The sequence below is a fragment of the Sarcophilus harrisii genome, chromosome 1, assembly GCF_902635505.1.
Source record: "Sarcophilus harrisii chromosome 1, mSarHar1.11, whole genome shotgun sequence".
NCBI lineage: Eukaryota > Metazoa > Chordata > Mammalia > Dasyuromorphia > Dasyuridae > Sarcophilus > Sarcophilus harrisii.
In genome coordinates this window covers 543105012-543393369 of record NC_045426.1, presented here as the reverse complement: position 1 = coordinate 543393369, position 288358 = coordinate 543105012, and the positions used below count along the sequence as shown (strand labels likewise).

Genomic DNA, 288358 nt, shown 5'->3' with positions numbered 1-288358 from the left:
TACATATGAATTCTACCAACCATTTAAAGAACAATTAATTCCAATACTATTCCAAACTATTTGGGAAAATAGGCAAAGGAGTCCTGCCAAATTCCTAATATAACACAAATAAGGTGCTTATACCTAAACCAGGAAGAGCCAAAAGCCAAAATATAGATCAATCTCTCTAATGAATATTGTTGCAAAAATTTTAAATAAAATATAAGCAAAGAAATTACAACTTAACAGCATGATAATGCACTATGACCAAGTGGAATTTATATAGGATTTTAGGTCTGGTTCAATATCAGAAAAACAGCATAATTGACTATATCAGTAACAAAACTAACAGAAATCATATTGTTGAGTCAGGAAGAGACTCCAAGAGATTGGGGGTCACAGGTCAGTGTTGTATGGTGTTGTTATGTCACCGTTTCCTTCTAAATTCTTCTGCCTCAATTTCCCTGAATTGTTCTGCCTCAGCTTCCCTGGTTGCAACCTCCCTTATTTGCTCATTAGAACTGAGATAATTAGGGCTATGGAGATCTGACATTCCAGAAGATAAAACTCCAGATGTCCTATCTCAGATACCTAATTGGCATTGTCTATATATCTCTAAGTCCAGACTTCCCGGCTCTAGTTGTATACCTCCTTAACTCCCAATTTGTTAGAATTGATAGTCCTATCCCCAACCTCTCAGAACCAGATTGATGGTCCTTGCCTATAGATTTCTGCTCACCAGAGTTTGGACTCTACCCCACTTTGTGAATCCAAGCTTAGAGCTACCCATATATATTTCATTGAGAACTCACATTCCCTGCTGGATGCTTTGGACATCAGCCCTGGGGACAACATGGCCTCAGCACAATCTCTCCCTTTCAGAAATCCAAATAAAATATTAAAAACTCTCTAATCTCTGTCTCGCCTCAGTTTCTCCAGCATTTACTGTGTCTCAAAAGAATTTGCAGGCTTACACCCATATCCAAGTCAAGAGGCAAAGTTTATTGCAGTTGTAATACCAAATGAAGTGGCTAAAGTCCAAGAGTTTAGCAAAGAATGTGGAACAAGGAGACAAATTTATCCAGTTCATGTCATTGATATGCTAATTTTATGACCTAGAGGTAGAATTAAGAAGTAGTCTCAGGAATTTGGTTTTTACTGACTCACAAATCTAGGACTATCTTAAAGCCAGAAGACAGTAGCATCATTAACAGACAAGATTGTTAGAATAGCATCAAAAGGTTAGAGAGTCTCAGGATCACTAATGTACATTCCTTAAAGTTTAAGGGAAGAAATATTATATTCTTAGGCTAGAAGGTTTTTACAATCATTGACAGAACAATATCATTTTTAGCTAAGAGGGTCTCAGGATCACAGATTCCAAAGCCAGAAGATTTAGAATCACTGACAGATTGTTAGAACAAAAGTTCCCTAAGATCAGGGGACCCTAAAATTATTGCTGTCTCCCCTAGAAGCTATATTACATCAATATGATAATCTCAATAGATGCAGAAAAAGCTTTTGACAAAATACAACACCCATACCTCTTAAAGGCACTAGAACTTATCTTAAAATGATAAGCAGCTTCTATCTGAAACCATCAGCAAGCATTAATTATAATGGGGAGAAACTAGACACATTCCCAGTAAAATCAAGGGTGAAACAAGGATGCCCATTCAATCTTATTCTAGAAATGTTGGCTTTAGTAATAAGAAAAGAAATTAAAGGAATTAGAGTAGACAATAAGGAAATGAAACTATCATTCTTTTCAGATAATATGTATATTTAGAGAATTCAAGAGAATCAATGAAAAACTACTTGAAACTATTAATAGCTTTAGCAGAGTTGTAGGATATAAAATAAACCCACAAAATCATCAGCATTTCTATAAGTTACTAACAAAGCCCAGCACCAAGAGATAGAAAGAGAAATTGCATTTAAAAAACTGTAGACAAAATGAAATATTTGGGTATTTACCTGCCAATACAAACCTAGGAATGTGAACACAATTACAAAACTCTTTTCACACACTATTTTTTCAGAGCTAAGGAAAAAAATTCATCTGAAAAAAGAAAAGGTCAAAAATATCAAGGGAACCCATTAAAAAATGTAAAGGATGGTGGTCCAGCAGTGCCAGACCTAAAACTCTATTACAAAACAACAGGTACTGTTGTACCTGTTCAAAATCATCTGGTACTGGCTAAGAAATAGAGTGGTAGGTCAGTGGAATAGGTTAGATACACATGACAGAAGTAAATTACTTTAGTGATTACTGTTTGATAAATCCAAAGATTCCAGGGGAAATTGGAAAACAATATGTCAGAAACCCAGCCTAGAACTACATCTCACATCCCATATCAAAATAAGGTCAAAATGTGTACATGATTTAAGTGTAAAACTGATACTATGAGCAAATTAGGAGAGCAAGGGATAATTTATCTATCAGATCTTTGGAGAAGGGAGGAATTTATGGCCAAAGAGGAACTAAAGAACATTATTAAATGTAAAATGGACAACTTTGATTAGATTAAATTAAAAAAAAGTTTTTTAGCACAAATAAAACCAATGCAGCCAAGATTAGAAGGGAAGCTGAAAGAAGCTGAAGAAAAATGTTTTACAGACAGTGTTTCTGATAAAGATTTAATTTCTAACATATGTAATTGACCAAAATTTATAAGTATATAAGCCATTACCCAATTGATAAATGGTCAAAAGATATGAAGAGACAATTTTCAGATGAGGAAATTAAAGCCATCTATAGTCATGTGAAAAAATGCTTCAAATCACTATTGATTAGAGAAATGTAAATTAAAACAACTCTGAGGTACCATCTCACACCTATCAGATTGGCTAAGATGACAAGAAAAGATAATAAGTGTTGGAGGGGATGTAGGAAAACGGAGACACTAATGACTTGTCGGTGGAGTTGTAAGATGATCCAACCATTTTGGAGAATATTTTTGGAATTATGCTGAAAGTGGCTATCAAATTTTGCATGAAACAGTGCCACTACTGGGTCTGTATCCCAAAGAAATCATAAAAGAAGGAAAAGAACCCACATGCACAAGTATTTGTAGCAGCTCTTTTTGTGGTGGCAAAGAATTGGAAAATGAATAGATGCCCATTAATTGGGAAATGGCTGAATAAGTTACGGTATATGAACGTAATAGAATATTATTGTTCTGTAAAAAATGAACAGGCTGTTTTTAGAAAGGCCTGAAAAGATTTGTATAAACCGATGCTGAGTAAAACAAACAGAACCAGGAAAACATTGTATACAGCAATAGCAAGATTGTATAATGATTAACTATGATAGACTTGGTTCTTTCCAGCAGTTCTGTGATCTGTGACAATCTCAATAAATTTTGGACAGGAAACGCCATTCCCATCCAGAGAGAGACTGAATGCAAACCAGCACATGTTATATTCACTTTTTCTCTTCTGTTTTTTTTCCTCATGGTTTTGCCCTTTTGTTCTGATTTTTCTCTCTCAACATGATTCATACAGGATATATAAAAAAATGAATGTGTATATATAACCAAAAAAAGTTTTTAGTAACTGGAGAAAATAAAAAAATAATTCCATGAGAAATAATAATAAAGGAAATAATGAATAAGATTTCCAAGTTCTCTATATTATACAATAGTAATTAGCAAGATTATTTAGTACATTATCTATCTAAAACTGTCAGCAAGCATTATATATAAGAGGAATAAGCTGGAAGCATTCCCAATAAAATTGGGGGTAAAAAAGGTTGCCCATTATCACCAGTATTATTCAGTATTGTACTGAATGTAGCTGACATTCAATTCAATATTTTATTAGAATTGTCAGTTATAAAATTATAGAAGAACAAAGAAATTGAGGGGATTAGGCTAGGCAATAAGGAAACAAAACTGTCATTCTTTGTAGATGATATGATGAAATACTTAAAGAACCCTAGAAAATCAACTAAATATCTACTTGAAATAATTAACAACTTTAGAAAAGTTGCAGAATAGAAGATAAACCCATTTAATTCATCAGCATTTCCTTCTATGACCAACAAACTTACAAACAAAAGATAGAAAAAGAAATTCCATTTAAAACAATTGTAAACAACATAAAATACTTGGGAGTCTACCTGCCAAGACAAACCCAGGTACTATATGAACACAATTATCAAGCACTTTTCACACAAAATCAGATCTAAAGAACTGGAAAAATATCAATTGGCCATGGGTACACTGAGCAAAAATATCAATTCTATCTAAGTTAATTTATTTATTCGGTATCATGCCAATCAAACTGCCAAAAATTGCTTTAAAGAGCTAGGAAAAACATCTATCTGGAAGAACAAAATATTAAGAGTATCAAAGAAATTAATGAAAAAAATGCAAATGTCCCAGCTATATCAGACCTAAAACTATATTATAGATCAGTGATCATCAAAACCATTTGGTATTGGCTAAAAATAGCGTAAGAGATAAGTGGAATAGGTTAGGTACACAAGATAATAATCATTAGCCATATCTATTGTTTGATAAACCCAAAGATTGCAGCTTCTAGAATAAGAACTCACTATTTGACAAAAATTACTGGGAAAACTGGAAAATGGTATGACAGCAACTAGGCATAAACCAACATCTCACACCCTATGCCAAGATAAAGTTGAAATGGGTTCATGATTTAGACATTAAGGGTGATACTATTAGCAAATTGGGAGAGCAAGGGATACTGCACCTGTCAGATCTGTGAAAAGGGGAGAATTTATGGCCAAAGAAGAACTAGAGATTTGCATTATGAAATTCAAAATGGATAATTTTGATTACATCAAATTAAAAAGCTTTTTGCACAAACAAAAGCAATCAAGCCAAGATTAGAAGAGAAACAGAAAATAGGAAAAAAATTTTACAGCCAGAGTTTCTGATAAAGGCCTCATTTCTAAAACTATAAATAGAGATCTGATGCAAATTTATAAAAATATAAGCCATTCCCCAATTGATAAATGGCCAAATGATTTGAACAATTTTCAGACAAAGAAATTAAAGCCTTTTCTAGTCATATGAAAAATGTTCCAAGTTGATTAGAGAAATGCAAATTAAAATAACTTTCAGTTATTACTTCATATCTCTCAGATTGGCTAAGATAACATGAAAAAGATAATGATAAATGTTGGAAATTGGAAATGGAAAATGTTGGAAATAAATGTGGGAAAACTGGAATACCAATGCATTATTGATAGAGTTGTAAAATAGTTCAACTATTCTGGAGAATATTTTGGAACATTACCCAAAACTGTAGATACCCTTTGATTCATTAGTATCTCTATTGAATCTGTATCCCAAAGAGATCATAAAAGCGGGAAAAGGACCCTCAAGTGCAAAAATATTTGTTGCAGCCTTTTTTTGGTCGATCCCAGTTCTTCCTAATTGCAAGGTTGGCCCTAATCCATTACATCAAGATGCTTCTGAGCATTTTTTTCATATGGTTATTAGTCGTTTGTATTTGTCTATCTTTGAAAGAGGGTTATGAAATTGTGCATACCCTTTGATCCAGCAGTTTTATCACTGGGCTTATATTCCAGGAGATCTTAAAGAAGGGAAAGAGATCCACATATGCAAAAATGTTTGTGGCAGCCCTTTTTGTAGTGGCTAGAAACTGGAAATTGAATGGATGCCCATCCATTGGAGAATAGCTGAATAAATTGTGATATATTAATGTTAAGGAATATTATTATTCTGTAAGAAATGACCAACAGGATGATTTCAGAGAGGCCTAGAGAGACTTGCATGAATTGATGCTGAGTGAAGTGAGCAGAACCAGGAGATTGTTATACATGGCAACAAGACTATATGAAGATCAATTCTGATAGATGTGGCTCTCTTCAACAATGAGATGATTCAAACCAGTTCCAATTGTTCAGTAATGAAGAGTCATCTACTCCCAGAAAAAGAACTATGGGAAATGAGTGTGGACCACAGCATAGCTTTTCACTCTTTCTGTTATTGTTTGCTTGCATTTTGTTTTCCTTTTCAGGTTTTTTCTTTCTTTCTAGATCTGGTTTTTCTTTCGCAGCAAGATAACTGTATAAATATGTATACATATATTGGATTTAACATACTTTAATATATTTAACATGTATTGGACTACCTGCCATCTAGGGGTGGAGGTGGGTGGAAGGAGGGAAAATTTGGAACAGAAGAATTTGCAAGAGTCAATGCTGAAAAATTACCCATGCATATGTTTTGTAAATAAAAAGTTATAATAATAACAATAATAATAATAAAAGAAAATGGGTTATATGATTTATATCATAAATAAACCCATCAATTGGGCAGGCTGAATAAATTATGATATATGGGTATAATGGAATATTATTGTTCTATAAGAAATGATGAACAGACTGATTTCAGAGAAGCCTGGAAAGACTTACATGAACTGATGCTAAGTGAAGAGAACAGAATCAAGAGAACATTGTACTCAGTAACAACAAGATTATGTGATTATCAACTATGATGGATTTAGCTCTTCTCAGCAATGAGATGATTCAAGGCAATTCCAGTAGACTTGGGATAGAAAATGCCATCTGCTCCCCGAAGAGAGGACTATGGAGACCGAATATGGATAGAAGCATAGTATTTTCACCTTTCTATTTGTTTGTTTCTTGTGGTTTTTCCCCTTTTGGTCTGATTTTTCACAAATTTGGAAATATGTTTAAATGTGCATATTTAATCTATCAGGTTGCTTGCTATCTTGAGGAGGTAGATGTTAAGGGAAGGAGAAAGAAAATTTTGAAACAGAAGTCTTACAAAACTGAATGTTGAAAACTATCTTCACAGGTATTTGGAAAAATAAAATATAATTGAAAAAAAATTTAAAATACTATTTGGTATTTTTAAGAAAGGGGAAGGGAAAGAGGAAGAGAAAAAGTGTTTATTAAGCACTTATATATACCAGGCACTTTACAAATCTCATTTCACCCTTCAGAATAGGTGTTATTATTATCTCCATTTTGCAGCTGAAGAAACTGAGGCAAAAAGAGGTAAAATGACTAACCCAGGGTTACACAGCTATTAATTGTCTGAGGGGGACTTCATGACTACAGCTTCAGCACTCTTTTCACCATGCCACCTAACTGGTAAGAAAATTGGAAAGCGATTAGGCATAAAATCAATTTAAAACATTGTTCTATACTATATATCACAGCAAGCTTCAAATAGATATTCAACCTAAATATTTAAAAAATTTAAAAACCTTTACATAAACAAATTTGGAGCTAAAAAAGAAGTTATGAATTAGAGAAAAGGATCTGTTGATATAATGAAATAAGTATAATTAGCCACATTTGTAATATTAAAATGTTGATATTAAATATAAATATAAGCATATTTATAATGATATAAATTACATAACCCATTTTCAAAGGGGAAAAAATGCAAACTACTAAAAACTATATGAAAAAATGTTGAGAAGCATCCTGTTGTAATGGATTAAGAAGAACCTTGGAATAAGAAAGAATTGGAATCAAGTTAGACTTTTCACTCATCCTGGCTATGTGACTTTAGCTAACTCACTCTTTCAGTGCTCAGCCAGTATTCTAAGATACTAAATTCCAGAACAGGAATGATGAAGAGTCAGTTTTGGAGGTGCTAAGGGAAGACAGGAACACTAACCACTTTGTTTGTAAAGCTATGAACTGCTATCACTGTTCAGGAAAAAATTTGAAAATTATACATACATACATGTATGTATAATGGGGACCCATCTTCTTTCTAGTTTTTTGCTGACAGCTATACATTTACAACTATCATCATAGTTGTATATACAACTATCATTTAAGCTATTATCACAAAACCACAAACAAGAAGAGTACCTACTGTTTTTACTGTTCAGGCCCTTTTTGGAATTTTTTTTGGCAAATATAATGTAGTAATTTGCCATTTCCTTCTCTAGCTCATTTTATAGATGAGGAAACTAAAATAAATGGGTTAAGTGACTTACTCAAAGTCATACAATTAACAACTAAGTGTTTGAGATCTGAATTGAAATCAGGTCTTCCAGACTCCATCTCTGGGGCCCATCCATTGAGCCACCTAACTGTCCCTTCTACTGATAAGGAATAGCTAAACAAATCTCATTATATAAATATAATCCAATACTATTACATATTAGGAAAGAACCAATATGAAGAATTCATAGAAACATGAGAAGATTTTTTAAATAGAATGAGAATAATATGTATACACAATAAGGACAATATGTAAATGAAAATAACAAAAAGCAGCAAGATTTTTTTAAAGGTCTTTATTCTGATCTTAAAACATCCCAAAAAACCATTTATATACACAAAAAGAGGATTTTATATGCTCTGAATCTCCATTTCATATTGATTTTTTTAAAGTATATAATAAATTTGACATGTTATTTTAAAAACTGTGTTGCTTATTTGTGTTTTCTTCTAAACATTTTCTAAACCCTAATCAGGTAGTCTCTCTTTCACATTTGAAGTCCCAAAGCATTTTGCTTCCTTTAATTGCGTTGGATTTTACTGGGGAAGCTGTGTATTATTCTTGGGCTACTATGAAAACATGGCTTTCAAGAATCATGAGGTCAAGAGGGAAATCTTTTGTTTAAGTTTAGCTCATATAACTTCAATAACAATAGTGTACACCTCAGATTAATGGTCTCCCTGTTTTAGAACTTGCTAAATGTTAGTACTCAGAATGCTAATAGTTATTTTTGAAATTGCATTTGTCATCGAATCTTCTATAATCTTTATTTATCTATGAGATATCTTGTCTGAAGAAAACTTACAAGACTACATTTTGTTCCACTCCATCAAATGCTTTTTTAAAAAAATAAATAAACAATGAATAAATAAACTGTGGGATCTTACATTCTCTACACCTTTCCATCAAGTTACCTGAAGAAATAGAGGAAAACTTTCCCTTAGTTAACTAAAAACTTACCCTTTGTTTAAAGAAAATTCTTTCTGTTTGTTAATTGAAAAATAAAATGATTTGTAGTCGAAAGAAGTTGTTTTCTTATGCCTCTGTGCCAATCAGGCATAAAGACACAAAAGTACAGTAGATTCAGAAAAATAAAATCCTTTCATTAATAGTAGGTAATTAACTACATATTTCTATCATTGAAATGGAGTATTATGTGACAAAATGTGTTTCCAGCTCCAAACTATCTCTTAAAATTTTCATTTTAAATTGGTTGAAATGGTCCATGGCAGCTTATTTCCAAAATAAACTATTATTAGACACTCTGAATATTTTCATTAAAAATTATTATGCATTTAAAAATTACCATAAAGACAAACAAATTAATATACATAATAAAAATTAAATATTACAAAAGCCCTTAGAATTCAACAGATAAAAAAATTAACAAAACCAATGAAGAATTAGTTCCATCTGCCCTTCCATGTCTCTCTGAAGTTTCTCTTCTTTCTTTTGTTTTCTTTTTACTTGTATATAAGTGGTATCATCAATGTGTTGATACAATTTATTTCTTCTGGTAACACAGAACTTCATTGGTCACTGGGCAATCTTGCATTTGGAGTACCAACACTTTATTTAAAGTTTATAAACTGTCTAACAACTGATTCTTAACGAACAGGAACTTTGGTTTCTTTTTCTGCTGTTCTGCCACTACTACTGAAAAAGTAAAAGGGAGCCTCAGAATCTGAGGACCATTTCATGTTTTTCTTTGTTTCTTGGGTTGCCATGGTCAAAGAATTCACCTCCAAGTGACCAGCTTATTGTTGATGAGCCTCTCTATACTTAGCTAGTCAGAACTTTAGAAAGGAATCTATTGCTGGGAACATTCTCACAGCCAGTTTTCAGGAACAGTTGAAGCCTTTCCCATTATGGAAGATCTTTCCAATGCTTATTAGCATAGCCTTTGAGACTCCAGGATCATTTTTATATCACAATAAAGTAAGAATTAGGTGTATATTTGTGTGTGTGTGTGTGTGTGTGTGTGTATGCACATGTGTATATATACATATACAAGTATATGTATATATTTATACATGATCTTGTTTTGCTGATCTCACATTACATTACACAAGGGTTTTTCCCATAATTCTCATTTTATATGGTATAATATTCTGCTGCATTCATATTCTATAATATATTGTCATTCTTTAATAACTACACATCTAGATTCTTCAGGTTTCTTACTAAGTAAACATTAAAATGAACATTCTTATATATATCTGTGAATATTTTTATATAGTTAGAACTTTTTTTTCATTTTTATGTTTGGTGGAAAGAGAATAAAAATGTAGCACCAAACAATCAACAGACTCAGTGAAAGGTATATTTGGAGTAAAAAACTGATGGGTTCTAGGAGATAAATGGCTATGGTAATTTCAGAATGGGGTACAGAGATATAATTATTAAGAAGAGAATTATAACACTTAAGTGTAAAATAACATAAAAGTTTAATAGTCCAAGGGCATTCTTTCCCAAAGATATGGAAAAAGAACTACAATGTTATCAATTGAGAATCCATTCTAATGCCTACAAGGTCTGTTTCCTGATGACAAGGAGCCTATATCATTAATGTGAGAGAAACTGGCTAAAGATGAGTGCAGATTGGTATAGGTGTAGAAGAGAACCATTAAAAAAGTGGGATGAATACTTAGGCTTTTACTTTTGCTGGGACCCTACTTCCAGAATAGCTCTATATATAAATCATAAAGGTCATATAGTAGGTCATTCTTGGAGGGGTGATGGGGAAGAGTCATTCACGAAAGGGGATTGTAGGCTCTCTTGGGATATGATATTAATTCTTTACTAGATAAACAAAAACGTTCTCTGTTTTGAAGCTTTTTGTACCAAGTGCTTGTTTGTGAATGTGCCTAGGCATTATACAAATGTGGAACCTTCAGGGAAATGTGCTCCAAAAACCCATATGTTTGAAAGAATTACACCAGGGAACCACATACTCCCACAAATGGAGGAAGTGTTGCATCAGTGAAGAATTCCTAATCCAAGTTGGGAGCTATAGGAATAAACTAGAAACAATGGTAAAGCAACAACCTCAGTTTTAAAATGAGTATAATAATGCCTATATTCAGAAAGGACTAGTACCTCTGGTATGAGAGATTGCCAGTTCTTTTCCGGGCTGTTTATCTACCTTTGGTGTCCTAACTTTCACCCAACTCTCATCTGTGGCTCCAAAAAGATAAGAGCATATACAGTGGCCATACTCTGGTAAAACTGTCTTGGCAGATAGACTAAACTAGCTTAATGGTATCAAGTGGACTGAACTGGCCTGTAATCTTTGATTGGTCAGAGCCAAACAGAGCAGGCTAAAAAGAGGAGAGTAAGGAATCAAACAGAAGTTTAATGTCAAAGTGAGGGATAAAGCTAGCAAGCCTCCTTCCTAAGAAGAATGGGGGGGGGGGTTCACTCACTTATGGCAGGGGTAGGATTTTTAAGTGTGAAAATCACAAATGAATTGACCATAACACAAGCATTCTGGAGTTTTGTATGAATACTCTCTAGATTTTTAGGGTAGTTAAGCCTTGTGATTATTCAGCAGGGCACAGAAGGCAAGGCACCTGGTTCAGTTCACTTGGCAGATAAAACATGGGGATTAGCCTATGGGGGGAATCTGACTGATCACTTTGGCTGCAACCTCAGCTTCCAAGTCAGGGTTCTCTGGAAGGTAGGGAAACTTCAACAAATGTAATTATTATAATCATTGCATATATCATCGATTAATATGAAAATTATAGACCTCAGTACAACAAGAGTAATTGTACTCAAATCTGTGAATTAGGAGCTGTGAAGACTTCCCTTAGGATGGAATGGGTGAATAAAAACAATATTTTCATCTCTTTCAAATCAGTTAAAGGTAGATTCCATTTAAAACAATATCTTGTTTATCAAGGATTTCTTAAATCACTTTTTTTATGTCCCTCTCTTGCTAGGATTTAGACGTGATATAGAATATCAATAATGAGAATAACCAACATGCCTCAAAACCATTGTAAGTTAGAGGACGTCTACCCCAAGTATGTAAAGCCTTCCCTGGCAGAAAAGGCGAATGAGAACAATTTGTTCAAACTTGACATGAAGATGGCTAATGTAAAGGTTCTATGATAATATTTAGAGTGTGGTCAAATATCAAAAAGTTGTCCCAACTTTAGTCTTGTTATTGAAGATTCTTAAAGAGTGAGTGAGACTGAAAACTTTGTGCAACTCTCTCTTTTAAATCTAATTCATGAGCAAATCATCACCCTATGAAGTCATTAGTCCTCTTCTAAAATTCAGGACAAGTAACATCAATGTTCCCCACAGTGTTATGAGGATCAAATGAGATACCATGTTGTTTCCCCTAGTAGAAAATAAGCTCTTTGAAAACAGGCCTGTTTGATTTTTGTCTTAATATCCCTCTAGCACTTAGTATAGTCCTTTGCATATAATAACACTTAGTAAATGCCTGCCAAATGGATGTTTAAATGAACGGAACAGTTGCTGGAGTAAGCCTTTTGGTCCTAAGAAAGAGTTCATGGATTCAGAATAAGGAGACAACAAGGAAAAAGCCAGACTCTAAAGGAGCACCCTGGATATGGTTCTTCACAGGTTGTGTGAGTTAAGTGGACTGTATAGGTCAAGGGAAAAGGAGTCAACTAGTATTTTTTCCTTTCAGGAAAGCAATGAAGAATTTATACCATGTATATGTAGAAATCAGAGATCTCAGAACAAAGTTTTCAGGAACGAAAATAATTTTATGCCTTTCAGAGGGAGATATCACTGATCATTCAGAGAAACAAGGACTCAGGATAATGAATGGGTACCCCTACTATACTTGTAAAGAGAGCTTTGGTCACCCTTGCATTAGTGCTAAACTTTCCAAACAATCATATTCTACCTAGAACATAGTCTCTAAGCCCACACTATCTTGGTCACCTTCCCTCTAGAATGGTCAATGTTCCTTTCTAAAACACTTTGTTCTGATATGCTAAGTATTTGAATGCCCTTGTGGACAAGAAAGAGACAGGGAAATCATTAGGCATTAAAAAAGTATTTATTCAACTTTGATAAGTTCAGAAAATTAAGTTAGGAGATAAAGAAGAGACAAGAATGAGAATCAGCAATAAAAAGGTAGAGAAGTAAATAGAGAAAAGAAACAAATAAGATTAAGACAGTAGAAATACAGAAAGTGAAAAAGAACAGAATAAAAAGTACAGTGATTTAGAAAAAAGAGGAAAGAGAAGAGGAGAAGGAGAACAAGCAGATGGGGAAGAGCAGAGGGAGAAGAAAGGGTAAGAACAGAACACAGAAGTGAGAAACAAGGGAAAAAGAAGAATCAAGATGGGACAAAAAAATAAGGTTTTCCCATAAGAAGAGCTTTGAGGAAAAGTTATGTATCCCTTTCCATTTCCCCCTGTTTTTTTTTTTTTTTTTGGTAACTTTTTTTAGAGTAAGAGGAGATCAGATTGTCATGACTAGGAAGTTATGTATCATGGCTCCAGCTTCTGACTGACTATTGGCAATAGTTACCCCTCCAAGGGTCTGCTATACAAAACCCAAGTTTTAGTTTAGCCACATGTGGCTCCTTTTTTATGGTCTTCTGTTCCTGTGGAAAGTTGTGGTACCTTCCTTCCCATACTTTAAAACAGGAAGGTACTTAAGAAGCTGGGGCAACTGAGTCCCAGAGAAATTAAGTTCCTTGCTTACTTAGTAGATAAAACAGGATTGGAAGATGAGAATTATTTATGAGGGCAGAGGTGAGCTAGAATCTGAACTTGTTTATTTGTTAAAACTCATAGACATTTCAAAGGATATAAACAGACAATTCTCAGATGAAGAAATTGAAACTATTTCTAGTCATATGAAAAGATGCTCCAAGTCATTATTAATCAGAGAAATGCAAATTAAGACAACTCTAAGATACCACTACACACCTGTCAGATTGGCTAAGATGACAGGAAAAAATAATGATGATTGTTGGAGGGGATGCGGGAAAACTGGGACATTGATGCATTGTTAGTGGAGTTGTGAACGAATCCAACCATTTTGGAGAGTAGTTTGGAACTATGCTCAAAAAGTTATCAAACTGTGCATACCCTTTGATCCAGCAGTGTTACTACTGGGATTATATCCCAAAGAGATTATAAAGAAGGGAAAGGGACCTGTATGTGCATGAATGTTTGTGGCAGCCCTTTTCGTAGTGGCTAAAAACTGGAAACTGAATGGATGTCCATCAGTTGGAGAATGGCTGAATAAATTGTGGTATATGAATATTATGGAATATTACTGTTCTGTAAGAAATGACCAACAGGATAATTTCAGAAAGGCCTGGAGAGACTTACACGAACTGATGCTGAGTGAAATGAGCAGGACCAGGAGATCATTATGTACTTCAACAACAATACTATATGATGACCAGTTCTGATGGACCAGGCCATCCTCAGCAACGGGATCAACCAAATCATTTCTAATGGAGCAGTAATGAACTGAACTAGCTATGCCCAGAAAAAGAACTCTGGGAGATGACTAAAACCATTACATTGAATTCCCAATCCCTATATTTATGCACACCTGCATTTTTGATTTCCTTCACAAGCTAATTGTACAATATTTCAGAGTCTGATTCTTTTTGTACAGCAAAATAACGTTTTGGTCATGTATACTTATTGTGTATCTAATTTATATTTTAATATATTTAACATCTACTGGTCATCCTGCCATCTAGGGGAGGGGGTGGGGGGGTAAGAGGTGAAAAATTGGAACAAGAGGTTTGGCAATTGTTAATGCTGTAAAGTTACCCATGTATATATCCTGTAAATAAAAGGCTATTAAAAAAAAAAAAAACAACTCATAGACATTTAAAAGATGTATCAGAGGGGAACAGAGTCAAATTTATATTGTTTTATTTTGTTTGTGTTTTCTTTGCAAGGCTCATCTGGAAATATGTTTTTGATAACCTCACATACATAATCATAATCAAATTACTTACCTCCTCAAGGAGGAAAAATGAGTGGAAGGAAGGGAGAGGACTTGGAAATAAATTTTTTTTAAATGATTGTTATTTTTTTTTATATGTAATTGGGAAATATTTAATGAAATAAATACAAAATTTTTTTTAAAAAGATTATACTAAAGTGGTATGTTATACCAATTGGGAAAGTGTCCTAATTGAGCTGTTTGATCTCAGAACATTTTCAACTAATTTTTTTTTTCTGGTACAATACTTTCCAGCAACTAATCCTTATCTTATATGATTTTTGTCAGTGCCATATGGAAAATCCTCCAGAGGGAACATACTCAAAGGAATGAAGAGTTTTCTATCTTCTTTTAATATTTCATAAAAACCACTATGAGGGTGTCCATCCTTCAATCCCTCAATCTCTTGATTTTCTGCCAGGCTATCATGCTTTCTTACTAGCTGTCTCCCCCTCCTTTCCCCATCTTGATCCTTCTTGGGTAGTTTATCTCTATACTGTCCTCTTCTCTTGAGTCCTAGCTTCTTTATCATATCACTTTTACCCTGAGCCAAGCCTCAGCTTTGGATCACTCTAATTCACCCCTCTGCCTTTGCTCTTAAACAGGTTCTACAGATCAAGGTAGAGAAAATCATAAAACTCTGTTGAATGAATCCAATATAAATTTATGTTACATAACCTCAACTGGGTCCTCACTTATACTAGGAAATCCTTCCACACTTTCCTAACTCACTTCCACTCACTCACTACAACAGCTCTTCCAAATCTTTTCATCACTCCTCAAATCTGTCATGGTTCCTGTTAACTCCTACCCTCTCAACTGAGAATCTTGTCTCAGATTTAACTTTAAAAATTGGAAACCATTCTCTAAGCTCTTTCTTTCTTCTCCTTACATCATCCTGATGTCTTCTAATATTCTTATCTCCTTCACACACACACTTCCCCCCCCCCCCCATTCACATAAAAAGATGGCCTTTTTGCTTGCTAAGGGGATGCACAAATGATTCTATCTCATCTTCTCCAGAAGACTGTTTCCTTTGTTATCTCCACTCCTTCAATTGTATTCAATTTCTCCTTGCCTACTAACTGCTTTCCTGATGACCTAAAACAAGCCCACATATCCTCTACTATAAAAACAAAAACAAAAAATTCATTGATCCATCCATCTATCCCTGCTAATTACTGCCTCATTTCTAAACTCATTTGAGGCTAAACTCCTGAAGGAGTGCTTCCATTTCTCTTCTCACTCTCTTCTACAGTTTATCTTCTGACATAATCTCATTCAACTAAAATTGCTCTTTCCAAGGTTACTAATGGTCTTTAATTGCTTTTCATTGTTTTAGATCTAAATGGCTTTTTTCTCATTCCTCATCCTTTTTGACTTCTCTAGGAACATATTCATAATGTGTGAAGTTTGGTCCATAGCAGCAAATCTGGTCCAAAGCAAATCTATGAAATGGAAGGGGTTTGTTTCTAATGCTTCTCATATTTTTTCTATTCTTTAAAAAAAAATTAGATAATTTATTTAAATTTAACATTTTACCCTTTCTCCTAGCTACATGTAAAAATAACTTTTAACATTCTTTTTAAAAAATTGAGTTCCAAATACTCTTTCCCTTCCCTTTAAGCCCTCACTGGGAGGACAATTTGCTATAAGTTATACATGTATAGTCATGAAAAATATGAAATATTTCCATGTTAGTCATGTTGTAGAAGAAAACACTAACAAAAAAAAAAAAAAAGAAAGTAAAGAAAAAGTATGCTTCAATCTGCATTCAGACTCCACCAGATATTTTTCTGGAAATAGATAGCATTTTTCAACATAAATCCTTCAGCATTGTCTTAGATCATTGTATTGCTGAGAGTGGCCAAGTTATTCACAACTGATCATCATACAATATTGTTGCTACTGTATACAATTCTCTCTAGTTCTGCTCACTTCATTTTGCAACAGTTTATGTATTGCTTTCCAAGTTTTTCTGAGAACATTTGACTTGTCATTTCTTATTGCATAATAGTATTACATTATAATCATATACAACAACTTGTTCAGCCCTTCCCCAGTTGATAAACATTCCCTCAATTTCCAGTTCTTTGCCATTCACTAAAAGAAATACTATAAATATTTTTGTATATAACAGTTCTTTTCCTTTTTCTTATCTCTTTGGGGTACAGACCTATAAGTAGTTTTGCTTGGTGAAAGGATATACATGGTTTTATAGTCCTTTGGGCATTGTTCCAAACTGCTTCATGGAGTGGTTTAATCAGTATACCACTTCATCAACACAGCACCTCTAACATTTCTGATTTTCCTTTTCTGTCATATTAACCAATCTGATAAGTGAAGGGTAGTAGCTAGAGGTTGATTAAATTTGTGTTTCTCTAATCAGTAGTCCCACCTTGTTTCTCAACATGTCTCCCCAGTTTGTACTTTCACTATGCCTTGAAATGTCTGCCAAGACATTTTTTTATGGCACTTTTCCCACTATGACCTAAGTGTAGCATGTGTGATCAGAAGAACCAGAAAATTGATTGGGGGACTTATCAGAGTTTTCTTGATTACTCAGGCTTCTATTTTCAGGGCATCTCCCTATCCTGGATATATCTTTCTACTTTCCCCTAATCAAAATGTATCTGGGTGATAACCTGATTCAACAAAGTCCTGCTGTGTGCCAGTTCTCAGGTAAGAGAACCATCTCTAAAGCCAATTCATAAAAATGTTAATGAACAAATTGATTGATGTCATACATCTTTTCTCTTTTTTTGTACTTAAGCCCCTTCAATATTACCTTCTAATCTCTTCCTTATTCTCTATTCTCAGAGAAAGAGTACTTCTTGCCAACACTAACCCATCTATTTGTTCCTTTGATTTTTTCTCTTATCTCCTCCTGATAATTGCTTCTTCTCATGTTCAGTTGTTGTTTAGTCATGTCTTATTCTTTATGACCCCTTTTGGGTTTTCTTGGCAAAGATAGTGGAGTGGTTTGCTAGCTCATTTTACAAATGAGGAAAGTGAGGTAATCAGGGTGTCTCAGGCCAGACTTGAACTCAAGAAGTCTTCTTGATTTTAGGCCTAGTACCCTATCCACTGAGCCAGTAGCTTCTTATGTGGTACCTCTTTAATATTCAATCTCTTTATCCACTGATTCCTTCTTTGTCATCTACATGTTGTCCTCATCCTTAAAAAACACGCAAGCAAACAAAACCCTTAAATTGACTATCCTCTCCTGCTATTTTTCTCTAGCTTGATTTCCTTCTTATTCTACTTTGCTGCATCTTTGTCCATATCCCACTCTTTGTGGACTGGGATAGTCAAGAATTCGGTAATAGTTTTCTTTTTCTTTTCCTTCAGTTTCCATGTGTTCAATTATTGTCTAAATGTAGATGACTCTGTGACCAACCTTCGTTTTCAACCCTCTTCTCTACTTTGATCTCTGTTTCTTCCCATTTACATGCCTAATTCAGGCCCCTAAGATTTCCTGCCTAAAAATATTCAGCAGTCTATTAGTGGCCTCTTTTCCTGCAGTCTCCCCTCTTTCCAGTTCATCTTCCACAGAGATATCAAATTGACATTCCTAAAAAACACAGGTTAAAAACCAAGCTACTCTTCTGCTCTGATAGCTCAATGGTCCCCTTTACCTAGGATAAAATATCAACTCCTCTGGTGGGTATTTAGAGTGCCTCACAGTTAGATTCCCATCTGTCTTTCCAGATGGATTTTTACATGATTTCACCTCACATATTTTTTCCTAGCCAAAGTGGCTTACTTACTTTCTCCCATGCACAGTTCCTGCCTCCAGGCCAGGCTTTCCCCTAGGACTGGAATACTGTCTCCATTCACCTTTATCTCTCAGAATCCCTGGCTTCCTTCTACGCATAATTCATTACTTAGTACTATTTCCTACATGAGGTCTGCTTTAACCTCTTCAGATACTGTTCTCCCTCCCTAACATCACTTTAATTTTTCCTGTTTGCATACAGGTTGTACCTTCTCCTTTAGATTGTAAATTCCTTGAGGGCTGGGACTCTTTTTTTTTTTTTTCTTTGTAGTCCTAGTGCCTAGTACAAAGCCTAATCATTTGCTGACTATAGGCATTTAATAATAATTGTTGTTTAGTTGTTTCAGTTGTGATCAATACTTTGTATAGGCATTTAATAATAATTGTTGTTTAGTTGTTTCAGTTGTGATCAATACTTTGTGATCCCACTTGGTGTTTTCTTGGGGAAGATAGTGGAATGGTTTGCTATTTTCTTCTCCATTCCACTTTACAGATGAGAAAACTGCGACAAATAGGGTGAAATGACTTATCCGGAGTCAAATGTCTGAGACCAGATTTGATTTCAGGAAGGTGAGTCTTCTTGATTCTAAGTCCAATGTTCCTACTACTGCTGTTTTTGGCTCATAATGGTGTTTAATAAATGCTTGTTGTCTTGAGGATTGTTATGACAAAAGCACTTTGTATATTTTTAAAAGCCATGTGAATGTGTTACTGGAGTAGATGTAGTGCTGGCATTATTATATATATTTTATAGGTAAGGAAATAAGATTGGAAAAGTTAAGCAAATCCAAGGATGAAAGGCTAGTTTGTGATAAAGCCAAGACTCTAACCTAAATATTTTGACTCTTACTTTAATACTATTTCTGAAGAGATCTCCTATTGAATTGTACATTGGACTCAAATCCTGCCTGGTTGAGTAACTGCCCGGCTTATTTGACCTTTCTGTGCCTCGTTTTTTCCATTTGTTAAAGAAAGGGTTGGATTTGACTGTCTCTATCTATCCCTTCCAGTTCTAAATTTGTGATCCTATGTATGGAATTTGCCTTTTTAAACCCTGGGACAAGCCTGAATTCAAGAAATGAATGTTTAAGGAATTTCAAGCCCCATGGTACTAAGCTTGATGGGGAGGTATTTTTGGATAGGGGAATTAACACAAGAACTAAGCTCTCAACAAGTAGGGCTGGCCCTGCATATCAGTGATTCTTTCTCAATCCTCTTGTTAATTTTCTCATCTTTCCCACTATTTTGGTCTGTTCCCTTCATTATCAATTCATCACCAAAATTACATCTCTCTCTCTCTCTCCCCTCCATTTCCTTTTCTCTTTCTCTCCAAACTGGAAAACACTAGAAAGAGCAAAAGACATTTTTAAGGGTTGGTAACCAAAACCAGCTTATAGGTAGTATTTTTACTCAAAAACAATTATTTCTGCACACTGACAGATGGCAGCAAGGAGCCTTAACAGGAAAAAAGACATTATGTGGCTAATGGTATCCCTTCTGAAGCTAATCCAAGGTCAGAAAACTTTGAGATAAGGGCAGGAGCAATATTTTACTCATCTCTGCAGCCTCAGTGTCTTGTACTATGGTTCAAAAAAGTATTTTGAATGAATACGTGGGTCTGTTAAATTTTTTGATTAAACTTTGTTTAAATGGAATTTCTGAAGATTTTTTCTGAAAAATGCATTGGTTACCCTTTCCCTCCACCCCAATAACATCATAAATACTAAACGCTAAATTAAATTGCCCCCCCCCCCCATCAATCAATAACCATTATTAAGAGTCTCATACGTGCCAGAAAAATAGAAAGAGGGTTTTATGGTAGTTGAGTTTTAAAGCTCCCTTTCCCTCCCCTCATTACAACCTAGATTAATTGACTGAATAATTGGAATAAATATTCAATATCCAACTTGTCCGGGCCCAGAAGAGTTAACAAAGGTATGCATACTCTGCATACCTTCCTAAATCATGTATGAGGCTATCTATGTATGTACTGGAAGCTGGGGGGGGTGGGGGTGGGAATGGGGAAGGGTGGGGACAGAAGGAAAAAGAGAGGGACTACGGCCTTTAGAGAGAAACGATAGAGGGAGAGCTGCTACCGCGTTTGCCATTCCCACTGGGAGGAGAGAGGAGACTGGGAGGGAACTGGTGGGAGAGCAAGCAAAGCAGGAGGAATGAGAAGAGAGGGAGACAGTAAAGGGAGAGCAAGAAGAAAAGGGCAAGGAACAGAAGGAGTGGCCGAGGCGTGGGGGTGGGAGGGGGAATACAGCAAGAGGGGCTTTTCTTTTTTAATTCCTGGAGCTGTCGTGGCTTGAACTCGATCGTGCAGATCCGAGCTGGTGCAGGCGCTCTTTGCCCGGGATCCCTACGTCTCCAGGAAAGAAGGTAAGGAGTGAGTTACCTACCCTCTCTTATTGCCTACGGGACCCCATAGTCACGGAGTGGACTTTCTTCGCCCCTTCTAAAGCGCCCTCTTTTTGGCTCTCTCCAACCCCACCACAGGGGAAGCGCCGAGCCGCACGCATGCACGCACGCCCGAGCCCCACGGCGGAGCCCAGCACCGCGTCGTGTAGCCCACTTGCGGGGTAGCCGGGCTTGTGCGTTCGTGTGCGGACGCTCCCTCGCCGTCATCGCCTGCACTGGGACTAGCAGAAGCTCCACTTCTGTCAGCATCTGCGTCTCTGCTTTGCCAACCTCTGGAGCTCCATCTGCCGCGCCTTCTCCCTGGCCTCCGATGCCCCCTCCGACTGGAGAGGAGGTCCCGGCCGATAAAGTCCCAAGGGGCGGAAACAGAAGAACGACTACTTAAGCAACCCCTGCTCTCCTAACCTCCCCGCCCCCCCAGCTTTCGAGTGTGGCAATTAATAATTATATCTGCAATAAATTTCCAACTGTAATGTCTGTATTCTTGCTCCCTCCTTCCTCCCCCGGTCAAAACTTGTGTTTGCATTCATTCTATCGTATTTGAGTCAACGCACCGCACGCATATCTCTTGGGTCCGAGGCTGCAGAATTGGGGGTGCTTCACTTTTCCTCTGTGGCGTCGTGGAATTCTCTCCCAATCCTTCTTCGTCTTCTGTCCCCTCCCACCACCTTTTCACTTTCTTCCTCTGTAAAAATAAATGCGGACGATCCAAGTAGCGTAAGCCCAAAATGCTTGTAAAGGCTACGCGAGGAAAAGGTTTTGTGGCTTTTGATTTTTATCTTGAAATATTTTGTGATAGCCTATTGCGTATACCTGTTGACTATGAACGATCGCACAGGTGCTGGAAAGCCGAGGAGAATCCAAAGGGGGAAGTAAAAGAATAAAGCAAGGAATAAACATATGCCTGCGGGGTTATAGATGCCCAGATAACTGGTAGGAGACTCTATTGAAGGGGAGTGTGGAGCTTTTCGCATTTCAGGTTAGGAAAGACTGTCAAGATTAGAAGAAAAGGAGGGGGAGTGGGAAGGGAAATCCCTCTGCTACTGGGTGTCTAACAAGGAATTTTGAATGTTAGTAAATAAAAACAAATGCTGCTAATTAAGACCTATTAAAGGTCACTTGGATGAAGGAGAGAATTATTTTAGAGGGGCATACATTGCATTGCACGAACTACTAATGTTGAATCTTGGGTTCCCACAGCTCTATTAGAGACTTGACGGTGACCTGCAGCAAGCACACGCACTTTAAAATGTTCAGGTCTTTTAGAGAGTGAGTGTGCAAGGTGCTTTGCTAGATATTGGAGTTACAAAGACACAAATGAAAGGTCCCGTTCTTACATTGTATTAAACTGGGGGCGGGAGAAGAAGAGGAATTCACGGTGAATTCAACTACTGCAAAGGTAATAATCTAAGAGGGAGAAAACATTAACAGTTTTTCGGATGGAAGTGGGAATCAGGGTATTGGAGCTAACAAACTAACAAGAACTAATTATGCCTAGAGCTGGAAAGAATGATCATATTCATTAATTAGGATTCTGTTTATACTGCTATTATTGTGTAAAGACCATCAATGAATACAAGAAGGCACTGTATCAGTTAAGTCCAGCTGCTGTCCTTCTCTTTTCAGGCTCTCAGGACAGTAAGTTGCCAATCATGCCTTAGACCCACCTTCTGCATGAGCGATGTCGAGTAATGTCCTCTAGCGAGGGGTGCCTGTAACTCCACCAATCAAATTACTGGGTTTGTTTCTTCGCTCCTCCTTAGCCACGCCTTTCCCTTTATATCCCTTAAATGTGCTTGCTACAATCACCTCTATCAATGTCATTACTTAAAGGCTTCTCTAAGCATTTAATTAATGTGATAAAAATAGACATATGTTTAATATAAAAACAATAACTACATTTCCCACAAACTACAGTTTTTCATTCCATCCTCTCCTCAACTTTCAGAGAGGAAAAATAAAGATTGTTCAAGTTGGTGTCCATGTCCCTACTTTCTGTGCCAACGTCTGGGTCACAGGACCTGGGAAGAGTATCTGATCACAAATGTCCTGGCTCTCTGCAAAAGGAAAGAGAAGTATGTCACATGTTGAAGATTTCATATCCCCAGGTCCTACCACAGCAACCGAATTTTCATTAGTACTGTATTTTTGCATTTTTTTTTGTCTTAAAGTTTGTAGTTAGTATGTTAATATTTTTACACACAAATACTTGTTGAATGTGATCTTTGAGAATCAACTTGGCACTATAAATAGATGCTAAACAGAGGCTAATACTAATAATCAAAGTATTCATTTTCTCACTGTTCTCTGTTGCTAGCTCCTGTTGACATAGAACGTTGGGAATAATATTCATGCCTAGTTTATAAGGACTGGGGTGATGCTGAAATGAAATGGAAAGGTACCTTGTAAACTATAACATGCTGCACAATTTATGAAAACATAGATTATTTAGAGTTTAAGAAATTCTTAGAACTCACCTAAGTGACTGAATTTGAAGATGAAAACTAAGACATGGATAGTTGAAATAAAATCATAGATTTTAGACCTGGGGAGACTTTTGTGGCAATAAAGTACAACGCTCTCATTTTACAGATGAGGAAACTGAAGTACATAAATGTCAAATGACTTGCCCAAGATCACATATCTAACAAGAGTCTGAGAAAGGTAATTTAATTCAGATTTTCCAAAATGGAGTCAGTTAGGTGTTATAGTGGATAGAATTCTGGACTTAAAGTCAGAAAGACCTGAATTCCAATTCCAACTTTTGTACTTACTAGCTAATGTGACCTTAGGCAAGGCAGTTAATCTCTCAGCCACAATTTCAGCTGTCGAATGGGGGTTAGTAATAGAATAATGGCATCTCCTTCCCAGATTTATTGTGAAGATTGAATGAAATAATATTTGTGAGACTAGTGAGTGGAATATAGGTACTAAAATAAATGCTTGTTTTTTTTCCTTCCTGATTCTAAGTCCAGTATGTTATCCATTATTTTATGCTCTCTTTCAAATTGTCCAAGGTCTTACAGATAATAAGACAAAGCTGGAGCTTGTTCATGTTTCATCACACAGTATGTCTCTAATTTACACATGCATAAAGTTAAAATCTCCAAACATGTATATATCTTACTATTTGGGATTTTAAGAGTCAATTGAAAATGTTTGTGAAGAAATTTGAGTTTCCTGGAAAAAAGTTTTCCATACATTTTTTTTTTTTGGTACTCATTTGATTTTGATTATGGTTGAGTTTTTCTTTGTAAAACTAACATTTCCTCAAAGAAATATGGTAAAGAAAGAAATATGTCTTTACCATATTAAAGACATACATGCTTAAGATGATCAAATCCAGAAAATATGTTCAAACCAAAAAAAAAGTAACCTTAACTTATTCCACTAGGTGGAAATTATACTCCAATTATATTCAACAAAATGTTTTGCTGACCCTTGGAAAATTTTGGTTTAGTTATTTGATTCAAGGACTGGATTATAGTATTATTTTATAGATTTTGTTGGTTCAGAAAAGACTATTATCCTTATTTTCCTAAGGTTTGTGTGTGGTCATTGGTATGTGTGTGCAAATTGAGTCTGAGACTTATATAATTATGTGTATACGTGTAACACATGTTTTTAATAGGAATAAAATCCCATAATATTGTTATGTGTGACTTGAAAACAATAAGCATTAGGTTTTGATTATGTTTTTCAGTGGAAATTTTAATAAAACAAAACTAAAAAACCTAAGGGAAATAGGGTCAAGAGATGTATTTTGAACTAGAAGAACTTTTAACAAGCAATATGAAAACTAAAAAACTTAGCTCATATGTATAATTCAAGAAACCCAGTCTTCTCTAAGAAAGGAAAATAATAGATGCCAGTCTTGTAGCCACATATAGGCAATGATTAGACATTCCCGCAACTCTGCAAACCTTTAATTTGGGCTTCAATGAAATGTTTCATTGACACCATACTCTCTCTGCCAAGCTTCCAAAGGAAATATTGGCCTTCTTGATTTAGATCAGGAGTACTTAATCTATGGTCTATGGACTTATTTAAATTTTATTTTGGTAAATGTTTTTCAATAAAATTGATTTCTTTATAATTCTCTGTATTTTGTTTTATGCATTTAAAAACCTGAATCTGAGAAAGAATCCATAGGCTTTCCCAGACTGCCAAAGGAATCCAGAACACAAAAAAAGAGTTAAGCTCCTAGTTGAAATTATTTCCCTTTTTTTCTTAATTAGAAAACATCTTTGAATAGGTAGATATATTCAGCTAAATTGCCAAGAAATACTTCTAGCCACAGGTAGTTCTTCCTTGCTACTTTCCAGTACACAAATTGCTTTGTTTCTTTTTCTTTGTTCCATGTAATTCTCTGAGACTAAATAGACATAATAAAATCATGACAATTTCTTGGTTGTACCCCAAATTTTGCATATAGCTATTGACAGCTTTATTATTTCCAGATTTTTAATGGCAGTAAATATAATGATTAATAATAATAAATATCTAAGAGGGGACTTTTCATAGTGCTTTATAATTTATTTTCCATTATAGTTCTCCTCCAATGCTTCAGTTCTTGTGGAAGTAACCCTGGATTCTCTAAAGTGGTACTAGCAAAATAGTATTTCTGGTAGTTTTTACCAAGCTGGAAAGATTTTAAGGAATAAGTCCAATGACAGACTCCTGTACATCTATCACCTGTGAACCAGATTAGCAACATTTGAAGATGCTGACCGTTAGATTGGCCACAGGTGGTTGTTACATTTACTGTTCACTATAACTCCTGAAGACCATTGGCTATCAGAGACAAGACTTTTTGTGGCATAGAATAAAAGGTCAAAGGTCTAGTGCTAGAAGGGATCTTAGATATAATCTAGTCTAATCTCATGATTTATGATCATTTCCTCATGAGAACAAAGGCCATCCCTTGTCACAAGATCATATTAGAGTCAAGGAGTCACCATGATTTATTTCACTTGAGGATGCCAGTATATTCACTGACACAATTATTGATCCTTGAAATATTTCTTACTTCTCTATTGGGCTTTTATGAAAATATTTTTTGGTGAACTTCGGCTAGCAACACGAACAATAGAAAGGAATTAGTATTAAGCAGAGCTATGAAAATATGCACATTTGCTAAAAGGCTAGAATGAATATGGCTTCAAATTCTGACTCTGATACTTATTACCTTGTAATTTGGGCAAATGTCTTAATTTTCTGAGTATCCATTTTCACATCTGTAAATAAGGAAACAGCACTATTTATGTTCCTATATTTTGTTCCTATATTTGTGGTCTTATTAATATTCTTTTGCCAATGGCACAGATTGTACCCTTTCTATGCCTTCTCATTCTGGGTGGTGTTTGGGTACTTCCACATATCTTTCCATAGGAGTTCTGATGTAACTGGGAGCCATTAGTAGATGCCATGACATTTGCATGGTTACCAGTGGACTACACCAACTCTCCACTGGTTATCCTTAACTCTTGTTATGTGGTTGACTCTCCTCATTTTTTTCTCAATAGTATTTTTATTTTTCCAAATATGTGTAAAGATAGTTTTCAACATTCATTTTTGTAAGGCATGTCCTCTCTCCCTCTCATCTCCTCCCTTATCTTCTCTCTCCCCAAGAAAGCAAACAATCTAATACAGGTTAAACATGTGCAATGCTTTTAAACATATTTTCATGTTTGTCATGTTGTACAAGAAAAATCAGACAAAAAGGGAAAAAGAAAACATGAAAAAGAAAAAAAACAAGCAAGTAGACAAAAAAAGGTGAAAATAATATGCTTTGATCCACATTCAGTTTCCATAGTTCTCTCTCTCTGGGTGGGGATGGCATTTTCCATCCCAAGTCTATTGAAATTGTCTTGGATTCCTGAATTGTTGAGAAGAGCTAAAGCCATCACAGTTGATCATCACATGATCTTGCTGTTATTGTGTACAATGTTCCCTAGTTCTGCTCACTTCACTTAACATCAGTTCATATAAGTCTTTCCAGGCTTTTCTGAAATCAGCCTGCTTATTATTTCTTATAGAAATTTTTTATAGATATATTCTATCATATACATATAGCATAACTTACTCAGCCATTCCCCAATTGATGGACATTCACTCAATTTCCAATTCCTTGCTGTTACAAAAAGAGAGGCTCTCATTTTTGCACATGTGGGTCCTCCCCCCCCCCCCCCCTTTTAGGATCTTTTGGGATACAGACCCAGTTAACTCTCCTCATTTTCCAGTCATGTTATCTCACTATCCATACTATGTTTCTTGAATATTTCTTCTTTGATAATATGTTGCGGTTTATTCATATAGACTCTTACTTTTTGGGTGATCCAAAATTTTAATTCTTCTAAGAATGCAATATTTTATCTATAGCATAATCTGAATATTATTGATTTTTTAAAAATTGAGCCTTGTTTGAATGAGAAACTTGAGAGGTCGTTAAAAGTACTGTGTAATTTTCCAGATGCAATCCAACTTACTTTCTTCCTATTCTGTTTTGGGGCTAGTTCATTGTTCATCCTCAGTTTCTATGCAATATATATACTGATACATCAACTCTATAAACTTTCTATATAATTACTTATCATAATCTAAGCAATATGCATTCTTTATCCACTTGAGTTTTTGGAGGTAGCACAGTGGCAGTGTGCCAGGTCTGGAGTCAGGAAGACTCATTTTCCTAAGTTCAAATCTCACCTCAGATAATGCACTAGCTGTGTGACCCTAGGCAAGTCACTTAACTCTGTTTGCCTCAGTTTCCTTATATAAAAAATGAGCTGGAGAAGGAAATGGCAAACCATTCCAGGATCCTTAGCAATAAAACCTCAAATGGGATTATTAAGAGTTAGACAGGACTGAACAATAAAGTTAGGATAAACTACCAAATAATGATTGGTAATGATTGTGTATCTCATTTAGAGGCTTTTAAATGTATTGGAGCTAGATGCATATGTTATAGTTATTTTCATGCATATTGTTTAGATTATGATAAGTAATTATATAGAACGTTTATAGAGTTGATGTATCAGTATATATATTGCATAGAAACTGAGGATGAACAATGAACTATCCCCAAAACAGAATAGGAAGAGAGTAAGCTGGATTGCATCTGGAAAATTACACAGTACTTTTAATGACCTCTCAGGTTTCTCATTCAAACAAAGCCCAATTTTTAAAAAATCATGGTCTTTGTACAAAGGTTTATCGTGAGCCCTGCAATACAAGTTGACTATCACATGAAATTATATTTCTTGTTGCTTTTGGATACATGTTGGGAAACCAGTGAATTTGCTATGAACAGGAATGCAGGACAAATGGCACTATTCCTGTTCTTACCCTCTAGTTTTACTGAGGCTCTCAGGCTGGTAATTTACATGGACCACAACTGACATCATTGGAATAGAAAGGAGTTGACAGGAATTTTCTAATTCTAAGTCAAACAAGGGACCGACATCTCAGAATAGCAATTCATCTAGGATCAAAGGAGTTATGACAGATTTAACCTAAGCTTGAGGCTTCTTCTGGTTGGCCAGCTGGCTTTGACTTTGGGATTAAATTGCAAAAGAGCAATTCGATGCTATGTGTAAAAAGAATGGAAAACCCTTCCTTTAAATGAACTGGGAAAGTGATATAGCAGTGACAATTCAATAGTAAATAACTAATAATTAGCTAGCATTTTTAGAGCACTTTGAGATACTCCTAGTACTTTACATTCATTATTTCATTTGATCCTCAAAACAACTTTGTGAGGTAGGTGCTATTATTATTATTAATATTTTTTACATTTTACAGACAAGGAAACTGAGGCAGAGAGAGTTTACATGACTTAGCTAGGATCACAGAGATTTTGTCAGAGGCAGGTTTTGAATCCAGGTTTTCCCAACTCCAAGTCTATCATTCTACTTACTGTTCTACTTTATTTGAGTCAACAGTAGAAGACCAACAAGGAACAACAACAGAGGACTATTAGATTCAGATTTGCTGTGGATAACAAGAAGGTGATAACAGATTGCTGTCTAACCATGAAGGATTATCAGATGGCCAAGCAGCAGAGAGAAATAGCCCAGCAGTGTAATACACTCAGCTCTATAACATCACCAGCCATCAGTATAACATTAATAGCATTACTAGGAGAGCAGCTAACTACAGCACTGGAGCAAAGGAACATTTCAATGAAGAAACTACCTGAAGATCAGAAATTGCTCTGGCTATATATGTACTTGTATATGTTTCACACACATCATCTTGGCCACTTGTGTTCCTTCTCCCACCACAGTTGGATGATCTGTATGAGAATGTAAGACTAAGGAAATTTCCTTGTCACTTATTTTGCTTTACTGTTTAATTAAATAAGTTATTTAATTAACTTTTGTTTTGAAATAATGTAACTTTGGGTTGATTTGGTAAAAGGAAAAGCAGTGGAAGGGAACTTTAAAGCCCTGTTCTTAATTTGTTTGTTTTTGCCTAATAGTGGTAACAAGGTCACACAGCAACTAAAAGTGTCAAGTGTCTGAGGCTGAATTGGAATTCAGGTCTTTCTGGCTCCATGACCAGTGTTCCAAGAGCCTTTTTTTTTTTTTTTTAGAAGATGTTCATAAGTATGCTTTGAATCCGAGGTAGGTTTCTTGGACGTAGGATTAAGAAGACCTAAAGCTTCGTGCATGATGAAACCACTCCACCCACTCCTTTGTTTTCAACCCAGGAGAACCGAGTCATTTTACATTTAGCTCAATGTTCTTTTGTCTTCTGGTTCCATTTATAATAACATCAAGATTGATATTATTCAGTTCAGTTCTAGTGAACTCTTTAGTAATAGGATGTCCACTTATTGCTCACTAGATAAGGACCTCACATTTAGAGTAGTGAAAATAATTATATTAATAATCATAGACAGTTTAAACATTGTATAAAATTCAGTATTCTGTTTCCTTTTCTGTTACTGTAGAAATGGAAGTGGGCCACCTAGAACTGAAAATCATTTTGTTTCTATGATCAAATATTTCATCATCAAGTTGCCAGTTTACAGTGATGAGGCTTTCTATACTTAGCTAGGCTTGTCGTTGACATGAGACATAGCTTGTTGCTGGGATCACATTTCAAATCTTCCTGGCAATTTAGGCCCTGGTATGAGAGCTTGAGCTCTAGTGGCATAGCTTTTAAGAACCCACAGTCACCTTGATACTATGAAGTTGGATTTTATGGAGACATGGACACATATGAGAATATTTAACCTCAATGATTTAACCCCTGATGAGAAAGATACACAAAAATGTCGATTTGCATTTTCTGGAGGGATTAGATATACCAAATGAAATCATTGATCTTTGAAGTATTAAAGAATTTACAATTTATAAATTATTTTTCAATAGTCAATATGTTAATAGTGAATTGAAAGTTATGTTTAAAGTCAAGAAAACCTGAGCCTTGGTTTGGACACAAAGTGGTTGTGTAATGCTGAACAGTCATTTAATCTCTCAGTTCCCCAGAAAACTTTATAAGACTAAACTGCAGCACGGGTTCTGAGCTATATTGGTAGAGGGTGTTTCCTCAGTTTGGGTTCCCTACACCATTGAAATTATAGGCTGGAAAAAAAACAAACAAGACAAAACTGAAACATAGAAATCACTGACTTGATTTTCACACTCCTGTAATACCGCCTGTAAAATATCATTATCCCTAAGATTACAGGGTCAAGTCCCTAAAGCTGATCCTGTAGATGATAACTAATAATAGCTGGTATTTATATAGTGCTTTAAGATTTGCAAAGTACTTTAAAATAAGTTATCTCATTTGATAATGACATATTCTCTGACCTCACTATACTAAGAGCTAAGATTCACCTGGCTCCAATATATGCCAAGTCATCAAATTACAGCTTACATTTATATAGTTTTTTGCAAAGCCTAAGCTTACAAAAGCACTTTCATTATAATAGCCCTGTAAATATCATCCCCATTTTACAGATGAGAAAACTGAAGGTTGGAAAGGGTAAGTGATTTGCTTAGGCTCACCTAGCTATTTGGTGTTTATATTTGAACCCAACCTTTGTGACCTCAGATCTAATGCTCTATTCATCTTCAAGGCTGCTTTGATTGCTTTAAAGAGGAAAGGAAGACATGACTGGGTGAGATGAAGTAGTGAATCAAAGAGGACGAGCATGATTCTCCCTCAAGGTCACAATCATTCATGTAAGGATCTTTGAGTTGCAGGTTAGCATTTTGCACCAAACAGGTTTATATTTTACATTTAAGGACAAAACCTACCCTTTGAAAACTCTTGATGCTTTTTGTCTTTTTGAATCTTTCAAGACCTAGTTTTTCCTCCATGCCAGAGACATTTCATCAGTCATGAGAGAATTTTCCTTAGGACACAGTAAAAATAGGGAAGTCAGTCTAGAGAAGTGAAGGTCATCAGAATACAGATAATGAAGGGCATGGACCTTTGAGATTGAGAGATTGATAAAATTGGAATTGCCTGGAGATTTTACTTCTGACATTAGCATCTTTTCAAATTGGTAAGTTTCCAAAAACTTCAATTATTTCAGTTTGATTATGTCCTGTATTTATTCAAAACAACTCTCTCTCCCATTTTAATGGAGCAGAGGGTATATAACTTAACTATAGGAATGTCTTTTTAATTTCTGCTTTAAAATATAGTCTATGCTTAAACATATGAATTACAGAATATCAGAGTTGGAAAAGATCACAATATATTTAGTCCAATCTATACCTGAAAAAAAAATTCCCTTCCAAATATCTTTGACAAATGGTCATCCCGGCTTTGCTGGAAAGCTCCATTATAGGAGTACCCATTAACTTCTGAGGTGTACCTCAGTTCCACTTTTGGATGATGTTAATTGTCAGAAAGTTTTTCTTGACATTAAATCTAACTTCCTAGGATTGGTCATAGTTCTGCCTTTGGGGTGGGGCAGGGAACAAGCAGAAGAAATCTAATCCTTTCAATTTAGTTCAGGTACTAAACTAAAACAAAAATTGTTGATTAAGTACCTACTCTGTGCAAGGCAATTTGTGTAAAGTGCTGGGAATACAAAGATAAAACTGAAAACACTTTTCCCTAACTTGCATCCTTTGTTAATATCCTACATTTAAAAATGTTTGTTCAGAGTGGATATCCATTGACTGAAAAATGTTCAGACAGCCTGCCATGTTGTAAATGAATGCAAGAGATTATTATTGTACTGTAAGAAATTGACTGTAAAGAAACATAGACTTATGTAAATTGATGCAAAAGGAAAGTAAGAAGAATCAGAAAAATAATATATATAAAATGACTACAACAATATAAGTGGTAAGAACAATACTAAATATAAAACAGTTGAAAATGAGTGCTGTGAAATTATAATTAACCAAGCTTGACTCCAGAGAAGAAATGAAAGAATTCACCTCCTTCCCTTCTTGGCAGACGTATGGGACTATGGCTGTGGAATACTACATATAATGCTAGACTTGGTCGATGTGTTGGTTATTTGCTGGACTTTTTTTTCTTTGTATTTTTGTAAAAAATATATATATACTGGCTTTCTGGGAGAGAGAGGAGAACTATATTGGGAAGGGTAGCTGGTATAAAAACAAAATAACTAAACAAAAATTTAAAAAATTATGAAGGCTCTTGAAAAGATGGTTGCTTATCTCTGACCTCACATATAAGGCATATTTATTTCTTTGCTCTATGCAAGGACTGTTCAAATTGGTCCTGAGCTGTGAGGTTGAGTAAAAATTAAAATTAGGATTTCCTGAAGTTTTGATGTTGGACATTTTTACTAGGCAACTAGTTGACCCAGAGGATCAAATATTGAAATTACAATCAGGAAGACCCGAATTTAAATCTGGCCTTAACTATTTACTTGGTGTGTGAACCTGAGAAAGTCACTCTCTCCTAGTTTACTCATCTATAAAATGGGAATACCTCCTACTTCACAATGTTGTTGTATCAATGGAGACAATTAAGGCAAAATGTTTTCCAAAATGCCAGCTATAAATATTACTCAGGTTTCTTAATGCCTTTGTCTAAGAAAAGGAGGGTTGCTAGACTAACTGGCAGTGTCAAACATTGTGCCAAAGGCTGGGGATATAAAAACAAAGGCAAAGACCACTTACTAGTTGCATGACCTTGCTTAACCCTGCTTGCCTCAGTTCCTCATCTGCAAATATGAGCTGGAAAAAAAATTAGCAAACTACTCCAGTATCTGCAAAAAACAAAACAAAACAAACAAACCTCAGATGGGATCACAAAGAATTTGACATGAATGAAACAACTGAACACAAATAGCATGTGTATGGATGTTGTCTCTTCTCTTAGAATGTAAATTCTTTGAGGGCAAAAAGCAATTTACTTTGGTTTTCTGTCCCCACCAGTACCTATATTAGGCATTTAATAAATTCTTGATTGACAGATTTCTCTGGAGTTTCTAAGTAAGGGTAATTTTGTCTATGTTTATGTCCTTTCTTTTTTTATTACCTCCCGTCTAATCTTTATATATATATATATATTGTATGTTCAAAGTTATTAATGTTTCCTGTTAAAATGTGAACATTTTAAGGTCAAGGGTTCTCTTTGCATTTCTTTGTATCTCCAGGGTTTGCCACATAGTAAGTACTAAAGAGATACTTGTAGGCATTTTTGGAACCATGTGCAGTAGTAGTATGTAAAGGATTATCTTCTTTTATTGAAGATTTTAGTTGATAAAAATTATAAACTCTATCCAGTATACCTTAATTTCTATTCCTAAATATTTTCTAAATCATTTTAATTAAAGGTGATGAAAACTACCGACAAATCATGCATGGAATTGTTTATACATCTGTTTGAATATATAAACAGGATTACTGAAAAGACCAATAGTCATATTGGAGTATATATTTTATGACTTATTATTTTAATGAGTATCGTTTTAGTATAGCTTTAATGACAATCTTCAAGACAATTTCCATGGAGATTTTTTATAACAACTTAAATTCACAAAGGACTTTTATTCCTCAATAAATTCTTATTTTCCTTTTATTCTGAATCAGATGATTTAGTCTGACATCTTTAAAGAACTAAATTCATTTAGAATAAGGAAAGCAAGTGTAGCTTGTTATAATGACTGAGTAACATTCAGCTAAAGGAAAGAAAGAACTAATCTTGAGATTTGAGAAGTATGCAAGAGTGTTGAGGTGTCTCTGACAGTGCCATGGTGCTGCTAGAAGGAAGGAGAGACATCCCAACCATGACTGTGTATAGTATAGAGGGAATGGTTACTGTCACTGACCCTTGTACTTGCCTCAGTACCCAAGTGGTTTCAGTTATGGGTTCAATCATCGGAAGGAGAATGCAATTATCCTCTTCTGAAATATTCGTGAAACCTGAGAATAAGAGAATAGAACCAGGTTGTTGTGAGGACCAATTAAGATAATATTTGTAAAGTGCTTAATGCAGTGCCTGGCATATAGTAGGAGCTACATAAATGCTATGATTATTATTATTGTAGTTGTTATCTCTTTTGATCTACACAACAACCCTGGGAGGTAAGTACTATTATCTCCAATTTACAGTGTTCCTTAATTTTTTTTTTTTTTTTTTTGCAGAGGCAAGTGGGGTTAAGTGATTTGCCCAGGGTCACACAAAGTATCTGAGGCCAGATTTGAACTCAGGTCTTCCTGACTTCAGTCAGGGCTGGTGCTCTATCCACTGCCCCACCTATCTGCCCCCATCTCCATATTACAGAAGGAAAAACTGAGGCAGGTAATACCTAAGTGACTTGCCCAAGGTCACACAAGCTAATAATTGTCTGGAGTCAGATGTGAGCACAGGTCTTCTGGACCCCAGCCCCAATGGATAAATTGTAGATTTCTTCAGAGGAAAGCAGTAAATTAAGGAGAACTGGGAAGGGCTTCTTGCAGGAGGTGGGACTTTAGCTAAGATATGAAGGAAGCCAGGGAAGTCAGAAAAAAAAAACAAGGAAAATTTCAAGTTTAGGAAGAAGGTAGTAAAAAGGCTCCGAATCTGGAGATGTAGTGTTATGTACAAGGAACAGCAAGGATGCCAGTGGTAATGTATTGCAGAATATTCAGAAGGAAGCAGGATAGTAGTTAGGAAGAAGTTGAGTTACAAAGGGCTTTAAAAGCCAAAATAATATTTTCTAATTGATTCTAGAGAGCCACTGGAATTTGTTGAATGGGAGGAGCAGGATGTGGTATGTCTGTGACATGGACAGACCTTTGCATAGGAAAGTAAATTTAACAGCTACATGGAGAGTAGATTGAATGGGGGCAGGAGATTTAAATGCTCTTGCAACAGTCCAGGCAAGGGGAAGAGGAGAGCAGGATGAGAATCTGCACTAAGTGGGGATTGTCAGAGGAAAGAAACGGGTACATACAAATAATATTGAGAAAAATGAAATCACAAGATTTTGGCAATACATTGGTTATGAAGAGTGAGAGAGTGAGGAGTAAAGATGCCACCTAAGTTTTGAATATGAATGACTGGGATGTTATTCTTTACAATAACAGGGAACTTAGAAAGAGGTGAGGATTTGGGGAGAAAAAATAATGAGTTCATATTGGACATGTTGAGTTGAAGATATTTATAGAACATCAAGTTCAAGATGGCATTTGAAATATGGAAATGGCAAGTTCAGTAGGCAATTGGAAATGTGAGACTGGGTTGGAGGGAAAGTTAGGATTGGACAAGTAGAACTAAGAGTCATACATAAAGATGATGAATGTACTCATGAAAACTGATAAGAGCACTAAATGAATAATATAGATGAAGAAGAAAAGGAGGCCCGAGAAGGAACCTTGGGAAGGACATTCATAGTTAGCAAGCATGAATTGGATGAAGATCCAGCAAAGGAGATAAAGAGTGGTCAGACAGGTAGAAGGAAAAGGAAAAGAGAACAATCTCATGAAAATTTAGAGAGGAAGGTGTATTAAGGAGAAGAAAGTGATGGATGTCAGAGACTTCAGAGAGATCAAGGAAGTTGAGAACTGAGAAAAAGCCATTTCTTTTGGCAATTAAAGGCTCTTTAGAGAACTGTTTACATTAAAATAATGAGATGAATGTAGAGTCAAGAAGAGAGTGAGAGGAAAGGAAATGGAGACATTGACTATAGATAATCTTCCCAAGGAATATATTCATAAAAAGAATAAAGGATGGATGGATCAAGTGAAGTTTTTTTTTTTTTTTTTTTTTGGAGGATGAGAGGTTTCTGGATGTATACATCTATATCTATAGATTTATGGAGGCAGTAGGAAAACAGCCACTAGACAGGGAGAGGTTAAAGATTAATGAGTGAGTGGGGGTGATAGAGAAAGCAATCTGTTAGAGAAGGCTAGAGGCTGAACAGTGCAGGATCATACCAAGTCACAGTAGAAAGACAAAACTGGCCTTTTGTGCTGAGATCAAAGGTGTCATTCCCCTTCTCCTTTTTTTCTCTCAAGAGAACCGATATACATTCCTAATGGAAAAAAATATGAGGATGAGATAAAGATAATAATACTAATATCTGACATTTATTTAACACTCAAGTCTTGCAAAGTGTTTTCTAAATATTTTTTCAATAAATCAATTAATATTTATTAAGTAACTACTATGTGTTAAGTGCTAGGATACAGAAAGAGGTAAAGTCCCTGCTCTCAAGAGCTCACAATTTTATGGGAAAGACAACATGAGAAAAATATATAAGCGACATACTGGATAAGTAGAAATGAATTGACAATAGGAAAGACACTAGAATGAAGAGAAATTGGGGAAAAGCTTCCAGTAAAAGAAGGGACTTAAAGAAAGCTAGGTTACTGGATAAGGAGGAAAAGACTGAATGTATTAGGCATGATAGAAAGTCAGAAAAATTGCCCAAAGACAAGATATGGAATGTCTTGTTTGAGGAACAACCAGCATACCCACTGTCCATAAATCACATGTATGTATGTATGTATGTATGTGTGTGTATGTGTGTGTGTGTATAGATGTGGAAGTGAGGTATAAATTATATAGAAGAAATATAGAAGAGGTCTAGGTTGTAAAAGGCTTTGATTAACAAACAGAGCATTTTGTATTTCATCCTGGAGGTGATAGAGAACCACTGGTGTTTATTGAATGAATGGACAGACTTGTGCTTTAGGCTGAAAGAAGGATAAATTGGCTTGGGGAACAGACTTGAGGCAGGCACAACTACCAGCAGCGTATTCCAATAGCCTAACTGGGAGGTATAAAGGATATTACCAGAGCAATGTCAGAGAGAAGAAGGGGGCATAATTGAAAGATGTTGCAAAGGTGAAATTAGCTGACTTTGGCAATAATAGCTTGCATATAAAAAGCTGAGAAACAATGAGAAGTTTAGGATGATTCCTAGATTCTGAAACTGTGGCACTGAGAGGATAGTGTTGTCCTCCACAGCAAAACTTCTTAAACTGTAGGTCTGAAGTTGTGTAACAATGTGGGGAGTGCAAAATCTCAAAATCTTGATCAACTGAGAAAAACATTGAAGATTATTCTTGTGTCCTTTAGTATCAAATTTTCTTCCAAGATTTAATTTTTTATATAAAAATAAATAAACATAAATATCTGATTAATATGCACATTTGCTTTGATCTTTAATAAATAGTAAAATTATATATGTGCTAAAATTGTTTCAAAATAAATTTCTTTATGATTTATTATAGTAAATATTTGATTTAGATAGTTATTTTATATACCTGTATTTGTGGGGTCACGTAAAAATTTCTCAGATGAAAAGAAATTGTGAGACTAGAAAAAAGTTAAGAAGTCCTGTTCTAGAATAGTAGAAGAGGAAGATAAGGTATTGGAGGGGGGAGAATTTAAAGGGAAGATAATGAGTACCATTTTGGACATCTTAAGGTTAAGATGTCTACCAGACATCCATTTTTGAGATGTTTGAAAGGCAGTTGGAGAAGCAATTTTATATATATATAACAATGCAACTATAAAGCAGGGGGCATTATTATCCTCATTTCACAGATGAGAAAGTAAGGCTTCAAATGGATGAATGACTTGCTTCAGATCACTCAGATAAATGACAAAGCAGAATTTTGGATTCAGATTAGATTCAGATTGAGTGCTATGTCTCAATGTCATAGGGCCTCTGGGTTTCCCTTGTTTAGCAGAAAACACCAACTTTCATTGCCATTTTTGCTTCGGTGAGTGAGCCATTTTATTTGCTTTCTTAATTGTTAAAGATTTTATGACAAACCTAGCTTTAGATAAATATACATTATTTTGGACCTATGAAAATGGGAAAAAATAAGATAATTCACATTTCTCTAGCCTTCTCTAGATAGATGTGTGTCTAGAACATACACATATGAAGAAGTGTATGTTTCTTCATAACAACACTATGTTAGATAGAGCGAGTATTTATATCTTCCTTTTACTTCATAAGACTGATAGAAATGAGAGTTAGGATTTCAGTCCATTTCTTCTGACTTACAAGCCCAGTTCTTCTTATTATTGTGTTGGAATCATTTCAGGGGTAAAAATTCCTTTATTGTCCATTTTAATTAGCTAAGAAGGGTAGAGAAAAGGACAACAGGGGACAGAGAATATAAAGAAGGATCACAAGATTATAGATCTCATACACCATCTCATATAACCTATATCTTTCTATTTCAAAGCTGAGAAATCTGAGGCCCAGAGAAATGAAGTTTACCCAAGTAGTAAGGAGCAGGGACAATATTTGATTCCAGGTATTCTGACCCCAGAACATTCTACCACTCTTTTTCTTTTTATAAAAAACATTAAAAAATATTTTTGGAGGCAATCAGGGTTAAGTGACTTGCCCAGGGTCCATAGCTAATAAGTGTCTGAGGCCAAATTTGAACTTAGGTACTCCTGACTCCAGGGCCAGTAATCTATCCATAGTTACTTCTATCACATTTTTACAATAGGTTCTTTTGTACTTTATATGACAAAGACATATATTATATATTATTATATAAAAACAATCACTTCTTAGAGATACCACACATTTTCTTTGATGAATTAGACTTTTAGATAATCACAAAATCATTCAATTTTAGGGCAATGTGAGATATCATCAAGGAGCAATATATGCCTCTGATCATATTGCTGTCCTTGAAAACTTTCAGTAATAATAATATTGGGATACCTCACAGACCTCATTTATGTGGGGATTGCTTGTAATGAATCACAACTGTAGAGAGCCTCAGATAGTGGGGGAACTCCTGCTTCATGACTTAGTGAAGTTTCTGTGGTTCAAAATATCCATCTCCTGATGACCAACTCTCATGTTGCATCTTGAGTATATCATGTCTTCATTATCAGTTTTCTGGGATCATGGTTGATCATTGTCTTGATTAATATTATATCTTTCAAAGTTGTTTGAACAATGTTGTGGCATACAAATTGTACTTCTATTTCTGACAATTTTATTCTGCATCAAATTATCTAAGTTTCCCCAAGTTTCTCTGAAATTATACTTTTTATCATTTCTTATGGTGCAATGATATTCCATCACATTTATATAAAATAATTTGTTCAGTCATTACTCAGTTGTTAGATAATCACTTAATTTCTAGTTATTTGCCATACAGAGCCACTAAAAGTAGTTTTGTACATAAGGGTTCTTTTCTTTTTTCTTTGATTTCTTTGGGGTATAAACCTAGTAGTTCAATTTTTGAGACAAAAGATATGTGAACTTTAGTAACTTTGGAAGCATAGTTCCAAATTGCTTTCCAGAATGGCTGAGCTAATCTTCAGTTCTACCAATAGAGTATTTATGTACTTTTCCATAGCCCCTGCAATACTTTTAATTTTTATTTTATTATCAGCTTTGCCAGGCTGATGAGTTTGTTGCTTTAATGTGCATTTCTCTATTTGTATTTTGGAGGATTTTTTCATTTGGCTGCCAATGACTTGGATTTCTTCCTTCCAAAACTGCTTGTCATTTGGTTCCCACTCTTACAGATGTTTTAGTCCATTGAACTCCTTAGAGAGAATCCAATGTAGATACCCCTCCAAAAATCTGTCCTGTCCTATAACCCAATACATATATCCCTCCCCTATTATACCCCCTGTTTTCTCAACTTTCTACATATTCAGAAAACTTCTATACTCTTCCAGATGTAGTTTCCTCTTCAACCTAGATGAATAAGGTTCCAGTGTTAGCAGCCCTTCATCCCTACCTGTTTCCTTTGTTGCTTCCTTTTACCTTTTCTGATCCAATTGGATCAGAAAAGGTAAAAAGGAGCAACATCAAACACAATTCAGCCCCATCCTTTCCTTCATTAGTACTACATTAGTAATGATGACAGTTTTAAGAATAATGATAATATTTTCATACACATAATAAATAAAAAATTTGACCTTAATGAGTGCTTTACAATTAATCTTTGATGTTTTCCTTATATTTCTCCTGAATGTTTTTTATATAGAATTTTTCCATTGTGTTCTGGTCTTTTTGGTACAAATACTTGGAAGTCTTTTCAGTTCATCAATTTTCCATTTTTTTTTTCATTCAGGAATATACTCAACTTTATTTGGTAAATTAGGCAAGAGAACATTGTATATAGTATTAGCAGCATTATTTTAAGAACAATTTTGAGTGACTAAGTCACTTTGACTACTATAAATACAAAAATTAAAAATAAAAAGTATATGATGAAAGATCTATCTGTATCTAGAGAAAGTACTTACAAATAAAAGCATGTATAGAATAATTTTACATATATAAACCTAGTTGTGTCTAATGATAGCCATCTCTATTCTATAGTGGAAGGCAGGGAAAGGAGGAAGGAAAAAATTTACATGATTACTTCACTGTGTATTTGGAGGGAGTAGCAAGTTGTACATGGTAGATTTGCAGTTTCATGTGCACACAACCTTTTTATTGTAACGAAAATGCTTATTTTGTTCTGTGAATTGAAAATAAGAGACAGAGAGACAGAAAGTAACAGAATAACAGAGAGAGAAGAAGAAAGAGAGTAGGAGAGAAAAAGAGAGAGAGGTTGAGAAAAAAGAGAGAGAAAGAAAAAGAGATGGAAAGAGAGAGAGAGAGAGAGAGAGAGAGAGAGAGAGAGAGAGAGAGAGAGAGAGAGAGAGATCAAAGGAAAGTAAGGCAATTGGACATAGGCAACTCAATGAAGCAGTAAAGAAAAATAAAAAATGTACCAGTGTTCTTAAGAGACTGAGAAGTAAAATGTCTTCATACCCAAAGAGAAGCATGAGAAAAATCAGTACACAGATGCTCCAGTGAATTCAGTATTTTCTTTTTAAAAAAATATTCAGAAAGGTGGAAGACAACATATGTTTAAAATAAAGGAAAATTTGAGTGTGGGCGGAAGGCTGGATCTGAGGTATCAGCTCACTCCTAGGGCCAGAGCCACGCAACTACTTGTTTCTGTATTTGCTTAGCACTTATTACATAGTGTAAGGTCTATAGCACTCCTTGCCCTTAATTACTAGACCTAAGGACAGATCATCTCCTCCTTTTACTCTGTATCTGTGGCTAGTCAGTGGATAGTGAGCTAGCAATAGGCACCTATATATTTTCCCTAGACTGTGCCATATCTGGAGCCTCTTCTAGTTCTGAGATGTTGTGTCAAACTCAAGTAGTTTGGGTTGATTGTGGGCTGCCTGTTGACTTAGAAAACCACAAATTTACATTATCTACTTATATTCCACTGTATTATTGATTTTATTAAACACTTCCCAATTATATTTTAGTCAAGTTTAGGTCTGAGATTTTGACTCCCTTGCCCTGGGATACAGTCAAGGTCAGGCCCTCATTCATTCACCATTCTGGAAGGATATATTTGTGACTCTTCTGGCTAGATCATGCCCTCCGTATTTACAGACCTCTCTCACCCTTTCTCCCTATCTTGAACTAAGCTGGAAAAAAAGGACTCACTATGAATTTTTTCCCCTTGGATTTCCTGATGAAGTTTCTATCTAGTGTGCTTTTTCGATCTTTGTGGAGTCACTGTAGAGAAGAAATACTCCTTCTATTCTACCATATTGTTTATTCTCTCTAATTATATTTAGTTCTTTTATTTTGCTATGCTTTTATTAAATTCTGAAAGTTATCTCTTTGATGGGCTGGTGGATATAGCACTGAAACTACAAATTAACTTTTATATATTGTAATTTTCATTTATATTTCCATGGTCCAGATGTGAGCACTAAATAGTCTTCCAGCTATTTAAATTTTTTCTTGATTTTTTGAGGAGGACCTTGTAATTGAATCTTTAGAAGTATTTTGTATGTTTTGATAGATTCATTGCCAAATAATTTATGCATTTTGCAGTTTTTTTTTTATAGTGGAAGTTTCCTTTCTGTATTATCTATTGGATTTTGTAATTTCGGGAGGCAATTGAGGTTAAGTGATTTGTCCAGAGTCACACAATTAGTAAGTGTTAATTAAGTGTCTGAGGCTAGAACTCAGATTTTCTTGAATCCAGGGTCAGTGCTCTATCCACTGTGCCATCTAGCTCCTCCTATTACTCTTTTATAATAGGTTCTTTTTATTATTATATACAAATGCAGTTTTTTTTTTGTTTTTTCATTTTTTGTTAAATCTTTTTTATTTTCAAAACATATGCATGGATAATTTTTCAACACTGACCCTTGCAAAACCTTGTGTTCCAATTTTCCTTCCCTTCCCCTTGCCCTCTCCCCCTGATGGCAAGTAATCCAATGTATGTTAAACATGGTAAAAATATATGTCAAATTCAATATATGCATACATATTTATACAATTATCTTGCACAAGAAAAATTAGATCAAAAAGGAAGAAAAAATGAGAAATAAAATAAAATAAAATTCAAGCAAACAACAACAGAAAGAGTGAAAATGCTATATTGTAGTCTACCCTCAGTTCCCACAATTCTCTCTCTGGATGCAGATGACTCTTCTTCAAAAGATCCTTGGAAATGGCCTGAATCATCTCATTGTTGAAAAAAGCAATGTCCATCAGAATTGATCAGTGTATAATCTTGTTGTTGCTGTGTACAATGATCTCCTGGTTCTGCTCATTTCACTTAGTATCAGTTCACGTAAGTATCTCCAGGTCTCTCTGAAATCATCCTGCTGATCGTTTCTTAAAGAACAATAATATTCCATAACATTCATATACTACAACTTATTCAGCTGTTCTCCCAACTGATGGGCATCCACTCAGTTTCCTATTTCTTGCCACTACAAAAAGGGCTGCCACAAACATTTTTGTACATGTGGATTCCTTTCCCTTCTTTAAGATCTCTTTGGGATACAAGCCTGGTAGAAACATTGCTGGATCAAAAGGTATGCAACAGTTTGATAGATAACCTTTTGAACATAGTTCCAAACTGCTCTCCAGAATGGTTGGATCCATTCACAGTTCCACCAACAATGTATTAGTGTCCCAGTTTTCCCACATCCCCTCCAACATTCATCATTATCTTTTCCTCTCATCTTAGCCAATCTGAGAGGTATGTAGGGGTATCTCAGAGTTGTCTTAATTTGCATTTCTCTAATCAATAGTGATTTAGAGTACCTTTTCATATGACTAGAAATGGTTTCAATTTCTTTATCTGAAAATTGTTTATTCATATCCTTTGACCATTTATCAATTAGAGAATGGCTTGAATTCTTATAAATTTGAGTCAATTCTCTATATATTTTAGAAATGAGGCCTTTATCAGAAGCTTTGAATGTAAAAATGTTTTCCTGATTTATTGCTTCCCTTCTAATCTCATCTGCATTAGTTTTGTTTGCACAAAAACTTTTAACTTAATATAATCAAAATTATCTCTTTCATGTTCAATAATGAACTCCAGTTCTTCACTGACCACAAATTCCTTCCCTCTCCACAGATCTGAGAAGTAAACTATCTTTAATTCTCCTAATTTGCTTAATCACTCTTTATGTCTAAATCATGAACCCATTTTGACCTTATTTTGGTATATGGTGTTAGGTATGGTCAATGTCTAGTTTCTTCCATACTAGTTTCCAATTTTTCCAGCAGTTTTTGTCAAATAATGAGTTCTTATCCCAAAACTGGGGTCTTTGGGTTCATCAAACACTACATTACTATAGTCATTGACTATTTTGTCCTGTGAACCTAACCTATTCCATTGATTAACTACTCTGTTTCTTAACTAGTACCAAATGGTTTTGATGACCTTTGTTTTATAATATAGTTTTAGATTTGGTACAGCTAGGCCACCTTTATTTGCATTTTTTTCATTAATTCCTTTGAATTCTTGACCTTTTGTTCTTTGTTATTATTTTTTCTAGATCGTAGAGTAATTTATTGGGAGTTTGATTGGTATGGCACTGAATAAGTAGATTAAGGTAGTATTGTCATTTTTATTATATTTGCTTCATGAGCACCTGATATTTTTCCAATTGATTAGAATTGACTTTATTTGTGTGGAAAGTGTTTTGTAGTCGTGTTCATATAGTTCTTGACTTTCCCTTGGCGGATAGACTCCCAAACATTTCATATTTTCGACAATTATTTTAAATGGAATTTCTCTTTGTATCTCATATATAAAAATGCTGATGATTTGTGTGCATCTATTTTGTATACTGCAACTTTGCTAAAGTTGTGAATTGTTTCTCTAATTCTCTAATTTCTCTATTTCTCTAAATATACCATCATATCATCAATGCAGTTAATTTTTAACGTTTAATTTGTAGCCTGCACCTTTTTTGAAAATTCTATTTATCTCAATTGGTATCTCTGTCGATTCCTTAGGATTTTTCTAAATATGGCTTCATGTCATCAACAGAGTGCTAATTTTATGTATATCTTTACAAGTTTAATTTTTTTTATCTTATTACCATTTCTAGCACTTCCAGAACTATATTGATCAATAATGGAAACAATGGGCCTTCTTGCTTTATTCCTATTTTCGTGGAGAAAGTTTCTAGTTTGTCTCCATGAATTTATGAGGACTATTGCTTTTTTCTTTAATGGTTCCTTAATAATTATTTCTATTTCTTTTTCTGAGACTAAATAATTTAATATATATCTGTTCTATTAGTTTGGGTATTTTATATATTTGGAGGTATTCCTCTCTTCATTTTATGTTCTCAGTTTTAAAAACATACAATTAATTGTTCATAGTAGGTTCTGGTAACTCTTGTTATTCTTTTTCTTATATGTGATGTCACCTTATTTATTTGGTATTTTGTTGATTTGATTTTCTGCCCTCTTCTTTTTCATCATATTAATCTAAGGTTTATGAATTTTATTGGTATTTTCAAAAAACGGGCTTTTAGTTTTATTTATTATCTTTTAGACTTGTAGAGAACAGTTAGTGCTAATTCTACACAAATAATTCTCAAAAATTAAGAAAGAAAGCACCCCACTTATGAAACAAATATATTCCTAATATTCCAGGGAATTATTTTTGATTCATTATGATCCATTAAGGATGTGGTTAGTAGTTTTTCTTTTCTTTTCTTTCTTTTTTTTTTTTATTTAACAAAATGATATTTAGAAGACACCACAAGACTTTTGGCTCTAGTTATTCCAGCAATTTGTTTAATTCTATATTTTCCTTTTATTTATATTTCTGCTAGGTATCTGTTTAAAATTGAGAAAAGGAATATTAAAATGTCCTGCCACTATCATATAGCTGTGTATACCTTATTATAATTTAGTTTTTCTTTCATGAATTTAGCTACTAAAGTATTTGGAGCATATTAATTTAATATTGACATTGGTTTATTGTCTATGGTATTTTTTAGCACAATGTAGTTTTTGTTGTTGTTAATCCCTTCTTATATTGTGAATATTTGTTTTGGCTTTGTCTTATAGCATGATTGAAACTTTTGCTCCTTTTACTTTAAGTGATTCATAGTAATGTTTTTGCAGACTCTCATTTTTATTTTCTGTATGTCTTTGTTTTTTAAGTGTGTTTCTTGTAGGCAACTGCTTAAGAGGGTTTACCAGTTCATCACTTTTTTCTTTTTTTCTTTCTTTCTTTTTCTTTTTTTTTTTTGGCTGATGCAATTAGAGTTAAGGGACTTGCCCAGGGTCACACAGCTAGGAAGTATAAAGTATCTGAGAATGGATTTAAACTCAGGCCCTCCTGACTTCAGGGCCAGCACTCTGTCCACTGCATATTCTAGTTGCCCCATCACTTTTTTCATTTTATTAGATTTTTCATTTATTCACAGTTAAATTTATAAGAATTAGATTTATATATTTTTTTCTATTTGTCTGAAATATTTTTTCCCCCAATTAGGATTTTTTTCCTCTTTTTATTTAAAAACATTAGTTATTTGGGAATCCTATTCCCACTAACTCTCTTTCCCTTATTTGAAAAGCCCCTCTCCCCTCCTATCTGTTATTCCCTTTTCTAGTTTTGGAGTTTTGCTTAACTTACAAGTTCCTTTTTCTTTTTTTCATTTTGTTTAGTTAATACACTTCTTTTCCAGTATAATTAAGTAAAATCTCCCTTCTTCTTTTTCCCTTCAATTTGTTTTGATTGTTAAGTTTTAAAATTTCATTTTCTATGCTTTTTTTTTTCTAAAAAGGATTACTTTCCTTCATTCTTTTCCTTTTTTTCTCTTTCTATCTATTCTAAACTTTTCATCCTTGATTTATAATTTTTATGCTTATTTAGTACTTTATGTATTCCTCATGGAATGAAAACTTTTAAGATATCTATTTAGAGTTCCTTATTTTTAATAATTTCAATGTTATTGCAGATGGTATTTGTAGATCTGATCCTTGGCTTTCTTTTTTTGTTATGCTTCACTTTTAGATGTCCAATTCCTTCAAGTGATCAAGAGAACAGAACTTTCCCATTTATCTGATTGTGATTTACTATTTCTTACCTTCTGCATTATCATTTTCCCCCTTATTTCCCATGAATCTCCTCATTGGGTCCATACCCTTTTATTCTTTTGAGTATTAGTTATCCCCAGGAACTCTGATTCTTTTTCTCTTGTGATAGGATGAGTGGTTTCTTTAAGCACAAACTCCATGCAGCTTAGTTTTTTAAATGATATTTTCTTTCTTTAAAATTTTTTTTTTTATTATAGCTTTTTATTTACAAAACATATGCATGGGTAATTTCTCAACACTGACCCTTGCAAAACCTTCTGTTGCAAAATTTCCCCCCCTTCTCCATACCCTTCCCCTAGATGGCAGGTATTCTAATACATCTTAAAATATGTGTTAATTTCGATATATATACACACATACAGTTATCTTGCTGCACAAGAAAAATCAGATTTAGAAAGAAAAAAAAACCTGAGAAGGAAAACAAAAATGCAAACAAACAATAACAGAAAGAATGAAAAATGCTATGTTGTGATCTCCTGGTTCTGCTCGTTTCACTCAACATCACTTCATGTAAGTCTCAACAGAATGATCCCATAGTTCTTTTTCTGGGCGTAGATGACTCTTCATTACTGAACAATTGGAACTGGTTTAAATCATCTCATTGTTGAAGAGAGCCACGTCTAACGGAATTGATCTTCATATAGTCTTGTTGCCGTGTATAACAATCTCCTGGTTCTGCTCACTTCACTCAGCATCAATTCATGCAAGTCTCTCTAGGCCTCTTGGAAATCATCCTGTTGGTCATTTCTTACAGAACAGTAATATTCCATAATATTCATATGCCATAATTTATTCAGCCATTCTCCAATTGATGGGCATCCATTCAGTTTCCAGTTTCTAGCCACTATGAAAAGGGCTGCCATAAACATTTTTGCACATGTGGTTCCCTTTCCCTCGCTTAAGATCTCTTTGGGATATAAGCCCAATAGTAACACTGCTAGGTCAAAGGGTACATGAAGCTTAATTAATAATTAATATAATCATAACTAACACAACACAATGTTAATTAATTAATAATGCATGGTAACATCCCATCTGCCATTGCAAGTCTCTCTACCTCATGGTAATGGTATTCAGTAGGACTCCCTTTTGTGAAAAAAAGATTTTCCCATTTTGTTCCCTGTATTCAATTACTTTCTTTGCCTTCTTGTCCATTATCCTTGAGGCCTCCTTCTTTTTTAAGGCCAAAATCATGATTTATTTTTAAAAATTGTCTGCAGTTATTTTATTTTTGTTTTCATCAATAATATTTTACTTTTCTAATTACATGTAAAGAGTTCATTTTTGTAAAATTTTGAGTTCAGATTTTATTCTGCCTCCCTCCTTTATCACCCTCAAGACAACAAGTAATCTGATATAGATTATACATGTGCATTCATTTTAATTGCATTTCCATGTTAGTCATGTTGTGAAAGAAAAATCAGAACTAAAGGGAAAAAAATCAGAGAAAGAAAAAGCAAACAAACAGACAAAAAAGGTGAAAATAGTGTGCTTTGGTCTACATTCAGTTCCCATAGTTCTCTCTCTGAATGTGGATGGTATTTTCCATTCCAAGTCTATTGAAATTGTTTTGGACCACTGTATTGCTGAGAAAAACTTAGTCTATCATAGTTTATCATTACACCATCTTGCTGTTACTATGTACAATGTTCTGGTTTTGCTCATTTAACTGAGCATCAGTTCATATAAGTATTTCCAGACTTTTCTGTAATCAGAGGCCCTTTTCTTTCTTTCTTTTTTTTTAAACTGAGATAATTAGGGTTAAGTGACTTGCCCAGGATCACACAGCTAGGAAGTGTTAAGTGTAGAAGCCCTTTTCTTGAGAGAAAATGGGAATTATTTTCCTTTCATTGTCGACTTTTGTAGGATGATTGTGGGATTGAATCACATATTCTCCTGTGCTCCTTTATGCATTATCCTGTTCTGCAATTTAGTGTAAAAAAAAATCCCCCAAACCCCAACAAACCAAAATGTTGTTTTTCCTGTAAGCATGACACCATGGGATCAGTCCATCATGTTTCAGTCTTAGTGTTCCACTATTCTTTCTATTTGGCTTCTATGTTTGTATCTTTCTGTGCTTTGAGAAAGAAATTTGAAATTTTGTATTGGTTTCTGCATTATTTTGTTTTTTTTAACCTTTAAGTGTCTTTCTCATTTTATTTTGTTTTCTTCCTTTTCTATAACAATTTATTTCATTACCTCCTTCATCTTTGGTTGTTATTTTTATTTATTTTCCTTGCATATTTATTATCTACCTCTGTTATTTAGAAAGCATATAATCTACTCAATTATAACAATACATTGTATAGTAATACATTGTATTCAATGTATTTGAGTTTGAGTCCCACACTTTTCATTAATAAACTATATGACTTTGGACAAATCACTTTCCAAAACTGTTTATTCATTTATTCAAAATGTACATAGCCATGATCTCTTAAGCTAATCTTATTTGATTCTGGGAAAAATGTCAACACAGGCACTAACTTAGCTCCATTATTACTTTTTGAAGGAAACCTTATCATCATGACTTTGTCACATTCAATAAATAGTTATTAATTGATTGATGATCAAAAAATGGGAGGGGAGGCAGCTAGGTGATGCAGTGGATAGAATACCAACACTGAAGTCAGGACGATCTGAATTCAAATCTGTTCTCAGACATTTAACACTTCCTAGCTGTGTGATCCTAGGCAAGTCATTTAACCCCAATTGCCTTAGCAACAACAGAAAAAGATCCAAAAAAGATGGGAGGGAAGAACAACAGGAGACAGTAGAGTAAATTCAATTTATTCATAAAAAATGTCACAATAGCATCATTTACATTTCTTGTAATCACCTCAGCTGATCCCTAACCCAAGAGCATTCTAATTAGTTAATTACAGATATGTGTTTTTGCTCATTTTAAACAAGGTTTACAATCTGGTTCACAGCTGGGAAAACCTAGACACTCTCTCCCGCCCATGTGCAATAATTACCCTTTTAGTTTATTCTTAAGGATCCTGCTTTTAGTTTTAGTAGCACATAAAAGCAATAACACAGCCACTAAGATTCACTGCCTGTGCTTGTGTTCTACCATTAATCAATCCTGAAACTATTTATTGTGCATTACCACAAGGCACTGACGATTATGCCCATAAATCATTAAACTGTATTATCAGCTAGGGGACTAATGGATAACTTTTCTTTGCCTATGAGAATCTGAAAAGCATTTTTAAATGCTTTTTGCTCTATTACCTTCTCAGAATTTTCAATTTAACTTACAACATTCGGTTGGTAAAACAGTGTTGTGGGACTATTCTAAATATTAATTCTTTAAATACGTTCCTAAAAGTTGACAATGGAACTATAATGATAATGATAATAATAACAAGGACTATATCAGCACTTTACATTAATATAATGCTTTACAATTTGTAGAGAGCATTCACAATTAGAACATTGTTATGAGGTATTGAAGAAAGATATTTTGCAGAATTGGCTCAGAAAAGTTCAGATCACGTCTATATTCCAAAATTAGTAGGGAATGAATTAATATTGTATAACATGCTAATTTTTGGCAGAAATTGTGCTGAATTATACTTAAAGAGGAAAATGTATGGGTTTAAAAGAAGATGAGAGTTCCTTCTTTCAAGAGGGCTGTAAAGAGAAGGTAGGTTTTTAAAAACTTTATTAGTATTTTATTTTTCCAAAAATAGGTAAAGATAGTTTTCAACATTCACCTTTGCAAAATCTTGTGTTCCAAATTTTTCTCTCTTTCTTTCCCTTTCTTCTCTCCTCAAAAAAAAAAAAAAAAAAAAAAAAAAAAAAAAAGCAATCTGATATAGGTTAAACATGGACAGTTCTTCTAATCCTATTTCTGTTTGTCATACTGCACCAAAAAAAAAAAAAAAAAAAATCAGATCAAAAGGGGAAAAAACACAAGAAAGAAAAAAAAAGCAAACAAACAAATAAGCAACAATAACTACAAAATAAAAATACTCTGCTTTGATCCATATTCAGTCTCCATAATTTTTCTCTCTGGATTTAGATAGCATTTCCCATTATAAGTCTATTGGAATTGCCTTGAATCGTCTCATTATTGAAAAGAGTCAAATCCATCACAGTTGATCATAATCTTCCTGTTATCATATACAATGTTCTTTTGGTTGTTCCCACTTCACTTATCATCAGTTCATATAAGTCTTTCTAGGCTTTTATTTTTAAAGTTTGCTTTATTTTATTATTTTGTTTTGGTGAGACTATTAGGGCTAAGTGACTTGTCTAGGATCATACAGCTAGTTAAATGTTAAGTGTCTGAGGTCAGATTTGAACTCAGGTCCTCCTGGCTTCAGGCCTGTCACTCTATCCACTGTATTATCTAGCTATGCCCTAGGCTTTTCTGAAATCAGCCTGCTTATCACTTCTTACAGAGCAATAATATTCCATTACATTTATATACTATATTTTATTCAGCCATTCCTCAGTTGAGGGACATCCACTCAGTTTCCTGTTCCTTGCCACTACGAAAAGGGCTGCTATAAACATTTTTGCACATGTGGGTTCTTTTTCCACTTTTATGATTTTTGGGGGATATAGATCCAGTAAAGACACTGCTGGATCAAAGTGTATGCAAAGTTTGACTGCCTTTTGAGCATAATTCCAAACTGGTCTCCAGAATGGTTGGATCATTTCTCATCTCCACCAACAATGCATCAGTGTCCCAGTTTTTCTCACATCCCATCCAACAGTCACCATTATCTTTTCCTTTCATTTTAACCAATCTGAAAATTATGAAGTTGTACTGAGATTTGTCTTAATTTTCATTTCTGTAATCAATAGTGATTTAGAGCATTTTTTTTCATATGACTAGAAATGGCTTTAATTTCTTCATCTGAAAATTGTTCATATTCTTTGACCATTTATCAATTGGGGAATGGCTTGTATTCTTATAAATTTGAGTCAATTCTCTTTTTATTTTAGAAATGAGGCCTTTATCAGAAACACTGGCTATAAAATCCTCCCCTCCCCCCACCCCAGTTCTCTGCTTCCCTTATGATCTTGGCTGTATTAGTTTTGTTTGTACAAAACCTTTTTAATTTAATGGAATCAAAATAATCCATTTTGCATTTCATAATGTTCTCTAGTTTTTCTTTGGCTACAAATTCCTCCCTTCTCCATAGATGTGAGAGAGAAACAATCCTTTGTTCTCCTAATTTGTGTATAGTATCATATGTTATGTTTAAATCATGAATCCATTTAGACCTTATTTTAATATAGGGTGTTAGATGTTGGTCACTGTTTAGTTTCTGCCAAACTATTTTCCTGTTTTCTAAGCAATTTTCATCAAATAGTGAATTCTTATCGCAGAAATTGGAGTCTTTGAGTTTATCAAATAATAGATTAATGTAGTCACTGACTACTGTGAAGTGTGAACTTAACCTGTTTCACTGATCTATTATTAGATCTATTTCTTACCCAGTAGCAAATGGTTTTGATGACCATTGCTTTATGATATAGTTTTAGGTCTGGTTCAGCTAGGCCACTTTCCTTGTAAAGAGAGTTTTTAACTATCTGTTATCCCTCATGGAATCCATTGTTGCACCCTTGAGGAATGAAACTGAGGATATTAATATAATAAAAAATTAATACCACCACTTGCTTCCGGATGAAGTTTGGGCAAATTAAACAGCTATTTGGAAAACCTAATATGTATAAAGCACTGTGCTAGATGTGTGATGGAAAAGGAGGGCATGAAAAGATTCTTAAAACATTATAAACCCCTGTGTAATGCTCTTTTCCATCAGTGTTGTTTGAATGTGGTTGTCATTTGTCCTTTGTCCTTTATCCTCAAAGAGGCCCATGCCATATCATGCAAATGAGTTGGATTTAAGTGAAGGAGGGCTGTGCAAATTCATCAGGCTCACTTTGTGCTCCAGAGTCATCTGGGTCCAGTAGCAAGATATAGATCAGGATGACTGGAGAAGACTTAGGTGCAGTGGGAGTTGAAAAAGCAGATGGGTCCCAAAGATCCTTCAGTAAATAAACATCTACTGTGTTATTTGCTGCTACTTTAAAGACTCCTCTCCAAGTGACCCTGTTCCTGACCTTGAATTCTCATTCTTTTCATCTGCCTGCAATGAGGGTATTCCCCAGGTTTGGGTCAGAACTCTGGTTTTGTTCCGAATCCCATTCTCTCTTCCCTTCAGTGATCTCATCAACTTTTCTGGTTCATCCTTATGCAGAAGACTCTTGTAGACTTAGTACCATCCCAAACCTCATCCAAAGCTTCAGTCCCATAATTCTTTAAAAAATATAAAATTACTATTAAACATCAGTAAATTAGACTTTCTTTTTCAATTATTCACTTTTAAATACATGAATTTCCCTCTACTCTGTCTTGTATATACCAATTTTTTTTTATACTTGTTTTCTCTGACATTAAAATAATAGCTTTTTGAGGGTAATATAGGTAGTTTTAAATGTTCCTTGTATCTCCAGTTGTTGTTGATGTGTCTGACACTTTGTTATCTCCATTTGGGGTTTTCCTGGTAAAGATAATAGAGTGGTTTGCCATTTTCTTCTCCACCTTTTATAGATGAGGAAACTGAAGCAAACAGGATTAAATGACTTGTCCAGAGTCATACAACTAGTCAAGTGTCTGAAGCCAGATTTCAACACAGGTCTTCCTGGCTGGCTGTGGGTTCTATCCACTGTACCACTTGGCTGCCCCTGTAACCCTAATGTTTATCACAGTTTCTGGCGCATAGTAAGTGCTTAATAAATGTTTGTTGACTAAATAATTAAATGTTAATCACCATCTCTTTCCCTTTCCCCACCCTACCCCAGCTGTAATATCTCCCTCCCTAAATGACCTTGTTTTAATTTTGTGTATATCTGTGTATCTGTGTAACACTCCTTGAGTTGAGGGAGCCAATGCTTAAGATATCAAGTAATTATTTTAAGTAACAGCTATGCACATTAGGATGAATAGTTTTGGCTTATTCTTATTTTCCTAGTCAAGTCTTTTACTATTTGTAAAAAATACAGCAAAGTGAAAGTAGACAAGCAATGGTGGTTGATTTAAATGGAAGGGAGAGAAAGATAGACACAAAAGAGGAGAGGCACAGAAACAGAGACAATAATAGTTACAGGCGGCATTTAGGTGAAATAATGCTCAATGGTGTCTCTTTGAGAAGGTTTTTTTCTCCCTCTCAATTCCTTTTGTCCTTTCAGACGGTGATTTAATTTCTGAGTTCTGTGCTACTTGTAGCCTGATCTTTTTCTATTATGATGCTGTATTTCCTTATGCCTTATTTCTTTAGATAAAAGAGTTTGTTCTCTATTGTTTTTGCAGATATGTTGTCTCTAACTAAGATCAGGGATGTCTCTGAAGGGATTTTATTCTTCACAGAGTACATACGCTAGAATTTTCTATTTCTTATTTGATGGTTTAGAAGCCTTCTATAAAATAGTACATTTTAAAGCATTTATTATGCAGTTTATGGAATTATGCAAATAAAGTGACTAAAATGTCTATACTTTTTGAATCAGAGATACCATTACTGTTCTTATACCCCAAGAAAACCATTAATAAGAAGAAAGACCCTATTGACAGTAAAATGTTTATAGGAAAATTTTTTGTGAATGCGAAGAATTGGAAACAAAATAGATGCCCATCAATTGCAGAAAGACTAGAAAAACTGTGGCACAAGAATGTAATGGACTCTTGCTTTACTATAAGAAATGGCATATGTGATCAACATAGAGAAGAATAGAAAGATCTAACTGAACTGATATATAGTGGAGAATAAGCAAAGCCAAGAAAGAGTATACACAATATCTATAAAAATGTTAAAAGAAAGAATTATCACACATGGGAAAAATGTATATTAATTAATATTTATATTTAATTATAATAATAAATAATTAAAGTATGATAATTAAGTCTACCCTCAAGTGGGAGGACACCCCTAACTTACTCTTCCAGAAATGGAAGTTCCACAAGTATTACATGTTGCACAATTCATATTTTTTCAATGCATTAATGGATTGTGTTGATTTTCCCTTTTTGTTTTTCTCTTCTTTCTTTCCTTCCTTCCTTCATTCCTTTTTTCATTTCTTTCCTTTTCATTTCATTCCTTCCTTCCTTCCCACTGATAGATCACCTTCATGAACTCTGAAATCCCAATATAGATCATGATCTATAGGCTTTCCACATTTCCGTCTGCTTTACAATACCAAACTTTGCTCTTCAAACATTCCAATTTTTGTTCCCTGAATCCTTTAATTCTTTCCCAGGCTATCCCCCCTGCAGCCACACTCTTCTTCTTTCTCTGTCTTGACCCCTTGGTGAATTAATCTTTTCACTGTCCTCTTCCCTTTGTCCTTTTATCATATGGCAAGCCTCAGCCTTGAATTACTCCCACCATCTGCTATTTTACTCCTACATAAAAGTAGAGAAAATCACAAATTCATTCCAACTGGGTGTACTACAAATTTATGTTATATAAATTTCCTGTGGGTCCTTACGCTTCAAGGCAGTCCTTTCATACCTCCCTAATTAGCTTACCAGGACAGCTATGTGGACAAGTGGAAAGTGCATTAGGAAAAGAATCAGGAAGACTCATCTTCATGAATACAAATCTAGTTTTTTTTTCATATCTTCTGGAGACCAGTGTAGCCAAGTAATACACTTACTAGATGTATGACTCTGGGCAAGTCACTTAGTCCTTTTTGCTCGAGTTTCCTCATTTTTAAAATGAGTTGGAGAAGAAAATGGAAAACTACTACAGTATCTTTGCCCAGAAACTCCCAAATGGGGGGATGAAGAATGAAGAATGAGACATGATTGAAATGGCTGAACAAGAATTAACTTGCTATCCTGCTTGTCACAATAATTTTTCCAAACTTTTTAATCTCAGACCTTTCATGCTTCCCCCTCTTCCTACTTTTTCAGTTGAGTACTGTGCCTCAAATTTTCTAAAAAGCAATCTGCCTTTGAGCTTTTTCTTCTTCCTTCTTTATCTAATATGACTCAGATGCCTCCTACTCTTCCTGTCAAGGAAAACTCCTCTACACTCATGAGATCCCTACAGGTTCCATTATCTAAGTTGTATTGTATTTTCATTTATTTTAAATAATATTTTCCAATTAAATTTTAATCTGATTCTGGCCATATTGTAGAGTTTTTGTGGTCAGCTTGTTGCAGCTGGCCATGAATTTCAAACCTCTGCTATAGGCATCTTAAACTTGACATGTCTATACATATTAGCCAGGACAGAAGTGATAACTCATTTGACTGAGAAGCAGTGGTCAGAAATGCAAGAAGAAAACCAAGAGAGAATATCTCAGAAGCTTAGAGAGGAGAGTATCCAGAAGAATGGGATGATCAATGTTAAAACCTACAGAAACATTAGGTAGAATATAGACTCAGAAAAGTTTATTAGTTTGTTGACTGGCTGACGAGAATTTATTAAGTGCTCACTATGTGCCAGGTACTGTGCTAATTAAGCACTGAGAAAGAAATGCAAGAGACAATTTTTAATCTTCAGTGGTGGTGGATTTGGAAGCCAAGTTGCAAGAGATGTGAGTGGGGTATGAAGAAATGGACATAATGAGTTTGGATGGCTTTTTCTAAGTATTTTATTGTGAAAGGAAGAAAACATGTTTTATGATAACTTGGTCAATTTATATAGCAAGGTCAAGTGAACATATTCAAGATTGAGGGAGATATGGGTATGTTTTTAGGCAACAAGAAGGAGCCAATCAATAAGGGGAATCACTTAACCTCTGTTGCTTCAGTTTCCTCATCTGTAAAATGGGCTATAATAATACCTCTCAGAATCATTGTGAGGATCAAATAGATAATAATTGTAAGGCACTTAGCTCAGTACTTGGAACATAGTACTATTTAAATGTTAGTTATGGTAATGGTGATATTTTTTCATTTGGTTCCCACAACAGCCTTATAAAGAAGGTACTATTATCCTCACTGTACCACCTAGTGTCTAGTGTGTTCAGATCATTCATTGTATTAGACTCCAAAAAAGATACAAAGTTTAAATAAGATTTGGTTCCTGCCCTCAGTGAGCTTATAGTCTAGTAAGATGATTGGAAACAATGTTAAGTATAATACTTACACAATATGATGATAACAAAGATGCACCTCTCAGAGTTTATGAAATTCACAATAAAGATGATATAATATTCTCCCCTTTCAAAAGAGGGGTTGTAACTTGCAGGTCCTAACTCTATTGGTAAGCTGAAGTGTCTTTATTAAAATGTAAAAGATGCTTAGATGGATTTAGCATTGAGTTAACAAGCTTTTATTAAGCACTCACTGTGTCACTGTGCCAGGCACTAGGAATAAAATAAAAATGAGTTCTCTTAAGGAGCATATACTTTAATGGGAATCCATAATTTCTTCTATGTAAATACTCTATATATTGATGTATCCTGTAATCTTTTCTTTGCCTATATTCCTTCCAGAAGTTCTTTTTATAAGAGCTCAAAGTGCTGGAGTCCTTCCTCTAGTTTTTTTTCAAACCTCTTGGATACCAGTATAGCCAACAATTCAGCTGTGCGTTTTCCATCTCCCAATTTTTCTGCAAAGACCAGCTGTGGTGAGTCAGGGTATAAGTAGTTATTACTCTCTAAGGCTAATCTCGTGTTATTCAGATTTCTGTGACCCTATCAGGAAAGTGTGGGGGGGAATCACTCTATTTACAACTCATTGAGTTTTATTTAAGAATATAGACAACTGCATTCCAAGGGTAATTTAGGATAGAAGACAGGAGCTGATTCAGTCTTCTAGAGGGATGGGAGGTAGGGGCTGCATGCATTCTATTCAAGCCTCTGAAGTCTTATCCACAGCCTATTCTGGTATTATATATCAACATTTTCCACAGGGTGGCAGACTACACAGATTTAATTATCCATACTTCCTTATACATTCTTAAGTCAGACTTCTTCCACTTTGGGTTTTCTGGAGTTTTAACGGGAAAACAAATACACTTTTATTATTAGCTTTTTGCTTTGTCTTTAAATCTATGCATTAGGATCTTCAGATATTATAGCTGGAGAGGGGACTAAAGGGAAAGGACTCACCTTTCTGCTTCTTAGCTGGTCCTGTAAATTCATCATTCAGCACACATAAATGTTTCTCATCTTGCTTGCATAGCGCTATAACTGGTCATTTATCTAGCTAATAATGGTTATAACTAATATTTACATAGTTCTTTAAGGTTTGCAGAACATTACAAATATTATTTTGTTTGTGCCCCCCCCCCCATAACTTTATAAAGGAGTTACTATGATCTTCACTGTACCACCTAGTGCCTGCTGTGCACAGAACATTCATCATATTAAACTCTAGAAAAAATATAAAGTTTAGATAAGACATGGTTCCTGTCCTCAGTAAGCTTATATTCTAATAGGGTGATCAGATGCAAACAATGTTAAGTATTATATTTACATAATAAGAGCATTTGAACATTACAAAGCAAAGTGGCATGTGACATTGTCAAGACTTTATGATCACAGAATAAGGGCAAATTTAGAAAGTGTAAGCCTGAGATTCCAAATCTTTTTTTTTTTTTTTTTTTTAAATTTGGTCTTCACAAGGAGCCTCTGAGTAAGAGAAATATGAATTCAATTTCCCAGCTGGTAACCCTCAGTCTTTCCCTTTCTCTACTCCTCTTCATGTTCTCTGAACAATATATATCCTAAGTGTCACCCACTCACATCTAGCCCCAGTGATGACTCCATTTCATTCCTGTTTAGTATTAAAGGCAATTTTCTTTTGACTATCAATTGGGAAATGACATATTTTATAGATTTTTGCAATGTTCTTTATATGTTTTTTAAATGAAACCTTTATCAGATAAACCATAAACAATTTCCCCCTGATTTTCTGCTTTCCTTCTGATCTTGACTTCATTTGTTTTATTTGTACAAAGCTTTCTAAATTTATGTAATTGAAATTATCCATTTTACACATAATGTTGCTTTTCATCTCTTGTTTTTATAAATCATTTACTTATCCATAAATCTGATTAATATATTTCATATTCTTCTCAATTGTAATCTCTCTATATATAGGCCATATATCCATTTTGACTTTATCTTGGTAAAAGGTGTAAAATTTTGGACTTTAGCTGTATCTTTTAAAAACACAAACATTATATCTTTTAAAACAAAAAGCCAAGAGAGAAACAGAGACAGAGAGGAGGTATAAGAGGTTTACTATATGTTACCAAATAATTAGAGTTGACATTTATATGGCACTTCAAGGTTTGCAAAGTACTTTACATAGACTATGTGAGGGACTAACAGGCAGGTCACAAGGCTAACCCTTATGCACCCCCACCGTGATTCCACATGCCAGGACAACCATGGCAGAGAAAGAATTCCAAACCTGATGTTAACTATCACCCCTTGTAAATGTATAATCAATTGCTCCTCTTTCTAGTAACCCTCACAACTGTGAAAAGGGAAGAACCTATCTTCTCCTGAAAAAAAGTAGGATTTTTATCTGTTTTCTCTCACCCAATCTTCTATCAGAAAGCATAACTTAAAAGGTCAGGGCAGAGCGAAAAGCCCTGTGGATAAAAGTGGAGTTATGACAGGCTCTATGTGGAAGAAACCGGTTAGTACTTTAAATCTAGGCTATCACCTGCAATGACGGGTGTTAGCTAATGTTTTCATTCTGTGCACAGTCAACAAAGTAACTTGAGATATGTCTTTAAGCTTTCCCAATGCTGCTTTATTTTAGTTTCACATTGTTTCACTTGGGAGTAAAATAATTGGGTACCTGAAATATATGCTGGACATCAGTAGAGGACATGGTGGAGAGGACCTTTCTAGAGCAAAGAAAGAAGCTTTGGATGAAACAACCCCTTTCTTTCATATTGCAAGGAGTGGAAGTGAGCAGGGAACCCTAGATCATCTAACAAATGATGAGAGCCATAGGTGGTAGCCCACACCAGTAGTCCTAGCTACCATGGAGGCTGAGGCTGTTAGATCTCTAGAGTTTGTAAATCCTGAGCTGCAGGGGGCTATGCTGACCAGTTATCCACATTCAATTTAGCATTAATATTGCAAGCCTTCAAGAGGAATTGACTACCAATTCACTTAAGAAGATTCAATCAATCCAAATCTGAAACAAATAAATCAAAGCTCCCAGTGGTGGGATTGGACCCTTACATTTGTAGCCTTGAAGAGATGGGGAAATGAAGTCTTCAAAAAAAATTTTTTTAATACACATTTATATATCATTTTTCTATTTTTAAATTGTTTTTCTCACAACAACCTGGTGATCATTTTTCTATTTTTTAAAAGTTGTTTTTCTCATAAAAACGTGGTGATATAGGTAGTGTATTTTATCACCATTTTGCGGATGTGAGAAACAATGTAATATATTGGATAGCATGTCAGTCCTGGGGTCAGGAAGGCCTAGATTTAAATCCTGCCTCTTAGACTTACTAGCTATATCACCTAACCTCTGTGTATCTCAGGCCTTATCTGCTGTGTATACCCTGTGGTTTATCTACTAAGTAAAAAGTAATTTACCTTCTGGTTTAGGGGAAGGAGTGCCCCAGGCTAACTGAATCAGAGTCCTCAGATAATTGTGTTTACAGATAAGTTTTGAGCCTCAGCAAGGTTAAATGAGTTGTCTATGATCACATATCTGACTAGATTTTAGAATTGAGATTCAAACTCACCTCCAAATCACACTATATTGCTATACATACATACATACATACATATACACACATATATTTCTATATCTACATCTATCTTTTCCCACTATACTATGATGCCTTACCATCAGTGTTTACTGAATTAAGTAAGATGTGAAGTACAAAAGAACTTCCAAATAGGGTCAGTCCTATAATCTATGAATTTTATTTTATTTTGTTTTATTTTTTTTTTTTTTACCTCTAATGGTTCCTCTTCCCTCATTTGTTGCTGTCCACTTATACAATCTTATGAAATTTTCTGGAGATTTGTCACTATAGGCTGTCCTCCTCAACCCCTTCCCAGGAACTTAATTGTCCTTTTTGACCTCATTCTCAAAGAATTGAAGATATATTCCAAATTTGTGCTCATTTATTTTAAAACATGTTATTGTTCAATTGATAAATGATCAAAAGTTATGGACTGTGCTCAAAGGGATACAAAATCATGCATATCCTTTGACCTAACAATACCACTAGTAGGCATGAATCCTAAAGGAGATTTTAAAAAAGGAAAAGAACCTATATGTATAAAAATATTCATAGAAGCTCTTTTCTCAGGATAAACAATTAGAAATTGAGGAGATGCCCATCATTTGGGGAATGGCTGAATAAATTGTGGCATGTGATTATGAAGGAATATTATTGTTCTAAAAGAAATGATGATCAGGATGCTATTAAAAAATCTGGAAAGTTCTCTATGACCTCAAGCAAAATGAAATGTATTGTGTACATAGTAATAGCAAAGTTGAAGGATTATTAGCTGTGAATGCCTTTGCTATTCTCAGCTATACAATAATCCAGACTATTCTGAAAGATTTATGATGAAAAATACTACCCACAACCAGAGAAAGAACTGCTTGTATCTGAATACAAACTGAAGCAACCTTTTTTTTTTGGGGGGGAGGGAATCTATTTTTTGCAACATGACTTTTATGGAAATGTTTTACACAACTTCACATGGACCTTCTCAATGGGGAAGGGGTATAGGGAGGAAAGTGAAGAATCTGGAATTTAAAAATTTTTTAAATTGTTTTATGTGTAATTAGGGAAAATAAAAATATTAAAATATAAAACAATTTGTTATGGTTCTATCATCAACAAGTTTATCTAAATTTTTCTGAATATATTATAGTTTCAACCTTTACCATCTTTTAGGTTATGAGAGGAAGAATTTTCTTTTATTTGTGTTAAATTTACTTTTTTAGGGCCTCATTCTATACATGAGGAAATAAGAATCGCAGAATCGTTTTTTCCATTATCACACAGTTAGTAAATGGCACAGCTGGGATTTAAATGCAAGTCTTCTGAATCCAAATCTATTCAAGTTGGCATGAATTTATTAAGTACTTACTATGTATTAGCTACCATTAGCTATTAAGAAAAGTATTAATACATGGGGGACCCTGCCCTCAAGGAACTTAGATTATAATGGGGGAAAACAGCATAAAAAGAAAAAAGGTGAAGATTAAGGTACCTACATGGGGTCATGGTGGAGAAAGACACCTGAAGAGCCAATAAAAGAGTCCAGAAAAGAATGAGGGAGTGTACTTTCTTTAAAATGGAAGTTATAAGGGCAGTAAAATGGTGCCTACTTATAGACTACTAGCCCTGGAATCAGGAGTTTAATTCAAATCCAATTTTAGACACTTACTAGCTGTGTGATCTTGGGCAAGTCACAACCTCAACTGTCTTAACTAACTAAATAAATAAAATAGAAGCTCCAGATGGAACTTATCATCAATATAAAAAGTACAGGGGGATTATTGATCTTCTAGGATAAAATGGCTGCTTGAATGGTGAAGCAATTATGTCATCAGGAATGGAGACCAGAAAGGAATGAAGGAATGAAAATCTTACAAGATTTCATAAATTTTTGTAATATTCTCCTTTAGAGTTGATAATTTCAGATTTCCCCTTTTTCCTTTCCATCCTCTTCACACTTTAATTGCTTGACTTTATCCAGCTCTATTATTTATTTTTTTTTTAAATAACTTTTTATTGACAGAACCTATGCCAGGATAATTTTTTACAACATTATCCCTTGCACTCACTTCTGTTCCGATTTTTCCCCTCCCTCCCTCCACCCCCTCCCCCAGATGGCAAGCAGTCCTATACATGTTAAATAGGTTACAGTAGATCTTAGATACAATATATGTGTGCAGAACGAACAGTTCTCTTATTGCTCAGGGAGAATTGGATGTAGAAGGTATAAATAACCCGGGAAGAAGAACAAAAATGCAAGCAGTTTACATTCATTTCCTAGTATTCTTTCTTTGGGTGTAGCTGTTATTTATTTCTTGAAGTGTGGGGCTGAGAGCTATGTGAAATGTTTTATGGATAAATGAGCCTTGATTTTGCATTACAGAAAGTTAATTTCTGCTCACTTTCATAACCTTATGAGATCTTCCTACAGCATATTCCTATCAACTCACTATTTCTTTTCTTTTCTTTCTTTTTTGTTGTTGAGGCCATTGGGGTCAAGTGACTTGCCCAAGGTCACACAGCTAGGAAGTTTTTAAGTGTCTGAGGACAGGTTTGAACTCAAGACTTCCTGATTTAAGGGCTGGTACTCTATCTACTGCACCACCTAGCTGCCCCCCAGTCCACTATTTCTTAAACAGAAAAGCTTGTGTCATCTATAGAGCCAGAAATTTCATTATGCACGACTTCTGCCTGATGACTTATAAAAATGTTGAATAAATTGGATTTTCTGGCTAATAGTGCCTTCTCCTGGTGCAATGGATATGATCTTGGAATTCAGCTTCTCACAGGTTATGACAGTGAAGGCAAGCTGGGACCACTCCTGAAGCTAGACAGATTCTAGTGCAGGTCTGGGGACAAACTGAGTGTTTACTGTCTGAGGATCAGCTTAGTAGCTAAATTCAGAAAGATTCATCACAGGAGGGTCAGTCAGTTCAGACAAAGGTATTTTGCAAAACAAAACTAATATTACTATTCTTTTTCAAAATAAGGAAGCTAGGTGGCACAGTGGGCGGAATGCCAGACCTGGAATTAGGAGGACCTGAACTCAAATCTGTCCACAGACTTGTCCAAGCTATGTGACCCTGGGCAGGTCATTTAACCCTGTTTGCCTCAATTTACTCATCTATAAAATGAGCTGGAGAAGGAAATGGCAAACCACTTCGGAATCTTTGCCAAGAAAACTCCAAATGGGGTCATGAAAAGTCAGACATGATTAAACAGCAAACATAAACTATAATAATAACTAGTATTTATATAACAATATACATATATTTTCTCATTTGATTCTCACAACTACTCTGTGAAGCAGGTGCTATTATTATCCTCATTTTACAAATGAGGAAACCAAGGTCCAGAGAGGTTAGGGAATTTGTCCAGAGTCATATGACTAGTGAGTTTTTAAGGCTGAATTTGTATTCATTGGTCATTTCAGTTTTGTCTGTATTACTAATACACATTAGTTTGTCAACTAATTAAATATCTGCCATGGACAAGGTACTGAGAATATAAAGATAATGAAAAAAGCTTATGGTCCATTGATGTAGGGGGTGGAAGGAGAGCAGGCTACAGTCTGTACAAATATATGAGTAATGTTTTTCACCTCAGCAGCACCTGAAGAACATCTTCTGGATTATGGCAAGATGGTAATAGATGCCAGTAGCAGAGACGCCGATGAATTCTCATGTCCCTGAAGTATTGAGGTAAGGCGCGATTTAAAATTTGCCAGATGAAATATTTCTATCTTCTGTTTCCAGTTTCCAAGCTTATTTCCAATGCAAGACAACACCACTACCCTAAATCCCACGGCTTCTCAGTTTTTTCACTTGGAACTTTGTCAGAGATGTTTTGAAGGTCTACACAAAATTTTTTTTTTCTTTTATCCCTATGCTTCATCACCTTAGAGAAATCTGTTGGACAATCTGGCATTATTTAGCATCATAGAAATCATGTTTGCATTAACACTAATAGTTTATTTAATTGTTCAGTGATTCAATTCAGAAGAAGGCAGAAAGAAAGACTCTTGAATCCATAGAGTTTCATAATAGGAATGTGATTCTTTGAGGTGGTAGTAGGAGACATTTGAAATTTCTGAGGAAGAAGTAGCCTCCAAAGGAAAAGGAGCCAGTGCGGCAGTGGTTTGCTGGAGCCAGATCATACCTGCTCATCCATTGTTAAATTTTCAGTGTGAGCATTTACCCCTTTGAAACTAGAAAATGCTATTAATTTAGAATTTGGCTCATTTTTTTGTTTGTTTGTTTGTTTTTTTGTTTTTCATTGCTTAAGAATATGATAGAGAAAATATTAATGATACAGATTAAACCTAAAGTATGCTATGTAAATTTTGGGAAAGGAGGAAAAAGAGAGCTGGCTATTGAACATTTACCAGCACACTCTTTCAAGGAGGCTACCAATAACAGAAATATTTGTTATTAGCCATTTCTTAGCTTGGAACAAAAGATGTGTCAGAGTAGTTGGAGACTTCCCAATGCAGCTATGTATTGACTGAAAGTCACGGTCAATTTAGAGCTGAGTCATCTTCATGTATCATAAACAAAAAAAAATGTAGAACTTCTTGGGAAATGTCAGATCTGATAATCAATACTCACTTTAGGTGGGAATGTGAGAATGAGTGAACAAAAGCAACCTTTTTCAAAGTATTACAAAGTCCAGGGAAGAGAACTGAAGAATTTCAACATGTGGTACTTTCATCATTGTTACTGATTGATGGTTACACCAGATGAAGTATATGGGCAGTGAACAGCTGGTGTAAGAAGTACATTGGTAAAAAGGTGGTGTAAGAGTATAGACTTTTATTTTCTAGATCAGAGATTAAGATACAGTGATAATGAACTTTTGGTTGGGAATGGAGTCCATGTAATCTGGATCAGGGAGAATCCATTTGCCTAGAGATTTGTTAATTTGATCCAGAGGGTTTTAAATAAAAAGTGAAAGGGGAAGGAAATCATTACCTACAAACAAATAGCAAACCAGATACTTAAGAATGATTATATATGACATATGAAGAATTATGGTGGAAGAATTTTTTAAGAGACAGGAGAAATTTAGCAAAAAGGAAGGAATAATCCTTTGATTTCAGAAAGGCCTGGAGAGACTGATTATATGAACTGATGCTGAGTGAAATGAGTATAATGATGCTGAGATCATTATACACTTCAACAACAATACTATATGATAATCAATTCTGATGAATGTGGCCCTCTTTAGCAATGAGATGAACCAAAGCAGTTCCAATAGAACAGTAATGAACTGAATCAGCTACACCCAGCGAAAGAACTCTGAGAGATGACTAAGAACCATTACATAGAATTCCCAATCCCTATATTCTTGTCTGCCTGCATTTTAGATTTCCTTCACAGGCTAATTGTACACTATTTCAGAGTCCAATTCTTTTTGTACAGCAAAATAATGGTTTGGATATGTATACTTATTTTGTATTTAATTTATACTTTAACATATTTAACATGTATTGGTCATCCTGCCATCTAGGGGAAGGGGTGGGGGGAAGGAGGGGAAAAATTGGAACAAAAGGTTTGGCAGTTATCAATGCTATAAAATTACCCATGCATATAACTTGTAAATAAAAAGCTATTAAAAAAAAAAAGGAATAATCCTCTTGGCCTCAGCTGCCTTTACCAGTGCAGAGAATATGGAAAATAAACAACATAATCTAGAGAGCTCGATGCCAGAAGGGAAATCTATCTTCCCAGGTATCATTGAGATATAATTGACTATGATTCATAAGTAAAATACAACAACAGAATGTATGCACTCAGTTCAGAAAGATTAAATAAAAGTGGTAGTATGTGGCATTGTTTAAAAAACTTCATTTTTCTTTGTTTCCTTAATAATTGCTTTGACGAAATTTATGAATCTAAGGCAAAAAAAAGATGGATACTATAATACAAAAGGAGTAAAAGACAAGAGAAAGAGAGCATAATGGGATTATACTATGGATGACCTAGTCAGAAAGATGAACTGGATGTTTAGTTCTCTTTTTTAAAAAATTATTTATTTATTTTTATTTTTAAAAATTATCATTATAACTTTTTATTTACAAGATATATACATAGGTAATTTTTCAGCATTGACAGTTACAAATCTTTTTGTTCCAACTTTTCCCCTCCTTCCCCCCACCCCTTCCCGCAGATGGCAGGTTGACCAATACATGTTAAATATGTTAAAGTATAAGTTAAGTACACTATATGTATACATGTCCAAACAGTTAATTTGCTGTATAAAAAGAGTCGAACTTTGAAATAGTGTACAATTAGCCCATGAAGGAAATAAAAAATGCAGGCAGACAAAAATAGAGGGATTGGGAATTCTATGTAATGGTTCATAGTCATCTCCCAGAGTTCTTTGGCTGGATGTAGCTGGTTCAGTTCATTACTGCTCTATTGGAACTGATCTGGTTCATCTCATTGTTGAAAAGGGCCCCGTCGGATGTTTAGTTCTTATTGCACATGCCAAGCTGGCATGGAAATTGGTTATAGTTATGATGGGAAACTTGAGTAACCTAGATATATCTTCTAGTGGTTTCTCTCTGCCAAAAACAGAGCAGTTTACAGTATCTTGAATTGCTTGCTAATAATATCCCACTTTAAAAGACAGAGGATACGCTGAAGGAAACTATGATTTTGGTTCTGATTCTGATCAATACAGAGAAACTAATTGGTGAAATGGAAATCATAGGAACATTAGAAATGCAATTAACATGGGATCTTGATAGAGTTTTGTGAGAATTCCTTAGATATCTACATCAGTTCATCATAGTGTCATGTAGATATTTTGCTCTACCCTTCAGCTTTCTTTTGTGGGTTGAATTCCTGTAGGAGATGACTTCCAGATTTAAGATACTCTGTTTCTGCAATCCTCAAAGTATAAGTCTTAAACTCCCAGTGACATGTTTACCTTTAATAGTAAACCACTTTGCTCAAAACAAAGGCATTTACTCCACTGGTATAATAAAAACAATAGTCATAAAAACATTACTTTTATAAATCTGGAGTACATTATCTTACAAATATTTACACAAAAAGTGGTCATACATACAAGAAAGGTAAAAAAGTGTCAAAACCTCTTTTAGACCTCAGTTTCTGTTATCTATCTCTTATATTTTTTGATACCATCAAGTAGACTAGGAAGAAATACATTATTCAGGGGATATCCTGGTTAATCCCTGCCTCCACACAGGTAACCTTAAATTCTTGATGGTTTTGTCTGCCAAGTTCCAATTCAGACATATCCTAATAGGCTATAAAAAATTCAAGTTTAGGCTTGATCATGAACTTTGTTGTCTGAGTGATTTCAGCTCAGCTAAGTGCTGACATCTTGTTGGCTGGCCTATGTGTTGTGGGAGAGAGAGAGAGAGAAAGAGAGAGAGAGAGAGAGAGAGAGAGAGAGAGAGAGAGAGAGAGGAGGAGGAGGAAGAGAAGAATAAGAAGAGGAGGAGGAAGAAGAGAAGAAGGAGGGAGAGGAGGGAGACAGAGAAAGAGAAGAGAGAAAGAGGAAGAGGGAAAAGAAAAGGGAGAAGGAGAGTAGAGGAAAAGAGAGAGAGAGAGAACTACAGGACAGAGAGATTGTTAACCATAGGGAGAATAAATTAAAGTCTTGGAAAGAAGTCCAGATGATTCATGTCTTGAAAAATCTCAGAAGCTATAGAGCTGCATATATCAAATAAGCCAAATTGACTAGAATGGAGAATGTATAAAAGGCAGTAATATGAAATAGAAGTGGGAAGGTAAATAGGAATTTGATGGTGGAGGACATTTAAAACTAGAAGGTCTTTGTAATTTATCCTGGAGGCCATAGGGAATCACTGAAACTTTTTGAGCTGGAGAATAATATCATTAAGCCTGTTTTACAAATATTTGTCAAATTGGAGTCAGGGAGAGGGGAGAAAACAAGCAGAGAGACCAATTAAAAGGTTATCAGATATTCTAGGCAAGACATGGTAAGAGCTTAAATTGAAATAGAGGATATATAAGGGGAAATAAGAGGACAGATAGAAAAATATTGTAGACAGTATAGAGGTAGAATCTATAAGACTTGGCAGTTCATTGGATTTTGGAGGTAAGAGTGTTAAAAGAGTCCAAATCACTTCAGTATTGTAAACTTAGGGGACTGGATGAATAATGATGCCCTCAAAGAGAATGGAAATTGGAAGAAGAATTTGAGGAGATAATTATGTAATGAATTTTGGACATGATGAATTTGAGATATCTGTAGGACTTTGGGGTAGAGATGTCCATAAGGAAAGTTGTGGTATATGGTTTGAATTCAGAAGAAATATGAGATATGGAGGCGTAGATTTGTGAGTCTGGAAACATAAAAAGGTAGACATGAATGAACAATGATAAAGGACTAAAGAAGGATAAATTATCTACATTCAAATATGAGGACATGATCAATGTGTCTTTTCAGACCCTATCATCATCAAAGTAGTAGAGGCAGTTCAATTACACAAGGCCTGGCAGCCATTCTATTATATTTTGATGATTTTAAGAAAAGAATAGAAAGAGAGGGGAAGAAGAATGCTTTGGAGAGGGGATAGGAAGGGAAAAGTAAATTTAGGGAAAATTATCTCATAATCAGGGTGTACAGTATAAGCAAGAAGTGGGGTGGGAGGTAGTTGCAAATACTTGAACCTTATTCTCCTCTGGACTGATTAAATAATAAAGGAACAACATACACAAACACTGAGAGTTAAGGTATAGAAATATGTTTTACTCAATATGTAAACAGGAGGGAAAAGGGAGAAAAGAAGAAAGGAATTTAAAGTGAGGGTACATTAAAAAAAATTTTAGTCTTATGCAAAACAAATTCTAAGAATGTACAAAAATATTTATAGCTCTTTCTGAGGGGGCAAAACAATGGAATTTGAGGAAACTGGAAAATGAACAAGTTGTAGTATATAAATATGATGAAATACTATTGTGCTGAATATAGCAGTGTAATGACCAACCATTATTCCAGAGACCCAATGATGAAACATGCTATATATCTCCGGATAGAGAGGCAAAGAATTCAGAATGTACAATGAGGTATATACTAGTCTCCACAGAAGCATATGAAGCTTATACTAGCCAGTGAATCAGTGCTGTGGAGCAGAAAGGGCCTCAACTGAGACTGGATAACATAAATTTTTAGCACACATCATCAGGTTGCCTTCAGAGTGTTCAGGAAGACACGGATACTACAGACAAAGTAGATGGAATATGTATCTAGAACTGCAAGATGTAACTGGGAAGAGAATGAGGATACAGGAGTTTCAGGTTGAATGAATGAGTCAAGCTTTGGAATGGAAGGAACTAAGACCAGAGCTGGAAGTATAGGGATAGGCAAAGAGAAGGCAAAGGGAAGTAGATCACGGTCAGGACAAAGAAGTTTGGAAGAAGCTGGGCAAAGGAACTGACTGAGAGACTTCTAAATTTGTTAAAACACTATTAAAAGAAATATAAATTAAATATTAAACTTAATGGGCTGGCTATGTACATTGAAACCAGCCTAAGAATATGGTAGACCACTATAGGAAGTGAGCAATCAAAAAATTCTAAGCAAGCCAAGGAACTTAATACACTTGACCCTTTCATATTTCAGGTGACCTCCATTGATAAGAAATGGGAAGAATCTTCTCTCTACCAAAGCTTTTTGGGAAAGTAGATCTGAAACTTTAATTTTCTACAAAACAACAGAAAAGAACCAGTACTATTGAATGCTCTGTGGCCCATTGGCAGAGCAGTTAATCCCAGCAGGAGTTTCATGATACCCCAAAATGTTTTGTGCATCATCCCATTTTTTTTAACAAAATTCTGACAGTATAACTCATATTTTTTAAAAATTAAATATATTCTTTAAATAAATAAATATTAACTTGAAAAATCATAATGTACGATACATATTTTGCAGTCTCACCACAATTTATCCTTTTTTCTTTTAATATATGTAAACATATACATATACATAAATATATACATATGTACATATACACACACTTATATGCAATCTGCATTTTTAGTGAAAGGAGTAGAAGAAGGAATGGAATGACAAAATTATTAATAATACAGAGTTTCAAAACTTTATAGAAGATCTGAGAATGATGGGGTCAGGCAGTCTTTCTATTCATTCATTCATTTATTCAACTAGAATTATTATGTGACTGCTGTATACCAGGAATTATTCTAGGTATTTGGGCTACAGAATCAAATGGATACAAAGTCAAATATGAAATTGTCAGTCCCCCAAAGGTCTTCCTAGATTCTACAAGAAGAGATGACATTTACTTAGAAAATTAAATTGAGAATAATTTTGAGTGCTAGGGAAAAGGCACTTACAACTGGAGAAGATCAGGATAGGCTCTCTTTAGGAGGCTGCCTTTCAACTGAGTTTTGAAGGAAGAGTGGAGTAAAAATGGTGTACATTTAAAGGTTGAGAAATGGCCTGTACAAAGGTATGGAGAGGAGAATGAAAAAACAAAATAAAATCAGATTCGTCTAACTGAAATTATGGAGTATTGGAATGAGCGTAATGTGCTATAAAGCTGAAACCATATTGTAAAAGGCAAATAGAAGAATTTGTTTTTGATCTTAGAAGTAAGAAACTACAATGAGTTCATTGTAGTTTCTAGTTTCTTGAGGTTGGGAGTATCATGTACTTTAGGAACACCAATTTGGTAGACGTTTGGTGGGTGGATTGGAGAAGAAAAATAAACTAGGGGAACATTTAGGAGACTAATGCAATTTCTAGGATAATTTTTCATAACATGATATTAAAATAAGGTTGTTTTGAAAAATTATACTTGTGGGCAGCATTTTTTTTATCCTTGTCTCTTCCAAAATGATTAAAACATCTTTTTTTTTTTTTTTTTTTTTTGGTTAAATTCTCAAATATACACATACACATATTCTTGAGTAGTAAACATTGAATTACTCTCAAAAAATGCCAGAGAAGGTTGTGAAAAACAACAAAAATAGTACGTGTGAGTAATAACCTGCAGGGAAATAAACTTAAGGATGTAAAGATAAAAGTGTCTAGAATCAGTGATTTATGACAATATAATGTCTATCAATTGTTACTTATCCAGAGGGTGATTATGTTGTCTTGACATTTCGATGTTTTTCAGCATCTCCTTCAGAATATAGAGCTGAGGGAGAGAAAGGAAGTGACACATAAACCAATCAATCTTTTTCCTAACTAATCATGCCAAATGGTTGAGTTGTGGAATAATGAAAAAACATAGTAATGGAAAAAATGAGTGCAGAATTTGGAGTCAGAAGCCTTAGGTTTGAATCCCTTGGCCCTGTTATTTATTAACATCATGATCTTGAGCAAGTCATAAAATTGCAACCTCCAAGACGTCTTCCAGCACTAAATTTTATAATTCTGGGTATAATTCAGGGTAAAAAAAAATAGTTGGAATTAGAAAATGGAGGGCATTTTTTTTTAAATTTTATTTTTCAAAGAGGCAGAAGAGATTTAAATTATCTGGATAATGACTGAATCCCAATTTCACTCGGCTTTTTTTTTATATATATCCCAGATAAAGAGATAGGCAACTAAATGGGGCAGTGACCCGGAGTCAAAAAAAGACTAGAGGTTCAAATCTAGTCTCCAACACTTACCAGCCTTGTGACCAAAGACAGCTTGGTTTTCTTGTTGTTCTGAAGAGCACATGAAATGATATTTGTATGATGCTTTGCATAGTGCCTGACACATAAGAGGCACTATATTATTATGACCTACCTAAACAACTATACTACAGTGCAACATACTTGTTTTCCTTCAGCAATTATAATTGTACTTGATTTAAATATATATGTAATATATACATACATGCATACATATGGACATATGTGTTTATTATGATATATGCATGCACATTTATTTTATATGGATACATATATTAATATACATATATAAGTGTATATTTGTGAATATATATATTTGGATACACACACACACATATATACAATCATTATTTGTATACATATACATACACACAGAGCAGTTAGGTGACTCAGTAGATAGTGTACTGGACCTGGAGACAGGAGCACTTAATTGATTGAACGACAAAAAATAGCATAAATAAAGCTGAAGTCCTGCAGTCTTTCTGTGTGCTGGTAAACCACAGTTTTCTGGTCAGCTGGCAGGTATGAATGGTATGCATGGTCAAATATTTCCACTGACCCTTCTTTGGGCTACCAAGTTGAATATAATAGACTCAGTTAATGGAGAATGTGGATGTCATTATGGTGGTGGCTTAATGGGATGGGTGAGGACTCTAGAAGGGTAGTCCTTAAGAATGTCTAGATTTTTTTAAAGATGAAGACCATCTGTTCCTGTCATGGTTTACATTAGGAAGAACACTGGTTGTTTGAAATAAATTCTCCCAAGTTTCTAACATACCAAGCATGAAACTATAACCTTTTTCTCAAAAGCAGTTAAGTCCTATGATTTAGGTTTTCCTGGGCAGATATGCATAAAAATTGTAATTTTTGTACATGTTAAAATGAGGTTTATTATATTCATTTGTACTAGGCTAAAGAAATAATTGGGTTACATCAAACCTTCCAAAACAGGAAATATTGTTTTAAAAGGTACTATTAATAGTGATCACTTTTGGTTTGTTGACAAGATAGGCATCGTATGTATTTTTGTTGTTTTGTTGTGCAGTTGTATCTTCCTCTTCATGATATCTTTTGGGATTTTCTTGGCAAAGATACTGGAGTGGTTTGCCATTTCCTTCTTCAGATCATTTTCCAGATAAGAAAACTGAGGCAAACCAGTTATGTGACTTGCTCAAGATCAGCTACCAAGTGTCAGAAGCCAAATTTGAATACAGGAAGATGAGTCTTCCTTACTCTTATCATCCAGTGGGCCACGTAGCTGCCTCTATCATGTGCACATGAATATATAAAACATTCTTTATAATGATGTTTTTATTCATTTTTTGTCTTGACTCATTATGTTCCTAAACATAAAGTATGATCTTGTTATTTTATTTCTGTCTTTTCCATCATTTTCTCAATCATTGATTTTAAAAACTCAGTTACTTTTAACTCTCATCCTTCATTATCCATTATCCATTTCCTTTCCCATTATCCAATCTGTTACCGAAACTCTATTGATTCTTTGCTGTCACAGGCAGCTAGGTAGTACAGTAGATAGAGTGCTAGATCTGGAGTCGGGAAGAATTTATTTGAATCTGGCCTCAAGTCACATAACTAAGACTAAGCAAGTCCACTTAGCTTCTATCTACCTCAGTTTCCTCAGCTGCAAAATGAGGATCATAACAGCACCTATTTTCCAAGATTGTTATGAGGATCAAATGAGATTATTGTAACATACAGCCCAGTGCATTGCACAAATAAGTGCCTTACAAGTATTTAGATGTTTGTTTTCCTTTCCCCTACTCATTTATCTATTTCTTCTTTTTTATTATCACTGTTTCTAATCTAGCTTATATCTAGCTTATATCCTCAACAACTTTATACCTAGACTATTTTAAGAACTTCCCCTGGTCTCCCTCTACTTTTTTTGCACAATGTGACTTGATTTATCTTTCTAAAGTATAGTTTTAGTCTTGTCACTCCATTTCTCAAATACTTTTAATCACAAATCTATCTCCTTAGTTTGCTTGTTGCTATACACATAATACTGTGGTAGCTCTAACTGGCTTTTCCAGTGTATCCAAGCATAAACCCCTTGTTTTCAGACAGAAAACATAATATGAATTTTATGTTCCCACTTCTTTGTTCAGCGCAGTCTCCATTCCTGGACTTTTCTTTCCCTTGTTTCTATATTTCCTAATCTTTTCCCATCCCTTAAAGCATATCTTAAATATTTGCTTTTTGAAATATCCCTGGCCTTTTTTAACCCATAGTGATCACATCTCAGAACTCCTATTACATTTATTTGATGTATATTTTGACACTGCTCATAATGCACTAAGTAGTTTAGTGGATAGAGTGCTGGGTGTAGAGTCAAGAAGATTCATCTTCCTGAGTTCTAAGCTGGCTTCAGATATCAACTGATTGTGTGACCCTGTTGGCTTTAGTTCCCACATCTGTAAAATGAGTTGGAGAAGAAAATGGTAAACCACTCAAATATCTTTGCCAGCAACAACACAAATGGGGTTGGACATGACTGAAAAATGACTGAACTATAATATCTTTTAACTTTTCATGTACTTCATGCTTCATACTCCAAGTAAACTGGAGAGACTTAACTAATATTGGACTAATAGAACTTTGTCTCTGGATGTTGTCATAAGTGGGGCATTCCTTCTTGTCTTCTGATAGTTTAGGTCCTGAGGTCCCATGGAGATCTTTTCAGGGATCAGATTGCTTCTTCTTACATGACTATGCCCATGAGGTGGGCACAGTATACTTTACTGTGCTACTTGCCAAACCAACTGAAATTGCCTTGACTTCAGTTTCTTCTGGTTATAGCTCTTTCAGCTTTAGGATAGAGACCATATTTTATAATTCCTGTATTCTTCACAACACCTACTTGTTACCTCTTTTCCCCCCAAGAAATTTTTTTTTAGCTTTCCTTTACAAAACAAAATTCATTGGAATTGGAATTTACATTGACTTTTTTCTAATGAACCTGACTATAGATTTTCCTCATCATTCTCAAAGAGGACCAATGTTATTATAAGAGTGATGTCTTGGCTTGTGCATGAATTGGATATAAATCCATATAGTTTTAAAAATAACATATTGTAGTAAAATGAACCCAGGAACTCTACTCTCTGCTGCTTATGGACCTGGGCTTTACCCTCTGCTATGTCTCCAACTCATAGGACCTCAGGGAAATGACTTCTCTCTGGGCCTTACTTTTTCAATATATAAAATGTGTTGAAAGATAAGATTGATGAAATGATTTTTGAAGTATAATATGTTATCTATAATTTGATGAATAAATTGATTGCTCTACATCTTTGAACCATAGAGAAGTCTGAGGTAAACTCTGACTTGTATCACACATACACCACAGAATTGTTGTCCTCCACTCTGGTCCCTCCCCTTCTCCCAGTAGATAAGTGGGTCTAGCATCCTCAAAAGGAAGTTGACAATAATAGGTCTGAGATTTCACACTGCTTAAAGTACTATGTAGCACTAGGAAATAACAATTATCACCTGTGTGCTGTTTTTTTTCCTTTATGCATTATTCTGGGTTTTGGAGTCGGGATAGAGGGCGGGGAGGCAAGAATGAGACATTTTCTTAGGTTTCCTTACCTTGAAGCTACTGCAATTTTGAATGGCTGGTTTTTCAGGGTATCGTATATCCTTTTCTAAAACAGGGACAGTTATAATGCTTCCCCTTTATATGTAGAATAGAAGAGAGCTAAATGAAGCATGTGAATGCACTGAATTCCAAAGGATTTTTACTCAAGGGCAATAATCTCTTCCACACCCCACAAAGCATCCTAGAAGGAAATATTCTTGTCATCAGGAATATTTGGGATATTGGATTTGAAATTTGAAACCCCTAGCACACTGAGAAATATAGTTCAAGTAATCCCTTCTGAATATAGTTCACATACTCTGATTAAGGACTCCACTGGCTTTTCAAATTCTTTGCTCTATGATAATTCTGTTGTGTTGACTTTTACTTAAAACAAGTAAACTAGTAGTTGAACTTTGGAAATCTTTTTATTATACAGAGATTTTTTAATGATAATTTTTGTAATAGAATTTAAACTAAATCTGACTCAAGGCAAATTAAAAAATCAAAATAAGAAGTTTGGGTTTTCCCAGTCCCCTTCTTTTGGGTTCTCCATCTCATCCCTGATCCTCACCATAAATTCCCATTCCCATCATGTTCTTTCCTATTTCTTCCTCCCCATTAAAATGTACTCTAAAAATTAAGGTTCTGAAACTCATTACAAAATGTAAATGACCGATAATGGTTAATAGTGGGGAACTTCATTTATCTAAAAATAAATACCATAGTCGGCCCTGATTCTATTAAGTCACTGGATTGCAAACATTCTATAACTTTACAGATTAATTTAAAGAATTGCAAAGGAAGCAGAGAACAATTGATTTACCCGTGATCACACAAGTATTAAGTGTTAGAATCAGAATTTGAATCCACTTCATCCTGCTTTTAGGTCCAGTGCTCTCTCCAATACATGAAACTGGCTCTCAAATATTCTATTTAGGGATCTTAAAATTAGAGTGAAAAGAAATCTGGATAGAATCAGATAGAATTCTGTCATTGACTCATGTTGTGACCTTAGTTAAATCATTGACCCTCATTTAACTGTTTTGTGTCTTAGTTTATTAATCTGTAAAACTAACTGTAAAACTAAAACTATTAATCTGTAAAATTAAGAAAGGTTCATCTAAGCTTCCTTCTAAGATCGACACTCTTTGATCTTCCCAAATACAATGATAAGGGATGGCATATATTGGCACTTCATTAAAAGAGCAGCAAATAATTTCAGAAAAACCTGGAAAGATTTACATGAACTGATAAGTAAAGTGAACAGAATCAAGAGTACACAATAACAACAAAATTATATGATGATCATCTGAGATAAACTTGGCTCTTTTCAACAATGAGGTGATTCAAAGACAATTCCAACAGACTTGGGATGGAAAATATCACCCACATCCAGAGAGAGAACTATGAGACTTAATATAGATCATAGTATTTTCACCCTTTTGCTTTGTTGTTTGTTTGCTTGTTTTTCTTTTTTTCTCCTCCCTTTTATCTGATTTTTCTTGTGCAGTATGATGAATATGGAAACATGTTTAGAAGACTTGCACATGTTTAACCTATATCAGAGTAGTAGAGGAGAGAGGAAAGAGGGGAGAGGGACAAAAATTTGTAACACAAGGTTTTGAAAAAGTGAATATTAAAAACTATCTTTGCATGTATTTGGAAAAATAAGATACTATTTTTTTAAAAAGAGAAAAAAAAAAAAAAGACCAGAAAACACAGAGGATAAAAACTTATGACTTACTCTAGAAAGTTGAACATTGAGCACATAGTCCTGAAAACACAAAAATACAATCCTGAATAAATTAAGTTGCTTTTTACTATTACATGATTCTTAATTGCTTTTCTGAGTCTAAAAGTGAGGTCCTAAAAGAAAAGTTTTCGCACCTTTGATAAAGGTATGATATAGGCCAACTCTACATATTAATTCCAAGTGTATCACTGTTAATGACATAAAAGAATATTTCAACATAATGTAGTACTCTGGTTATTGTATTTAATTATAAGCATGACATGACATGGGTATTAGAATGCTCTGAATTGTATGAAAAGGAGATGAACAGCTGTGTTTGCTATTTCCACTACTAAGACCCACCTAGGACATAGAAATATTTGTAATTTTTACAAGGTGGAGGATATAACATCAATCGCACTATTTGGTGACAAATTCTTGAGTAGACTTTACTGAGCAGCCCCACCTTAGGCCTCCCCTACCCCAAATTCAAATCTAGATGAGGGTACATTCCTTTGTGTATTACTAGAGGGAATTTGACTGAGTGTATAGAATAGTAACAAGCTATGTGACCTTGGGTGGAACAGAACATTCATATATGCCTCCAACACTTATTCCCTGCCCTATTTATGTAAAATAGAAGTTTGACTATATATTACTACATTGTGTAAAGTCAACAAATAATAACCAAAGAATTGATTTTTGTTTTATTAATTATAGAGGGAGAGAGCTCTCAATAAATTTGGTGAACATAACCCTTCCCTTAAAGAATATAGATATACACATTGCCTCTTTGTTAAAATGACAAAGATAATTTCTGATTAATTTCCAATGACTGGGGCTGCCCCCAAGGTGATTGGTTTGCTGGATTTGAATTCAAGTCTTCCTGATTTAAATCTATTGCTCTATTCACCATATCACCTAAATGCCTGCAAAAAGGAAGGTAAAGACAAATAAAAAGTAGAAATGCAAAATATGCAGAAACAGTGTTTTGAGATCTAATTAGGCCAGGAAATTGCTATTTCTTGTTCAAGAGTGCCTATTTCACAGTATTTCCCCACTTAATTCAGGCAATGGCTTTGGATAGATACTTGAATTGTTAGCTATTTGAATGAAACATTTAAACTAACTTTTATAAAGATGCATGCAATTAACCTATGCTATGATTTTTGTTTTGAAGTTGATGTGTAAACATACATGACCATTCTTGGCTATTGTTGCTCTTGGAAAGGCTTTATTGCTAGATCTGAGTCTTATCTTTCTAAGTGGTTGATATTTGTATTATATATTGACAAAAAGGAAATTATAGTACTGAAATAGTCCTTCTGTCTCTACATTTGGGGAAGTCTTATATCTCAAAAATCTCAGATAAATAAATAAAGGAACTACTGGCTGACATTTAATCTCTTCTCACTATTTTACAGAACATATACATAGCTTTCTACTGAGTATCTTTTTTTTAAAAATAGTATTTTATTTTTCCAAAATATGTAAAGATAGTTTTCAACATTCATTTTTAAGAAACTTTGTGTTTCAAACTTTCCTCCCTCCCTCGATTATCTCCCCTCTCTTCAAGATAGCAAGCAACCTGATACAGGTTTGTTTTTGTTTGTTTGTTTGTTTGTTTTTTTAAAGAAATACTTGCAGACACTTAATATTTGGCTCAAATATGAAAGACACCCAGAGGGCATCAGGATAGTATCATGGATAGAGTGCTGGGCTTGGATCTTCCCTCAGATATTTACTAGCTTTGGAACCCTGAGTAAATCAGTTAATCCTTCTTAGCTCCCTTTCAATGGCAATAAAAAACACTGGATATGCCAACTGTTTTCCCTTGTTCTCTGTGCATATTGAGGTGAGAGAAATGGCTACCTTTAAGAAGGGATCAAGAGATAATGATATCTTCAGGAGAAATATGGGTTTCAACACACCTCCCAGGAGGTTGTTGTGATGATCAAATGAGATGATATAGGTAAAACACTTTGCCAAACTTAAAGAAATATATGAATGCTAGTTGTTTTTATTATTGATTTTCATTTTGTGAACTCACTATCACACAAATGAAAATGATCTTTCCTTCCTCAGATTTCTCAGAGCACTTGGACACTTCTTTGCACCTACCACATTTTGTTTTGTATGAGAGTGGCAGTGTGTTATAATGAAAAGAGTACTGGAGCTGGAATCAGAAAAACCTAGGTTGAAATAGTGACACTGACAGTTTATTAACTGTGTTACCATGATCAAGTCACTTAATTTTTGCAAGCCTTGGTTTCCTCATTTGTAAAAAGGGGATATTAATATCTACTTGACAGGATTGTTATAAAGTTCAGATGAGATAATAAGTATAGCTATAGTAGTAGTAGTAATAATAATAATTAGTATATGTATGTATATTTTCTACATAAGCGTATATATTTATAGTGCTTTAAGATTTGTGAAGCACTTTACTTCATAGTATCTGCAAAGGATTTTGAAAACTTTAAAGTTTTGTATCAATCCAAATAATTATCATTATCAATCAAATCACAAGCATTTTATTAAGTACTAGTTATATGCTAATTACTGGGGATACAAATACAAAGATTGAAATAATTTTTATTCACAAAGAACTTACATTCTAACAAGAAAGACAAATACATATATACACATATACATACATTTATATGGAAAATACAAAGATAATAATTTCAAATAAAGGCAAAGTTATTAAATATAAAGTAATACTCTGACATCCCAAATCATGGACGCCTTGCTTGTATTGTCCTGACATCAGAGAGTACCTATGGATCACTCAGGCTCCCCCATTTGTCATTCCTTACTATTGGCTCATTCTGAAAACATCTTTTATTCAGATTTTTTAGGAACTTCTCATTGGTTATACATATTTCACTCTTTTCATATGCATCAAGCTCTTTTTCATTACCTTGTGAGTGACCATTCATTTTAATTTTTCAGAGGCTCCTTATTTTGCACGTAGGAAGCACAGAGCATAGAGTGCTGGACTTTTGAGCGAGGACGACACTATATGTGTGATCCTGGACACATTACTCAACCTCTCTTTGCCACAATTTCCTTACCTGTTCTATAAAGTTGGAATGATAATAATAGCATCTACCCCCAAGGATTATTGTGAAGATAAAATGAAATATTTTTAATGTGCTTTGAAAACTCTAAAACACTACATAAATGCTTCTTCTTCTGCAACATTGGTAGAATACTGCTATTAAAAAGATAATCTTTTGTTTCCAAGAAAAGCCTTTGGCAATGAAAAAAGTTTTTTGATCTCCTAAAAGCAAATAAATTTTAAATACCCAAAATAGCAATGCTACAATAACTAAAAGGTATAAAGATTCTATGGAAAGTAAAAAATGACATTAAAGAAGAAATTGTAAAAACAATAAATCACTTTAAAAGTAAGGAAAATATAGACACTATGTATCAAAAACTATGGATGTGCCAAAACAATCATGAAAAGCAATATTGTAGCACTGAATATGCTATATTTGTAATACTGAATATGTTACACAATTTTTTATGCTGATATATTGATATCAATAAAAAAGGGGAGGGTATAGGGATGAGGATTGGATCTATATTTCATTGATATTAGGAGCTTTTGGAAGGGGTAACACTCTATCATTTTATAATCGATATCTTATAATCTTAGAGAATTTCCTAGAACACTAAGAAGTTAAAAACCTTGCCCAAGGTCATGAAGCCTAGAAAGATTTGAAATAATACGTAAGCCCAGGTTTTCCTGTCTTTGAGTGCTAAAATTCCATCCGCTTTTGCAAATAGCATCTAAGAAAAAGAGGGAGAAAATTGTTGAATTAGGTTTGTACCTTAAAAAAAACAAAAAAAGAATAAATTAACAAGCTAGAGTAAAATAGAATATAGAATAAATGTAGAATGAAAATAAGGACAATCAAGGTAATGTTTCTAGTTTTTCTCCATTGCTTATAATATTACGTCATGTTTCTAAGATGCCTTTTTCTTATATAATATGGGAAAATCTATTTTAAAAATGAGTATAAAGAGTGCTGTATTTTACTAAGGGCTTTTTCTGCATCTAATGATGAGTCATGTGGTCTTCATTTTTTCTCATGGTAAGATTTATACTTATTTTTTTCCTCATCTTTTGCTTCCCATTTATAAATAAATAAAGTAAAAGTAAGGAAAAGCAAAGGAAGCATAAGTAAGTAAAAATAAAAAAACAAATGAAATGGCAAATGCTTCTACCCTCTAAAAGAAGACTAACAAAATTGATATCAATCCCAAGAGAACAATCCCAATTCATCAAAATTGAGAACAAGTGCACAAAAAAAGGAATTAAAAATTCTGGCATTACAATACATAGCTCTATACTAATAAACCAGAGTTTAAAAAGAAAGAATGAATGAAAAAAGGGTCAAGGTCTTACTATACACTACAATCTATTTAAGCATTGGTTATACACACACAGAAAAAGTAAATGAGTCTCTGCCCTCAAGATGCTTACATTCTTTTTTATTTTAAAGGAATTTATTGTTATCTTTTCTTTTTTATATCACCAAATTTTCTCCCAAGATTCCTTTTGAAGAGACCCATCCCATATAATTCTAATAGAGGAAGACACAGGGAAATTGTATTTTGGGTGAAGAAATCATAGCAATTGAGTCATAGAGTAATTGATTGATAAATTCTTTTCAGAAAGGATAGCATGGTTTTGTAACATGGTTTGGTTCTCATGCTAAAGGCCGAAAGAAGTCTGGGTAGGAATTAACAGCTATGTGAGGATCTGACTTGGGCTAGAATTGGTGAAACTTTATCAACATGAAGTGTAAGATTATCCACAAAATACTAAGTACCCAAAGAGAAACAATATACAACCTAAACAAAACAATCTTATTAGTAGAAATAAGACAAGTTAATAAACAATTGCTCTTCAAAAAGATACTGGACTTAGATGGATTTTTCCAATCTTCTCAATATCTTAAGTAGATCGATCATATTTATAAATGAGAAGCAAAAGTTGAGGAAGACAATCAGCATAATAAATCTTACCAAGAGAAAAAAAATGAAGACCACACAACCCATCATTAGATGCAGAGAGCCCTTAATAAAATACAGCACTCTTTATACTCATTATAAAAATAGATTTTCTCATATTATATAAGAAAAAAAATCTTAGAAACATAAGCTAATATTACATGCAAAGGAGAAAACTAGATTTATTCTTATTAAAACAAGCCATTAAACAAGGCTATATACTTATTTTTTAAATAGCTTTTTATTTTCAAAATACGCATAAAGATAGTTTTTAACCTTCACCCCTGCAAAACCTTGTGTTCCACATTTTTCTCTCCCTTCTGTTCATTCCCCTCCTCTAGACAGCAAGTAATCCAATAGAAGTTAAACATGTGCAATCTTCTAAACAAATTACCTCATCCAAAGGATATTACTTTTACTACTCATATTAATATATATTTTAGAATCTTAGCAAGAATTATGGCATGTCAAAGGAATTACATTAAAGGAATGTAATTTATTTGTAGTCATGATTGTATACCTAGAAAATCTAAGATAGTTAATAAAAAATGCATAGAGGTAACAAATGACATTAGCAATGGAATATAAAATAAACTCACAAATGTATTTCTACATACCATTATGGAATGGAAAGATTAATAGACTTTACAATAATTATGACAGTTGTCAAATTTGGAAAAGTTATAGCAAAATTCATTTGGAAAAATAGATAAAGAATATTAAGGAAATCCATAAAACAAAACTATTAAAAAGTAGATTAGTATTCTTCAATCTTAAAAATCACTATAAAGCAATAATTATAAAAGATTGCTAATCTTAGGAAAAGAATAGAGAAATAGACCAGTGGAACAAGATGAAGAACCAAAATGGAGACTGCAATATGTAGAAACGATTCATCCTTTGACTTGGATTTGTAATTTCATTGTTATAGAAAATTCCTGACAAAGTCTCTGTCCCTACCAATGAAGACATAGCACCTCTTCTTCAATTATTGTCTCAAAAGCTGCCTGGGGCATTAAAAGGTTACAGTCACATAAACATGATGTGTCAAGGATAGGACTTGAATGCAGGTCTTCTTGAGACTGGCTCTCTACTCACTACTGCTTCTCAAAGCAAAGATTAGTGTTTCATAATTAATGTTTAAAAATACTTAGGAATGAAATCTTTATTTCCATTTATAAAATTACTGGGAAAATGGGTAACATGTTTGAGGGGTATCATGTATGGAGTCTATAAGTCTTCAAGGTTCTAATCAGGAAGATGTGGCCATCTTATAATACTAGGTGTAATAGATTCTAACTTTAGAGTGCATCACCTTAGTTGATTACAGTGAGGATAAGAAGCTGATTATTTATTGAAGTAAATATATAAACTGATGCCAAACCCAACAAGTAATCTTGAATACTTTCTCTGTATAGGGTATCATGTGCTATCCTAGGGACAACAAGAGAGGGATGATATAGTTCTACAAGCAATGGGATTATTATTACTTTTTAAATAATAGCTTTTATTTTCAAAATATATACAAAGATAGTTTTCAATATTCACTACTGCAAAACCTTGTGTTCCAAAATTTTCTCCTTCTCTTCCCCCCACCTCCTCTCCTAGACAGCAAGTAGTCCAATATAGGTCAAACATGTGCAATTATTCTAAACATATTTCCACATTTATCATGTTGCACAAGAAAAATCAGACCAAAAAGGGGGGAAAATGAGAATAAAAGCAAGCAACTAACAACAAAAAGATGAAAATACTATCTTGTGATCCACATTTAGTTCCAAATGACTCTCTCTATCACAAATCTATTGGAATTGACCTGAATCACCTCCTTGTTGAAAAAAGCCACATCCATCAGAGTTGATCATCACATAATCTTGTTGCTGTGTACAATGTTCTTTTGATTCTACTCTCTTCACTCAGCATCAGTTCGTGTAAGTCTTTCCAGGCCTTTTTGAAATCATCCTGTTGATCATTTCTTATAGAACAATAATATTCCATAATATTCATATACTATAACATATTCAGCCATTCCCCAAGTGATGGGCATCTACTCAGTTTCTAGTTCCTCAGCAATGATGCTGGAGTAGACCCAATTTTTTGCCAAACTATTTTCTAACTAGTTTTCCCAATAGTTCTTGATTTTTTTTCCCCCAAGTAGTTTGTATCTTGTTTTTTTATTGAAAACTGGACTTTGTGTTTGTTTGCTTCTGAATCTTCCTTATCTAGAATAGTTGGAACTAGCATGGAGAGACCAAGGCTTTGTGTCAAGTGTTAATGTCTAGTAGGGGCATGCTTTCTCCTTTGTTACAGTGTCATTTACCCTTCCAATTCCGATCATTTACCTAGACTTCAGCAGCTACTTCACAACTATGCCCCTCTCCTGAGATGTCTTTATTATTGGGACAAATTTTCCTTATTCTGCCACTTGTGTCACAAATTTTGCCTGAATTCATTGCATGATTTATGGTAATGGTGTCATGTCAACTCCCATCCTCATCATAATCCTATTACTGGATTATTACACTATATATAGTATATAGCATATATACTACATATTATTTTATATCTTATCTCTCTTATTGTCCCTAGAAAAGAGCATAATTATTACAGATAATATTATAGGCTCTTCCCATTATTCTAATTAGAACCTCAAAGATTTGTAGTCTCTATACTTGGTGCCCCCAAATACTATGGTGAGCAAATTCTTATTTCTTGCTTTTCTAACACCTGTGGTTCATAGCTGTCTTCTACTTAGGTGAAAGCCCCTTATGCTGCCACATCTCCTCATACTCTTTTTCCTATCCAGTCCTGTCTTTCTCCAAACCCTATCTTCCTCTGCCTTCCCTTTCCTTTTGCTCTCTAGAACTCTCCAATTCCTCCCCTACTCTCTATGCTAGATCTCTCCCTTTTGTACTCTTTTCATCTGGCACTCACTGAAACCCAGTTTTCTTTTGAAAATCACTATCTCTTGGATCCCTCTACTTTGGTTGGCCACTCCTCTCACATCCCTATATAAACAGATCAAGGAAAAGAGGATGTATATACCCCATGATCTTCATTGCTACCTACAACCCTCTCAGTTTCATAGTCACAGTAATTACTTCTCTGAAGTTTACTCCATCATTTCTAGATCCTTGATGCTGTCAACCATGTACCTTCTTCTTTCCCAGTATTTATTATCTAGTCCACAGACTTTTTCATTCCAGTCCCTGACTTCCTATAAACACCCTGAATGTCCAATTGTACAACCTGCTTAATTTCCATATCTCTACCTCAAGTCTACTTCAACCATTCACTAAAGTAGTGATGCCTTTCCCCTCATCCTTGCTCAATTGAACTTGTCCCAGGTGCTGGAATTCTTAGCTATGTCTATCATTTCGTTGGTTTTATGGATCATTGGAAGAGATTTAGAGATGGAAGGTGTCTCAGAGGCCATCTAGTCTCATTATTTCTTTTTACAGATAGGGAAACTGAGACCCAGAAAGGTTAAAATGACTTGCCTAAGGTTACATGATAGTAATTATCAAAGGTGGAACTTGAACCCATGTGTGCTGACACCAGAACCTCTTTATCATGCTGCTGTTGCTTATACTATCTGCTTCAGAGAGTTTTTGGGAGGAATGTGCTTTGTTAACTTTAAAGTTCTATATAAATGCCATGTATTATTGTAAATTTTTTTTGTTTAATTTTTGTCAGTAGTTCAGCAAATACATACTCTTTGTCGCGGTAGAAATCAAATAAGGAGTGTGACTGACTTAATAGAAGTCTATATTTCTGGAAGTCTATCAAAGTGCATTCATACTGATTGTGGGTTTGTGGTATGGAAATCATCTTAATCCTCAACTTGATCTTGATTAAGGCTTTTTCTGTTTGGACACTAGAGGGCTCCTTAGACTAATAATGCAGAAACACAACATCCACAACAAAGACATTTTCCATTTTTTATATTACAACTAGTGATTAAACAATTTACAAAATAAAGTTCAATAGTTAATATGACTAAAATTAGCATTATTTATGTATGAATTAGGAAATGTTTGGACATAGTCTAATCACAAATTTTCTGACAAGTGTCAAAGGTCATATTGTCTGGCCTGTTTCCTTGCTCAGAAATCCCTTTTATAGCTTGATAAATAATCATCAACCCTCTGCCTGGACACTTCCAGTCACAGGAAAGTCCTTAGCTTCCAAGGTAACCTATTCTTTTATTAAACAACTCTTAGAATTAGTATATTCTTTCTTACAGTGAATTAAAAATCTGTTTTCCTCTAACTTGTAAATATTGCCCTCTAGGACTAAGAAATCTCATCATCTTCTTTAAGGACTGCTGTGATCTTGAAGACTTGAGCTCCTCTAGTCCAAGATGTTTGAGTGTCTCAAAGTTAATTACTTGTAGTTTTGATCAATATTTGGTAGCATTTCCAGGCCCAAACACCTTCTTATAACATTTTAGAAGGAACATTAGTAAGTGGGTCAAACTAGGCCTCTATAAACCTCTCAAACATTGGCACTTCTATAGCAACGGATGACAAAAGAAGGAAATCTTGAAATATGATTTAGATTACAGAAAACATCTGAGAGGTATCCTAGAGAGCTTATGACCATAAGGACCATCAGTTAAAGAGCTCCAGGACATAAGCCTGCCTATAGGCAGCATTCTCAATTCCTCACTGGCTAAATGATTCACTTTAGTTTTGAAAGCTTCAATCCTCTGTGTTTATTGTTCCTCAGAGAAACATTTTCCTACATAAAAATGAAAACAGCCTTTCTTCCATTGATTAAACTTTGGAGACTGTGATAGCTGTTGGGGCTTAGTTGCAATCTCTCATCACTGAGATTTGGGGATGTTCTTGGGGCAATAAAACCTTTTCATCATTATCCCGCTTGTTGAGAGATGACCCTGATGGTCATGTTATTTCTGTGTGGCAGAAGGTTCTATTTTAGATTATATACAACTTGACAGTTTTGTATTAGTGTGGAAGACTGAGAATTGGATCAAGAGTCAGATGTTTCTATCTTCTGACAGAGATAGTGATATATAGTGAGAGGAGAATTAGGTCAGGAGACCTGGGGCCTATTTAGTCTTGACTCCATTTCTAAATGATTGTGTGACTTTAGAAAAGTCATATATACTTGCTTCTTTTTAACAATGAAGTGATTCAGGTTAATTCCAATAGATTTGTGATGGAGAGAGCCATCTGCATCCAGAAAGAGGATCATGGGGACTGAATATGGATCACAATACAGTATTTTCTTCTTTTTGTTGTTAGCTTGCTTTTCTTTCTTTTTTTTTTTTTTTTTTTTTTTTTTAGTTTTTGATTTGATTTTTCTTGTGCAGCATGATAAATGGGGAAATGTTTAGAAGAATTGCATATATTTAACCTATATTGGATTACTTTCTGTCTAAGGGATGGGAGAAGGGGGAAAGAAGGGAGAAAAATTTGGAACACAATGTTTTGCAAGGCTTAATATTGAAAACTATCTTTTAATGAATTTTTAAAATAAAAAGCTATTAGTAAAATTTTCTTGAAAAAGAAAAATCACATATCATTCTCTGGCTTCATTTTCCTCATCAGCAAAATGAGGAAGTTGGACTAGATCATTTCTAAGGTTCTTTCCAATTCTAATGTTCAGCGATTTTGTCCTTTGCAGGTAGTTTTGAAATTTTAAGCTTACCTTAGATTTTGACTGTGTGTGATCTAGGAATTCACAATATTTCAATATTTTTCATTTCATAACTTTGTTGAACTATGATTTGTGGTTCTAGAGCTGAGATGGTTTACAGAGACTGTCTAGTTCAAGGCCCATTTTGCAGATATGGAAATTGAGGCCCAGGAATGTCTTGCCTCAGGTCATATAAATATAATTATGGGAGGTAGGATTTAAATCTTGGTGCCTTGATTCAGGACTCAATGTTTTTTCTCTCTTACCATATTTTTAAAATCCATCATTTCATCATTGTGGGGATTTTCTTCACTAGCACACATTGCAGCCCCTGTATACATTACTATGCTATCATCATGAGTTGTTGTGATTAAAAAAAAATTCTCATCTGGTAGCCAACTCTTTAGTGACAAATATCTTTAAATGTAGCAAGACTGGCCACCAGACTACAGGTATATCATCAGTGTCTAGGTCAGGGCTCGAAATCTTTCTTTTGGTAGGACCTGTCAGAGCTTGTACTTTACTGACATAGCCTTTGAAAATTCAGAGTCAGTCTCCATATCTCTTAACTGGTGCTTTATAGACTGGGCTCTGGCAGTGGGAGATAAGGACAGTTCTCCAGCACAAGCTTTCCAACTGAAAAGAAGTTGTAAGAAATAGGAAGGCACGGCTCAGAATAGTGATCCAGTTGTGGGAACCCCGCCTGCAGAACATTCTTTTTGGCCCTTTCATTTAAGAGAATGGGAAAGGCCAAAGTAAATGTTCTCCAAGGGTGTGCCGTAGAGCTGGGCATGTATTCTCTGCATGTTAATGTCTTGGACTAACTGATTATGGCAAATGAAAATTCTTCATTTTCTCTTTTGGCACTCTGTTACTTATATATTATTTGCTATAGCATGGCCTGAATCCTGGTCCTCTTCTCTCAGATGTTGTTTTTTTGAGACTTTGTGATTTTTAGTCTCAATCCTGCTGGTACTTCAGGCACCACAACCCCATATCTAGCTCTTTCACTTTCCCATTTCTTGATGTCAGCTTGTTTGCACCATGATTTTAACTGTGTTCATAGGAACTTCTCAAGTACAAATCTTAATTCCTCCCCCTTCTTCTCAAACTGGAGAGGTTTAAATCAGCACCATTGAATTAAAGTCCTTCACATGCCTCAATCCTGGGCATTGAAGAGGCAGTGGAGGATGTTTATGGAAGATTAGGTACTTATCATGTGTCACATTCAAATCTTGGCTCCATCACTTATTTATTAATGTGATATTGAGGAAATTACTTATCTCTTTAGGCCTTTTTTTTTTTTTTTTAAATTAAATGAGGGCAGGAGTCTAGATGGTTTCCAAGGGAATAGGATACATAATTTAGAAAGCCTCCAACACATTGGATGAGTGCTGGAGGACTTATGGCAGGGCAAAATCAAGATCTGCCCAAGATGGTCAGGCATAAATGCCTTATGATTTGTATTACCCCTAATGAAGAGATTATAGAATCATCAAAGTCCAGAAGTATGTACTACTCAGTTTTATTATATTCACTAGTGTAAATGTTTAATTGTGTCTTAGTGCACAGAGATACAATAAACATCATAAAGGCTTAATAAACATTTGAATGGATGTATTAATCTCAAATGAAACCATAAAGTCAGTCATACCATGAAGATCTGACCCAGGGGGAACTGGTTGGCTGTCCACTTTCCCCATTATTACTCTTGTTCACTCTTCTGCTAAGTAATAGCCCATTTTGCTTAGTAATAGGCAGTAGCTGAATGTTATAGAACACAAAGCCAATCAAGGTTACCCTCTGTAAAACTGCCTGAAGCAAAAATTATGTAGAATATGAATTTAATGAACTTGATGTGCTATGATGTCGTCTGCATATAAAGTAAAAGATAATAAGGAATCTGAGATATCAAAACAAGTAATGGACCCAAGTTCTGCCATTGATGTCAATCCATTTGAAATTGAGGTGTGTCCAACATAAATCCTGTTTGTAATATGATTTAGACATGGTAGTATTTTTATTTCCAGTGTCTAATGAATGACTAGTGCTTAATAAAATCTTGTTGACTAGTTGGTTGAGTGTAAGGCTAACTTCCTGTTTGTTCTAGTAAATTTATTTCTTTTGCCTAATTATGTGTTTTACCAGTCTTCTGAAAATCTTGTTATTTCCATGTAAATAAGTACATCAAAAAACAAACAAACAAACATGTACTAGAAGTACATGCTAGAACACTAGGTTTGAAGACAATAAGTTCTGAGTTCAAATCCAGAATCAGACAATTAATAGCTATGTGACCCTGGGCAAGTCACTTGACCTCTGATTGTCTCAATTTCCTCATCAATAAAATGGGGATAATATTACTTGCCTACCAGGGTTGTTGTGAAGAATAAATTGTTTCATATTTCATATTCATATAAATTCAATAATTGCAAAGTGCTTAGCACAAAAGTGAGCTTTGTACAAATGTGAACTGTTGTTATTACTATTACTACTATTATTATTAGGAAGCATAACATAATTGGACCACATAGTATCTAGGTTGGAAAATGTCTTACCTTGAAGCTCCACATTGCTAATGAAAACTACTGTCTACTGAATTTTCTCAGATCCAATGATTACATAATTAATCTCTTCTTCACACATCTCTTGGGTACAATAATTTCTAATGAATCTACAAGTAGTGGAACATGGTCTCTTATTTATCTTTTGTGTATATTTAAAGAATGGATGACAATAAGTTTGGATCTTGTTAAGTTTTCTAGGGATTTTAAGTCAGATCCTGAGGATAATTAAATCTACAGAGGATAATTAAACTCATAGGAGCTAAGGAAATCACCAAGTGAGAGTCCTAAAGGAGTAAGATTCTAGGCTTTAGAGCTGGCTAAGACCTTTGGAATCTTGTAATCCAATTTTATTATTTTATAGAGGAGGATTTATAGGCCCAGAGAAATGAAGATACTTGCCCAATGTTTTATAGCTAGGGTATGATGGAGCTAAGGTTTGTAACTGGGTGTTGTGATTCTAATTGTAATGCATTTTCTATTAGTCTGCATTGCCTTTAATCATTGATCCAGTGGCTGAGGATAAATGTGGATTTCCTAGAATAAATCATACTCAGTATAAGGAGAGATCTAAGTCCAAAGTCAATATATATAGAGCACTGGGCCTGAATTCAGGAAGAGCTGAATTGAAATCTAGCCTCAAGCACTTACTAGTTGTATGATCTGAGGCAATTCCCTTAAACTCCTTTTGCCTTGGGTTTCCTCACCTATAAAATGGGAAAAAAAAATACACTTTCCCCCCAGAATTGTTGTGAGAATCAAATGAGATAATAATTATAAAGCACTTAGCACAGAATCTGACATGTAGTAAACGTTTTATATTAACTATTATAGTAGTACTAGTGGTGGTGGTAGTGGTAGTAGTAGTGGTAAAATAGTAGATTTTAGTAGGTAAAATAGTAGAGGTAAAATAGGCACCAGGAGTGGTAAATAGAAATAGATTTAGGAGAGTAATAGATTGTAAAAAGAATTTTATATAAAAGTTCATAATATGGAGCAACCATAACAAGACAGGTTACAAAGTTTTGCTATTTATTATGTGAGCAGCACACAATGACAGTTAGCAAAGAAAGGGGTTTTAACAGTTAACAAGGGGAAAGACAAGTTCCCTAATGGAACTCATAATTAACCAAGTGGGAAAAGCCATTAAAGGAAAGATGCTATGAGATGAGAGTACCTCATAGTGGACTGACTTAGTGCTGAAAAAGAGTTAGCAAAGATCTACACCATGAGTGGATCTTTTATAGGGGAAATATAACCTTATAACATCATAACTTGGAAAGTTTCAGGGGAGGAAGGGGAAATAAAGTTGGAAATAAGGATGTATATTGAAATGTTGGGACTGTCTTGAAGATACCAACAAGATAGTCTGGGAAAGCCAGGGTTCCCATCATAGTAATTTTAAAGACGCTAACAAGGCTGTCTGGACAGTTATGGGTGCCTTAACTATGGTAATAAGAAAGTATGGAAACTAAGTCCCCATGAAAATTATGTTAATTGGACAATCTTAGGAAAATGACCTAAACAGAGTTGACAAAGTTGTACGATGGGATTCATATCAGCAGCTGCAGCAGCAGCAGTAGTAGTAGTAGTAGTAGTAGTAGTAGTAGTGATAGTAGTAGTAGTAGTAATAGCTAGCATTAATACATCACTTTAAATTTATGATGCTCTTTAAAAATATCCTATCACCCTGGGAGGTAGTCATTATTATCCCTATTTTATAGATAAGAAAACTGAAGGAAACAAATTACTTACCTGGGATCACAGGGCTAAAAATATCTAAAGGAAGATCAATCTTCCTGATTCCAGGCTCAGAGGTCTGTTCCCTGAACTATAGTTGAGCTTCCTCAAAGTTATTCTTTTTGTTCAATGATCAAAGGATCAAGACAGAGATATGGTCTTGGGAAAGAACTGAGGAAGTTCGGAATGTAAGATTGTCAGTCAACAAACATTCATTAATCATTCACTATATGTCAGGCATAAGAGGTCAATTGGGGAGGATATTTCTGGGAAATAGCTTTGGAAAGGAGAGAAGAGAGAACTGGGCAGAATCAGGAAGCTGCTCTGTCTGGGTTGCCTATAAAGACCTTAGATTTTTACCTAGGGAGAGCATTAGTGATAAGGTCTTGAATGTGTGTTAGACTGAGAGAAAACTAAAGAATTACTCCCTGAGGCAAGCAGGGAGAGGACACTATTAAGAGATTAGTTTTAACTTTGAAGTTCCACCCCCTGGGGGGTCCTCTAATCTGAAATCTAAGTTATATCAAACCCCTCAGACCTTCCCTCTGCAAGGGTCTTGAGTAGTCTCACTTTGCTATATCCTGTCAAAAATTCCAGTCATGACCCGAAGGTTTACTGTAAAATCTACTTATGGGCCATCCCATGACTGCTGCCTTCCTTTGGGTCAGTCCACCATTCTAGATGTCTTCTCCCTTCCCCATGCATTATGCTTCTCAATTCCATTTTTCCTCCATATAGCTAGCTAATTCTTTTAGGGGGCTAAGTCCCTTTCAGGATTTAGTCTGCCAGTTAAGGACATGCCCCAACATCATGGGATGTTTCCTTTCTACTGGCTAATTGTGAGTTCCACTGAGGAACTTGTTTTTCATATGCTCTCCCACTCTATTTCATATTTACTATTCCAGTGTCTATTGTATCCCTTCAATTTACCTATAATTTATCCTCCTAAATAAATCTACATTTTGCCAAAGAGAATGGCCATTGTGAATTCTTCACATGACTGAACCCCAGCTTTTGGTGCCTACTGTCATCTGGTATCTACATCATTAGTACAATATTATCATTATTATTATGTAATATGTATTATTATTATGTATTATCTACATCATTAGTACAATATTATCACTATTATTATGATGATGTATTATCTACATCATTAGTACAATAGGGAGACTAGGGCTCTGTGGAATACAGAGGCAGAAGAGAAAATGGTTGGTACCTTTGAATGCTCCCATTACGCCAGGTTCTTAGAAAATACTGGAATCTTAAGGTAGCAGATTTACTGGCACTTCTTCATGGAACATTTAAGGGAGCCAGATAATGAGGGTCAGGAGCTATTCTATACTGGTAGTATATGAGAGAAACTAGCTGAGTCTGCATGCTATAATGCCCATTGTTTTTGTTTCTGGGGCCCGTGTTCTTGTGTGTTCATGGTGAGTTTTGGGAATTATTCATTAGTGGACAAGAGTCTGAGGTCATGGCCTACTTCCTCTGGAAATTACAGTGTTAACCAGAATTGAGGAAATGCCGATGATGAAACCTATAGTCAGATACAGGCCAGCATTTGCTTATCTTTATTATGTTAGCTGACTTATCTCTGGATTTCCCATCTCTTAACACATCATGCTCTCTTTAACTCATCTCAATTCACCTTCCCATTCTTAAACTCCATAACCAATAAGCCTGAGAAACTTTCTGCTATCTCCCAAACTGAAAGTGATCTTGTCTACCTCTGAGTTGTTGCAGAGGTGTGTGCCTCTCTGATGTATGCACTTAACCTTCCTTCTACTCTATTTATATGTATACATTTCTTATCTTTTCTTCTTGTTCAGTCATTTCCTTTCCCTTGTGTCTGATTCTTCATGACCTTATTTGGGATTTTCTCAATAAAGATACTGGAGTGGCTTACCATTTCTTTCATCAACTCATTTTACAGATGAAGAGACTGAGGCAAACATGGTCAAGTGACTTGCCCACTGTTACACAACTAGTAAGTTTATGAGGTCAGATTTGAACTCAGAAAGATGAGACATTCTGATTTTAGGTCAGTTACTATCCCAGCATCATCTAGCTGCTCTATTTTACTAGGATATAAAGGACTGTTTCTAATATTTGTATTCTCAATAGACACCTCCTTCTCATCCTCCCATTAACAATATTTACAATTTTTATATTTATATTATATATATATATATAAAATATTTGGTATCAGTCACTGGGCTAAATTGGGGATAGAAACAGAAAAACAAGACAGTCCCTGCTTTTAAGTAACTCATATTCTAATGGAGGAAACAATCTATATAAAAGGTTTAGTTGCAAGTCAGATAGAAAGATCTCCTTTTGGGTGAAGTGGCAAAGCAAATGATAATGCCCATTATTTTGCATCATTTCCATTGATAAGTCATTCATTTCTGATGGCGAACTCTTTGAAGGTGCCTTGAACTTTGTTGGCAAGAACTTTCTTTTCTGAGTCTCCAGTAGTTGTATCTGTAGTTCTTATAAGACCAATTACCAAATTGTTATTGGTGCTGGCAGTGGTTGTGGTCTTTTGTTCTCCAAGAAGGTCAATGATATCACAAGGACAATGTCTTGACTTGCATGTGATTTGGATTTAAGTAAGACACAATTGTATAAAGTCATCAGCTTTACTCTCTCTTCCAGAGTCATTGAAGTCTAGTAGAAAAAATCAAGATGATTGGTAATGGCCCTGGATACAGTGGATGACGTGGATGACATTGGCCTTTCTAAATCAAGGTCATTTCACAAGCCTCAGTTTGTCTGAGACAATGCCCTTTCCAAGGGCTAGGAAAGAATTAGACTGCATACATCTCCACAGTGGTTACTTCCCAAAATGATGACTATGGGCAGTGGCCTGGAAGCTGCCTCCACTAGAATCTAGGAAGAGATGAGGAGGATAAGGTTAATTAGGGATTTATTCAATGCCAGAATTATATGCTCATCAGTAAGGCAATAAAGACTCAGAAAAATTTAAAGATAAATAAATGGAAGTAGAGCCTCTTTCTGGGGAAATGAAGCAAATAGAAGAGCCAGATCCTATCATTCAATCAATCAATTAATCAACAGAATTCTATGAAGCATCTAGTATGTGCTAAGCACTGTTTTAGACATTGGGGACAAATACAATGAATGAGGTAAACTTATTCAAAAGCAGTTTATATTTTAACAAAGGAGACACATATATAATATGTGCTCATATTTATGTATGTATATGAATTTGTGTATATATATTTATATATACATATATACCTGAGAATATGCTGAATATAAAAATTATTGAAACAAATAAGGGACAGGTCAATTCTCCGAGAGCCTCCACAGCTGTGTATCACAGCATTTGAAGGAGTTGCAGGGCAGCCTTTGCTGACCCAGGTGTTGAGGACTGGGAAGGAGATAAATTGGAGGCAGAGGGAAGAGAGGAGGGAAGTCAGAGAAGAGCAACTGCCTCTCAGTCTCCTTGTATCATCCTCTCACACGAGGAGATCCATTCTGCAGGTCTGCATTGGATCTCCAGCAGCCACTATCAGGTGGCTCCCATGTATTCCAACAGCTCCCGTGTTCTCCAATATATGGTGCCCAATGTGGGGCATAAGAAGCATAAGAATTACAAGAACCACCAGAGCTGTTCATGAGAAGGAACCAGAGTTCCTTTGGTAACCCATGGGGAAGGAAAGGAAGAACCCCAGTAAGACTTTTTGGTCAGGGTAATTAAATGGGCCAACATATCAAAGGGCTGAGCCAGGAGACTGATGAGAGACTTAAATGCCTGTTCTGACTACTATTCTCTTCTCCTTTTGAAAGTTTGCCTCCATGATATCCAGAAGTGATAGTGCTGCTTGCATTCCTCAGTGTGCGGACCATGCTGTTGGGGGAAATAACAGCAAAACACAAAAAATGGGGAATTGTTAAGGGACAGGACAATTCTCCAAGAGCCTCCTCAGCTGTGGATGATATCATCTGAAGGAGCTTCAGGACAGCCTTTGTTGACCCAAGCATTGCAGATTGGGAATGAGATAAATTGGAGGCAGAGGGAAGAGGAGAGAGATCAGATAATGCAACGGCCTCTCAGTCAGAGAGGTCAGAGAACAGCACCTGCCTCTCAGTCTCCTTGTATCATCCTCTCACAAGAGGAGATACATTCTGCAGGTTCTGGGTTGGATTTCCAGCAGCCACTGTCAGGTGGCTTCTGTGTATTCCAACAGCTCTCCTGTGTATTCCAACAACTCCCATGTATTATAACACAAAACAGTTAAATGCAATGCAAGAAGACAAAAGATGGAATGTCATATATGAAGAATAGAGAAGAAGGCCAGTTTGACTGGATTGTAGCCATTGAATTTTCTTGAGGAGAATGATAATGATCAAAGTTCTCTTTTGGTAGCTTAGGTGTAGGTGGGCTAATAAGGAAGGTTTTCAGAAGAGAAAGAAATTACCATTATTTAGTATCTGTTAAATATCAGAAACTGTGCTAATTTCTCATTTGATCTTCAGAAAAACACTGTGAAGTGGAGGCTAAAATTCTCATTTTGCTTTTTAGGAGACTGAAGCAAACTGAATGAAGTGATTTTCCCAGACTCATAGAGTTAGTAACTGAGGTTAAACATTTATTTGAACTTAAGTCTTTCTGATTCCAGTCTTAGTATTCTATCTATTGAGCCACCATTTCTTTTAGGGGGGATGGGAAAAAAAAGGAAAAACCTGGTGGTCCTCGTTCTTTTGTGTCAAGTTAGGTGGCAATGCTCTGGAGTCTGGAGAGAGTAGCAAGAAGGCAGAAGGTCAAGCCTAGTGGCCTAGAGGAAAGACAAATGGGGAGGGGAAGCTTCATTTTATAAAAAAAATACAGATTAATCCTACCACAACCTACCCCCTGGGATGCTGGGAATGAATTCCTTCCTCATTTCTTCCTCTAAGAATCCCTATTTTCCACCAAAATCTAGTTCACGTCCCATCTCCTCCAAGCTCAGCAGACAGCAGCTCTGAAATCAGAGCCACCAGTCTCTGGTTTCAAATTATCATGCATTTATTCTGGATGTATTCTATCTAGTTAATATGTATGCGTCATCTCTCCCTATATAGTACTTTTAAGCCCATGGAGCTGGGATTGTTTCATTTTTTTCTTTGTATTTCCAGAGCTCAGCCTATATTTATGAATGAATGCTTAATTATTTAATTAAAATGTTAAATTAAAGACATATTTAATGTGTGTAAGGTATATGTACATTATAATATATATAACATGCACTATATATTCTAATATATAGCCACTGCATATATAACATATGCTTTCAATAAATGAATTAATGCCAATTGATTGACAGTGAATCTTAATTGGTAGAATATATAGTGAAAAAGTTTATCATCTGCTCTCTGGATTCTGCTGAGATATCACAAAAAAGACAACTTTTTACTTTGAATCAGAATGTACTTTTTTTGTATTTCCTCTAAACTTGGAGTTTGCTTTTATTTCTATCAATAATTATATGAGAAGAGTGATTGATTTCAATAGGGTTTTTATATTTAATAGGTAGGAATAACAGAACAGTCAAAAGTCAGGAAATTCCACAGCTGTGGACTTCCTATGGTGATGTGAAGTCAACTATGTGGCTATATCCTGTAGGTGTGAATTTATTTATATGTATGTATAAAATATTTATTAATTTCTGCAATATGTTAAGGAGCTATGATTTCTTTGGTGCATATCTTGGCTCTTCTTTGCTTTAGCACATGATCTTGGGAATTGCTATTTGTGGAAATTCGTCACCCCAGGATTAGCAAGGCAAGTTCTCCGATGACAGATTTACTGTCCATTACCGGTCCCATATCAAGGCCTTTCAACATGGTAGGGCCTGCTGGAGTTTATTATATTCAGTTGGCTTAGCTTTTGGAGAATTTAATGTTTTTTCAATGATAAGGCATCAAGGTAGGCCCCTTTGTGTAGGAAGAGATTTATTTAATGCATTTTTAATCTATGTGATATGCACCCCCCCACATACTATTTATTAATACAATAATCTTAATGCTGAGTGAAGCAACAAGGGGGTAGTGAAAGAACACTGACCTGGGAATAAGGATATGAGTTCTGTCATATCTCTGTCATTATTATTATTATTACAAGTAACAAAAATCACTAAGATTTATACAAGGACCTTATATAAGGTTTGCAAAGTATACTCCATATGTTATCTCCTTTCATCTTCCCAACAATCTTGTGAAATAGGTGCTATTATTGTCCTTTCCATTTTACAAATGAGTAAACTGAGGTTGATGAGATTAAGAGACAAGATCACATAGAAAATGTCTGAGGCAGAAATCAATTCTTCCTGACACCATATGTAGTTGTTGTTGTTGTTGTTGAGTCTGTTAGTAGTGTCTAATTTCTTGTGATCCCATTTGGAATTTTCTTAGCAAAGATACTAGGGGACTTTGCCTTTTCCTTTTCCAGCTCATTTTACAGATGAGCAACTGAGGCAAACAGGATTAAGTGACTTGTTCAGGGTAACATGCTAGTAAGTGTCTGAAGCCAATTTGACCTCAGGAAGATGAGACTCTTCCTGAATCCAGGACCAGTCCTCTATCACTTCATACCTAGGGGCTCTGTTAATAGCTACCTGTATGATTTTAGCCTAAATAACTACTGCAGGTCTCAGTTTCTTCATCAGTAAAATAAGGGGATTGGACTCTGTGGCCTCTGAAGCTTTTGCCAGTCCTAAGGTTTTCTAGTTCCAGGAGTTCTTAATTCACTGTCCATCATTGCATCAGCTTTGATTAATTTAGGCTGAAAAACATATAAGAAAAAAAAAACGTATACCACATTCTTTTTGTGTTTTCAAACCAATAATTTAAATTGTTTATACCTTCTAAAAAACAATAGATTTTTAGCTTAGTTGATCAGTAAATTTTTTTTTTTTCTGAGGGTGGGAAAGTAATTAAAGGTAATGTGTTTTATAGGAAGTGAGGCTAAGGAATGGAGGACATATACCTAAGCAACTTTCCCTCCAGGAGGAACTTGGGATTCCCCATTCTCTCTTCCGAGGTCTAGTGGGGTTCTCTGGTTCCATGTATGTAATTCTTTACTCTGAACTTTCATTCTTCACACATTTCTTTGTGTGGGTAATAATTCTTGATGTCCTTAGCTCCTTTGGACTCTGAAGACATGTTGCTTTTTGTTATGACTTTTTGAAACAGATCTGAGTACCAGATTTAAAAAATGGACAGAGAGCTAGCCTGGTATCATGAAAATCGGAGGTCACTTTTGCCTCTAATACCTTGTTGTTGCTATAGTTTAGATTGCTAATCATGTCTAATGCTTTGTGACCCCATTTGGAGTTTTCTTGACAAATATTCTGGAGGGGTTTGTCATTATCTTCTCTAGATCATTTTACAGATGAAGAAACTGAGGCAAACAGGGTTAAATGACTTGCCTAGAGTCACATTACTAGTCTCCAGGACCAGAGGTCTATTCACTAAGCTACTACCTGTCCTGTTTCTAATATATCCCAAGCTTAATCTCTGAGCCTCAGTGAGACTGGAAATTTTTACAAGGAGTTGTGAATTTATAGTGGAGGGGGTTTTCAGCACTGGAAGTCCCCCAGGTAGTTCTCCAACACTATTTTACAGAGTGTGTGAATATACAACAGAGGGAGTTTTCTGCACTGGGTGTTCCCCACATTTCACAAAACCAAACCATATTGAAATGAAGAACTGTGTAACTAACCTATAAAAATCTATAGATACTTGCATCAGAAGCAGATCAAAGCCTTATGCATGTAATTGACTTGAAATTATGTTGACTATTTCACAAAGAAATGATGGATTTGGATATAGGAAAAGTTGATTGAACCATTATATATAGTGTTTTCTGAGAAGGATGAGGGAGAATTGGAAGAATATAGGTGATGAACCTCACAGAGAAGAACTGCCTAAAATGAACTTCTTTACTTGGCTATAACTTTGACCAGATTACTATTTGATCTACAGATTTCTTCATGGGCATCTATTCATATGGAAATAGTAGATATTCCTTTTCTTTTCAATATTAAATATATACACCTGTATAAACTAATTAGCACATGAAATTAAAGCTAACAGCAGCAAGTTAATGTATGTCCTCATGTGTTAAACCTACTGGCAATGGAAATTCTTTGGAGGAAAGTTTCTGTAGGTTCGGAGTCTTCTTAATGTACTACACATTTCATGCTTTTGTTTTTGTTTCAGAAGCTCTAATAGCATGGTGGGCAAGAACCAATTTCAACTAATATTTGATCTTACTCAGAGGTACTATTGTCCTGGCTGAGAGACTCGGTTGTTATACAGCTGTTAGCAGGTGTCAGGTTTCTCACAGTTTTACAGCTGTATTTTCTGTTCCCTGGGACTCCTGTGACATTTATATAGTTTACTCTGTTGGAGTCATGGGAAGTTCATAAACATAACTTTCAGGAATAGGGTTTCTGATATCAGCTTCATATATTGCGTCCAGATGTGACTGGTCACGTGTTTGCAAGGTAAGGTTTTTTGATGAATAGATGTAATTCTTAACAGATATGCCTCTTTTACTCACTGAACCTGTTGAAGGGCATAAATAAAACTTCTGACTTTGTATTTGACTTTGAATAAATCATTCTATTTGTATTTCTTTAGTTTTCCTTCTTAGGGAGATAAGGCTGAAAGTCTTGCTGATGGTACCAAGGATAGCACAGGAAATCACAATGTCAGTAGCATCTTTAAATATAAAAAGCCATCTTTTTATGTGAAAACTTCTATTTCTATATATATATAGATTTAAAAATATACTTGCCAGATGAATTACGTAGTATGTATAATACTGTATAATATAATAATATATTATTATGTATAATACTGTATAATAATTTATTATTATATATAATACTGTATAATATAATAATTTAACCCATGAGCTGCTTGGAAATTCTTGAGCGAGAAGGTCAGTTTAAATTACATATCCATTCCTAATCTTTCACTGGAAATTACCTTTTTCTTTCCTTCAATCTAAACTAGTCATTGCCTTAAACAAGAAAAAATAGAGACTTAACATCTCTTGCAAGAAGCTCTTCTAGGCGCAGTTAGATGGTGCAATGGCAAGATTACCAGCCCTGAAGTTAGGAGGACCTGAGTTCAAATATGACTTCAAATGTTTAACATTTTCTATCTGTGTGACTTTGGGCATGTCACTTAACCCCAATTGCCACACAATGTCACCTCCCCCGAAGAAAAACAAAAATAAAAAACAAGAAGCCATTCTAGAGCAACTCTGTCAACTGTTAATTTTCCTTGTTCTAGATCTCCTTAAAAGGTACAATTTGGTAATTATTCAGTTTATGGGAATAATTGATCCTTTCTTTGTGTGTTCTTGAAAAGCTGTATTCAGATAGTATATTTCTAAATAGAGAGATGGTACATGTATACTTAGAAAAGAGCCTGTAAATTAGTTCTTTACTGAAGGATACTTCTTGTGATGTATCCTCTCGTTACCCTCTAGTTTTGTTAACTTTAGAAATTCAAATTTTCATAAATTTAGTTTTCATAAAGTGACATAAACCTATATATTTTAGTTTGTAATTATTAATTTTGTTGTAATGGTTGTTGCTTTCTTTTCAGGGTTTCTCTCTTTTGTCTTTCAGATAAGACTATAAAATTGTTTCTACTTTCTATTTCTTTTGGACTTTGTGCTTTATACTGAAGGCACTGAATACATTCTTGATCTCTGGCTACAAATTTGTGTAGTTCATGAAGCTGAGAGTCAAGAATACCTGAGTTCAAATCTAGTCTTAGACACTTACCAGCTCTGTGACTCTGAGCAAGTAGTCCCTTAACCTATGTAAGTCCCACTTTTTTTTTATCAGTAAAATGGAGATAATAGCACCTCAGAGTTGTTGTAAGAATCAAATAAGATAATTGTAAATTGTTTAGTACAGTGACTAGCACAGAGTAAGTGTTATATAAATGTTAGCTATTAGTATTTTACTTTTTTTTTTAAAGATCAGAATTGAAAGTTTATTTGAAAATAACTTTTTTACCTTTATTTTAAATTTTCAGTACTATTTTTCCAAATGCAAGTAAATATAATTTTCAACATTCATTTTCGTGGAACTGTGTGTTCCAAATTTTTCTCCATCTCTCATTTACATCCTATGTGCAATTCTTTAAAACATATGTCCATATTTGTCATGTTGTGCAAGAAAAATCAGACCAAAAAAGAGAAAATCCTGAGAAAGGAAAAAACCAAACAAACAAAAGGTGAAAATACAGTGCTTTGATCTACATTAAGTCTCCCTACTTCTCTTTCTGGATGTGGATGGCACTTTTTATCATGTCTATTGGAATTGCCTTTAATCACCACATTATTGAAAAAAGCTAAGTCCATCACAGTTGATCATCACACAATCTTGTTGTTACTGTGTACAATGTTGTCTTGGTTCTGCTCACTTCCCTCAGCAGGGATGTTCATGTAAGTCTTTCCAAGTTTTTCTGAAATCAGCCTTTTCATCGTAGAATAATAATATTACATTACATTCATGTACCATAACTTATTCAGCCATTCCCCATGGATGGGCATCCACTCAATTAAAGTAACATTTAAGTACTTAGGTAAAACCTACTAATTTAGGATGAGTTGCCTTGAATAAAGAATGCTAGAATTTATAATGGCATTAGAAATTTTGAAAACTGTTTTAAAAGACAATGTCCAGAAAAAGAAAAGAAAAGAAAGAAAAAAGACAATGTCCAAAATGGACCCCATTATTGGGGGCACTTTAGTGCAATGTAAAGAGTGCTGGCCTTTGAGTCAGGAAGATCTGAGTTCAAATCCAGGCTCAGACACTTATTAACCATTAACTTATTAACTTAGACAAGTTACTTGACCCACTTTCCCTACCATCTCCAAACAAATTCATTTCTCTACCATCATAAAAAAAATATTCACTGGATCCATACCTCCCGAGTTAACATCTCAGATATCTCCTCCCATTTGTGGCTAAATTCCTTGAGATTGTCTACAATTTATGCCGCTGATTCCTTTATTATCATCATTGCCTTCTTAACTCTCTGAAGTCTGGCTTCTAACCTCATTATTCAACTAAAAAGCTCTTATTTAAAATTGCCAAGGATATCCTAATTGCCATACCTTATGGCCTTCTTAATCCTCAACTTTCTTGATCTTTCTATGGCCTTTAATGTTGTCTATCCCCTTCTTTTTCTTTATACTTTGATTTCTCTAGGGCTTTCTCTATTGAGATTCTAAGGGCATAAACTGTGTTTATGATTGACTTCCCTACTCTGTGATTGTCTTTGAGGGTACTCTTAAGGGCCAGAGAACTCTTCATACAATGGAGGTCAGCAAACTATGGCCTAAGCCACTGGTTTTTATAAACTTGTGAGCTAAGAATAGTTGTACACCTATGAGCTAAGAATAGTTTTTGCATTTTTAAAATACAATAAAACTATTTAAAAATATTTTAAAAAAGCATTCTTAGCTCTAGGACTGTACAAAAACAGGTGGCAGGCAGGATTGTCCCTGGGATCATACTTTGCTGAACCTCTGTTATAGAGTTATTTGATATCAAAATGACCACTAAGCACTTTGGGAGGTGGACTATTATATATATGGAATATTGGGGTTTTTTTGGCTTGTTGATGGTGATTTTATTGGTCTAAAATCATACCTCTTTGTGGTTTATTGGCTTCTCTTCCATATTGAACTATGCTAACCACAAAATAATTAAATGCTAAGATATCCAGAGTTGGAGGTAGAAAAAGTTGTAGGAGGACTAGTAAATGCTCATAGAACATCCTCCCTTTATGATGGTCAAAAGACTTGGGGGAAATCCAACAAAAATTTGGGAAATAAAACAAAAACCATTCAATCATCAAGTATTGATTGAATTTTGACTATATTCTTCTCTATATTAGAGGCTATCTTGTGTGTCCAATCAATCATTAAACTCTGTAGAATTATTGGAAATATTTCAATCTATCCTTGTTTATCTTGGTGCCACTGTCTTAGACCAAGCTTTTATTATTCCACATAGGTGATACAAGTATAGCTACAATAGTTTTTCTTTCTTTAGTCTCTCCTTTCTCTGATGTAGTTCATTTGTTTTTTAGTCATGTCCCACTCTTCATGATTCTATTTGGGATTTTCTTGGCAAAGATACTATAGTAGTTTTCCATTTACTTCTCCAGCTCATTTTATTAGATAAGGTACTGAGATTAAGTGTCTTGTCCAGGGTCCTACAACTAGTATGTGTTTGAGACTCAGGAAAATGAATCTTCCTGACTCCAGACTCTGTATTCTATCCATTGTACCACTTACCTGTCCTTTATCTGTCTTATCCAATACCAAATATCTCCTTAAAACATTATATTATTAATATCTTTACTGAATGTTCATTGTTTTTCCTGGAAACTTCTTGGCCTGTTTTTAAGGCTTATACCTTTATAACATATCTTTTTTTTAAAATAGCTTTTTATTTACAAGATATATGTAGGGGTAATTTTTCAGCACTGACAATTACAAAACCTTTTATTACAATTTTTCCCCTCCTTCCTCTTACCCCCTTCCCAAGATGGCAGGTTGACCAATATATGTTATATATGCTAAAGTGTGAAGACCGAGTTATCACCCTGGATACCTTAGTATCAGCCAGAGTCAGGATAAGCAAAAGTCCTTGGTCTTTATTCTTGGTCTTTAGGGGTAGAAGTGAAGGGAATGGACACAGGATATCCATGAGCTTCCTTTTCCTTGTCTACCACCAAAGTGACTCTGGCTTGTCTTACTCCACCCCCTAATTCCTCCTACAATTATCTGTATACACCAAAAGATGGAACCAGCACAGAATAGTGGGAAGGGCCATTTTCTAAGCATATGCTAATAGAGCATAGTCTAATCGGTAATTAGCCTTAAGTGCTGGGTTGTCTGACCCCCAGTGCATCACCTCAGAGTTTCAGCCCTTTACATTAAAGTATATGTATAACATATCTTTTTAAGGCCCAATCTAAACTTATTAACTACTGCTTCCTCCAATTCTGCCAGCCTGGTCCCACAAATATACTATTCTTAGGTCTGTTCTTTCACTCAGGCTCTTCTTTTGTTTGTAATGTTATTTCTCTGTTCTCCAGCTTAACCATTCTTATCTTTTCTTCAAGGCTGAGCTTAAAGTTCCACCTCTCATTAATTTTTGTAATTTAGAGTTCTGTTGTTTAACTCTTTCTTATCACTGTTGTTGTTCAGCTGTGTCCAACTCCTCATGACCCCATTTGGGGTTTTCTTGATAAAGATACTGGAATGATTTGCCATTTCTTCTCTAGGTCATTTTACAGATGAGGAACTGAGACAAACAGGGTTAAGCAACTTGTCCAGAATCACATAGCTAGTGAGTATCTGAGGCCATATTTGAACTTGCCAGCTTCAGCTCTCTATCTACCATACCACCGAGTTGCTCCACACTGGACATCTTCAAAAGGATGCTAACTGGTGTAGGATGTTATGCAGAGAAATGCAGCACCCATAAATGCTGAAATATTATGACTTTATGAAAATTCCTTTCTTAAACATGAATCTTATGTGGGTTTTTTTTTTTTTTTTGAGGGGGAAGTGCTGTTTTCACCAATAATAATTCCATTGAATTCAAAATATATTCTCTTTTAAATCAATATTTATATAGTATTTAGAGACTTATCTTGTGGGGAACACTATGTTAACCTAAGATCTACTAATATGCTTGAAGTAAGTTTTTTCTAGTTGCAAAACAGGAATGTTATTTGAACCTTTTCCTTAGAAAAATCCTTTGAGCCTATTTAAGTGCTTGGGAACTCTTTACCTTTAGTAATAATAACTGCTTAATTCATTATAATAGTTAATATTAATTAATTAAATCCTGGAAATCCAATATTCTTCCAGTGGCAGCTCAGGATATTTGGCTGTAAATCAGGAAATACTTCATTATCCAAGTCAGTATTTGGTGAACCAAAGAGTAAAGAAAAGTCCCAAGGGGGAAGTAGGAGTTTCTTCATGTTTTATTTATTTATTTATTTTTTAATGTTCTGTTATATATCTGTTTTGTTACATGTTTCCCAATTACCTCAATCTGACTGGACAGTTCTTGAGAGTGTTCAGCCAAGATTTAATTCTTTATGGAAAAACAAACAAGCACATCTATCTTATTAGTTTGCAAAGTTCCTTTCTTCTTTAATAAATCATAAAATGTATACTAAAAGAATTGTTTTAAAATAAATTTCTTTATGATTAATTCCCAGTAAATGTTCTATTTTTATGCCAGAAGAGGTGAACTAGGTGTGTTATGAGAGGGAGAACTTGATGATTGTACAGATGATTGTACAGTTAGGTAGATTTGGGACAGGTTCAATTACTATAGATGGAAGGAAATCTCTGATAGCTCCAAGAGTCCAATCTTTGCTCTGTGCTATTCATAATTTTAATCATTAACTTGGATGAAGCCACGGAAACCATATTGTCATTTTTTGAATTCAGGAAGTTGGGAAAGGATAGATTAATAAGTTAGATAACAGAATATGGATAGAAAAGATTTCATAATATCATAAGGACAAGTTGAATTTTATAAGATGGATCTTAACAATCCTAAATGGAAAGTTACAGAATCAAAGACTGAAAAAACTAGTTTTTTTTTCTATTTCAATTAGGAATCACCTCTAACATCCCTAGCAAATGATCATACATCATAAGGATCATATATATGTTATCTACAAAATAAATTGTGATAATAGAGGGTGGGGGAGGCATGATCAATAGAATGTTTGGGATTTTAGTGAAATGCAAGCTTAAAGTGAATCAATAACATGACACGGGAACAACAACAACAAAAAGCTAATGTGAGCTTTAGACAGTGTCAGTTCGGGACATAAGGACCAAGAGTCTAAGTAAATCACTTATCTTTTCTGGGCTTAATATGATGAGAAACTTCCCAAGAATTAGAAGTGTCCCCAAAAAACTGAATGGCTGCTTGTAAGGGATAGGAAGGGATTCTTCTTAAAGTAAAGATTTTTAGCTCTGGGCTCCTTTCCAATTCTAAGACTCTGTAATCTTATGAATAATTTGGTAAAGTTACTATTGACCTTTTGATTTTTCTGTATCTTATCTATGTGTAAACAGCCATGACCCAGTTTTTTTTTTTTTTTTGCTTTATGAAATCAATTTTTGGAAACTGTGTCATAAAACAGATGGTTGTCAAGTGGGTAGTGTTTCCCTAGGAACAGGAATAGGAATAATGTTATAATTGGGTGTTACGTTCCTAAATAAGAACTTAGTTTCCAAATAAATTATAGATGTGACCTCCAGTATTTGATAAAAACAAATATACATTATAATTAAAAATAATAAAATATTCTCTCATAAAATGAATATACTTGTTGATTACATAAAGATTTCCAGTGTAATATATGTTGTTTTTACAGCACTTTAAAAAGTACATCAGTGTTTTAGATTTGACCTAAAACTATTATGCTAGTTGTAACTATTAATGAAACATTAAATAATACTTGTATCAGCTTTCCTAAAACTTAGAAGGGCATTTTGATGACCCATGTCTCTTTAAAAAGCTATTTAAGAAATTTTGAGTTGATGTCTTATTTATTTCCCCATAAATTTTCCTCTAGCAAGTGGAGGCTTGAAAAATTCCTTCACTGACTTTATCTTTGCTTCAGAGCTATGTCCCATTCAGGAGAGAGCAAGAAGGTGAGATTGCACTTCCCTCAGGCCTGTTCTGTCAGGGAGATCAGATAGGACATGTTAGAAACACTTCACTATTTCAAATCAATCAACCAACCAACAAGTTTTTATTAAGGACCTATTCTGAGTTAGATATTCTGCTAAATGCTAGAGATAATTTGTCTGTAGTCTTCATCATCCCTTTTGTAGTTTTCTTGGCAAAGATACTGGAGTGGTTGGCCATTTCCTTCTCTAGCCGATTTTACAGATGAGAAAGTGAGACAAAGTGAGTCACACAGTAAATTATATGAAGTAAGATTTGAACTCATGAAATTGAATTTTCCTGATTCCAAAACCAGTATTGTATCTACTGTACCTCCTAGCTGACCCCTGCTAGAGATATACAGATAAAAATCAAAACAGGTTCCATTCTCAAGGAATTTGCATTCTATTGAATCTGTAGCTTTTTGGTTGTTTTTGTGTGGGGGATGGGGAAGGTGGATATACTTTCCACTGGTGCCCATCTCAAAACTTTGTTATTTAAGTGGATGGTCTCTGAGAGCTATTGTGGCTAAAAATGCTTCATCATTTGAACTCAACCTGACACAGTGAGATTCAAAATTTATCTAGGCTGATCTTTTGGGAAATAGATATTCATTTCTCCATCCTTAAATTCTCTCCAGGTCAGTAGGACCTAGGAAAGCTTGAATTGTACTGATAAAACCATTGAGATCCCAAAGTGCCTTCTACACCACCGTGAGATAGAATTGTATTGGATGATGGCACATGAAATAGATCAGGAAAAGTTGTTGAAGGGATCAACGCTGATGAAATAATGCTTTATCTCATGTAATATGTCTACTCAAAACAATATTTTCTCTTTATCATTATTTAGCATATTGGTCTATTATGCTCCTTTGTTTCTTGGTTTTCTCTGTGTCTGGACAGCAGCTTAGTTATTTTTTTCAAAACAAGAGTTTCAGATCAAATGAAGAGACTATGAGGAAACAGGTTACATGTGACAATACTGTCATTTCTCTTGAAATTTTGCTAACAGTTTAAATCACTACTCACTTTCTTCAAAAGCATACAAACTAAATTATTATCATTGGCACCACATTTAAGAATGTCTTTAATAGAATTGCTAAACCTCCAAGTAGCTGATTATTTCTCACCTAGCTCCTCTGCTTTGGGATTTCTCTGACTTTCCCACCCTTCTTCTTCCCTTTCCTCCTTTTCAGTTTTCTTTTGTATTTTGTCCCCCAGATTTAGATTGTCTTGAGGGGAGGGACTGACTGGGTTTTTTAATTTGCTTATTTTTTTGTATTTTATATTCCCAGTACCTGGTGTTTATTAAATGTTTACTATTATCAATGAACATTTATTAAGTCCCTGTTACATTAAATGAATGAATGAAGAAAGCATTTATTAAATATTTACTATATGCAAAATACTGTATTAAATACTGAGGATACAAATAGAAAAGTCAGTCTGACAGTCCCTGCTCTGAAGAAGCTCATATTCTAAACAGGAAGACCACATGTATGGGAGATTTCAGCCACAAGTCAAATGGAAAGATACAATGATCCTTAGGGTCCAATGGCAGCAAAGTATATGATAATGCCTCTTTTAAAATATCATTTCTACTGGTAAAATTCAGCCTCTAATGGTGAACCATTTGATAGTGACAAGAAGTTTCTTTTCTGGATTTTCAGTAACTATGGTTGAATTATCTGCAGGAGCACCTGCCAGGCTACATCTCCACAGGGGTTGTTTCCCAGGATATCAGAGGGCACTGGGCTGGAAACATGGGTATTTTCCAGGTTCTTGAGTTCAGAGTTCTGAACTATCTCCATTCAAGGTCTGTGGCAAGATGGTGGTCAATATGAAGATAGTGGTTTGACTTGCTGCCTCCTGTCTCTCCCCCTGAGGACCTTGCTGCTTTGGCTAGGCTGACTTGCCTACCTTGTATGTGGGATGGCTGGTCCCTTCTCCACAGGAGTTGCTGCTTCTTAGATCAGGGCTTCTTAAACTTTTCCCACGCAAGACCTCTTCTTGCCTGAGAAAAAGTCATGATTTTGCGACCCCACAGGGGGTTTTAAGAAGTTTTGCCCTAGATAATGGCTGGTCTAGAAGTAAAGGCCAGAGGTCTAGTGGAAGCTGCCATTTCCAGGACTCCTGGGCCTATCTCCCTCTATGCCAGGAATCATATTGGGAGCTGGGGATATACAGACGGAAATGAAACAGCCCCCTCCTAAAAGGAGTTTTATTTTTTATTGAGGGAAATGATGTGTACTGATATAAGCATAGGCAAAATATATATACATAAGATGGTATCCTAATTATTCATCATTATCTTCCTATGTTTACACATTGATGGAAACTGTTCAAGACTGGATTAATGGGAAATATGTTTAGAAGAATTGAACATGTTTAACTTGTATTGGATTATTTACTGTTAGGGGAGGGGGGGGGAGGAAGGAATATCAGTAATATGCTAGACAGAGACAAGGGAAAAATGCCCAAATTAGGTTTTTAAAAGTGGGGTATATCTTTAATTGCTTTATTTCATCTGTCTGCTTTGTATCAGCCAGTGTTAGAATCTGGTAATAAAAAGACAAATAGAAATTGCCCATCACCTCAAGGAGATTAAGATTTATAGTATTTCACTAACATGATTATGATTAATTCCAAAGTGAATCATGATCTTATCATTAAGTGAAAAACAAAATTCTAGACTCAATCATAAGGGAAGCATAGAGAAATGAAGCATATTTAACAGGAAAAATCTTTCTGGAAGTAGCTGAACAAGGTCTATTGCTTCTAGACTTGTGGGGTATTTTAAGGAGCATGCGACAGATTAAATAGAATATCAAATTCCAGGCAGTAGAAAACTGAGTGAACAATTTGTCACGATGACCCCCAAATGCTTTTTTGAAATGATTCTTCTGTGCTTTGGTCTCCTGACTTATTCCTTAGTTTTTGATCTTTGAATTTCCTCTCTGGCAATACTGCCTAACATCTTCCATGCTTTGTTTGGCATTTGATCTCCTTGGTAGCTGCCAGATATGTTAGTAGGTGTCTGAGGCAAAGATAAGGATTTTTTTGAGAGTAGTACAGAGGACAGTCTAATGGTGGGTGCAATGGGTCTAGACTTGACCCTTTCCCAAAGAATGGTATTCTTCAAGGGGAAAGGGGTCATGAGGAAGGCAGTTTAGTGATGGGGCTGGGTGAGGGAAAAAAGTCATGCAGGCTGAAGGAACAGGGGGACGGACTACCTGAGGGAGGTACTGCCCCCTTCTCCCTCTCCCCCCCCCCCCCCCCCCCCCCCCCCCCCCCCCCCCTTCCCGCCTTTCCAAGGAGAAAGCATGTTTAGAGAGTATGTTGTCTGCCCTAATTACACTTCTGGTCATAATCCAGCTTTGAACTAGATCATGATCTCATGTGCCCAGCAATCTTGTGCCAGATACCTCTGGCTACAGTTGACAGTAATATCTCAGTGTAGCTTCCCTTGCAATCTGACCCAAGCAAACTGTGAAGCTGATATAGTTTGAATAAAGACTCTGCCCTCTTTTTGTGTACCCCCTTTCACCTTCTAGCTTTCTTCCTTTGCCCAAATATTCAATGCTGTAGTGCATGCCTTCCCTATCAGGTGGATAATAGAGCTGATGAGTCACAAACATCTTGGTGTAAATTAGTTTAATGTGCTTCTCCATTCAGGAATAGTTTTTATGTTAGGAAAAGGAATCCAGAGAAATGAAGCTTCATTACTGAAACTTCAGCCCCTGAAACATATGGGTGGAGATATTTTCAGGCTAGAGAGCCTTTCTCCAGCCCTCATTACTCAAGAGAAACAAGCATAGACTCTGCCTGTACCTAAGGCTGACACCACAGAAGTCTGATATTTTTATTTCTAGCGCCGAACATTCCCAAGCTGTCAAATTCCTAGTGCTTTGGAAAATGTCCACAAGAGATAAGAGATGTGCATTTTAAGTAGATCAGACCATATAATGAAGAAAACAAGCAAATGGAATCAAATCCTTCCCTGAGTACTGCTTACAGTAACAGCCTCTGCAGGTGCTGAGGACTCCTCCAGATAGGTTTAGTCTGATTGTAGGGTTGGAAATGGAGTCTCTTTGCTTTCTTTGCTCATAATGAGTATTTGCATAACCCTTGAACTTGTCTATGTCCATGGCAATGTTGATCTGGTTCATAAATCTGGAGCTAGAAGGAGCTCCTTTCCCTCTCTTCTTAGATTTTATAGATAAAGAAACTAAGACCAGGGAGGTTAAACAAATTTCCAATAGTCACAGAAGTACTAAATGTCAGAGGCAAAGTTTGTACCCCAGTATTTTGATTCTAGAAAAATGTTATTTTCATTGTGTGCTATGATATCTCTCTCTCTTCTGTAAGATTTTTGTCAAATAAACAAAGTCTAAAACTTCTTGCCAAATACCTCTTCTTCCCCACCCTTCTCCCTAATTCCGACTTTCCCCCTCTTCTCCTTCCCCCCCCTTCTCTCCCTTCCCTCCCTATGTCCTTGTCCTCCTTCCTCTCCCCCTCCCCCTCAATTATGTTGAATTGCAAAATTTATTATTACAAAATTCCTGTTGATAGTGAAAGTTGTATATGGACTTAATCTTTTTGATTTAAATAAAATCTGTGAAAAATAGCCATTTAAAATCTTTAGCTTATTTTAATAAATAATGACTGATTTTTGAAACAGATAATAGAACCTATAAAGATTAATTTGTGTAATTTAATGATAAAATATTATAGTTTCTTTGAGTTAAAAAAAAGTTCTTAAACAACCAGGTAATTGCTCTGTTTATTATTATTTTGCTTATTATTTCTTCTTATTATTTATCATTTGTGTAATCATTAGTAATAACAATAAATATTAAAATGATAAACTAAACTTGTTTCTTCTGGATAGTTAGAAATTAGTTTCTGAAAGATTAAGATTTTTATAATGGATGCTCAAAGTTTTTCTGACATACTGAACATTTAATTTTACCTCTTACTTTGAAAAATCTTACAGTTAGCAGGTATCAAGTATCTAAAAAGGTATTATATTGTTTGCAGACAGAGAAGTCATTATCAGTAAAACACACAAAGGGAAATATGATTTAATGGTACATGAAGAGAAAACACTAGAACTAAATTTTAAATGGCATGTACTGTAGGTGGAAAATGAGAGAACAGTTTGCCTTGAAACAATGTTAAATTATAAATGCTAACCACTATTATTCCCTCTGTGGGAAGGAGAAAGGATTTAAAAAAACAACAACAAAGCATTAAGTCTGATTTTTCTGGATATGATCTATTCAGCCTTATGTTTTCCTGAAAAGAAAGAGACAGAGATCACGAAAGTTTAAAAAAAAAATATTTTGATGAGGATTCATCTCCTGAAGTCAATTAAAATGATATTGCTTGATTTGAAGACCTGATGGTAAATAATAGTTAATTCCTTGTTGAATGAGTAAATAAGTACAGAAATTGTTTGAAATTTTAATTCACCCCATTATCTTCATTTTTATGCCTTTCACTTAAAATTATTCCTCATTTATCTACATTTATTACTCATTCTCCTATATATTCTTTCTTGTTACTTCATCTAGTTGTTCTACTTTTTTCGCTCTAAAGGAAGAGCTTCTAAGAGACTCTGATGGCCTCTTTGTAAAGTGTCATATCTGCCTTTGATTCAGTCATAGACAGCCTCTGTTGGAAGATTTTTTTCTTGGCCATAATCATTACTCACCTTCTGACTAGAACAATTACCTATAGGTATTAGGCTCCCCACAAGTAGCAGACCCTATAATAGATTAATTTCTTCCCCAGGACTAGGATTCACCAGCTCTGTTCATAAATATTACATATGATCATTTCAGAGACAAAACGATTTAAATCAGTCTCCTGGTGCAGAGGTTAGGCATTGGTGGCATCTGCATAAGGGGCATTAAATAAGGGGATAGTTGAAGGAGAGATATATGATGTAGATTTTAATGATGAGCTATAGGGCAACAACAGTGATGAGAGATTTTAGTCTTGTATGTCTAAAAATTCTCAGGTACTTTTGGGAATGGCAATTATGACAAGGTAAGATTTCTTTTATCTTGTACCCTTGATTTTTTCCCCCTTCCTCACCCCCGCCAAAATTAAACCTTACCAGCTTTTTAGATCTTCTTGTTATTGTTACTTTTCTAAACTTCCATTCTTTTTTTTTTTTCTTTCCCCAGTTTTATCTAAAGACAATTTTTAACATTCATTCAAAAAAATTTTTGTATTCCAAATTTTCTCTCTCCTTCCTTCTCCTCCCCCTCTCTGAAACAGTTAGCAGTTTGATACGGTTATACACATTTGTGATTTTTAGTTTTGAGATGTCTTTTTAGTCTGCAAATGGTTGATACATTCACTACATGAATGTGCTGGATTTTAAACTAGAGTTCGTGAATTCCAATACTGGCTCTACTACTTTTATAGTCTTGAGTTTCTTCATTTCTAAAATGATTTGGATAAAATGGCCTCTATATTTGTGATCTTTTTGGCTATAAAATCCCTTCTAGTTCTGAATCCATGTTCTCATCTACAAAGTCCAAATCCCTTAATTTAATCTATTTCTAGATTTGGATTTGTTAGCATCACATTCTTGTCTTTGATCTTTACTAGAACTTCTTTGGAATTTGCCCCTCCAATGATACTTAAATAGAGGAAGTCAAAATAATAATTTTGATTGATTCAGTCAAATAATCATTTATTAATGATTAATGGCCAAATTGAGCATTTTTTAATATGTCAGACATTGTGTTACTCACAAAAGATACAAAGACAAAATGAAATAGTTCCTGCCCTCAAATAACTTACATTCTTTTGAAAGAGACAGTATGGGCATATCTATATGCCAAATGCAAGGTAATTGTGGAGTAGACACCAATAGCTTGGGGGGGGTGTGGATCACAGAAGATTGAGAAGAAGGTAATCTTTGGAGTTGATCTTTGAAGGAAACTAGGAATTTTTTTAGCTTCTTTTTTTATTAAAGCTTTTTATTTTCAAAACATATGCATAGATACTTTTTCAATATTAACCTTTGCAAAACCTTGTGCTCCAATTTCTCCCCTTTTCCCTACCCTCTCCCCTAGATGACAAGTAATCCAATATATGTTAAACATGGTAGAAATATGTTAAATCCAATATATGCATGCATATTTTTACAATTATCTTGCTGCACAAGAAAAATAAAATCAAACAGGAAAAAATGAGAAAGAAAATAAAATGCAAGTAAACAAAAGCAAAATGAGTGAAAATACTATGCTGTGAACAATACTCAGTTCCCACAATCTTCTCTCTGGATATAGATGGCTCTCTTTATCACAAGATCATTGGAACTGGTCTGAATCATCTCATTATTGAAGAGAGCCCCATCCATCAGAATTGATCACTGTATAATCTTCTTATAGCTCTGTACAATGATCCTCCTGGTTCTGCTTGCTTCACTCAGTATTAGTTCATGTAAGTCTCTCCAGGCTTCTTTGAAATCATCCTGCTGATCATTTTTTATAGAACAATAATATTCCATAACATTCATAGACCATAATTTATTCAGCCATTCTCCAACTGATGGGCATCCATTCAGGAAACTAGGAATTTTTAAGAGATATGAGCATGCAAAATTCAGAAATGGAAGATATATAATTACGTGAAGAACAGAAAAAATGTCAATTTGGCTGGATAATATGGATAATAATATTGGAAAGGTAGGTTGGAGCTAGGTTGTAAAAAGCTTTAAATACCAAAAGAGTTTGTATTTGATCCTAGAGAACCAATGGAATTTGACCAGTGCCACTCTGCTACAATCCTTATTTATTTTCAATCTAGAACCTGCCCTAGGGGTAAGTTTTCATAATAAAAGGTATAAACAAAGATAGAAATAGTTGTAGTGATGACACTAAGGGTAAATATGGGCACCAGGATGGACAAGGAGGATTGGAGAAGGATCAGAATTAAAGTATACAGATATCAGCATCAGGCAGGGTCTGAACTCAGTATTAGGACACTGACAGGGGCTGACTGCAACAATTAGCAGGTTGAATTGGGGTGGTCAGGGCATAAACAGTGAAAAAGATGGGCCAGATAGAAGCATGGAAGATCAAGGGAGACTGGAGTTGAAGCCAAAGATCTTAAATAACAACTAGATTGTCCTCTAGAAGTTTTTTTATTCTTGGAGAATTTAGAGAGCCTTCTATCTACAACAGCTTCAAAGCTTCGCTTGAGAGTCTTACCTTAGGGTGATCATCTTATCTAGCAAAAGGACTCCATCCTGCTCTCTTCCACTTAGTGGGTGATGTCTTCTTTTTCCCTATCAGCGTCAGAACACTGTGCTGCTTCCTCTTACAAGGAGAAATAGCCATAGGGCTTGATATATAGACTGATTTTGTTGGGTACCATGGCTTCCCCTGTGATTCTCTTCTCCTTAGAGACTGGGATGATGACATCTGAGTTTTCTGCCACTGTCTCTGTGGCCTACTGGACTTTGGATCCTGCCTGTATACTTTCTTGGATCTCACCTAAAATGACTACTTTGGACCCAGACCTTTGCTTGCCTGGATCTACAGAGAACCTGCTTATTTTTCTCTATCTTGACTAACCTCCATTGATTTAAAAACCTTGTTTGCTCAGTCCATGTAACATTGCCACAACAAATGTCCTTTCACAACAATGTCAGGAATGCATCATAAACAGCCCCTAGGACAGCATCACTCTGTAACATTTGCTGATTACCCAGGATATCCCAAGGCATAGCCAGCTTGTAGGTTGTGAACAAGAACTATTTCAATGTTAACCCTGACCATCTGCTAGAAGCTTCCTACTTAACTGAATTTTTGGTCCTAGTAACTCTTACCAAGGTTTGTGCCATTCAATCAATTAACCAATAATCATTTATTAAGCACCCACTTTGATTCAGGCTCTGTCCTAGGCACTGGTAATATAAAGACAAATGAGAAAATAGTCCTTGCCCTCAAAGAGCTTTCAGTCTAACCAGGGGAAATACATCAAGTATAGACAAAATATGTACAGACTCCAGACTCTGCCATGACACCTTGGGGGCACTGCAGACAATATTGGACTTCTTTGCAAAGGCAGTTCAATTCAGCTTTAAAATGCATCTCACTATGTGCTAGGTATCATTCTGGACATCAGAGATACAGAGACAAAAATTAAAGTCTGTTCTCTCAAGAAGCTTACATAGTGTTGGAAGGGGTACTGAAGAGGAGGGGAGAATAGGGAGCAACATGAAAATGTTAAGTAAATACCGACTATTTGAGGAGAAAGAAAGCACTAATAACTAAAGAATCGGAGATGTGGGGAGATAAGACAAAACAAGAAGTCGTACCAATCAGGAACTTAAAGGAAATTTAAGATTTTCAGAGGCTGGAGTGAAGGAGGCATTCTAGTTATGGAAGATAACAATCTGACAGTGGACACAGACATAGAAGATGGAATGCTGAGATTGGATGCAGAATAGATGACATGAATCTGTTGAGATAGATTGGAGCCAGACTATGGAGGTTTTTGTATTTTAGACTGAGGAAATCTTTATTTAAATCTTAAAGGCAACCAGGAAACTTTTGAATAGAAGAGATAGCAACAATTAGATCTTAAGAAGGCTCTTTTGGCAGCTGTGTGAAAGAAGAAGTAAAGCAGAGAAAAGTAAAGAAATAAAACCAAATAGGAAATTATTGCACTTGTATTACAGAGAAGAGGTGACAAGTACTAAGAAAGGTGAGCTAGGTGGAGAGAAGGGAACAGATGTAGCCATAAAATTAATAAGACTGATTGGACATAGGTCACAAGGCAAAGATCAGAAAATGATAGAATCACAGGAACATCAGAGACCATCTTTTCTAATCTATATCTAAACTATATTATCCTTCTCAGTGTAATGACAAATGGTCATCTGGCTTTTGTGAGATGAGGAGGAGCTCACTAGCTGTGTTGTTGTTTAGTCATTTCAGTCATGTCTGACTCTTTGTGATCCCATTTGGGGTTTTCTTGTCAAAGATATTGCAGTGGTTTGCCATTTCCTTCTCTACCTCATTTTACAGATGAGGAAACTGAGGAAAAACAGGGTCAAGTGACTTACACAGGAGCACATGACTTTTCCCAGATGCACACAGCCAGTAAGTATCTGAGCCTGGATTTCAACTCAGGTTTTCCTGACTTGATGCCTGGCACTATATTTATTGTGCCACCTAGCTGTCCCCTCTTGTCTATTTAGACAGCCTATTTATTACACATTTGGATAAGTTCTAAGTTTTTTGTTACCTTAATTTGCCTCTTTGCGAGTATTTTGTCACCTCCCTTCCCCGACCAAATAACTAATTTCTTCAAAGGATGCTCAGATGAAAAGATATTAATACCTTTTACTATTGTTGCATTCCTTTAGATGCTTTGTAGCTTACCAATGTTCTTCCTAAAGAGGCACCCATTACTGCAAATACAAATTAAATAATGGAGCTTATCCTAATGTTATTGTATTGTTCATTCTTCATTTTTGAAGAGAACCAATGATATCATAGAATGATCTCCCTCTTTTTCTCAATAGTATTTTATTTTTCCAAATAACACATATAAAGACAGCTTTCAATATTCGTAAGATTTTGAGTTCCAAATTGCATCCCCATCTTATATATATGATGTTGATTTTTCTTAGTTTAAGTGTAAGGATTTATTTTTCCTACAAATTTCATCTTATTAACTTCAACTTGATATTCTAACTTGTCATTTATTCATCCAATAAGCATTTATCAAGCCTACTTGTGCTAGGCACTAGGAATAAAGAATAAAATGAGGCACTCCCTATGCTACTGGGGGAAACAACAAATACACAAAAATATATGCAAAGAAATTTCTTGGGGGAGTGCACTACTAACTAGAATCAGAATATAGGAAGTAAAACTTGAACTGAGCTTTGAAGGAAATTAGAAATTCTTTGAGAAGAAAATGAGGAGGGAGAGTTGGAACCAGACTATGCAAACACCTGGAGATGGAAGAGAAAATAGGTAACACCATTAGGTAAGCCAGTTTATTGGAATATGGAGTATGTGAAGGAGGGTAGAGTCAGACTATTTATTTATTTATTTATTTATTATTTAATAGCCTTTAATTTACAGGTTATATGCATGGGTAACTTTACAGCATTAACAATTGCCAAACCTCTTGTTCCAATTTTTCACCTTTTACCCCCCTCCCCCCCAGATGGCAGGATGACCAGTAGATGTTAAATATATTAAAATATAAATTAGATACACAATAAGTATACATGACCAAACCGTTATTTTGCTGTACAAAAAGAATCAGACTCTGAAATATTGTACAATTAGCTTGTGAAGGAAATCAAAAATGCAGGTGTGCATAAATATAGGGATTGGGAATTCAATGTAATGGTTTTTAGTCATCTCCCAGAGTTCTTTCTCTGGGCGTAGCTGGTTCAGTTCATTACTGCTCCATTGGAAATGATTTGGTTGATCTCCTTGCTGAGGATGGCCAGGTCCATCAGAACTGGTCATCATATAGTATTGTTGTTGAAGTATATAATGATCTCCTGGTCCTGCTCATTTCACTCAGCATCAGTTCGTGTAAGTCTCTCCAGGCCTTTCTGAAATCATCCTGTTGGTCATTTCTTACAGAACAATAATATTCCATAATATTCATATACCACAATTTATTCAGCCATTCTCCAACTGAGAGTCAGACTATTTTTACAGAGAAAGAACTGATAAAAAGAAGTATATATAGAATAATTTTTCATCTATATTTGTGTCTAATGGTACACAAAAGGGGGAGAGGAATAAAAAAAGCAATTTACATGATAACTTTATTATATATTTGAAAGGAATAGCAAGCTGTACAGATTTGCAATTTCTTGAGCAGTCATTTTTTTTATTATGCTGTGTTATGGAATTGCTTGTTTTACTTTATAAATTAAAATAAAACAAATAAAAATTAAAACCACAATATAATGGAAGAATTTGTTTTTTATCCTTAGTATCTTTCTAATTTTTTTGTATTGCTTATCACATATTGTATATATTTATTAAATGCTTTTTAAAATTCCACTGAAGCTTCTTGAATAGGGAAATAACATGTTGAGACCTGTGCTTTAGCAATGTTAATTTGGGAACCATATGATCGATTAATTGGATAGGGTGAGAGATTTGAGACAGGGGAGTGATTAAGGAGGTCATTACAACAGTTCAGATAAGAAGTAAGAAGGGCCTGAAGTAGATTGTTGTGGAGAGACTGGAATGTATGCTAGACACTTAGGATCTTGACTCTGGGAATATGGAACTATTCCTTCATTGGTAATCCTGTAATGTTTACCTTCCTTCAAGCCATTGTTGTTGTTGTTTGTTCTTCATTCTGGGAGAGGACCAATGACATCAAGAGTTTGATGTCTTGACTTGTAAATGAATTGGATTTCAGTGAGGCAGAACTATGCAAAGTTATTAACTCCTTGAGAATCATCCACGGCCAGGGACAAGATGACTAGCGATGGCCCTAGTTACAGTGTGAGATCTTGACCTTTGATTAAAATCTTAAATAGCGAAGACCAAGTCAGATTCTTGGGACATTCCACCAGACTTCTTTCCAAACTAACAATAATTAAAACCTCGTCTTTGGGTCCAAGTATTCAGTTACTTCTGAATCAACCCTAAATTCCCTTTCTTGTTCACATTACTATTATAAAAGACCTTGTTAAATGCTTTGCTAGAATTTGAGCAAACTATACCTAGAGTATTCTCCTTATCTACAAGTCAGATAAACCTATCAGTGGAGCCAGAGATCATCTTGTGGTTATAAATATGAGTGAAAGGATGATAGTGCCTTCAATAAGAATAGGAAGTTTGGAAAAGAGATTGGTATAAGAAGGAAATAATGAGTCTTTGATATAAGGCTCCTGGGGAACAATTGTATTATATATGATGTTGCTTAAGTTGGAGAAAAACTCATTAACTAGTTAGCACACACTTTTCCAGGAGAAAATTTTGTTTTTTGGGCTGGTAGGCAAATGCTCAAATATTCTCTGATTGAGTTGGCAACGTGTTGTTCTCTTCTCAATCTACAATATGCTTCATGAGATGAAGACTACAAATTTTAGTTAAGGATAACTCCATGTGGTTCCCCAAACTGGATGGTCCTAAGACATTTGTCCTGACTTGCCAAAGCCTAGTATATGTTCCACACCCTATGTCTGCATGGACTGCCCATCCCTGATGACCTCAATAAGTCACCTCCCTTTCCACTGTTCAAAGATCTAAAACCCCACCTTCTTGCTTCAGCCTTTCCCAAAGTGCTGAAAGCAAAGTGACACGTTTCCACCCATTATCATCCTGCCTGAGCATGATTTTCCACAACTAGCTCCACCAAACCAAATCCCCATACATTGATATCAGTGCTTTATTTGGTAGATTTTGCTGATATTTGTCATTCATTTTTCTGTCCTAAGTACCTATAATGCACAATACAATGTGTTAGGTAATTTAGGAGAATTAGAGAAGTCCTTCCCTCCAGTGAGGGAATCTACTCAGTGTGGGAAGGAGAGAAGAGGAGACAGACAGAGAGAGACAGAGAGAGAGAGAGAGAGAGAGAGAGAGAGAGAGAGAACAGATACCTAGTTAATAAAAATACTAATGAAAGTTCAAAGTGTAAAAATACAAATGAAAGTTATGAGTCAGTGTTATGAGTCAGATGATGAAGATACAACTTCTACCTGACTGTGGGTTTCAGAAGTAAGAATCAATGATAACTTAAAAGAACATGTAGTATTTGAACTGGACTTTGAAGAACTGGTGGTTATCTGATCTTTTCTGTGGTTGTTACTACATGTAAGCTATCCAGGTATGTAAGGGTAAAATCCCAATTTGATCTCCAGAATCATAAAGTTAGAAAAATGTCAGAAATGATCTAGTCCAAAATATAAATGAACAGGAATGAACTCGACAGATACCTAGAAAATGGTCATCTTAAGTTTTTTTTAAAAGCCTTCCTAAGGCAAGTTATTTCATTTTTCTTCAACTGACCTTTAGTTCTCTAAACATCCATGTTTTCTTCTGGATGTTCTCTACAATGTCAATATCCTTCCTAAAATGTGACACTTAAAACTGAAAACAATAATCTAGATGTTGTTCAGTCACAACTGGGTAGAGAGTGACTGTTACATTTCTTATTTGGACACTTTCAATGAAGTCTACAGTAGTTTTTTGGATGCCAAATCATGTTGTTTACTCATACTGAGCTTACAGATTATTTTAAAACTCCAAACATTTTGTAGGCAAATTGCTATTCCCCTCTTTTCCTCTTTAGCTTTCTTTTGTGTGTTTTCTTGCCCTTTTAGATTATAAACTCTTTGAAGATTAGGACTATCTATTTTATATTTCTAACCCAAGCATTTAGGCCTTGGCACAGAGTAAGCACTTAATAAATGTTTATTGACTGATTGGATGGACTGTTTAGCCAAAGCCCTGCTTTTTATACTTATGAAATTGATTTTTTTCAAACCATGTTAAGACCTTGTGATTAATCCTATTGAATTTCATCTTAATTGACTCATGTTTCTAGCTTGACATGATTATGTTGGAACTTAACTTTGTCATCCAAGTGTTAGTAAGCTCTTAGCTTTATGTATTCTAAGTCATTGTTAAACAGCACAGGGTACAGATCCATGGATTACTTCATTGAAGAACTTTTTCCAAGTTAACTTCAAACCTTATTTACTCCTCTTAAGGTCAGTTCATTGAATCAGTACTGAATCCATCTCACTGAATTGTTGTTTTAGTCACACCTCTCCTATTTGTCTGAAAAAATAACACTCAAGTCTTTCTCACTTTTACTAAAATCTAGGTAAATACAACTATAGCTTTCTCCAACCTACCAGCTCAGTAATCTTAAAAAAAAAAATGATGCTAGTTTTTTTATAATTTGTTCTTCATGAAGCCATATTGGTACTTCTTGGTCACTGCTTCCTCTTCTAGATGTTTATTAACTAATTTCCATGATTTGAAATCAGACTTGTTGAACTATAATTTGTAGACTACATTATTTTTTTAATCAGGATATTTCCTCTTTCCTAGTTCCTATGGCAACTATCCTGTGTCCTATGACTTTTAAAAGATCATTGACAATAGTTTAGAACCACAGATATCAATTCTTTTTTTGCCCTTGGACTTGGTGATAAGAAAGGCCGTGTTGGTGGGAACCTAATCTTTTGTTTGGGCAATAACTGTGGTCCTAATACTAATGCATTGTTGATGGAATTGTGAATTGATCCAACCATTCTAGAGAGCAATTTGAAACTATACCCAAAGAGCTATAAAACTGTATACCCCCTCAGCAATACCTCTACTAGGTTTGTATCCCAAAGACATTATAAAAACTGGAAAAGGACCCACATGTGCAAAATATTTATAGAGGCTCTTTTTGTGGTGAGAAAGAATTGGAAACTGAGAAGATATCTATCAATTGGGGAATAGCTGAACAAATTGTGAATATAATGGAACACTAGTGTTTTATAGGAAATGATGAGCAATCAGATTTCAGAAAAACCTGGAAAGACTTTTATGAACTGATGCTGAGTGAAGTGAACAGAACCAAGAGAACATTATACATAGTAATAGCATAACTTTGATAGACTTTGCTCTTCTCAGCCATACGATCTAAGATAATTCTAAAAGACTCATGATGTAGAATGTTATCTGCATTTGGAGAAAAAACTATGGAATATGAATGCATATTGAAGCACAGTATTTTCACTTTTGTTTTTCTTTCTTACAATTTTTTCCTTTTGTTTTGATTCTTTTACAACATGACTATTATAGAAATATTTTAATATGATTGTACATATATAATTTATATCAGATTAATTGCTATCTTGAGGAGGGTAAGAATAGGGAGGGAGAAAAAATGGAAAACAAAATCTTATAAAGTGTCAAAAACTAATAAACAAATTTAAAAAAAAAAAAAACTGTGGTCCTACAGCAATTGTGATTAAGGTGGGACATGTTCCATTCTTTGATTCACATGTAGCTTAAATCTTTGAAACACTAACATAGCCAGAATTTCTCACTTATACCAGACTCTAAGTTTCTGGATAAAATTATACCTAAAATATGTTACTTTCTGGGTAAGTAAAAAGTACTCTGTTGAAGGATAGAAAATTTCTCCTAAAATGTCACCTACCATACTGGGCAATTGTGATAAGCTGCTGAAAATATATGAAGAAAATATTGCTTCATTTCAGATGAAAAAAGGTACTCATATACCTTTCCTGAATTCATTGTAGGTCCTACTCAACAAGTCTGAAGTAATTGTTTGGCAGAATATTTCTAATGTGTTGTCATATATTTAAATGATCTGAATCTGTGGCAATTTCTCAGTAGACTATGTGTTATGTTCTTTGAAAAGCCATATTAACTTATCTGGTTAGGATGATAAGATCAAGCAGAAACAGTTTATGGAGACATTTTGGTAGCCTAATCAGATTTCCATTTATTCTAGTTTGTCTTTTGCTTTTGAAGCGCACTAATGACATCACTGGGAATTATAGGGTGTTCAAGGAGGCCAGTAGGTGTGAGGGCTTGCCAAGCCCTCTTCAGGGCTGTTCATCCACCTTTGGTGTCTACCTGGCACTCAACTCTCTCACCTGTGGCTCCAAGAAACTGTAGCATTCCCAGTGGCCACACCCATAAACTATTTGGGCGTTTGCAATTTAGTGAGCTGTTGGAAGCCTTCTTATTGTCTGGGTCAAGGAGGCATTATTTGTTTTTTAACTGATGGCTGGTAGTGGTTTTAGGGTTCCATTAAAACCAAGAGGGAGAAAGGAGCCTACAGCATGTTGAAACTAATTAAAAGGAGACATTAGTTAATTATAAGGTACTATAGTTTATTCAGGCAAGTACTTAGCCCTTCTTCAGACAGAAAGGACAGCACAAAAACTTGGTTATTTATTGTTGATGATGCTATTTAAATTTTCATTAGCTGGTTATCTCTCCTCTGAGCTTCCCATGTCAAGTTGCCCAAGATCATAAAAATGTCATTTCTGGTTTGTGTCAGCACAACAAGATTCCTTTTCTGACATCTCAAGAATACCCCTTAAATAGCTTGGTCTCAGCTGTCTCTGATCATTTTTGCTGGTGATAAAGGAAGTAGCAGCTTGGTATCTAGAAAAGATGATGGATTTGGAAGCATACTACAAATAGGTTGGCATCTTGCTTATGCCATTTACTTTCTGTGTGACTTTTTAGGCAAGTCACTTATAGGTGGCTTATAGTTTCTCATTTTGGGGTAGGACTAAATAAATGATATTCAAGGTGCCTAGTATCTCTAAATCTCTGATCTTATGAGCCAGTTTGCTGAAACACCCATAGGGGCACTTCAATATTTAGATGATGTTTTGTTACCTGTATTTTCCTTGAATAGGGACAGACTTAGCTGTAAACAAAATAGATAGTGACTTGCAAGTGGTAAGGTTAAAATGGTCTGCAAAAATCCAATGACTTTAAGATTCTAAAGTATCTCTCCCACTTATCTGTTGAAGTTTTCCCTAACCTCACCTATCATTTTTTTTCACATCAACAGCCCTTCAAATATCTTTTTCCCCCCTTTTTTTGATTAAAGCTTTTTATTTTCAAAACATATCCATACTTTTCAACATTCGCCCCTGCAAAACCCTGTGTTCCAGATTTTTTCCCTCCCTTCCTCCCACCCCCTTCCCCAGATAGCGAATAATCCAATATGTTAAACATGTGCAATTCCTCTATATTTATTTCCACAATTATCATTGTGCACAAAAAAAATCAGATAAAAAAGGAAAAAAATATGAGAAAGAAAATAAAATGCAAGCAAAAAACAACAAAAAAGATGGAAATACTATGTTGTAATGCACACTCAGTCCCCACAGATGGCTCTATCACAAGACCACTGGAACTGATCTGAATCACCTCACTGTTGAAAAGAACCACATCCATCAGAATTGATCATTGCATAATCTTACTTTTGCTATATACAATGTTTTCTTGGTTCTACTCACTTCATTTAGTATCAGTAAATCTCTCCAGGTCTCTCTGAAATTATATTGCTGATTATTTCTTATAGAACAGTAATATTACATAACATTCATATATTATAACTTATTCAGCCATTCCCCAGGTCATGGGCATTCTTTCAGTTCCTAGTTCCTTGACACTACAAAGAGGACTGCTTACAAACATTTTTGTACATATAGATCCTTTTCCTTTTTTTTTTTATGATCTCTTTTGGATACAGGCTCAATAGAGATACTGCTGGATCAAGGGTATGCACAATTTGATAGCTCTTTGGGAATAATTACAAATTGTTCTTCATAATAATTGGATCAGTTCACAACTCGACCAAGAATGTATTAATGCCCCAGTCTTTCCACATCCCCTCCAACATTCATCACTATCTTTTCCTGTCATTTTAGCCAATCTGAGAAGTGTGTAGTAATACCTCAGAGTTGTCTTAACTTACATTTTTCTGATCAATAATGATTTAGAGCATTTTTTCATGTGACTATAAATGGTTTTAACTTTTTTATTTGAAAATTGTTTGTTCATATCCTTTGACCATTTATCAATAGAAGAATTTATCAATGAATTCTTATAAATTTGAATCAATTCTCTATATATTTTAGAAATGAGGTCTTTATCAGAACGCTTGGATGTCAAATTTTCCCCCAATTTATTATTTGTCTTCTAATCTTTTCTGAATTACCAATATTACCTTATAAAAGTATTTATTTATTCACTGAGAAGGCATAGTAAGAACAGAAACAGAAAACATTTTCCCCAATACCTAGGATTTTTCCCTGTGTCTTCTCAGTTCTTAGAATCAGTGGGATCAACCTTAAAAGCAGTTTCTAGATAGCATTCCCTCCAGTCCAGTTCACTTGTGAATGGATAGGTAATAGTATAGCAATTGGGTGGAACAGTATTGCTTCCTCTTGACTTCATTTGATCCCATTCTGTCCTGGTTCAAGCAGTTTTCTTGAGACTTCACTCCTCGCCAGACTTAACTGTTAGCAAAATCTGTAATCAATTCCAACTCCTGGGCCTTTTGAAGTTTACAAGATCTCAGCATAGTCTAATACTCTTTTACTTAAAAGCAAGAAAAGAGTCAAAGAACAGAAATATTTATATTCATAGCCTGGGTGTAAAGATTAAATCCCATGATGATTTTCCTCATCCTGGGATATAACAAATCTTGCTTTGATCTCAACCAGGGAAGAAAAAGGACCACAATTCTCAAAATATCCAAAATTTCCAAAATATCCAAAATTCACTTCTTGAGGCCTTTCTGGAAAATCTATTTGTTTGGCTTTTCCCCTCAGTGGGTTAAAGTTATTATGTTACTTGGGAAGGGAAGTAAGTTAGCTGGCTAACACCAGGACATGATTAACAGTACCACCCAGGACATTCAAAAGGAAATGAGATCAGGACAGTTATGTTTTGACTAAGGGGCAGTGAGAGTTGGAAGGTGTAATGTTTTCTGTTTCAGTTTTCTTGGGGTCTCTGGGAGCAGCCTTTGTTTCAGTTCAATAATCAGCACACAAGTAGCCAGGAAGTCCAAATCCTTTATTATCTCCTTACTGGGGCTGGACAGCTTTCTGGAGAGTCTTTCAGACTGTCTTGGTCTCAGTGGAGAGATGCAGGAAGAGAGCCTGCCACCAGTGGCTTGACTGAAGATCAAATGAAAGCTTGTCCTTGGTTCCTAGAGCTTGAGCTTCTGCCTGTCTTCTCTGGCTTCTGAATCTCACCAGATTTACTTGTCTGAGGCTTGTAGCTTATATGCTCTGTACTGAGTATGAACTAATCATTATATCACTAGGAAACCATTATTTGTTGTAGGATTAAATCAATCATACTGAACCATGCTAAACCATTGTCTCCTTAATTCCAATGAGTGCCTTGTAAGCATCCTTGTTTCAAGTTCAGAGTTCTGGGCCATAACAGGGAGGAAGTCAAGATATACTGTTGTCTCACAGTGGAGAGCCCTGGCAGTCAGTATTCAGTAGGCTGTGGCACTTATAAGGGAAGACTTCTTTCTTCTTCTGCTAGTTGTGGGTGAGGATTAGGGACACAATATTTAAGACTCAAGAAATAGGCACAGTGGTATGTGTGTTGAGGGATGCTTGAAAGCCAGCATAAATACTATGAATTTTAGAATATGGAAGGAGAGGGAGTAGACAGGATTTGTGACTATAGAGAGAATGGGACAGTGTGAAACTGTGGACATTCTTATCTTGTGTTGGCTTCTGCAGTTAGAATGTGAGCTCCTTGAAAGTAGGGACAATCTTGCTTTTCTGTTTTCTGTCTTATATGTTTGTCTCAATGTTTGGCCCATAGTAAATACTCATTCATTCATTCACTTATTTATTTTTATTCATCCATTTCCTGACAAGTGGTGAGTATGTACAAGGTAGATGTAAGGTTTGTGGTTTGATTACTAGTAAGTAACCTCCCAAACCCCAGCATATACCAGTACAGATACAGTAATAAGGACAATCATAACAATATATTTCGGCATTGTACGGTTTATCTGAACTCACAGTTCTGTCTTGTACAGTTAATCTGAGTAACTGGCACCATCAAGCTTACTTCCAAATTTGTTTCCTCTGGCAGGGACATGGAGCCCTGGCAGTGGTGCAGTGAACACTTTGATCACAGGTACTGTTGATCCAGGAGACAGATGGCCTTCACATCAGAAAATGTGATTCTTACCATTGAGGAGAGATAGGAACAACCCAAGTTAGAAAACTGGAGAGAAAAGTGCCATTGAATGAGCTCTGGGGTGATGGCTTGAATCTAGACAAAGGAAGAAGAATCTATGACACAGCCACAGGGAGGAAACATAACTGTCTAGGGAGGACCCAGATGTCTGGTATCCTGGAGCAAAGGTCTGATGCCCCTGCCCTAGTAATGCCCCTGCTTAGGGGTAGGGTAGTGCATAGCTTAATAATTGTTTTATCAGTACCTCCCTGCTCCCTTAGAGGGATTTGTTTTATATATGTAGAGCTTAAAGAAATAGTTTTATCAATGGTCCTAGCTACATTCATAATTTAACAAGATGACTAGGTATTGATGATAATCACTGCTCAACCCCAAGTTAGTGATCTTTTTTGGAGTTTATTTGGCAAAGATACTTTGTCATTTTTTTCTTCAGCTCATTTTACAGATGAGAAAACGGAGTTAAGTGACTTACCCAAGGTCATATAGCTGGTAAATTTCTGAGACTGAATTTGAACTCAGATCCTCCTGACTCCAGGAATCACCAATGAATGTCCATTGAATCACCTAGCTGAACTTTTATTTTATTTATTTTTAAAATTTCACATTTCATATTTTTATTTCCTCTAGTTTGAATTTAGCTGATAGAAAATTATTAGTCAACATCAATATGATTATGAAAACTATTAGTAAGCAAACTCCCTAGCTTATTTTAAATGATTCATTTTATTATCCATTCTGAATTTCTATTTATTCTTTTTTTAAATAAGCCTTTATTTTTCCAAATATATGCAAAGATGGTTTTCAACATTCACCTTTGCAAAATCTTGTGTTCCAAATTTCTATCTCTCTCTTCCACCCTTACCTAGACAGGAAGCAATCCAATATAGTGAAATGGGTAATTCTTCTGAATATTTCCATATTCATCATGCTGTGCAAGAAAAATCAGATCAAAAGGGGAAAAATGAGGAAAAAAACACAAGTGAATAAACAAATAACAACAACAAAAAGGTGAAAATACTATGGTTTGATCCACATTCAATCTCCATAGTTCATTTTCTGGATGTGATTGGCACTTACCCATCCCAAGTCTATTGGAACTGCCTTGAATTACTTCATTGTTGAAAAGAACCAAATCTAACACAGTTGATCAATACACAATCCTGTTGTTGTATACAATGTTCTCTTCATTCTACTCACTTCACTTAATATCAGTTCATATAAATCTTTCCAGGTTTTTCTGAAATCAGCCTGGTTATCACTTCTTATAGAACAATGATATTCCATTACATTCCTATATCAAAACTTATTCATCCATTCCCCAACTGATAGACATCTACTCAGTTTCCAGTTCTTTGACACTACAAAAAGGTTGCTGTGGGTCCTTTTCCTTTTTTATGATCTTTCTGGGATACAGACTCAGTAGAGACACTGCTGGATCAAAAGGTATGTACAGTTTGATAGCCCTAAGGGTATAATAGTTCCAAATTGCTCTCTAGAATGGTTAGATCAGTTCACAACTCTACCAACAATGTATTAGTATCTCAGTTTTCCCACATCTCCTCCAACATATATTATTATCTTTTCATGTCATCTTAGCTAATATGAAAGGGCTAAAGTGGTATCTCAGGGTTTTCTTAATTTCTAGCTTAATTTTTATGACTGCATCTCAATATAATTAGTTTCTTTTCTAATAATATATTTTATGAATTTAAAAACATTATTATGAGTAGTCAATGGACTTCACCAGACTGATCAAGGATGTCCCTGACATAAAAAAGTTCATAAAACCTTTCTTGATCTCCTCAGATGCTAGTGCCTTCCCCCTGAGAGTATATCTGATGTTTATATTGTATGTATTTTATATATAGGTACTTATATACATATTGTCTCTTTTTGGTAGCATGTAAACTCCTAGAGGGCAGAGACTGTTTCATTTTTGTCTGGGACAAAGTAGATAATAAATGTTTTTCAGATGGATCCCTTCCTCCCTATTGCCATTGCAGGAAGTTGGACTGCAGTTCTGTTTGAATTATTAATTTTTAAAAATTCTAAACCATTGTTGTTGTGGTTGTTTAGTTGCTTCAGATCTTTGTGACCCCATTTGAAGTTTTCTTGGCAAAGAAATTAGAATGGTTTGCCATTACCTTCTTCAGCTCATTTTACAGATGAGGGAACTGAGACAAACTGGGTAAAATGACTTGCTCAGAGTCATGCTCCTAGTACATGTTCAGGGCCACATTTGAATTCAGGAAAAAGAATTATTCTGACTGCAGATCTGGTGCTCTATCCACTGTACCACCTAACCACTCCTTTTTGAATTTCATAAACATCAAAAAAATGGGTATTTCCCTATACATAGTAGAGCAAAAAAAAAAAAAAAAAAAAAAAAAAGAGGATTATACATGAATCAGTGAGTTTCTGTACCCCTTTAATTCTCAGTTCTTTGTTACATCAAAAATGCTGCTATTATATTTTCTTATTTGTGATCCTTTCTTTATGTGTTATTTAAGTGATCCAGAAAATAGGCTAGTATATATGGTAAGGTGTTTGGGGAAGGTGTTGGAATGTGGAACAAGGGTCAGGATTGGTAGTGAGTGAGTATTTATGGTATGTGTTTTAACATGAGAGTGAGAGAGTGTGGAGACTGAAATCCTGCCCTCTGGCACTTTTACAACTTTCACTGTTTTTTTGAGTAAGTATGTTAGTATGGTTTAGAGGAAAGAGTATTAAATGTTTCCTCCAAACTTGGAGTCAAGCACTTGAGTTCAAATCCAAATGGACACTATCTGTGTGACCTCAGGAAAATCACTTAATCTAACTGGATCCTACTGTTAAATGAGGGCATTAGACTAAATAACTTTTGAGACTTCTTCAGTTTTAGATCACTGCTCTTAGATATGGGGTGTATAGCTCACTTGCTAGTCTCCTCACTCTGAACCCCAAATCATAGCCTTTACTAATACAGAGCAAATGATGATAAAACCCATAAGGTCACCTTGTATGTGAGAAGTTTACTGAAGTTTTGGTTATGGCTGCCCTTACTCCTGGGTTTCTCTTTTCTAAGCAGTCTGCTTGGTTAGGATTCGGGGATGGAGGAAATACAAGGGAGGAGCAGCAGGCTTTCTAATAACGTGGGAGTGTTCAGGCAGATCACTTATTAGAGAAAGAAACAAGTGTGTGTCCCCAAGGACTCTGAACATTTCATGATTTTGTCAAAAAGCCAGACTTGTTCTTGGAGATAACTGTGTTCAAGGATATCTGAATAATTCCTGATAGCATAATCTGGGCATCCAGGCTGGGAGTATTCCAAGCAAAAGTAATGTTCACAGCTTTCTGGTCCTCTGCTTTTAGTTTATTCTATCAGAAAAAAGAGGCAGCTTCTAAAGTTTCAGTAGTGAGTCAGATTATGTCATAATTTAGAATTATACTTGAGTAATATCAACAAAGGGACTGTGCATCTACAAAGTCATTGTAGAATCATAAATTGTTAGAGATGAAGTAACAAGCTGCATTTCTATAATGAGTCTGACTAGATATAGCATTTTAAAACTGATCTTTTCTAAAGCAAAATCAGCCATTTTGCTCCTGATATAGATGAAAGAGGTGAAGCATATAGTAATCCAAATAGCTCTGAACTCCTCCTGGTCAGAAAACTTCTGTTTAGATTATTTAGAGATTGGGTGCTTTGGGCCTTTGTTTTTTCTCTGTAAAATGAAGGGGTTCAACTAAATTACTTCCTGTGCTAACATGGGATGATTCTGATGGTGGTGGATCTGCTTTTTTTCCCATTTGGTCACTACCTTTCCTGAGGTTTAAAGGGCCATCATGTTTTATGTAAAAAAAAAAAAAATATATATATATATATATATATATATATATATGTATGTATGTGTATATGTCTATGTATGTACGTATATATGGTTACATCAAAAAAGCTGCTATCAATGTTTTCTTATTTGTGATCCTTTCTTTGTGCATTATTTAGGAGAACCAGAGAACAGGCAGAATTCTAATATATGTTGTAAGGATATTGGGGGAAGATGTTGGACTATGGAACAAGAATCAGGATTGGTAGTGAGTATTTATGGTATAAATGATACATGAGAGTGATATATATATATATATATATATATATATATATATGTGTGTGTGTGTGTGTGTGTGTGTCTGTCTGTCTGTCTTTATTATTGTCCCAATCATTAAAAAAAATCTAATTCAATGACCCATAAGGGCCAGCTATAGATAGCATCTATAACCACTTACATAGCATATGGGTTAATTTTGTATGGATAACTAGGTTTTAAGTGCCCTATAGGCAAGGGGCCATTTCATGAGGTTTTCCTGAAATGTACAGCATAAACTCAACTAATTTCAAAGGAAGCTAAAATGTAAACGTGGTTACTTTTAGGTAAACTTTTTTAGAAGAGTCCTAGATTTATTCATTTAGAGACTTTTGGACATTAAAAACTGCTGAACATATGGAATTTGTAATTACAACAACATTTTTTATTATCACATTTCATAAGACCCAGTAAATGTAACAAATTAAAGTACTAAATACTTTTTCATTATAGAGTATTCAGATTATATTATACATACATTTAATAATATGTATATATAATTTTTCAACTTAGACTTTTAAGATAATCATAAAATGTTAGAATATAAGTTTTCCTTTATAAGTTATATATTTTATCCTGAAATTGCCCTTTTGAAATATAGAACATATACATTTTCTAGAAATTTATTTTATTTTTAATGTATGAAATACTATTTTAATGTATTTTCAAGCATTTCTGTAACAGTATAATTTTAGAAAGATGATTGTACATGAAACTTGCAAAATGAAATTGCAAATGTACAACTTGCTATTCCTTTTGATATACAACAAAATTAACATATAATGTTTATAAATATTAAAGCACATATTTGTCAATTTATCATATGATGTTCACCACAAAGATGAACCAAGAATTATTGAAGCTATATAAATTACTAATTACTACTGATATTATTAAAATTAATCTTTTTAAATGACTTTGGAATTAGTCTTTGGGGACTTTGAAAATAGATGTGATTAGCAAATGGAATAGGCTGTTGATTAATCATGCTAATGAAATCAAACAGTCCTATGGATAATATAAAAAAAGCAATTTGAAGACTATTTTATATTTGATTTTGAATGAATTTTGGGCTTCATATTTTAATATTGTTGAATCTGCCATTATGAGAATTCACAAAACTTACAAATAATGAATCAAAAATTTGGAGACTTGATAGATGACATGACAGTCAAAGCTTTGTTTCTAGGAGAGGTGGCTCATGCTGGGTGTTGAATAATTTCTAAAACAGAAAAAATTTACCTCTTATGTAGGAGCACTTATGAAGAAGTTCAGAGAGGATTATCAAAAACATACCCGTGATTGATAAGTGATGGTTTAGGAATGGTTCCCTGCTTATAATTGGTCTACTTTTTAGTAATGTTCTGCCTTGGAGAATGGCTTATGCAAATGTTCAGGAAGGGAGGCTTTGTCTTCCTGTGGATGCTTATGCTTATCTCATTTCCCTGCATCTTTTCACTCCCTCAAAAGTTTATACTTTCAGGTTTTTTATAATTTCCTATGTCCAGAGTTCAGAGTACTAAGTATGGATGGAGACACATCTCTTGATGAGAGAAGATGCAGTCCAGGGGTGTTGAAAGGAATATAAACATGTCTTTTGAAATTCCCAAGAATGAGAACAGGGTTGGGGTGGAAAGATGGTGGATCACTTATTTCTTGAGACAAAGGGAGAATGATGGGAAGGGGGATAGAGGGAAGAAGAGGAGAAGGACAATAAGTAACAGCCACAAGAATCTAGGTAGCTTGATGGAGAGAGAGATATAACTCCTTCAAAGGAGATGTTGCTGGGTCATGGCAGAAAAAAGGAGTCTAATATTAAGAGGCATGGGAGAATGTGTATCCAGAATTGAAGAAGGTATCAAGGGATATGATATCGTTTTTGGAGAATCCAGGCTTTCATGAATGCAAGAAGATGGAAGGAATATGATATGAATAGGTTTGAGATACAACAAAGTTGATATATTATAGAATGGCAATTGAGGAAAGCACAGTAGAAAGGAAGAGCATGATAGTGCTCAGTGAGTAGTGAGTACTTGCTCAGGTCATATAACTATTAAGTATCTAGGGTTGGATTTGAATTTGGATCTTCCTGACTTCAGACCCTACACTCTTTCTATTGTGCCCTGTAGCTGACAATAAATATTTAAGTTAACCATAAAGGACATATGAAGAAAGATGCTATCTATATCCAGAGAAAGAACTGATAAATAGAAGTATGTATGGAATAATTTTATATACATATATATTTATATATGTGTGTGTGTGCAGTGTGTACGTGTGTGTGTGTGTGTGTGTGTGGGTGGGTGTAGTACCCATCTCTAGAGCTGACATGGGGGGAGAGGAAAGAAAAAAAGAAATTGACATGACAACTTTATTATATATTTAAAAGGAAAAGCAAGTATTACATCATAGATGTACAATTTCATGTACAATCATGTTTTTAATATACTATTTGTTATATAAATGGTTATTTTATTTCATAAATTAAAAATAAAATAAAATAATTTTTTTTAAAACTTAAGCTCTTCCTTTGTGTTTAATGCTATGTTAGGAGCTTAGAATCCAAAGTTATTCTTTAAAAATTTATATTTTATTGAAAGGAAATAACCAGTACAAAAGTGGAAAAGCACAAAACACATACTAAGTAATCTTGGGGTGAGAAGAGCATTAGCAGCTGGAGAAGGGGGAGAAGGTCAGCATATAACTTGTGTAGGAGGTGACATTTGAGCTGAGCTTTGAAAGGAAATAGGGATTCCAAGAAACTGAAGTAAGGAGGAAGAGGATTCCAGCTTTTCCAAAAGAATGAACATGAGAGACAGAATGTCACCTATGTTAAGTAGGCCTGTTTAGCTGGAATGTAAAGGGCATGAGAGGAAAAAATATGAAATCAGTTTAGAGAGCTAAGTTGGATCTATATTGTGAAGAGTTTTAAGCTTTGAATAGAATAGTTTGTATTTTATCCTATAGACAATAGGGAGCTACAGATGCTTTTTGAGCAGGGACATGATGTGGTCAGATTTGTGCTTTTAGTAGGATTTTGCTGATAAATATGTAACAGTTAGTTTTCAGGAAAAAAATATAATCCACACACTTTTAACTTTAACCTGAATTATTAATATTTTCTCTATCACATTTTTAAAGATTTTGGTAATTAAGAAAACATTAAATCAAGCACAATTGTAGCATTTGATGATTTCTGAGGAGTAAAGCCTGAAGATTTAATAATAAAATTTCCTGAGGCTATTAAGAAATGCCTCTCTCTACTAGAAAAAATAATTACAAAGTTCTTCTGGAAGAACAAAAGATCAAGAATTTCAAGGGAATTAATGAAAAAAAATACAGATGAAGGTGGCTTAACTGTACCAGACCTAAAACCATATTATAAAGCAGCAGTCATCAAAACCATTTGGTGCTAGCTAAGAAATAGAGTAGTCGATCAGCGGTATAAGTTAGTTTTACAAGACACAATACTCAATGACTGTAGTAATCTAGTGTTTATTGACTCCAAAGACCCCAGATTTTGGAATAAGAACTCATTATTTGACAAAAATTGCTGGGAAAGAGTGGAAATTAGTATGGTAGAAACTACCATAAATTACATGTAGAAACTACAATTAGGTGTGGGCATTGACCCACACCTAATACCCTATACCAAGATAAGGTTGAAATGGGTTCATGATTTGAAGATAAAGAATGATATTTATTATAAGCAAATTAGGAGAACAAAGGATAGGCTAACTATCAGATTTCTAAAGAAGGAAGAAATTTATGGCAAAGTTGAACTAGAGTACATAATGGAATGCAAAATGGATAATTTTGATTATATTAATTTAAAAAGTTTTGGTACAAACAAAACCAATGCAGACAAGATTAAAAGGGAAGCAACAAACTGGGAAAAATGTTTATGTCCTAGAGTTCTGATAAAGGCCTCATTTCTATATATATGTATATATATACATACATATCTATCTGTCTGTCTATCTATCTATTTATCTACCTGTCTATAAAAGAGATGGCTCCAGCATGTCCTTGATTATAGGAATATAAATTTTATAGTCGTATGGATGAATATTGAATGGGGGAGATACTAGAGTAAAAGAGGCCAGTTAGGATATTATTACAATATTGGGATCGATGGCCTTATCAAAAGAGTGTTCTGATAGAGATGGAATCAACTAAATGACCCAGCAGTAGAACATTGGTTCTGGGGTCAGAGGATCTAGATTTGCAGATGAGCTTTGCCATGCATTGTTATTACCTGGGCAAATCACTTCAACCATCTGGGCCTCAGTTTTCTCATCTATAAAATGAAGGGGTTGAACTAGATGACTTCTAAGGTTGCTTCCAATAAAAATATTTTTCTCCGTTAACTTAGCTAGATTAGATGGAAAAAGAGAAAGCTTTAGTTATTGAAATAATGTCCCAGAAATCAACTCTCAAATCTGGCTCTTTCTGAGTTACTTCAGTTTATACAGAGTGAATTAACAGGAAATAAACAGAATAATCTTGAGTGAAGATAATCTGTGCCTGAATGAGGAAGAGTTAGCTGCAAGATAATGTTCATCACTCTTAGCACTTCTCATCTAAGGCTTTTAGCACTTGAGAAGCAATTTTGAAGAGGTAGTAAGAAGTACAACGTGTCACACAAAGAGAAATGGGCAGAACTAGCTCTCACTCCCAGATTTGTGCTATGAGAACTCAATATGTTCAGGTTTGAATCCTTTCTAGTCATTGCATATCAACATGATTCTCTTTAAAGACCATTCATCTCCTTTCAAACTTTAAGTGTGCCCTCTGCCTATGAAAACACAGAAAACATCAACTTTCTAAAAGGATTTAAAAATAACATCTAAAACTTTATAGCTAACTTTATAGTTTTGCTATAATATCCCTCCCTTATCCACACCCAGTGAGACTTAAAACTTTGGGTGTGATTGACTTTTGTCTTTGCTGACCACCTGAAACAGTAACTTTGTTTTTTCAGAAACAATTTTTGTTGCTTTAATGCTTTCTCAGCCAGCTCTTCTCCAATTTTTCTATTATTTCTACTCCTTTCTCCCTCCATTCATCAGTGGATTCATTAATAGCTGGAACCTTGGCTATAAACCTAGGACACACTGCGTAATAAAGATGATGAATTCTTAGATTAGAACATTTTTGCATCTCCTGTAATTTATTCTTCCAAAATCAATCCAGGAAACAAAGCCACATGAGTACTTATTGTTCAAAAGAACTTTTTTTCTTTCATTCTTAGTGCCAATGTTTCTTTCTTTGACTCAAGGATAGGAATGTCAATATTCTAAGTGGGCAAAAATGAATATGACAGATTCGTAAGCTGTACTCGTTAACTCATGGAATTCCAGATTTCTAAAGAATGTGATTAAAAATAGGACAAATGCATTGTTTCTTTTGCAAAGTAACTTTTGAACCACCTGTCAGGGTTGGTGTAAGGAATAGAAGGAAATACCATTTTTCACAGTGGGTAGAAAACTAAAGGAACTCAATACTCCAAGTGGTGATATAAATTGCAAATTATATAAATAAACACTTTCCCAAAAAGGTTTAAATGAGGAATTATTAACATTTTTTATGTTATAGACCCCTTTGGACAGCTAGGTAATACAGCAGATAGAATGCTAGGTCTTAAATCAATAAGATTTGGCCTCAGATGTGGCCTCAAACACTAGCTGTGTGACCAGGCAACTCAGTTAAAACTGTTTGCCTCAACTCCTTAACTGTAAAATGAACTGGAGAAGAAAATGGTAAACCATTTCATATCTCTGCCAAAAACATCTGAAATGGGGTCATGAAGAATATGAATGAATAACGGCCACATGGATATCTTTGTTTTCTGATGAAAGCCTGTGGACTTATTCTAAGAATTATGTTTTTAAATAAATAAAAAATATATAGAATTACAAAGAAAAACAATTTTAACTGAAATAGTTATAAAAATATTTACCAAAAAATGGTTAGATATCTTCATGTTAATTCCTGGTTTATATGAATTAACATTTTAAAAAATGCATTTATTAAGTGTCTACTATGGGCTAGGCACTGTGTTAAATTTTTTTTAGAAAAATTATCTCATTTGAATTCAGGTAGATAGAGGTGGCTTGTCTGAAATTAAATTTAAACTCAAATCTTCCTGTACCTCTAACTGCCTCTATTTACTTGCATTATGGGTTATTCAGATAATAGAATAGGTTTGAAGGAAATTCACTCCCAATATTTAAGGTGAAGATGTTATCTATCTTTCCACCAATCCCTTGATCGCAGTCAGAAAAAGATTATTCGACTGAAGAGACTGAGCTAAATCCTGTGTGTTCGTATTTCAACCCTTGGTTATGGCTATCCTAGGACAAAGATATTCTGAGCATCATGTTTCTTGAAGACAGGAACTATTTCGCATTGGTCTTTGGTCTTTGGATCCCCAATACTGAGCAGGGTTCCTGACACATGGTTGGCACTTGTTGAATTATGGTTTAATTATGAGTTATTCCAAAATTATTGGATGACTCCAAAAGGAGGCTTACTTTTAGCACACTTCACTTAGTAGGGGTGAATAATAAAAAGGGTTCTAAGTCAATATGATAGACTGCAATTGCTCTCCCGTCAGGTTTATTCAGTGGAATTAAGTGTATATCCTACTGCTATTGTTAGCTTTTGGACTATATTGGGATATAATATGGTATCTAGAAGGAGATGATACATGTGCCATATATAAATACTAGCCTAATAAGGCATCCACTAGCCTCTCATTGGCAAAATAATAGTAAAAGTGGTATCTAGGAACAGCTACCAGGAGTCCTCAAACTTTTTAAATAGGGGGCCAGTTCACTGTCCCTCAGACTGTTGGAGGGCTGGACTATAGTAAAAACAAAAACTTTGTTTTGTGGGCCTTTAAATAAAGAAACTTCATAGCCCTGGGTAAGGGGGATAAATGTCCTCAGCTGCCACATCTGGCCTGTGGGCCGTAGTTTGAGGACCCCTGAGCTAGATGGTATTGTAGATAGAGTACCTATTCTAGAGTCAGGAGAACTTGAGTTCAAATTTGGCTTCAGACACTAAAGACTTCCTAGCTGTGCGACCCTGAGCAAGTCACTTAACCCTAATTGCCAAATAAAACAAAAATACAAGCAAAATGATATCTAACTATTGTTGGCCTTGCAGATGTGTTCTTCAAATTTCTTTTACATTTTTTACATTTCTCTGCTGTCTCTCTGTGTGTTCATTTATTTCATCGAAAACTTCTTGAGGACCAGAACTGTGCCTTCTAATTCCTTTTCATCTTCCACATTTCCAAATAAGCATGGAGAATATCTAGTCATACTGTAGCTCAGCACATGGTCATGAGACCATTTAACCTAACATTTATTAAATGCCTACTGTATACAAGGCACCATGGAAACAAGACAGAAATGAAACTCGTTAATGTTTTTCAGAATTTCTGATGTATGAAACCATCATTGTGAGTATATATTTAGAGGGGTGGTGGTGGTGGTTAGTTATGTAAGGAATGACTTGGGATGGAAGTTGTCCTGTAGAAGACCTATAGAAACTTGTACCTGGTGCAGAGCATCCTTTAACTTGATTCCTTAAAACTGTCTAGGAATTAACTTCTTTCAGACTCAGTAGGGCTATCCCAGACAGAATTGGTTTTCTCTAAAACCATATGTGGTCTTTAACCAGACTTCCATTTAATGTTTGGGGTTTGTTTGTTTTTGTTTTTAGAGAAAAAAATTCCAGCTTCTCCTTCCTATGTGCTAACCATTTCCTAGACTTTCCTGAAAGCATGAAATTCGTGTTCTACTAGCATAAATTCAACCACTAGAAAAAGATTTAGGATAGAGTGAGAAAGAAATACACAGCCTTTCTTGATGAATTAAAATACATGCAAAAAATGATGATACCTGCATAATCTATATCAAATTGCTTTCTGTCTTAGAGAGGGAGAAGGGGAGGAAGAGAGAAAGAATTTGTAACTCAAATTTTTTTAAAATGCTGTTAAAATTGCTTTTACATATAACTGGGAAAAATAAAATATTATTTTAAAAAGGAAACGCATGAAAATAATGAGTATTTTAAGATGCCAATTGAATACATTTAGAGTTGGTAACATAGGCAGCTTTTAATAGGCCTCTCAGAAATCAGGAAATGCCTGCAATTTTAAAGCTCACTATTTGTCAGTCTTCCCTATATTTCTTTCAGTTGTTTTTCTCCTCTCCACCTCATTTGTCTCCATGAAACTTTTTGTCTTTGCTTATTAAGAATATTTTCTACAGCACTCCCAGCTGGGGTAGCTGAGGCCCTGAACTCTGTTTCCTGTGATGAGGCAGCATGACAGCTCAGAAATTCAGCCAGGAAGTTGATATGTGATTTTCCAAGAAAATAATTAAAATTGAACTGGCCTTTCATTCTGGGGGAAGATGGCCTCTGAGCTGCCTTCACGAGCCTATAAGTTTGTGGTTATTGTCAGGAGTAAATAAAATGAAGAACATGAAGCCCTTTAGAGACTGAAATACCATAGAAAAAGAAGTAATAATAATTACTCTTAAAAAAAAAATCTGCATCTTCATTGAGGATGACTACATGATGACTATAGGGGACCTCCTGCATAGGTTACTTTAGGAGATGATTTCATCTCCTGTTCTGACTTGGGTCCAGATACATCTAAGTTCATCCCAAACAGATGCACAACTAGATTGAAATAAGATCTTGGGCTGAAACAGTCCTTGAGTCATACCCTTTGCTCCTCATGTGTATACTAAATGGTTCACAAATTTTTACAGGAAACTTACTACATCACTTCTTCCAGAATATTTACACTGAAAATACAAGATATTCAGGGCTCCTGGACGTGCTCATTCTTGTGTCAGTCTTTCCCGATACTTGTGCCTTCCCTGCCTGCATGATCAGGTTGGGAACCCACTCATACTAGGGCTTTGTCCAATTTGTTTCTGTATGGCACCCAACATCCAGTTCTCAGCCGAGGTTTAAAAATAGAATGTTGTCCTTCTCCTTTTTTTCTTTTCTTCCATCTCCTCCAAAAGATAGGCCCCAGGAGGAGACTAAATGTTTTCCACTGGACAAATCATAATCTAAATATGGGGAGCTAGATTTGTACCTGAAAATCTATTTTGGTAAGTTACTGTTGTCTAGTGGAAACAGCCCTGGAAAAAGAGACAGGGTTTTAAAACTGGGTCTTCTACTGATCTTAGGCAAATCAGTTAACCTCTTTCTGCTTTAGTTTCCTCATCTCCCAAACATGGATAGTGATACCCACATTAGGATACAGAGGGATAACCAGGTGATAAAGTGGCTAGATAGAATGTTGGCTCTAGAGTCAGGAGAATCTGAGTTAAATACAGCCTCAGATACTAACTGTGTGACTCTGGACAACTCACTTAACACACTTTGCTTCAGTTTCCTCCTCAGTAATGAGCTGGTGAAGGAAATGTCAAATTACTCTAATATCTTTGTCAAAAATCCCCAATGGGGTCACAAAGAGTCAGACATGAGGGAACAGATTATAGTCAGATAAGTATTTCCTAATATCTACTGTGTTAAATCTGATTCAGATAAATAATTCCAGTTGTTTTTTGTTTAAATTTGTATTGTTGTTTGGGAAGTTCTTCACTCCTTTCAGTTTTTAACTCAAGTGGTATTTGGTGTTATTTTCTTGGATTTGGTCCAATAATAGAATTTGGGTTTTTAATCAACTTTTCTCTCCATTGTATCTTCAGGTTTTCGCTCTACTGGCCTATAGATGTGCTCAGCCTCTCCTTTCCAAGAACACCAAAACAAACAAAATTCCTGACATCTTTTTAAAGAATAGTTTATGCAATACTACTTCCCATCCCTTTGCCATGAATTCTCTCTTCCAGTTCTTGCAGTCTTATTTCCACATCTATTTTTTACTTGAAATGCTCTCTCCTAGGTGATTTCCTAATCACCAAATCCAGGACACCATTTTTTGGTCCCTTTCTATGTTCCTTAATCATTCTTCTGAATTTGTTGCTGCTTTTTCCCTAGACTGTCTAGTAGGGGAAAAACCAAACCAAACTTAGTGGGCTTGGATTCTAATCTCAGCTCTAATATCTAATCCTATGGCCACTGCGCAATTGCTTAACCTTTTTGTTCTTCAATTTCGTTTGTGAAATGAAAGGGTTATATACCTAATTAATAATAATAATAGCTAACATTTATATAGAGCTTAGTATATTCCAGACTAAACTATGTGTTAAGTGCTTTATAATTATTTCCTCATTTGATCTTCAACAACCCTAGAAGATAGATATTATTATAGTCCCCATTTTACAGATGAGGAAACTGAGGCAAGAATAGTTTCAATGATCACATAGTTAGGAAGTATCTGAGGCTGGATTGTCCTTTCCAAATCTAAATCCTATAAATTCTTCCTTCTTAAAATTATTTCTTTTCCCTCTAAAATTCTTTCTCCTTCTCTGCATAGAGATAGGATATAGAACTTTGTTGGTATAAATTATTTACAGGTAAGAAAATTCCCTCTACCAATGCAAGTTAAAACCCCTGCAATTTAAAATTTTAAGAGAGTGGCCTAGAAAACTGGGGGGGGGGGAAGGGGGAAGGTGTTAAATAATTTGCCCAGGGTGAGTATGCGAGCATGTATCATCTATAGAGGATTCTATTGTAGGTTTTACTGGGCAGCTTTCTCGCTACTATGCCATCCTACCTCCATCTGCTTCATTAATGCTTTAATTTCTTCTTTATATTACTCTTATTATTTTCAAAAGATAGATCTTTACCAAGCCTTTGTCCCTGGCCTCTTCTTTCTTATTTCATATTATTTTCCTTCAGCAATTTCTTCTATTCTAATGTCTTTAATTTCCTTATTTCTTCAATGGTTTCTCCCTCTTCCTTGTTAGAAAGCCCAGACTATGAAGTCATAGTGGCTTTAAGAGATCCTGATGGGTTCCTTCTTGGAGCTATGGTTATGCCTTATCAAAGGAACTCATGAAATTCTTTGCTTTACTTCTAGACAGTTAATCTCATTGACGCCCACCCTTGAAGTTCTATCTCATTTGTCTTCTCTGTGATGTTGGAGATTTTTTATTCAAATTTTCCCCATGGCCATCCTAATTGGTTTTATGATCTTGTCTTTGTATGACTGTGTGTAGCACCCTTATATCCTTTAGGTCTGATGTTTTTTCCTCCTTTCCAAGTATCCGAGGCCTGGCTTAGGGACAACAGCTTATGACCTGGGCTCCTCCCCTATTTTGGCATTAATCTTCAACAACCCACATTAAAGACTTGCAATACATCCTGCTTGGCTAGATTTAGCTTCTTGTTGCTGAAAGAGGAAGCTGCCTTTTTCACAGGCAATTGCCCAATTTAGCTTTCTCCTCTGACGACTATCCCCTGGCTTTGAAATTCTTAGGCCTCGGGATTCTCTTGGAATCACCTTTGATTTCTCCCCTTCTTTATTCAGTCCCTATTTGATCGCCAGGATCAAATATAAAATCATCTGTTTGGCATTCAAAACCCCTAATAACCTGTTTCCCTTTTATCTTACCAGTCTTTTTACTCCTTCACCCACATAACAGGCAATCTAGTGACATTAGCCTGTTCATTGTTTCTTTCACAAAGACATTCCTCCAGACTCTGGACATGTCCACTCTCCATTGCCCATGCCTGAAATTCTCTTCCTCCTGGTTTCCTTGGTTTCCTACAAGGTCTAGTTAAAATCCCACCTTCTACAGGAAGCCTTTTCTGATTGCTGCCTTAATGCTGTTACCTTCCCTTTATAGATTATCTCTAATATATCCTGTATATAGTATACAAACTTGTGTGTCTCCTTTTATTCTAGTATTAAACATAAACTACCAGAAGAGCGCCTGAGAACAGTCCAGAATAATTCTGAAAGCATAGCTATAATTATGTATTTTCTCTCCTCAAAATTCTTATATGACTTTCTATTACTAAATAAATGCTAAATATTAGAACTTGGCATCCATATGGTTCAGAACATTTTTCTAACCACATCTCCCTTTAGCCCCACTATTCCCTATTCAAACTAGATTATTCACTGTTCCTTCAAAACTTCCAGAACTCTCCAGTCTCCACACCTTCTTCTTTGAAACACTTGATCCTATATCTCCTTTGGTTTGAAATCCCATTCACTCAAAGTTCAAATGTTACCTTATCAGTGAAATTCCTAGCTGAAAACCCTAACTAGGTTTGATCTCTGCCTCCCCTGAACCCCAAGAGCACTCTGGTTGGCATTACCTATAGATATTTGTATTGTTATCATATTTCCTATGTTAAATAATTCCTAATTAAAGGACTATATCTTCTTTTAAAATTCTATACTATCTAACAGACTACACCACAGAGTAAATACTGAGAATTTATTTTATTGAATTGTACCATACTGAATTATTACCATTAATATTACTCATTTGTTCTTTTTGTTATCCTCACATAGTCATCCAATTCTGCATAAAACATCTCAAATGTTAAAATTCAACGCATGCTTTGAATGTTCTCTGTCCTGTGAATTTGGAGTATTCATTTCCATAATGCTGCCTTGCAAGAGATATATGTTGATATTCTATCAAAGAAACATCTTGAGCAATTTGTGAATTGCTAAGTTGAAGCAATCAGCATTAACTCCATAAAGCAAGCCCTGAATTGGAAGCCAATTCAGCTGCTTAAATTTTTTTTTTTTTTTTTTTTTTTGAGTTTGAGAGACTGATCTTCCCCTTTTCAGATCTCCAATTTTAGCACCCGGATGTATTATGCACTTTGTATATCTGTTTTCAAGCACATTCCTCTGAAAACCAAGATCTTGTTGGAGTGTCAGATTAATGATTGCTTGCAAACTTTTTGTTGTTGTTATTTTCAAAATTTAAATAATTAATTGGGTCAACATTATTAGGTGATCCTATTTAACTAGTTTTCAGAGGAATGCACTTTGGAATTCACAGATTTAGAGCTTCAAGGAATCTTAGAAACAATCTAGTCGAACTGCAGGGAAAGAAACTGAAGCCCAGAAAAGTGAAATCCTTTATCTAAATTCAAGCTACTAAGTGGCAGAGTCAGGATTTGACTCCAGGCCTGTGCTTTGCTGGAATGTTGGGAGGTGTATATTGTATCAAAACAACACTTTTAAAATAAATGAAATATGTCACGTTTTACTTCTACCAAAGGCAATAACCAATTTTAGACAAATTTTTGCATAGATTTTTGCAATATTTACTAAGATTGGAGACTGCTTCTTCCTTTTAGATAGGAATTAATCTTTATTTCACTGAAATCTTGGTTTTACAGGGTATATTATGGTGTTAAGGTTGGTGGGAAGCTATTGCTAATGCGGAAGATGCTGTATACTGGGAAGGAAAATAACATGGTGACAACTTAACATCTTTCTTTCCTAGAAATGTGACAAAGGTGTCTGATCCATAATCTACTTGGTGAGACATCTCAAGATTTCTAGAGATTGATCTTATTTAGCTTATTTTGTGTTCTATCATAAATAAGAAGATAAATAGTTTGGATTCTTTGGCCATGGCATATCAAGGCATAGTTTCAGGCATACAGCAGGAATTCAATAAGTATTAGTGAAATGTGTGATTGAATATATTTCAATTTCATAGGAATCATAGAATAAAGCAGAAGGTAGGGGTGAGATTTGGAGAATTCTATAATTTTACCAGAAATTCCTCTACTCTACACTTCTTCACACTAGATTTCTATGAAATCTAAATGTATTTTATATTCTAATATTTATCAATTCTCTGATCAAATTGAGAAGTTCCCTTGGCTTTAGAATAATTTTTAGAAATTGTTTTCAACTCCTTCATTTTACTCACAAGGAAACTGAAGCCCCAGGAGATTAAATTATTTGCCCAAGATCATGTAACAGATTTTTGGCAGAACCAGATTTCAGATCTCATGCTTTTTCCAAAATCCAATTTGCTTCATCAATTGCTAGTATCCCTGACAAGACAAGTTGCTAATGGTATAGGAAAGCTTAGCCACAATAACTGCTTAGAAATTGATCTAGTCAGGCATTGAGTTAGACCAAAAGAATGTAGTTGATCTGTAAGACCCTTGCCCAACAAAATGAAAAAAGATAATTAGTAGACTTAGGGTAAACTTATACTTTTCATGCAAAATGTTTTCCTGCTTCACCTTTTAATCTCTTGTATTCTTCTATTTGTAGTTATGGGCAACCTGTTTACCATAACCAGACAAATTTTTAGGCTATGACATTTCTGAAATCATATAAATTGCACAGTTGGTTGAATTTTTCTGTCCTTATTCTGTTTTTAATTTTGTTTCTCCCTATTAGCATATATTATTTCTTTTTTGCAATGAATATGATGACTTTATTGATGGTACACATTATAGGACTCTGGGCTTCTCCCTCCAGTACAGAGGTGGCTTGGGGATAAGGACGTGAATGGGGCATGGGATTCCCAATATAGGAACATAGGTTAGGGATATAGGCTCCTCAATAGTGCAACTCCTTTTTTTTATCTGGGGATGAAGATCCATGGTTTCCCACTTTACTCCTTGGAGGCCATGTAAACCATGAGATCCTCTACATGGTTGCTATAACTATACTTCTTGTCATACCAGGAAATGAGCTCGACAAAATGGTCACTGAGGGCAATACCCAGCACCTGTATCAAAGATAGAAGAGTTGCTATTAAAGTCACAGGATCTGTGTAGCCCAAGATGCCCTTCAAGGGTCCACATGCTGATTGTTTCACCACTTTTTTGATATCATCATAGTTGGTAGGTGTCTCCAGGTGACAGGTCAGATCCACAATGGATACATTGGGAGTAGGAAAAGTGGAAAGCCATTTGTGTGAGCTTTCCATTTAACTCAGCTCCATTTTCTAACTTAAATATTTTAAACTTGGACTCTTCTATTTTACATTTATACTCTAAAATTAATGCTTTGCTTATTTCTTTCTTTTCCTTTCTTTTCTCCTTCCTTCTTTTTCTCTTTTTCTTTCTTTATCACTTCTTCCTTTCTATCTTTCTCCCTCCCTATCTCCATCTATCTCTCCATTATGTATATAGAACATATATATGCATAACATATGTCTTCACATATATATATATATACACAGATAGACAGATGGATAGATAGCTATATTTATTTTTCCCCCCTCTCAAACTTTCCCATTCTGATCCATTAACTTCTTGTGGACATTCTTGTCTTTCTTTGGTATGATAGTAGTATAGATGCATCCTTTCAAATGATTCCATTTCTTATATTTGATAGGAAGCAAATCATTTCAAATTTTTTTCCAAGTTGAATTTCCCAACCCTGAATTAAACTTGAGAGATTTCTCTCAAGAACTTGTTAGTTCTCAGAACTGTTGTTAGTGGTGATCACAGGTTCCTCTTTAGCTTTTGTTTGAGAATGAGTTGAAGGGAGAAACACTAGGTAAAAGGGTTATTCCTCTTTTGTGAATATCTTAGAGTGATAATAAAAGAAGATACTTAAAGGGAAAAAATAAATGAAACTGTCAGCTCTTTATTAATGTTTAGAATGATTTTCTCAGTTTGAAACTAAGGAGCTGGATGGGGTCAGCCCATGTGTAAGAATAATATTTTCCTGCTTCATTTCCAGAAATTCTAAGATCCTTCTTCTTGATCTGGAAGACTCTGTGAATGCTGGCAATACAGTTCTTTTTGTCGTTTGAAAAAATACTGGCACTGGGCCACTAGAAAAGGAATCAGTTCTGTATTGTCTTAACTACTCACTCACCTTTACCATCCATACTTTTGGGGGAAATGCAACCTGAATGTTGCCGTTTGAAGAGATAGGGAAATGTAACTTTCAGTTCACCCCACTTAAATCTGCAAAGAACTCCCCTCTACAAATTTCAAAAAAGATTTTTGTGTTCTCTCTTATAATGGAGGGAAGGAAATCAGGCTGACCGTTGATTTTGATTTTAGATTTTTTGCCTCATTTTTTTTTCTTTTCTTCCTGTTAATTTGTCACAATTTGCCTGTTCATTAAAATAGTTTTCTACGAGCAGGGCCAGGAGATCATTATATACTTCAGCAACAATACTATGATGATCAAATCTGATGGACCTGGCCATCTTCAGCAATGAGATGAACCAAATCAGTTCCAATGGAGCAGTGATGAACTGAACCAGCTATGCCCAGCAAAAGAACTCTGGGAGATGACTAAGAACCATTACATTGAATTCCCAATCCCTATATTTTTGCCTGCCTGCATTTTGGATCTCCTTCACAGGCTAACTGTACAATATTTCAGAGTCCGATTCTTTTTGTACAGCAAAATAACGGTTTGGTCATGTATACTTATTGTGTATCTAATTTATATTTTAATATATTTAACATCTACTGGTCATCCTGCCATCTAGGGGAGGAGGGGGTGGGGGGAAGGAGGGGAAAAATTAGAACAAAAGGTTTGGCAATTGTCAATGCTGTAAAATTACCCATACATATAACTTGTAAATAAAAAACTATTAAAAATATATAAAAACAAAACAAAACAAAAAACAAGAATAAATAGAGATAATTAAAACCACATAGTTTAAAAAAATAGTTTTCTAACCTAATTGGAAGGTACCTATCAACTGTGTACCTAGTAAAATTCATCTGGGATTAAACTGCATAAGGCCATTTTATTAGGGTAGAATGGATATTTTCCTTCATGAATTTTGTAAAATAGTTTGATTACATCATCAGATATATGAATATGCTAGTAATCTGTGTTTCAAAACAACGTTTCTTTAAATAACAATATCAAATCCTGGGTATGAATTAGTCATACCCAGGAACACAGTGAGAGGATAATACAAATGCGTCTCTATTGTCTCTTCCACAAAAAACGAAATCCATGGAGTATTCATTCTCCATATTTCTGATCTCCCCTCCTCCTTTGACTTTTTTCAGGTGCTTGTTCAAGGTCATGGCTACAAAGTTGAAGAAGCAATGAGAATAGTTAAATTGTTACTTTAAGAATATGTCAGTGCACATGCTTAGTTTCTCTCTCTGGTCTTTAAAAAGGGGTAGGGAATAACCAATCTTACATGCAAATATCCAGATTCAGTGAAGGACCCAGGTAAAATTTCTTGGGCTGTACATAAACTTGTAGAAACTCTGTGTGCCTCCTTGTATGGCCTTTACAAAGAACCCAAGTCCAGAGTGATGGAAATGCAATTAGAAAAAGAGCAAAGGATTTGTTAACTTCAACTAGAGAAAGGCGATAAACTGGAGACACTTAGCTTTATTGAGACCTATAGAAAAGCATATAAACCTATTTGTATGAGTGATCCCAAAGCAGCCAGTTGGGTATCAAAAGGATCAGTAAACTGAGAACCTGATGCATTTAGGAGTAACTTGGGCCTATTTCTTAGCTTGGTTCTGTGATTTTTGTGGATTGTATTGATTCAGAAGATAGATGGGACCTCATTCCTCTTCATTCAAAAGGAAATGTTGCTTGGTATCTTCCAGAAAAAAAGATAATTTCCCTCATTGCCAAGAAATTTGGGTATAAGCTCACTGCATTTTTTTTTTTTTTTGATTCAATTAAATAAAGTCTGGTCTGTATTTGATGTCTTATTAGCCTGAATTCATGCAAGGGAGCTAAGGGCTGATAGAGAATATAAACCAAATTCTGTAGTTACGTGGGGAAACCTAGGTTGGGAAGCAAAGTGAACTATGGAATACTGTGAAAGATCTCCCAGGCTGAATCAGATATCTACTGTCAAGGGCCAAGAGCAGGCTGACACTTGACTCACAGTGGGTTTTTTTGTCTGAAAGGTAAATGCTAGAACCTCACCATGGTTCCTCAGGCTGAATCAATTTTCTACATTCAAGGACCAGAGACAGATGGATATTTTAGTCACCGTGGTTTTTCCTTTTCTTAAAGGTAAACATGAAGGAAACTCACTGTAACACTGTGTTCAGTATCTGGGACTGTTTTACCTGAAAAAATTTTCTAAGAGATCCTTATTGAAACTTTAGCAACTAAATCTCCTTGTACACCAGTGAACTCCCTTATACTCAATTATATTTTTGTAATGACAGCTTAAATTTCCATATGGCATATTAAAGTTTCCAAAGAACTTTCCTCACTACAATCCTGTGAGTCAAGAAGTGCAAGTCTTATTTGTATTTCTATTTTTATTGATGAAAGACTGTGACTTACCTGAGGATACAGAGCTATAGGTGATGGAATGAGCAAGGACTTGACTTTTTCTATCCCACCCCCATCTTGCGGCTATTGCTAAGGAATCTCTAGGGAGGATCGAGGACATCATAGGGAGCTTCCTCTTTTATGGGGCTTTAAAAACAAAAATCTCAGACCCTGAATGTGGACTTTCTAAAATAGGCTTTGCATATTTATGTGTTTCAGGAGGGGTTTTCCTTGGTGGTTATGCTCCAAGATTTCCTTCCTGAAATGATTGCCATGACCAGAGCTAGTTTTGGGCTTCGGGGCTTCTGTACAAACAGTGGGTTCACACTGCTGTGTGTATTTAAAACCTCACAGTTTCAGGGAATCCTGCAGAGTGTTCTTGACTTATAAAGCAAATGTTTTTCTTCTTGATTTGTGTGGTGGATTTGCTTTGCCAGGGAATGTCCAACAGGCTACAGAATGGCTAGTATGTGGTGGAGAGCACCCAGCTTGAGTAATAAAAGCTCAAATATAGTCTTTGTGGGTTCAATTCAGAACATACTTTTAGATATATCTTATTTTTTTTAAACTTGGTCCAAAGTGGCATAATCAGTTGACTGTTAACTCAGTTACTTACTTTGGTGACCCATCTAGATGTGCCATGTCTCCTGCATACAAGTAGGTAAGTGAATTGGGACTTCTGGGTATTTTTTTAATCAATCAACAAGTATTTGGTTTAAAAAATATTTTTAAGCATTTATTTAAAATTTTTGAATTCTAAATTCTCTCCCTCTCTACAGCCCTTCCCCTGTCCATTGAGAAGGCAAGAAATATGATAATTATTATACATATGAAGTCACATAAAACATTTCCATAGAATTATGTTTTTTTTTAAAAGTGAGAAAAATAAAATGAAAAAAAGTGCTTGCTTGTTTGATTTTAATTTATTTTTTTCCCTTTTGGTCTGATTTTTCTTATACAACATGAAATATATGGAAATGTGTTAAAAAGTATTATACATGTATAACCTATATCAGATTGCTTGCTGTCTTGGAGAGGGAGGAAAGAAGGAAGGGAAGGCGAAAAAATCTGGAACACAAAATCTTATGAAAATTAATGTTGAATAAGGTGATTCAGGCCAGTTCCAATGATCTTGTGATGAAGAGAACCATTTGCATCCAGTGAGAGGACTGTGGGGACTAAGTGTGGATCACAAAATAGTATTTTCACTTTTGTTGTTATTGTTTGCTTACATTTTGTTTTCTTTTTTAATTTTTTTCCTTTCTAATCTGATTTTTCTTGTGCAGAATGATAATTATGGAAATATGCTATAGAGCTGTACATGTTTAACATATTGAATTATTTGCTATCTAGGTGAGGGGGTGGAGAGAAGGGAGAGAAAAATTTGGAACATAAGGTTTTGCAAGGATGAATGTTGAAAATTACCTATGCATATGTTTTAAAAATAAAAATGATTTAATAAAAAAAGAATTATTGCAAGATATAACAACAAAGTAATAAATATTGAAAATGATTTTCACATATATTTGAAAAAATACATTTTTGTGTCATATTTCAGCTTCTGGGTATTCAAAGATAAAAATGAAATAGTCAGTGCTCCCAAGGAGTTGTCATTCCATTCAGAAAAACAACAGCTGTACAAATAGACAAAAACAAAATACATGCAAAGTATTATTTTTTTGGGGGGGGGATAGAAGAGGTCTAACAACTGGGGATGGGAAGAGATAAGGAAAAATCAGATATATGAATTAACTTTTTATCTGAACCTTGAAAGTAGTTGAGATTCCAATAGGCCAGAGACAGGAAAGCATTGCATTCCATGTGCCTAAATATGGAGGATACTGCTTTATTATTGTGTTTAGAACAAGACACTTACATGGTACCGAGTAATTTCTTCATGAGTAAAATACAGTAACCTTGAGTCATTTTACAGAGATATAATGGGAATAAAAATTTGTTTAGTATGTTTAAATCTGGAGAAAAATATTTTGTATGTTCATTACAATTTTCTGGTTCTCAAATAGGATGATATTGATAGTTTTGATTGCTATTTTTCTTTTTAAAAAGATATATATATATATATATATATATATATATAATACATATTTTTTAGATCAGCAAAAATCTGTTTTCTCTTCCTTCTATACAATCTCCCACTCCAAACTGTGAAAGAAATAAAAGCCCTTTTACAAACATGTATAGCTGAACAAAATATATTTTTGCATTGGTAATGTCCAAAAAACTGTCTCATTTTGTATTTTGTATTCTGAATCCTTCACTCCTATATCAGGAGTTGAGTGGCACATTTCCTCATTAGTTCTTTGTCCAGTGTCTTTACCAAGAAAACCCATGGATAACATGTTCTATGGTGTCACAAAAGCAGGACCTAACTAAATGACTGAACAACAATTCTTCTTTTAATTATTCTCCCTCAAAGTCCTGCTTTTCCTTCTTTCCCTCTTATTTCCCCAGCAAATAAAATGTACTTGTATATGTATAGATATGGATATATGCATTTTCCCCTTCTTTGACTAGTTCTCATGACAGCAGGATGCAGGAGCCAGCTGCTCCCTTACTTTTCTTCTCCTTGTTTGCATAAATTTTACTTATACATTCCAATTATGTGAGATTATTTTCCCTACCGATCCTTTTCCCTTCAGTATATTTCTCTTTCCCTTTCTTTCTGCTTTTTGTGATCCCAGATGATGATAGAGTTAAAAAGGGAATCTCGTATCCTTATTTAGTCCTTTATCAATGTTCATTCATATTTCCCTTTTTATCCTCCTGTATTTGAACTTTAAAAGTTTTTTTCACAATTCTTTTGTCTTTTCATAAAAAATTCTTGGAGGCTCTCTATTTTGTGAAAGATTAATTTCCCTCCCTGTAGGATTGTATTCAATTTTTATGTTTAAATTATTCTTGCCTCTAAGGCAATATACTGTTCTTTACGGTTGTGGTTGCTAAATCATGTATGATACTAGCTGTGGCTCCTTAGTACTTGAATTCTTTTTTTCTGTTTTCTTACTGTACTTTGTCTTTGATTTTTTTTAAACCTTATTTTGGCTCTGGATTTTAGTTATAATGTTTCTAGGAGTTTTATTTTGGGGTTTATTTCTGGGAAGTGATTGGCAGATTCTTTCATTTCTACTTTGTCATCTGGTTCTAAGGGTTTTGGACAATTTTAAGAGTTCCTGAAATTGGATGTGTAGACCTAGGTTTTGTCCTTGATAGTCAGTTAATCTGGTGATTGTTAAATGTTTTCCCCTTGACTTTTTTCTTCTAGGTCAGTTGTTTTTGTTGTGAGATAATGTCTCAGGAGATATCTCCTGATATATATATAGATATCTCCTTCCATTTTTTCATTCTTTTCATTTTATTTTAATATTTCTTATTACCTCATGATATCATTGTCTTCTATTTGGTCTATTTACTGTCCAAATACTCCGGTGTAATATCAAGAGATAGCAGGTTTCAGATCCTTTATTTCCCAAAGTTATATGACCCCCTTTAAATCTCTGACGCTAGTGGTTATGGCAGTAGCTTTATCCAAAGCTGTTGTTCAGAAAATCTATTCTCAAGAAGGTCAGGTCTCTGAATTCTTGATTTTAAGGTTACTTTGAGGCAATCTCTTTCCTTCCCTGCTCCATACCACTCCAATCCTTGCATTCCTCTAATACTGGATTTTGGAATCATGCTGTCTAAAAAACTGAAATCCTCCCTTCTTTCTGCAGGAGGTTAAGGTCCAGAAATATTTTCCTTTGTCCTGACGACTTGAGGCCCCTTCTCTTCTCCTGAGTTATTTCAACTTTTCCAAATGAATCCTTTTCTAGCCCTGTTCCTACTTTATCTTGTGGCTATTTAAAATTAGTTTTTGTTTGGATACAAACTCTTGAAGGTGTCATTTGAATATCTATGACATTCTAAGAACTGATTATAAAACTATGAGAAGAAGATGACTGCTTGTAATAATGCTGTTTAATCTGGTTATGGGACTATGCCCAGTTTTCCCACTGATTTTTCTTATCTGAAAGCCATCTAGGAGATGAGCAATGTTTACAAAAGCATACCTCATCAAAAAACTTTATAAGTTTGAGCAACAACACTTACGACCCATGATCTTTGCAGTGTGGGAACTTCTTCTACCACTTAGATCTATCAGTTGCCTGTGATTCAGAGAGGTTAGGTGCTACTAACATTATTATCTCCAGTGCCTAACAAGGTCTATCTTCCACATGATATGGGTTGAATAATTTTCAGAAAGGAAGGGCTGGAAGAAGAAATAAATCCAAGTCTTCTAATCAAACTATAACATGTCTTACCATACTGAACTGCTTAATTCACTTAACTATACTTAAGAATCAAGATTATTAGTGAAGAACATGAGTTGAACTGTTCCAGAGCCCTTCATACCTAGTGACCTGATTTTTTTCCTAGGAAGAGAGTGTTAGTGAGTAGCATTATGTTACCTTTGAGTTACTTCTCCTTCTCCCTAATTCTGTCACCCTAGTGCTATTGTATAGCATGTCAACAATCCTAAGCACTCTATCCTCTAAATTAATCTTTCTCTTTGAATATTACCATTCATTGGTATCAGGAGACTTTGGACAACCTGTTGGTGAAGATAGGATGCAAAATCATAGATTTAGAGATGAAAAAGACTTCAGAGGCTATTGAGTCTGATGCCCTTAGGCTCATGAGAAAAGTGAGACCCAGATGTGTTAAATGACACATTCTAATGGGGAAGGCCACATGCAAATGACTAAGTATATACAAGATATATACAGGATAAATTGGAGATAATCTGAGAGGGAAGACATTAGCAGTATTTGAAATAGTATTGGGAGTTAGGACCTGGAAAGACTTCTTGAAGAAAGCAGGATTTGAGCTGAATCTTAAAGGAAGGCAGCTGTTTGAAGGAGGCAGCTAGGTAAGTCAGTGGTTTGAGAGCTAGACCTCAAGTCAGGAAGACCGGAATTCAAATGCTGCCTCAAACATTTAACAATAGTGTGATCCTAGGCAAGTCACTTAACCTCTGTTTGCCTAAATTCACTATAGAAGGAAATGGTAAATCACTCCAATATCTTTGTCATGGACAAATGAAGGATTGGACACAACTGAACAATTGGTCATCAACACAACAAATTTGAAGGAAACTGGAACATCTAATAAGAAGGAGGGACAGGATTTCCAACATAGGGATGTATTTGGTCTGAGTAGTCTGAGACTCTTTTAGATTTTTTTTTGGTTTGGGGGTAATTCATATCATTGAGATCACAATTAATTTACACAGCATTGAGATGAATCACACAAGATGTATCAGAAGGGTTCCAATTAAGATGCCATCGTGTTTTAGTTGCCAATGGTAGCCTACAAGACTCTTTATCTTTACATTTCCCCCCTTGTGTATTGGGAACTGTACATTTTTGCAGAACCTACTACCCAACACATTTTACATTCTACCATTTGATTCTTTATACTTGACTATAGGTAGTTTTTATAATGTTTTCAACAGAAGGAATAGTTGAGACAGCAAGCTTAAAAGGCAAGTTATTTATTTACCTCGTCAGAATTAGAGAAGAATGAAGTAGATTATTTGGCATAGGAATAGATTTGTTTATCTCATAAGAATCCAGGAAAAAGGGATAAGAACTAGAATCTGATCTGTGATTCTATTGAAGTAGTGAAAAAAAATTATCGACCAATGTAGCTCAGCACCTTCTCAGAAACTTTAAGTATTAAGAGAGCTATCAACATTAACAGGTTGAGTGACTTGTCCAGGGGTCACATCCCTTCATGTAAAATTGGGTTTTCCTAGACCCAAGACCAGTCTTCTCTCCACTATGCCAAACTCCCTCTAATCCTGGAAAATAATTTTTTAAATGGAAAAATTCCTAATGCAAACATAAACTTCATAGAGTACAAATATTGCATTATACATGTAGAAGTGAATAGGTCATATTGCCTTAATTTTTTTTCTGGATAAATTTGAGACATGAACATTCTGATTATGACCTGGAATTCCCTTCTCCTTTTTTTATCAGTAAAGACAAGAGTAAAGGGAGTAAATTACTAATCTTGTAAATGTTTCCGGTTATTGTTAAAAATGAATTTCTCTGTATGGTTCTGTGTAGTTCACAGAAGGAAGTATTTTTTGTTATTATATTGCAAGGAAAGTCACCTTGGTCAGGGGACCTCTTGTAACATGATATGTATAACTGTTTATAAGAATTTCATTTTGAATCAGGTTTTAACTGTGGATAACTTGTCTGCTTAAAGAAACAAAGGTGACTTTTTTTTTTTTAACAGTATGAAGAGGTTGCTGTGGGTTTACTTAAGTAGGTTTGTAATAACTTGCACAGCAATTAGTTTGCACAATACTAGTTTAACATGCATATTTGTCTATACTGGGGTTTTCAAATACATATGTTTACTATTGATGTATGCATACATTAATTCATTTAGTAAATATTTTAAAAAACTTTTTATTTTCAAATCATATGCATGGATAGTTGTTTTACAATCACCCTTGCAAAATCTTGTGTATATTTTTGAAGATCTACAGCAATATGTTCAAGGTACCTGGGGATACAAAGGAAAAAAGCCTTTGTTTGCTATTTTTACTCAGTTGTTTTTAGTCGTGTCTGTGTGCCCTCAGTTGGCGCATTCTTGGCAAAGATACTGAAGCTTAAGTGGTGAGGTACCAAATAATATGGTTTAGGAGAGTGCCAAATGTTGAGATTAATATCTGGCCACTGGACCCAGATGGCTGTGGAGGGGAAAGAGAGGCAGGTAACCTTGCAAGCCTTCCCTCACTTAAATCACATTTACTTGCAGTCATAGCATCATCTCCCAGATGTCATGGTTCTCTAACAAGAAGGACAAACAATAACAACATCTTGGGGGTTGCTGATCGGACTTCTTTCTTAACCATTTACGCTTTCTTTAATTGGCCAACAGTAGGTCCCAGACTAAGCCACAAATGGCCAGTTTGGATCCTGATTGACTTAGAGTCAATGTAAGTAGCAATCATCTATTTACATTTTGGCCAGAAAGTCTGAGGATTTTCCTTGCCAAGATTCATTTATTTATTCAGATTTTTTTTTTTTTTTTTTTTACTAAGGTGAAAAGAAGCCATTCTTTGCCTCAATTGCTACTTAGCCTTAGTTACTGAATGGGTATGAGCTCAATCAAATTGAGACCTGTTGAAGACATTTAAAAAGGCTAAGGTCTCCCATTGCATCCAGGGCGAGCTCCAGTCCTCTTAATCTATATCTTGGCTCTAGAGTGAAAAGTGAGGCAGGTGACTTATAACTCTCCCTCCCTTAAATCCAAATCACTTTCATATCACCTCCTTGATATTATGCCCCTCTTCAAGAGCTCTAATAGAAGTTCATTGACAGTTTCTCTTAGTGTCCACACTACTTCCAAATTTGTGATTAGATTAAGGGACATGTCTGTTTCTCATTCAATTTTGGAGCAAAGAACACAAAACTGAATCTAGAAAGCTGGGTTTTAGTCTGGCTCGCTTACTAAATAAGCTCTGTGTGAATTTATGCAGAGGATGGGACCTAGATTTCTGCATCTTGAAAATGAAGTTGGAATATCCACTCTAGCTTTAACTTTGTGCCTGCCCTCCGTCTCTTCTGATACCCCACCTTCCTTTCAAGCCAGTCCTCATCCTTCTCTTGTCACCAGCTGCACATATAGAGAAATGCTCTCCTTCTGAACCTGTCACCTAGAATTTTCCCTCCATTCAGGTGCTGTGAGCAGTTTGCTTTGTGTCCCTTGGAGCAGTTCCTACTGTTGTTATTTTTTTGGCAAGAACAGATAGAACTTTTCCACAAAGGACCATATGAGTCTCCTCCCTCTTAGCAAATATATTCATTATTTCAGTTGCATTTAACTGCAACTATCAGAGAAAACCTTTTTTTTTTGGAGTTGTGACATTTTTGAGCTTATCCCTAACACTGCAATAATTAGACCTAATAGTTTCAATTTAGTAGTAAATGGACCTAACAGATCAACTGTATGGAAATGTCAGCCCAGAATACACAAAAACTTACCTCTTCAAGATCTGACAGTAATGAAACACTAACAATTATCCAGCTGCCAGCTCACCGAAAGGAGGTTACAGTATATACTGGATAAATAATGGGTATATGCAGCTGCTAGGTGGCGCAATGGAGAGAGCTCTGGAGCTGGAGCCACCAAGACCTACTGGCTCTAGCTGTGTGACTTTGGATAAATTACTTTAACTTCTGTACCTCAATTTCTTCCTGGGTAAAATGAGGATAATGATAACACTGGCTTCCCAGGCAAGCATGTTTGTAAAGCGTCTGGAACCTGTTAAGTGCTATATAAATATAATTTCTTATTCAGAGATGTGGGTGTACCATGTACTTCAAAGCAAATGGATTTTGTTTAGTCAGTCATTTAGTTCAGTTCGATTCTTTTTGACCCCATTTGGGGTTTTCTTGGCAAAGAATACTGGAGTGGTTTGCCATTTCCTTCTCATTTTACAGATGGGGCAATTGAGGCAAACAGGGTTAAGTGACTCGACCAGGGTCACACAGCTTTTACTTATCTAAAGTTGGATTTGTACTCAGGTCTCCCTAACTCCATTCCCGGTGTTTTAACCACACCACCACCTGGCTGCCCCAATACAAATGCATACTTGCTTCATTTGGTAATAAATGGCAATTTGGAAGACAAAATAATATGTTAGAAGAGGCATTCCTGCACAGGTAGGCACCCTAATGAGCCAGTCCTTAGAGAAGAAGTCTTTATGAAAAACAGTTTCAGTTACAATCGGAAGTCATCAAGTATGATGATAATAATAATCGATATTTAAATAGCCTTACCTCGTGGCTCTAGTGAAAGTGCAACACAAGGAAACAGTAGAGGCTTGTGGGAGAAGGGGAAAAAAGGCTAAGGGGTTGGGGGTCAAGGAAGAAAGGAAGGGGAGAAAATCAGCGAGAGGGAGGTGAGTTCAAACTAGATGTTGAAGACAGCGGAGGGCCTTAAGTAAAAGAGAGGATTCCCAATCTGGGCGAGACAAGTAGGCGCTGGAGGGCTGTGGCTTAACAGGTGTCCCTTTTCAGCCTTTTTGCAATCTCTACTCCCAGGAAAACCTATTGAAAGCATGCTAGAAATCTTGCAAGAAGAAGCTCTGGGGTACACCGCGGGTGCAAGGTTCTGACAGGGTTAAAACAGTCACCTGCAGCTGAAGTGAGATTCAGATGGGAAGTAGGAAGTGCTGCGCTGGAGCTTCCTGTATAAATAAATGCAGCTCCCCCCCACCCCCCCCGGAAAAAAAAGAAAAAAACCCCTGCTGTTGGCTAGCCGCTGCGCTACCCAACGTTGCCTGTGTAAGCTGTGATAGCAACATGCTCTTGAGAGCAGAGAGGAGATTGTCCTACCCCGTCTTTTTATAAAGGTCTGGGAAGACGAGTCCTGTTGCAATCCTGAAAAGTGTATAGCTGTCAGCAGCTGCACACGGGAAAAGCTCCCGGTGAGCAATGAAACAGTTTCTCCTTTCCAGTCCGGGAGCAGCCCAGAGTGGTTGGTGAGATATGAACCTCTTCGGTTGCTCTGAGGAGTGAGTGTGGGGTTGTCTGAAAGTCAGACAGAAGCTGGGAGGCGATCAATCTCTTGGTGCAAGGTATGTTTCTGAGAGCTTGCTTTTTATTCTGCTTACTTTTATTTAATGTGGGAGTGCCTGAAAGAGGAATATAATGTTGGGATGAGAACAGAAGACTGACCAAGAACCATGACTTGTATGATGTTTCCCTAGTTTTTCTTGTTTTTTTTTTCAGACAGCACTTGCTAGGAGAGGTGATTAAATTATTTCATGGATGTTTGGCTACGAAGATCTTGAAAACGTGTTATTGTTGTTTGTATTTTGAAAAGATTTTCTTAAAGGCAAAAGAAAATTAGTTCTGTTACACTAGGTAATCCATGTTTTTCTGGGATGCCTTTGAAAAATGCAAAAAGCATTAGCCCAAATCTTGGCTTGTGATGTAAGTAGTCGAGTATTCTCAGATGTTTACCTGCTGTTGCTTGGGAATAACTGACCTTGTTCCTCCAAACACCGACATCAGTAAAATAAACTCTTGTGTCAACCATTGTGCCTTACGTATGATTATTGTTTGGTTGCTTGTATTTGAAAGGAAGTTGAAGGTTGAAATTGTATATTCCCTGTATTGCTTATTTCAGATGTCAGATTATTTAAAGTACTATGGTACCTGGCACGTAGTAGGCGCTTAATAAATGTTTACTGGTTGTTGATTAAAATTAAAGTGATTCCTAATATCCTTTTTTTAAAAATTTGGAGGGGGGGGGGAGAAGCTTATGTTTACCCCTCTATACAAACATTCTTTCTCTTTTTCTATCAGTTTTGGGTATTCAGTTGGATTACTACCTCTGTGGGTTGAATTTCTTATATATTATGGTGTTTCTCCGTATGAAGTTCAGTATTGTGAAGAAAATGCACCGACTTCATGCCTAGAGTCCAGTCTGGTGTTCTCCTCTCTGCCCCACGCATTTTGCTAGAATGTTAGAAGTGGTTCACAGTAGAAATATTCCTGGACTTCCAATTGGGCACTTCTGGAAGAAACCAGTTTTGTAGCATCAAAAGTCAAGAATTAAAACATCCACCCTCAAACAACATCCCTTTAGCAAGGAACATGACCCAAAAATTCCTGAAAGAGCAGATTGGCCGTCTGTAGGTCTACCAGCAAAGTAAACTAACTTTAAAATGACTCAGGTTTTTAGGGTGTGGGTAAGAGAGGCTAAAGGAAACTGGCCAGTCTTTACACCGGAGAGAGCCAATCACAAAATCTAACTTTCTTTGTGAGCACCATTCATTTACCAGGCTGTAGCTGCCCCACTTCTTTTTCCTTTGCGGACCTTATCCTCTTTCCTTGTTCTTTTCTCTTCTTTCTCACCTTTTAACTTTTCAGGGGGCATATATCGCTGGAGTTTTTCTAAAGTCTCTATACCCTAGTGATCTGTAAACAAACACTCAATTACACCTACCAAGCCAATTAGAGCATAGCTTTATGAAACCAATCTCTGCCCCCTCCCCCATGCCTTTGGCCCCCATTAGTATTTTATTCTTTGTGACAGATAGCCCCTTGGGAACCGGATAGTGATAGAAAGAGCCTGTCCTGCAAAAGGAGAGTTTGGTTAACCGAAACAGATTTAATCAGTGCAGAAACTCACTTAAGGTAAACATGCTTAGTCAACACAGGAGAAATTTTGAGCAGTCACTGAAGCAGGCAGAATCAGGTCACAGTTTTTGTTTTTTTTTTTAATTAAAAAAAAATTGTGACCTACCTATGTTCTAACCCTAGCCCCAACCTCTGCCACACTGTTGGAAGTATAGGTTCGAGGGGCCAGCAAATACTATCCATTTACCCAGTGCTTTATAAATATTTACAGTAATCTGTGCCAAATATCTTGGGGCTGAACCCCAGGAACATTTCCTTGGAATTCAATAGCCCCATTCTAATGTATGGCTTCAGCTTATTCACAATTTAATTATTGGGAATTTAGGCTTTCAAAATAGGTCTCCTAAGAATTGAATCTGTCTATCTATCTGTCTGTCTATCTTATCTATCTATCTATCTATCAATATCTATCTATATGTAAAACAGCTTTATGGTCACTTGGTCACTAGCCATGAACCAAAGAAAAGTCTTATTTCTACAGTATAGAAAAATATATCATCTCTTGGATTAGAAGAACTACTCTTTCTACAAATGACCATTTACATTTCTGGGAAATTTAAGTATCAAACATAAAAGCCAATTACTTGCATTTAGACAGTGTTGAGTTTCCATTTCATTCCTCCAGAGATTTGGTCCCTGTGTTTTAGATGTTAGTATACATGTGAACATTTAAAAAAGATACTCCTCTTTAATTATTCTACAAACAGGTCACATTTCTATGTTTTCCTGACTATGACTTGTGGTCTCATTTTCCTGTTCAGCCAGGTTCTTTAGGTTTTGAGATTTGTAGATTGAGATGGAGGTCAGGAATCATGCTGAGCCCAGATGCTGGTTAGTGGGTGAGCAAAGTCCAAATAATTGCACCTATTTTGCATAATCGATTATTTTGGGTATTGGTGAAAGGCCAAGTGGCCACAGGAATCATCATACTTCCAAATGCTCTGTCTCTGGACCCTGCCCCTGGAGCTAATGGAAGTTACAGCTATGTGCAGGTACCATGGTTGAAGAGCTAGGTTTCCCTGTAAAACTACCTCTAGTCATCAAATCTTGTTGGTTTGCTATTTTCAGTTGGTCAACAGCATTTATTAAGTGTTTATTGTATACCAAGCACTATGCTAAGCATTGGATACACTGCTCTAATTTTCCTAGTATTAAATCGTATCTATTTCTAGTGATTGAACTATTAATAACCACAGGGATTGAAGTTAAAGGAGAGACTAAAGAGCACCGGTTTTTTGGGACCTTCCATAACTATTCCCAGTTTTAATTTTCTTCAGTTAGTATTCAGTTAATAGAAACTATAATGCAACTTTAATTAAGTTCATTATTTAAAAAAACAAGCACATGTTGAAATAGATGTAAATATTGTTTGTTAACTTCAAAATTATGTTTTCTATTCTCCGAAAGAAACCCCAGGTGGAAATAAAAATACACTGACTTCAGATTTTTAACAAACAAACAACTCTACAACAATAACAATTCAGAACATCAAAAGGTCTAAAAGTATTTAGCATAGTGCTGGACTCATTGTAGATGCTTAATAAATGATTATTAAATCATTTAATTAAATCAGTTAATTTATTAATTAAATCAAACTTAACTGGTCTCGATTTGTGGTGGGTCATAGATGTGGTGTACTCAGATCCAGGATTGAAATTGCATTGTAACAATGAAACATTTAATTGAGGAAATAGATTAGTAGCAGTGTAAGAAAGGAAATACTATTAGTGCTTATTTCTAAATGAGTGCAATCTCTTCTCCTTTTCCTTCAAGAGGAGTTTAGAAAGCAAACTCTTCTAAGACTCACAAATTTGCAAGGAGGGAAGGAGAAAGTAAGTATTTTATATAGGGCCTATTAAGTGCCAGGTGCTTTAAAAACATTATTTTATTTGATCCCTAATACAATCTTGCAAGGGAGATCCTGATATTTTTCCCATTTTACAAATGGGTGAATTGATACAAACAGGCTAAACTATTTGCCCAGACACACAGCTAAGAAGCTGCCTGGGGTAAATCCAGCACTCTATCCACCATCTTAGTTAAAAAAAAAGATGGGATATATTTTATATTTTGAAAGCTTAAGTGCAACCCTCACACACACACACACACACACACACACACACACACATCAGCATCATAACTTGAAAATTGTCCTTGCTATAGCTGGGTAGACCAGTTGCCCACATTATTAATGTTACTTTATACTCTTAGGACTGGCTAGATCAGGTTTTACTCATCACAACTGAGCAAAACTGCAGTTTAATATTTTTCAGAATATCTCGTTTCTTTGATCCACGTTTAATCCAACAACAAACAATGCCTCCCCCCAACAAGCCCTTACTATTTTTCTTATTTTTAGAAACTTCTCTTTTTTATGTTCATGCATACTACAGCAACCACCATTTCTTCATTTTGGTTTCTGTGCCCAGAGTCTTCTTGATAACAATTTTTACTGTAGGTGTGCAGTAGAGTTTTTGCATTTTCAGTGACAATCACATTGAACTCAGGTGTCCTGGGAAATGTAGTATGTCCCCATTCACAACTATTATAATACCGAAGGATTGTAGTGAAAGTTATTTCTGGTTAATTGTTAACAAGTTCTCGGGAATTGTAGGTTTGAATCCCAAATCAGGGTTAGCTAGCCCTTTGTCCTTTTTGAAGGGACAATGGTTTCAAAGTTCATTATGTTTGATTGGAAAGCTGGATAACTCCAGATCCTAGAAAATTCCCACTTAACCTTAGTCACATTCTCTTTAGTTAGTAGATTGATGCTGCAAAATCTGGCAGGCTCCTTTTAGCATAATGATGTTTTCTTATCAGTTTTAATGTTATATTATTGGTTCTTTTTACAGCCACAAAACATCCAATTTGTTTTCTTGCATTGTAGATTCCTTCATATAAAAACTTGTGATTTGGCAAAAGGGGCATATTTTACTGTCAAGGTATTGAAGATCTCTTTACCACCTGGAAAATGTTTGGAAAAGCATTAAGTTTAAAAGCAAACAGGAACTAAGCTTTCTAGTCTTGTTTTCCATTTCTTTGACATCCTTAAAAATTTGGCTATATATATTTTTATTCATTCTGCTAGGTCAGTTGAGTTAGGGATCAAGCATGGTAAGAAAATCTAGGTTCTAGTTTCAGCTCTCACAGTAGCTACAAGCTATGCCTCAGTTTACTCTTCTGTGAAATGAGGGAATTTAATTTCCATATTTATACTTCTATGTATCTCTTAGCAATTTAGGACTCTATGCTTTGGCTATTATAATTTATTATTTGAAATTTTAACTTGGTAAAAAGGATTAGACACTAAATTGGAAGGGAGCTTATGGATCATTTGGTCCAACTCCTTTACTTTGCTGGGGGATCTAGGGAAGAGAAAACTGAAGCAGGAAATTTGTTGTATGGTGTTTTCTAAATATGTTTTCCATGAATTTTGTTGTTCACTTAGTTATGTTGTGTCCTACTCTTAATGATCTCATTTAGAGACAATTGGAGTGGATTGCCATTTCCTTCTCCAGTTCTTTTTGAGGCAAACAAGGTTAAATGAATTGCCCGGGATCACACAACTAGTCAATATCTGAAGCAAGATTTGAACTCAGGAAGATGAAATCTCCCTGACCTCAGACTAGGTACTCTCTGTCTACGGTGTCACCTCCTTGAATTTTAGAAATTTATTAATGGTATCATTATTGCCTGGCTTCTTTCAAGACTCGACTAAAATCCCATCTTTTTTCTAGAAGCAGCTTTTCTTTCTTTCTCTTAATGCTAGTGCCTTCCTCCCATTAATTATCTCCAATTTATCTCTCACACACATCCTGTTTGTAAATAGTCTGTCGCCCATTAGACTGTGATCACCTTTAGAGCCGGGACTGGCTTTTGCCTTTCTTTGAAGCCCTACCACTTAGCACAGTGACTGACATATAGTAGGTGCTTAATAATAAACTATTTATTGACGTACTGAATATCTAAGTGGCAACATTTCTGCCTTTGAAGAGAGTCTTGAAGCAAAAAAGAGGACATAGCTTTTCTGTAGGGCTGTACAAATAGCTCTAAGAGAAAGGAATATTGTACTGGAAGAAGTAGGTAGCGAAGGCCAGTGGAGAAGAGCCGTATAAATTATCTTTCCAAAGAAATCATTGAAATGCCAACCACATAGTCATTCCTACTTACTTTGATTACCTTATAATAGGAGAGCTGGGAGTGGATTTATACCTACCTGATCTGGGTCTTGCTTCTTTTGTGATAGTAATGAGACTATGCTGAAGACAGCCAAACTGAGTTATTTGCACAAAATAATGGTTTCTGAGCAACTGTTAAACTTAGTTATTCCAGAATATGATTTTTTTCCATTTCACCTTTACAGAATTGCATTTTTATGGAATCTCCAGTGAATGCATTATTTAGGCGTTAGTGCTAATTATAAGGGATTTTAATATTAGTGTGGTCTAAAGAGCCTGCTGTATTCCAGTAGCAGTGAGTCTTTTAGAAAACATTTTGGCCTGAAAGATAACTCTCAGTACTAAAAGGTCTTTTCCTATGGAGCAGTTTGGAAGAAAGAGATGGAAAGTGTTGAGCTTAATGGAATTAAAAACAACTGTCTGTGGCCCCTCTCCTACCATTGTCTAGGACTATGAATTTCAGAAGAGTTGTTGATTTACATTAATGACTGTCTCTCTTCTCTCCTTTTCTCCCCACCCCCTCACTTTTTTCTACATCCACACTGGAAATTCGGTAAATAGATGAAATCCCAGGTTTGCCCTCCCACAAAAAAAAAAAAAAAACAAAACCAACAACCCTAAAATGATCTTTCCCCTTAATAAATGTTATCTTAGCATCTATAAAAGGCTCTTACATATCTGACAATGCATTTGATCCTCATAATTCATTAATTTAAATTGATAGAACCTCACTGTTCCTATTGTTCTTATTTCATAGATGAGAAAGCTGAGACCTAGAGATGTTGATTTGCTTCAAGTTACTACCCAGTATATGAGTAGTAGAAAAGAATTTGAACCCAAGTCTTTTGAGTCCAGATCCATGTTAGTTTAATTTGCCTTGTTTTTTTCCCCCTTGAATAACCAAGGATTTTATAAAAATGAGACTTTTTGCCTTTCAATTAAGATAAAAATATTTTATTCTGGTTTGTTTCTTCAAGACAAGGGAAGAGGAAGGGAAAAGCACCTATTAAGTACTGACTGTGTGCCTGACACTTGCTAAGTACTTTACATATATTATCTCATTTGATCCTCACAATAATTCTGTTGCTGTTATTACTTCCATTCTACAGATGAGGAAACTGAGGCAAAGGGAGACTAAGTGACATGCTAGAGATCACACAACTAGTCAGTATCCAATGACTGATTTCAACCCAGGTTTTCCTGATTCAGCCTCAAAGATTTGTCAAGAAAGTATTTTTGTCCTAATACTAATGAGCCACAAATGCAGAACAAAGTAGGCATTTTTTGTCAGTGCTATACAAGCAAATGTTACTTTGGAATACTTGACAGGTTAGAAAGTCTCTTGTTGAATTATTTCAAAATGTAACAACTCTCAGTTTTTCTAGATTCAGAAATGGCAGAAATGGATCTGTACTATACCTTTAGCTAAAGTTGTCCCAAATTGTTTGGTGTCAGGATTTGAGGTAGAGTCTATGGTCATTGAACCAAAGAAAATCAGATGTTCGGTATAAACACATTAAATGTGGAATCTTGGCATCATTACCCCCATGCTCTGAGCTAAGTAATTTCTGGTAATGGAGATGATATCACTTAAGCCACCTTTAAAGTCTTCTTTATATTTAACTAAAATCTCTTTTGTTGTAACATAAAACCATTTGCCATTCTTTTACCTGGGAGTAGAGAACAATTGGCCTGTGTTCATCATGTCAAAATTTCTTTATTTGTTTGTGGTTAGATCACTCCTTAGAATTTTTCTTCTTTAAGCTAAAAATTCCTGTTTCATAGATCCATTGAAAGAAATAAAATTAAAGTACTAGTTCCATTTCAAGAAAAAGATTAACTTTATATAATATGTACATGTATGTTCTATCCTGAAAAAGGTATATTAGCCTCTCTATTCAGTGTAGCAAGAGCTGTGATCTATTAAAATTTTTCTGTCTTATACAGTTTTGTAAGACTTATAATTGACAGAAATTTTTAATTGAGGGGAATCTGCCTTAATACAAGCTAATTTAAGAAATTCACATATTGTTATTTTTGCTTCATTCCCTGAAATGAAATTTATGTTCATGTTACTATCAGCTAACCTGTCTGGCTTGCTTTATTATATGTGTTTACCTGGGTGCCAAAACTTAACCATAATTTTGAGTAGTGATTTGTGTACTGCCAGATACAATATATTTTTTTGGCTAATAGCTTACACCAAGGATACCAACCACCAGCTAAATAAACCATTAGTTTGGGAATAGAATAAACAATATTGAGCACTATCTGCTCATTTTCAGATGGTAAACTTTAGCCAGGATGTCATTATGTCCCAGGAGATATGGTTTGAGTATCTGTAATTAAGCAAGGATTGGACCTTCTGAGTTTTTATTTGCTATAGGGTGGGAGGAGATAGCAATATATAAAGAATGTTATGGGAAGGTTCCAGGATTTGTGTTATAGCTTGATTATATACATGGGCGGTACTTTTTCTGTTGTGGTTTATCCCTTTCCTCACACCTTCCTTTCTTGGAAAACTTCTTCTATTGCACTTTCACTGTGATGTGTTATCTAATCAAGTCTGTGATTCCAATTACATCAGAGCCCTGGCACTGAATGCTTTGTCTCAGTAAAGACAAACAGTCATGGGTTTCCTTTTCTTTGTCCTTTATTCCTGAGTCAGCCTTCTCATAATTTCCTGGGTCTATCCAGAGATGTGATAGCTCCACAGATAAATCATATGATTCTTGCCTTAGTAACCTATTTACAGGGAATTCCATAGAAGTATAAGTGCTCATTCACTCACTGCAAGATACTAGGGAGATGGAAATTTAGGTAGCTGTGTGGTTGTGAAAAGATAAATGATCCTATAACTCTCATTAAGTGTCCCATTGCTAAAGTTTTTTTAAGGAAAAGTTTGTAAAATTTTAAATGCAATTATCCCATTACAGTATTATTCTTCCCCACCTCCCCTTTATTATTATAGTTTTATAAGAAATTAGCTACCTCTGATTTTGACTAGTCTAACAGGCTTCAGCTACCTTGGTTAAAAATACTTCCAATGTCAGAGCTCTCCCACCCACTGCATATTTTTGGGAGCATATTGCTTTTTTGGGTTGCCAGCAGAATATGAAAATTCCTTATACACCCTGTGCTTCCTGCCCTGCTTCTGAAGTGTTCCTTTCTTCAGCAGTCTTAATGCACACACAGGAGAGAAAATGGTTTTCCTGTTCTCTCCTATCAGTGCTTGGTTTCTCTCATATAATGAACTCTTCATAGTACAGAATACATTTATAGACATAGGTAGAACTGCTGAGGCTCCTTTTAAAAACATAATACAAACTGAGAAAAAGCTGACATTTCCTCCCATTCCTCCCCTATTTCCCTTAAATTTTCTAAAATGTTGAGTTCGAAATTTTCTTTTTCCCTTCCTCATTTCCTTAGGCCAAACTAAGACTCTTTTCCAGAGATAGAAGCATTTAAAACATCTGGCACTTTCTGTGGATATCCTTATCAAATTCAAGTTTAAGTGTTTCATTTTTCTTCCAAATCTTATTCTTTGCTGCTTAGGTCCCCTTTTTCATTAGTAGCTAACATAGAAATGGAATTTAATGGGTGTAGTGTAGCCTGTGGAACAGTGTGGTATATTGTGTTGTTTTTCATTTAGTAGTTTATTAGTGATAGTCTAAGGAATTTTATGTTGAACATTCTATAATGGCACATTGAGCAGTAAATATTTGTCCACTTATGTATATATTTTTTCTCTATGACAACCTGTGCATACTTGAGGCTTTGTAAGTTTGTTTCTGTAGTGATTTGAAGCTAGTGTGATCATGTACACTTTGTTATTGTGAATAATTCATGAATAAATATAAAAGAACATTATGAGTAATTACTGCAGAGTTTTACAATGCATTTTTGCAGGTGAAATTTTTGCAGGTAAAAGATTTTGGAACAAAAAAGCATTGGGGAGCCATTCATGTAATAGAAACAATGCTGGATTTGAGTCAAAGAACCTGACAGTCAAATTCCTGGCTCTGATATTTATGATATCATGAACTTGGGCAAGTCACATTTCTGGACCTTAGTTTCCTCAATTTTAAAAATGAGAAGGATTGGCCCAAAGACCCTTAAGGTCTTTTCTAGACCTGAATCTATGATCCTACAATGATACTAATAACACTTTTTGTTAATAAAATAAATGAAATAATTAATAAAATAATTTTGTGATAAAATAAAATTTAAAAATATTTATTATAATTAAGACTTATAAAGCATTTAAACATTTTTTCAATAGTATTTTATTTTTCAAAATGTATATATAGTTTTCAACATTCATTTTTGTAAGACTTTGTGTTCCAAATCTTTGTCCCTCCCTCACTTATCTCCCCCCTTCTTGTCAGTAAGCAATAGGTTAAATATGTGCAATTCTTCCAAACACTTGCAAAGACAGCCTTCAACATTCATTCTTGCAAGACTTTGTATTTCAAATTTTTCTTTCTCTTTCCCCTCTTCCCCTCAAGATAGAAACAATCTGATATAGGTTGAATATGTGCAATTCTTTTAAACAAATTTCCTTATTTATCACTTTGTGCAAGAAAAATCTGACCAAAAGAGAAAAAGCCATGAGAAAGAAAACAAACCAACATACAAAAAGGCTAAAGTACTATGTTTTGATCCATGTTCAGTCTCCATGGTTCTCTCTCTGGATGCAAATGGCATTTTCCATCCCAAAGTCTATTGGAATTGCCTTGAATCAGGTCATTGATGAGAGAAGAACTAAGTCCATCCAAGTTGATTATCACATCATCCAAGTTGTTACTGTGTACAGTGTTCTTTTGGTTTTCCTGGCTTCACTCAGTATCACTTCATGTAAGTCTTTCCAGGCTTTTCTGAACCAGCTTAAAGCACTTTCTTTATAACTTTCTTATAAGTAGGCAAAGAATTATCCTAATATGATGAGAAAAATAATAGTATTTATATAGTGCTAGTTTGCAAATATTGTCTAATATTATCATCAATAGTAACGCTACTTGGAACGTGTTATTATTATCCTCATTTTTTTAGACAAGGAAACCGAGGCTCTGAAAAGTTATGTCTCGGTTGGGATTTGAATTCAGGTCTCCTCAGTCCAAGTAAGTAAGTACTCTTTCAACTGCCACTGCCTCTGTCTGACTTATGTATACCTAAAAGTTGAATGGTGGCCAATAGTCATTTGTCTTGCTTTATCTCTTAATACGAACTGTGTTCTTAAATCTGTGGGTAATCTTACTGTGCCAGACTGGAGGTACTTTTAATACCGTATCAACAAATTATTTTCCAAAGTATGTTTCTTTATAGAAAAATTAATAGAATAAGAATATTTATTCCTTCCACCTACTGGGTCATTTCTGATGATGTGTACCCCAGAAGATCAAATATAAATCTTCACATTCGATTTTTTCCATCTGATGAATGCTAAGAATAATTTCATTTTCTCCAAATTCCAAATTTCCAAGGATCTCAAGAGGCCAACTAGTTCAACTTTCACTTTCATAAGAATTCTCTTTACAATTTCCCCCTAAAATGGACACGTAGCTTTTCCCAGACCCCCAATGAAGGAAATATATCTTCGGGTAGCCCATTCTACTTCTAGATAGTTCTTGGTTCCCCAGATTTTTCTGTGCCATTTTAAATAAACTCCTAAAAACAAAAAGCAGCATAGATTATACTTTTCATTATATTCATGGCCTATATTTAATCTAAATGAAATTTCTCCTATAATTTCCAGAAAACTACAGGCTTTATGTGGCATGATATAAGATTTTCAGATATTAAAAATCTTAATTGTTTTTGGTTGGAAAACTATTTTCTTTCTTAAATTTTTTCTTAGTGTATCAATGCATATCTTTTTATATGGTGGACTTTTAAAAAAGTTTAGGTACTTCTGGCATTTACTGGATGGGCAGAACTGTGACTAATATCTTAGTTTCTTTGAAAAGTTCCCAAGCATATTGCCAAGTAGGAGTAGCAGAACTGTGTTTTTTAAAACCACATTTCCCTAATAACTCTAACTCTCTTGTATGTAGCAAACACTCTGAATATAGAAGTTTCTGATAGTCCTCTTTCTTTAAAAAAATTAATTGATGTATAAATAAAACATTTTCATTTCTGAATATTTTCCTTCCTTTCCTCTGTCCAGCAAATCATCCCATGTAATAAAAAAATTAAAAAGAGCTAGAGAGCAGTTCATCAAAACTAACACACATATTGCTCAAGTCTAATTGTATGCAATGGTCCACATCCATAATTCTTCATCTCTGAAAAGAAGGGAATAAGATAATGTTTTTGTGTTATTTCTCAGGGGCCAAGCTTGGCTATTGTAATTAATGAGCATTCAGGTTTGATTTTTATCACTTTCTATAATTTTCATACCATAGAATTATGAAAAGACAAAATATGTTGATTTCATGAGATACTATATGTATATTTTATGCATTTCTTTGTTTCTAAACTTTTTAATATGTCATCTGCACGTTGTCTGTGGCTTCTGTAAAACACTCAAAAAATGTCCATTTTAATTTCTTATGCAGACTCACAATATATTGAAACCATGATGGGGAAAGATGAGATATGGAAAGTTGCAGTGTGGAAAGGATTAACTGTATATTGTTGAAATCATTATGTATATTTTCCTGATTCTGCTTACTTCACCCTATATAAGTCATATTAGCCTTCCCATTCTTAAGAATTCTAAGTATTCATAATTTCCTATGGAGATGCAGTGCTCTATTGCTTCCTTATATCACAGATTGTTGAGCTATTCCCCAGTTGATGGCAACTACTTTGTTTCTAATTCTTTACTACTTCAAAAAGTCTAGCTGCTTCTCCCTCTCTCGTGCTCCCTCTTCCCCATCCCCAGTATAAGAAATACTTGGTGAAGAAATCTTTTCCCATTATGTGTATATACCAGCATTGCTTATTCTGATGAGTTATGTAGGCATCTCTTTTGAAAGTGGTGGTAAAGAAACTTATGAATGAGATTAAAGATCAGTGACATAGTGAAAATTTCCCAGGAAATCGGTATCTTCCCTGAAATTGAGGCTTTCTTGGAATAAGTATAACAGGTGGTAGTTTCCTGACTTGCTTCAGTCAGTCATGAACCTTAATTATATGTATTCATTCTCCCCACACCCGACTGACTAGAGAACTCTAAAGAAAATTATAAACTTCTAGATGCTGGATTTGATATAGAGACTGCATATTTAAATTGGAATGGTAAGCAGGAGTTTAGTTAAATAAGATATCACTTCTCATGTGACTACTACTACAGGGAATTTTCCTGTAACAGAAATGATCAAGCTATCTTTTGAAAACTGTTGATTAAACTAACTTTTCTATCTTTATGGTAAGGTTCCCTTTCCACATAAGACCAGAAAAACCCTTATGATTTATATCCAAAAGGAACTGATGATTTGCATACATGAAAACTAGGGATCTGAGCTAAGTATTTTCTTCTGAACATTTTGTTCCCGTTTTCTGTGGTGTTGTATATGGGGGAGTACCCTTTTATTTGGCTCAAGCCTCTTTGATGTTCTTTGCGTGTATACCTAGGCTTCATTTCCCTGAGGAATGGGACTGAGTGGCAACCATGATGTCCTTGAGGATTATATGTACATTGTGGTAATCACAGCTTTAGGAAATGAATGATAAAAGCCTCCAAATCCCAATTTCTTTACCATCTTCTCTATTACATCCAAGCTAAATTATTACTTTCAGGTAGTCCTCAATAGGTTCTTGATATTGGGCAAGGCATGCAATTTTTGGACCTCAGATTTTCAATCTTTCATTTGTTACATTTGAATGATACCTTATGAATTAATGAGGTCTAGGGCAGCAGTGTCAAAACTCAAAGAGAAATAAGGACCCCTATAGGCTGCATATTGGCTTAGAAAACCATGTTGACAGGAGCTATATTTATTGTATTTTTATTTATTTTGTTAAATATTTCCCAATCATATTTAAATCTGCACTCAGGCATGCAAAATGTTTTCTCTTTGATGCCTTTGGAAGAAAAGTAGATGGGACACAGGACTTGAAGTCAAAAGGTCTAGGTTCAAAACCTGCCACAGACATTCACTATGTTATCCTAGGAAGTCATTTCACTGTGATTTAGTTTCCTCATCTGTAAAATGAGGGGGATTAAATTTGGCAGTCTTTAAGGGTCCTTCCAGTTTCAAATCTATTAGACTATTATTGATTATTCTATGACTTATTTTCATTGACATATATTAAATATTTCTGACAACTGCCATACTGGGACAATGCATCAAATATTGTGTACTTCTGCCAAAAAGTAGTTCTTAAAGTAGAATTTTAACCCCCCCCTACCCCCTACTAAATTCTCAAGAAGTGTGTGTAGTGTCTTAGTCATTCCAAAATGAAAAGTTATAGTTATTTCAAAAAAAGAAAAAAAAAAGATTTGGGGTTTAGTTGGATGACCATACTTTTTTGAAAAAACAGTAAGAATTTGGGGGATTTAAAAAATGCATTGAACAGTTTACAGTTATAAACTAAGTGTAAAGGTTTTATTAACAGCATTAAGAGAAAAATTTTTTCAAGATTCTTTGATATATTTTCTTAGATCTTTTAAAATATAAATCTTATAAAAACCCACAGAACTAAAACAGAAGCTTCTAAACTCCCCTTTTACATATGGCTCCCCACCTCTTCCCTCTAGCTCAAGCATACTTTATTTCAGTCACACCACACATATGGAAAGCTCCCAAAGTATAACGGGGCTATCAGATGCCTATGACTTTAGTTAAAACTGTGGGTCTACAGAATCTTCCCTTGAATATAATTAGTTGGGATGGAATAGGTAAAATGGAGAGTTGTTCTTATTCTCTGTCTGTTCCTTGAATTCATAGGGTACATAATTCTACAACTACAACTGAAGGGGACCATAGAGATCATGTACTCCAACCTTCTCATTTGATCAGTGAGAAACTTGAGGCCCAGGGAGATGTCATTCAATCAAGTAGATATGTAATTAGTGCCTATAGATGTGCCAGGTGCTATGTTCAGTACTGGGGATACAAAAATACAGAAATGACTTGCTTAAAAACACATAGGTAGAAAGTAACAACCTGGGAATTCAATACTCCTTCCACTGACTCACTTTGCCTTGTTAATTGCTATGAATGTATAAGCTTAATTTTTAACTTTTCCTCTCACACTGTCCCCAACCAAAACTTTATGAAGTACATAATGTTTCCAGACATGCCCTAACTTGATATAGTCTGTATTTAGATTGGCAGTTCTTTATGTGAATGCTATTGGAGACTTTTGAGTAATCCACGGATAAGTATTAAGTTCTGAAATCTGATTACAGGGATTAAGAAGATCCAAGAAGTGACCAAACATACTGATGGACTCTGCTGGTGAACTCTGCTATCACAATATGACAATGGAAAAACCAGCTACTGGAGAACTAGCCTTGGATCCTTTGGTCACTTGCAAGCTCTGTCTTTGTGAATATTCTCTGGACAAGATGACCACTCTTCAGGAATGTCAGTGTATCTTTTGTACATCGGTAAGTTTCCTTGACCATTTGATCAAAGCAACTTTGAGTACAATTTTGAGTAGAAACTTGAGAGGTCATCTTGTTGCTACCTTAGCCAGAATCTCCTAGGATCCAGTGTCCATCTGAAATCTTTCAGTAATGGAAAATTCCTTGCCTAACATTCCAGCCTGTTCCACTTGTTGGATAGCTTTGACTCTTAAGAATAAGAAATTCTTAGAAGAATAAGAATTTTAAGTACAGGAACTTTTTAGAAGAAATTTTTAGATCCCACTGCTAAGTGGATCACATCTGCCATTTTCATGTTAAATCTTTTCTTCTGGGTTCGTTTTTGCTAGAGTGCTAAAAATCATTAATCTCAGCTTACTAAAATAGCCCTATATAGAGAACTTTTTTTTGCACGGCATAGAAATGCCATAAATAGAAAATTCATCTATTATCTATTTATCTATTAAAGACCTGCATCTGACACATATTGACTATGTAACTCTGGGTATATCGCAACCTTTGAGTGTTCTAAGCACCTTTCTAAATTGCAGAATGTTGAGTGATTAGTAAAAGAAATATCATTATCTTAAAATTCCCTACAATAAAATCAGAGGTCTAGTCCTGTCTTCTCTTTTTGTCTTTATTTTTCTTTCTTTCTACTGTTTCTTTATATTGATTAAGATATATTAAATAACACCCGCCCCCCCCCCCCCCCCAAAAAAAAAAAAAAAGTCCCCTCTATTTGGGGAAAAAAGTCATCTCTAAGATGCAAAAAAAGCAAAATATTTCATTTCATGTCTTTAGCCTAAGAAGTACGTATACCACATAGTTAATGAATTATAAAATGGGGAAGACATGGCTATTAATGAGCTTGTCTGAAAAGTATATGAAAGTTTTAATGTTCTGTATCCTTGGTATGAGGGAGTTGTACCTCTTGAGAAGGAAGTGACTTCTCCTCCTCCAAGGAATGAAGTTGTGGATCCAGTGTTAAATGAAGAAGAAGCAAATAGTGGATGATTAGTGAATCCCATCTGAGAATTACTGACATAGCTATTTACCTGATAGCAATTAATAGGGAGGTTTTACTGAAACATGTTTCAAGGATGTATGTAGGAGAATCTTCCAAGACTTGTCAAAAAGATCAGATTATTCCTATAGGCAAAATCAATATTAATAGAAATCATTGTTATAGATTATGACATTGTAAGTATGAAATTGATGACCATAAAGGCACAAATCATAATATTCATCACTGTGGTGAGTAGAATTAAATCAAAGTGACATAACTCAGAGAGGAATATTTGACCCTTATATATGACCCGTTAGGAATTTGAGACTTTGGGGATGAGACTTTTAATTGAGAATATGGCTTTGGAAGGCTATGCATTTATCTAAAACCAGGAAATCTTAACACTAATGTTGAGAGAGCATCTGGTTTAATATCCACAGAGACAGGAATGAAAGGATATTGTCACTGGAATATCCAGTGGACCAGTGGTCTCCAAATGGGGTAATTGGAATGGAGGAAAGGCATGGATCCCAGAGAATCCATGGCTTAACTCCAAGAGTTGATCTATCAATTGATCTACCAGATAGAGTTTGGAAAGACAAGTAGTGGGGCCTACCTCCAACAAGCATGATCTACTCTTAATCTCCAAAACTTTCTCACTCTGCCCCCTCCTTCTTGTGAATGTTTTCATCTTCCTTTGTAATGCCGGGGAAACTGAGCAAGATAGAGATTAGAGAATATTTAATAAATTATTAAATGGGAGAGATTTACTGGGACCAAATGGATCCATGGTTTGGTACTAGGGCTGAATGAGACTCTCTTCTCAAAGAATCCAGCAGGGACTGTGGGATAAAAGATTCTTTTATGGAGTAATAAGAACAATGACATAATGGGGGAAGTACCTGAATGGGGCTGACCTAATGGAGAGAGGAACCTAGGATGAGGATGACATAATGGAGGTAGGCACCTAGGATGACATAATGGAGGGAGGTACCAGAGAGGCTCCTGATATTCTAATGATGTCTAAAATGGATAAAGACCTTTATCCCATCAAACATTAAGAGGGAATGAATATAGCATAAGATATAAGACCTTTATCCTATCAAACATTAAGAGGGAATGGTTTATATAACCTGAGGCAGAGTAATTGAATAGGACAATTTGAGAAACTGGGTCAGGACATTAAAAGGGAATTGTGACACAACATCTTCATTCTAAGTTGTACATTCGCTCAAATAATGTTCCCCTGATAGTAATGGCAGATGTGCCTCAGAGGACAGGTTTTACTTTTAGCAGTGATCATTGAGGAAGATTCTGGGCTCCCCTCTCCATCTTTTCATTTTTGGTGGGATAAATGACATCCATAGAATGGCCAGGTTGGGTGATTTGAATGGGTTCTGATATGGATCCCTAGTATCCTTACATTATCTTTCCACCCCATCCCCACCCTCAACTCACCTCTTTTTCAAACTCCCTTATTACTGTTAAGATCACTGTCATTCTTCCTTCCAGTGACCTAGGGTTTAACAACCTTTGACTCTTCTTTATTCCACATATCCACATAGTTGCGAATCTTGCTGTTTCTATTTCTATATCTCTCTATATGTTCCTTTCCATCTATTTACACAGTCACCATCCCTACTTTAGACACTCATTACCTCACTTGAATTGTGGCAGTAACCTACTGACTGGTGTCTTTTTGTACAGCTTTCCCCTAGTTTAAAGCACCTTTTTGTAAGCATAGATCTGACCAAGTCACTCTCTTCCCCCTCAGTGAATTGCAGTGGTGGCCCCTTATTGACTTCAGAAGCAAATATTGTTATTTTTTTTATCTCATCCTTTTAACATTTCTATTTTAGTCTGAATTTTATAACATACATAGATATAATTTATGATTAAATAAATCTACACATTGGAGGTACGTGCTCAAAGTATTTTTTTTTCTTTTTTTTTTGCTGATAATGTTAAAAATGTTTAGAGGTAATTTCTATGGACAATCTGACAAATTGTCAGTGAATGAGAATTATGGGAAACAGAAAGTAGATCATAAGTCTTTTATGAGGGTGCATGATAGAGTAGCAATAAAGGACTTTAATTATCTTGAAATTTGTTTAAACCCCTTTTACCTAAAAAGGAACAACTAATCATTTATTGGCTTGTTTTGATTACAGTTTCTTCCTTTAAAAGGCAGAGGAACAAAAAAGTAGAGCCATTTAGTTTGGGTCTAATTTTCTACAATAAGGAGGAAATTTTTACTATTATGAGGTAGAGCAAAGATGTGACCACTTCTTTATTGAAAAAGCAGAAGAAAGATAGGCATAATTAGGTTTTTGGTGAGCAGATTTAAAAGTTCATAGGAAGAATAGGACCCATGGCTTCAACTTTTATGTCAGTCCAGGAGAAGTGGGAAGTTCTCAGGATTGGGATTCTGAATATTTCAGAAGGGTATATTGTTTAACCAGAAGGATGACAGTCTCACCAGAGATGTTTATTAATCTGGAGAAATATTGTTTGAATTTTACTTTGAAGAAAATGCTTAATCAGTCAATAAGCATTAAGAGTTTACTATGTGCCAGGCATTATGCTAAGTGCTAAATTTACAAAGAAAGGAAAAAGCTAGGTCTCTGTCCTCAAGGAATCCAAATTCTAATAGGGAATGCAACATAACAAATAGTATATAAATAATATATACAGTGTAACTGTATATATCATTTCCCTCTGAGGGAAGGTGCTAGTTGGGGAAGGTGGTTTGAGATGGGAGATGGGGACCTAAAAAAGCTTCTTGAAGAAACTGAGATGTGGACTGAAATCTTTTAAGATCCATAAGGGAGAAATGAGAAGGGAGGGCATTGTAGGCAAGAGAACATCTAGTGAAAAGGGACAGTTGGGAGGTAGAGTTGAGTGCAGGGAACAGCAAGCAGAGCCAGTGTCCCTCAGCGGGGAGTGGGGAGTAAAGAGTCCAGGTTGTGAAGGGTTTTAAAAGACAAACAAAGGATTTTGTATTTGATCCTGGACGTAATAGGAACCACTGGAGTCTGAATTGAGGGTAACGTGCAGAGAGGTGTACTTTAGGAAGATCACTTTGGCAGTTGTATGGAGGATAGCTTGGGGTGGGGAGAGACCTGAGTCAGGGGAAACCAACTCCAAGGTTATTTGATAATCTGAATCTGATATAATAAAGTCCTGTACCATAGAGGTAATTGTATGAGGGAGAGGAGACCTAGAGGAGACATTCTGTAATGGTAGAAACAATGTGTCTTGACAAGAAAAGAGAGGCAGGGATGACACTGAGATTGTCATAATAGGAGAGTTTGGAAATGAGAAGGGTTTGGGGGAATGATACTATTTTATTTTTTGAATTTCAGTAGTATTTTGTAAAATAGTTTTTAATATTCATTTTTATAAGATTTAGAGTTCCAAATTTTTCTCTCTCCCTACTTTACCTCCCCCCTTCCCAAGAAAGCAAGAAGTATGAAAATAGATTATATATGTACTTTTAAAATATATATATATATATACTTTTTATATATGTACTCTTTTTAAACATATTTTTGTATTAGTCATGTTTTGAAAGAAAAATCAGAACAAAAGAGAAAAACCCTGAGGGGAAAAAACCAGTCCCTCAAAATGTTGAAAATAGTTTGCTTCAATCCACATTTAGTCTCCATAGTTCTCTCAATGGAAGCAGATGGCATTTTCTATCCATTAGAATTGTTTTGGATCACTATATTGCAGAGAACAGCTAAATCTATCATCAGTGATCATCATATGATCTTGCAGTTACTACATACAGTGTTCCTTCAGATTTTTACTTACTTCATTCAGCATCAGTTCATGTAAGTCTTCCCAGGCTTTTCTGACATCAGCCGACTCATTATTTCTTATAGAACAATAATATTTAATTATTTTCATATAATTATTCAGTTATTGCTAAATTGATGGGCATCAGTGAGTACCATTTTAAACAAGCACAGTTTGAGATATCTAGGAGGCAGTCTGTGATGTGAAACTGAAGCTCTGAAGAGAAATGAGGACTGAATATATAGTTTTGGGAATCATAGTCTTTAAAGACTAAGTGACTTGGAAGTATCAGACTTGGGACAAAATTTTAGATTTTCTGTGTTCTTCCAGTGTTTGCATTATTGTAATGCTTTCTTGTTCCTTGAAACAAAAGAAATCTAACTCACTAAAATCAGAATGGAAACTTTTTCCAGGGGTGTTAGAAATATCTAAAGCAGAAAATAGAATTCATGTTTCATGATAAAACTTTAACGATGTAGAGTTGAAGGCAATGTTAAATCTGATTAAGTTGTTTCTGGTTAGAGAAAATAGAACCTATTCTCTATTGTAATTTAGGGTCACCAGAAGACAATAGTGAAACTTAACTCTGTTTTCATAACTGCCTAGTTCCTCTTTTTTTTTTTTTTTTTTTTTTTTTTTTAAGCAACAGAATTAGTTCCTAGTTTTGCTTTAGCAGCCCAGTTTCGGCGTCAGAGCAGTTCCTTTTCATTGTTGAAAACTCAAAATCGATTTATCCTTAAAAAACAAAACAAAACAAAACAAAAACTTCTTTTTTGGTGATTTTCTAGATGGGAAATTGCTGTGCTTACATATATATATAAAATTAACCTTTCCCTGTTCCTTCTATAACCTGTTCTCCTGCCAAAGTAAGTGGTCAACAGTTGGGGTGGGACTGTGTGAGTGTTTAGACTAGGGTGCAGAAAAGTGTTCTCAGTGAGGCCCATTAGGAACATTATTCTATCTTCCCTTCCTTTGACTGCTCAAAGAAAGAAGCTCCATGATCATGCACATAAAACTTTACTACAGAATCAGATTTGCAGACAGTATGAAGACCTCAGATATTGTGACTCATAGAAAATTTATGTGACCATGCTCACATAGCAACCTGGTAGATTTATTGGAGTTGAGAGGAGGAAGCAGTGACAGACTTTATTGAACTCGTGTGCATTTAGTGACATCTTGATGTCATAGTGGATGTCATTCAAGACCTTAGTTCAAATCCTGCTTCATACTTCCTATCTGCATATTCCTGAGAAAGTGATTTCAGTTCTTTTAGTCTCAGTTTCCTTTTATGCATAATGGGGATTAAAAATAAAACCTACTTCACATGTTTGTTGTCAGGATTAAATGAGATATAGTTAAAGTTCATTGCAAACCTTAAAACTCCATGTTTGCTATTAATAATGTAGCATTTAAATAGATAGAACTTTATCCTGCTATATATCACAGTTATTGTTATAATCACTAATTGTAGTATATAGTAATCCTAGTATACAATGTCCTATTTATTACACTTATAGTCCTAGAACTGTACCAATGTACCCATAGTTTTTCATGATGCTTTACAGATATCCTAGCTTGATGACCATACTGTGATTGTGGTGGGTGTTCAGTTATTTCAGTCATGTCTACCTCTTGATGATCCATTTGGGGTTTTCTTGTAAAAAAAGAGAGTGAAGTAGTTTGCCATTTCCTTCCTTCTCTGGGTCATTTTACAAATGAGGAAACTGAGACAAACAGGGTTAAGTGACTGGCTCAGGTTCACATAGCTAGTAAGTGTTGAGGCCAGATAAGTCTCCCTGAAGTGATTTGCCCAGAGTCATACAGCTACTTAGTATCTGAGGCCAGATTTGAACTCAGAAAGATGTCTTCAGTGAAGACCTTAGAGATTTTTTTATTTAATTCATTCTGTTATTATATAGATGAGGAAACTGATACAAATGGACTGCACAAAATGTCAAAGACACAGCACTGGAAGGATCTCAAGATTCATCTAGTCCAGTTCTTCATTTTATAAATGAGGGAACTGTTTGATTTATTACCTGTGTAATAGGAACCCAAGTCCTGATTCTTGAAGCAGTTCCCTTTCCATATATACATGCATACATGCACACACACACACACACACACACACACACACTCCTATACTTGGGTTTCTCTACTAACCACATAATCATTTTTTGCCTTGCACTCATGTTTGGATTTTAATAATAGCAACTTCTTTATGTCTCATACCCCTGTAAGTCTGACTCATATAAATGTTATCATCTTAAAGATGGGAATCTTTTCTTTGTTGTCCTTATAGGCAACTTGATGGGGAAGTAGATAAGAATAGTGGATCTGGAATGAGGAAGACTTGTGTCCAAATTTGGTCTTGGACACTCATTAGCTCTCTGATTCTGGACAAGTCACTTAAGTTCTGTTTGCCTCAGTTTTCTCAACTGTAAAATGGAGATAATAGCATCTATCACCCAAGGTTATTGTGAGAATGAAGTAAAATAACATATAAACCACTTAGCCCAGTTCTTGGAACATAGTAGGTACTTAATAAATTCCTCCTTTCCTCTTTCCCCTTTTCCTTCTCTTTCTGTTTTTCTTCTTTACCCTTATTACTTCTCTTTCTCCTTCCCTTCTCTTCCTTCCCCTTGTATTTCTCCCTAGCATCTAGCACACTGCTTTGCCTTCAGTGGGTGCTTAATATTTCTTAGAAATGAATGTTTAATGGTTAATAATGTTTATACTCAAAGTTTATAAAGTAGGACTATATTAAATTATTTCCTACAAATGAAATTCTGTGCTAATTTTTAAAAATCTCTAGAGAATGTCTATAAGGAGAATTATTTGTACTTGTGTGGAGATCTAGTTTCTCATTAAAAGAATTGGGAAATTGGGCAATTTGTAAAGACATTTACCAGTGAAACTTGTTATTTTTATTGCTGTGTTAGCTTGCCACCAACATGTACTCAATATTGAGTAAAGGTGGAATAAAAGTCATTTCAAAAGCATGAGATTTTGCCTGTTCAACTGAAATCCAGGATATTTTTGTATTAAATAGTAACTCTAGACTTGCTTGTGAAATATATTATCCTTTGATCACTAAGGAAAGGATCCTAGGACCATTTCCTTTTCATCAAAGATATCCATATCCTGAAATGACATAATCCACTTAAAAAACCTTGTCCACTTAGATTAATCTGGAAACATCTTTCAAAAGATTAGTTTCCACTAAGCAGCAGATGGAATGTGTGCAGCCTAGCTCTTGATTTCCCAGGTTTGCAGGATTGTCTGTAAGACAGGATTGAAAATTGGAACATAAGTGAAAGAAGAGACCCAAGATTCCTCCTGGGAATGAGTTATCAAAGCAGGGAGAACTTGTTAGTCCACTCTCTTGTGAGCAATGATTTGCCTTGCTGGTTTGTTTTGGAAGTGATTTCTATCAGCCATGAGTTAAGGGAAAAATAAAAACTGTATTGCTTGTTTTCATAACCTAGATAATTTCACCTGAAAAGAGTTGCTATGTTTGGGTTTAGCCTATTTACCCTTCAGATTAAAGACAGGATGTGTTGAGGAAAAAGAAAATAGGGTCCAGTCATCTCCTAAGCTTTTTTTTCCATTACATCTTCTTGGCACTAAGTAGTTAAACTCCCTTTCTATTCAGACCTCTAAGCCAAATGGGTTTTCCAATGTTTTAAGACTGAGAGGAAGTATAAAATATTTCAGACTGAACCTTCTTCTCTTTTTGGGAGACCTTTAAGGAAAGTCCACATTTTGCTTTTAAGACATTGCCAGATTTGAATGTTGGTTTGAGTTTTTAATTTGTTTTTGGTTTTGTTTTATAATAACTATTATTTTGTAACTTTCAATTTAAGTAAAGCTAAGGTTTTAGGAACTTGAAAGAGGTTTTTCCAGGTTTCTAAATGAGTTGTGTCAGGAAAATAGCACTGTTTATCCATTTTCTTTTCCATATTAATTGAATAAAGCATTTATCACTTGCATGCCTCACTGTCCTAAGTATACTAGGGTTGTATTTTCATATACAACTTTTCTGTGTTCTAAGAACACATTTAGGAAAAAAGTGATCACTTAAAAAATATTTAACTACTTCATGATAACTGTGTTCTAACATTGTACAATAAAGATCATTTTCTCAGCCTAGCTACTGTTCTGGGGAATTCTAAGTCTAACAATTAAGAAGAAATAGGAATTTCTTTGTTGATGTTTTCATGCCGATAAACTAAATAGAGATTGTCCATTTCAGTGAATGAGACTATTCATTCCAAAATATGGGTGGGCATCATGCCAGATGAATTACCAAATCTGGAATCTAATGGAAGGTATGACACTGAAAACACAAAACCAATACTATTTTGAAGGCAAATGATATGTCAGGTGTTTCTAATGAGGCTATAAAGCACAGATGGGTAAGCGTAATAAACTACCATTTTTTGTAATAAACATATAGATAAAATATCTGCTGCTTAGGCATAAAAAAGTAATATGATGATCTTCATGCTTCTTGTTGGGATTTGAAAATGAGTATTTATGGTAATTTCGATATTTCATACTTTCAAAAATGATTTCTGAGCTACTTTCTTCTCCCATAAACAAATGTCATTAAATACTTGTCAATCTAATTTTCCAAATTCCTCTTTTTCTATGCCTTTCCCTCCATTCATCTTTTAAGTCCTATTCCATGTAGCTCTTTCCTTAATCTTAAATAATGAAGTATTTTTGGAAAGAACCTCAAAGGGCACCCTATCTGATGACATAAATGTTCTTTATCTCCAACAAATGTCATTTAGATAGTCAGCTGCTACCTGAAGACCTTTAATTTTAGAGATAGTCTATGCCATTTTTGTACAATTATAATTGTTAGAGAGGCAGTTCTGCCTCTCTGTACCTTCTACCTATTCATTCTATTTCTATCCTTAAGGGCCAAGATGATTAGAATGCCTTTTCCATGTAAACTTCTTAAATATCTTTTTTTTTTTTTTTTTCTGAGGCAATTGGGGTTAAGTGACTTGCCTAGGGTTATGTGACACAGATGGGAAGTGATAAGTTCCCATGAACTGTGTCTGAAGTCAGATTTGAACTCAGGATCTCATGATTCAGGGGTAGTGTTCTATCCACTGTGTGCCACCTAGCTGCCCCACTCCTCAAATATCTTAAGATAGCAGCCACATTCCCTCAATTATGTCTTCTCTTCTCTGAACTTAAGGTCCTCCAGTTCCTTGATGAACTATCAAAACTTCTAGATCCCTTAACTATCTTTCATGTTGTCTTCTTCATTAGATTGTGAGCTCCTTAAGGACAGGAACTGCCTTTTGGTGTCTGCTGTATTCCCAGTTCCTGGCATATTGTAGGCACTTAATAAATGCTTGTCATCTGACTTACTATCCTGATTCCTTTCCTCTGGACCCACTCCATGTTGCTAAATTTCTTATGAAAATGTGAAACTTAGAAGTGAAAATGAACTATAGACTCCAAAGCATTGTATGAATTGATTATGTTGCCTTAATACTAGGTTGATAGCCAGGTTTTTTAGAATGAATTTCTTAAAAAATTTTGTGAATGTTAATTGATAAAGAACATATGAAAAAAGATACTATCATCACCCAGAGAAAGAACTGATGTAGAAGTATGTATAATTTTATTTATGTGTATGTATTAATTTGTGTCTAATGGTAGTCACCTCTAGGATTGAGAGGAGGGAAGAAAAAAGGGGCAGAAGGGAGGAAATTTATATGGTAACTTTGTGTGTTTAAAATGAATAGCCAATTGTACATAGTGGATTTGCAGTTTCAAATCTTCTTTTTTGTTTTATTATGTTATGGAAATGTTTGTTTTGTTCCATAAATTAAATATATATATATATATATACACACATATATGTGTGTGTGTGTGTGTGTGTATATATATATATATATATATATATATATATATATATATATATAAATGTTAACTGATGTATTTTTGATTTCCTATTGGCAATTTCTCAATTTATCCTGCCCAACCAAGGAGTCTGCAATACATCACTATGTGCTCTATACTCTATCTGTAGTTCTTCACCTCTGCAAAGACTGGAGGGAGCCATATGCTCATATATTTTCTTTAGGGCCATGCTTCAGTTTTTTAATTATACAGTTTTAAATTTCCATCTCACCATTATTCTTTTGATTTTAATTTATTGGACAAAAAATATTAAGTGTTTAAAAAGTGCTAGATACAGGTATACAAAAAAAAAAGTCTTAAACTTCAGTGATCTTATATTCTTATGGAGGAGTCAATGTAAATCAATATATCCATAGAAAATACATATAGAATTGTTGAAAGATAATCTTAGAAGGAAAGCCTCCAGCAACTGGGAAGACCAAGAAAAACCTTCAGGCAATTGTGAGATTTAAACTGAGCCTTAAGATGCCAGAGAAGCCAAAAGATTGAGATGAGAAGGGAGATGGTTCCAGGTGTGGGGGACAGTGAGTGCACAGGCACTGGATAGAAGGTAGAATGTGTGTGAGGAACAAGTTGGCTGGTATAAATGAATTCACAGATGAGTAAAAGGGGATTCTATAGTAAAAGGATTCAGATTGTGAAATGTTAATACCATATAGAGGTCTTTATACTTGATTTTGGAGATAATAAGTAGTCATTGGAGTTTTTTAAGTTAGGGGATGAAGTAGATCAGGAATACATTTTAGTTTGAAATCACCTGGGCAGCTATGTGAAGCATGGATTGGAGTGACAAGGGTTTGAAGCAGGGAAACAAATAAAAAAGAAGGCTATTTCAGTAGTTAGGGGAAGAGGTAATAAAGTTATAACTAGGCTGATTTGAGTAGAGAAAACAACATACACAACATAAAATAGATGCTGCAAAGGTAAAAAGAACAAATTTTTTGGAATGATTAGAGTTACTGTATATTATCTTGGTTCTGTTGACTTTGCATTGGTTCATACACTGTTCTTCTGATTCCTCCTATTCTAAATACTATGTTTTATGATTTGGTAAAAACAAAAACAAAATGATTTGGTAAAATTCCATTAGATTCACATACCATAGTTTGTTTAACTACTTTCCCTTTCACCTCCCCTCCTCAAGAAGGCTAGCAATCTGATATGGATTATACATGTGTAATCATGTAAGAATATTTCCACAATAGGCATGTTGTGAAAAAGGAAACTTAGAACAAAAGAGAAAAACCTCACCAAAAAGGTGAATATAGTATGCTTCAATCTGTATTCAGATTCCATAGTTCTTTCTGTATGTGGATAATATTTTTTGTAATGATTCTTTTGGAATCACTGTATTGCTAAGTCAATCATAATTGGTCATACACACAATGTTGGTGTTACTATATACATTGTTCTCCTGATTCTGCTCACTTCACTCAGCATCAGTTAATGTAAGTCTTTGCAGGTTTTTCTGAAGTCTACCTACTCATTATTTCTTATAGCACAATAGTATTCCATTATATTCATATATCACAATTTACTTAGTCATTTCCTAATTGAGCATCCCCTCAATTTCCAATTCTTTGTCACCACTAAAAGAGCTGCTTTAAGTATTTTTGAACACATTATCTCCTTTTGTTATGATCTCTTTGGGATACAGATCCCAGAGCAGTATTTCTGGATCAAAGCATAGTCTGATTACCTTTGGAACATCATTTGAAATTGCTTTCCAGAATGGTTGAATCAGTTTACAATTCAACCAATTGTACATTAGGTGTCAGTTTTCCTACATTTTGTCCAACATTTATCATTTTCCTTTTCTCTCTTCTTAGCCAATCTGATAGGTATGAAGAGTTACCTCTGAGTTGTTTTAATCTGTGCTTCTGTAATCAGTAGTGATTTAGAGCATTTTTTAATATGTCTAGAAATGGCTTTAATTTCTTCACCTGAAAATTGCCTTTTCGTATCTTTTGGCCATTTATCAATTGGGGAATGACTAGTATTTTTAGAAATATTTGGTAGAATTCACTTGTAAATTCATGTGGCATGGAAATTTTTTCCTCAGGATCCTTGATAGCTTGTTCAATTTCTTTTTCTAAAAGGAGGTTATTTAAATATTTTATTTCCTTTTCTAATAACCTAGGCAATTTACATTTCTGTAAATATTCATCATCAGATTTGTTGCCATACATTTGTATAAAATTGTAGAGGGCTGAAACTCTTGAGTCGATGACTGAGGTCAGGACAGCCAAGCACTTGAGGCTAACTACTGATTGGACAATACTCTATGGGTATATGCTTGGAAAATGGCCTTTCCTACTATCCTGTGCTGGCTCAATGATTGGTGTATACAGAGGATTGTAGGAGGGACTTGGTGGAGTAAGACTAGCCAGAGGCACTTTTGGCGCTAAACAAAGAAGAAGGCATTCTGGGAGATTCTCCTTCTATCCCCTTCACTTCTACCTCTAAAAACCAAGAATAAAGACTAAGGACTTTTGCTTATCCTGACTCCAGCTGATTCTAAGGTATCCTGGGTGTTAGTGTGGTCTTCACATAAAATAATTCCTAATTATTGCTTTAATTTTTTCGTTGGTGGTAAGTTCATCTTTCTTGGTTCTGATGCTGGTAATGGTTTTTTTTTTTTTTTTCCTTTTCTTTTTCTAATCAAATTAATCAAAGGCTTATCTATTTTGTTGATGTTTTTTTTTTTTTTTCATAAAATCAACTCAGTTTTATTATTAACTCAGTGGTTTTTTTAGTTTTATTAATCTCTCCTTTGATTTTCATAATTATTAATTTGGTGTTTAATTAGGGATTTTTAATGTTATTTTTCTAGCTTTTTAATTTGCATCCCCAATTCATCTGCTCTTTCTCATTTTATTCATATAAACATTTAGAAATATAAAATTTCCCCTAAGTCCTGGTTTGACTGCATTCCATAAATTTTGGTACATTGTCTCATTGTCATTCTCTTTTATGAAATGATTGTTTCTGTGATTTGTTGTTTTGACCCACTTATTCTTTAAAATTAGATTATTTAGTTTCCAGTTAATTTTTTAATATATCTTTCCATGTATTCTTTATTACATATAATTTTTATATATCACGATCTGAAAAGGAGGCATTTGATATTTTGCCTTTATGCATTTGTTTGTGAGGTTTTCATGCCCTAAAACATTGGTTTCATAGAGTTATTTGTTTCCACTTGCCCAAAGTGAATTTTTAAGGAATTATTTTCTTAAGGTAGTTTTTAGCCCTCCTTTTCCATTTGGCCACTCCTACTTTTAAATGTATTATTTTCTAATTGTGTTCATATAGTTCCTGACTTTGGAGTAGACTCCCAAATATTTTATATTATCTACAGTTATTTTAAATGGAATTTCAATTTGTATTTCTTGCTGCTGGATTTTGTTGGTAACATATAGAAATGCTGATGAATTATGTGAATTTATTTTTTCTACTACAACTTTGCTAAAGTTGTTAATTATTTTTAATAGTTCTTCGATTGATTCTCTAAGTGTAGCATCATATCATCTAAAGAGAGTGATAATTTTGTTTACACATAACTACTCTAATTTGTTTTAGAGATTTAATTTCATTTTCTTTTCATTTTGCTAAATCGATAATTTCTAATACAATATTGAATAGTAATGATGATAGTGGGCAGTTTTGTTTTACCCCTGATCTTATTGGGAATGCTTCTAGGTTATCCCCATTACATGTAATGTTACTGATGATTTTAGGATCATTTTAAGGAAAACTCCATTTATTCCCAAGCTCTTTAATATTTTTGATAGGAATATTTGGTGTTTGATTTTGTCAAAAAAAAATTTTTTTTTTTTTGGTATCTATTGAGATAATCATATGATTTCTTTTAGTTTGGTTATTGATATAGTCAATTATGTTCATAGTTTTCCTAATATTGAACCAGCAAAGGAGTTATTTTCTTCAGTGGATCCCCCCCCCCCTTCCCCAATTTGGACAATTCTGTTTTTTAAGGAATTGTTTTCTTTGCTCAATTTTTGTGCTTCCTTCACCAAGTTGTTGACTTTTTCTTTCCTAATTCTCCTGCATGACTCTCATTTCTTTTTCTATTTTTCTTCTACCTCCCTTACTTGATTTTTAAAATCCTCTTGCAAATTTGTGTTTTGATTTTCTCTGTCACCATAGTAGTTTTTCTATGATATGGGCCCTTTTTTTGGTGGTTGTTCATTTTTCAAACTTGAGCTCTGCTCATGGGACATAAGGATCACCTTAACCAAGCTTCTTGCACATGGGGGCCAGAAGCCCTGGTCACTGGCTTTCTGTACCAGGGCCTTTGGGATTGGCAGTTTGCCTACTGTGTTAGCAAAGCCCAGCATAGTGGCACCTATTGTGCACTGGGTTCTGGGGCTCCAGTTTGCCAGTTCTACTGGGACTGAAGGACTTACAGCTGGCCTGCTGTGCCACTTGCCTGCTGAACCAGGGCCTTGGTTACTGATCTGTTCTGTGCCTAAGAACCTCCGGTTGGCTTTCTCAGACACCATCTTGCAAGGCTCTTTTCCCCTTTTATCCAAGTGAGACAGACCTTTTTTGAAGTCCTTCTAAATTATCTTAGGCTGGAAAGTTGTTTTACTCTATCTTTTTTGTACAAGATTCTCTTGTTCCAGAATTATTTTAGAAGCTTGATTTAATCTTGTTTTCAAAGGAACTGGGAGAGTTCAGGCAACTTCTTGGATTTTCTTTACCATCTTGACACCCCCATCCCTCCTTTACATTTCTTTTGATAGCAGGGTTTTTTTTTTTTTTTTTTTGGTATGCATAACCTTTAACCATTTATCTCTAAGCTATGGCTCTTTGTTGTCTGTATATCTTATATATTTGACACTTTGAAGTGATGCTGAGATTTTGTTATTGCCCTCAAATGACTACTGTATTTCTTATCCAGCTTGTTGATTTTGTTAATGTAAAAACTTTTGAATTTCTTGTAAAATAATCTATTTATAGCTGTACTGTATAGGAACAAGTGACAATCTTTTGTGATTATCAATTGCTTGCTTAACAATTCTCTTCCTAGTCATAGCTAGGGAAAGTATTGGATTGGTTCCCTTTTAATATTTTTTTTATAGTGTAACAATATTCAGATCATATCTCCATTTTGATGTTATTGTGCTATATGATATAAGACACCTAATTTCAGCCAAGCTTCTTTTCTATTTTCCTAGTAGCTCGTTTCAAGTAAAAAGATAATTCTTTCCAAAGTACTTTCTATTCTGGATTCATCAAATATCTCAGATTGAAATTTATTCTCTTATTCTAACTTTGTATTGACTACTCTAGGTAATTTAATTACTTAATCTTATTCAGATCAAGAATTCTAAACTTTTTTTTGTGTCATGGACTCCTTTGGCAGTCTAAAACTTGTCTATAGACTGCTTACCAAAATAGTTGTTGTTTTTTAAATTCATAATTAAAGAAAATACAAAATTTACTTTAAAGGTTAGTGAAAAGAGATGTAAATTCTTTCCCCTTCCAGATTTATGGATCTCTTGAAATCTATCCATAGATCCCATTTAAAGTGGTTGGACCCCAGAACTCTTGTTATAGAGTATTGTGGGGCAACTTTGAAGTTAAACGTGTTAAATTTATTCTATAAGTCACAAAAAGCAAGATTTGCAGTTTTATTTATCATACTCTCTTGGTCTGTAGTGTATTCCAAAATGTTCTTTTTTTGTATGGCATTTTAAAGTCCAGAATAAAAAGAAAAGAAAATAGAAAAAAATCAAGTATTGTGATCAACAAATCCTTTGATTTTTAAAAAAATTTTTGTTTTAAATTATAATAGCATAATTGTCATTTAAATTCTGGAAAACACAGTGGAGGACATTAGTGGAGGGGAGTCAGAGAGCATCTGAGGAGTGTGGGAAAATGGTAGTTAGTGGTATGGTAGGGGTTGGTGATTAAAAATGACTCAAATAGCTTCCTGTACTTGCAGATTTTATCAATATCCAGTTCTCCTTACTCCCTTGTTCATTTCATTATTTGTGTAAGGCAAATAAAAGAGTAGTTGCAAGGAAACCCTATTGCTAAGGCATGTTGATTTGGTATTGGCTTTCAATATACCCTAGGATGAGACAAGACATTAGGATTCACCTATCTACTTTAACCTCCTCACCAGTGCAAGAATTCTGTCTCCGGTTACAGGAGGCATCTTACTTCTGCTTGAATATTAATGTTGGAAAGTAACTTATTTTATAAATGAATCAGCCATCATGGTTGGGTAGCTTTAATTTTTAGAAAACTTTTTTATATTAAGTTCACACCACTCTCAGACTTTTACCTAGAGGTCTTAGTTCTGTTCTCAGGAACAATTTAGAATAAATCTTTTCCTTCTATCTAATAATATTTAAATTATTTTAATTTAGCAACATATATTCCATTGGCTTATCTTTGGGCTTATTATTATTACTATTATTACTGTGAAGACCATGTATTTTTAAATCAGCAGGAGTCAGGAATTTGGGTTAGGGGAAAATCGTCAGTCTTTATTCTAGGTGAAAAAGGATCGGAGGCGGAAGAGAATCGGCGATAGCAATGTGTGCAGCTGAGTCAAGAAGCTAGCTGGATCAGCAGCCACACGACCAGCAGCTAGGAGAAAGGAATCCAGGCCCAATCTCTCCCAGCTTCTCTTCCTGTTCCTCTCTCTGCCTCCACCCACCAAAATCGTCATTTCTTCTACAACACATCAGGACTTGCACGGAGAGTGGGCAGGGACCATTCTTTATCCAATCATGTATATAGAGTATAGCCCAATTACTATTTAGCCTCACATACTTGAGACCTCAGTGCATCAACTCAAACTTCAGCCCATTACAATTACCTTAATGGTTCCTATTTGATTGAAGAATGTTTAGCCTGCAGAAGATTCTGAGAGAGACATAATAATTGTCTTCAGTTATTTGAAGGAGAAGGAGGAATTATTGGTCAATTTGCTCCTAAAGGCTAAACTTAAGAACAAGCAGATCAATTTAGGATAGAATTCAATAAAAAACAAACAGCAGCCTTGAGAGAGTTGGTGCATTTTCCCTCCAAGGAGAAGACTGTATGACTGCTTGTTGTATATTGTATATTGTCCTTTTCACTTCTCAAATTATTTGATTCCTTCAATAATATGATTTTCAGACCTATTAATATTTCTAGCTCCCCATCTCTAGATTTCCTTCAGTTAGTACCTCTTCAGACATGGTGCCCAGAATGTGACACAATAGATTGGACATATTCCATTACTTCATCCCTTACCTGTTTTTTAAAAAATTTCTTATTTCATATTTTCAATTACTAACACTTATTCATCTTTCCCCATTCCCAATTGGAAAAAAAAGGGAAAAGGGAAAAAATCCTTAGTCAAATAAAACAAATGGCTACATTAGCTACTTCTAACAATGTATATCTTATTTAGAAGCTACCTTATATCACCTCTCTGTCAGAAAGTTTGCCTGTTTTTCTAATAGTGTGTGTGTGTGTGTGTGTGTGAGGGAGAGAGAGAGAGAGAGAAAGAGAGAGAGAGAAATAGACAAAAAGAAGGAGGGAAAGAGGGAAGGGAAGGGGAGGGAAGAGGAGGAGGGAGGAAGAAAGGCGAAAGGAGGAAGGGTCAGAGAGAGAAAAGAGTTCACTTCTTTAAATGTTAAAGATATACTTAAAATAATTCAATTGAAGGGGACTTCCAACTTCTATCTTTGATGTAGTCAGGGCTCTATCTATGTCCCATAGGAGTATGAAAATCCCAGTTAGGCCGTTGAAATCCAAACTTTCCCAATGAAAAACAAAAGAGGAAAGGGAATAGGGACCTAGCTGGAATAGTGCAGGTCAGTTGACTTTGACATTTCATTCATTAGACAAATTCCTAGAATGATTTGTTAACCCTTGGAGACACTAAAAATCCTAGCAGTTTGGGTTTCTTGGGTTTCACTTCCTCATTGGGAGTGTATTTAACAAATAGCACCCTGTGTTTTTTCTTTTAATTATTATTTACACATTTCTTTAGAGCAAGGATTACCTGCACAATTCTGGTCTTATATTGCACCATCCAATCATTCAAATTTTTTCTGTCCTTCCTAAGGAAAAAGATGTAAAAGAACAGAGGTTAATCTCTGATTTTGAGAGGTCAAGTTCCTTCATTTTGCACATGGAAAAACTGAGGCTGAGGAATGTTAAGTGATATGTACAAGATCATATAGTTGGGATTTGAATCCAGATCCTTTTACTCTAGGGGCAACTAGATGGTGAAGCAGAGTTCACATGCGGCTTCAAACACTTAATAGCTATGTGACCCTAGTCACTCAGCCCTGCTTGTCTCAGTTTTCTCTTCTATAAAATGAACTGGGGAAGGAAATGGCAAATCTTTACCAAGAGCCTTCCTGTCCTCTCCCCCTTACTCCCAAGGAATAATGAGTTAGAAGCAACTGAAAAATGACTGAACAATCTTTGACTTTGGAGCTAATACAGTTTCTACTGTATAATAGATACTAGAGTAACTTTGGTTTTTTAATTGCTTGGTGCTGACCCCCCAGAAGGAAGTTGAATATATGGCTCGACCCTCTGGGCTAGAGAATGCTATGGGTAATCTAAAGAAGACAGAATTTTTGAGTTAATTTCATTGCTGCTTATTATTTTCCAAAACCTTTTTGGAAATGTAAATTTGATTATTGTGTCAGCACCGGTATAGATATTGGTCAGCATGTGGATATTAAAGTAGGGATTTATGCCATGAGGGCATTTTCACTGGCCATTCTCTCATTTCTGGAATGGTGTCCCTCCTTGTCTCTGTCTTCTGACTTCCCCTGACTAGTCTTGACTAAAATCCTATCTTTAGCAAGCTTTTTCATGTTCTCCCTTAATAATGTTGCTGTCTTCCCTCTTTTGATTATCTTCAATTTATCATGTGTGTGTATACATACATATGTGTGTATATATATATATATATATATATATACACACATGTGAAAATATTTTTTCAATTGTAAAATTATTTTTAACATCATTTTAAAAAAGGAATTCTAAATTCTTTCCCTCTCTTCTTTACACATTGAGAAAGCAGGCAATTTGACATAGCTTATACATGCAAAACATGTTTCCATTTTAGGCATGTTGTGAAAGAAAACTATCCTCTATGTATCTTGTTTATATATAGTTGTTTTCATGTTGTTTCCCCCATTAAGTTGTGAGTTTTTTGACAGCTGGGACTATTTTTGCTCTTCTTTATATCTCCAGTGTTCTGCACCTGGCACATGCTAAATGCTTAATAAATGCAGTTGACTTGAGTGTACAGGGAACATCTGGTTGGGGAATCCTAGAAGCACCCCAAAAATGAAAATGACTGATTGAATTTTAGTTATGGCATAAATAGTGACCTAGAGTTCAAAATGCGATTAGGGAAGGTGTGAGAGTCTTGAGGAACAATGAGATACCTTTACTACAGAAGAACATAAATAGACTGGCAAACCTTAATATGGCACATTCTTTCCTCGGTGGATACGTACACATAGGCACATATGAAGTAACGTGCTCTGGGGCCAGGACTACTTACAGAAGCCACTAGGGAGACACATGAGAGAAACAGCAAGATATTTTACCTTCCTTTTGAAATTTATAGAAGGCTTTGCATTAATTTAGCTCTTTGAAGGATCTTGGCTTTCTTAGAATGTAGCATGGGAAGTAATGAATAGAAGTTCAAAGAAGGTCTATTTAGGTTAGATATCAGGGGAAAAAAAACCAACTTTCTAATAGAGTTTTCCCAGTGAGAGATGCACTGGCTCAAGAGGAGGTGAGTTCTCCCTCCTTCTAAGTCTTCAAACAGAAGCCAGATGACCACTTGCCAGATGAGTCAATATCCATCTCTGTGACTTTTTATTTTTTTAAGCAAAAGAGGAAAAAGTGTCATTTAGTGGATTTAATCTTCAGTTGTTTCAGGATTGAATTCCTTTTCTTAAGTAACTCTGTTTAGTTAACTTTCTATCTGAGGCTAGTTGTTAGGTCTTCTGTGCAAACCTAACAACTAGCAGTTTCTGGAGTCTAAGGTTTCTTTGGAGGAAATGGAAGGATGTAAAATTGGCCCAACACTTGGTTTCTTTGCCTGGGAATCATCAATTTCCTTTCTGCTATGCTGTTTAGAGAGAACACCTGACACAGCTGGATTGCTTTGGGAATAGTGTGAAGTCTGGGGCCCTATCATGGGACAGATTTTAGGGTTCTTGAGAGAGGCAATATGGGGGAAGGGATTATTTTTTAAATGTCAGTGGACATTTATTGAATTACTAATATTGAAGCACTCCGTAACCTAAGGATTTAAATGGGCAGGTTTGGCTACATTGTGATTCTATCCTTTTTTCAATATATTCAATTCAAAAGTTTCTCAGTCACATCTGCTTCTTCAAGAATCTACTTGGTTTTTTCTTGGCATATACTGGAATCATTTGCCATTTCTTTTTCCAGTTCATTTTATAGATGAGGAAACTCAGGCATACAAGGTTAAGTGACTTCCCCAGTGTCATTCAGCTAGTAAATTTCTAAGATTAGATTCAAACTCAGGATGATGAGTGTTGATTCCAGACCTGGCATTCTGTGCTCTGTGACATCTAGCTGTCCCTGTCTTTCAACAATAGCCATCTTTAACTGTCTGCTTTTCACAGAGCACTCAGGCCTAACATGTGCCCATCCTATTTCTCTTCAATGTTATTTCTATCACATGTGTTCCTAATTTTAGATACTTTTTGATCAACAGAGATGAAGACAAGAAGCTATTTTATCCCATTTACTTGTTAGAAACTTGAGGTACTTTGTGATCTGGAACAAAAGCTTCTTGGAGAATTGTTTGTATCAAACCTTCAAAGGATCTGATCTGAATACCTCTTTCCAGAAAACAGTAGATAGTTATTTTTGGCTATAAGGAATACATGTTAATCTGCCCTAAGCTTCCACATTCAAAGTTGTTAGATTAGGCTCTGGGATTTACCTTTTTCTCTTTCTGTTTGAAAGATTTTTTTTTTGTTTGCTTATTTGTTTTTAAATCCAGCCTTCCTCAACCCACCATAGGTTGATGCCATTCATGGTTTTGTCTATATTGACCCCAAAATGGTCTCTACTCTCTGGTGTCTGTAGCTGTTTTGGAAGTAATAAGGAATTGTGACAATTCTGGTATAAGTAGGAGGGCAGATAGCAATACATGAGACAGGATAGTAGAGGTAATAAATTATTGTGCTACTCATGCCAAAGTTAAATAATTTTTCCTGGCCTCAGTTGCTTACCAAAGTTCTTCAGCATCCAAAGTGCTTTATATTACAGCTCTTTCTTACCTTGCTTTCCCCTTGACGGATTCTGTGATCCCAGAACTGGTCTACTTGCCCCTCATCCCAACACTTCCTATTCCTTTGCATTGGCTGCATCCCATGATATACTTGCATCTTCTCACTTCTGCTTTCTAATTTCCCTTCCTTCCTTCAAAAATCTGTTCACCACCTTTTATAGGAGGCTTTAGCAAGAGACTACCTGGTTTCTGTCTCTCCATGCTAACCCCCAACTTCCTAAGGATTTCCCTCTGAGACTTTATTATTGTATCATTTCAGCTGTGAATGATTCTTCATGATTTGGGGTTTTCTTGGCAAAAATACTATTGTGGTTTGCCATTGCCTTCTTCAGGTCATTTTACAGATGAGGAAACTGAGAAAAATAGGATTAAGTGACTGCCTATGTCACACAACTAATAAATGTCTGAGGCTAGATTTGGAATTTAGGTCCTCCTGACTCTGGGTCTGGTGCTGCTCTATCCACTATATAATTTGGATCTACCTAGTAGTTTATGTGTTGTCTTACTCATTGGAATGGAAGCCTCTTGAATATAGGAATTTTTTTACTTTGTATCCCTCATAGATGACAAAATACTGGGCATATAATTACATTTAACAAATTGTTAACCTGGTACCTCTTGTATCTTGTGAAGAAAACACTTTGTAAACCCTAAAGTACTTTGTAAATATCATTTGTGATTGTCATTAATCTTACATGAACAGAATGCTTTTGTACATTGGCTGGTTGGGGCATAAGGGTAGAGAGGAGAAATCTTTCTGGTTCATATTTACAAATGGGGCACTTGTCCTAGGATATTAAGAAATATTAGAAATAGCTCCCTTTACTATCCCTGGTGTATGTAGAAAACACTATATAGACCATAGATAGGAAGGAGAAATGTAAGTTGTAATAGGGTATAATTTAAGGATTCATGATACAGATACACCTTATTGGTGTGATGATCGTAAAGGGAACTAACTTTACAATTAAGTCCTTTTGATACTGTGGACACTAAATCCCCTTAAGTGAGATGATGGTGAATTTCATTAGTCTTTAGCTAGAACTTAAAAGGTATATAAATCCTGCAGAACACAGTCATGTAGCCTGTTATAGATGCTTGATGCTCTTTGAAGGACTTTGGTCACACAATTCGTGATGGGAAAAAAAAAAAGAGTCTCTGATAACCTCTTGAGATCAGGTGTAGGTAGCACCCCATTAAATAAGATGAAATTGCTTTTTATATCCTCAGAAAGAAGCAATTCCAGGTGAGAGATCTGAGTTTAAAAGCAGGAAAAGCGCCTAATCAAGCATTTATTAAGGGTAACACTGACAACTTTAAAAGTTAGGAGTGGGGAGAGAGAGAGAGAGAGAGAGAGAGAGAGAGAGAGAGAGAGATACAAGGAACATGAAATAGTCCACATATTCAAAAAAATTGTTTTCACATTCAATAAAATCTGAGCATTTCTTTTTTGTTTATGTTCTTTATATTAAGAAATTCATGTCTGTACTAGAGAAAGGCATAAACCTGGAATCAAAAAATATTTTTTTCTTTTTGTTGCCTTGAAACTAGGCTGGGTCTCTCTTCCTTCCTCCTCCCTCCCTTCCTCTCAGTTTATACTTGAAGTCCTTCCTGTGAACATTTGAAGATTGTCAACCTTAATCTTAAAAGAAATCATTCAGGATTTCGAAACATACTTGTAAGATTTGCTTTCCTTTAGAAAATACTAGTACAATATGTTTTTGTCTTTCTTCCTTTGTCTGAGGGTGTTAAAAAAAAAAGTTGCCACGAAATTTTGTCCTGGGTGTCTTATGTATGATTCCCACCCAAATTCAAGATGTTCTTCAGCTAGACTATAGTGTAGCTAGCTGTCTTTAAAAGCAGCCCAGAAAATTACTAATCTTTCAGCTGTTAAGTCTCAGTAATTGCAAATGGTCTTTATTGTTGTGTTAATTATCTTGTGTTTCTGTGTCTGTTTCTCTGACTCTGTATATGTGTATATGTGTGTGTGTATGGGCGCGCACTGGTTTTATTTTATTTTTTTTCTAGGAGAGGCCATTTATATATTCTGGTCTTTGTTCTAGACTATAATGATTTCAATCAAATACAAATAGAGTTGTTCACTTATTTCCTTCTCAGGTTTTCAATCATTGTTTTGAAAATGGTGTGTTTAGAGTAACCTCTTCCAAGATAGGAAAGTGGAACTGAAAACAACCACATATATAATGGCGACAGTTGTATAAATGAAGACTATTTTGAACAGGAACAAAACCCATCAAAAGTAATGCCCATTGGTGGTACTGATGGCACTGACTAGCTCAGTTTAAGCACTTGCCCTTCCTTTTTTGCAAGCTTTGACTCCTGGGAAAGGGACTACCCGTCTATATTCTTTAATACTTTTGTGTTTAAAATTTTTGGGAGGATTACTTACCCACTCTGGAAAAAGGGTAATTGAGTATTAGGTGGGGTTTTATATGTTGCTATAGAAGCAGAATTTGTCGTTTAAAGTAGAAAATTATCTTGAAAATTTAAAAAATGTAATGTATTTTAGAAACAACTGCTGTTTTTTTGTAGATACTATTTTTTTAAAAATAGTATCAGCCTTTTATTTTGTGAGATTTAATTAATAGTTAAGAAAACTGAGGTTAAGTGATTTGTGCAAAGTCACATGAGTAGTAAATGACAGGTAGGATTCAAACCTGGATTCTCTGCCCTTAAATTGATTACTGTTTCTGCTGGGTATCTAGAACACAGATACTAGCTATTTTAAAGAAAGAATTAAAAAAAAACAACAACTTTTTTTTTTTTTTTTTTTTTTTTTTTTTTTTTTTTTTTTTACATCATAGAAACCAGTTTCTTCCAGAATTAGGTACTCTTTGTGGGAAGGCTGAATGACTATGGTTACATACTATAATTATTGTGTTTGTTAGACTAGTACATTTGTCATTTTTCCTTTTCTTTAGTAACCCCCATGTTTTAGTGAAATGTTACTGAAGGCTGCAAATTGGAACAGAAAGATTGATATTCAGAAAACTTATTTGTTGACAACCCCTTATCAAGTTAGTACTCTGAGGTACATTGCAGAGTTCAAAAAAGAAAGAATATGTGGGGGGAAAGACTGAAAGAATGGTGCTCTAAAATTAAATGCCATTTAGCACAGATATCTAAATCTCTTCTGTGTTATAAAGCACAAAGATCTATTAAGGAACAAAAAGGAGGAGACAAGGAGTTTATTGTTGTGTTAAAAAAAAAATAAACCTTTAGGATCATGTCATTAATTTTCCCCTCGTTTCTCCCCTCATAACAATTTGATATAGATTATATATGTGCAGTCACGTAAAACATTTCTTTATTAGTCCTATTGTCAAAGAAGAAACAAATCAAAAGGGAAAAAAACCCCCAAAAGTGTAACTAATAAGCTGCATAATCTTTAAATAGGTATTTTTAAATAGGTGTTTTTTAAAAAGCTAATCTTGAGCTTTATTAAAGAACAGTTAGTTTAATCTATATTCTGTATATATTTGGTATATGCTCAGCAGGTATCAGAATTTGGAGTCAGAGAACCAACTGGCTTCAGATTTTGGCCTGATTATGGGCTTGTTAACCAACTTTTCTGGGCTTCAAATTTCCTCATCTGAATGGGTTGGATTAGATGATTTTAAGGTCCTATAATCTGAGATGATGAAGTAATTAAATCTTCCCCTGAAGCTAAAAGGTAAAAATTAGAACTGAGAAATTCCCTGAGTACTGTAGTATACCCTTGAAATATTTCTTGAGTATTCTCTTTTTTAATCCTATAAATCCTCTTTACAGTTAGATCCAGAACTGGAGAAATCCCTGAATTTTCAAGGTCATTTCAGTCACTGTAGCCTTTGTAGAAACCAGATGCTGCTGAATCAGTGTCAGGAGGAAAAAACTGGAGTCATGACAGAGATCAGGACAATGCTAATGTGCTTGTCATACTTGGGGGTGTCGCCAATGGAATTCTGGTTCAATGGGTGGTTTTTTTTTTTTTTTTTTAAACTTCTGTTCTTTTTTCTCTTTGCTACTTCTGCTTATTTCCTACTTGGCCTCTGTTTTTTACCCCCTGGGTCACTGCTGCCTTCTTCCTGTTATCTTCCTTTTTTTTTTTTTTTTTTTTTGCTCCCCTTTCTGGTAATAGTGCTATTAGCCGAATCCCAGAGCCATACAGTGCCTGAGACTCACAAGTAAATGCAGATAGGTCACTGTGAAGGGTCAGCCTACTTAACCTTAAATACCTGACTCACTGGATTATGTGTAGAATCTCTCCTGCTTGAATAACCTCCTGTTTGTAAAAGGAATTATTTCTGTTAACCACTGATATACATCTAATTTAGAGCTAGGCTTTATGGTAATAGAACATTTAATAGCATTTTAGTTCTGAGTGCTTCACAAATACTATCTCATTTGATCCTCACCACCATTCTGGAAGGTAAAGTGCTACTTCTTTCCCCATTTTACAGATGAGGAAACCAAAACTGAGAGATTAAGTGCATTTGGTCCCAGAGCTAGTAAGTATCTGGTTCTGGATTTGAATTCGTGCCATCCTGACTATAGTGGCAGTGCTCTAGCCACCATCTAGGTGGTGGTGAGATGCAAGTCTTAGGGTGGTGAGAAGAATTCTAGAAGGAAGAAAGGGGATGCTCATGTAATACTGCCTATTTCAGGGTTTTGTTAGGAATTTACCCTTTTGCTTTATCTCTATTTGGATGAATATGTAGAGAGGAAATAGTATTGATTGTATACCTTTTAAAATGTTTGCGTTACATCTTCCATTCCTAGAAATTGTTGAGTTGGAAGGAATGTCATCTAGTCCAATCCCATCTGAAATATGTACCTTGATTTTCCTTTTGGAGGCTTGAGAGGTTAGGAAGTATTTCTTATTTCAAGCAAAGATCTACCTCCTTCTCTTGGATCTAGTCTTTACCAGGTAGGATAAATCTAATTACTCCTTCACAGTATTCTGTGATTGTTTAATTATTTTTAGTTGAGTCTGACTCTGTGACTCTTTGGAGGTTTTCTTGGCAAAGATACTGGAATGGTTTTACTATTTCCTTCTTCAGCTCATTTTACAGAAGAGGAAACTGAGGTAAAAAAGTGAAATGGCTTGTCTAGGGTCACACAGATAGAAAGTATATGACGCTGGAATTGAACTCTGTTCATTGTGCTACCTAGCTGCCCTCATTCTATGAAGGTCAGTGGAAAAAGTCCCTCATGGTCTTGATTATAACTAGCTGAAAGAGGGATCCTGTATCATACTTGTTGCCTGTTCTTATAGTCAGTTGTCTTCTTGGATTTTTGATTATTTCTTCTCAGTTTCCTAGTTTTGCTTAATTTCTTCACTCCATTTTTAATCCAAAGTTCACTTTGTAGCCATAGAGGTTTCTTCAGATACTGTCCACTTTTTTTCATCATTGTAATCTTTTATTTAATTTTTAAAAGCAGTTCCCAAGAATCTATCATCCTTCTCAGAAACACAAGTTATTTTTGCCTTCTCTGTTACCACTATCAAGGTTGCTGAAGGGACTTGTGACCCGAATTCTGGGATAATAAAGTTAGAAGGAAAAAAAAAAGACTTTACTAAAGAAGCTGATAGGTAGCATTCCCTTTTCTACTGCCAAGAGATAATATAAAAATTAAAGTGTAAATTGTAAAATGAACCAGCCTGTTCATGTTTAAATTTGTAGGAATTTGGGGAAAGTTAATTCTTGAGCATTTTGAAGTGTAGCAGAGTAAGCCTGTTCAAAGAGCATGTTTAATCTGACAATGTAAGGAAACATTGGTGTCAGAGCTTCTACCCTTTTTGCTCCAATCTATGAATAATTATAGGATAAGCCTTGAGGAAAATTTAAAACCCCACAAGCAAAAATTGTTCATGTATTTCTAAAGAAGGCTTATAATGAATGATTGAAAAAAAGCATTTATTAAGCTCCTTTCCTGGAGCTAGGGGTGAAGGAAGAGCTGTGCATATCATTTGGTCAGCCTCCTTCCCTATTCTTGCTAGGCCAGCCAAATCTACTAACTGCTGTAGATTTGAGTACAAAAGCAAAGATAGGCCTTGAGTGTGTCTTTGAAGGTCTATCCTCCCCCCTTTTGGGGAAAACTAATGGAATCACCAGGAGTTGGACCTTTGGGGAAAATGGCATAATTTGGGGACTAGAATGAGGGAGGAATATAGGAAATGAAGGGAATCATGACCTAGGCCAGTCCTGATAGGAGGACTCCTGAGCCAAAATTTTGGAGATAACAGGATTAAAACCTCTAGGACAGGCAGGGTCTTTGGTTCTTTCCTCAAATGCCTGCCTTGACTGATAAAAATTAAGTAATAGACCTATTAGGCTCACAGGTTTTGAAAATTTGATTTGAGTCAGCTGAACTAGTTCATAATTGGATAGGGGTTTGATTATCTTGCTTAACCAAAATCAGAGCTAATGGTATTAGTGTTTCTCTGAAAGTGAATAGGATCTACCTGACCCTTTACCAATGCATCTGGTAAATGTTAAAGGGATAGATTTCAGTATATGGCTTATAACGAAGATAGCCTTGACATATAGTGAGGGGCAGGATATAATTTCTATTATACATAGCCTGTGTATTTATTAAAAAAACTTCTCACAATATGCTTTTTTGGGGTTAGAAATATTTTGAGACTAATCTCAAGGAAGACACATTTTTTTATTTTTTAGTAGATTAGAGCTAGGGTATCCTGTATATGGACTATTACCTAAGATTTACACTATGACTGGGGGTAAGGGGTGGGAAAATGGGTATCATTTAAGAATGTGGCAATCATTTATGAAGTGCCCAATGTGTTCCAGAGATTGTGCTAGGTATTGGAGACCCAAATATGAAAACAAATCAGTCTCTGCTCTCACTTAATCAGCTTAACCAGCACTCAGCCTTTTCTTAGGAGCTTAAAAGCAGGCCTGAAGCCCATTAATTTTCTATTTATTTATTTAATAGCCTTTTATTTACAGGTTATATGTATGGATAACTTTACAGCATTAATAATTGCCAAACCTCTTGTTCTAATTTTTCACCTCTTACCCTCCACCCCCTCCCCCAGATGGCAGGATGACCAGTAGATGTTAAATATATTAAAATATAAATTAGATACACAATAAGTATATATGACCAAACCGTTATTTTGCTGTACAAAAAGAATCAGACTCTGAAATATTGTACAATTAGCTTGTGAAGGAAATCAAAAATGCAGGTGGGCATAAATATAGGGATTGGGAGTTCAATGTAATGCTTTTTAGTCATCACCCAGAGTTCTTTCTCTGGGCGTAGCTGGTTCAAAGTCTGCCAGTGATAGGAAGCTCTGTACCTACTAGGAAAGCCATTTTACTCTTGAATATCTCTTGTTATTGCTGTACCCATAAAATAATTTTTTTCATATAGGGAGTCATATAGACCTGAGGAAATTCCTTCTCCCTAGGTCCTGCAGAAGTTGAGTGATTTATCCAGAATTGCAAAGCCAATATTAAGCAAAGGAGTGACTTAATGAACCTTGATGTTCTTGATGCTGAAGCACTGAACCTTGATATCTTCTCAGCCATCTTGTTAAAGAAAAAAATTATGTTGAGATAAAATCTTCCTTTCTGTAATTTCTACTTATCTATTCTTATAACTTATTCTTTTCTTTTTTTGCTGAGGCAATTGGGGTTAAGTGACTTGCCCAGGATCACACAGCTAGTCCATGTTAAGTGTCTAAAGCCACTCAGGTCCTCCTGACTTCAGGACTGGTGCTCTAACCACTGCGTCACCTAGCTGCCTCTCATTTTACTTATAGATAAGGAGGCAGCCTGCTCTGGAGACAGAAGAGAGAAAATGGATGGGCAGTCCTAGGCGTCTATTGGCATCCATATTGGGTAAATCCTTTATGGAAGAAGATGGACAAGAATTATAGAGGTTGTGATGGCATGATTAAGGTGTGAGGTGTTCTGGTAGAGAATATAACCTTGCTCATCAAACGTATGGTTGTTCAAACTTTTTCCATCATAGTCAACTTCTTGTGACTCCATTTGGGTTTTTCTTGTCTGAGTGTTTGAGGCCATAAGGAAGGTTTAACATTCTATCCACTGTGCCACTTTATATGCCTCTTCCAATCTGTAAATCCATTGAAATAGTGAAGACTTAGGTTCTTTATTACTTTTTTTTAAAAGACATTTGTGGGTTAAAATGAGTAGGCATCTACTTTTGGAACACTGACTTTTTTATGCTTAAATTGCTTCTTTGAATTTTTTATTTGATACTTGTTGGAATTATTAGTCTCTGCAGTGTCAGGTTCCCCCTTCTACCATTAAACTATAGATGTATTTGGGGACACTACTGAGGTCCAAGCTAAGTCTGGGTAAAATGGCACCATGATCAACATCCTCCCACACTCCTTTTCCCTTCCGTGTTCTAGTGCCCTTCTACCCAGACAAACTATACCCGTTGTGCTTCCTAGTGTGGTAACTCACATGAGCATGACTGAGCTACTTTCCCATGCCTCAACAGTACTCCACCTTTTCCTCTTGCTTCTCTTAAGTTTATCTCAATACACACAGTTTTCTCCTCAAAAAATACTCTCATCTTTAGTTAATTGTCAAAAAAGAAAACAGTCTTGTAATCCTATAATTGATTATTGATTAGTGGATTATCATCTCTGCAGTGTTTGCATATATATATATGTAAAATTAATATTAATAATAATATATGAATAAAAGAATGGTCTGAAAAGATGGCAGTATTCTAGGCTAAGGGTTCAACTCCACAAGAGAAAATTTTAGATATCTGTGTCAAGTGCACAGAAGAGACATTTTTGGCCAAGTATCCTTTTTAGTGCTTCTCAAATTATATTACTCACATGACTGCCAATTATACCTTGTTTAAGGCTAACCTCACCGAACAATACAATGTTCTTTGTTTTATTTCTAGGCAACCCAAAAATAAAGAGGGCTATGGATAAGAAGCTGAATTAGAAATATGTTTAAGTGGAATAAGTATTAATATAGCACTCACTATGTGCCAGGCACTCTCCTAAGCACTTTATAAGTATTAACACATTTGATCTTTACAACAGGTATTATTATTATCCCCGTTTTTTACAATTGAGGAAACTGAGGCAAACCAAAGTTAAGGGTAACACAGCTAGGGAGTATGTGAAGCTGTATTTGAACTGCTGTCTTCCTAACTCCATGTTTAGCATTCTATTCACTGTGCCACATTGCTACAGTGTAAAATAGAGAAGTTTTCCTCCCTATTAGAGCAAAGGAGAGTCTTCCTTTCATCCAGCCTAAGCTACATGTGGGGAAAATGTGTTAACGCATACAAAGCTTTTACTAGGACTTGAACAAACTTATAGCTTCAGGATGAAGTTACATATAATTAATTCCTCTTCTATCCAAAGTTGTCATTCCTTGTATTCACAACTGTAATGATTTGTTTTCTGAGGATTTGATCCCTGGAACTGCCAAGCAAGGAAACAGAAATGGTTCTCTTCAGCAACCTCTGTGCTCTTAGAGTATGTTATTTCACTGACTTGGTTTTTTTCCTGTCCATTTCTAGTGCCTGAAACAGTACATACAACTGGCAATTCGAGAAGGATGTGGGTCTCCCATCACTTGCCCTGACATGGTGTGCTTAAATCGTGGTACCCTACAGGAATCAGAGGTATGGATAGACAATAATATTTCCTCTTTCACTGTTGTCATTCTTCACTATGATTTCCTGATCTCTTAACATATAACAATGAATCTGCCTTCCAGGCAATCTAGAAAGAAATATTTATTCAGAAATATTTATCAAAACACTGCTTATCAGTGATTTATATAGATTTTTACCAATTAATCACAGGTATTTCTTCCATACATTTCTCTTGGCGAAGATATTTTCATTGCCAAAAATGTCCTAGACCACTGGTATCAAACTCAAATTAAAATGGATCTCTGCTGCTCCATTTTGACTTGTCACAAAATATGTCCTCTTTGTTATATTTTAAATTTTATTTTGCTAAACATTTCCCAGTTACATTTTAATCTGGTACTCAGGGATGTTTGACATTTTGCCTAGACTACTGCAGATGCTAATCAACTTTTCCAAATGAACAAAAGTAAGGGGTCTTTTTAAAAGTATGTTTAAATTCTAGAAACCTAAGTAATAATTAATTTGGGGATAACATTGTATCTTAAAATTAATTTGGGGATAACATTGTATCTTAAACACAACTGCAAACAATATTGAAGTAAAGGTAGGCATCCAGATGGAAATGACTAATCAGTTACAAAGAGGGTGGAAGGGAAGCCAGTCATTCAGCATTCAGTAAACACTGAATTAGTGGTAGATGTCACAGTGGGTTAGAGCATTGGCCCTGGAGTCAGGAGGGCCTGAGTTCAAATTCAGTTTCAGACACCTGATACTTACTAGCTGTGTGTGTGGGGAAGTCATTTAATCCCATTTCCTCACCCAAATAAATAAATGGATATCATTTGTGTACCATCCCTAGTACTAGATGCCAGGGAACTGATGAGACATGGCTTTTAATTCCTTTGAATTCCTATGAGGGAATATAAGATGTACATATAAATAATTAAAATCCAGATTCAGACTTTGATAATACATATTAAGGGCAGATGATTAGGTGAATGGAAAACAGACCTTAGAGTCAGGAAGGACCTGGGTTAAAGTCCAGCTTAATATTATTATTATTATTATAGCTGACATTTATATAGCTCTTTAAAATTTGTAAAAACACTTTACAATTATTCTCATTTTAAAATTTTTTTCAAAAGTATTTTATTTTCCAAATACTTCCAAATTCCAAATAATTTCCAAATAAAGATAGTTTTCAACATTTATTTTTGTTAAACTTTGTGTTCCAGATTTTTCTTCTTTCCTCCCTTATCTTCTCCCTTCCCAAGAGAGTAAGAAATCTGATAGAGTTCTTTTAAATACATACAGTTCTTTTAAACATAGTTTCATATTTGTTATGTTGTACAAGAAAAATCAGACCAAAAGGGAAAAAAACATGAGAAAGAAAGAAACAAACAAACAAAAGATCAAGTTACTAAGCTTCAGTCTACATTCAGTCTCTCTCTGGAGGTGGATGGCATTTTCCATCCCAACTCTATTGGAATTCCTTTGAATTGCCACAATCTGAAAAGATCCAAACTATAAATCCACACTTAAATCTTAAATACAGTAATTGTGAATTGCAGGATAATGAATCTTAAACTAGAATGAATCTAAAAACTATCAGAATACACAAGAAGTCATTCTACAGAAAAATAGTGATACAAATTATAGGTGGTTAAAATTCCTTTTCTGGGTTCTGGTGAGAAACAGGGAGGCCAGAACAAATGATAAATGAATGATTGGCAAGCAGAAAGATTAAGATTATATTTAAATTTCAAATACACATATACCAGCTGCTACATGTGCCACATACATTAAAGAAATGAGCAGGGAGGTCATAGAGTAGAGGAAATAATTTTCATGTTTTTTTGTATTTGAATATATTTTACTTATCACAGGAAATTTTATTACAATTGTATAGTAGAGTTTATATGGAAGAAGTTTAGGGGAGAATACAAGGGGTAAAAAAGGCTTGGAAGTAACTTATTTTGAAGAATAAAAAAATTATCTTAAAATTGTGTTTTTGAAAAATTGAAAATTTTCTACACACATATTCATATCTTTTTGTGGATATAAATAAATAAATAAAATATCCAAAAAAAGAATTATTTAGTTTTATGTAAAAGACTGATTTTAGTGGAAATAGGGTATAGTACAAGGAATACTGACTGTTGAATTAAAGGTTCTAGGTTCAAATCTTACTTCTGAATCTTCCTAACCATGGACATATCCCTTCATCTATCTTGGCTTCAGTTCCCTCATCTTTCAAATGCAAGTGCTTCGATGGTTTCTAAGGGTCCCTTGTAGCCCTGAATCTCTGATACTGAATAATTATGAGTAAAACATGGAACTGAATGAGAAAACATTTAAGTAAACTACCGAGAACAACATCTTTATCTGTAAGATATCATAATGAAGTTTAAAATTAGATTAAGAAGGGAAGATAAATAATCTTTGCATGTATTTTTTCTGGGAAGGCACCACTTTAATATGTTAAAAATTTGTAGAAAGAATAATCCAATCCCCTGAAGTGGTTACATCAAATTTGTATAATTTGAAGTTATAATTATGTAAAGTATGGCAATTGGTTCCAACCCAATGAAAACATAGCAGTAAAAATTCGATTAATGTGACTTTAATCCCCACTTTAGGGGATTCATTATTCACACTAATCTGAACCCTAGTTGAAATTTTCAACTCTGATATAATATTCTCCAATTTTGTATTTTTCCCAAATAATTTTAGGATTTTAGGATAACTGATGTGAAAAATATGTCCCATATAGTATCAATTTCATTTAATCTTAAATTTTAAACCAAGCTTGAACAATTCTCATCCTAGGAATTTCTCCACTCTTCAAATCAAAGGGGACCTATTACCATATGTTGAATAGCCAAGTATTCATGTTAATATGTACATATAAACCATATAAAACTGTATTAGCTGAGCAGAGCTATAACAGAGAATGTTTTCCTCCCTTGCTCTGTAAAAGTTTTCTCTTTTCACTCTCATAGTCTCTCTCTTTTGCATGCTACATAAATTCACATAATCAAACTAGGAAGGTAAAAATATGTTTCTGAATTTTTAGATTTCTCTGGTGTCAGTATTATAAGACTGTAGGTTCTAGAGAAAATATGTTTGATTCAGTCCCTATATGAAGGAAGTTTACTTTAAGGTTGCATAAGATATACTTAATGGATTTTAAAGAAGAATTTGCAAAAATAAGATATGGGGGAAAAAGTATAATCTTTCTCTAAGCTGGAGAAATTCAGCAAGGTCCATTTCCCATTAGGTGAGCAGGAAAACGCCCTGTGGTGTGCATTAATGGATCATTACCATTCTCGTTGGTTTTGTTATGATCCTAACTGATGAAGGACATTAGCATATCATAAATGGAAGTTCTGAAATGTCCTGCTGGCATTTCTATTACAATATATTATAGCTCTTCGGTATGAAAATGCAATGGCTTTTTTTTTTTTAATATGTTTAAATATAGTAGATCTCTATAATAGTTGCCATGGGATACAAGAAAACAGGAGAACTAATCCTCTTTCCTTTTAATGGTTTTACCAAGAAATTCTAGCCTACACATTGGCTTGGCTCCATACTCCTACATCCCTCCTGCCTCAGACTCTGTGTGTGTGTGTGTGTGTGTGTGTGTGTGTGTGTGTGTGTGTGCACACGTGCCCTGTTGCTCCCTTTGAGATGGCCCGGCTATGATTTTGAGACTTGTTTTTCAGTTACTTGAAGAATCTAGTTGGTTAAGAGTTTAATGTTCATGTCACATGGTAGTTGTTGTTGTTCAGTTATTTCAGTTGTGTCTGTGTGGAACAGTGACCCTTACCCAAATTAAAATCAGAGATTTTGAAGATAAAAAGCAAAAAGGGATTTATGATCTCTGAAGACAGGGCAACTCTCAACAGACAAGGTGTCAGTAGGAGTGCAAAGTGCAAACTGCAAAACACAAGATTATATAGACCCTAGACAGGAGCCCTTACCCCTCCTTCTGACCTTTTCTCCCATTGGCTGGTAAGTTCTAATTTACCCAGAAACTAAATATTGATGACTATACTTTACCTATTAGGTACTTAAATGCAAGTGGTGGTGGTAATGGTGGGGGACTAGAGGGAAATGTTTGTTTATCTAAGATAGTAGAACAGCTGCAGCTTTTAACTATAGCTTAACTTGTTATTGCAAAGTCTCAAGTCACAATTAGGACATAGGTTGAGGCTAAATTCTTATGAGAGGTCTTCACTCAGTTTATCCCATTCACATTCAACTCTGTGATCTCATTTGGGGCTTTCTTGGCAAAGATACTGGAGTGGTTTGCCATTTCTTTCTCCAGCTCATTTTTACACATGAGAAAATTGAGACAAACAGGATTAAGCAATTTGCTCTTGGTCCCACAGCTAGTTAAGTGTCTAAGACTGAATTTGAATTCACGTCTTTCAAACTCTAGGCCCAATACTGTTCTTGTTGTGCTATCCATTTTAATGGGAAACAATAGGGAAAAAAAAAAAATTTCTACCCCAAAAAAAAAAGCAAATCATGGGAGAAGAACTAATACAGAAAGCCTTACCTAACTTAAAAAAAAATAAAGCTTTTTATTTTCAAAACATGCATACATAATTTTCAACATTTCACCTTGTAAAACTTTGTGTTTCAAATTTTTTTCCTTTCCCCCCTTTCCTAGAGGGATTCTGTTAAATAATTCAATACATATTAAAATGTGCAATTCTTCTATACACATCTCCACATTTATCATGCTGCACAAGAAAAATCAGATCAAATAAGTAAAAAATGAGAAAGAAAACAAAATGCAAGCAAACAACTAAGAAAGTGAAAACAATGTGTTGTGATCTACACTCAGTCCCCATAATTTTTTCTTGATGCAAATGGCTATCTCCATCACAAGACTATTGGAGCTGGCCTGAATCACTTCATAGTCGAAAAGAGCCACATATGTCAGAATTGAGCATTGTATAACCTTGCTGTTGCTATGTACAATATTCTCCTAGTTCTACTCACTTCACTTAATATCGGTTCATCCTACTCTCTTAATTCCAGTTCCTCCTCTCTGTTAATTATTTCCTATCATATTAAATTTGGTTTGTATATTTCTTTTCGCATGTAGTTTCCCTTATTAGATTATGAACTCCTTGATGTCAGAGACTGCCCTTTGCCTGTTTTGTTGTATCCCTATGACTCAGTACAGTATCCAGCACATTGTAGGCACTTAACAGATGTTGATTGATTGACTGCAATTTATTCTGATATAACTTGTTTAGGAATTTTTGGACTGTTCTTACCATTGTCATCTCTAGCTTTGACCCTTTCATGGTTATCTTTAATCCTTTTCTAACATGTGAATCTGAGCATAATTTATGTTCAGTCTGCTCAACACACAAGCTGGGTGGTTTTTGGTTTTTGTTTTTTGTCTTTTTTTAAATAATGAAAGATATGGCTCAGTTTTCTCTTTTGAACTTATTGTGGGTGAATGCCTGACCTTAGGGTGAAAAAGTTATAACTAATTTTAAGCTGTGTAGATACTGTAATTGAGGAAGTTAAATACTATTTACTTTCTAGGGTGAGACTAACATTTTGGTTCGGCAGCAGAAAATCTGGGTGCTGAGCATTAAGACATTTTGAATAGCTCCCTGACAGGGTGCACCCTGAGCAACTTAACCTTTTTTATTATTACCAATTTGAGATCAAGGGTAGAGGAAAGGGAGGAACAAGCAGTTTATTGCCACTTTTTCTGTGTTCAAGGTGCATGCTAACTACATTCTTTACCCTGCCCTGCCAAGGCCTTAATGTATAAAAGGAGAAGGAAAGAATGGAAAAACCTAGTAAAATCACTAACACATCTACTGTTAACCTTTATTCCTTACTCTAGGAGTGGCTCAGAGCTGCTATTTCCACATTTTTGGTATTTAAAATATGCAGGGCATTAAAAAATTTTTTTGGGAATATAAAGACAAAAAAAGAAACCTAATTTTAACTAGCTAATCTTAAGTATCCCCCAAGGTCCTGTCAGGGGTCCTCTTCTTTTTATTACTTTCCTTGATAGTCTCATTAGGTCTCATGTATTAACTCTATGAAGATAACTCTCAGATCTATTTTTCTAGTCTTAATCCATCCCCCAACCTTCAATGCTTATTAAATGGTATGCCTTATAGATATATTAAACTGAAAATTTCCAAAACTCTCCTTTTTCCTACTTTCTGTATTTTTTTTTTTTTGAGTTACCACTATCCTCCCAATCACTCAGGCTTGAAAACTATATGTCATCTTTATTCCTCAGTTTCTCTTCTCTGTATCCAGTCGGTTGTCAAGTGCTGTCATTTTTGCCTTTGTAAACCCATCTTATCCTTCTGACATTCCCATGCCCTGGCATGGGTCCTCATCATCTCATTTTTGGACTGTTTGAACAGCCTGAAGGTGGATCAGCCTGTCACAAGTTTCTCCCCACTCCAATCAGCCTTTCATTTGTCTGTCTACTTAATTGCAAGCCCCTTAAATCATCCTCTAGTCAGTAAACTAGTGACTCCTCCTTCCCTCAGGAATCAAATGTAAGATATCTTTTTGTCTTTTAAAAGATAGGTAGGTGGCACAGTGGATAGAGCATCAGCCCTGAAGTTAGGAGGGACCCAAGTTCAAATCTGCCCTCAGACACACTTCCTAGCTGTGTGACCCTGGGCAAGTCACTTAACCCAAATTGCCTCAGCAAAAACAAACAAACAAACAAACAAAAAAAACACTTTATAACCTAGCTTTTTCCTACCTTACTTTCCTCCATGAAATCTGATCCAATATCGCTGACTTCTTTGCTTTTCCTTTTACAGACACTCCATTTTCTGACTCTGGAAATTTTTATGGTTGTCCCTTGCTTAGAATTTTTTGCCTCCTCTTTTCCTATTCTTGACTTCCTTCAAGTTCCAGACAAAATCCCACTTCCTTTAAGAAGAAGTATGGTCAAAGACACTTTAACCATAGTGTCTTCTTTCTGAGATCATCTTTGGTTGACTCCATTTATTTATAATCATATGTTTTACTAGTCTTTAAGCTCCTTGAAGAGAAGAATTGGTTTTTGTTCTTTTTATTCCCAGTGCTTGGGAAACAGTAGGTGCTTAATAAAATGCTTGTTGACAACATATTTTGTTGAGACAGTAAAGCATTCACATACATAAATGCAAAATTATTTCAAAAGAGAATAAGTGCTAATAATTAGTAGGGTTTAAACAAATTGTATATAGGAGGTGACCCTTGGAGGTACTTAGATGAAGCTTGAGAAAAATCATAGGTCTAGAGAAGTATGTATATGCAGACTTTTGGGGCCACTTGTTCAAAGGCAGGGAAACGGGAAATAGGATATAATATATGGGAAGTAGGTAGCAGAAAAGTTTGGCTAGAGTGAAGAATCTATAAAAGAAAGTAACATGAAATAAGACTGGAAAGGTAGAATGAGAACAGAAAACAGTATTCCAGACTGACTATGATTTAGAATATTTGAAGAATAGGATAAGAGAAGGTTGGAGAAGAAAACTGGGGCCAACTTTTGCAATGCCTTGCATTCTAAGCTTAGGAATTGCTGCTTGTTTCCTAGGTAATAAGAAAGTTTTTTGAGTAGAGGAGTGAAGTTTGTGGTCAGAATGGTAGCTTAGGTTGGAGAAGTGATAGACTGAAGCCAGCAAAACCAGTCTGGAGGATACATAAAAGTTTAGGTGAGAAGAATTCAAAGGTTGAAGCAGTCATTATAGACAGGAAGGAGATAGAAAGATATTGCAGAAGTAAATTAATTGGGTGTTCTGGGTAAAGTAGAAAAAGAGGTCAAAGATTCTAAATTCATGTGACTGGTAGCAGAAAAATAAAAAAATTGGAGGTTTGGGATGGGGGCTATGCTGAGTTGAAGCTGTTGGCAGACTGTCCAGGAGATATCCAGGAGATGGGTGGAAATGTAGGGTTGAAGTCTGAAGAGAGGCTAGGAATAGAGATAGAGAATTGAGAACCATATTACTGAAACCATAGGAATGAATCTGATTGATGAAGAGGGTATAGTTCAAAAAGATCCTGAAAGATATTCTTGAGGGAGACCCATGTTTAAGGGGCAGAAGGAAGATGAAAAGTTCATAAAAGAGAATTGATCAGAGAAGTAGGAAGGGGGGGGTGGGGTGGGGAGGAGGTAGTCCATAGTGTCAACTGCTACAAAGAAGTTAAGGATAAAACAAAAGACTTAAATTTAAGTCAGTAGGTTATTAGTGACCTCCTTCGTTATATTGATGGGAACAGAAACCAGAATGCAAGGGCTTTTGGAATGGAAGGCAAGTAAATGCATATACTCTTTATAGGACTTTAGTAGTGAAAGATAATTGTGGGCAATCCTATACATAGAAGATACCAAATAATTCAGTCCTGGCATTCTCCTGTCTCGGGTCTGAAATCACCTGTTTCTCAAGGAACTTTATTGTATTTATTGTCTTAGTTTTTGAAAGGGAATAGTTAGAAAAGGTGTCCAGGTAGTTTTGAGGTAGTGGGAGAGTGAAAATCCTCCAAAATATGAAGGTTAGCATCAGCATCAAAGGCTGAATGAAAAGCAAAAAAAGATTTTAGTTAAGTAACTGAACATTCAGTTAAGGTCTATTGGAATCAAAGGAGAAATAGTTGGAGAGGGGAGCAACAACTTTCCACTGTGCATATTTTTCTATCTTTAATAGATTATGGTGGGATAAGATTAGAGCTATTTGGAATTTCCTTAAGCTGCAGAAAAAACTGTCTCTTACTACGTTCGAGTCATGTATTCCCATGTTTACCATGGCTTCCCCTTCTTTCTGTGTTTTGTTATTAGAACTTGGACTCCTAATGCATGTCTCTTGCATTCCTTTATATTCCCTATGAATTCTCTCAATATCATTGGACTAGCTCTTCCAAATTTGTCAACCATTATCTAAGACAGAGAACCTCATATAAAATTAAAATCAAGAATACAATTTAGGTTTTTCTTTTCTTCTAGTCCAGCAATCCTAAATTCATTCCCACTTTTCTCATGTAGCTTCTTGATTGCAATTGTTAAAAAAAAAAAATCACATAAATGATATAAATCATTAGCTATAATTCATACAATTTCAACTGAAGATTAGGACTAGCAATTATATTTTCCCCAAGTTCTATCTGTTTAGCTTCTAGGCAGGAACTAAAGTGGAAACATCTCAAGGGCAAGATTTATTTATATTTTTGGAGGGAGTGTAGATTCTTTTGAATTCCTTATATAAAAAACAAAATATCTTATTGAGAACTTCACTGACTGTTGAATTCTGGAAGGATTTTATTTTACATTGTTGCAAGAATTGGTATCTAACTTAGTTGATACTGCAAAAGGCAGTTTTTTATTTTCTATCTGGAAGAGCAAGTCTTTACCCTGAATCCCCTTGGGTGTTATGGAAATTAGGGAGATTGAATCTCCACCCCCTCATCTCTAAACCAACTCCTAATTCTCCCCTTGATTTCATTAGCCAGTTCCAGCCTTCAAGGAGCTGACATTCTTATGGAGGAAGATAATACCCCAAAGAACCCGGGAAGGGGAAAGCAGAGCTGAGAGAGTTCCTCCCCCTACCCTGATTACACATAACTTCTTCCAGGTCCCAGCCTTCTATTTCTTTAAATTTTATAATTTAAGTTTTATGAGAAGTAGATGGGCATTTATTTTGTTTCCGTAGTTATAGAAATTACATTGGAGAAATGAAGCTTAAATTAGAAAATTGAAGCCCACAGGGTGCTCGGGAGTGCCAGTTATCTCTCCCCCTCCAAAAAAATTATAAGAATGTAAGGTCTTGTAATGCCAGAGAAACGAGCAAGACAGAGATTAGAGAAAAATTTAATAGTTCATTAAGTGGAGAGATTTACTGGGACCAAATGGATGCATAGTTGGTCCTATGACTGGAAGAGACTATCATCTCAAAGAAGTGAGCACTAAGTATAGGGAGAGCAAGATTTTTATAGGATAACAAGAACAATGACATAATGGGAGAAGTACCTGGATGGGGATAACCTAATGTGGGGAGGCACCTAGGATGACACAATGGAGGGAGGTATTGGAGAGGTTACTGATATTCTAATGATGTCTAAAATGGATGGACCTTTATCCTGTCAAACATTAAGAAGGAATGATTATAGCTTAAAGATATAAAACCTTTATCTCATCAAACATTAAGAGGGAAAGGTTATAACCTGAGGTAGAGTAACTAAATAGGACAATTAGAGAAACTGGGTCAGGACATTAAAAGGGAACTGTGACATAACACTCCTTAGAGGCTGGGACTGGATTTTGTAATCTGGGGTGGTGGTCTGAGATTTGGAAAGAATCTTTTGTTCTTTGCCCTTCTGTTTTCAACTTTTATCTTCCCCTTCTGGAATGGAAGCTCCTTGGGCGCAGGGACTGGATTGAGTGGGAAATACTCTGACCTCTTAAGCATTTGATAGCCTCAGAGCAAAGATTAGGGGAAAGGAGATCACTTTAAAATATTTAAAAAAAAAAAAAAAGGAATGCCTTTTGCTTAGGTGTTTTCTCATGAGAAAGTAACAAACTTTTCCACACTCTTTTTCATGAGAAAGGAAAAAAAAAAAAACTTTTCTGTAATCATACTTGTACTTCGGATTGTTTTAATGGTCTCTACTGTCCCACAGTTTTATTTCTCTGTATTTTTCTAATTTTCATAACTCTTGGAAACTTGAAAACTAAATTCCCATCCAATTTTCACACTTATAACTCAGTTGACCAACAAATATTTTTGCTGAGGCAATCAGGGTTAAGTGACTTGTCCAGGGTCACACAGCTAGGAAGTGTTAAGTGTCTGAGGTCAGGTTTGAATTCAGATCCTCTTGATTTTAGGGCTGGTGTTTTATGCACTGTGCCACCTAGCTAAATATTAATAAATATTTATTAAATGTCTGCTATGCTATAACTATAGCCTGGGGAGATAGACAAAAATGAGATAATTCTCACCCTCAAAGAACTCAATATTCTGTCAAGCTAAAGCTAAAATGACAATCTTTATAAAGTGTTTTGTTCACGGGATATATATAAAGGCTGGCTATCATCTGTGTGGGACGGTGCTAGACCCACCTTTCCAAATTAACTAATCAGATACATCTTCAGGTACAAAGAGAAAGCATTTATTTAGTCCCTGCAGGGAGAGGCCCAAGTAAGCACTTGGGAAGCAGCCCAGCTGCCACTGTGTGCTATTTAAATAATAAAAGACTCTAGGTTTTTTATTGGGTAGACTAAAAGGAAATAACCATCATTCACCAATGGTCACCAGTGTTGTCTGCTTCCCATGGGTTATGTTACTTCTTGTAACTTCCTGTCACTGGCTTGGGGTCTGACTTTTAGAGACCTAGGCCCAGAGATCATGTGACTTCTTGCAATCTGAGCCCCAAGAACTTATCTTCTGGCTCTGGGAATAGGGATCCTGTGACTTAAGCCTAGTCTCATAAACTGAGAAAACTTCACCCAATCAGTCGATTCAGTCTCTTCAATTTTTCATCCGTTTGAAGATTTCTCACCCCAATATATACATCTTCCACTAGGGCATCTCTGTAACCTGGGCCTTCAGGCTGGTTGCTCTTCAGTACTAACTGTAATCTGCTCTCTACCATTGAGAATCAACACCTGCACATCAGTGGGAGCTTTCAGGAACCACGTTAGCTACTCCTGAATTTAGCTAAATCTTGAACTACTCAAATGATTAAGTGTATAAGCAATCTGGTGACAGGATATTGTTTCTTAAAACAATGAGCAGGAATCAGACCCCACCTCCACCAACTCCCACAATCTGTCTTGGAAACACAGTCATCACAAAACAGATTGGCATCTGGCAGCCATAGAACTCCAGCATTGTGAAGGCCCCGGGGCCCTCAGGGCCTTTGTCACATCATTCCTGTTTCAAATAGTCCAGACCCAGATTCATTTGGGACAAAGGGACAAAGGTCTCATCATCTTCTGGAGCTGCTTCAGGCTGACAAGGTATGTAGGGCCAGCTATACCCAGTGGGGTAGGGCCCTACCCAGTGGGGTCCAGACTGAAGAGGGGAGACAACTGACTTATAGGTAGCTGCAGCAGCGTCCAGGTGCTGAGTGTCAGAATCAGGTCTCAGGTGATTTCAGGTTGGCCAAGTGGTTGGAATTTCATGACTTGGAGTCTGGAAGAAGCAATTGTTATATTTATTAAAAAATACAAGGACTAAATATGAGCAAGAGAAAGAATAAACCAAAGTATAGTTAATGTGGAGGTTATTACGGACAGTAACCAGAAACCCCATCCAGAAGAAGACTGGGGGTGGGGGGAGAAGGGAAGATAAGGCTATCATAAATGCCTCTCACCCAAACAGCTTTTATTAGGATAAATATCAAAGAATATTTTCCCCAAATTCCTGCTCTTGTTCCTCAAAGGAGTAGGTGCAGTGTGTAGAACATTGTGTTCTTCAGTGAGTTTGATCTCTCCCAGCAAAAACCCTAGAGCATACCAAATTAATATAGGTGTTAAAACTGAAAGCAGTTTGAAGTCCCTGTAAGAGGGTACATGTGCAGGCCCTTTTAACAAGTCTTTTTAGAATTTAGTTGCCTGGGAGCTATATGAGAGAATGCAGGAGTCACAAGTTGGGGAATGCCATGGTCAGGGGCAAATGGGAGCTGATCTGTAAGTCTGTTTCCCTTCACCTGAAGTGAGTTCCCTTTCCTTTAGGAAACAGCAGAGGCCTCTCAAGTCTATGGACAGCTGGCAGTAATTGTTTTCCCTGCATACTTAATGGGGAATTGTTTGGCTGTCAAAAATCCCTTTTTTTAGATGCTCCAAATCATTATTGATCAAAGAAATGCAATTTAAGACAACTCTGAGATACCACTACACACATGTCAGATTGGCTAGGATGACAGGAAAAGATAATGATGAATGTTGGAGGGGATGCGGGAAAACTGAGACACTGATGCATTGTTGGTGGTGCTGTGAACGGATCCAGCCCTTCTGGAGAGCAAATTGGAATTATGCTCAAAAAGTTGTCAAACTGTGCATACCTTTTGATCCAACAGTGTTACTACTGGGCTTATATCCCAAAGAAATCTTAAAGAAGGGAAAGGGACCTGTATGTGCAAAAATATTTGTGGCAACTGGCAACTCTTTTTATAGTGGCTAGAAACTGAGAATTGAATGGATGCCCATCAATTGGAGAATGGCTGAATAAATTGTGGTATATGAATGTTATGGAATAATATTGTTTTGTAAGAAATGACCAGTAGGATGATTTCAGAGAGGCCCAGAGAGACCTATACAAACTGATGCTGAGTGAAATGAGCAGACCCAAGAGATGATTATATACTTCAGCAACAATACTATATGATTATCATTTCTGATGGACATGGCTCTCTTCAACATTGAGATGAACCAAATCAGTTCCAATTGTTCAGTAATGAAGAGAATCAACTACACCCAGTGAAAGAACTATGAGAAATGAGTATGGATCACAACATAGTATTTCTACTCCTTCTGTTATTGTCCACTTGCATTTTTGTTTTCCTTCTCAGGTTATTTTTACCTTATCTCTAAATCCAATTTTTCTTGTGCTGCAAGATAACTGTATAAATATGTATACATATATTGCATTTAACATATATTTTAACATATTTAACATGTATTGGTCTCTACCTGCCATCTAGGGGAGGGAGTGGGGGGAAGGAGGGAAAAGTTGGAACAGAAGATTTTGCAAGGGTCAATGCTATAAAAGTACCCATGCATATGTCTTGTAAATAAAAAGCTATAATAAAAAAAAAAAAGGAAAAAAAAATCTTCTTTCTTTCCACATAGCTCGCCTACATGTAGCAAAACATGAAAAACACATTTGAAATCAGTATAGATCTTTGAGAAGTAAGCAAGGGATCTAAGATAGGGTTCCAGAGACACCTAGGACCTAGCCCCACCTTCCATCAATATACAGTGTAAAAGCTCAAGGCAGCTTAGTTTAATTTCAGGGTCCTAAAACCTTGGCCTGATCAGGGCTTGATAAGATTGTCCGCTTCCTCTTCCAGTGAGCAAAAGGGAAAGTGGGAGTGTCCCCAAATATTTAGGCAAAGTGGACCTTTAGACAAAGAAACTCTAGCCCCAGGAAGCAAAGGAGTTAAAGATTTTAAAGCAGCAACCAGAGAATCTTCCAGACTTAAGCTGCAAATCAGCATATCATCTATATACTTGTATTATGCTTCATATCTTCCCCTGACCACTTGTTCTGATTACAGAAATTTTCTACAAGAGGAAAAATCAGGGACATGATTTAAATAATATCAAAACTGGTCCTTCAGGTCTTGACCTGAGAGCACATACAGGTAACTGTCCTAGTTTTTTTTAGCAATTCCATCTTAAGCCAAACTCGGGAATAATCAGGTAGGTTCTCATTCAAAAGAACACCACTGGGAAATTGAGTAGAAGGATCCTACCTTAAGCAGAATCCAAGATCATCCTCCGTTCCTAGATACTAACTTCCATCTGTAACAATTTCTTCTGAGTAGCTTGTGGAATATTGCTTTCAGATGGTGGATCACTGGCTTGATGATCAGACAGTTACACCTGAATTTAAAACTCCAAATAAATATCAGTTGCAGTCCCAAGAGATTTTACCTCCAATAATAATTCTCATTAATCAAACCTTCAGATGAATCTAGCTCTCAAGGATCACAGTAAGAGATTCATCCTAGAAAGTTCACAACTTATTTTTCATATCTAAGTAGATGTTTAAGTTCATTTTGCTTTTAAAATGACCAATACATAGACAAATTCTAAATTGCATATTGTCCATAACAAAAGCATGTACAAAGGGGCAAAGGCAAAAACTATTATTCTAAGTCCCTTTAAATAATGGGTGCAATTTTAAGGTGATTCAATACAATCAAAAATTAAAACTCATATAAAATATAGAATATCCTAATTTCACATAAAACAACCTTATCAGAATTAACATTAATTAACATTAAAAATGTTAAATCAACTTCCTCCAATTGAGGAGTCCCTATAAACTTTTTGGAAATAGCCCTATCATCTTATCAAATCAAGTTAAAATTTGACTTTAGATACTTCAAAAAAAAAAACTATAGATCACATTTGCTATTATATTCCTTAAACAAGGAGACCATTATACACTTAGATAAACATGAAACAATTTGCTGAAGACAGATGGATACCTTAATAGAAATAAATCATTTTCAGAAAACTTGCAGTTTCAACAAATCTCTTAGAGCCAACTGTAGACTTGAAAAATAAAAGTGAAACATTCAGTTATTAACACCATCTAAATGTAGGCTGTTCCTTTAAACAATATAAGCAATTAACCAGCAAGGGCAAGGGGAGCTCCAAAGAGTTGCAGTTTGTTAAAAAGCAGCCAAACCCAGTGGGAGAGGGGGAGTCAAATTGTCACCTGATAGTCTAATCTGAAAAACTTCTTTTACCCTTTTCCCACTCCATGTGGTATTTCTCCCAAGTGTACCATGATTCCCGACCACACTTCTCATAGCTAACTCTGCCAAGGCCCCCAAGATCCAGCTTGCCAGCCAAAGACATGCCCTAACCTCATAGGTGCCTCCTTTCCCCTGGCAAATGGCAAGTTCCAGTAGGAGCTTGCTCCTTTCTGTCCAACTTAACTCCTCCTCTTTTCCAACATGCTATGCTTCTCTCTCTCTCTTTCTCTATTCAAACTATTAATTGCTTTTGCAAATCATTTTTTCTTGTCCCTTGTCTTTAAATCACTTATTTTAAACTTTAAATTTTAAGATTCACAATTAAATAACTTTGGACCAAATTTAATAAAACTTGTATGTATATCCAGCAAAGCTGACAAAATTTTAAGGCATAACTCATAATTTTACAAATTACTCAATATATACTTTAGAAAGCAACATACCATCTAATTAGGGAGATACAAACATGACCTTCCCTAAGGTAAGCTACCAGAACTTTATTTTAATAACCTATATTTTAACTTAAATCAAATAAAATAGAGCTTTAAATTTCCAGTAATAAAAAACTGCTTTTACTATTGAATCTCAAATAACAAATTTACTGAACTGATTGAGATAGTTTCTTTCTTTCCCTTTGGCCCCACTTCCTGCTGCAATCAGGGAGTGGGGAAGGGGAAGATAGACTCTATGCACTATACTCCTCCAGGAGGCCCCAATTTCCAAATTACTTTACACATACACATAATTCATTTATCTTAACACTGATATAACATTTACTTTGGAATCTTGAAATGATCAATTGCCAAATTCCCCAATCATTACTCTCAACAGACTTTATCTTTTTAACAAATTTTAGCTCACAGAACAAACATGACAAAGACATTCTGCATAAAGACACAAACACAGATAAAAATTACATGGAAGAGAATCATCCCTTCCACACACACACACAATAGATATATTTCATCAAGTGCACTTTTTTTCTTTTCTTTTCCTTTTCTTCTTCTTTTTTTTTTTTTTTTCTTTTTTTTCTCTGAAGATTTGAGTTAGACTGCTCCCTCTCTTTGGTGATCCCAGGGTCCCCTCCTCAGAGGGCAATCTCTTCCACTTGATCATCAGAGCATCCAATCTCACAGCTTGACCTCCTATAATACACAGAGTCGACCCCTTGGTAATTCATACCATCAAGCTTGAAAATAGTTACTGAGCTTCCAAAGCCAACTGCAAATTGCTACTGTCCTATGTTGTTAACATGACTTCCTTTTTGGCTCACCCCTTCCCTAGGCTCATGGGGCCTAAAGATAGCCCAAGGACACATTCATAGACAGTGCCCCCATGTATTTCTGGGCTCACTCTTGCCCAGGCTTCTTCATCTTCAGAGGCTTGTGTGCTTCTATTTGTATCTGAGTGTCTCTCCTGGGCCCTCAAGGACGGTCAGAGAAAACCCAAACTAGCGCCTGCCTTGAATCAGGATCCCAGTCATCTCTCTGGGAAGCCACAGATCCTGGACAGATCCCATAAACTGTGTGGGCCAGGTTCTAGACCTTTCCCAAATTAACTAATCAGAGACATCTTTAGGTACAAAGAGAAAGCATTTATTTAGTCCCTTCAGGGAGAAGCCCAAACACTCCTAGGAGGCATACCAGCTCCCACCATGTGCTTGTGGAACTTGACAAGCTTCAGGCTTGTCAGGATTTAAATAATAAAAGACCCAAGTCTTTTCACTGGGTAGACTAAAAGGAAGTAACCTTCATTCACCAGTGGTCATCATTGTTGTCTACTTCCTGTGGGTCATGTCACTTTCTTTAACTTCTGTCAATGACTTGGGGTCTGAGTTTTAGAGACCTAGGCCCAAAGATCATGTGACTTCCTGCAACCTGAGCCCCAAGACCTTATCTTTTGACTCTGGGAATAGGGATCATGTGACTTAGGCAAGTAAAGTTTCATAGGAAGAGAAGGTGGAGGTGAAAATGATACGTAGAATTGGTTTGGGGTTACTAATACCTCAATACTTTCCTTCATTTGGAGGAGAGTGATTGGAGTTAGGAAGTTCTCTTACTAGAACACAACTTAATAAACTATACTATAAAGCAAAGGTTTTTAAACTATGGTCTCAAATGGGACCATGTAACTGAATGTGGAGATTGTGAAACATATGGCAGGAGTAAAAGGTTTCTGAATGCAATGACCGAAAATTAATTCAAAATCAAAAGTGTAATGAATCTGAGGTATTTCTGGCTGTGCTTGTCAGTGTTGAATCACACTATTTCACTGCAGCCTTGGTTCTGAATACACAACCTACTCACTTTGCACTGCACATGCACAAACACTTCCAGAAATACCTCAGTCCAGATTTGAGATGGGGTCATGTAAACATTTCTCAGAAAAGGGGTTGTTAGTGGGAAATATTCAAGAAACTCTGGTACAAAGATAATGTTAGAACATTATATCTTCTAGTTTTCTTGCTATCTTTTTGTTTTCACATCATATTCATTTATAAAATACATTCTTCCCCATTGGAATAAAGATTAAAAATGCAAAAAGAGACTTTAGTAAAACCAACCCATATATCAAACACTCTGGCAAAATTTCATACTCATAGTTCTCCACTTCTGCAATGAAGTCAGGATGGTATTTTTTTTTCCCACTCTGGGGCCAAATTTGGTCATTACAATTGCATGTATTGTTCAATTTTCATATATTCTTTTTGTTCATGTCTCTTTTGCCCAATGTCCCTTACTTCATTTAGTATCAGTTCCTATGTGTTAATGTGTTGGAATCTTTACAAACTGTCAAGACATTGGAGTTAATCTTAGAAAGAATTATTTTGGTCCAGAACTTGAAACAAGATACTAAGTGGAACTGATTGAACAATGCTTGTGTTCACACCTTTAGAGAGCTCATAAGTATCTAAGTACTCAATGGAGTTCATACGTGTAGGGCTTAGTCCGAATTCACACTCCCTTGAAGTTCTTAGGGCCAGAGAGCACTCTGGGAGATAACCCAGAATCCCTCTCCCTCCAGAAGGTGCAGTTAACCTTTGGGAGATCACATAAATATAGGGAGCTTTTGAAGCTTGAAGTGACTTCTTCTGGTGGAACAGACTGGAGATTGAGAAGCCACGAGTTGGAGATGACTGGAGGCTGAAGAAAGCAGAGGCAGAAGCCAAGGACAAAGCTGCAAGATCTCTTGGAGCCAGGCAGAGAGATAGGCCTCAACTAACCGGGCTAAATTTGGAAGGACAAATAAACGTTTGCATTTTTACCAGCTGGCTGCGATATTGGAGTAATTATTTATTTATTATTTATTTCAACTGAGACTAAGGCTGCTTCCCAGGAAAACCTCCACATTAATGTGTTACTCAGAATTCATATTTACTGGTTCCCAGAAAATGGGAATATTCTGTTGCATCTCTTATGTACTATGATTTACATAGCCATTTCCTAGTTGATGGACCCCTACAGTATTTTAGTTCCATCTTTTTACTACCACAACAAGAGTTATTATGGATATTGTATCATAGATGAGAACTTTCTGCCTTTGTTTTTGATTTCCTTGTTGTAGTTTAATCATTTCAGTTTTGTCCTTCTCTTCATGACCCCAGTTTGGGTTTTTCTGCCAAAATGTTGAAGTGGTTTGCCTTTTCCTTCTCCAGCACACACATGAGGAAACTGAGGAAAAGAGTGTTAAGGCACACACATGAGGAAACTGAGGAAAAGAGTGTTAAGGCACACACATGAGGAAACTGAGGAAAAGAGTGTTAAGTGACTTCCTCAGGAGTACCTAGTAAGTATTTTGAAGCCAAATTTGAACTCAGAAAGATGAGTCTCCTTCACTCCAAGCTTGGTACTCTATACATTATGCCATCTAGCTGCCCTTGACCTCAATAGTTTATATGGATAGCAGTGCTGGGTTGAAGGGTATGTCAATTTATCATTGTTTGTTAAGCATAATTTCAGACCTCTTTAAAGAACATATTCATAAATATAGTCTTCTTGCTGCCCTCTCTCACTCCCCCCAGCATAGAGTATTTAAAATATTTGTTAACTATTTTTAAATGACTCTTGGTTTTACATATTAATCTTAATTCTCTTTATATCTTGACTCTTAGACTGATATCACAATGTCATTAAAAAGAATAACTTTTCTTTCCCCTTTCATTGCCAATACCATTGCTTATAGCTCTCTGACCTGAAGATAAGAAGGAACCCAAATAAGCAGTATAGCCAATAGCTACATGACATTACAGATTCAGTCACTACTAATATGTTTTTCCATAATGACTTTATCCATTTTCATTCTATTTCTGCTAATAATTATTTGTTCCTACTTTTGTGGCATGAAGACACATTGAATTCTCTGTAGTTTGGCAGTGCCATTCTCTCCTTAGCATTTCCTCCTTTCTGATCTTCCCTGGCAACATTATTCTCCTTGTCTTTCATGAATGGCATGTACTCTTCTTGTGAAATAAAAAATAATAAGTGACATTGAAATTATCCTTAGGAGTCTTCTTGTATTTTTTGAGATGCTGTATTGGAAATGAATAAATAGAAATTATTAGGACAAAGCTCCATTGATATTATTTAACAGAATGTTTTTCAGGCTTTAGCTCATTTATTCCTTAGGGTCAATGAGACCCAGGTAATATGATTCCTCTTCCATATGATGGAAAGGTTCAAGTGTCAAATCACTGCCTTATTCTTCACAGTGATTCAGGTCATCCTTTTCTCCTCTGTTCTATTTTTTCCTTTTTTTTCCCCTGAAGCTCTTGGTAAATCCATTAGGCTACATGACTTCCTGGCTAAGTTGAATAAGTAATAAAGGAAAGTCAACAAAACAGGTCTTGGGAAATGTTCTGTTGAATTGAACAACCATTCATTGTTCATTCAGTCATTTTTCAGTCATGTCTGACTCTTCATGACCTCATTTGATGTTTTCTTGGCAGAAATACTACTTTGCCATTTCTTTCTCCAGATCATATTACAGGTGAGGAAACTGAGGCATATAGGGTTAAGTGATTTGTTCAGGGAAACACTGCTATGAAGATCTGAGGCCGAGTTTGAACTCAGGGAGATGAGTTCCTGATTCTAAGCCAAGAATTCCTTTTACTATGCCACCTAACTGTTTCATAAAGCATTCCTTAGGCACTTACTACATACCATGCATGGATAACCTCTGCAGTATTCTGTGTCTGGGAACTGTTCCTACCTAGTTATAATAATCATTTGGATCATCTACTCCCTAAGGTATTTCATTTGTTACCAGACCACAGGCTGTGGAATTATAGATTTAGAGATGAAGATAATCTTAGAAACCATTGTTTTACAGACAAAGATATGGAGACCTATAGAGAGTTTTTTAAACATTGATTTTTAAAAAATACACATTTCTTTATAAATCATATAGGCAAAGTTTTTTTTTACAATGACTTTTTAAAAAATATATGGCCTAAAGAGATTTTTAAGTGACTTGCACAGGGCCACATAGCTAGTAAGGGTTTGAAATCAAGTCTTTCTGAATCTAAGTCCCATGCTCTATATATTATGCCATGTATACTGCATATGAGATTTTACTCAGCTGGACTCTGTTGTCCTCTACCTTCTTTTAGATAAATAGCTTTTAAAAATGTTTTCCTTTATTTTTAATTTATAGAATAAAACTAATTTTTATAACATAGTATAATTTTAAAAAAAGATTGCAAAGAAAAATGCAAATCTATACAACTTATAATCCCTTTACAATATATAAAATTATCATGTAAACTTTTTTTCTTGTTTTCTCCCTCCTCTCCCCCCTGCCCTAGAGATGACTACCATTAGACACAAAAATGTATAGATATATAAAATCATTTTATACATACTTCTGTTTATCAGTTCTTTCTCTTGCATATTATTATCAAACATTTGGGAGGATCTGCCATGTGGGGACAATACTTTTAGAGTTACGGGGAATTTTAAAGAGGTAGATTTTTAAAAAAAATTCTTCCACTAAATTTTGTATTTTAGTTTGGAGAGAAATATGAAAAATATAAACCTTAATCTGAATCTTCTCTGGAATGTCTGTGTTATAGTGAATCTTAAGAAAAACCACTGTTATTTGTAGAATTCAACAACTACAGTATATAAAAATGTGCATGTATGTGTGTACATACACATAAACACAATTACATATACATATATACATGAATGTCTACCTATCATATCTATCTATCTACAGAGTATTTCACAATTGAATAAAGTTACTTAGAAGAAAAAGCCTTAATTCCCAAACTGTTCCTACTTTAGTTTCTTTTCGTTGGGAATGGAAAATATTCCAAATTGCTTAAGTTTTTTGGTTCTTTATATGGTGTAATTTTTGTCTCCTTATATAGATTCCATCATGTGTCATTATCTAATTACTTCTTTTCCTTTCCCCAACTCCTTTACTATACGTCTTTGTGTCATCATTTAGCTATAGTAAAGTGCAACAATCTATAGATATAATTTTTTTTTTTAAATGGAAACTTTAAAACTTATTAACTAATAAAAATGTAACTGTATGGACATTCTCATATCTTGGAGTTTGGTTATAAAATCCTCTCTCAAACTATACACCTTTTAAGCATCATTGATACACTTAAATCTTGACATCAATGGAATCTTATTTTTCAAGACATATTTAAAACTATTAAGCTATTCTAGTGAGTTATTTTTGAAAGGTAATTGCACAATTGACATCAGCAATTTCAAAAAGCATTTGGCTACATAAGAATAATTGTTACAAGCAAAACTCTGACTCACGTCCTTATCTGGGTGGGAAAAGACAACTTTACCACAAGAAGGCAAATTGGAATTTCGTTTTTTACTAATAGAACATATGATTTTATGTGATAGCCAAAACTTCAGGCTCTCTATGAAGGAAGGGGTCTAGAGAGCTAGTTTCATTTGAATTGGGTAGTACATTTCTTATTATCTTTTAAAATATTTTTTTAAAAAAAATTTAATTTTTAATTTTTTATAAATTTATTTTTCAATACACATTGCTTTAGAGAAGAAAAGTCAGAGCAAAAGGGAAAAACAATGGAAGAGATTAAAAAACAGAAAAAAGAAGTGACCATAGCATGTGTTGATTTACATTCAGTATCCTTAGTTCATTTTCTGAGTGCAGATGGCATTTTCTGTCCAAAATCTATTGGAATTGCTTTGTTTCACTAAATTACTGAGAAGAACCAAGTCTTTCACAGTTGATTATTTCACATTCTTGCTCTTACTGTGTACGATTTATTCCTGGTTCTGCTCAGCATCAGTTCATGTAAATCTTTTCAGGCCTTTCTAAAATCATTTTTTATAGAGGAGTAATACTCCCTTATCTTGATATACCATTCCCTAATTGATGGGCATCTACTCATTTTCCAATTAAAGAGGGGCTGGAAACATTTTTGCACATGTGGGTCCTTTTCCCTTCTTTATGATTTCTTTGGGATAGAGTTCCAGTAATGATATTATTAGGTTGAACTGTATGTATTGTTTTATAGCCCTTTCGCATAGTTCCAAATTACTCTCTAGAATGACCAGATCTTTTTTTTTTTTTTTAATAGCCTTTTATTTACAGGATATATGCATGGGTAACTTTACAGCATTAACAATTGCCAAACCTCTTGTTCCAATTTTTCACCTCTTACCCCCCACCTCCTCCCCCAGATGGCAGGATGACCAGTAGATGTTAAGTACATTAAAATATAAATTAGATACACAATAAGTATACATGACCAAAACGTTATTTTGCTGTACAAAAAGAATCAGACTCTGAAATATTGTACAATTAGCTTGTAAAGGAGATAAAAAATGCAGGTGGGCATAAATATAGGGATTGGGAATTCAATGTAATGGTTTTTAGTCATCTCCCAGAGTTCTTTCTCTGATGACCAGATCTTTTCACAAGTATCAATGCATTTAGTGTCCCAGTTTTTCCACATCCCTTCCAACATTTATCATTATCTTTTTCTGTCATCTTTGCCAACCTGAGCGATATTAGATGGTACTTCAGAATTGTTTTAATTTGCATTTTTCTATTCAGTAGTGATTTAGGCATTTTTTCATATAACTATAGATAGCTTTAATTTCATCATCTGGAAATTGCCTGTTCATATCCTTTGATCATTTATCAATTGTGGAATGACTTGTAGCCTTATAAATTTGACACAGTTCTTTATATATTTTAGAAATGAGACCTTTATCAGAAACACTGGCTATAAAGATTTTTTCTGTTGGTTTTGTTTGCAAACCCTTTTTAATTAAATATAATCAAAATTGTCCATTTTGCCTTTCATAATGTTCTCTAGTTCTTTGGTCATAAATTCTTCCCTTCTCCAAAGATCTGATAGGTAAATTATCCCTTTTTTTCCTAATTTATTTATGATAATCATCTTTTATGCCCAAATCAGGTACCTATTTTTATCTTATTTTGGCATGGGGTGTGAGATGTAGGTCTATGCTGAGTTTCTGGGATATTATTTTCCAGTTTTCTCAGCAATTTTTGTCAAATAGTGAGTTCTTTCAGAAACTGGAGTTTGGAGGGTTTATCAAATACTAGATAACTATAGGTCTTGATTTTTGTGTCTTGTGTATCTAAGCTATTCCAGTGATCCATCACTCTATTTCTTAGCCAGATGGTTTTGAAGTCTGCTGCTTTATAATATAATTTTACCTTTGGTACTGCTAAGTTACCATCCTTTGTATTTTTTTTTTTTCATTACTTACCTTGATATTCTTGACCTTTTGTTCTTCCAGATACATTTTGTTATTTATTTTTTCTAATTCTATAAAATAGGTGTTTTTTTTTTTTCCCTTGGCAGTTTGATGGTACAATACTGAACAAGTAGATCAATTTAGGCAGAATTGTTTTTATTTTTTTAGTTTGGCCTACTCATGAACAATTGCTATTTTTCCATTTGTTTAGATCTGACTTTATTTGTGTGAGAAGTGTTTTGTAATTGTGCTCATATAGTTCTTGGGTTTGTCTTGGCAGGTAGACCCCCAAGTATTTTATTTTGTCTACAGTAATTTTAAATGGAATTTCTCATTCTATCTCTTGCTGTTGGGCTTGTCTATAATATATAGAAATTCTGATGATTTGCATGGGTTTATTTTATATCTTGTAACTTTGCTAAAGCTGTTAATTGCTTCTAGTAGGTTTTTGGATGCTTTTCTAGAATTCTCTAATTATATCATCATATCATCTGGAAAGACTGATAGTTTTATTTCCTAATTGCTTTAAAATTATTATCGTTTAAAAATATTATGAATGTGATAAACATTAACAAATATAAAAATTTGCATATATAAAGGACAGACAAAATAGACTGTAGAGGAAACTCTTCATTTCTGTTACAAAGAATTTGCCTTTTTTCTTCTGAAGGTTTTCCAAAAATGCTTCAACACTCATTTTTTTTTTTAAATGATATAACTATCCTTAGCTTCTTGGCTAGGGGTTGCAGTGCAGAGCACTGGGTCTAGAATCAGGAAGACCTGAGTTCAAATTCAGCCATAGACACTTACTAGCTGTGTGGCTTTGGACAAGTCACTTAAGCTTGTTTATCTCAGTTTTTTCATCTATAAAATGGGCTAGAGAAGGAAATGTCAAACCACTCCAGTATCTTTGCCAAAGAAAACCTTAAATGGGACCACAAAGAGTTATACACGATTGAAAAGACTGACTGACAATTGTTCGCTCTGTCCCTCATTCACTTCCAAATTTAGAGACAAAACCAAACCAAAAAACTTTTCTTATAACAAAAAAGCATAAAAAATGTTGTCCAGAAATGTTTTGCACCTGTTATCTATAGCTGCTCTGTAAAGAGATAAAGATAGCCCACATCATGATTGATTATAGAATTGATCAGAATTCTTCAGTAGAAGAGTTTTCCCACTATCTCCAATCTAATTGGCATTAGTTGCTTTGTATTCTAGAAAGTGAAATTCATGATCTTTTCAAAACAAGATGTCTTGCTCCAGAAGAGTATGTGCTTGGCAGTGTAATAGACAGAACATGGGGTGGAGATCACTAATTTCCCAAGTGAACCTCTTTCTGTGTCTGGGTTTTCTTATATGTGAAATAAGAAGGTTGGACTAGGTGATTTCTTAATGCTTTCTCCTTGGTGCCCTCTCTCAGAGGATGCTTTGTTTGTCCACAATTCTTCATGATCCTTTTTGGGGTTATGTTGGCAAAGATATTAGATTAGGTTGCCATTTCCTTCTCCAGCTCATTTTACAGATGAGAAAACTGAGGCAAATAGGATTAAATGATTTCTTTAGGGTCACACAGCTAGTAAGTATCTGAGGCAACATTTGGATTCACGTCTTCCAGACTCCAGACCTAGCCCTCTATCCATTGTGCTGCCTAGCCACAGGGCTGACTTATATGGGAGTACTAGAAAAGCAATAAGAAGTGTTAAGGTTTTGCTTTTGGATGGTACAAAAAACTAAACCAGGAAAGAACTCTAGAGGTAGTAACAAACACAGCCCCAAATAGTTCTGGGATTCTCACCTTTCTTTTTTTGGTTTCAGATTGCCTGCTTGGTATCAGTGGATCAATTTCAGCTTTACCAACGGTTGAAGTTCGAAAGAGGTAGGACCCTGTCTAGCCCAGTTACTCTCTTTAAAACTAACATAAATTCCAAACCACATTAATTTACATAGGAGCTCGGATTAGCTGTGTACTTTCAACAAAAGTTGCCTGAAAGGCAAAAGCTCTTACTCCAGTATAAATGTTTTAAACTCTCATCTTCATCCAAAAAGAATAGCCAGACCTAGAGCAAATAAATCTTTTCTTGCTTTGGCAGTGATTTTATTTCTTTTACTTGTTCTCATTATTAGATTGTGAATTGTGGGAAAGCAGGGGACTGTCTTTTTCTTTTCTGTAATAGTTTGCGGCATACAGTGAGAACTTAATAAATGTTTATTGACTTATTGACTTTATATTATCCATGGAAGGACTTCTGCAGTGGTTTACAATATAAACACTAACATAAAGGAAGATGACACTTCTTTTCTCAACTGATTTTACTACTTGCTATCCTAATCTTTTCAGATGGATTCAAAATATCCACTTATTCATGTTTATTGATGTCATAAGGACTAAATTCATTTCAATGAACATTTAAGTATTTATTTCATATAAGTTACGGGTTTTTTTCAAGGATTAACAGAGGATAAGACAAAAGGTAAAATATATGTTTTCTCAGTAGTATTTTATTTTTCCAAATACATGCAAAGATAGTTTTCAACATTCATTTCTGTAAGATTTTATGTTCCAAATATTTTCTTCCTTCCTTCTCCCCTTCTCCATTCCCCAAGACAGCAGCAAGCTATTTGATATGTTAGACATATACAATCCCAAAAGGTAAAATGTGATTAAAAAATAGAGATCTAGCTAAAATATGGTTAAAACTTAATGAGGTAGATGGATTTTAGCTGGGTGTGAGGTATTAGAGGTTGGGAGGGGGGATGGTTCAGGGAAGATTTCACTGGCTTTAATTTAGGTCTTGAAGGATTCAAGGAGTTGTAGAGACTGCATACTCTATAATATGGGGAATACCCTGCACAAATTCATGGACATAAAGAAGTCATGACTGGATCAGGCATAATGCTGGCCTTGTGGCAATGTCTCAGGAAAGAAAACGGTCTCAGGGCTACATATCTAATCTTTATTGGAGTTTTTCCCTTTTTCTTTTTTTTAAATTAGCTTTTATTCTACTTGATTTCTTTCAGACTCTGGGCCAATGATGATTTGCATAGATATTCTAATTATAGTGTCCATGCACCAATGTGGAGATATATTCTTATTCCCCTTGGCATCTGATTGCTTGTATCCAACTACTGTAACAAAATGTAATTGTGGACTGAAGTCTGATACTGACATGAGAAAAATCCATCTTCTATCGCCTAATAGGCCCCGAGTCAATCCAGTGAACCCTTGATCAATTGGCATGATTAGGGAATATGTTGTCCTAAAGGGGATTGGCTTAGAATCATTCTTGGCTTAGTGGTTAGTGCAATAAATCCTCATTTGGGAGTCAGAACCAAAGAACCTGGATTTAAATAATGACTTTGATGCATACCTAACTTTGAACAAGTCTTGACCTTTCTGGGCCTTAATACTCCTATTTATTATGAAAGCTTTGTACTAGATTGTTAAAAGTTCCTTTTTTTAGCTCATGATAAGTCAATGTCATGATAAGTCAGTATCTATTAAGTACTTCATAGGGAAGGGAGGGGAACAAAGCATTTATTAAATGCCAACTTAGCCCAGTGTAAATGTTTTACAGATATCTCATTTGATTCTCACAACAACCTTATGAAATAGATATTTTATTCCCACTTTACAGTTGATGAAACCGATACAAATAGGCTTAATATCTTACCCAGAGTCCTACAGCTAGTAAGTACCCAAGCCTGGATTTGAACTCCGGTCTTCCCTAAGTATTGAAGGATCTAAGCAGGGGTCCTCAAACTACAGCCCGTGGGCCAGATGCAGCAGCTGAGGAAAGTTATCTCCCTCACCCAAGGCTATGAAGTTTCTTTATTTAAAGGCCCACAAAACAAAGTTTTTGTTTTTACTATAGTCTGGCCCTCCAACAGTCTGAGGGATAGTGAACTGGCCCCATATTTAAAAAGTTTGAGGACCCCTGAGAGATAATGGAGTCTGCAGTATGAGGAATAGTCAGCTCAAATTCTTGGACAGGCTGTGAATGACTTAGTTATTCTCATCAGCACAATGATCCAAGACAATTCTAAAGAACTCAGGATGAAAAATGCTATTAATCTTTAAAGAAAGAAATGGTGTAATCTGAATGCAGAACAAAGCATAGTTTTTCCTTTTCTTTCTTACTTTTTTTTTCTCTTCCTCCTTTCCTTCCTTCTTTCTTTCCTTCCTCCCTCCCTCCCTCCCTTCCTCTCTCTCTTTCTTTTTTCTTTCTTTCTTAATGTGAAATATTTCATGTGAATAATTAATAATTATTGTGAATAATTAATTAATTGATTGATGTGAAATAATGTGAAAATATATTTTACATGATGGTACATATATAATTTATATCAGATTGTTTACCCTCTCAGTGAGAGGGAAAGGAAAAGAAGCAAAGCTAGGGAAGAATTTGGAACTCATAACTTTAAATAAAAAAGCCCAACTGTTAAAAATTGTTTATACATATAATTGGAAGGGAAAATAAACTATTACCTTTTTTTTAAAAAAGAAAAAAAATTAAGGACATAGAAGATGGCAGCTGTGTATTGAGGGATTCATTTTGTTTTCATTTTTGTTTTTTTCAAATGTTTTTGACATGGTGGGCTAGTGAAATGACCAGATTAAATCTGTAAATTACTTGTTAGCTGAAAATTTTTTAAAAATCTAATAAAAGTAAATTATGTTAAAATGATGCTGAATACTTGTTCATAGAATGATGGGATTGGTAGAAACCTTAGCAATAATCTAGGACAATTCCTGCATTGTGTCTTGTATTCTTAACAACTAATCTGGCATATAGTACATTTAATAAATGCTTAGTGATTTATTGATTGGTTTTTCTTGGATCAGGAAATTGAGGCTCAGCAATATTGTATAATTTGTTTTTGCATTTAATGATATATCTTGCAATGGTTAAGGATCATAATTAGGATTTAAACTTAAAAAGAGATCCTGGAGATTTAAATTCTTCATTGTAAAGGCCAATGAGATAAATGATTTGTCTGAGGTTTCTCAAAGAATAAAGAATAGAACCAGGAAATGAATCCTGGTCTTCTGACTCCATATCTAATTTTCTTTACACAAGGAAGGGAACAGGTATTTATTAAATACCTACTATGTATGAGGCACAGTGCTAACTTTTATCTTTAAAATCCTGGTCTTCTGACTCCATATCTAATTTTCTTTACACAAAGAAGGAAACAAGCATTTATTAAATACCTACTATGTACTAGGCACAGTGTTAAGTTTTATCTTTACAATTTACACTTAAAAAAAATAATCATCTCATTTGATCTTCATAACAATTCTGGGAAGTAGGTGTTATTATTATCCTTGCTTTGTAGTTGAGGAAACTGAAAGAAATTAAGTGACTTGCCCAGAATTACAAAACTAGTTACTGTCTGAGGCTAAATTTGAACTCAGGTCTTCCTGACTCCAGACTTAGTGTTCTATCCACTGTGCTACCTAATACTCTCTAAATCAGTGCCTGATACTTAGTCAGTTTTCACTGTGTCATAGAAGACTAGCTACTGAGTGTTGTGTTAACTGGTACTCTCCTCACAATTTACCAGCTGGAGCTAAATTGATAAGTAAATGTGTTCTTCATCTGAGATATCAGATTCAGCTCAGGTGATCTTGGGGTTCATACCATGTTAAAGGTAGAAATACATCTATGAATAAAAACCTATTGTAACTAGACTTTTCTGGTACCTCTTGAGAGTAAATCCTTTTGGATATGATCTAAAGCAGACCTATGGAAGATTGAGTTCTAATTCCCTAAGTACCTCCCTTCAGAAGTGACCACTTTGCCTCTGTGGAAATAGAGCATGACTTTTTGTGATCAGGTTATTGAAATAAATGTTTAGAAAGATAGATTTCCATGGAGATGGGAGAGTATAGATCAGCTTATTTGTAGGAGAAAAACCTTTGAGTTGAGGGAAAGAATTATTTCTATAGAGAGCTATTGAAGAAAACATGTATGACACTTAAAAAAAAAAGCATTAAAAAAATTAGATAGAAAAAAATTAGCTAGACTTCATTTCTTATTCTACCATCAAAAAGTTCTGTATTGATTTTTTTTTTCTTCAAATCACTTAAATTTTCTGAGTCTTAGTTTTTTTATTTGAAAAAACACCAGAGGGTTTTACTGAAGCACAAGGATTCTTAACTAGTAAACTTAAAATATTTCAATAATTATATTTTAGTATAATTCATTTTCTTTGTAATCTTATATACTTTATGTCACAATTTGAAAACATAGTTTGAGAAGGGATCCATAAGCTTTATCAGACTGTCCAAACACTAATTTATTTCAAAGAACTGCATTGCAGTTTTAAAAGTGTAATTTTCCTCACAGGTGATGAGCCTCCTCACTGGCTTCCTGTGGAGTCTTAATGTTCTGATTTTTAACCTGTACAATGATTATGTGATTCTTAGAATTACTGAACTTCTAAGAGGCCATAGAATTCATGTCTAACCTCCTCATTCTGCAGATGTGGAAACTGAAATTTAGAGACTTGAGATTTCTCCAAAAGTCATATAGTTAGTTTAGTGGCCAAACTAAAACTAATCTAGAGTTCTTAGTCTTACTATATCTTGCCATTTTGTTTTATGTCTACTATCTTATCTAAGGCCTATATCACATGCCAACTTGTCTTCTTGTCATTTGTGTCCTGTCTTATCTCCCCTGTGAATCAGTAAACTCTTTGGAGTTAGGAACTATTCAGTTTCATCTTTGTATCACTATTACTTGACAGGATGTCTTATCTATAAATGCAATAAATTGAATTGCAGAGACTTTTTTTTTTCCCCTCTAAGATACCAGGAATAACCAAATCCTTGGAATGACTAAAAATTCAGCGGCTCATAAAAGTTAAAACAGCATGTTTTATTTACTCTGGCAATTGGAGCAGCATGTGTTTACAGGGTTCCTCATGATAATAATAAAATTTCATTTAGTGCCTTTTCTGGCATAGCCCCATGATGAGGGAGAAAAGTAATAAGATGGCTTTAATGTTTACTGAGCATATATAAAGGATGGTAACAAATAAGTGGCTTACATCTCCTGCTGATGTAGGAATGGGGAAATGGGGAAATGATGCTGCAATGTCAGTTTCTGAAAACTGAAGAGGAAAAAACAAGACTGGAATCAAGGAAATGGTCATTTTGGTTCTTAGAATGTATTTGTTTTCCAGGAATTAGCAGAAAACAGAAATAGTCAGAAAAAAAACCACATGATTCTACATATTTTCTACTTCATGTATCTTAATCTCATGGACATGTAGGGAGAATCATCAGCATCACTTTATTTTCTTTTATGGTGATTTGTTACTTTAATAATCAATTGTGCTTTCCCTAAGTAAATCCAGTAAAAAGCCTGCTTTGATTCTTCCATACATCTTGTAAGCAAATGTCATAGTTATCACTTCCCTACTGGGTTCATATTATAGATTTAGTTAACTTGAAGATACACAGTTTGATTATATGTGCTGCCTCTTGGTTTTTCTCTCGCCTCTTCTGATTGTTGGATTTCTGGCAATCTATTGGCAGCCAGCTCTAAATGGTGCAGTAGAGTGCAGGCTGAAGAGTTAGGAAAAGTCACCTTCCTGAGTTCAAATCTAGCCTCAGATACTTGCTGTGTGACCCTGGGCAAATCACTTAACCCTGTTTGTTTTACTCTTCCTCATCTGTAAAATGAATTGGAGAAGGAAACAGCAAAGTATTCCAGTGTCTTAGCCAAGAAAACTTTAAATGGATTCTTAAAGAGTCAGACATGACTGAAACTTCTGAACAATAACAGCAATATTCTTTTGGTATTTCCTCTCAGAAAATAAGAAAAGGAAATAAAAGATTAAGTATAGTTCACCCTACCTTCTTGGTTTTTAGTTGATGAGAGGAGAAGGACAAGCTCCTCCTGTCAGGTTGTCCTATTCGTTGTATATTTTGATAATCCATACTAACCTGCACTCTTAACACAATAAAGGTACAATATAGCATACTTTTGTTATTCTCTTGCTTTGTGTAATATCAGAGTAATGAACCCAATATGTCTTACCTATTATATGCAATGACTGTATGACCTTGGATACTGTTACCTAACTTCTCAGTGCCAAAAGCAACTCTGTAAGACTAGAATGTTCTAAGTTTGGGACCTGGAAAAAACCTCTCACAGGCGACCTGGTCCAATTCCCTTCTTTTAGAGGTGAGTAAACTGAAACTTAGTCCGCATTTATAGTGGAAACTTTCTTTTGAGAAATTCTTTATACTAGTGAAATCACAGACCTTGTTTAAAAAACAAGCAAAAATGAATCCAGTATCATTTGTAAAGGTCTTCCTAAAGTGGTGCCCAAATTCTCCTGTTCATTTAAGCTTCTACTACATCTCAGTATAGAAAGGAAGAAGTTTAAGCAGAATATTCCATGTTCTAAAAAATAGAATATAGGTCAGTATGGAAGAGACTAGATAAGTATGAACCAGAAGAAGTTCAATACGTTATCCCAGTGTTTGATAATTCCAAGATCACAAGCTACTGGTGGAAGGACTCCCAATTCTGTAAGAACTGGGAGGAATATTGCAAAGTACCCTCTCAGTAAATAGGTTTAAACTTATACCATTACTACTGCAATGAGTTCCAAATTGAAAAGTAAATTAAATGTAAAAAGATCATATCACAAAAAGTTAAATAACCATAATTTTATAACCAAATGAGATACAGAAAAGATTGTAAAGGACAAAATATAAAGTTATGATGATATATAATTAAAAAGATTTTTAATGAACACAATTTGTAACAAGAATAAGTGTATGTATAGATAGTATTTGGGGGTGGAGAAAGGGGAGGTAAAGAGGAAGGGAGGGAGAGACAGAGGGATGGGGAATAGATAGATATAGGGAAATGACACAAATGAATAAGCCCCAAATCTATTCCCAATACATAAGTGATCCAAAGATATGAACATGTTTTCAAAAGAAGAAATGTAACTGATTATCAATGATATGAAAAAATAGTCAAATCAATTGTAATAATGTAATTGTAAATTAAAACAACTCTGATTTCTCATACTCTTCATATTAAAAAGAAAGAGAAAATGTAAAATAGTTGTTGCTGAGAATGTAGAAACACAGGCATACTAATATATTCTTGGTGGAGCCACGAATTGGTCCTACATTCTGGAAAACAATTTGGAATTATCCAAAAGATACTAAAACATTTATTAAGTTCTTTCAATGTGTATTTCTAAGACTGTATTGCTAGGTACTGTGGGAAACAATGATCACATAAAGTAGTTTCATAGGATGCTATAAGAAGAAGGCCTTAAACCTGAGCTCCTTATGTTTGCCAATCTTTTTCTTTAGCATGATTTACAGCTATAAATCATTCAAATTAGAGTGAGGCAAGGAATATTTTACCTTGATCGTTGCTCAGAGTGTGACCTAGGCAACCATAAAGGAAACAGGTTCTCTTTTCATTTGCAGGGAATAGGTCTAAGAATTGTAAAGGTGGCCCATGTCTGACTGTGAAAGCTGCTTTTGGCCATAAGGGGAAATCTTTTAAAATATATTTTATTTAAGGCCTGTTGCCTTTATAACATGGTCATTTCCCACTCCCTAAATTGAATCCTTCCTTGTGACAAAGAAAAAAAATAAGCTCAATTATTAATTAAGATAATTTAAGTTTTAAGAATTAAGCAAAAATATCTGATACTGAGAATGTTTCTAATTATGTTTACAGTATTCTGTCTTAGTATTCCACCTTCTCTGAGGCCTTCAGTTTTTTTTTTTTATTACTCAGATTTCAACTTTCTTTTAGTGATCTTTTTATTTATACTGTAGTAATCATGAATATTATTTCCTTTTATTTTTTGTTATTCAGTCATATCCAACTCTTCATGACCCACTTGTGGCAAAGATCCTAGGATGTTTTGTTATTTCTCTAGCTCATTTTACAGATGAGGAAACAGAGGCAAATAAGGCTAAGTGACTTACCCTAGGGTCACACAGCTACCAAGTATCTGAGGCTGGATTTGAATTCAGGAAGATGAATTTTCAACTCAGACCTAACCCTCTATCCACTTTGGTTCATCTAGCTGCCCTCCAGTTTGTCTAGTTCATTGTTCTAGATACCATATTCAGTTATCTCTTTTGGCAGCTACATAAGTCACTTGGTTTTTATTGAACTTGATGAACAAAGATCTTTCTTTCCATCTCTTGTAACTTGTTACTGAACCAATCTCTCCCCACCAGCACTTATGCAGTTGATTTGATTATTTTATATAGCACTTGGATCATGTGATAAGAATAAATAGAATCTTGTTAGTTTTAATATTTTTGGCCATCTAATTTAATAATACTTTTCCCATTCTACATAGTTTTACAAAATTTGCCAGCTGTGAGTTTCTGAGTTCATGCCATCAAGCTTTTTCAAAATCCTTGGGATGAAATTTGTCTTAAGTCTGGAAACTTGAATTTAATTAAAGTAGCTATGTGACTTCATATCATCATATTTGAGTCAAGAAGACTTAGTTAAAATAACTCAGTCTTAGATTGGTACTAATTATTTGACTTTGGGCAAATCATTTGAGCGCAGTGCCTCAGTTTTCATATATGTAATATGAAATTCATAACATCGCCTTTCTTGACATCATGAGAATAAAATGAGATCATATTTGTAAAGTGTTTTGCACATCTTTAAACTGTTATGTGAATTTTAGTAATTATATATTATTTTAAATTTTCTGTTAATTATATTTGTGCTATTTTTTCCAGATTAAAAATTATTTTTGTGATGGGCAAAAATCAATCAATCAACCAACAAACCTTTATTAAGTGTCTACTGTGTTCCTTGGAACTGTTCTAATTTGGAAGATGCAAAAAAGAGGCAATAGGCTCTTTGAGAGCTTTCAGTCTAAAAAAGAATAAAAATAATAGCTTTGCTTTCTTTCTGTTTTCTGTTATTATTAAAACATCTGTTCCAAGCAACTAAATGATTCTTTCTTTATCCTTCTTGCTCTGAACATCCATAAAATAATCCTTGTTATTGTCCATGGTCCCTTTGTAAGCCTCTACTCAGTGTGGGCTGGGCTTTGGCCTTCCTTAATTATATTCTTTATAAGAAGTGGTACTTTTCCATTATATGAGTACGTCCTTTTCAAATCTGAGCTCATTTGAGAACTCCTATGTTTTTCTGTTGTTATATGGGAGACCAAGTTGAACAAATTTGCTGTGGTATTTTTAACTTCTTCATTGGAAGCTCCAAAGCTTAACTTCTTCATTGGAAGCTCCAAAGCCATTTGATTTTGTGGATGTTGACTGCTAAGTAAATAGTGTTCGAGAGTAGACAGTTGCTGAAACATGTCACCCTATAGCCAATTTGTTCATGAAATTTTCTCTGAAATAAGCTCTAAGCCAGTGCCCAGAATACAGAAGTTCAGCTTAAACTGTTACTGGGCCTTCCTATTTTGGTAGGGCCTGCCAAAGCTTGTGTACCATTGGCATAGTGTTTAATAATTCATTGTACACTCCAAGTCACAGTGAGCCACTGGGCAAGTTTTTAAAGAACAACAATTAACCTCAAAAAAGTTTAAGCTGAGATAATTGAACCCTCCCTGTGTCTTCATTTACTCCTCTCCCAGCTATCAAAACTACAAGGATAAAGATCAATGACTCAGCAAGTATTTATCAGTTCTTACTATATACTCAGTGCTGTGCTAGACACAGGAGTAGAGTAGACAAAATTAGCTATGTTTGCAAGAAAACATTAGAAAATACAGTTAACTCTTCCACATCATGGGTGTGCCCCTGCAATCTGGAAAATCTTTCTAACTTTTTTGGCCTTCCTTTCAGAAGTCTAAATTATTAATTATTAAAAGATAAGAATATGTTAATCATATAATAACTATGCATACACTTTATGCATTTCTGGATTCCTAAATTTTTTCTGTGTTGTCTATTGACCTTGCATGTTTTCTGAGGTTTCTGCAAACTCCAAAAAAATTCTCAGTCAAATTTCTTAAGCCAACCCATAAAAACCTGGGATGAAGAAAGTCATAATGGGAAAGGGATAGCAGTAATAGAAGATATATAGTCAATTGGATTATAAATCCTTGAGGTTAGGGACTATTTCTTCTTTGCTTTAGCATTCCCAGTGCCAACACAAGGCCTTTGTATATGGTAGAGTCTTAATAAGTAGATAAAGTAGGGGCAGCTAGATGGAGAATAGATGGAGCACCAGCCCTGAAATCAGGAAGACCATCTGAGTTCAAATTTGGCTTTAGATACTTAACACTTCCTAGCTATGTGACCCTTGGCAAGTCACTTAATCCCAATTGCCTCAGGAAAAAAAAAAGGTACATGAAGTAGTCTCATTAACTGAGAGAGAGGCAAAGAGAGTATTGTTTGCTTAATACAGGGGACTCATAAGTATTTATCTCTAGTTTTTGCTTGAGGTCCAATCTTAACTGCTTATAAGACAAATTCATCTGAAGGTCTCACTGGAATACCACCTTATTCTTTCTATAATTGAACTTTTTATAACTTCATCCTAATATTAAAATTTTCCAAGGTCTTCTCCAATTACTTATTTTTATATCATTAATTTCCCAAATAAATTTGGAACCTTTAGAATTAACTTCTCCCTTAACGTTGCTTCTTCCCTATCCCTCATATCTAGTTGTGTACTAAGTTCAAGAAATGCTTTACACATCTCTCTTAGCGAGGGTCATTGTGAGGATAAAATGATTTGATATATTTATAAAGTTACGTTGCAAATCTTAAAGCACTGTATAAATACTATTGTAATTGTCATTAATATTAATAATATTAATTTTTATCAATGTCATTTTAATTTTTACCGTCTTTGGTTACATTTAGGCTGGATTCATTGTAATACCTTCTTGACTGTCCTTTTCACCTCCCATTTCTTTATACCTCCTGTCCCTCTGATATGTCACGACCAGATTAATCTTTTTACCATATCTCTTTCAGTATCACTTTCCTTCCTAAAAACTCATGGCTCACTGAATGAACTCTAAGTGACATAGTCCCAAACTAAAGAAAATTGATTGAATAGATAAATTCAGAATAGTTGTTAATGTTTCATTGCCAAAATATCAGCATCTCAGGTAGATATTCCTTTTTTATTTATTACTGCTGAATCATTTTTTCAGTTGTGTTTTAGAGTTTTCTTGGCAAAGGTAATGGAGTGATTTGTCATTTCTTTCTTCAACTCATTTAATAGATGAGGAAAAAACTGATGTGAACAATATTAAGTGATATGCCCATGATCACTTCCTAAGTAAATGTCTGAGGTCACATTTGAATTCAAGTCTTCCTGACTCTAGGCTCAGTGCTATATCTACTAAGTCACCTGGCTGCCTTTTTTTTTTTCTTTTAAGAATTCAGATAAAGGCATTGATAGCATGCTCATTGGTAAAATTGAAATGGGCAGGATAGATTGCAAAGAAAGTGGTAGAATCCAAAATATCTAACAAGATAAAATTCAAAAAGGATAAAAGGAGTTTATCTTAGAGGTAGATAGGGAGTTGTGTCTGTGGCCAAAATCACTGGCATAATCTTTGACTCCAAAGTGATTGCACTTTCCACACCTTCCTTTCAATCAACACAAGTCCCAATCAAATCAAACCAAACTATCCACTGTTTACCGAATACTATTAATTCCTATCTCTTTTGTGCCTTTTCTTATGTCATTATTTTTCCTCATAATATCATTCATTCCATTTCCCCTGCCCTGCCCCATTATTCTTAACTATCTTTCAAATCCCAGCACAAATGCCACTCCTTACAGGAAGTTTTTTCAGATTATCCTTAGCCAGAAGTGATCTATCCCTTGGATATATTCCATTGCATTCTCGAAACATTCCAAATATACTGTGCTTATTTTTACATGGCTTATCTCCTTTAGTAATTGTCATAGATCTTCCTAGTATTCAGGAGAATGAGGGAATCAAAGATGGATATGAAGTTATTAGCCTAAGATAATGATACTTCTACTCATTTGGAAAGGAAATCTAGGTTGAGTGTCATTTAACACCATAAAATCTGTTTTGGAGGCATTGAACTTGAGAGAGGTCAGGAGAATTATATTTGGAAACACTTGCCAGGACTTCTCCTTACAAGTGAGCCATCTTTTATGGGTTCATTTTGAATGTAGGCACTTTGAAAGCAGGGATTGTCTTGTTTTTCTGTTTTTGTTCTTAGATTTTACTTAGTCCAATACTTGACATGGAGTCAGTACTTTATAAATACTATTTATTTCCTATTCCAGTGCCTAGGGAACTGAAGTCTTCAAAAATGGGGTACTCTAAAGTACTAGAATTTGGGCAGTAAAGTCAGAAGATGACACTTTGAAACATAAGTGAATAATCCATTTTATACTTGAGGTTTAAATGGTCCAATAGATGATCTGTTTATGTGTTACTGGGGTACTTCTAAGCAGTCTCACTAAGTGAGTGATGAATAAGTAGCATCAGAGAGAATACTATAACAGTATATACATTATAATCTTGGAAATTGGAACATGTTAACAGTGAAGAGTTAGGTTTCCACCTATATCAAAACAGGATGAAGGGAGGGATGAAGTATTTTATTAATATGTATCCAATCACCACATAAATCAAGGAACTAGCTAAACAAAGTTCCTGACAAAGGGGTTGGGCTTAAGCCAGCCAGATTGGCTAGGGTCAAAGCACAAGCCTTTTGACCTATAGAATAGGTAACTAAAGAGGATTGTAAAGTGACCAATTGTAGCTCTGATTGTAATTTGATAATTGTATCTAACTGTAAATCTGACCAATACAAACTTGGGGGGGGGGCAGAGTAAGGAAGTGAATTTAGAGTGCAAAGTTTGCTTCTTACTCTATTCTTGCAAGAATTGAGCAAAAGATTCTTCATTCACTCTAAGAGTATTGGTTGCAACTCTGCTCCGGAACTAGCTTGCAACCTTGCTCCTGATTCTGTATTCGAAATATTCTTCTTGGGAGGACACTTGAATCTCACAAGAATCAAATAAAAGATTCTTTTTTTCACTCTAAAAGAACACTGGTTGCAACTGTACACTGGGACCAGCTTGCAACTGGGGAAACAGTGGGCAGTGGCAGCTCATCCTGGGATTACTCCCTGATCCTGCTAAGTTCCATGGAGTCTTTTGATAATATAATGATACATGAAAACACAAGTTTTTTGGGGGACATATATGGAGTTTAAAGAAAAAAAAAAAGAGTCAGCTCATAAACATATCAGTATAGCAGTATGGCACTGTCCAGAAGAGAGTGTGGATTACCTGATTAGCCAGTATTGATATTCAGATAATGTTTGGTAAATATATTCCTTGCCTATTGTGGAAATGGGTGGTATGGTGAAACAGAAACTTTGGAAAGATTATGTTCTGAATGTCATCCATCTCCCTTTGCTCTGTACCTGCTTACAAACAACTTTTGGGCAGTAATATTGTTTCCCAAGTAGACTTTCTCTTTCTGGGAAGTAAAAGCTGATGGAAATGATGTAGCCTAATTGGCAGTTATCTTTCATTTGGGTGGACCAGTTGGATTGTGTTTTATTGGATTATGGATCTTCCAGTGAGGAAACACCTATCAACACCTTCTTTTCAATTTATAGTTCCTAAGAATCATCTCAGGACACTGCAAATGTAAATTACTTCCTCAGGATCACATAGGCAGTGTGTAGTATTTTGATTTATTTTATTTTATTTTTTTTTGTGAGATTTTACAAGTTGTTTTTAGGCCAGATCTATGATAATGATACATGAAGGGAATTCCTAGTGAGGAAGTAACCTCTACTGATACAGATTTACATCTCCTATGCTATTCTTAGGTACATGGTGGGGGCCATAAGAATGAGAGCTTGGGTGATTTGCTCAGGTTCACACAATCAGATGGAAGGATCAGTCTCTGGTTTTCCTGATTCCAAAGTCAGTACTCAATATGACAGTTATGGCTATCTCTTATGAGTTTATCTAGGATGATAAAATTTTGCCAGAGCCTGATTACCTCTGAGTAAACTGTTTGAAGGAAGAAAAAAGTTATAAGAAATAAGAAGTAATAGTGTTAGGTCAGAAGAGATGCAGGATCTTTGACTATTGGGAATTGAAGGCTCTTCTGTTAACTGTGCCTAGCATCTAACTGGAAAGATGAAACATATCCACATGAAGAAAAGACCTGACACATAGAGGCTATTTGATAAACCTCAGTTTATGACCTTGATAAATATTGATTTGAATAAATTGCTAAATGAAGTTAAAAATAAAGGTATGGCTTATTAGGTGTAGATTATGTTAAAAACATTCAGACAACACAAATTGGAATCTGCAAGGGAAGACGTTATGGAGAAGATAGAATTTTATTTGGATCTGGGAAAGATAGATAGGATAGTCATAGACAAAGATGCAAGGATATTTCAAATAAAAGGGAAGACCAAGCATGGAATATGTAAATAGAAATTTATGTGTTCCAAATGTATACTTTGGAACAAGTTTTATTAAGGTAGGGTCTATAAAATTGGTTTAAAATATTTTTATTGCTTTGTTCCAAAACAATTGGGTTTTTTTTTTTTTTTGTAATTATATGTATTTTAGTTTATGCATTTAAAACATTCTGAAAAGGATCTGTAGATTTCATTAGACTGCCAACAGAGTAATAACACACAAAAATAGTTAAGAATATCTGTTCTGTAATTTGTGTAAGCAAAGATTTTCATTTCAGAATTTTCCTATTTTCCCCCAATTTTTTTTCTATCAATCTGTGAACGAGACTGTCTCTCAGCATTGCAGATAGCCTGAGGATAATGCCAATGATTTTTCATCAACCTTTTTACTACTTAATGTCATTCCCTTGAGGTTTCTGATTGTTATAAGAATTGTTGGCTTAATTTGAGGATCTCTTTTTATCTATTACTATTTGCCAACAGTATCTTTTAAGTCTGGGCCTGATTTATTTGCATAGGAAAACTTTTTCTGCCTTTCATCTACATTTAATCATCCTTCTTCCCTCATGCTTTCACCGCCTCTATGGCTTTAAAGGAATCGCTACTAAAGGGTAGAAGCTGAAGCAAGAGACATAAATTCTAGACCCAGTTAACTTTCTGACTGGTACAAGTTATCCTTTAGCTTCTTTATATGTAAAATAAAATATATTTTTAAAAAAAATTTACATTAATTAGAGATGGTTTAGTCTCCTTATTTTGTGTTTGTGGAATCTGAGGCACAGAGGAGTGAAGATATTTTTCCAAGGATACACAGCTAAGTCAATAGCAGAAATGGCATTGGAAAGCAGGATTTCTGACTCAGCCTGCCATTCTTTCTATACTTTTCAAAACAATTTAATTACAATTTTTTGTCACTTTGAATTTTATTAATGTTTTGATTTTGTACTGCATATATTTATAGATTACTCCTACTTATAAGAGTTCTCTTATAACAAAGTCAAACAGGAAAAAAATAATAACCTCATCCATTTTTCCTTGGGGAGGGGGAAGGGGGATGTCAAGCAGTACAAAGAATACTTACTTCTCAATCAGAAGACTTTAATTCAAACCTCTTTTTTTGTTTGTTTGTTTTGTTTTGTTTTGTTTTTGTTACATAAGTGTACTTGAGCAAATCAGAAATGCTCCATCCAACTTTAATTCTTTCAACTGTAAAATGGGGAGAAGAGATAAAATGATCCTCAAAGTCCCTTAATCCTGAAGATGTTTCTGTATGTAAGAAAGTATGAATTTGGAAGGTCCTTTAAATGGAGTTGATGCCTAGAACGACATCACACTCATTAAATCAGACAGTTGATGTGATCTTTCTATAAACTATAGGTGTAGACAAAGGGGTTCAAGCTTCCTCTTTCTAGTGTAGAAGGCTACCACATAACAGTGGTATTTGGTGCCAGAGTGGAGTTCCACCTTGCTTTTCTTCTCTTTTTGTCCTCTCTCATTTCTGAATGAATACTAGTCACCAGGAGATAATGCTTTGAATACTATTACTTAACTCTTTCTTACTCATTGCCAGAGGTAGTAGAGGAATTATAAATTCTGGATCAAGACTTTAAAAAAGAAAATTATTTTTCTGATCAAAATTTCTAAACATTATGGTGTATATTCAGTTGTGTAAAACTGCTATCTCATTTGGGATTTTCTTGGTAAAGACACTGAGGCAGTTTGCTATTTCCTTCTCTGGTTCTGTTTATAGATGAGGAAACTGAAATAAACAGGGTGAAGTGATTTGTCTAGGATCACAGTTAGTAAGTGTCTGAGGTTAGATTTGAACACTCTGGTCATCTTGACTTCAGAAAGTGTTCTATCCATTGTACCTGCTGCTTTATAATCCATAGCACAGCTTAATTGCCATTTTCTATATGAGACTTTACCTCAATTTGTACTCCTCCAACCCTCCAAAGTCATATATGTGTGTGTATGTATATTGTGTATGTGTGTGTGTGTGTGTATGTGTGTGAGAGATAAATGCCAATGTTTTTCTTCTTTCACTCTTCTCCCCTCCATAGCCTTCTTGAGGGCAGAGTTTTAGGGTTTTTGTGGGGTTTTTAGTTTTGAATCTACATACCACAGTATGTAGTTAATAATAACCACTTGCTTGTTCAATGGATGTCTCTTTTCTTTACCAAATAGAAATTTGGTCTTTTAAACTATCATTTTTTTCTCAATTAAGTTAAAAGCAATTTTTAACATTTATTTTAAAAAAATTTTTTTTGAGTCCCAAATTCCCTCCCTTCCTTCTTTTCCCCCTTTCCTTCTTGAGAAGGAAAGGCAACCTGATACAGATTATACATATGAAGTCATGCAAAACCTATTTCGATTAAATAAAAGTTTGAACACAGAGCTCACATTCATCTTTTATAACACTGAAATACCTAGTACAGGGCTTCATATGCTGTAGGCACTTATTAAATGTTGATTGAGTTGAATACATGTCAGAGATTGGTTTGTTTAGTGTGTTGGAACATTGTGCTCACAAAGCTTACCTTATGCTTTAACTCCTCACCTCCTCCTATCCCCACCACAGACCAATTTCCTTGATTTGGTTCCAAGTTTAAATAAATATGTGCCTAACAAGTATAGGTACATCTTTAACCATTATAAGAGCCAAGGGAGTTTTAAAGGTAGAATAACTTTGGACATTGTTTTATTGTTTCATTTCCAACCTTTTTTTGGGGGGGGGGGGACGACAGTGCATCAGAGGAAGGATATAAGGAGAGGCAAAGAGTTATTTCTCATTTCCTTGAAATGATGGAGAAGTTATCAAGATGACAAAGTCTCAGTCATAGATAATGGAAGTTGAAAGTGGAATAGCTACTAGAAGATTCTGTGGCGTATACATATGATAGAGTAATATAGAGTAAAATAACTTTATGAATGAAGTAGCTAGGTGGCACAGTGGCTAGAGTACCTGGCCTATCTACCTCTCACCCAGTTCTTACCCATGGCTCTAATAAACTGTAGCATGTGCCACAGCCACACCTGACCACTCTAATAGCAGATGGGCTAAAACATGTTGAAAGTAAACAATAGCCCTAAAACCTCTTGATGAGTTAAGGAGACATCTATCCCAGGTACATGAAGACTTTTGTTCCAATGAACAAAGTGATAGTGGTGCTTCCAATGAAGCAGGCAACTTAGAGCACTTAGAGCTTGGTCAGTCATCAAAGCCAAGATTATTTGCTGCTTCCTGAACCATCATCAGTCATTTGACGTCTGTTTTTCCATTGAACATTGAAGAGTGGAGGAGAGAGACTGATGATTTTGTGCAGCTCTGCCTCACTTAAGTCTAGTTTACTTACTAGTTAAAACTTCCCTCTGTGATGTCTTTGGTCCTCATCAAAAAATGAAGAATAAACAACTACTCTAAGAAGATAAAGCTTGCAGGAAGCTATCTGTTATTAGTCACATTTTGTATACTGAAAAACGATACTTAACTACTTTCATTGAAGGTCTACCATAAAGTCATTAGGTCAGGGTTCCTTTTAGAGTCTGTAAATCTCACTTTTTTTTCAGGCCTCAAGCTTTCATTTTCTGTCCTAGGAGGATATTGTTACATGGAAGAATATTGATGGTTTCAATTTAATTCAATACATTAAACATTTGAAGTAACTATTTTGTTCCCGGCTGACACTATGTGTGAGCAAAATGCTCTTTTTAAAGTTATCTTTGTAGGGGCTAGTAGGTACCTCAGTGGATAGAGCACCAACCCTGAAGTCAGGAGAATCTGAGTTCAAATCTGGCCTCAAACATTTAATACTTCCTAGCTGTGGTGACCCTGGGCAAGTCATTTAACCCCAATTGCCTCAGCAAAAAACCAAAAAACAAAAATTGTCTGTGTAGAATACAAATCCCTGCGGTGGATATCATCTTTTTCAGAATTTTGTGTTGTAGATATGGTTTGTGAAAACCTGCCTATTTCCTTCTCAAAACTATTTTATCAAGAATGCTCTCTGTTCATTTATATAACAAAGCTTATATTAAGGACCTACCACAATGATAAAAAAAACTCCGTGGGTTCGAGGTGTTTCTGTTTTGACGAAAACTACCTAAACAGAAGTATAACAAAGCAAATAGGTGTAATATATAATTTTTAGCAAAAGTTTTAGAAATGGGAAAAGATGGAAAAGCATTATAAAGGATGTTACTTGATATGATTAGGAAAAAATGCTGGTTCAGTCTTAAGAAGAAGGAAGGTATAACTCCATTGGTAGCCATTTCAGTATCAAGAGATTTAGTAGGTGACCTGTACAGGGAGTATTTAATGGAAAACTTAGGCAAGAATTACTCAGGATGGAACATGGAACAGTTAGAGTCTGCATCATTAAAGGAGGAACTTTTATGTGTAATAGATTTATCAGAGTATCATTGAGTTCTCTATTTATTATTTGAACACCTAAAATGAAGTAGACATTGAAGAGATAATTTTTAATCTCACAATGAACAAACTTTCAAATAATTTTTAAATCATTGAGTTTAATTCTTTTTTTTTTCTAACTGAAGGTGGCAAACCACTTTCAGTTTTATTTCATAAAAATGTAATTTTTGTTGTTTAAAAAGTTCATTTTACTCAATGGAGTTTAATGTATAGAGATAAACAATGTGGCATAATGAATAGAAAGCAAAACTCAAAGCTAGAAGACTTGGGTTCAGATCATGCTATTAATACATATTGACTCTATAATCTTTGGAGCTCTAGGCAACTACCTTCCTTAAGGTTTGTATTGTAACTTACAGAGAAGGTGTCAACCTGTATTGATAGAGGGTATTTTCTTACCTAGAAGTTCTTATAATATAAAATCATAGGTGCAATCTCTATTGCTCAATATTAAAAAGAATATGGTATTTTGAAAATTGTCACATAAGTAAGACACCTCTTTGAATATGCTATAATAACTACTCAAAAAAGAAGAAGTGTATGTATTGTTTAGTCATTTTTAAAGTCGTATTTGACTGTGACTCCATTTGGGGTTTTCTTGGCAAAGATACTAGAATAGTTTGCCATTTCTTTTTTCAGTTCATTTTTACAAATAAGGAACCTGAGGAAGTTAAGATTAAGTAACTTACAGAGGATCATATAGTAAATATCTGAGGCCAGATTTGAACTTAGGAAAATGAGTCCAGGCCCAGTGCTATATTCATTGTGCCACCAATGCACATTGGATATTTTCTAGCATTGGGTCATATGTAGAGAACTGGAGGGACCTTAGAAATCTCATACAGTTCAATCCTCTGATTTTGTTGAAGAAGAAATTGAAACTGAAATATATTAAATGATTTGTTCAGTAATTAGCTCATCTGGGGATTTGAATTCAGTCTTCCAAGTGTAAAAACTGGTGTTTTTTATTTTTATTTACATAGCATTTCATGAGGAAGTTTCCATTTATGCATTTTTTTGAGGTTTGTTATTGCAATAACATTAGTGTTTGGAAATTACTCTTTTGAATAATATCTTTTAGTCTGCTTGCCCTCTCTACATTTGATACTGAAGTTATAATTAACAATTTTGATGAACTAAATAATAATCATTATTTTCCAAACTATAAATAAAAATATAGTTACCTTATCTGCATACTTTTGGGTCACATTTTCTAATAATACATAGAATTGCATCATTTTAAGATCTAGTTACATACATAATTTCTTCCCCCAGAACTACTCAGAGAAAAATGTTACTACCCTTGTTTGATGTTTACAAGATTTTTACATTCAAGTAGTTTGTTAATCCAAGGGACCATTCATTCTCCTAGTGGTCCATGTGGGATAGAGTCATCTTTCTAAGACTTGATTAGAAGTCCTACTGCTTAGGACCAAAGAATATTTAAAGGGGTAGAAAACAGTCTTCTCCTTCCCATGATATTTTCCCAAGGCCATGCTCTATCTTTTGTCTACCCTTTCTTGTATCTTTCTGTATCCCTTTCTTAGTCTCCATCATCACAAATGTTCACCCTGGATATGTTTTAGAAAAGTGCCTTAAGTGCCCTATCTACATTTGTTACTGAAATTATAACTATAAGGAACTAAATAATAATCATTCTTTTCTAACATACAAATCAAAATATAGTTACCTTATCTTTATACTTTTGGTCATATTTTCTAATAATACATAGAATTTACATATACAAGCACATATACCTAAGTAAACTAATAGTAAATTGCATCATTTTAAGACCTAATTACATACATAATTTCTTCCCCTGGAAATACTCAAAGAAAAATTTCTATTAGAATATATCCAATAATTGTTATTCTTGGGTAAATTATATATATAGTGTTCATAGACACTCCTTAGATTTGAATTTTTTTTAAAGTACTTGATGTGAAGGTATTAGTTTGGGAAATTAGACCAACTCTCAGCCTTTTATTCCATTTTCTCCTTCAAAGTTGTTTTCTCCTGTCTCCAAATTCCCAAGGGCAGGAGGTTTTAAAATTAGAATCTCATCAGCACAAAGGTTTTTCAAATCCTTCATTTCAGAGAGAAAAGGGCCACTCCACCCCTCAAGGAGTACCAGAATTTTCCACATGATTTTGTTCTTCTAAAGGTCACCTCTGATGGAAAGAATTGCGGATCTTTTACTGAAAAGGAATAAAGAAGTCTAGCAGGGTGTGTGGTATGTGTCTGTACACTTGAAGAGAAAAACGGTTGTCTTCTGAGGAGACATGACGAATATGACATCACATAAATGTAGTATCACGATTGGATCTTGCCTGCTCCATGAAATCCTCTCCTCATGTTTGTAATGCACCTGGACCTTTCTTCTTTTATCTCTTCCTCCCTTCCCCCTTTTTGGACAAATCATCCCCTTTTGGTTCATTTCTAATGTTTCACTACAATCACAATTCTGATTTAAATTCTGATTGTAACATTGGAAAGAGCTTTGGCTCTTGGAGTCAAAGGGTCAGGGTTTGAATCTCCCTCCAGTGCTTACTTACCTTTATCAACAACATAGACAAGTCCCTTAACTTCCCTGGGCCTTAGTTTTCCTGATCTATAATGTGCAGAGGTTAGACTAGGTGACCTCTAACTATTAGTTATGTGATTTAGTTGTGGCTCTAAAATATACTTTTGTCCATAACCAGCTTCACCATTTACTTCTTTTCCCTCTCAATTAGAGGAAATCACTGTAATCTATTTCTTTCTTTCTTTCTTTCTTTCTTTCTTTCTTTCTTTCTTTCTTTCTTTCTTTCTTTCTTTCTTTCTTTCTTTCTTTCTTTCTTTCTTTTTTTCTTTCTTTTCTTTCTTTTCTCTTTCTTTTCTCTTTCTTTTCTCTTTCTTTTCTCTTTCTTTTCTCTTTCTTTTCTCTTTCTTTTCTCTTTCTTTCTTTCTTTCTTTCTTTCTTTCTTTCTTTCTTTCTTTCTTTCTTTCTTGCCTTTTATTTACAAAGCATATGCATGGGTAATTTTTCCAACATTGACCCTTGCATAACCTTTTTTTTTTTTTGCAAATTTTTCCCTTCTTCCTCCCATCCCCCTCCCCTAACTGGTAGGTAGTACAATACATATTAACTATGTTGAAATACATGTAAGATCCCATATATGTATACATATTTATACAGTTATCTTGTTGTGCAAGAAAAATCAGATCATGAAGGAAGAAAAAGAAAAACTGAGAAAGAAAACACAAAGTGCAAGCAAATAACAAGAGAGAGTGAGAATGCTATGTTGTAGTCCACATAGTTTTCTCTCTGGGTATAAATGGCTCTCTTCATCACTGCAGAAGTGAAACTGGTTTAAATCATCTCATTGTTGAAGAGAATCAAGTCCGTTAGAATTAATCATTGTATAGTCTTGTTGTTACCATGTATAATGATTTCCTGGTTCTGCTAATTTCACTCAGCATTGGTTCATGTAAGTCTCTCAAGGTCTCTCTAAAATCATTCTTCTGGTTGTTTCTTACAGAACAATAATATTCCATATTATTCATATACCACAATTTATTCCGCCATTCCCCAATTGATGGGCATCCACTCAGCTTCCAGTTTCTAGCCACTACAAAGAGGGCTGCCACAAACATTCTTGCACATATGGGTCCCTGTCCCTTCTGTAATATCTCTTTGGGATATAAGCCCAGTAGAGACACTGCTGGATCAAAGGGTATGCACAGTTTGATAACTTTTTGAGCCTAATTCCAAACTGCTCTCCATGGTTGGATTCGTTCACAACTTCACCAACAATGTATCAGTGTCGCAGTTTTCCCACATCCCCTCCAACATTTGTCCTTGTCTTTTCCTATCATCTTAGCCAATCTGACAGGTGTGTAGTGGTATCTCAGAGTTGTCCTAATTTGCATTTCTCTGATCCATAGTAATTTGCACTGTAATCTATTTCTTAGGATTGTTGTGAATATAAAATGCCAAATGGAAAGTGCAAGTCTTTGTTGGTGGTGGTGGTGTTTTTGTTTTAGTTTTTTTTTTTGGGTCATCACATCTAAAATAGAGGCAAGAGTGTTCATTTCAGAGAATTGTGGTATGTTTGTGTGTGTGTGTGTGTGTGTGAGAGAGAGAGAGAGAGAGAGAGAGAGAGAGAGAATATGTGTATCTGACTGGTGATTTACTCCTTGTTAATTCATTTTTCATTGAACTTTGCTATCTGGGCATGAGTTCAGTAGCAAGTACAGCATTTCACAATATCAAGTCAGGGGAGAATGGTCAGGGATTAAGTAAATGAACTATGGATTAAAAGCAGGGTAAGTTAGTGGACATAGTTGTTTGTGGTAGCACTCTCCTATGTGTTAGTTTACAAACACTCCAATTTCCAGATAATGGTTTTTATGCATTTCTCAAAAGTCATGAATCATGAATAGGAAGACTTAAGTCAAGACCCTTGTTTTGGGATTCAACCATCATTTTTCTTTCTTTTTATTTCAGAAGTCCATCTGGACCCTAGTCGGACATGGTGTCCTGTTGCTGACTGCCAGACTGTGTGCCATATTGAACAGAATAATTCAGGACAGCCCACAATGGTTAAATGTCCTTCTTGTCACTTGACATTCTGCTCATGCTGCAAAGATACCTGGCATTCTGATCGCTCTTGTCGGGACAGCCAGCCTGTTGTTGTCTTGCCAACAGAACATGGGTGAGACTGAATTGAATTTGTTAGATATTTGTTACCTCAATAAAGGGAATTATAAGAGGGATTCTTTAGTGTGAAGGATTGCCACCAAAATCCCTTCCAAATCTCAAATTCTATGATCTCTTGACTTTTCTAGAATTCCTAAATGCTCTTCCCAGGGTTTTAAGTGCCTTTGGTGCGGCATGGAATAACCACTTTTCTTAAATTTTAATGTAACATTTCCCTTAGGAGCATTACATAAATGTCATTAAAATACTCCTGCAGTTAAGTTATTATTTTTAAAGGGATTATTTAGGGTTAAAAGGATCTTCCAGGTATTATTGAAAGTGCAGAGGTTTTATTCAGTTTTCTTTGCCTCATCCGGTAGGGAGGGAATCATTATGGTCAGTAGGAACTCAATGGAAAATCTTGGTTTAACTATCTGCTTCCTTATTTAATATCTTTGTGCCTCAATTTTCCTGCTTATATTTATTGAATGGGACAAGAATTGTTCTTCTCCTACTTTTCTCCCAAGGATATTTTGAGGTCTGGTTGCTGAGTAAAAATATTATATTGCATTGAAAACATCCACAGGAAAGGAATCTTCTTAAAATGCAATAGTGCAATGAATACTTATTGTCACATAGTTTTTGTGTTATGTAAGAAATTCGGCTCTTTGAAGATGGTACCCCTGCTGGGAGGTGGTGAGATGTGAATCAATTCAGCTTGTACCATCTGATCCCTGGAGGTTTTTGTTGTTGTTGTTGTTTTTAAAATCAAAACAGGAGCTCTGTGAGTATGACTTTTGTGGTTGATCCCTTGGTTTTGCTTGAGGCCATGAGTGTTCTATATTAATGGGAACATAGCTACCAGTATTACAGTCCATTCAATGGAAGGACCCCAGCACTGTTTCTAAGTTGGTTATGTGGCTTTTTTAGGATTCTGAGTCACTAACTCATATTAATGTCCTTGGATATTCCACAAAGAATTAGCATGATTAAAGGTTTAGTACAGATTACAGGCAGGTTTAATAAGACCGACCATCCAAACATTCCCATTTTTCTCACACTATTGTTATGATATTGATGACCCTCAATAGCAGAAGACAGATACTAGGGCAATAATTCACTCTTCCTTCCTGCTAATTTTTCCCCACTAGTGATATAGAAAGAATGTCATAATTAATTAATTTATTTTGCTGATTGTCTTATAAGCAGTAAAAATAGTTATCATTTCTGTCTCAGATGTTTATTATTATTCAAGTCTTGTTTTACTTTTTAATTTTTCACATGTAGATGATTTTTTAATCCTGGGCTCCATTTTTCCATCTTTTAGCTTACACCTAGAGACTTCTGTTATAGCCAGTGGTCACAGGGAATACCTATTTATTTTTCATGCTAAGTTAGCAAATCATAGTAATGAAGATAAATTCACACTGAAGAAAATAGTAAGATTGCATTTTAACACTAAATGTAAGTGGTTTTGAATTTCCTGTGACATATTTGTAGTCCTTTTATCCTCAATTTTCCAATCTTTCCTAAAACACAAGTTGTATGCACATTTGTGTCTCCTATGCATACGTGTGCAAACATAAACACACATATACCAGCATGGATAACACAGACTTTAATTGCTGTCCTCAGACCTGGAAATTCAATACAGATCCTTTCCCAGAAGAAAAAAGTATATTTTATTTAGTTCTTAGGTCTTAGGCCACCTTCCTCATCTACCATCCTATTTAGTTGATACAGCTGTGGTTCTTGCTGACTGAATAGTCCAAATTTATTTCCTAACTCCTTGTCCTTTCTTTTTCCAGAGCCCTCATTGGGATGGATGCAGAAGCCCCCATTAAGCAATGCCCTGTTTGCCGGGTCTACATCGAACGGAATGAAGGTTGTGCTCAGATGATGTGTAAGAATTGTAAGCACACATTCTGCTGGTACTGTCTCCAGAACCTGGATGTAAGTTTTCAATAGAGGCTCCATCTCATGTCTTAACATACCTGAAAACTATCCTGCTTGTTTTCATTTTTTAATATGTCTAGAGGTCTTGAAACAAAAAACTTATTTTTCTAAGAAAAAATGACTTTCCCAACTTGAACTGCTCTTTCTGAAGACTTCCTTAGCTGGTGGAATTTTGAGAATTGCCTTAACTGTTCATCAACATTTATTAAATGCCAGGCACTGTGCTAAGTATTAGAAATACAAAGAAAAGCAAAAGGCAGACAAGCTCTCGATTATTTACAATTAAATGGGATAAGATAACATATAAAAAGTTGGAAAGGGGAAGGGAAGAGTACCTTACTCAAAGACATGATAAGTTCAAAGGAATGCACCTAGTTGAGAACTGAAAATCTGGATGCCCTCCTTAAACAGAAAAATCTGAAAGAACCTCTCAGTGTCTTCAGATCAATAAAGGAAGAGAGGGGAGTAGTGACTTTTTATTGTTTCTTTCTTTTTCTTTCTCATTTTTCTCCTTTTCTGATTTCTCTTGTACAACATGACAAATATGCAAATGTTTAAAAGAATTCACATATTTAATCTATATCAGATTGTTTGCTGTCAGGAGGGGGCAGTAAGGGAAGGAGGGAGAAAAATTTGGAACACAAAAGTTTTACAATAATGAATGTTGAAAACTGTCTTTACATGTATTTGGAAAAATAAAATACTACTGGGGGAAAAAAGAAGTACTGAGAAGACCTTGGTTTCAGTTCCATTTAGGGTTCAATACCCTGGAGTGTCAGATGATTTGAGCATGATTAGAAGTGACTGTAAATTTGACCTGCAAAAATTCATCTCTCTCAGTTCAATCATGATATTACAGTCATTCCAGGGCTACAACTGATGATATTCATGGACATAATAACCAGACTTAAAAGGCTACATTCTTTAAATCCAGTGGTTTGTAGTGTTTGCTGAACACACAGTATTTATCAGTACTTCCTTTTACATACTTGGAGTCATTAATGTAGACCTTGTCTTATGCATCCCTTTGGGCATCTGATAAACTAATATTTTTAAATGTATAAAAGACATAGGATTAAAAAGTAAACTGATTCTTAAAATATGGATTTTAAAATACTAACAAAACAAATTTGTGGACCCTAGATTAATAATTCCTTCTATGATTATTCTTAATCATTTGCCACATATCTTATTTTGCTCCTTATATTTGGTGTATCAATTCATTTCCTCCAAATTGGTTGACTAGAATTGATGGACTTAAAGTTGTTAATTTGTTAAGGGCTGTAAATATTCTTCATTTTTTTCTTTTGTATCCTTAATGCCTTGTACTTAATGAATGTTTGTTGAGTTGAAATGAGCAGCTTATGCGTAGTATAGTCTTAAATATTAGTTTAAATATCAAATAATAAGACTAAATAATAGTCTTAAATACTGATTGTTCAGTAAACATGAATTAGTGCTCTTGCTCATCCTTTACCTAAATTCCAACCCATCAAACTGAAATGCATTTCCTCAAATGGCTTCCAGGTAAAGACATCATAATCTGCTTGGCCAAATGGTTTTGTTTTTGCCCCATCATCCACTCTTTATATATATATATATATATATATATATATATATATATATATATATTTAACTTGTTAAAAGGCAAGCTTTTGATCTGGATAGAAATTAACATGGCAATAGAACTCCTTCTCAGGCTCTTGCTTTTTTATGTTTGCTATTAACCCTTTTAAAAAAGACCATCATAGGAGGCCTGCTACAATTATAGTATGGGACATTATGGAAGAGGAATTTTTTTTTTTTTAAATTTAATAGCCTTTTATTTACAGGATATATGCATGGGTAACTTTACAGCATTAACAATTGCCAAACCTCTTGTTTCAATTTTTCACCTCTTACCCCACCCCCACCCCCCCCTAAATGGCAGGATGACCAGTAGATGTTAAATATATTAAAATATAACTTAGATACACAGTAAGTATACATGACCAAAACATTATTTTGCTGTACAAAAAGAATCAGACTCTGAATTATTGTACAATTAGCTTGTGAAGGAAATCAAAATGCAGGTGTGCATAAATATAGGGATTGGAATTCAATGTAATGGTTTTAGTCATCTCCCAGAGTTCTTTTTCTGGGTATAGCTAGTTCAGTTCATTACTGCTCCATTAGAAATGATTTGGTTGATCTCGTTGCTGAGGATGGCCTGATCCATCAGAACTGGTCATCATCTAGTATTGTTGTTGAAGTATATAATGATCTCCTGGTCCTGCTCATTTCACTCAGCATCAGTTCTTGTAAGTCTCTCCAGGCCTTTCTGAAATCATCCTGTTGGTCATTTCTTACAGAACAGTAATATTCCATAATTTTCATATACCACAATTTATTCAGCCATTCTCCAACTGATGGACATCCATTCAGTTTCCAGTTTCTAGCCACTACAAAAGGGCTGCCACAAACATTCGTGCACATACAGGTCCCTTTCCTTCTTTATAATCTCTTTGGGATATAATCCCAGTAGTAACACTGCTGGATCAAAGGGTATGCACAGTTTGATAACTTTTGAGCATAGTTCCAAACTACTCTCCAAAATGGTTGGATTCGTTCACAACTCCACCAACAATGAATCAATGTCCCAGTTTTCCCACATCCCCTCCAACAATCATCATTATTTTTCCTGTCATCTTAGCCAATCTGACAGGTGTGTAGTGGTATCTTAGAGTTGTCTTAATTTGCATTTCTCTGATTAATAATGACTTGGAGCATCTTTTCATATGACTAGAAATAGTTTCAATTTCTTCATCTGAGAATTGTCTGTTCATATCCTTTGACCATTTTTCAATTGGAGAATGGCTTGATTTTTTATAAATTAGAGTTAATTCTCTATATATTTTGGAAATGAGGCCTTTATCAGAACCTTTGACTGTAAAAATATTTTCCCAGTTTATTGGTTCCCTTCTAATCTTGTCTGCATTAGTTTTGTTTGTACAAAAGCTTTTCAGTTTGGTATAATCGAAATTTTCTATTTTGTGATCAGTAATGATCTCTAGTTCTGCTTTGGTCATAAAGACCTTCCCCTATGGAAGAGGAATTAAACAGGATTGTATAACCCCTTGTCATATAGAGCTTTGTGAATAATTGAAATGAATTCATCTGAGGTAAATGAATGATGGAATTGACAATTTCCTCTTCATTCCATTAGCATCTTAGAAGGGTCATATTCAGATTCTGGCTCATGACATACTTATGCCTTCTGTAGAAAAACAAAGAGATAAATGTGCACACCAGATCTCAGTCTTCTCTGGCAGATTGATTTGTGTTTTGGTGAATAGTGCTGCAAAGAACACACAGTTCTGGCACTTGAGATGAGACGAGGCAGATGTTAAATGGCTCATAACACTGATATCAGATGTGGAAGGAAGCATCTTGTTCTATTCATCATTTTCCTATTCATCATTTTTGCTCTGTTTAAACCAATGGTGTTGGCATTGGATGCATATTGAGCTGCGTTCTATGCAGATTTCACATGGCGGGGTGGTGCTGGCTTCTAGGAATATTTTAAGGATGGGGAATGAAAGGTCAGTGTCCCAAATGTTAGGCATTTAAATGAAGAATGATTTCAATTGGGCAAGCAACACAGATTTAGTTCTCTTGATGATTTTGATCTGTTTGTAAATCAATTTTGCTAATACTATGAATCCTAGAATGATCCAACTACTCCAAGGGATTTGTGATCTCACTGATGTGGGTAACTCCCCTATATATATATATATATATATATATATATATATATATATGCAAAGATTATTAACCCCCCTTTTAGAAATGTGTGGGAACTGTCTCCAATTCCTATCTATTTACATGAAATAACTTCTGAAGTTACCCAGCTATATGTCTGAAGATCATGGACTTGCTAGAAGGTATATTTGATAATAACATTTACCTTTGATTTCTGAAACTCCTCTTGGAGTTGTAATTAGGATTATTTTGGTTTTTTTTATACTGAGGTCAAGACCTATATACCATGGCCAAGGCAGGTAACTTGAAAGTTACTCTAATTTAAGCAGAGTGAACACTAACCCATGGTAGGGAGACAGAAGTCCTAGGACACCAGTGTACAACTTCTGCTTGGCAGGCTGCTGTGGGCTGGGGTATAGCTTCAGGGAGGGAGGAGCTAACCTTATTTTGCTAAAAGGACTTTAGGGACTGTCCATATCCTCCAAATTTGGTGCTCTTGGGCAAAGTCCCAGTTATCTAGCCCTAGATATAATTTTGACACTTGGTAAAAGCTTTATTAAGAATGTATTCTCTAAGTTTTAAATGGCTGCTGACGGGGACTCCTTCCTTTCTTTCAGAATGACATTTTCCTCAGACATTATGATAAAGGGCCCTGCCGAAATAAACTGGGCCACTCCCGAGCCTCTGTGATGTGGAACCGAACACAGGTACTGTGACTTGAAAAGGAACGCTAGAATAAGTTAGGTGTGCTACTTATGTCTGGGAAGCTTCCTGTTTTATATCGTATAATTAGTTATAAGTGATGGGTGAGCATGACCTTCTAGTACAGAAGGCTGGGTAATGAGGCTGAGTAAGAACAATGTCTTTCAGAAAACCAGAAAAGTGGTCTGGATATAGTTAGTGTTTAATGGATGGAGTTATAGGCTTTGAATGAAGAAGAGTTCAAATAGTACCATTTTTCTTAGCTGTGTGATTCTGGGCAAAGTTGCTTAATTTTTATCCTCGTGTAAAACAAAAAAATTGGATTTCATAGTCTCTGATGCCCCTTCCCATATATTTAGGAGAGGCCTAGTATGAGTAAAGATTGTTTGCTCTAAATAAATATATAAATAAATGAATCTGTGATCCTATGGTTTTGTGTAGAATTAGAGGCATATATTCTCTGTCCTCTTGACATAAGGAAGAATTATTATGGTTTTCTGCTATGAGCATATTTTTAAGAATAGTTAAAGTTGACCCCGGAGACCCTTGAGTTTACTGCTATCACTTCAGGCACTCTGAATACACAGCTCAGTGTATGTATAAATTAAAAAACAGGCCCAAAGATAGTGGCTTAGTTATTTTCCCCACCCAGAACTGTTTTGGATTCATTAAGGATCTCTTGCTTGTCAACCTAACAACCTAACAATCACCTAGTGCTTTAAGTTTCCCTGGGAATCTCAGTGATGTTGTTGATAGAGTACCAGGCCTAGTGTCAAAGAGACTACTGTTCCTGAGTTCAAATCCATCCTTAAGACACTTAGTTAGCCATGTGACCTTCTGGTAAGTCACTTAGCCTCAATTCCTCATCATTAAAATGTGCTGGAGAAGGAAATGGCAAACCATTCCAGTATCTTTGCCAAGAAAGCCCCAAATGGGAACAAAAGAGTAGAAATGTCTAAACAACTTGTTTATTTATAAGATATTATATTATTAATTAATTACTAATTAAGATATTCATTATATTATTTGGGTCTCACTACAGTTCTGTACCACAAACACCAATTATCCCTGTTTTATCGATGAGATCATGTGAGATTAAGAGCCTTGTCCCAGTGGTCAATGACTAATTCTTAGAGACAGGGTTTAAATTTGGGATTTCTTGACCCTTTGACTCCTGAGCCCCCTGCTGTAGCCACCGTGTCACATTGCACCCAGCCCCCCATAAATTGGTATTGGCTACTTTCTCCAAAGGAAGCCATTGCTCATGCTAGGGTGGATGATGGAGCCAGGTTGGGGGCTCTCTCGCTTCTGCAGCTCTGGTTCAGGCTCTGGGTGGACCACAGGTAAAGCCCCCCCTGACACCAAAGTGGGCTTGTATGTACTGGGCCATAAGAATTCCAGCGATTGGCTCACGTTGCTCTCTTGTCTTTCAGGTTGTAGGGATTCTCGTGGGACTGGGCATCATAGCCTTGGTGACTTCGCCCCTGCTGCTGCTGGCCTCGCCCTGTATCATCTGCTGTGTTTGCAAATCCTGTCGGGGCAAGAAGAAAAAGCACGACCCGCCCACTACCTAAGCCTGCCCCCGTGGGCAGCATGTCCAGGATATGGGCAGTATCCTGCGTGAGGATCTGGTGTGGTGCCCTCTTTAGCAGATTTGTCTCCTCCTTGCCAACCTTTGGAAGTGCCTATTGTCTACGGGCTTTGAACTTGCTTGTGAGTCTTCAGCATGGGGAAGGGCCAAGCTTTATGTTATGTTTGAAGAAGCCTGGTTGTGAAGCCCAGACTACGAATGTGGGATATGTCTGGAAACCCTGGGACTGAATGGGAAAGATCAGCGTCATTTGTCATCCGAAGCTCCATGACTTCTGGACTGGTTATCTTGTGGCCGAGGAGAAGGAGCCTGGGGAGATTTCTCCTGTTACAACAAACTGTGTTGCTGTGATGATTGCATGTATGATCAGAGTGCTAGAGGAGACTTATCTGAAGCTCTGTGATTCCTGAACTTGACAGAAGAAGGAGCCTGGGGAAACATCTCCTTTCAAAACAAACTATTGCCATGATTATTATATGTATGACAGCACTGGTTGGGGAACGAGATGGAAATGCTGACTTGGCTAGACTAGATTTATTTATTTTCCTACCATGATAGAGTAGAGAGGGCTGGTGCAAAATCTTTGTTGTGTGTGTGGGGGGGGGATGTTGAGGTGGGGAAGGATCCACTTTCTTAGCAGGGGAAGGATCCACTTTCTTAGCAAAGGAAGGATCTAAGATAGATAGCCAACCATATCTCGGGGATGTATCTGTAGAAATGGTATCTCTGCTTCTTCTGTGTAGGTAGAAATAGGCTGAGTGTTTGGTGTGTCAGGGTACCACATTCGCATTATCTATGGAAGGTCTTGGCTATTTTTTGGTAACCTTATCCTGGGGAAGAGAAGGAGGTTAGTCTCAGTTTTCAGTAAGAGGATTCATGGAGTTAGAGGAATGGTAGTATGCCTATTTCAATATCACCACCTAGCAAGTCCAATTTTCCAAGGAGACCCTTGTTCTGTACTTAGAGGACCTCTTTTAGAAATGTGTTTTATGTGAAAGAAAAAAGGGTAAAACTCCATTATGATGGCAAAGATGATAGGCAACATAGTTTGACCTTATAATCTTAGAGCTTTAAGTTTTAGAACAGGGCCTAAAAACAAATCCCATCCACAAATATAGGTCATAATTCCATATCTACTGTATATCCATCTGGTCTCTACCTTGAAAGAAATCTCCATTGCATTTCCATGTGAAGCCAGTCTAGAAATACCCAGATGTTATGAAGATAAACAGCTCCTTAAAAAAGCAATGAAAATGAGATCATCCCTTTCACACTGAATATACTCAATTTTGAAATGGCCTTCAGATCTGTTCCTAACTGAGGATGTCCTAAATCTTGTCATAGCAATGGAGAATATGATTCTTGTGCCATGCGAGGATGGAAAGCAACATTTTTAGTTCTCTTACTGTCTTCCTTTCAGAACCAGTTCTCCTTGGACCCAATACAATATGTCAATTTCTCAGTATCCATATTTAGAATTGTATTATTCATGCACACTACAGTTCCATCTCACCCACTTAGTTGGCAGTTTCTTGAGTTTCTGTAGCCAAATAGAAAGCCAGTAACCTAGAGGCCAGTTTCTGAAGATAGGCCTCTCTGTACTTGAGTTGATCCTCAGAGGTCAGTGGGACCTTTCCTTCAGCCCATAATAATAGCTTTTAAACCTTGTTGGGACCCATTAGGGTTATCAAGCTTCCATACCCCACTGAGGCGTCTAGGTAGAGTTTCTAGGTAGAAGGTGTTAGTGAAAAGGCACTACATGAGGTGCTAATTTTAAAAACTAATTTATCATAGGTTGCTTCAGATGAAAAGGCACAAACTCCATTTTTTTCTGAGACTTGTGTCACTTTTTGGATGCTTGTGGGCCTGCTTTTCCTATAGCTCCATAACTTGAACTTTTTAAGGACATCTATTATGTATGGTTGGTAGTCTATGCTCAGTGCATAAAAAACTAAATAAATTCTGATCCTGGGGGTTTGCAGTCATCTTCCTCTAAAGCTAATGGCTATTCAGAAGCTATCTGGATATACAGTATTTACTGATATACTTGGCTGTTTGATATATAAGATTGCTGTAGCACAGATCCCAGTTGGTCACATATGCATTTCTAAAGAACAAAGATTTGCTCAAGCAAGAAGGTAATGGGGATATACATTTTTAAAGCACTTTAAGTCAAACATGTTATGTATTGATTTGTCTTTTTTTTTTCTTTTTGGTTATCCCCAGCACTTAGCATAGTGCTTGTCACACAGTAAGCACTTAATAAAGGCTTCTTGATTGATGGTGTGAAATTAAACATGCACATTTTTTTATGATTTGTAAAGGTTATAGAGAAGAATTCTGGGAGAGCTTATGGAGTGGCCTCCAACCAAAAATACTTTAAAGCTATTTTTCACTCTTCCTCTGCCTGCCTTGATTTTATTTTTCCCTACTAATGACAAACACTCACCTATTGCCAGTGGTGCCTTCTCTGTGCTGACTGTCATGAAAAAGGTTACTGACCTTTTTCTACCTGGAACCTGTTGTCTCATTGTAGGCAAGGGGGTTTCTTTATGTGATGAAAACAATCTTAAGCACTCAAAGAAACTTTATTTCTCTAACGGGAAAGACATGAATTTCTAGTACTATATTTCATACTTTGAAATGCTCATAACTGAAAAGCAGATAAAGTCTAGAAATGATTTTATTTTGAAAGAATCAAAATAATAGCTAACATTTATATAGCGCTTACTATGTGCCAGGTACTGTGCTCAGTGTTTTACAGTTATCAGATTTGATTCTCATGACAATCCTGAGAGGTAGGTGCTATCATTATCCCCATTTTACAGATGGGGACACTGAAGTTAAATGACTCATTCAGGGTCACACAGTTAAGTATATGAACGAGGCTTTTAAACTCAGGTCTTCATGACTGCAGGCCTGCCACTCTATCTACTGCAATAGTTTTTTGCAGTAAGAGAAAGCCTTTTAAGGATGAAGGGAGGGAGAAAGGAGCATCTATGAGTCAGGTTTCAGGAACCTGCTTTTTCACCCTTTATGTCTGTGACTTTAATTATTAACCTAGAAAGCTTCCTAAGGGTTAATATGTAGACACAAAAGAAGCCCAGCTATGGATAGAGCACTGATCCTACCGTTGAGAGTATCTGAGTTCAAATCTAACTTCAGATACTCAGGATTTAGTAGCGTATGTGACTCTAAGAAAGTCATTTAATCCCAATTGCCTCACCATTCCCCAAAATCAACCCCCACAAAATAAGTAAATAATCCCAGATAGAACAAAGATTTTAAGAAATTAACCCAGTTTTTTTGAAAGATGTTTGAGGAAGTTAAGATAAGATCCCACAAACAGCCAAATAATTTGGCAGGTAAAGGACTGAGGCAGTTACTTGAATGTTGGAACTTAACTGTGTAGACAATATTCCTCAATTTGAGGCATGAAAGCAGCCAGAAGATTCTAAATATAGCTAAAGGTACTGGTAACTTGGATTAATTATAAACAGGAAGGTTTTGTAAATATTCCTGTAAACCTGCAATGTGGCAATATTAGCTAGCCAGATGAAAAGGTGAACTTGAACTCTGTCTCCCTAAAAGACCCTTTGAGCCTATTCTATCCTGGTGATTTCAACTTCCTAATGGTGGGATTGAAAATCGCACCATAGCTTAATTCTGGGGTGCTGTGACCATAACTTTAATGTTTGAGGATGTTGTATCAATATGAGATTTTTATTTTCAAAGTGTTATAGTGTAGGGTAGATAATTGAGGAGCAAAGATTGATTTCTACCAGGAGTGAACATCTTATAAAGTCCAGAATGAACAATTGAAATTTTTATACAGAAATCTGCAATAACTTTCTATTGTTGTCTATAGAACAAGATGACAGAAAGTATATTATCTGGCATTGAAGGTTGTTCACGTTTGGCCCAGTATATCTTTCCAACTTATTTCACATGACTCCTTTTTACATATTTTTATATTCCTGTTGAAATAGATAACTAATTGTTTTTTGAACATGACACTTCCATCACCATTTGTGGAAGTCATCCTGCATGTCTAGAATGTACTTCCTAGCAATCTTTGTCTTTACTCAGCTCAGGTGCTGGGTTTTCATGAATTTCTTGAATTATTTTGATTCATAAATTAGTTTTTTACTGTGAGGCAAAAGGGGGTTAAGTAACTTGTCCGGGTTCATACAGCTAATAAGTACCTGAGACCAAATATGAATTCAGATCTTGCTGACTCCAAGGACAATGTTCTATATACTACACCACCTAGCTGCCCCATGAATTACTTTTTCTGATTTCCAACTTCTTCACTCCCAGATGAAAGTAAGTGATCTTTCCACTCTCAGCTTTTCCTAGGACATTGTTGGGATCTCACCTTCACTTTCATCACAATAATACCTTGTATAATACTTAGCTGAGAGCATATTGTATTGCCTTAGTGAGCTTCTTGAGTGGAGAAACTGACTTAAAAAAAATCATTACCCAACTCAAGGTCTCATTTTTAGTAGATCCTTAATAAATATTTGCTGAATGGGTCAGTTACATTTAGAAAAGCTTTTTTTTTTTTTTTTTTTTTTTTTTTTTAAATACTTCCTTGATCTTTTGTTTCTGTTTAGAATAATAATTTTATTTTGGATTCTGGGAGAGGCAAACTAGGAGCATAGCTGCCTAAATTAAGTGATGCTTAGAATGCTAAAAATTCTTGTTCAGGCTGTGATTATTTGCTCTGATCTTCAAATGCATTTTGAGAAAACAAATAAAGGATTTCTGCTGCAATTGGTATCATGCAGTCCTGGCTCTACACAGCTTCGAAAAAGCTATGCCTTATTATTATTTGGAGGTAAATCATAATTTTCTGAACCTCTGATTTTTATTCTCTTCTCTAAAATGGAAAAATCTGAGTATTTATTACTATTTATTTCACTCCCATTTCTGCCTCTAAATGGTTGGTTTTTTTCTGTTTGTAAATTATAAATATATGATTGCTTCCATGTATATAGATTAATATATTTAATAAATACATAACTTTAAGAGCAATAGGAATATAATTATGAACAAATTTTTCACTGAACAGAAGATCACCATGATCTTAAGAGCTAGTATTTTATCTCAGTAATGATATTGGCTTCTATGCTTCTTGCCATTTTCCATTTGCTTAATAGTTTCTGATTTTATTCTCTTTTAACTTTTATGCTTCCTTTTCAATTAAATCTTTAAGAAAATGGCCGAGGAAGTATTAAATTGGAACTTTGGAATGAATAAATAAAACCCTTTCAGTCCTTTAATAAAATTGCCCTTCTTTGTATTGGTATCTCCTTGGTAAATCTTGATAAATTCTTGAGTCTTCTGCAATCGAATGACTTCAGGTTTAGAAAATATTAATAATAAATCTGCCTGCTAAGTAGATGTAGGCATGGAAGAAAAGGGAAAGAGCTAAGAATAGGTGATTTCTCATTCATGCTATATTGACTCCATTCAGAATTTCAGGTTGAATGGCTGCTCTCATCAATAAATCAATCGATTATCTTATGTTACTACCAGAGGCAGAGGATGCTCTGGAAAAGGCATTGTATTGCCTATGGTCAGAGAATCTGGGTTCAAATTCTGACCCCTATACAAATCTTTGACTTGAGTTTTCTCCTCTAAAATAAGGATTGACTGGATAACATCTATGATCCCTTCTAACTCTAATCCAAGGAGGAATTACTACAAAGGCCACTATTGTTGAAATTTTTGATCATCTCTGATTATACATGTGTTACAAAGTTGTTAGATAGCACTGTTAACTAATGCAACATGTGTTTCCTTTTATTGGTTAAAAAAAGTGTTTAAAAAATGCATTTGGTAAAGTTGGAAATTAAGGTTCCATTTATTCAATTGACCTTCAAGAGAGCAGTTGTTAATCTAAACTTAAAATGAATTTTAGAAATAGATTAAGAATTGTTGCTGTCACAGTTAAAAAAAATCCCCCATGGATTCTTCCATACCCTGACGATAATGAGTAATTTAGACACATTGATAATAATCTGTTATTGTTAGAAGCATTGTGACAGTGTATAGAAAGCCAGTCTTGGAGCAAGTCTGAACACTGGGGTTCAAGTTTCTCTTTTTATTCAAACTGTAGTTCTGAGCAAGTCTCTCTAAAACTATAATTGCAGATAGCAGAGGAAGTACTAATTTAAGAGTTATACAAGAAGCTTTTTTTTTTTTAAATTTGGGAGTTCTCCATCATAATAAAATCATTGGCCCAGTCCCTATCCCTCTATTTCCCTGTGTTATGGCTATTTGAGCATATGAGCTTTTAATTAACAGGTACCATAATTCTAACTTCTCCTTTGGTAAAATCCGTAAGATCACTTACTTTGAGAACACTTCTATTTAGCCAAATGTTGTTAATGAGATCTTGTAGCATAGCAATCTTGTGTAGTTTTAAAAAAATAGAATTTCAATGTTCAGCAAATTTAATGTATTTTTAAATAATTCTTAAATAGGTGGCTTCATATTCCATTGATGATTAACCAATGATGTATGTAGCACTTAGTTTCATGTAAGTGCTGTGTAACTAATGTATTTCAGAAGATTTGATGATCAGAATTATACCATATTCTAAATTTTGGGATATGCTGGAAAACAAATATTTTCTGAAGCTTTCAAAACAATGATCTACCTGTACCATACTACTAGAGTACATTTTATTTTTTTTTACCCTTGATTGTTATTAGACTAGGTATAAAATAACTTGCTTATTATACATGGCAATTCTAATTTTTGAAAATTATTTTAAAAATGAAAATAGTATGCTTCAATTTTCATTTAGATTTCATAGTTGTTTCTCTGGATGTGGATAGCATTTTCTGACATGAGTTTTTTAGAATTGTCTTAGATCATTGTATTGATGAAAAGAACAAAGTCTATCTAAGTAGTTCATCCACACAATGTTGCTATTACTGTGTACAGTGTTTTCCTGGTTCTGCTCACTTTACTCAGCATCAGTTCATATAAGTCTAGGTTTTCTGAAATCTGCCTGCTCTTCATTTTTTAAAGAATAGTAACCTCATTACATTCATATACTACAATTTGTTTAGCCATTTCCTAACTGATGGGCATCCCCTTTGTTTCCAATTCTTTGCTATCACAAAGAGAGCCCTTATAAACATTTTTCTTCATATGGGTCCTTTTCCATTCTTGTCTTCATATCAGCAATGTGAGAGAGAACATGTGTCATGTGCATTTTAAAGATAAAGAAATTGAATTAGAGAAAGATTGGGTCTTTCTGAAGGTTAGTGAATATAAAGTATAGTATATTGTGGAGAGAATAATGAATTTAAGGTCAGAAATTCTGTTAGTAAGTTCCAACTCTGCCTCTTAGTAGCTGTGAGACTTTGAATTACTTTATCTCAACCTTAGGTTTCCCATCAATATAATATAGATAATAATACTTGCATTAATTCATAGGCTTTTTATGAGACTCTCTAAATGCTATATAAATGTCAGTTACTACTAGAGAAGTAGTATGGTATCAGGGATAAAGTGTTCGACTTGAAGTCAAAAGAACTTAGATTCAGTTCCTACCTCAGAGTGACTATAGGCAAGTAATTTAATCTTGGACAATACTCTACGGCTTAAGTTATAATGAGCAAAGAGTAAAGGTGGAGGAGTCCTCATAAGTCCCTGGTATATTATAATTCAAGATGAGGTCAGAATTTAAACCTGGTTCCCAACTGTCATGTTAGCATAAAGCGTTTTACACTTCTACTGAATGTGTCTTCCCTTCTAAATACAATCCAATTTAGAGTCCATGCTACTTTTTTTCTATCACATAATTCATAAAATTATATAAAAGATTCCATCATCTGTGTTAATAGACATTGGATCATCTGAAGAGGGCTAATACCTTAAAAGTCATTTTTCTTTTTGCCTATGTATAAATAAATACATATAAAGCTAATCATGTATATAGTCTCATTCTCACCTCCCACAAGGGATTTTCTAGGAAATGAAAGGGAGGAACAAGTTAAGGATAATTCATTTTAGAATAATGTCAGAGGTTCTTGTGTATTTGATTATTTAATGGTGGAATCTCTACCACTCTAGGCCTAGTTGCTCTCCCCAAGTCTCTCTTTAATGTCCTGCACTCCCTCACCAAAATAGCTGTTCTGTCCTTATAATTAAACTTAATTTTTTGAGATTTTTTTCCCCCCTGCTCTTGATAGAGTGAGAAAGCAGTTAACACAGATGCCAAATACCCTCCTACTAGTGCTGCTGTCAAGTTCTTATCCAATTTGTGTTTTAGATCCTATGGTCTGATTGTTATGGAAACCTCATAATTAATTTAAAAAAATAAGGCAAGAAATGGAGCATTGAAGGATGAACTATTGACATGTAATGTGGGGGAGTAATTTTTCTCCTTTCACAGTATCAAAAATAGATGATTGTTCTATGCCAGTTTTCTTATATTTTAGATGAAGAACTGATGACCCTTCATCCACTTCAAAGTTATAGAGGCTTTAATCTATGTACTATTCAATGAAGTGTGTGTATGTATGTGTGTGTGTGTGTGTGTGTGTGTTCCAAAAGATATGTATAAAGAAGTCCAGTGATACAGTGAATTCTTTTGCATATTTGGTTTTATCAGTGTAGTTTTCTGCCTTTTGTGCTGAAGTATATTTATTTTCATGACCTGAGTTTCCTAGTCTCCCCTGCCTCTGGTTAAAGTATCTAGCATTTGGGCCTTTTGGGGAAAGGCCCTGCAATAGGTTAAGGAACTTTAAAAAGTGAAAAGTCTATTCTTAGTTGTTTCACTTTATTTTATTCCTTAATGAACTAGATGGATTATTTTTTGTTGTAATTGTTACATTGATTAATGATTTTTGATTATTTTCCATTTTAAAATAAAATAATATCCAAAAAATTCTCTCGTGGTATTATTACTTGGGAGTTGGGAAATTATGAAGAAGGATTGTGGGTTAGCCTTAATGTAGATGTTGAAGCCCAGCCAGTCTAACAAATTCTAAATACCACTCATACCCCAAATTCCAGCATGGCTTGGACTTGGGTCCAAGAAGAGTTTGGGAATAATGATGGTCTAGGGAAGGCTGGTAGGTGTGGAATAACTCTTTCTCTTTAAACTTTCTCTCCTACACTGTCCTGTGTATGAACCCCAATTTCTGACCTCACTCCCTTTATAACTCAACATGCTACTCCAAAGCATCGACAAAGATAATTCAGAGATGTCCTGAAATCTTCTCTCCTGGATGACTTACCCATCATTGTATGTACTCATATATTATACATAGCTCCCCTTACAGAAATGTTGTTCATTATTTTTTATGGAAGAAGACCAATGACATGATGGAAGAAGGGGAGGTGTGGAAGGTGTGATTTGACTTGTGAATGGATTGTATTTAAGTGAAACAGGACTGAGCAAAGTCATCAGTTTCTCTTCCATCTTCAGAATAATCAGAGTACAATGGCAAATCATAGGTCAGGATGACTTAATGATCCTGGATATAGTGAGTAATCTTTATCTTTTTAAGCTAAGGTCTTTCCCAGATTTTAGTTTCTCTGAGGCAACATATAATCAGTTATTAATAGCTAAGTAGTAATTGAAGTAAAAAATGTTCCTTGTTACCTAATTTTCACAAGCAAGTTTGAGGATTTCTAGTTTCCATTATCCCACCCCCTCACACACATACTTCCCCACTCCTAACACCTCCACCCCCTGCCAAATACCTTACAAATAAATATATTAAAGTATCTAGTAGTAATTATAAATTACTCAAATTATAAAATCTAGTAGTAATGTTTGGTGCTGCACACTGAACAAAACATTTTTTTCTTTTAATTTGTTTTTTCTTTCTTTCTTTTTTTTTTTATTATAACTTTTTATTGCCAGAACCCATGCCAGGGTAATTTTTTACAACATTATCCCTTGCACTCACTTCTGTTCTGATTTTTCCCCTCCCTCCCTCCACCCCCTCCCCCAGATGGCAAGCAGTCCTATACATGTTAAATAGGTTACAGTAGATCTTGGATACAATATATGTTGCATATAACTTTCTATATGAAAATTACTAAAAGAAAGTAATAAGTAACATTTGTGAAGCAAAAGCAAAAAGCTGCCATTGTAAATCTACTTATCTTCCCCGAAGTCTTCCCTTAATGTCCTTCTCCAAAAAATGCAAAGTGGTTTTTTAGCTCTTTTGTCCTTATAATTAAACTTAACTTTGTGAGCTTGTTTTCTGCACATGGTATAGTGAGAAAGCAATAAACACAGATGCCAAATACCCTCCTACTAGTCTTTTGTCAAGTTTTATCCAATTTGTGTTTTAGACCTCATGGCCTGATTGTTATGGAAACCTTGTAATTTTTTTTTAAAGGCAATAAATAGAGAATTGTAGGATGAACTATTGGCAAGATACAAATTTCATTTAAAAAATAAAATATAAACGTACCTTTTGACTGAACACTGACTTCATAATAAAACTTAAATCAAGCTTTTCTACACCTAACTAGTCCTATTTGTGAAGAAAATGGCTTTTCACCTACAGTTGGTAATATGTGTCCCTATAACCGTACCTTGCCTCTCACAGTGACATAAACATATAATAAACAAAATAAAATAACAAAAACTTAAGGTAAGTTTTTAAATTATACTTTGATTAAAGCAAAGAACGAACACAATGAATTTTTTTTTCTAGCTGAAGTTATCTGTTATGACCTAATTTCATAACATCCCCTTAAAATCCTGTAGCATTTTGTGCTGTTTATTCAACATGCATTCATAGTTTGCAACTGGATTTAGGGAGGGAAAGTGTTATGTTTACTCTCAAGAACCTATTATGTGCAAAGCAAGAGGCAGTAGGGTGGAATATAGAGAGAGAGCTGATTTCAGAATAAGCAAGACTGGGGTTCAAATGTTACCTCTAACATTACCTGTTGGGCACTTGACAACTCTTGTGGCAACTATCAGAAATTGCAGAATAGTTGCTGATCCACACTGATAGAGAAAGAGTTTACTCATGTGAACTCCCCATACCAATGAAATCATAGGTCTGAACAAAGAGAATGTTCAAAGTGTATTAGGGTATATGAAGTATGAGGAATACTCTTGAGCCTTATAATCCAGAAACAGGATATTAATATATATATTACATATATATAATGTATATGTTTACACAATAGATCCACACATATATGTATTTAGTCAGTTAACATATTTATTAGGCTTCTTCTATGTGCTAGCCATATCCCCTTTGTTAAGTATACAAAAGACAAAAGACAGTCCTTGCTTTCAAAGAGCTCATAGTCTTAAAGAGGGAGATGACAAATATATAACTATGTATGAACAAGTTATAGACAGAATAAATTGGAAATAATTGATGTAAAGAAGGTTGTAGAATTAAGGGATATTGGGAAAGACTTTCTGTAGAAAATGGGATTTATTGGGGACTTAAAGGAAACCTAGAAAGCCAGGAAGTGAAGATGAGGAGGAAGAAGATTCCATATGTGGGGAGAGCTGGTGAAAATTCACTGACTGAGTCAGGAGATGGGTTGTCAGAGAACAATATTTTTTTGAGGTAGAGATGATAGGGCATAAAGTATAAAAACCCTGGAAACATATGGGAGGGCAAGTTACAAAGGGCATTTAACACCAATTAAAGAATTTTATATTTCATCTTGGAAGTGATAGGGAGTAGTTAGAGCTTATTAAGTAGGAAACATTGAGTAAGGTAATGGTACTAAGTTTACCTTGAAGTACCAGAATTTAAGAATCATCCCTGATTATTTGTGATTTATAAACATATATTTTTTTATATTTTGATATAAATAACATTTTTGATAGGAGATGGATTGGAGAGGGGAGAGAGTTGAGACAGAAAAAAATCAATAGGCCATAACAATAGTTCAATAATGAAGTGATGAGGGTGTATACTACAGTGGTAGTAATGTCAGAGGAGATAAAAGGAAATATGTGAGCGTTGTTATAAAGAATGCCAACAGAACAGGAAACAATATATAATTCCAACAGATTAAATATGAGGGGTAGGGTGAAAGGCTTAGGAATCAAGGATGACACATAAATTGCAAACATGGTTAATTGGGGCAATAGTAGTACCTACAAATGAAAAAAGGATACTTCAAAGAAGGAAAATTTAGGGGAGAAAACGAAGTTTCAGACATGTTGAGTTTTATATGTCTACTGGACATCTAATTCAAGATATCTAATAGGCAATTGGAGATATGAGGCAGGAGGTCCACAGAGACATTAAGGCTGGATAAGTAGATTATGTCAGAGATAACTGATCTGTTGCAGTTGATGACGTTTCATTTGATGAAGTAAAATAGTATAAAGGGAGAAAAGAAGAAGATCTTGGATGTAGTCCTATGCGATATCTACAGGCCTGATCTGACTGAAAGTGCAACAAATGATATTAAGAAGGAAGAATTCAAAAGATATGAGCAGAATCAGGATAGAGTGCTAGAAACTTAGAAAGGATCAAGGAGAAGAGGGAGAAGGAGAGTGTCAAAGGCTGCAGAGAGATCAAGATGCTGAAGATTGTGAAAAGACCATTCAATTTGTCAATTAAGAGATGGTAACTTTGGAAAGAATAGTTATGATTGAATGATGAGGTCAGAAACGAGACTGCAGAGAGTGAAGAGAATGAGGGAAAGGTATTGGAGGCATTTAATACAGATAGCTTCTCAAGGAGTTTAGCCACAAAGGGAGGATCTTTGGGAGGATAGCAGGATCACCTGAGGGTGTTTTGAAGATGGAGGGAAATATGGACATACTTGTAACATAACAGACTGAAGATAAACGAGAGTGAGAATGATAGAGGAAGGACAATCTGTTGGAGAAGAAAGGATGAGATGGGATTATTTGTATCGGATATACTGGAGTTAGACTTAGCAAGAAGAAAGGTCATCCCATCATGTGAGACAGAGATGAAGGAGAACATGGTAGCAGAAGGCATCTTGATGATGTGAGATAAGGAAGAGGCAAGAAGAAAGCTCTCAGCAAATTGTTCCAATTCTTTCTGTAAATTATAAGATGAAGTTATCAGCTGAGAGAGACAAGGAGAGGTAAGGGAGGTTCAAGGAGAGATGAAAAGGTTTGGAAGTGTCATTGTAGGGAATGAGATAATGAATTCCTAAGAAGTGTAGAAAGATTGTCTATTGTCTGTGAAGGCTTATTTGAGGTTGTATAATATAAATTTTGTAGTGGATCTAGTCAGAATAGTTGCCTGATTTTATCTATCTATATTAATCAGCATATATGCAGGAGTGAAGGTGGCAGATGGTGGGAATCATCTAAGGTTGAAGCTTGGCAGGATATAATTGGCAATATGATATGGAAGTCATGTACTCAAGAGGACAGTGTGGAAATGAACTAGTACCCTGAAGGGTCGAAATGTGGAAAGGAGGAGAGTATAGCTATTGTAGGGGTATAGATATACAATATGCAATACATTTGTATAAATATGTATATATTTATGCGTATATATATATTTGTCTGTCTTTCTCTCTCTCTGTCTCTCTCCCTTTTCCCCTTTATTTCTTTTCTCTCTCTCTCTCTCTCTCTCTCTCTCTCTCTCTCTCTCTCTCTCTCTCCCTCCCTCCCTCTCTCTTTCTCTCTCTCCCTCTCTCTTTCTCTCTCTCTCCCTCTCTCCCTCCCTCCCTCTCTCCTTTCCTTCCTCCCTCCCTAAGATGTCTAGACTTTCCAGTAAGGAAAATTAGCCTTAAAGTACCAGGACTTAAGAGTCATATCTGATGATGTAAGGCCAGAACTTTGAATTCCTGAAAGTTGCTCTGCCAGATTATGCTGAGGAAGAAAAGACAGGGGAGGGAAAACAAGATATTCTGAGAGCTCCTGTTCAGATGATCAGAACAGTAGCAAGCAGGAATGAAACTTGGATCTTCTACAATTTTAGTTTGGAAGTTTTTCTCTGGACTTTGTGGAAAAGTGGAGTGTAAAAATACACTAAGCACCTAAAATGTTTTTTTTTTTGTTTCCTTTTATTTTCCAAATTAAAATAGATAGTGAATCTAAGATTACCCCCGTCGTAACTGAGTATCTAGTATCAGGCTGACTTTAGAGATCCCCAGCTTCATACTGAGATTGTGGAATATATGTCAGAAAATGATCCTCTCAAACATGAGCCCAAGACTGAGAGATGTTAATGTAGGCTGTCACAAAGGTGACACCTAACTACCTAACTCTAAGCTGTCCAAGTTCTATAAATAGGTAGGCAGTAGGACAGACAAAACACAAAGTAGCATCAACTAAATGTCAGATGAGCTGTATAGGTCAGAGAATCTACCAGCATTGGGTTTTTTGCAGCCACTCAAAATATATTATGCAGCACTTTGTTTCTATTTATAAAGGCTTATTAGCCTGATGACCTAATCAGCTAAACAAAGATTTCAATGGTATATAAATGAGTGTTATTCTGTCAACTTAAATTTGAGAACACCTGATGAAGACTTCATAGAAAGAGAAAGATTAATGGTATCGTCTCCAAAGGCTTTATAAAAGTAGTGGTAACATGAGTTGAACTTTCAAAAATGATAGTATTGGAAACTGAGTGGATGCCCATCAGTTGGGGAATGGCTGAATAAGCTATGATATATGAATGTTATGGAATATTATTGTTCTATAAAAAATGCTTAACAGGATGATTTCAGAGAGACCTGAAAAGATTTACATGGACTGATACTAAGTGAAGTGAGTAGAACCCAGAGAATATTGCACCCAGCAACAAGATTATGTGATGATCAACTCTGATGGACATGGCTTTTCATCAATGAGGTGATTTAGGCCAATTCCAATAGACTTAAGATGAATCAACATAAAATTATGGGGACTAAAAGTTGATCTCAACATAGTATTTTCATCTTTTTTATTGTTGTTTGCTAACTTATTTTTCTTTCTCACTTTTTTCCTTTTTGATCTGAATTTTCTTGTACAGTATGATAAATGTGTAAATATATATTAGAAGAATTGCACATGTTTAACATATATTGGATTACTTGCTGTCTAGAGGAGGGAATGGGAGAAGTGAAGGAGAAAAATTGGGGACCCAAGGTTTTGCAAGGGTGAATGTTAAAAAAAAAAAAAACAGTCAGACTGTGGAGAGCCCTTCAGACGGGGTAATGAAAGGGAAGAGACAAGAGTTGTACATAGTGAGCTCTGGGGATGAGGAGTAGAACAATTTGACTGAACAACAGGATTTTGGTAGGGGGACAATAAGAGATGAAGTTGGAGGAATAGATGGGCAGATTTTGGAGGATCTTAGATAGCAGTCTAAAGAGTTTTAGCTTTGTTCTTTTGAGAATGGAGAGTTGCTAGAGATTTTTGAGTACAAAAGTGAAAAATGGAAAACTTTTTTTGGGGGGGGAGGAGCATGCAGCCAGATGGCACAGTAGATAGGGCACCAACTCTGAAGTCAGGAGGATCTGAGTTCAAATTTGACCATAGCCACTTAACATTTACTAGCTGTGTGATTTTAGGCAAGTCACTAAACCCCAATTGCTCCCCCCCTCCAAAAAAAAAAAAAAAAACAAGCCAAAAAACCAAACTCTTTTAGAAAATTAAATCTGGCAGAGATGTGTATTATAGGTTAGCTTAGGGAGAGACTTAAGGCAGGGAGACCAATTAAAGAACTGTTCAAATATTACATACAGGAAGCTATAAGCACTTTGTCTAGAGTTGAAATGGAAATTAGGAAAAGGAATTCAAGAAGCCTAATAAAAGTAGAATCAGTAGCACAACTGGATTTTATGGTGTCTTTTTTGTTAACCAGGTTTTCAATTTAAAATATGATGTGATTAATTTATTATAACAGGTTGTACATAGTAGGTTTGCATTCTCATGTGCAAATGACTTTTTATTTTTTTTTACTATGTTATGGAAATGATTATTTTATTTCATAAATTAAAAAAATTCTATAGCATAAAAAAGTATAATTAAAAAAGCAGTTTTTACCTTGATTTTGCAAGTACAAATAGAGAGTTGAGAATGTCCAGTTTATCAGATACATAAAGATGTTCCTTAAAGGAATTTTTTTTTTTAGTTTTTTTTTCTTTTATTCACAGAGCCACAAAAAAAGAATTTTAGAAGTCATTTAATCCAGGCCAAAACTCCTCCGGAGGGGGATTGCATGATCAGCAAGTGGTCATATATGCTCTGCTCAAAGAGCTCACAAGAGGAGCTACCCACCATTTCTCAAAGTAGGTCCATTAAACCTTTGAATATTGGTGATTGTTTTTCTATATTGAGCCTAAATCTGCTTCTCTGAAACGTTTCTCCTTTACTATTAGAGCCAATTAAAACAAGTTTGGGAGCCAAGCAGAACAAGTCTAATGCATATTATCCATATTATATCTTGAATCAAAAATGCTTGAAGACAGATAAGTCTTCTCTTTTCCAAGTTAAACATCCCCAACTTCTTCAATAGGTATTTATATGTGATATGGTTTCCAATTATCTCATCTTTCTGGCTGCCTTTTTTGAAGTGCTTCTGGCTTATTATATGTCTTTCCTAAACTATGATATTCAGAATTGAATATAAAACTCAAGATTTAGAGTAGCTTGGTGGTGCAATGGGTAGAATGCCAGTCCTTGAGTCAGGAAGACTCATCTTACTGAGTTCAAATCAGGTCTCAGACACTTACTAGAGATGTTACTCTGGGCAAGTTACTAGTTCCTATTTGTCTCAATTTCCTCATTTGTAAAATGAGCTAGAGAAGGGGATAGGAAACCATTCTAGTATTGCCAAGAAAACCACTAAATGGGCTCTTGGGGTCACCCCCATGACTGAAAAACAACTCAAACAATAATCTCAATATTCATATCAAAGACAGTAATTAATAGTTAGCATTTATACAGTGTTTTCAGGTTTGCAAAGATCTTTACAAATATTATTCCATTTATTCTCACAATCACTTTAGGAGGTAGGTACTATTATTTTCCCCATTTTACAGATGAGGTTTAGTGATTTCTCCAGGGTCACACAGCTAGCTGTTATCTGAAGCTGGATTTGAATTCAGGTTTTCCTGAACAGTTGATCATTTTATCTTTGATTCTAGTAGATGTCCTGGTAATAAAAGTCCCCTGTCATTCTTATACCATGACTTTGTGGCAAGCTTATAATCTGTTTTCTAATTCATCCTCTATTTCTTCTTTCTGTTCATGTGGTCTTTGGTATATCAATGATGTCATTGTTTCTTTTTCTGCCTATTCTTGACCTTCACTAGCTTTTTTGCTGTGATTCCAGAATTTCACAGCATGAAAAGAAACAACATACAGTGCTATTTCTCTTTCCATCTTTTACATATTCTATTGTCTTTAAATAAGATAGAACACTCTACAGCTATACTACAGCCAGTGATTCCATTCTATAAATTTTCAGTGATACCTATACAGTCAAATTCTTTTTGCATGAGAATTTTTAGCACAACTACCTTTTTATTCATAATGATTTTTCTATAAATTTATTAATGTCTTTTATTGTTATGACAGTTTATAATATACAATTCCACCCTTCCTGTATTAAAAAGAAAAAAAATGATTGAACAAAGAAAACTAAAACTATGATTGAGATTTGTAAAGACATTATAAACATGATGACCGTTGCCAGAAGATACACATTGGGAGTTATTTGATGAACTGATTTTTAAGTGATGAGTTCTCCTGTTCTTTTTTCCCCTCTGAGGTAATCAAAATTAAATGTCTTTCTCAGGGCGTAGTAAGCATCTGAAGTCAGATTTGAACTCAGGAAGAGGAATCTTCCTGATTCCAAACCCAGCATTTTATCTTTTGTGTCACCCAGCTGTCCCAAACACAGCCATGGGAATCTTTTATTTTCATTCTATAATATTTTCTGAACCCTCTCAGGATAACTTCACACTCTTACTTTGAATGCAAGGTGCCCAGTAGCCTTCCTTAGCTAAACTAGAAAATGATGGTAAATAGAGTAAGGGACTCAAGGTACTGGAGAAGTTAATGGTCCATGTTGTTATTCAATTATGACTGACTATATGTATCACCATGGACTTGTGTCTATGGGACTTTCTTGGCAAAGATACTGGAATGTTTTACCAGATTCTTCTCTAGTACAATCCCATTTTACAGATGAAGGCAAATAAGTGACTCGACCAGGATCACACAGTTAGTAAGTATTTGAGATCAGATTTGAACTCACATATCCCTGCTTCCAAACCTACTGCTCTATCTACTGTATCATCTAGTGCAGGGAACAGGCTACTTTTATATTCTTTGGAAAGAATGTCCCTATGAAAATGTAATGAAGTGGGTCTATTCCTGTGTTTGGCAGCCTAATAACATAAATAGTTATCTTCAAATCCTACTTTTATCTTGCTTGTTTTGAAACTTAAAAAATAAATTTTTGCATTGTAATTCCTTTGAAGGTGACATTCTGTTATCTCTTGATTGTAGACTTCATTCCAACTAGAAAATAGAGGGATCAGTTGGTCCTACTGTGTCATTAAAAGCTGTTTAAGCTTTACCTTTTGCAGTTGAATGGTAATCTGTGGATGAAGAGAAAGGAAGCATGTTATATTTTGGCCAAATTCCACATCTATTAATGAATACCCCTTCTTCTTAAAAAAAAAAAAAAAGAGTAGAGAATTTATTCCTCAGGGGTTAGGATGAACTTAAACTTTTCTGAATTGTCTGTGAAGAACTCAATCTCCCCTTGGATTCTAAGTATCCTGATCCAGATAAACCTTGGGAGGATGAGCAGCACTTGTGATTAGAGAGGTGGTTCTTGAAGTGGTTAGCAAGTATTTTTAGGGAGTTTCCTCTTAAGGGCTCATGTATCACAACTGGGCTCAGTGCCCATGGCATTCTAGATCTGAGGCAAAGACTTTTCTACTCTCTCCTCTGTCTAGTGAGTCTGTTGCTGGTGGCAGTGGGAAGTTGGTTACACATTCTTATTTTTTCATGAAATGTCATCCCTGAAACATCTACATTTCCCAATAAGATCCTTGAAAGCCCTGTCTTTAACAAATTTAAATAAAAAAGTGGGAATTAAGGATTAAGTGTGTTTTGTCTTCCTGAGGGCATTAACTATATTTTTATCTCACTGAGTTTGTCATTCTGGGGAAGGACAATTTATTTTGATTCACTAAAACCCTTGCCTGAATGTTAGGTCCACCTGAAGGAAAGATTATGTAGTAGACAAGTTCACCTTCAAGTTTTGCAATTCTCTCCTCTTCTTGGTACAGTTCTTCTTATCTTCCTCAGGTAACATAGTGCCCTCATCCTGTCTTCTGGCTACCCAGAAATATCCTTTTGTGTCAGCTTTTGCATGTGTTTATACTTTTAAAGTTTCAAAGAGTAGCATAAATGAAATCACCTTTCCCTAGTTTTCTTCAAGTGATAGAGTCCACAAACATTATAACCAATATAATCATTAACCATCTTCCTTATCATCCCCGTTCCTATCCCTTTGTCAGACATTTAGATGACATGGTGGATGGAGTGCTGGATGTGATGTCAAGAAGACGTGAATTCAACTTCTCTCTTAAGCACTTACTAACCTTGTGATCTTGGTCAAGTCTGCCTAAGTGTGTTGTAAGAATAGGGCCAATAACAGTACTTATACCACAGGGATATTATGAGGATCAAAATAATATAAAATGCTTTTGCGAACCATACTAGTTGTGATCATCATGTACAATAACTAGATAGCACTATAATTTAGCCATCCCAAATATTAGCTCGCCACAAATACATTTGAGCTTTCCTGATAAAGAGAAGTTTACTTAAATATCAAAGTCAATCAAAGGAAGAAGAAATAAATTATTAAAAATTTGCTTTAGATCTACTGAGCAGCTAGGTTGGGCAGACCTTGAGTTAGGAAAGACTCATTTTTCCTGAGTTCAAATTTGGAATCAGACACTTACTAGCTATATAACTCTGGGCAAGTCACTTAACCCTGTTTGCCTTGGTTTCCTCATCTGTAAAATGAGCTGGAGAAGAAAATGGCACTCTATTCCAATATCTTGGCTAAGGGTCACAAAGAGTGGCACATGGGTAAACAACAACAACAACAAAATTAGATCCTGACATTGTCCTTAAGACCTATGCTTTCCAAGGCAATCCTTTGGGTAGACTTTGGGTAGAAATTGGCAACTGCATCCAGAAAGAGAACTATGAAAATTGAATCTAAATTAACACATGCTATCTTCACTTTTTTCTGTTTCTTTTTCTTCTCTCTTGGTTTTTCCCTTTTGTTTTGTATTTTTTCTCCCAACATGATTCATAAAGAAATGTGTATTAGAAAAGTTAATGTACAAGTATAAACAGAAAAAATAAAACAATTAATAAAAAAAGACCTATGCTTGATTTCTTTCAAGCTCAAGAACAAGGTTTCAGGTTTTTGTTGTTGTTGTTGTTGTTTCTACTCACCCTTCCTGATGTATTAATGCAAAGGATACAATTTTTTCCTCACCCATCTGGTGAATGCTACAACCCATTTCAGCTTTTAACATTCTAGGACTTTCAGCAGAAGAATTTTTCTTGCTCCTAAATTCTTGGTTTGAGTCATGGTAGTGCCAATGGTAGTTGAAGTACCAATGTTCCTTGTCAAGACTAAAGTAATTGGAAGACATTCTAACATGCTAACATTCTAACTAGGACTTGGTGGTTGGGATGTGAAAAGAGAAATTATGTTTCCTGACTGTACCAGTAGCATAGCTGAAAAGGAGAAGTTTTCCTTGAATTGAGGATTCAGTCTAGAAGGAGGTGGGATGGGGAGACAATGCAGAAGAGCTGGATTCTAGTCTGCAATTTACTGATTACTTGTTATCAGCTTTTAGTGAAGTTTCTATCTATTTACAAAATAAGGCTACTCCCTTGCTCACTCTTCAGTATCTGTGAATCAGTCTGTAAGTTAGTTAACAAGCATTTATTAATCACCTATTAGGCACCAGGTATTGTGCTAAGCTTTGGGGATTCAAAGAAAGGCAAAAAACCCTACAAAAACCCAATCCCCCTCTCCCCCCAGTTCCTGCCCTTAAGGAGTTATAACCTAATTGGGAGAAGACAACATATAAACAAATGTGTACAAACAAGATTTGGGGTGTCCCAAAATGTTAATTTAATATCTTAAACCAATGCATAAAACTGCACTAGGATTTTTTGGGATGCCCTCTATATATAATAAATCAGGGATAATAAACAGAAGGAAAACACTAGAATTAAGGGAGAATCAGGAAAAGGATCCTGTAGGAGGTTGAATTTTAGCTCAGACTTAATGGAAGGCAGGGAGAACAGGGAAAAGATGTGAGAAGGGAGAAAATTCTAGGCTTGAAGGATACATCACAAGTTGGGAGATAAAGTGTGTTATGTGAGAAATAGCAAGAAAGCCTGTTTCACTGGAATACAGAAGACAGGAGAGTAAAATAAAAGAAAACTAGAATGGGAGGAGGGGGTCAGGTTATAAAGGACTTTGAAAACCAAAAAGAGACTTTTATATTTGATTTATTGAGTAAGGGAGGTGATATGGACAGACATGTATTTTAGGAAGATTGGAGTGGGGAGAAACTTGAGGCAGACTAGTCCATTTGTGAAGTGATGAGGGCCTGCCCCAGGTTAGTGACACTGTCAGAGGAGGAAAGGGAGCTTACTTAAGAGAGGTTAAGAAGGAGAAAGGACTACAGATTAGCTATGAGGAGGAAGGGAGCGAGAGAAGAGTAATGATGATGACGGGAATTCTCAGAAGGAATTTCAGGCACAGGTACACAAGCAGAGGAAGTAAATAAGATTCAGCTTTGGACTTTAAGTGGGATTTAACCACTGACCCAATATTACCTACACTCAGACTTCATTGAGTCTTCCCAGCAGCCACCAATCCTGCCAACAGGGACCTCTAGGGGGTTCAAACCTTGTGCAGTGAGAGAGATGGTTGGGAAGTCTATCGACTCCCTACAAGTTTCCAGAGAATCAAATGAGTATCCTGTCACAGAAGGCACTTGTCCCATGAGGAAGCCAGACAAGTCTCCTGCTCCTTCTCTCTCTCTAGTCATGCCCTAGCTTGACTTAATTGGACTTCAAAGAACAGAATCATTTCCTCAGACCTGACTATAGTACCCAGGACTGGTTGTTTTTAAGTATGTTCATAAGATGGAATCTTAGACTCAATAACAGAAATTCTACTCAAGTCCAGGCAACTAAGGCTGAGAATGCCTGACTAGGAGAATGGGACCGTTGTCAGGAGGCACTCCTTGTCAGGCACTTTGTAGAATTTCTGTGCTGCAAAGACCATTCAGAGATCAGCTGGTCTGGGACCATCCCAGACTCCAGGTCTGCCTGCCCTTGAGCTTTCTAAAACTATAATTGCTAATTTGTTTTTAAAGGGAAGGAATCATATCTCCTTCTTCATAGGATATCTTGAAAGAAAGTAGCATAAAACACTGAAG

General features: G+C 35.2%; 1 protein-coding gene across 5 annotated transcripts; it reads left to right on the top strand.

Moving 5' to 3' along the window:
• Positions 1–64285: 64285 nt before the first annotated feature.
• Positions 64286–268306, top strand: RNF144B (ring finger protein 144B). Of its 5 annotated transcripts, none has more exons than XM_031946793.1 (9): positions 117193–117267; positions 133154–133242; positions 176235–176435; positions 208067–208171; positions 234169–234229; positions 257725–257932; positions 259725–259869; positions 264231–264320; positions 265749–268306. In XM_031946793.1, exons 3-9 carry the CDS (start codon positions 176271–176273, stop codon positions 265887–265889), a joined length of 915 nt encoding a protein of 304 aa, XP_031802653.1. In that variant the 5' UTR covers positions 117193–117267; positions 133154–133242; positions 176235–176270; the 3' UTR covers positions 265890–268306. The 5 variants fall into 5 exon arrangements, with proteins under 5 accessions (XP_031802655.1, XP_031802653.1, XP_031802652.1 ...); XM_031946792.1 differs by lacking the exon at positions 117193–117267 and adding an exon at positions 118466–118542; XM_031946795.1 differs by lacking the exons at positions 117193–117267; positions 133154–133242 and adding an exon at positions 64286–64364.
• Positions 268307–288358: the final 20052 nt, after the last annotated feature.

Excerpts from the sequence above, each read along its gene's own strand:
- RNF144B (XM_031946795.1), top strand. The coding sequence starts at position 176,271 with ATGGACTCTGCTGGTGAACTCTGCTATCACAATATGACAATGGAAAAA. Across the intron at positions 176,436-208,066 it reads AGTGTATCTTTTGTACATCG|TGCCTGAAACAGTACATACA; the intron begins GTAAGTTTCCTT and ends GTCCATTTCTAG. Across the intron at positions 257,933-259,724 it reads GTCTTGCCAACAGAACATGG|AGCCCTCATTGGGATGGATG; the intron begins GTGAGACTGAAT and ends TTCTTTTTCCAG.